This window comes from Pelophylax lessonae (assembly GCF_965119305.1).
Source record: "Pelophylax lessonae genome assembly, chromosome: 1".
NCBI lineage: Eukaryota > Metazoa > Chordata > Amphibia > Anura > Ranidae > Pelophylax > Pelophylax lessonae.
The window spans coordinates 119680218-119952717 of NC_138768.1; the positions used below are offsets into that span (position 1 = coordinate 119680218).

General features: G+C 43.7%; 1 protein-coding gene across 1 annotated transcript; it reads right to left on the bottom strand.

Annotated features, from left to right (window-relative positions):
- Positions 1–91561: 91561 nt before the first annotated feature.
- On the bottom strand, positions 91562–217394 carry RNF180 (ring finger protein 180). Its single transcript, XM_082271018.1, has 7 exons — positions 217326–217394; positions 212436–212553; positions 169321–169416; positions 152661–153530; positions 108127–108355; positions 97170–97295; positions 91562–91835 (listed from the first exon to the last, which is right to left on the bottom strand). Exons 2-7 carry the CDS (start codon positions 212538–212540, stop codon positions 91642–91644), a joined length of 1620 nt encoding a protein of 539 aa, XP_082127144.1. The 5' UTR covers positions 212541–212553; positions 217326–217394; the 3' UTR covers positions 91562–91641.
- Positions 217395–272500: the final 55106 nt, after the last annotated feature.

Genomic DNA, 272500 nt, shown 5'->3' on the forward strand with positions numbered 1-272500 from the left:
GCATCATGCATTCCCTCCAAACTTATACCCACTCCCAGAATCCTCTCTGGCAGAATCTGCCTTCTGGGGTAGATACAAGCCTGACTGAGCCACTGATTGGGTTTCCTCCACTGCACTATGAGAATCCTCTCACAGAGCCAGTGGGGAGCCTCCCCTCTCAGTAACCTCACCTGGGGAGACATGACAGTCCAGCTGAAATCATGGCCCTGCTGTTAAGCAGCCAAGTCCCACTATACTTTACCTAGCACCTACCTGTAGGGTGCTTCATCAGTAATAGAGGGGAAAACTTCCAATGGGAACCTGGGGGTCCCCAAGGAATTTCCTTGATTTGTAAGGATTTCCTCTCACTTCCTTTTTGGTTATGGGACAGGAAAATAAGGGAAATCTCTGCAATGGGACACGGATGGCAAATAAAATTGTGACAGGGGTTATAACCCTCCCTTACGCTATCAAAAAAAAAAAAAAAGTTTTGCCTATAAAGCTAATCTTACATTATTACAAATATTTTGTCATGTTCCACCCCAACTACAGTTTTAATTGAAAAAAAAAAAGCCCAGCACTGGTTGAATTAAAAAGGGCTTTCGCTATTATACTTTCCTTTTCTATGCTACTGACAGACAGATACTGTTCTTCATCGTCCAGCGTGCTATGACACCCAATGTCTTTCAACCCACTTCTGGTGAGCCCAGAGAATCATGGGCACTCACCCCTGAGTGATTACATACCTCCTGTGTAGTTCTGGGCTGATCCCTCACTTTCCTCATGATCATCCTTACCCCATGAGTCGAGATCTTGCATGGAACTCCAGACCAAGGGCGGTTGATGTTTATTTTGTATTTCTTACATTCTTACGAATAATTTCTCCAGCAGTTGTCTCCTTCTTACCAAGCTTCTTGCTGATGGTCTTATAGCCCATTCCAGCCTTGCTTAGGTCTACAGTCTTGTCTCTAAAGTTCTTCGACATGCTATTTAGTCTCGTCCATGATGGTGAGGTTTGAGCCTAGGTTCACACTGAGGGTGGGTTTGAAATCAACTCAGCTGAACGATTTCAAACTGGCATTTCAGCCAGACTTTGGGGCCGATTTGACACATCTGTGCGGGTTCCTGCACAGATGTCTATTGAAATCGCCCCCGAAGTGCAGAAACTACTTTTAGGAATCGGTGCGGCGCTGCAAAGTCGGTGTCGCACCGATTCAGACGGTTCCATTTCCGACAATAGGCTCCTATTTGGCATGCGATTTGAAATGTCAAATTGCATGTCAACTCGGCCCAATGTGAGCGTGGGCTGAATGGAAGAAAGAGATTCTGTGGACAGATGTCTTTTATAAGTTGTCGTTAGCAGCACCTTCCTAAATTGACAGGACTAATCTGTGTACGAGCCAGAATTATTGTTGGTTGGTAGGGGATCAAATAGTTATTTTACTCACTAAACTGCAACTCAATTTATAGCATTTGTATCATGTGTTTTTTCTGGATTTTTGGTTGATATTCTTTCTCTATCATTTAACCGGTTCTGGATCGCCCACCGCATATATACTGCGGCAGGCTGTCCCTCCTGTGCGAACTGACGTAGGGTTATGTTGGTCGCGCGCCTGCAGCTAGGGGGCAAGCGCGCACCACCGCCGGCGCACTCCCGCCCCCCACTCGGCAGAGGGGACCCAGATGCACGGGGCAGGCAGCTCCGATTGCCGCCGGGCACCCGCGATCGCTCCCCGCTGAGAGAGAAGAACGATCAGCTGTTGTAAGCACAGCTGACCGTTCTTCTCTCTGGAATCATCACAAAGCACCTGTGATCCTTCTATGTCTCTGGGATCATTTCAAAAGCCCAACCCCCCCACAGTTAGAATCACTCCCCTAGGGACACATTTAACCCCTGATCACCCACTGTGTTAACCCTTCCCTGCCAGTGTTATTATTACAGTAATTAAAAAAGCATATTTTTAGCACTGATTACTGTAGTAATGTCACTGGTCCCTCCAAAAGTGTCAAAAAATGTCAGCTGGGGTCCGATCTGTCCGCCGCAATGACGCAGTCCCACTAAAAATCGCAGATTGCCACCATTACTAGTAAAAAATAAATTAATAAAAATGATATAAATCTTTCCCATAGTTAGTAGACGCGATAACATTTGCGCAAACCAATCAAAATACGCTTATTGCGATTTTTTTATTTTACCAAAAATATGTAGCAGAATAAAAATCGCAGAGGTGATCAAATACCACCAAAAGAAAGCTCTATTTGTGGGAAAAAAAGGACATCAATTTTATTTGGGTACAGGGTCACATGACCGCGCAATTGTCCATTAAAATAACGCAGTGCCGAATCGCAAAATATGGCCTGGTCATTAAGGGGGAAAATCTTCCGGTCCAGAAGTGGTTAGATTACACCTATGATAACAATTACAGACCCTTAATTTATTTCTAAGTGGGCAAACTTACAAAATTTGCAGGGGATCAAATAATTATTTCCCCCACTGTATGTTATGGAGGGACGCCTTTTTCAGGTGACACCTTAATATTCTGCCTTAGTTTTGCAGTTTACAAACAAGTGGTCACTGCCCCCACCTATAACCGGTCTTTGCAGCAAGGAGCACTGGAAGGGTGATGTAATGTATGTAAAAAACCCCAAAGATGATGCACAAGAAAGCCACAAACAGTTTGCTGAAGACAAGCAGACTAAGGACATGGATTATTGGAACCATGTGCTGTGGTCTGATGAGACCAACATAAGACAAGCATCTCTCCAGACCTAAACCCTATTGAGCATCTGTGGGGCATGCTCAAACCGAAGGTGGAGAAGCACAAGGTCTCTAACATCCACCAGCTGTGTGATGTCGTTATGGAGGAGTGGAAGAGGACTCCAGTGGCAACCTGTGAAGCTCTGGTGAACTTCATGGGCCCAATTTGGACATTTTAACTTAGGGGTGTACTCACTTATGTTTCCAGCTGTTAAGACATTAATGGCGGTGTGCTGAGTTATTTTGAGGGGACAGCAAATTTACACTGTTATACAAGCTGTGCACTCACTACTTTACATTGTAGCAAAGTGTCATTTCTTTAGTGTTGTCACATGAAAAGATATAATAAAATATTTACAAAAATGTGAGATACTGTATGTATTTGAGTTTGTATGTGCATGTGTATATATGTTTTTGTGTGTGAGAATGTGTATGTATTTGAGCGTGGATACTGTGCACTAGGAAGTACAGTGGGTACGGAAAGTATTCAGACCCCCTTAAATTTTTCACTCTTTGTTATATTGCAGCCATTTGCTAAAATCATTTAAGTTCATTCTTCTTCCTCATGAATGTACACATAGCACCCCATACTGACAGAAGAACACAGAATTGTTGACATTGTTGCAGATTTATTAAAAAAGAAAAACTGAAATATCACATGGTCCTAAGTATTCAGACCCTTTGCTCAGTATTTAGTAGAAGCCCCCTTTTGATCTAATACAGCCAGGAGTCTTTTTGGGAAAGATGCAACAAGTCTTTCACACCTGGATTTGGGGATCCTCTGCCATTCCTCCTTGCAGATCCTCTCCAGTTCTGTCAGGTTGGATGGTAAACATTGGTGGACAGCCATTTTTAGGTCTCTCCAGAGATGCTCAATTGGGTTTAAGTCAGGGCTCTGGCTGGGCCATTCAAGAACAGTCACAGAGTTGTTGTGAAGCCACTCCTTCGTTATTTTAGCTGTGTGCTTAGGGTCATTGTCTTGTTGGAAGGTAAACCTTCGGCCCAGTCTGAGATCCAGAGCACTCTGGAGAAGGTTTTTGTCCAGGATATCCCTGTACTTGGCCGCATTCAACTTTCCCTCGATTGCAACCAGTCGTCCTGTCCTTGCAGCTGAAAAACACCCCCACAGCATGATGCTGCCACCACCATGCTTCACTGTTGGGACTGTATTGGACAGGTGATGAGCAATGCCTGGTTTTCTCCACACATACCGCTTAGAATTAAGGCCAAAATGTTCTATTTTGGTCTCATCAGACCAGAGAATCTTATTTCTCACCATCTTGGAGTCCTTCAGGTGTTTTTTAGCAAACTCCATGCGGGCTTTCATGTGTCTTACACTGAGGAGAGGCTTCCGTCGGGCCACTCTGCCATAAATCCCCGACTGGTGGAGGGCTGCAGTGATGGTTGACTTTCTACAACTTTCTACCATCTCCTGACTGCATCTCTGGAGCTCAGCCACACTGATCTTTGGGTTCTTCTTTACCTCTCTCACCAAGGCTCTTCTCCCCCGATAGCTCAGTTTGGCCGGACGGCCAGCTCTAGGAAGGGTTCTGGTCGTCCCAAACGTCTTCCATTTGAGGATTATGGAGGCCACTGTGCTCTTAGGAACCTTAAGTGCAGCAGAAATCTTTTTGTAACCTTGGCCAGATCTGTGCCTTGCCACAATTCTGTCTCTGAGCTCTTCAGGCAGTTCCTTTGACTTCATGATTCTCATTTGCTCTGACATGCATTGTGATCTGGAAGGTCTTATATAAACAGGTGTGTGGCTTTCCTAATCAAGTCCAATCAGTATAATCAAACACAGCTGGACTCAAATGAAGGTGTAGAACCATCTCAAGGATGATCAGAAGAAATGGAAAGCACCTGAGTTAAATATATGAGTGTCACAGCAAAGGGTCTGAACACTTAGGACCATGTGATATTTCAGTTTTTCTTTTTTAATAAATCTGCAACAATGTCAACAATTCTGTGTTTTTCTGTCAGTATGGGGTGCTATGTGTACATTCATGAGGAAGAAGAATGAACTTAAATGATTTTAGCAAATGGCTGCAATATAACAAAGAGTGAAAAATTTAAGGGGGTCTGAATACTTTCCGTACCCACTGTATATACTCCTGATCCATGGACATTTTTAATTGGGCTGTATGCTACCTTTACTTCTGACCTCTGCACTATGTATTTCCTCTCTTCATTTCCATTTCTCTCCTTTCTCTTCAATTTCCCTCCCTTACCCCTTTCCCATGCACCCCTCTGTTCCCTTCAATTTCCCTCTTCCCCTTGGTACCATTCTGATTTCAGGGAATAGAGGAGGATACAGGCTGGCCTGTGAGTGGTGAAAGGCATTGGGTTTGCCCTGTACTATCTATGCTACATGTTACACAATCCCAACCCCTACACTCTGTACATTACACACCTCTGACCCCTTCAATCAGTACTTTACATACTTCTGGCCCCTGCACTCTGTACATTATATACTCTTGCACTCCAGCGCTATTTACAATCGGTAAAGGAAGCAGCAGGAAGATCCCACAAGGTCACTGCACATTCCTGGGTCCGTGAAACCCAATTGGCACCTTGGAACCGCACAGTGATGTTGAAAAAGTATAGTGACAGTGTGACGGTGACAGATACTTGGGGGACACTGAGAGAATGGTTGGGATGGCTTCAGATGGGAAAGTGATATTTGTCAACGGTGTCTCTCAAGAAATGTGCAGATTTGATCCCACTTTGCACTGTGAGACCTGTGGCCTGTTGCCATGGAGTCTGTGACACCTAGATGTGTATTCCATGTGTTTCAATGTAGTGGACGCACAGACTGTCATTGGCAGTCTTGTCCTATTGTCTATCTATTGAGCTGGGGTGTGGATTGTGTTAAGTCTGCCTGTCCCATTGTTAAATGGTAATGACCTCACATTAGTCTGTCCAGATGGCCAGATAATTCGTTCAGGTTAATTCTGTTTCTGTATACGATTTCATCTGCATAGGATAATGTAATCAGGCAACCCCTGACCTGTGTGTGGTATTTTGATCAGGAGGGGGATGTGCTCATGTGTGTATAAATTGAGTGTGAAACTGTTCAATAAAGGAGAAGGTTCCAAAACTTGTACAAGCTAAGTTGTCAGGCTAGTTTTGTATGTAGGGCAGCTGGAATATCTATATATGTTCATGACTGCAAGGAAGCCGTATACTGACGGAAGACCACAAGTACCGTGTGGGTCAGCGGTTCCGTTACAGACATCTGGGAGTAAGATCCAAGCTCCAAAAGATGATCAAGTATGCACATCACACAGGAGGGGAGTGCAGTTTGGCATCTTTGCCCTGGGTACTGGTTGTCAGCTGTATATTTCTTTAACAGTAACAGAAAATAGTGCCATCTGCCTGGGCTCTGTTGTTTGAGTAAACCTCAAGATCAGGGCTGGGTTAAGGGGTTGGCAGAGGAGGTGGCTACCTTGGTCGCTTTAGCAGGAAGGGGTTGCAAAAAGGGGTAGGACCTACAACCTATGCTGCTGAGTGAGCTATAGCCCAAACATGGAGCAGGGTACACTGTGGCATTTTTGCCCTGATTGACAAAGGATCTTGTTCTAGCACTGATCTGGGCTGGATGGACAGAAATACAAAATATTTTAAATAGCCTCCATATACTGTACATATTTTATTTGTTTAAAAAGATATTTGCCAATTGCATTCTGGTCCGGAGTCTTTGGACTCCTCTATCTAACTATTCGAGAGTGGTACAGACCAATACCGGCCAGTATGGTGATCCGCTTCAATGAAGATTTCAATACTTTCATTTATCAGGCCCTCACGGCAGGCATCATTACCCAAGACTTATATGACTATATCAAAACTAAATATCCCCGCACACCAACATTTTATAGCCTTCCAAAAATTCACAAAGACCCAGTTAACGCTACCGGACGTCCCATCATATCCGGCAATGGAAGTATCACAGAAAATCTCAGCAGAGTCATTGACTCGCATCTCCTCCAACCGCATGTACAGGCTTTGCCTTCATACGTCAAAGATACGATACACTTTTTACAAACTATAGAGGAACTCACCATCTCGGATCAAGCCTTATTGGTTACTCTGGATGTTGAGGCACTCTATAGTAGTATACCACATCCCAAAGGTTTAGCAGCCATAAGGCGTATCCTGTGCCAACATTCCATTCACAACAAACCATTTAATGATTTCATCGTTAATGGTTTGGATTACATCCTGCATCACAATTATTTTCTGTTTGATGGTTCCCACTACCTCCAGGTACAGGGCGTGGCGATGGGGACATGTTGTGCCCCATCGTACGCCAACCTGTACCTGGGGGAGTGGGAACGTACTCTGCTGTCAGACGAAGATCTCGTTGAGTACACTGGCCAGGTCTCTACCTGGCTAAGGTACATTGATGATATTTTTGTCGTTTGGGAGGGTTCAATAACGGCTCTGCTGTCTTTTGTAGATAAAATGAATAATAACGAGTTAAATCTTAAGTTCACCTTAAACTATGACAAAAACACCATCAACTTCCTCGATGTTCAGATTGGACGCACCTCTAAGGGCCATCTCTCCAGTACATTGTACAGAAAGAGCACAGCTGGCAACACCCTGTTGCATGCTGACAGCTTCCATCCTGTTCCCCTCAAGAACTCGATTCCATTCGGACAGTACCTGCGGTTGCGCAGGAACTGTTCCAGTGATGAGTCGTTCAGAAAGGAGGCTGCACTTCTTCAACACAGATTACTTACAAGGGGCTACAGCCGGTCTTGTCTTAAGAGAGCATACAAAAAAGCCCTAGCAAAAACTAGACAAGAACTCCTCTTTTGTCCTAAAAAATCATCCAACTCTACCACCTCTGATTGCAATACCTCTCGTATTATCCTACGCTACTCATGCCAGCATTCCTCCATTCGTAACATTATCAATCAACACTGGTCTATCCTAACCGATGACCCGAAAATCCAGAAATTCGTTCCCCCTGCACCTGCCATTACATTTAAGTGAGCAAATTCACTTAAAGACAAGCTCACATGTAGTGAATTTCGCGATAACAGCAAAAAACATTGCCCTACCATGGGCACTTTTCCATGTGGACATTGTTCTCACTGTCCATATATAGAAAAGCAAAAATCTTTTAAACTCCCTAATGGTGAAATGTTTTTTCCCAAACATTTCGTAAACTGCCAGACTAAGGGGGTTGTTTATATTTTCCAATGTGAATGCGGTGCGTTCTACATTGGGAAGACTAAACAAGAGTTCTGGAAAAGATTTTCTAAACATGTTTATAGCATGGAAATCGGTAACCTATATTTACCGTTGGGTAGACATGCGGTTGTAGCACATCATAGAATAATGCCGAAAGTCACCTTCGCTGCCTTGGAACTAGTCCATGTTCCGGACCGTGGGGGTGACTGGAATAGACTTTTATTACAGTTGGAACAGAAATGGATTTACAAATTAAAGGCGACTGCAGCCCCGGGCCTAAATGAATCTATTTCTTTTGTTCCCTTTCTTAAGGGCTTCACTTCTGGTAAAACCCAATAGGACTATGGTTGCTATCTTAGGCCTTGCCGGTGTTCCCCCTTTCCATTCTTTCTCTTCCCCTTTTTCCATGCCGTTTTCTGGTTCACTATGTTTATTAGTCATTGTTCACTTGCTCTATAATTATTTTGTTCCCTCTGGCCAATGGGGATCTCCAGGCCTTCCAGGCACCCCATTGTACCTCAGGGTTTTATTTTATGTACATTCACCAATTTCCAGCATCATGCTGTACTTTTAAAAAATGTATATGTTTTTGTTTGATAATTAACAATCCATTCATAGGTCTATTGCTATAATAGTTATCCATGACATTCCTGTGGAGGCTGGGGTTCTTTCTCCTCCTCCGGGGCTTCCCCCACTTGCCGTGTATTGTGGACTGTGGCATTACATGTCTCCCAGCATGGTGAGAGATTCGGCCAGTTATGACCGTCTCTCTGTCTCCACTCTCGCGACCTTAGCCGCTAGAGGGAGCATCCCCATGCTGGCGCCGTTCCGGATCCCTGCCGCCCGGCCCCCTCCGGTGCGCATGCGCGGGCGCATCTCCCGCTCATGCGCAATGGACGGGGCGGGTTGTCATGGCGAAGGCGGACGCCGGCGGGAGGTATTCACTTCCCCTCCCGGAACGCCAGGGGAGTCACCTGGCCCACAAGGCGGACCACGCTGACCCCACAGATTCAGGGCACCTGTAGCCTATCGCTTCATGGGTACTTAAGCCTTTGGGCTTACACAGGCACTAGGATCCTCTTCTTTGGCTATGCATCACATCTGTAGATGCCATTCGAAACAGACATGGGGTAAGTTCGGTGCATTGAGCTTTCTACAGGCTTTACCTTCTTTTCATTCTACTCTGATGTAATGTTCTGGTACCTTTGGGTACCCTAATTACTCTTTCATAAGTGTATGCGCCCCACCATTCTCTTTTGGTAAGGTGCGCATACACCTTTAAGACTGATGCTGTCATCACTGAGCGCCGGACTGATGGCTATTTAGATCGCCGGCTCTCACTCACATGTGTTCGTTCAAACTGCTTTGTGCCTTGATGCTAACCTGGCTTGAAGCTCTCATGCTTGCAAGCTTACCTCGCTGTCGGAACCACGCTGCGCTGATCCCTGTATCCCGCTACCGGATCATCCGCTCTTGCCGAACCTCTCCTCTGCTACATTGCTATTAGTGATAAGTACCCCGTAGGGGAAACCTCTATAACTTTCATACTAAAGCTTACACTATCTAGCTCTGCATACTAAGGACTATTACTACATCTGCATTATCTAAGATTGCTAGCTCTTGAGCCTACTACCACCTGTTCTTGCACTGGGTTGATCTCTCTTGTATGTCCACCTGCTACTCTGTCATCTGCTACCATACATGATTGCTAAACCTATCTGCATCTCATCTGCTACTATCTTACTTTTAAGAACATTTCCTTTCAAGTGTCTGTCATCTACCATCTCTACCCAACCTGTCTCTTCAGCCTATCATCACTGTGTTACTATATACATAAGCCACTCTAGGAAACATCTTATTGAGTGTGTGTATTTACTTGCTGAATTGAGATCCTCCACACATGATGAGTCATTGAGAGTTGGGAATGGTGTCTCAGCGTTTCTCTACATGACTACTGAAGTGGAATATTTCTGCAGCTGAAAATCCACATCATACATAAAACGCAGGAGCGTTACAGATTGAACGAACCTCAAATGGATTCAGCAGAAATAACCACTCAGATGACACAATTAAAACAGCAAGTAACTGCGTTAATACACGCACTTGCTGAATTAAAAGAAGACAATCAGGCTCTGTCGCAGCAGGTAATTAGACTGACACAACTTACCACTGCTCAGTCCCCTGAACCCAAAATAAATCCTCCTTTGGTATTTACAGGCGATCGCAAACAAATTCGCGAATTTAAAAACGCATGTGAGTTACTTTTCTTGCTAAAACCCCGTACCTACCTTACTGATCACATTAAGGTTTGTACTATTATTTCTTACCTAACAGGCGATCCTCGGGCCTGGGCAGACGCTCTTTTTGAGAAAAGCGACCAGCTTCTCAACTCCTATGCCTTGTTCCTAGCAGAACTCACTAGCCTATATGATGATCCCAATAGGCAGAGTACTGCCGATCTTCAATTAAGATCCTTGAAACAAGGTAGGAGACCTGTAGAAGACTTTGTCGCAGAATTCAAGAGATGGACCCTTGATTCAGAATGGAATGATGCATCTCTGAAAACCCAATTTAGGCTTGGCCTATCAGAGGCCGTTAAAGACGAGCTCGCCCGAGCGCATCTGCCAAAAACCCTGGATGCATTGATACAACTCAGTATCACCATAGATAGAAGACTACGAGAAAGAAAGGCTGAGAAAATGGGAATGCCATTATCCAGTTCTTCTCGGATTTCGGCCGTTGACCCCGTTCCTATGGAGATAGGAACCATACTCCCACCTCTATCAACTATGGAAAGAGCCAGAAGACGATCTGGTAATCTCTGCTTGTACTGTGCATCCCCGGATCACAAGATAAACGTCTGTCCCCTAGTCTACAAAAAGAAGGGTGAGTGTTCACATGTCCTCCTAGGGGGATTGACAACTTCAATCACTAACCCTTACCTTTCTGTTTGCTTGACATTACAGTGGGACCAGAACAGGATTACTACTAAGGCCATGATTGACACAGGATCTTGTGGAAATTATATTGACATACGTTTTGCTGCTTTAAATAAAGTTCCTATTATTTCTAAACTTAAACCTGTCTCAGTGAGTCTTATTAACGGTGTTCCTTTATCCTCTGGTCCGATCACTGATCAGACACAGGCACTCCTAGTCACTACTAACGGGTCTCATATGGAGACCACTACCTTCGATCTAATATCTTCACCCCACTTTCCCATTGTTTTGGGACTTCCCTGGTTGCACACACATCAACCAACCATAGATTGGAAGGAACGGACCCTGACCTTCCTCTCTTGCTATTGCGAGGGTAAGTGTAACCTCCCGTCTTTCGGGAAGATCCTGTCTGTGGTGACAGATGAGATTGCACCACTATGTTATCAGGATCTCTCTGAGGTTTTTCTTGAGAAAAATACTCAAGCACTACCTACCCATCGAGACTATGATTGTAGCATTGATCTACTCCAAAATAGCAAATTGCCGTTCGGTCATGTTTATCCTCTTTCACAGGATGAACTTTCCCATCTCAAAGACTATTTGGATGAGAATTTGGAAAAAGGTTTTATTAGACCTTCAACTTCTTCCACAGCAGCTAAGAACAAAAAGGCGGATGCACTATCACGACTAACTGAAGAAAACTACTTCGAAATCCCTTCCGTTCCTATAATACCTCACAAACGCATTATTGGAGTTGTCCGTTCCTTGAAGGAAGAGGTTTTGCATGGTATAAGTTTGGATTCACCCCCACCACAACTAAATACTGATGCAGAAGGCTTCCTCTACTACAACGACAAACTTTACATACCACCTACCATACGCACCAAGATCTTGGAATTATCGCATGATGTGCCAATGGCAGGACATATGGGTATGACAAAGACTATTAATCTGATTGCCAGGCAATTCTGGTGGCCTGACATGAAAACATCTATACAAAAATTCGTCTCTTCATGCAATGTCTGTGCCAGGTCCAAAATTGACACTACGAGACCATCCGGTCTACTATGCAGTCTACCAATACCCCAAACTCCATGGGAAGTTGTGTCCTTGGACTTTATAGTGGAATTGCCTCCTTCCAAAGGATTTAATACCATCTTAGTGTCAGTGGACCATCTGACAAAAATAGCACATTTCATTGCTATTCGCAGACTACCTTCGTCCAAACAAACGGCAGAACTCCTGATGAAACATGTCTTTAAGTTACATGGTATCCCAAAAACTCTTCTGTCTGACCGTGGATCACAATTTATTTCCAAGTTCTGGCAAGAACTATGTCACATACTACGGATCGAGCGGAAGCTCACTTCTCCTTACCATCCGCAGACCAACGGACAGACTGAAAGAGTCAACCAATGCATCGAGCAATATTTACGTTGTTACACTTCTTACCAACAGGATGATTGGGTGGATCTTCTCCCTCTGGCAGAATTTGCCTACAACAACGCAACCCACAGTACGACCAAGCAGAGTCCGTTCTACTTGAACTATGGGTTTCATCCCTCTATTCTTCCACTACGCATCCTTCCTTCAAATAACCCAGTAGCTTCAGACTATCTTACCCAAATAAAGGACTCTCTGGGTTTGCTTAATACTACCATTGCACACGCTCATAGTCAACAAAAGAAATACTATGATCTTCGCAGAAGACCTTCTCCTCAGTACGCTATCGGGGACCTCGTTTGGCTCTCAACAAAAAATTTAAGACTGAAAATCCCTAGCAAAAAGCTTGGACCTCTGTTCTTGGGACCTTTCCCAATCAAGAAACTTATTGGAAAAGCTGCAGTACAGCTTACATTGCCAATAGACCTCAAAATACATCCCATTTTCCATGTGTCGCTACTGAAGCCCCATGTTCCTGACCAAGGAATAAGGCCTACTATCCCACCTCCTCCTCCTGCACAAGTTGAAGGTGGAGAAGAATATGAGATAAAAGAGATTCTGGATTCTCGTATCCACAGAGGAAGACTTCAGTACTTGGTTCGATGGAAGAACTATGGGCCCCAAGACGACACCTGGCTAAACACCTCTGACATACATGCCTCTAGATTAATCCGCAATTTTCATACGAAGTACCCAGACAAACCAGCTCCAGAGGCCTTCAGGAGCTGGCCTTAAAGGGGGGGTACTGTAATGTTCTGGTACCTTTGGGTACCCTAATTACTCTTTCATAAGTGTATGCGCCCCACCATTCTCTTTTGGTAAGGTGCGCATACACCTTTAAGACTGATGCTGTCATCACTGAGCACCGGACTGATGGCTATTTAGATCGCCGGCTCTCACTCACATGTGTTCGTTCAAACTGCTTTGTGCCTTGATGCTAACCTGGCTTGAAGCTCTCATGCTTGCAAGCTTACCTCGCTGTCGGAACCACGCTGCGCTGATCCCTGTATCCCGCTACCGCATCATCCGCACTTGCCGAACCTCTCCTCTGCTACATTGCTATTAGTGATAAGTACCCCGTAGGGGAAACCTCTACAACTTTCATACTAAAGCTTACATTATCTAGCTCTGCATACTAAGGACTATTACTACATCTGCATTATCTAAGATTGCTAGCTCTTGAGCCTACTACCACCTGTTCTTGCACTGGGTTGATCTCTCTTGTATGTCCACCTGCTACTCTGTCATCTGCTACCATACATGATTGCTAAACCTATCTGCATCTCATCTGCTACTATCTTACTTTTAAGAACATTTCCTTTCAAGTGTCTGTCATCTACCATCTCTACCCAACCTGTCTCTTCAGCCTATCATCACTGTGTTACTATACACATAAGCCACTCTAGGAAACATCTTATTGAGTGTGTGTATTTACTTGCTGAATTGAGATCCTCCACACATGATGAGTCATTGAGAGTTGGGAATGGTGTCTCAGCGTTTCTCTACATGACTACTGAAGTGGAATATTTCTGCAGCTGAAAATCCACATCATACATAAAACGCAGGAGCGTTACATCTGACCATCGGGGTGTCTATCATTCCTACTTTCATTGCCCTCACTTGGGGTGTCCCTACGACCTGACTGTTTGGTTTCTGCATGATCGGCATTCCACTTTCACCCACCCCCGCTTGGGTTCTCTCTTTCGGGTCACCTTTCCCGGCTCCATCTGCTTCCACATGTCCCACCAGTCCAGCTCTTTCACACTTGGTTTCTGCTTTTGGGCACTTGTTTTCCCTCTATTTTCTTTCCTGCCATCTCCTTTCTCCGGTCATGCTCACTCACCCCAGGTTTTCTCCATTCTGCTCACCGCCCCCCACTCTCCCCTGCTGTCCCAGCCTGGTAAATCCCAGATACCAATAGGGATTTTACCATTGTAACTCTAAAATAAGATGAATGAATATACATATTCTTTATTAGGTGCCTGTTGCCCTCTACGGTGACCAGTTCCTGGTGACTCCTTGCAGGCTTGTATGCCCACTCCGCTCTGCATGGAGCAAGAGGTTATGCCCTTCAAAAGTCTGTGGATTCTCTATTTTTCCACCAGCTCCTTGGCTTCCAGCCGTCCATTGCTCTAATGGTAAAATTGATTACAAAGGTGTTTTAACAAGTACATTTGTTGTTTGATATGAACATGCTGTTAATGATGATATGCTCTTTTTAGATATCACAATCCCCTTGAAGAAGACCATCCTTAGGTCGAAACGCGTCGGGGTCTTTTCTGCCCCCCACCATATGGTGTTTGGGGCCCTGTTCATGTCATTTGTGAATATTACTTTGCAATGTTCATGCCATTTGTGAATATCACTCTGCAATGAGATTTATTGTGTATTTGTATCAATAACCAGGAGCTCATAACATACTCCCCCCTCAGGGGTTATTTTTAACTTTGTATATTTATTTATATATCACCTGTCACTTTTCTCTACATTTTGTTTATTAAAGATGATATTTTTTACTACTTTTTGACATCGTTTTTGTCTTTAACCTTTCATCCATGCTACCTAAAAACCCGTTGGGGGTCGATGCTTCGGCATCCCTTGTTTTTTACTATTCGCAAGGATGCAAGACTGGCCATCCCACACTGGCCGATTTTAGGCCTTTATCTATGTCAACAGAAATTGGCTGCGTACCGGTTTTTGATGGCCAGTTCCTGGAAGAAACCCTCTGTCCAGTTTCAGGAAGTTAAGGACCATCTGCACTGCATGATGGTTAGTGAGAAAATGTCCAGCATCCTTAAAAACACCCAGTCTAAATTTTTAAAAATTTGGGAACCATGGCTCAAATGTGCCCTACCATGCCTGGACCCAAATAGCCTGAGCATGCTATAATCCCTTTACATGAGCCTCTGACCTGAGCCTGTGGGAAATAGGCCCTTTATCCTCAGCTCCTTGGCTTTGTATCCCCCACCTCTGCATACTTCGTCTTTCCTTTCTGTTCTCTTTCGTACATTGTTCTTTACCTTACTAAGCCTCCTATGCAAAGTCCCTGATATATAGCTGTTCAGCATTTTGATAATGTTTGTTTTGACAGTCGTTAAAATAATCTATGCCTTGGGATATTTGATTTCTTTTTCTTGCTTTGTATAACATATATTCCTGTCAATTGATATACTACCCTGTGTGCGCTGCTTGTATGCTGTACGCTTATGCTGTATGCTTTTTTTTAAAACAATAAAAAGAATTGAACTGAAAAAGATATTTGCCTATACGTAATACAGCTTTAAAGTGTTACTAAACCCAAGACCCTGCATTCACTATATCTGGTCTTCCACAGTACACAGAACATTAAAATGTAATAGTCTTAGTAAATATAAACTGCTAAATACCTTTTCTCGACAGCAGTATATAGCAGTTTTGTGATTTCTATCCATGTCTGTTAAAGCTTGTAGGAGGAATTTTCATTTCCCCCCTGACTGTCCTATGAGGCTGCAGGACCCTTGACCCTCTGTCTGGACAGTGCTGATTGGCCCAGTGCTGATCACATGCACTCTCCTAAGAAAAAAAAATTTCTCTAACAATACACACCAAACTGAGCATGTGCAGAATGCCCCCAAGGCTCTGTTCTATCAGGAGATGGATTGGGGACAATAAGGGGAGGATCAGAGAAGACAGGATCACACAGCTTTTTTTACACAATGCAGAGTATTAACCCCTTAGGTTCCACAGTGAGTATAACAAGCATTCTTTTTTTGTATATATAGACTGATTTTACTGTTGTGGGTTTAGTAACACTTTAAATACCAACATTTTAAACGTGAATTTCTCGTGGAAGCAGATTTTAGCTGTTTGGTAATATGTGGGACAAAGTCAAGCGATGTAATATGAATTTGTGCTAACAATCTGTGACTGGATATGTGTACAATCTAACTGGAGCAATCTTCATGAGAATGAGGAGGGAAATGAAGCACTGGTACAATTTAAACCCTTCCTATTTCTTCCACCAGTGATACTCTAGCAGCATGCAGTGTAATTAAATCTATGCACACATCAGTGGCTCCAATTCTAGAAGAAGAATTTCAAATTACATACAGCTTGTTTTGGTTTCATTGTGTTGTTATAATCTTGAGGATTAGAAATCCTCCTGATGTGATGTACTTCGCTGACAGTTTTTAAAGCGTCAGCCCACCCAAACTGATATTTTAGATATGGGTGCATTATGGTAGCTGAATCCTATTAACTTCTAAAAGCTCCAGTGGCCAGAGCTTCCCAGCATGATTCCTGTCCATCTTCCTGTGTCTTGGATCACAGTGTTCCTGCTGTTGTTGGGGAGTGATACCCTGTCATATAGAAGTGGGTAGAAAGACTTAGAGACAACAGTAAAAGCACTAAATCCTCATTTATAGAATCTACAAGAGATTAAAAAAAGGCTTTGAATGATTTAGCTCACTAGCATCTACTCACAAAAGAGAATTTGGATTTGGAAGAACCAGTAGGGTACTTGTGTGTAGTTGACACCTGGGGCAGACACATTTTCACACCCCCCCCCCCCCCTGACATTTTTCTATACAGCAAAATTATTTTCTGTAGCAATCGATTAAGTGAAATTATTACAACTAAATGATCGCCAATGATCTGAATGTATTAAAAATAATAAAAAAATAAATAAATATGTGCCTTAATAATGCCAGGCCTACTGGGAATTAAATTAAAGTAATTTGATGATCTAAGCCACAGGTAATTAATTAAAATTAAAGAAGGTTCAGTCACTAAAAATTTCTTCCAGCCAATGTCCGAATCTCAAGCTTGTGCTATGACTCAGAAATATATTAGTCTTTGTATGTCTATAAACATTTATCAGATTCCCCCATCAGAGTGCCCCATTACATCAGGTGTCCCTATCAAAGTGCCCTCTTACATCAGGTGCCCCATCAGAGTGCCCCTTACATCAGGTTTCCCCATCGGAGTGCCCCTTACATCAGGTGTTCCCATCAGAGTGCCCCCTTACATCAGGTGCCCCCATCAGGTGCCCCCATCAGAGTGCCCCTTTATATAAGGTGTCCCTATCAGTGTGCCCCCTTACATAAGGTGTCCCTATCAGAGTGCCCCCTTACATAAGGTGCCCCATCAGAGTGCCCCCTACATCAGGTTTCCCCATCAGAGGGCCCCTACATCAGGTGCCCCATCAGAGTTCTGCCTTACATCAAGTGCCCCCCATCAGAGTTCTGCCTTACATCAGGTACCCAAGAGTGCCCCCTTAAATAAGGTGTTCCAATCAGTTTTCCCTTTTACATCAGGTGTCACCATCAGAGTGCCCTGCTACATCAATGTCCTCAATCAGAGAGCCTCCTCACATCAGGGGTCCCCAATTAGAGTGTCCCCTTACATAAGGTATCCCAATCATTGTGCTCTTTAACATCAGGGGTCCCCATCAGAGTGCCAATTTACAACAGATGTTCCCATCAGAGTGCCATGATATCTTAGGTTCCCCCATAAGAGTATCCTTATGGATCAGTTGTGATCCATCATAGTGCACATACAGATTGGTAGAGCCCATCAATGTGAACAGTGTTCCTGTACCTGATGGATAAGTCCCTGTAGTCAGGCAGGCAGAGTGCTGGAAAGGAAGAAGAAGCGAGCTGAAGGGGGGTGGGAGCTGGGCAGAGAAGTTTGCTGCAGGGGGCTTAGCATATGTGTGATGTCATTGGTTGCTAGGATGCCAGTGGTTTTAGCAACCAAAAACTACTGAGCAGCTGGGATCCGGCGCTGCAGATTAGCGAGGTAACAGTCCAGACAGGATCGTCACTCGGTCCGGGTCTGGACAGGGATCTGATTTTTCCTGATATGCAGGTAACAAATGCACAAACACCAAAATATTCAGGCAGCAAATGGGTAATTTTTACTATATTGGGGGAAACAAATACACAATTAGAACTATATCTGGGCAACAAGCTGGCAATAGCGACAATATGAGAGACAACAAACCAGCAACCGTGACAATAGTAAAGTAATTGGGACAATATGTGGAGGACAAACTGGCAATTTAAGACAATATACAAGCAACCATAACAAGGTGGCAATTGTTACAATATAAAAAAAAACAAAAAAAACTGGCAACTGTGACAATATGCGGAAAACAAAATAACAAGACGGCATTTGTGACAATATGCAGACAACAAATAGGCAAAAAAAAAAAAAAAACTCACATCAGCAAAAATCCCCCCTTCAACAGGAAAACCCCCTATTAGCAAAAATCACAACCCAACAAGAAGCCTTCAAAAATATCATCCAGTAAGAGAAGGTGAAGGAAAGAAATGGGGAAAGAAAATATATATATATATCAACCTGAAATTAGGTTATTAAGTCAGCTAAATACTAAAGGGTTTGGAAACAAGGGTGACTTAAACATTTTTCAGAGTCAATTATTATTTTTTGCTTAATAATCTTCAAATACATGATATTGAAAAAAGTATTGGGACGTCTGCCTTTACACGCACATAAATATTAATGGCATTCCAGTCTTAGTCCGTAGGGTTTAATGTTGAGTTGGCCCACCCTTTGCAGCTATAACAGCTTCAACTCTTCTGGAGAGTTTAGGTTGTGTCAATGGGAATGTTCGACAATTCTTCCAGAACCTTATTTGTGAGGTCAGGCACTGATGTGGATGAGAAGGCCTGGCTCGCAGTCTACACTCTAATTTATCCCAAAAGTGTTCTATTGGGTTGAGGTCAGAGCTTAATGCCGCTGCTATCCTGGCAGGGATGGTTTCCCCTGCCTTCCCCCTGTCCTCCTCCCGGGAGCAGACAGTTGCTTGGCAGGAGGGATTTCTGTGGCTCCAGGAAAGAAATTTGCACCTTGTATGGCCTGCCTTATGCTGAGATGATCCTCACCCTTTTTCCTAAGTTAGGCAGACCAAACGTGGTTTGAATCTCGGCCAGTTCAGCAGGAACTAGCCGAGATTTGAATTGTGTATGGGCAGGCTGTAAATACCAAGTTGATTGATCGATCAGCTTGGGTACAACCAGCATCCCGGGTTTTACTTGCAAATATCCCTAGTGGCTAATATAGTAGCTAGCAAAAATCACTGTTTTCTCCCAGCGGGACAGAAGAAGACAATTATCTGGCAGGAGGGATTCCCGCATCAACACTATCTGTGTTGATGGGGGAATAAAGGGAATTTTCTTCCTGCAAACATGTATGGCCAGCCTTACACCCTCTTTTCAGATAAGAGATCCTAGAATTCAAATAGTTTAAGACATCTTTTTTTTGTTTCAGATGGATCAGCAAAACAATGCATATCTTACCAACACCTTTCTATATTTCTAACCTATCTTTAATAAACCCCCTAAAAATTTCTTTAAACACCTAAAGAATTTGATGGTTTTGTTTAGCAACACAATTGATCCAGACTTGAAGAGAGGACACATGATTATTCATTTTACATATTTACCACAATACATGAGTTCTGTTTAGGCTGGTCTGTTGATTCAAGGTTAAAAATGATGGGTTACATTGAAAAATTACATATCTTTATACGTTTACCTTGGGTAACCCGCACTGAAACATCCTAAACAGACTTTCCCAGCTTTTCTCTGTTCTCTTTTGGTCTCTTTAAATATATTGGATGTGGTTGTGGCTAGTTGTCTCCAGAACTGATATACCATCAATTAGCTGTTTCCCAGCTTGTTGTTAGAGTTTCAGAGTCCGTCATAGTCTTGGAAAATCTTTTAAAGGAGGATAGCTTCTCAACTAGAGAAAATAATCCCATTTTTTAGCAATCCTGAATCACAACCTCGCCATAATACATTCCAGTTTCTCACTTAACATAGACATTTAAAAGCAAAGGTGCGTAACATATTTGAAGACCTAAAGACCTAATCCTATCTCTGATATTTCCCAGTGGTTCTACAGATAGAAAATGTAATGTCTGGCTAGCTGTAGTAAATCTTTTGGACCACTTTAGTCAGTTTCTGGACCTCTTACTACTCATGAAACTATACTGTACTCTTGCAAGGGATGAAGTCTCCTAAAGAAACCTCAAAAAACCTAACATCTCATTGGAGCCTTCTGACTAGGACAAATCATTAACTTGATCACACAAACTATACCTTTCCATCATACTGTAGATACAACTCTGAAATCTTTGTTCAGAGCAAAAAAAGCCTTAGTTGATGTGTACAAATACTACCAGGCTTCTTCTGATATATGTTGGAGATACAAGGTAAACGTGTTAGGTGGAGATGTCTAGTGACCCAACCTTCTGGATCAATATATTGTACTTTTTTACAATGTCACTGGATAGTTTGTCCCTGGCCTCATCAAAACATTAAAGGTTTTATTACATCTTCTCACAGCTTCTAGGCAAAGCTCCCAAGCGCTGGCGTATGTTTCAAAGCCTAAGAGGAGATTGAGCTGCTTTACCAAATTAGCATAACAAATGATCATCCTCTGCATCCAGCTTAGCCATGGTACCCAATAACCCTCGTTTTTTCATTCTCTCTTTTTTTATACTTCTTTGTCCCTTTGTTTACAGCTTTTATTCCTCTCCAGTTCTCCTATTTTCCCATTTTCTTTGTCAGTAGTTGCTTTATACCCAGTATACTGTATATCTACATTATTTATATCCTTACGAAGCACATTTTACCTTCTAACTGACTCATAAATAGTAGAAGATAAAACATTTGCATCCACATTGGTGTACATTAAAAGAAAAAACATTTTGTTTTTATATACTATAGAGTACTATGTTTCTGTTATGTCCATGACATTATATGAAGATGACAATGCATATTCATGTATGTGACATGCTATATTTTCTTATGTATCCACTAAGATCTGTTGTAACCTCTTTTTCCTCCCAAATTTTTGGAAAACACAATACAATTAGAATGTATAAATAAATATAGGGTCATTTAGGACCCCAGATTGTTGTAATTTAAAGAAACGTTTTCCATTTCTCCTTTGATTTTTCCATACTTATTTTCAGACACCTTAATTCAGTAGTCTAGTGATGGGAGTGCCTGTAACGGATATAGTAATTTAGGAAATTCAATAATTTTTCTAAAAGGAAATAAACCAGGAAAAGAGTAATTATTAGAGTTTTATAGGCCTTTTCAAGATATGTTGGATTCTAGAGCAATTTAAAACATAAATTTTTTTAATTAGTTAGTAGGGCCATTCCTATGGTAGCTGCTACAGACAACATAGTGATAACATCTAATATATTATGATATATTTTTATCTCTTATTAATTATAGAACCTGAACATATGTCTGATATTTTCCCAAAGGATCTAGTGCCATATAGAATAAAGGAGGATGGGGGGCTAAAACTGAGTTATGAATATTTCCACCAGCTAACCAGTAGGAGGTTTTTTGTACCACTGGTACATGCCAGGGAAATATATAAATATTTGAGGTCTGGAAGAGGTGACCAGTTGGCTGTGGCATTGGATGACCCAGTCGTGAGAAGCAGTGAGTGACATGGATGGTGAACTTAGGTGAGTATAAAAGAGCTTACAAAAGGTATTTCTTTAAAAAACATAATTGTTGAAGGGTGTCTGGAGCAGGAGCGATTAGGCTTTTTAATGAATGTGTATTTACTGCCCCCCAACCTCTCCTTCTTACCCTGCAAATGCAGCGGACATGGATGTATACATGCCACAACCTCAATGCTTTACATTGTGGCACAGAAAAAGTTATCACCCCTTCATGCTGTCATACTCACCAGGCAGTACTGCCCACTGAACATCACACATTCACCTAATGGGGCCGATCTGCAAACACACCTCCAAAGCTTGAAATGCATGCGGTTTTGGCTCGTTAGGGTTTTTAGGGGCTAAAATAGGCAGTGAAGAGGCAACATAACTTCTCACCGCCTGTCAAATGCAATCTAAAGAGCAATTCACTGCAAACCACTCCTCAGAGGACTAAAACATGTATAAAGAAAATCCCTCACAATGCCTAGATAGCAGCTGTGAGAACTCTGTGTAAAAATAACCTATAATGAAACTGGGCCAGCAGAGCCACCTGAAATACCCAATACATCCATAAATGGGGAAACACATGACGTCCCTCCACTTATCCACCACAATGAAGAGCTTGTGGCCTGCATGATCTTGTGACGGGGGGAGGGGAAAGAGCATGTGCATAGCCCTCTAGGTTTGGATGTTTTTCTGAAAGTTAAAACTTAAAAAAAAGAGCTCTAACAGCAGGTCCAAGTGAAGGGGGGTATTGAGCCCCTGATAATTTACATTTATAATTTTCTTTTCTACAATAGTACAAACAGCAAAGTCCATATACAGTATATACTGACAGTAAAAATGTATAATCAGGTATTTTTTTTCTCAACACTATTAACAGAGCAATGAGATTACTTATTTGCCTTTGTATGCCACGTAGAACATGTGACATTTAGCCTGGATTTCAAGGAAACTTTTAGTCATAGATTATAAAGTTGCTAATGCTGACCTATCCTTCAAAGAACACCAGTTTACCTAATCGTTATGCACAGCTGTCTGCTGTTTACAACGGCAGACCGCCATTCTGTCTCCACAGGGAGAGATCACGGGTGCCCAGCGGCAATCGCGGCCGAACCCGATGATCAGCTTTCCCTATTGCGAATACAGGTACGTCGTTTCATGGGACAGAGCCAACCTGCCACAGTAAACCTATGGCAGATGGCCAGCAAGTGGTTAAGTTAATAAAAAAATGTAAAAAGTCTCTCTTGTATTGAGCCTTGCAAATTCCCATAAGTTTTCAAGATTGTAAAAAGTTTACATCATTTCACTCTTCAAGTTCATTTTCTAAACTTCTAAAATACTGCCAATAATTCTGTACCTACCCATTCAGCCAGGAGAGATCCAGTACCCCATAAAGACTCGCCTCTCAATATGTACAGAACTTGGCATCCACAAACAGACTGGAACTGATGTTGCAAAGAAATCATCCTTCGGGTCTTCAGGCTGGAACCTCAGATTTCTTTCTTGTGGTGTTCACTGGAACTTCTCAGGCCTTGGGTTGGCATCATGGCTCTTCCTCTAGGCATTCCCAGGAACTTTTCCAAAAGAAGTCTCTTTTAACCTTCAGCCTATCAAAAGGTAGAGAAGTGTCTCCGAAATGGCAAAGGTTATGGAATCATTGTAGAATTTCCTGCTTGGCTTTAAAACAACAAGGATTTTCATGCAAAGATTTAATCATTTCTTCAAGTAGATCAACCAGATGGAGGCATGAATAGGGGGCAGATACTTCTCCAGTCAGCATGAATAACCACAGAATCATCTAAACTACTAGATAAAGTATTTCTTAACAATTGGAGAAGAATTTTAAAAATGTTAAATTTTGTTAAAAATAATGGAACAAAAAATAAACCACTGATACAAAATGAATTTGTTCAATGGAGAAATAATAGCGGACTTTAAAGGCACATATCAGGCAGGCAAAATTTGTTTGTTTAAAAAACATGTATATTTTATTAAACACATATTAAAATATTAACCCAAAAACGAAAAGACAAAGCACAACATATACAGATTAACTGTGTTAAAATCCACATTTTCTATGAATCTAATTTGGATATACAGACATTTTTGGTTGCATAGGATAGATACTATGGTAATAGTCTGAAGAGGTTGACACGTTTCGCCTTAGCTTCTTCTGGACCTCAGATGTATATGTATTTTCTTTTAGTAAAGACAAAACACGTAATTAGTTCAAAATATACATTGAAAGCTTTAACATAATATTTAAATAGGCATCAAGTGCTAAAAGATCCTCTCAAGATGCAGAAAATTGTGCAATCCGTGGCTGTCAGTAAACCATAATGACCATAGAGGGGAAGGGAAAGAGATAGGCGGGGGAGGAGATGGAGTGAGTCCACCTGTATGTATAGAACAATAGGGGGCATATAATCTCCAAAGCACATATAGATTTCTTTTCTACATTAAGCAATATTATCCCATAATTACCTATATTTTCAAAAGAGAAGATCAGGCAGGGATAGGGAGTAGCAGTATGGCGGCCGGCATCAACAAAAGGTAAGTATTATCTAGCAAAGAGAAATATATATGCATATATGTATACACATCTCTCTTCATATGTCTGTTTCATTTAAATATAAGACTCAAGATTTCTCTATTTCAATCTCAAAATTTGGATCTAGGTGCATCATTTTACCTTGTGTGGTTATATAATTCAAGTATCCATCATATAGCTTGGTCCCTTGTAGTAGAGAACATATGTGTCCCTTGCAGATTTCAATGGAGTATTTCCACTGGGTTATATCGGCACAGACTGAAAATTAGGCCAGATATATAGTAAATTATATGGGGATATATAGCACACATACAGACCCACAGATCATGGCGGGACAACTAGCAGGCTGGCGGAGGCATACGGCGCAGTAAGTTAATGAAGATTATGATCTTCTGATTTATATACAACTTTCTATGGGACTTATATATGCCTATTTTGCATTTTCCTTAGTGCTCCTCTTTTGGATGAGATTTTTTCTCCTCCCCCATTTCCACGGGTTGAAGTTAATTACCTGTGTTTACTGAAATAGACTACCATGGCCAGAGTGTAAAAAACTTCTCAAACAGACATATAAGAACATGTAAGTATATGCAGTTATAAAGAAAAATAGAGCCATGAAACCTCTTCCAAATAATAATTTACTATATATCTGGCCTTATTTTCAGTCTGTGCCGATATAACCCAGTGGAAATACTCCATTGAAATCTGCAAGGGACACATATGTTCTCTACTACAAGGGACCAAGCTATATGATGGATACTTGAATTATATAACCACACAAGGTAAAATGATGCACCTAGATCCAAATGTTAAGATTGAAATAGAGAAATCTTGAGTCTTATATTTAAATGAAACAGACATATGAAGAGAGATGTGTATACATATATGCATATATATTTCTCTTTGCTAGATAATACTTACCTTTTGCTGATGCCGGCCCCCATACTGCTACTCCCTATCCCTGCCTGATCTTCTCTTTTGAAAATATAGGTAATTATGGGATAATATTGCTTAATGTAGAAAAGAAATCTATATGTGCTTTGGAGATTATATGCCCCCTATTGTTCTATACATACAGGTGGACTCACTCCATCTCCTCCCCCGCCTATCTCTTTCCCTTCCCCTCTATGGTCATTATGGTTTACTGACAGCCACGGATTGCACAATTTTCTGCATCTTGAGAGGTCTGTTTTTTAGCACTTGATGCCAATTTAAATATTATGTTAAAGCTTTCAATGCATATTTTGGACTAATTACGTGTTTTGTCTTTACTAAAAGAAAATGCATATACATCTGAGGTCCAGAAGAAGCTAAGGCGAAACGTGTCAACCTCTTCAGACTATTACCATAGTATCTATCCTATGCAACTACCAAAAATGTCTGTATATCCAAATTAGATTCAACATCTACTCCCAGGGTAGGAGTAGAGACACAATAAACTTCATGAGGTAAACAATTATTTATATACATTTTCAGGTATACACAAAAAATGCAGTATTATTAGTTACCGAATACCAACACCAATATCCTTGCCTTAGATAATTAAACAATAAATCTTGTGCATCTATTAAACATGACCCAGACTTATCTTGAATGCAATACAACATTATCTGACAGGATTGTACTCCTGGCTAAAGTCTTGAATCAAGGATCCCTCCAGTCTGTAGTCACACACACACACACCTCTTATTCCTTCATTCATTGGCCATCCATTCATTCACAGATTCAATAAAGCATTGTTTATGAATATCAAAGATTCTTCATTAGGCATAACATGACACCAGCTGATTTATCCCCTCCCCCTCTTTTTTTTTTTTGTTAATCAGGGCCAGAGCAAGCAAATACACTATGAACTGTAGAGAGCCAGGAAACATCTTTCAAAACTACAAAACCGTAAAATCCGAGAGAGGGGGTGGAGAAAGAGAGGGAGAGATTGAAGGGGGGAGAGATAGAGGGTGGGGGGAGAGAGGGGGGAGAGAGAGAGGGGGAGAGAGAAAGAGAGAGAGGGGGGAGAGAGAGGGTGGAGAGAGAGGAAGGGGGGTAAGAGAGAGAGGGAGAGGGGGAGAGAGAGAGAGGGGGGAGAGGGGGTGGGAGAGAGGGGGAAAAATAGTGGGTGGGAGAGTGGGGGTGGGAGAGGTGAGAGAGGGAGTGAGAGAGAGGAGAGAGGGGGAGAGAGGGGAAGGAGAGAGGGGGGAGAGAAAGAGAGAGGAGGAGGGAGAGAGAGAGAGAGGGGGGGGATAGAGAGAGGGGGAGAGAGAGAGGGTGGGGGGAGAGATGGGGGAGAGAGAGAGGGGGGGTGAGAGAGAGAGGGGAGAGAGAGGAAGAGGGGGGTAAGAGAGAGAGAGAGGGTGGAGAGAGAGGGAGAGGGGGGAGAGGGAGTGGGGGGAGAGAGAGAGGGGGGAGAGGGGATGGGAGAGAGGGGGAGAGAGAGAGGAAGGGGGTGAGGGGGGTGAGAGAGAGGGGGTAAGATAGTGCGTGGGAGAGTGGGGGTGGGAGAGGTGAGAGAGAGGAGAGAGAGGGGGGGAAGAGAGGGGGGAGAGAGAGAGGGGGAGAGGGGTGAGAGAGGGGGAGAAGAGAGGGGGGGAGAAGGGGGTGTCTGCAGCAGTGTTAATTTCGTTGACTAAAACCAACTAAAACGTTTTTGTCGACTAAATTAACACAATTTTAGTCGACTAAAATACGACTAAAACTAAAACAATTCAGATGACTAAAATACGACTAAAACTAAAATGGAATTTTAGTCTTAAGACTAAAATACGACTAAAACTAAAATGGCATTTTAGTCATAAGACAATAACTAAAACTAAATAAAAAATTGACATCATCAAAATGAACACTCCTCTGCTGGCCATTTCTATATCGGCAACACAATTCCATCCAGAGCATGTAATAATAGCACATTAAAGTTTAAACTTGTATTGCACCACTGCATACGCATAAGTAAGGAGCATCTACTAAGCTGCTGAAAACTAAACAATTAAGAAAAAGGTTTTTCTTATATTTTTACCTAATATTTAATGTTGGTAATATATTCAGGTAATATGTGCAATGACATTACAGCCAATGGAGTTTACAGCAGTGTTAATTTCGTCAACGAAAACGTTTTAGTCACCGCTTTCGTCACTGGCATTTTTCAAATGACGAAAACGAGACGCAAAGTATAGCACATTTTCGTCAAATGACGACAACTATGACGAAAATCAAATCCGTTTTCGTTAACGAACAAAAACTAAATGAGAATGTGAGGCAGGGACGTTTACCCAACTTCTGGTTTTCACGGAGCTCCACCTGTGTGGCGTCTGGCGTGGCGTGCCCCGTGATGTCCGACGTGAGGAGTGGACTACTACAAGAGAGTCGACTAGAGACCAGTCACCTGACCCCACCAGAGCACTGCAGCTGCACCACTACAGCCAGACGTGCCAGGCCCGACTCATCACACGGCACTGGCACCTGGCCACCACCACATCCAGAGCAGAGCACCCACTGTGAGTTAACAGCCAGGCCAGCTATTACTGCCTCCCTGAGTCCCCTCCCCTCAGACCACTCACCAGTCACCACTGGCATCCGATTCCGCCATTCATCCAGGACTGTGTGCGTGCATATAGGCAGCTGAGGCCGCCCGGCCCATCCTGTTCAACAACTTCAGTTCAGAGTCAGACCAGAGACCACCCTTAAACCTGAGACCCCCATCCAGCACTCTGAGCAGCACTGTGTGCACTCACTGCACTGAAGGCAGCAGCATTACAGGCCTCCTCTCTGACCTGACCATGACCATTTAGATGACTAAAATGAGTTTTAGTCGACTAAAATGTAGGACGTTTTAGTCGACTAAAATGTAAGATGTTTTAGTCGACTAAAATGTACTGGAGTTTTAGTAGACTAAATACGACTAAAACTAAAACACTTGCAGAAGACTAAAATGGGACTAAAACTAAAATGCCATTTTAGTCCTAAGACTAAGACTAAAACTAAATTGAAATTTGCTGCCAAAATTAATACTGGTCTGCAGTCACTCTCTCCTGTGTCCCCCTGTCCCACTCTATGTCTGCGGGTAGGTGTGTGATGCCTAGTACCTTCCTGCCAGAAGGAGTACATTTAATGACCATCAGCAGGCAGGGCTCCTTTTCATTCTGGTGATGATGAGGGTGCTGTGCTCCTTCCAGTGGACGTCCTCATCCTCTGGGCCGCACTTGCTTCTCACCTTCCCAGCGGCCTCCGTTTGTGAGGTCGCTCATTCGCCGTGTGGAGATGGTGCTCAGAGCTGGGTACTGTCATCCTGGCCACGCACCGAGGCCTTCGCTGCCCACTCCCCTCCACCGGACATGGACTCCGCCCCTGCCTCCGCCTCTCATTAAACACTGTTCTGTCACCATGCCCAAGTGGAGATGGATGCTCGGCCGCCTGCTGCCACCACTGATCCTGGATTCCTGCCCCCCCATGGCAGTGCCCCACACTGAAGTGAGCTCTAGGCTGGCGCCTACCTTGCCTATAGGTAGTGCTGGCCCTGAGTGTACCTACATTTGAGCCAATCTAAAGCAACATCATGAAAATGATCTGAAAACAATGTGAGCAGTGGCCATCCCCCCCCCCCCAAAAAAAAAAAAATCCCCTGTTGTCAGGGGCATAAATGCAAATCAGAGAGTTTTACCAGGGAATACAGGTATGGTTGTAAATCCTAACAATAAAATAACAAATTCCTGTTACCCATCAGGACCAAAAACCATCATGAAGTGTAAGAGGCCATAACAGCCTGTAAAAGCATACACAAACCATAGTAAGGCAGGACAGTATAATTATAACCCTTGAACATGAGTAATTAGTACTTTATATTGTTAGCATGCAAAACGTTAGCAGAAGAAATATAACCCTCCAAATAACACCTCATATACTGTAGATGAAATGATTGAAAATAACCCAAACCTCTCATATTAAACTGGTGGTTTAAGAACAGTTAAGGCAGTATCTGCAAGTGCAAAAACAAGCATTTCAAAGAGAAAAAGAAACATGCCAACATATCAAATGAAGGCAAAATGCAACAGTGACATTCAAAATAGAAGACCTAAACCTATGAGTTTGACCTTTCTTCAAAGTTTATCAATTTGCAAGCGCATGTTTCCTAAAAGTGGGGGGTTCATCTGATCAGGTTCCTCAGGAGAGGAAGTAGCTAAAAAAAAATGTAGGTACCTTTTAATACAGTAAATTTAGAAATTACGTCACAGTTTCCAGGTGCCATGCAAATTAAATAGTGCCCTCAATAACTACTACATTAGAAAATAAAATTACACAAACCATAACAGTGACAAAAGCAAACTATAAATCAACCTAGACATGGACTATCTTTCATTACCCTATTATACAAACCTGCATGAGATCAGCATTAGAAGCATCAGAACTCCAGGAAACTGGCCTTTACACAAAGGATATTGTTAAGAAAAACAGCATAAACTAAACCAGGTGTCCCTTAGAAAGGCAATAGCGGGACTTATCTACTAAAGGGATCAACATATAGGCTATAAGATCTGTACACACCTTACTATCCCCCACTATCATCTGCCCTAGACAGTGTAGGCAATCTTACTAGCTCCACTCTTGGATCTAGAGCAGAAATCATAAAATAATCCTCAATCCCTAAGGGGGGTCCAGAAAAAGGGTGCAGTATCATCCCTGTGTTGCTTATCAAAGGCTCTAGGACTGGACGGATATCAACATCCTCCTGTATATTATAGTAATCATGATCCATTAGGGTTTGGGGTACTTGAAGTCTCCTTTCATAAAATGGGGTCACTCTGTCAAGAACCATAGAGTCTTGAGGTGGGGCACAAATTGGGCCATGACACATCTGGAGCACTGACATTTGGAGACAAAATCCTACTTGAAGTAGAATAAGATGAGCAATTATGCTGCACAGGTTCCAACATAGTTAGCTGTTGAGGGACATACACAGTATTTCCAAACTCAAAACCATCTAAAGTTAGTGAGGGGGCAACAAAACTCCCTATTCCTGGAGTAAAGGGTATATCAGCCTGGGGTAAATTTACAAAAGCAGTAGGTGTGAGGGCTTCTAATCTGTCAAAGTATTCTGCACACTGGGCAAGGGAGCCCCAGTTTGCATTCATTATGACAACTGTTAGTCTGGCCGTTAAATATATGTGTACCCCCAACACCTGCTGAACTATCCCTGAAACTCTCCGAACCTTTTCAAGAAACTGAACATGTTTAATATCTCCTTGTGATTATTCTAAATCAGCAAGGGGAGAGTTAATTAATATTAGGGCAGAAGAGAGTGCTGAGAGCTGAGGCTTGTGTGTCTTTGTGTGCAGTATAGGAATTCTCCTAGTTATCCTCTCTAGGCCCTTTGCTTTCTGCTGTTTTATTCTAGCATATGCTTTAAGGCTAGTTTTCATTGCGAAAAACCCATGTGAATGTTAAGTCTGAAACAATTCATGTTTTCTTAATATTGTATGCCGTGCCTTAGTAAATCTGAACAATTTAAGCAATAGTAAGTGCGGGATTTTCCCCTTACCCGTTCTGCAAACAAAAAGAGCAAATTATTTGAGCAAACCAATGTACCTTTGAATGTGCAACTTTTCTAGGAGCAGGAAAACCTGCTGGCACGGAAATAACACCCTCTAAACTGTTTAACTATTGTGCATGGGCATCAAAGCGGAAAAGTTGCACAAAAATACCCCTATTCTGACTCTCTCAGATTAGCACTCGTGTGTACGCAAAGGGCAGGGAGTGTTGTAATCTTTCGAGAGACCAAATAATACATCTACTTAGCAATGTTCTATATGCAAGCGCAAATAAGCAAATAAGGCTTTGTTGATTTTAGCTGGAGGTGAGCAGTTAATGCACACATAGGTGTGATCACTGAAGAGCACCCCTGATCACTAGAAGTCTGGTGGAGGATCTTAATAGATATAAAGGACTCGCTATAAAAGGAAACACAAATTGAAGAGTTCAGAATTTTTTCTGGATTTATTTGGACACTTAGCACAAACGTTGGCACTTTATGTATTTTTTTAAAATTTTTTATTGTGATTATTAATTACCACCTTATGATTGTATATTTGCACAGATTCTATACTTGCACTTTATTCAATTTTTTAACATCTTTGGTCTAACACATCATGCACTTTTGGAAACACTTAAGCACTGGAGTACCTTTTTATTGATTTATCATTCGTTTACCTATATTAATTTAGCGATTTATGCCTACGATATGTGGGGAGTATAATTATTGGAGCACACATGTTTACCCTGTAAGTCTCAGGAGCGCAATACTATATATTGTAATTTATTTATAGTCATTTATACTGGTTTGGTAATCAGTTCAGTATTTGCAGCACCTGAGAAGGAATTATATTTTTACTAGTTTTATTTATAATCCGATCACCTATTTATATCTGGAAGCTGACCAGAGATGTATAGTAACTAAGTAGAACTACTTCACTACTGTACTTAAGTACCGAAAGGCGGTATCTGTACTTTACATATATACTTTCCTAGAGTATAATTTTTTTCTCCTACTTCCACTTTTACTTCACTACATTTTTTCGATGATTTCAATACTTCTACTCCGATATTTTCTTTTTGTGCTTCATAGTTACTCGTTACAATTATAAAAATTACCACTGCCAGAACAGTAGATGGCAGGTTTCATGAAGCTCAAAAAAATATGTACAGTATAATGTCATGTGTACTTTTGACTTCTTTCTTTAATAACTTTAACTTTAATAACTTTAACTTATATAAAATTTTGACTTCTTTCTTTAATAACTACATAACTCAGTACTTGTACTTTTACTTTCAGTACTTGAGTAGCACATTTTTTAAAAAAATTACTGGTACTTTTACTTTCAGTACTTGAGTAGCAAAATATTTAAAAAAACTACTTGCAATACTTAAGTACAAAAAATGTTGAATACTTTAGTACTTCTACTCAAGTCACTTTTTGATCAAGCACTTCCACTTCTACTCAAGTCACTTTTTGATCGAGCACTTGTACTTTTCCTCAAGTATGGGTTTCGAGTACTTTATACAACTCTGAAGCTGACTGGTTTCTATGCAGAACTTCACCACATTTTGCACTTTCCAGTTTTAGTAAATCCCCCCCCCCCCCCCCAGTGTACCATTACATGCTATAGTTCAATATAATAATTACACCAAAAAGTTTTTTTTTAAAAATCATACATGCATATATATTAGTTAGACTTTGCAATGAGTATTAAAATATATACAAATTCATAACTCAGAATAGAGCCTTTCTATGGTTGACCTACTGGATTTGCTGGAAAAAAAAGACTGTTGGTAACAGAATCCTTCTGCAAAGGAGAAATATGTTATTGCTGTGACAGGGATACAAAGCTTTCATTATCACGTCTCCGGACAGAAAGTGGCGTAAAAGTGGTGATTAGGTTTTTTTGCACAGATCTCTCTGCCTGTTAGAATCCTGTAAAAGGACATTGAGGTCAAAATAAGTTACAGACATCCCTAATAATAAAGTGCTGAAGAAATGCCTTAAAACCCGAAAATTCTCATATACCCCAGACACTGAAATATCTTTTTTTAAAGGAAACCTGTGATATTAGGATTATGGGAACTACTGTTATTGCCTTGTTTCTGAAAAGTTAAGTTCTGGGACTATAATCTTGATCCTAGATGTACTATCTAGTAAGTTATTGACCTGGAACAAGCATTCTGGCTATATGATTCCATCATTGTTAACTCCAAATGTAGCCACTTTGCTCATCGCTTTGCTAGCAGTTCCGCCTTGATTATTTCTGGTTTCTGTACCTGTACCTGCCTTGATTGAGGCAAAACACCACAAATATGTAAGCATTATTATATAGTTGTTTTCTTATTGCCTTTATTCATTTATTTTCACTTGAGAAGAGGCAATTAAGGGGGATGTGACCAGCATACATAAGTGGTCCATATATTGAACTTGGTATACAGTGGTGATCGAAAGTTTGGGCACCCCAGGTAAAAATTAGTATTAATGTGCATAAAGAAGCCAAGGAAAGATGGAAAAATCTCCAAAAGGCATCAAATTACAGATTAGACATTCGTATAATATGTCAACAAAAGTTAGATTTTATTTCCATCATTGACACTTTCAAAATTACAGAAAACAAAAAAATGTCGTTTTCCATCTTTCCTTGGCTTCTTTATGCACATTAATACAAATTTTTACCTGGGGTGCCCAAACTTTCAATCACCACTGTAGAGTTATTGGCGCTTCACTACAAACGGCAAGGGGACACTCTTTAGGTCTGTAAGCAAAGTGAATTAACCTCCACATACCAAAAGGTTTCTTTAGAGTAAGAGTTGAGAAAATATGAAATAGTATCATGGTCAGGGGTCAGGTTTAGAGGCCAGTAGATATTTCAGGAGAGAGGATCCCACCGACTAGCTGGATAAGTGCAGCAGCAGGTCACCTTGGTGAATGGCATAGGCTCACCCAAGGTGTGTAGTCTAGCCGGTGTTCAGCAAAGTGTAACGCTCCTGCGTTTTTATATGGTGTGGATTTTCAGCTGCAGAAATAGTTCCACGTCAGTAGTCATGTAAGAGATATGCTGAGATACCATTCCCAACCTCAATGACTCATCATGTGTGGAAGGTCTTATTTCAGCCAGTAAATACACACAATTAGCAAGCTGGTTCTTAGAGTGACTTTATGCATGTGGTAACACAATGATGAAGGTTGAGGGATAGGTTGAGTGGAGGTGGTAGGTGATAGACACTTGAAGGTGAGACAGTAGCAGATGGATGCAGGAAGGTTTAGCAATGTTGTATGATAGCAGATGATAGAATAGCAGGTGGACATACAAAAGAGATCAACCCAGTGCAGAAAAGTAGCAGTAGTCTCAAGAGCTAGCAATCTAGTTTATGCAGATGTGATAAACAGTCTCTACTATGCAGAGCTAGATAGTGTAAGCTTAGTATAAGTTTATAGAGAATTCCCCTGCGGGGTACTTAGCACTATTAGCGATACAGCCGAAGGGTGGTTCAGGAGAGGCGGATGATCCAGTAGCGGGATACAGGGATCAGCGCAGCGAGGTTCCGTCAGCGAAGTAAGCTTGCAAGCATGGAAGCTTCAAGCAAGGTTAGCATCCAGATAAGGGTGTTTGAACGAACACATGTGAGTGAGAACCGACGCCTTAAATAGCCATCTAGTCCGGCGCTGAGTGATGACAGCTCCAGTCTTAAAGGTGTATGCGCACCTTTCCAAAAGTAAATGGTAGGGCGCATACACTTGTGGAAAGTGTAATTTAGGGTACCAAAGGTACCGGAACATTACAATACCCCCCCCTTAAGGCCTGCTCCTGAAGGCCTCTGGAGCTGGTTTGTCTGGGTATCTCGCATGAAAATTGCGGATTAATCTAGGGGCATGTATGTCAGAGGTGTTTAGCCAGGTGTCGTCTTGGGGCCCATAGTTCTTCCATCTAACCAAGTACTGAAGTCTTCTTCTGTAGATACGAGAATCCAGAATCTCTTTTATCTCGTATTCTTCTCCACCTTCAACTTGTACAGGAGGGGGAGGTGGAATATTAGGCCTTATTCCTTGGTCCGGAACATGGGGTTTTAGTAGCGACACATGGAAAATGGGATGGATTTTTAGGTCCATTGGCAATGTAAGCTGCACTGCAGCTTTTCCAATAAGTTTCTTGATTGGGAAAGGTCCCAAGAACAGAGGTCCAAGCTTTTTGCTAGGGATCTTCAGTCTCAAGTTTTTTGTTGAGAGCCAAACGAGGTCCCCGATAGTATACTGTGGAGAAGGTCTTCTACGAAGATCATAGTACTTCTTTTGTTGACTGTGAGCGTGTGCAATGGTAGTATTTAGTAAACCCAGAGAATCCTTTATTTGGGAAAGATAGTCTGAGGCTACTGGGTTATTTGAAGGAAGGATGCGTGGAGGGAGAATAGAGGGATGGAACCCATAGTTCAAGTAGAACGGACTCTGCTTGGTTGTACTGTGAGTTGCGTTGTTGTAGGCAAATTCTGCCAGGGGGAGAAGATCCAACCAATCATCCTGTTGGTAAGAAGTGTAACAACGTAAATACTGCTCGATGCATTGGTTGACTCTTTCAGTCTGTCCGTTGGTCTGCGGATGGTAAGGAGAAGTGAGCTTCCGCTCAATCCGTAGTATGTGACATAGTTCTTGCCAGAATTTAGAAATAAATTGGGATCCACGGTCAGACAAAAGAGTTTTTGGGATACCATGTAATCTGAAGACATGTTTCATCAGGAGTTCTGCCGTTTGTTTGGACGAAGGTAGTCTGCGAATAGCAATGAAATGTGCCATCTTTGTCAGATGGTCCACTGACACCAAGATGGTATTAAATCCTTTGGAAGGAGGCAATTCTACGATGAAGTCCAATGACAGAACCTCCCATGGAGTTTGGGGTATTGGTAGACTGCATAGTAGACCGGATGGTCTCGTAGTGTCAATTTTTTTACCTGGCACAGACATTGCATGAAGAGACGAATTTTTGTATAGATGTTTTCATGTCAGGCCACCAGAATTGCCGAGAAATCAAATTGAAAGTCTTTGTCATACCCATATGTCCTGCCATAGGCACATCATGCGATAATTCCAAGATCTTGGTGCGTAGGGTAGGTGGTATGTAAAGTTTGTCGTTGTAGTAGAGGAAGCCTTCTGCATCGGTAGTTAGTTGTGGTGGGGGTGAATCCAACCTTATACCATGCAGAACCTCTTCCTTCAAGGAACGGACAACTCCAATAATGCGTTTGTGAGGTATTATAGGAACGGAAGGAATTTCAAAGTAGTTTTCTTCAGTTAGTCGTGATAGTGCATCCGCCTTTTTGTTCTTATCTGCAGGTGTGTAGGTCACTAGGAAGTTAAACCTTAGAAAGAATAGTGACCATCGTACCTGTCGATGCGAGAGAGTTTTGCTAGTCTGAATATATTGGAGGTTTTTATGGTCCGTGTATATAATTATTGGTAATTGGGTGCCTTCGAGTAAATGTCGCCAATTCTCCAGAGCCAATTTTATAGCAAGCAGTTCCTTCTCACCCACGGGGTAATTTATCTCGGGACTGCTCAGGGATTTAGAAAAAAAGGCGACTGGATGAAGTGGTGAAGTGGGGGTAGGTCGTTGGGAGAGTATTGCTCCTACTGCCAGGTTTGACGCATCTACCTCCAGAATGTATTGGAGGGATGGGTCTGGATGGCGTAATATGGGAGCGGAAGTAAACCTTGTCTTTAACAAGTGGAAAGCCTTATTTGCTTCTTCTGACCATTTAAATGGTATTTTTATGCTAGTGAGCTGTGTGAGGGGTCTCACAATAGCAGAAATTTTTTTATGAACTTCCTGTAGAAATTTGAAAATCCCAGGAATCGCTGTAGCGCCTTGCGTGTAGTTGGTGTAGGCCAATCCTGAATGCAGGATATTTTACTCATGTCCATCTCGATTCCTGTTTTGGATATGATGTAGCCTAGAAAGAGTACCTCATCTTTATGGAACAAGCATTTCTTCAGCTTCACATAAAGATTATGTGCAAGCAATCTCGATAATACAAGTCTTACATGTCTTATGTGTTCAGACAGGGTCCGTGAATATATAAGTATATCGTCCAGATATACCACAACACAGACATCTAGTAAGTCTTTAAAAATATCGTTTATAAATCGTTGGAAAACTGCAGGGGCATTGCATAGGCCGAATGGCATCACAAGATATTCGAACAATCCGTATCTAGTTCTGAACGCAGTCTTCCACTCGTGTCCATCACGGATTCGAATGAGATTGTATGCTCCTTTCAGGTCTAATTTTGAAAAATAGGTAGCTCCACGCACCTGCTCAATGAGCTCAGGGATAAGCGGTAGAGGATAGCGATCTTTTATTGTGATAGCATTCAATTTCCTGTAGTCGATGATAGGTCTGAGACTTGAATCTTTATTGCGAACAAAAAAGAGTCCTGCTGCTGTGGAAGAAGTGGAAGGTCTAATAAAACCTTTTTCCAAGTTCTCATCCAAATAGGTTTTGAGATGGGCAAGTTCATCCTGTGAAAGAGGATAAACATGACCGAACGGCAATTTGCTATTTGGGAGTAGATCAATGCTACAATCATAGTCTCGATGAGGAGGTAATGCTTGAGCATTTTTCTCAAGAAAAACCTCAGAAAGATCCTGATAACATAGTGGTGCAATCTCATCTGTCACCACAGACAGAATCTTCCCGGAAAACGGGAGGTTACACGTTTCCTCGCAATAACAAGAAGGGAAGGTCAAGGACCGTTTCTTCCAATCTATGGTTGGTTGGTGTGTGTGCAACCAGGGAAGTCCCAACACAATGGGAAAGTGGGGTGATGGTATTAAATCGAAGGTAGAAGTCTCCCTATGAGACTCGTTAATAGTGACTAGCAGTGCTTGTGTCTGATCGGTGATCGGACCAGAGGATAACGGAACACCGGTAATAAGACTTACTGAGACAGGTTTGAGTTTAGAAATAATAGGAATTTTATTTAAAGCAGCAAAACATATATCCATATAATTTCCACAAGATCCTGTGTCAATCATGGCCTTAGTAGTAATCCTGTTCTGGTCCCACTGTAATGTCAAAAAAACAGAAATGTAGGGGTTAGTGAATGAAGTTGTCAATCCTCCTAGAGAGACATGTGAACACTCACCCTTCTTTTTTTTGACTAGGGGACAGACGTTTTTCTTGTGATCCGGGGATGCACAGTACAAGCAGAGATTTTCATTTCGTCTTTTGGCTTTTTCCATAGTTGATAGCGGTGGGCGTATGGTTCCTACCTCCATAGGAACGGCCAGACTCCGAGAAGAAACGGAAAATGGCATTCCCATCTTTTCAGCCTTTCTTTCTCGTAGTCTTCTATCTATGGTAATACTGAGTTGTATTAATGCATCCAGGGTTTTTGGCAGATCCGCTCAGGCGAGCTCGTCCTTAACGGCTTCTGATAGGCCAAGCCTAAATTGGGTTTTCAGAGATGCATCATTCCATTCTGAATCAAGGGTCCATCTCTTGAACTCTGCGACAAAGTCTTCCACAGGCCTCCTTCCTTGTTTCAAGGATCTTAACTGAAGATCAGCAGTACTCTGCCTATTGGGGTCATCATATAGGCTAGTGAGCTCTGCCAGGAACAAGGCATAGGAGTTGAGAAGCTGGTCGTTTTTCTCAAAAAGAGAATCTGCCCAGGCTCGAGGATCGCTTGATAGGTAAGAAATAATAGTACAAACCTTAATGTGATCAGTAAGGTAGGTACGAGGTTTTAGCAAAAAAAGTAACTCACATGCGTTTTTAAATTCGCGAAATTTTTTGCGATCGCCTGTAAATACCAAAGGGGGATTTATCTTGGGTTCAGGGGACTGAGCAGAGGTAAGTTGTGTCAGTCTAATTACCTGCTGCGACAGAGCCTGATTGTCTTCTTTTAATTCAGCAAGTGCGTGTATTAACGCAGATACTTGCTGTTTTAATTGTGTCACCTGAGTGGTAATTTCTGGAACTATTTCTGCTGAATCCATTTTTAGGTTTTCGTTCAATCTGTAATGCTCCTGCGTTTTTATATGGTGTGGATTTTCAGCTGCAGAAATAGTTCCACGTCAGTAGTCATGTAAGAGATATGCTGAGATACCATTCCCAACCTCAATGACTCATCATGTGTGGAAGGTCTTATTTCAGCCAGTAAATACACACAATTAGCAAGCTGGTTCTTAGAGTGACTTTATGCATGTGGTAACACAATGATGAAGGTTGAGGGATAGGTTGAGTGGAGGTGGTAGGTGATAGACACTTGAAGGTGAGACAGTAGCAGATGGATGCAGGAAGGTTTAGCAATGTTGTATGATAGCAGATGATAGAATAGCAGGTGGACATACAAAAGAGATCAACCCAGTGCAGAAAAGTAGCAGTAGTCTCAAGAGCTAGCAATCTAGTTTATGCAGATGTGATAAACAGTCTCTACTATGCAGAGCTAGATAGTGTAAGCTTAGTATAAGTTTATAGAGAATTCCCCTGCGGGGTACTTAGCACTATTAGCGATACAGCCGAAGGGTGGTTCAGGAGAGGCGGATGATCCAGTAGCGGGATACAGGGATCAGCGCAGCGAGGTTCCGTCAGCGAAGTAAGCTTGCAAGCATGGAAGCTTCAAGCAAGGTTAGCATCCAGATAAGGGTGTTTGAACGAACACATGTGAGTGAGAACCGACGCCTTAAATAGCCATCTAGTCCGGCGCTGAGTGATGACAGCTCCAGTCTTAAAGGTGTATGCGCACCTTTCCAAAAGTAAATGGTAGGGCGCATACACTTGTGGAAAGTGTAATTTAGGGTACCAAAGGTACCGGAACATTACACAAAGCTCCTGATGGTGGAGATGGGTTTTACTGCGTGTTAGTACCAGGTCTTGGTCCTTAGGATTGCCCCACTAACTGGTGAGCAAGCCAGGGTCCAGTAGTGAATATAGTAGGTAGGGATCAAGGGAAGTGTAGTCAGTAAACGCACCAAAGGTTGGTAACAAGTGGTTGCAGGTTGGGATTAAAGCAGAAGCATAGTTGAGGCACAAGCAAAAAGTCAGAAGTAGCAAAGATACATATGGCAACAGGAGTGACAAGAGCAAGATATTGGCTGGAGAGAGTACAATAATCTAACAAAGAGGAGATGCAAAGGCAGGCTTAAATAGGACATTCATGGGAAGAGCAAGGAGTTTAAGGTTCATCAGCACCAGGGCACAAGGTAAGATTGTCTAGTGGATCAACAGGGTGCTGTCCAGCATCTCAGGTGGCTCAACAAGAAAAGACATCACAAGACACCTGCAGAGATTGCAGGTTCAGATTCAGGTCCTAAAAAATAGACTTGCTCCAGAACTACTGTAGTTCTGGCCAGCTCAATAGGGTGTATTAAAAAAGAGCTGGTTGCATTCTTAAATGCACAACAAATAACTGAATACTAATATTTCTATGTAATCAAATCAGAGGTTGTTGATTCAGGAAATATTCTATTGCCTTCTGGGGGTTGAGGAAGGAATTGATTGCACTATGCTTTAAAGGTTTTTGTTTGCCTTCCTCTGGATCAACTGTGGGCATAGGATTTAGTATTTCTATGTATTTATGTCATGTATTTATTTCTATTAGTTAAACTACAAGGATTTGTGTCTTTTTTTCAATCTAACTATGAATTTTAATAAATGTAATGTTCTTCTATCTCCTTTTTACTTGTCAGCCCTGAAGATGGGGATCTGGTAACTTCCAAAAAGCATTGCTTTTGTTTTCAAAAACAGAGTTTATTGTGGAAGAAAGAAAAAAAAAACCAACATGGTACAAACAGTAGTACAGTCACAGGTGGAAACATGCTGTGCAATGCTAACATAGAGAAGTAGGTGAGCGAATAATAATCCTAGAGTGGAGGAATAGCTGAAGCGGTGCAGCGCAACCTGAGGAGGGACACACATATAATATCAGGAGTAATAGAGCCACTAGATACACGTGGCCGGGTTCTGAAGCCATCTGTCCCATATCTTATGATATTTCGCTGGGCAACCCCGGTTTTTGTACATGATGCTAAGATACAGCAAAATGGCATTGACTTCCTTCAACCATTGTGGGAAACCTGGGGGGCTTTCCCTCATCCATTGCCTTGCCACCAGCTTCCTGGCCACGAAAAGGGAGTGTTGCAGGAAGATTTTTGTAGATTTATCCATAACGTCTTCTGGGTATATACCCAGTAAGCATTGTTTGGGGTCCAGCTGAAGGGGGGACCCCATGGTATCATGCAGGAAGGCCACAACCTGCTGCCAGTACACCTGGATGCGGGGGCAGAGCCAGAGTAGGTGGTGAAACGTACCCGAGGAGGAGCGGCACATAGGGCAGGCCTGAGAGAGGTTAGGGAGATATCTCGCCAGCCTAACTGGGGTGAGGTAGGTGCGGTGGACTATAAATAGCTGGGTTAGCCTGTCAGAGAGTTTGGGGGACACCTGCTGGCACGTCTCCAGCGCATCGCTCCAATCCTCATCATCAATGTCGCTGACCTCCGACTCCCAACCAGCCTTTAGGGCATACGCTATAGAAGCGGAGGAGGGTGAGTGGAGCTCTGAGTACAGGATGGAAATCAAATGGCTAGGCTCAGTGCTTTTAACTATCTCCAAAACCGGAAGGGAGTCCAGGGGGGGGCATAGCAATTGGGATCTGAGCCTGGAAGGCATGCCTAAGTTGATAGTAACGAAATAGCATATGGTCTGGGAGCGAGCAGGAGGCTCGCAAGTCATCAAAGGTGCGAAGGGTAGATCCCGTCACGATGTGAAAAAGATAATATATTCCCCTGCCTCCCCACAACTCAGAATCTGGCACTGTACGGAATTCCGGAAGAGTCCCATTGTGCCACAGAGGAGTGAGGGCATGAAGCGGGGGGTAACTTAATTTGGTCATCACGAGCGCCCAAATACGGCTGTAGTGATGAAGCATAGGGGCCGAATCCCCCCCCACCGCCTCCCCTCCCCCGCCTCTCAGGATGACCGACAGAGGATCGCCCGACGCATGGGACCACCAGGGGCAGAGCAGCAGGAGGAAGCGGGTTCTATCTATTTTGTCGAGGTGGAATAATTGGGATAATTGGGCGGCTAGGTAGTAAGAGTTAAAGTCCGGCAACCCCACACCCCCGAGATTGGTAGGGTTCTGCAATTTGTGCCAGGAGAGTTTGTGCCGACTATTGCCCCACACAAACGCCTTCAGGAGCGAATCCATCTGCTTAAAATATTTCAAAGGGAGATAGACCGGGGAATGCCAGAGAACATACAGGATCTTTGGCAGGAGAACCATTTTAACCAGGTTAACTCTACCCATGACCCCCATCGGCAATCTGGACCAAATGTGAGTCTTGGCCTTAATCAGGGGGTAAAGGGGTTGAATATTGTCCCGGATATAGTCCCGGGGGCGTGTCGTAACCCGCACGCCAAGGTACTTGAAATTATCTACACGCTGCAGGGAACCCGCCAAGGGGGTCTACCCCGGCCCCGGGGGGTCGACGGGGAGGACCTGGGATTTATCCCAGTTGATTTGCAGACCAGAGTGGGCGCCGTACGTTTCAATAAGGGAGAGGGCCGTGGTCAGTGAGTCCCCAGAATCTGCCAGGTACAGGAGGGTGTCATCTGCGTACATGCTAATCTTCTCCGCCAGGGGGCCCACACAGAATCTGTGTATAGCCGGGTGGGCCCTAATGGCAATAGCCAGAGGCTCTGCCACCAGGGCATAAAGCAGGGGAGAGAGCGGGCACCCCTGTCTGGTCCCCCGAGCCAGCGGGAACCCTGCAGAGGGCCACCCATTGGCTAGCACCCTGGCAGTTGGGGCAGTATACAAGAGTCGGACCCACTTAATAAAGTTGGGTCCGAAGCCGAACCGCCGAAGACATTCCCACAAGAAACCCCACTCGATGGAATCGAAGGCCTTAGCCGTGTCCAATGTCACCACCACTCTCTCCCCGCAGTTCTCGTGCGTGGCCTGGAGATTCATAAAAAGCATGCGGAGATTGAAGGAGGTGTTCCTGCCTGGCATGAATCCGGCCTGATCCTCGTGAACAAGCGATAGGATCACCTTATTCAATCGGATGGATAGGATTTTGGCAAGGATCTTTATATCCACCTGCAGGGGAGAGATAGGGCGATAGGATTCCGGGCACTGAGGGTCTTTACCAGGTTTTGGGATCAACACGATCATGGCCTCCTGCATTGTGGGGGGTAAGGTGAATTCATCAAACATGTGAGAGAACAATTGAAGCAGTTTCGGGATGAGAATTTCCGAGTAATGAGCATAAAATTCTATTGGGAGACCATCAGTGCCCGGGGATTTCGACCTGGGGAACCTGGACATAGCCTCCGCCACCTCATCCTCCGTGAGCGGGGCCTCCAAAAGTGAGATCTGTTCCTCAGACAGCGTGGGGAAGTCAACCGTGTCCAGAAATGTATGCATCGCTGTATCGTCAACGGGGGCTCTGGACGAGTACAACTGACTGAAGAAGAGACGGAACCGCTCCGTCACCTCCTCCAAGTCCGTTATAGGGGCGCCCAAGGCAGAACGCAGGGTAATTACCACTGGCGGCCTGTCCTCGCAATGCACAAGATAGGCAAGCAGGCGTCCCGCTCGCTCACCTTGCTCAAAAATTCTCTGCTTTTGGAAAAGTAACTTAGACTTGGCTCGTTCGTATTCTATCTGGGAGACCGCCCGCGACAAAAGCCCAAGCCGGGAGGCATTCACCTGCGAGGGGTCAGCCAGATACCTGTCCTCAGCACCCTGCAGCTCAGTCACCGCACGGAGTATGCTGCCACTGAATTTGTTTTAAACCGTTTTATGTGGGTCTGCAGGGAGAGCCTGGCATGCAGTTTAAATGCCTCCCATACCGCCAACGGGGAGGCAGTCCCTTCATTGTCAGCAAAGAACTGGGTCCAGCAAGTGTCCAATGGGGTCTCCTCGGGCAGCAGACTCAGCCATATAGGGTTAAGACGCCAGGCTGGGCGCGGTTTGCTCCGGTCCAGCCTTAGCGTCAGCCAATAGGGGCTATGATCAGACAATGACCGGGGGGAGAATCCCACCGACACTAGTCGCGGGGTCAGGGTCCGGGAGACCAGGATTAGGTCTATACGGGACATGGTACGATGTGTCGAAGAGAAGCATGAGTACGCTCTCTGTTGAGGGAACAGGAACCGCCACGAGTCCACCAGGCCCGCGGCCTCCAGCAGCCGAGCAAATCTAGTGCTGGTCACCTGCCGCGGAGCCCGGGGGAGGGGCAGCAGCCTATCCAAAGAGGGGTCCATTACATTGTTAAAGTCCCCCAGCCAAATAGCCGGTATATTAGGGAACTGGGACATGTAGGTGAGACCTGCCGCTATTACCGTCATTGAAAAAGGGGGAGGTACATAGAAGGCCAAGAGCAAGAAAGGCTCCCCATAAATCAACACCTGCAAAAATATGAACCTGCCCTGTGGGTCCGTCTGGGAACCCCGAAGGTGGAAGTGCACCGTCTTAGCCACCAAGATCGCAACACCCCTGGAGTGGGAGGTGTACGCAGAGTGGTATGTCCAGCCAATCCAGGGTCTCCGCAAGGAAAGATGCATCTGACCGTCCAGGTGAGTCTCTAGAAGGACTAGAATGTCTACCCGTTGAGTTTTAAGAAAGGCAAACACATCTGAGCGCTTGAGCTTATCGCGGATGCCCCGGACGTTCCAGGTCATTAACTTTAAGGCGGCCATCTAATCTGATGCATAAAATCAAGGTGCAGCAGCCTCAGGGTCCCAAACGCCCCCACACAGTATACATGTTCTAAGAAATACATAGCAGTCAGCACATCCATGGGTGCAGCATTAATAGATGCACCACTCCTCCCCAGCACAGTGAGTAAATGAAAACATAATGTGAAGTTGGTCATAAAATACAGCACAACAAACATGGCAATAAAAACAATAACCCCCCACCCCGCTTTACACCATAAAGTCCCAAAAAGAACACAAACAAAGGTCCCCAATGGACGTGAATACTTAAAGGAGGGGAGCGCGCGGGCCCGCAATCCTCAACACCGTGCCCCAAAATTGGGGTTCCATGTAGGCAGGCGGCAGGCTCCGAGCAGAAGGGGTGAAGGAGTAGAAAAAATATTGGGAAAAATAAGTCCATGGGGATCAGGCACCCAAACCGAATGGGTGCAGGGGCGAAAAACCGCTGGGCGGCAGGACTGACTGTAGACGCAGCCCAGGTAGTGTAGAGGTAGCAGCAAGGCCGGGGTCCTCCGCCAGACCAAAGACAAAGAGGGTCCCCTTACAGAAGGTAATAGTGCACAAAAAAAAACAGGTTAGCAAGGCCGTCCTGGTCAGCAGAAGTAACAGCCCCCCTCCGCATCCCCCACAGGTGTTCTCACAGGAGCGTCCACAATCCGGATAGACGGGTACAGTGGGGGAGGGCAAAGGAGGAGAGATGATCCGGCTAAAGACGACCCACATCAGAGGGCCGCAGCCAAGGGGGAAACAATCCAGGACAAAGTGGAACGAAGCAAAAATCGGGGGGGAAGACAACCGCCATCCGCTAACCGCGGGCCTCCAGGCGTTCCAGCCAGGAGATGACCGCCTCAGGATCCTCAAAGAAGTGTACGCGGTCATCACCCTCTACCCAAAGACGTGCAGGGTACATCATGGCATACTTGATCTTCTTGATCCGTAGCCGCCGCTTGGCCTCCAAGAACTCCTTACGCCGTCGCTGCACCTCAGCCGAGAAGTCCGGGAACACCGCCACTCTCCCATTTCCCAGAGGGATGTTGCCCTTCAGTCTTGCCAGACATAAAATGGCGTCCCTGTCGCGGTAATTAAAGAGTTTTGCAATGAACGTGCGTGGGTGTAAGATTCTGGTACCTTTGGTACCCTTATTGCCCATTTTCCTTTTTATATTGCGTCCCACCTTTCTAGTTAGGTGGAACGCATATACCTTTAAGCCGGATGACATCATCGCTGAGCGCCGCTCTGAGCGGCTATTTCAATCGCCGGCTTTCTCTCTCACATTGTTCGTTCAATGTTACCGCATGCTCACAAGCCTTGTCTTATGCTGCCGGAGCCTCCAGCTATTCTCTTTACCTGGAACAGACCGGAACCTCGCTACTGATCCTGTATCTCGCTACCGGATCACTCCCTCACTACCGGACCCCTCTACTTACTAACCTTACTAGTGATAAGTACCCCACAGGGGATTCCACCATAACTAACTTACACTATCTACCTCTGCACATTAAGGACTGTTACTATCTATGCATACTAATTCTATCATCTGCACTGTTACATAGATTGCTAGCTCTTGAGTCTACTACCATCTATCCTTGCACTGGGTTAGTCTATCCTGTATATATTATCTGCTGTCCTCACCACCTTTTTACCATACATGATCACTAACCTATCTGCATTCTACCTATTACCATCTACTACTCTCCTGAACATTTCTATCAAGTGCTTATCATTGCTGTCACTGCTCACACCTGTCCCTTCAGCACATCACCTCCATACTGTCATATACATCCCATCACTCCAGGAACATCTTATTGAGTGTGTGTATATCTGTATGTTGAAGCAGACAGGCCCACAGTGATGAGTCTGGAGAGTTGGATCTGGTGTTTCAACACATCTCTACATGACTACTGAGTGGAGATTCTGCAGCTGCAAATCCAGCTTACTATAAAAACGCAGGAGCGTTACAGATTGAACGAACCTAAAAAATGGATTCAGCAGAATTACCCACTCAAGTGACACAATTAACACAACAAGTAAATGCATTAATACTTGCTCTTACTGAAGTAAAAGATGAAAACCAGACTCTGAGACAGCAGGTAACCCGTCTCTCACAGCTTACTGCTGCTCAGCCCCCTGAACCTAAAATAAACCCTCCTCTAGTGTTTACAGGTGATCGGAAAAAATTTTGTGAATTCAAAAACGCATGTCAATTGTTTTTTTTGCTAAAACCTCGTACTTACCCTACTGATCAAATTAATGTTTGTACCGTTATTTCATACTTAACGGGTGATCCACGAGCCTGGGCAGACTCTCTCTTTGAGAAAGATGATCATCTTCTCAACTCCTATCCTTTATTCCTAGCGGAACTCGCTAGCTTATATGAAGACCCCAATAGGCAGAGTACTGCTGATATCCAATTGAGGGCTTTAAAACAAGGAAGGAGACCTGTTGAAGACTTTGTAGCAGAGTTCAAAAGATGGACCCTTGATTCAGGGTGGAATGATACATCTCTGCGAACTCAGTTCAGACTCGGGTTGTCAGAAGCCGTTAAAGACGAGCTCGCCCGAGCGGATTTACCTGGCACTTTGGATGCCTTAATACAACTCAGTATCAACATTGACAGGCGACTGCGAGAAAGAAAGGCTGAGAAAATGGGAATGCCATTGTCTAGTCCTTCTCGGATTTCGGCCGTTGACCCTACTCCTATGGAGGTAGGAACCATACGCCCACCTTTATCAACTACTGAACGTGCCAGGAGAAGATCCAGAAACCTCTGCATGTACTGCGCATCCCCGGATCATTTGATAAGCGTCTGTCCCCTTGTCCGCAAAAAAGAGGGTGAGTGTTCACATGTCTTGCTAGGGGGATTAACGACTTCCTTTTCTAATCCCTATCTCTTTGTTCATTTAACATTACAGTGGGACCAGACTAGGATTACCACCAAGGCTATGATCGACACAGGATCTTGTGGGAACTATATCGATACACGTTTTGTTACTTTAAATAAAATACCTATTATTTCAAAACCTAAACCTGTCTCTGTTAGTTTCATTAACGGTATTCCGTTATCTTCTGGTCCAATCACCAATCAGACACAAGCACTCCTTGTCACTGCTAACGAGTCTCATACGGAGACTACCACTTTTGATGTACTATCTTCACCCCATTTTCCCATTATTTTGGGACTTCCCTGGTTACACACACATCAACCAACCATAGATTGGAAAACACGGACTCTAACTTTCCCTTCTCACTATTGCGAGATTATGTGTAACCTCCCATCTTATGGAAAGATCCTGTCTGTGGTGTCAGATGAGATTGCACCACTATGCTATCAAGATCTGTCCGAAGTTTTCCTTGAGAAAAATGCTCAAGTGTTGCCTCCCCATAGGGATTATGATTGCACTATCGATCTACTCCCTAACAGCAAATTGCCTTTCGGTCATGTTTATCCTCTTTCACAGGATGAACTCTCTCATCTCAAGGAATACTTGGATGAGAATTTGACAAAAGGGTTCATCAGACCCTCTACTTCTTCCACAGCTGCAGGACTTTTCTTTGTCCGCAATAAGGACTCAAGTCTTAGGCCTATTATCGATTATAGGCAATTAAATACCATTACGATAAAGGATCGCTATCCTTTACCGCTCATCCCTGAACTCATTGAACAAGTGCGTGGGGCTACCTACTTCTCTAAATTGGACCTAAAAGGGGCATACAACCTAATCCGAATCCGTGACGAAGATGAGTGGAAGACAGCATTCAGAACCAGATACGGATTATTCGAATATCTTGTGATGCCATTCGGGTTGTGTAATGCTCCCGCAGCTTTTCAACGGTTCATAAACGACATCTTTAGAGACTTACTTGATGTCTGTGTTGTGGTATATCTGGACGATATACTTATCTATTCTCGATCTTTGTCTGAACATATAAAACATGTAAGACTTGTGTTATCCAGATTACTCGCACACAATCTATACGTGAAATTAAAAAAATGCCTATTTCATAAAGAAGAAATATTATTCCTAGGATACATCATATCCAAAACCCGAATCAAGATGGATATGAGCAAGATATCCTGTATTCTGGATTGGCCTATACCAACAACTCGTAAGGCATTACAGCGATTCCTTGGATTTTCAAACTTCTATAGGAAGTTCATCAAGAACTTCTCTGCTATTGTGAGACCTCTCACACAACTTACAAGTATAAAGAAACCATTCAAATGGTCAGAAGAAGCAAATGGAGCTTTCCGCTTGTTAAAATCAAGCTTTACTTCTGCTCCCAAACTACGCCATCTAGACCCATCCCTCCAATATATTCTGGAGGTAGATACGTCAAACATGGCAGTAGGAGCAGTTCTCTCCCAATGACCAACAAATACTTCAGCACTCCACCCAGTTGCTTTCTTCTCTAAATCACTAAGCAGCCCAGAGGTGAATTACCCAGTGGGTGAAAAGGAGTTGCTTGCCATAAAACTGGCACTGGAGAATTGGCGACATCTACTTGAAGGTACCCGATTACCAATACTCATATATACAGATCATAAAAACCTTCAATACCTCCAGACTAACAAAACTCTTTCCCACCGGCAGGTACGATGGTCATTATTCTTCCTAAGATTCAACTTCCTAGTGACCTACACGCCTGCAGACAAAAATAAAAAAGCGGATGCGCTATCACAATTAACCGAAGATAACTGCGCCGAAATCCCTTCTATTCCTATAATACCCTATGAACGTATTATTGCTGTTGTTCGTTCCCTGAAGGAAGAGATTTTGCACAGTATAGGATTGGATTCACCTCCACCACAACTAAGTACTGATGCAGAAGGCTTCCTCTATTACAACGACAAACTCTACATACCCCCTACTATGCGCACCAAGATCTTGGAATTATCACATGATGTGCCTATGGCAGGACATATGGGTATGACGAAAACCCTTAATTTGCTTACCAGGCAGTTTTGGTGGCCTGATATGAAGACGTCTGTACAAAAATTTGTTTCTTCATGTGACATCTGTGCAAGGTCCAAAATTGACACTACAAAACCATCTGGTCTCCTCTGCAGTCTACCAATACCCCAGGTTCCATGGGAAGTTGTGTCCTTAGACTTTATAGTAGAACTACCACCTTCCAAAGGATTTAATACCATTCTAATACCATTCTAGTGTCAGTGGACCATCTGACAAAGATGGCACATTTCACTGCTATTCGCAGACTACCTTCATCTAAACAAACAGCGGAACTACTAATGAAACATGTGTTCAAGTTACATGGAATTCCAAAGACTCTTTTATCCGACCGTGGTTCACAGTTTATCTCCAAGTTTTGGCAAGCTCTATGTCAAATACTACGGATTGAGCGAAAGCTCACTTCTCCTTACCACCCTCAGACCAACGGACAGACTGAAAGAGTCAACCAGTGTATAGAACAATATCTGCGTTGCTACACATCATACCTACAGGATGATTGGGTGGACCTCCTCCCTCTGGCGGAATTTGCTTATAACAACGCAACCCACAGTACTACTAAGCAAAGTCCGTTCTACTTGAACTATGGGTTTCATCCCACACTTCTTCCACCACGCATCCTACCATCAAGTAACCCAGTAGCCTCGGATTATCTTACCCAAATAAAAGACTCTCTGGGTTTACTTAATACCACCATCTCACACGCTCATAGTCAACAAAAAAAGTACTACGACCTTCGTAGAAGACCTTCTCCGCAATATGCTATTGGGGACCTCGTTTGGCTATCGACAAAAAATTTAAGGTTAAAGATCCCTAGCAAAAAGCTTGGACCTTTATTTCTGGGACCCTTCCCAATTAAGAAACTCATTGGTAAAGCTGCAGTGCAACTCACCTTACCGACAGATCTCAGAATACATCCCATCTTTCATGTGTCGCTACTGAAACCACATGTTCCTAACCAAGGAATAAGGCCTACCATCTTGCCTCCACCTCCAATACAAGTTGAAGGCGGAGAAGAATATGAGATTAAGGAGATTTTGGATTCTTGTATCCACAGAGGAAGACTCCATCATAAGATGGAAGAACTATGGACCCCAAGACGACACCTGGTTGGATACTTCTGATGTTCACGCACCTAGGCTTATACAAAGGTTTCACTCTAAATACCCGGAGAAACCAGTACTATAGGCCTTCCGGAGCCGGCCTTAAGGGGGGGGGTACTGTAAGATTCTGGTACCTTTGGTACCCTTATTGCCCATTTTCCTTTTTATATTGCGTCCCACCTTTCTAGTTAGGTGGAACGCATATACCTTTAAGCCGGATGACATCATCGCTGAGCGCCGCTCTGAGCGGCTATTTCAATCGCCGGCTTTCTCTCTCACATTGTTCGTTCAATTTTACCGCATGCTCACAAGCCTTGTCTTATGCTGCCGGAGCCTCCAGCTATTCTCTTTACCTGGAACAGACCGGAACCTCGCTACTGATCCCGTATCTCGCTACCGGATCACTCCCTCACTACCGGACCCCTCTACTTACTAACCTTACTAGTGATAAGTACCCCACAGGGGATTCCACCATAACTAACTTACACTATCTACCTCTGCACATTAAGGACTGTTACTATCTATGCATACTAATTCTATCATCTGCACTGTTACATAGATTGCTAGCTCTTGAGTCTACTACCATCTATCCTTGCACTTGGTTAGTCTATCCTGTCTATATTATCTGCTGTCCTCACCACCTGTTACCATACATGATCACTAACCTATCTGCATTCTACCTATTACCATCTACTACTCTCCTGAACATTTCTTTCAAGTGCTTATCATTGCTGTCACTGCTCACACCTGTCCCTTCAGCACATCACCTCCATACTGTCATATACATCCCATCACTCCAGGAACATCTTATTGAGTGTGTGTATATCTGTATGTTGAAGCAGACAGGCCCACAGTGATGAGTCTGGAGAGTTGGATCTGGTGTTTCAACACATCTCTACATGACTACTGAGTGGAGATTCTGCAGCTGCAAATCCAGCTTACTATAAAAACGCAGGAGCGTTACAGTGGGGGGGGGGCCCCCGGGGGCGGCGGGCGACCCGACAAGTGGTGTGCCCGCTCCACCACAAACGTGGGCGACAGGGACTCCCTGCCATAGGTCTGGATGAGTAGTTGCTCCAGGTAGGTGGCGGGGTCAGGTCCCTCCAATCCCTCCGGCAGACCCACAAACCTCAGGTTACAGCGACGCAACCTGTTTTCAAGGTCGTCTTGCTTCTGCAGGATTTGAGCAACCTGTTGTTGAAGGTGGTCAGTGGAATGCTGAAGGGGGGGGAGGGCATCCTCCACAGTACTGACTCTAGTCTCAGCCTCGGTCACCCTGTCCCGCAGCTGCCGCATGTCCTGTCTGATGAGGGAGATGTCGACTTTTATCTCATCAATCTTGTTGGTGAGGGTCGCTTGGCAGGCTGAGATTGCCTCCAGGACCGCCGTGTTGTCGGCTCCCGCCGCCGCTCCGGCGCCCGGAGAGCGGCCGGCGCCATCTTGGGAGGATGCCTCCTTGTCCTGGCGGCAGAACTTGTCAAGTTTGGCGGCCGCCTCTGATGTCTTTTTCGGTGGGGAAATGACAGCAGGAGTACCGGAGTGTCCCAAGGAGCAGCGGCGCACTAGAAGAGGTCTCGGGGAAGCAGGATAGTCCGGTAAGGATATCAGTCCGGCGGAGCTCCGGCTACATGCGTCCTATCGCATGCCGATCCAGGCCACGCCCCCCCCCAAAAGCATTGCTATATCATTTCTAGTTGTATCAAAAAAAGATTGAATCATAGTTGTTAAGTTTTATAACTGTTTCAGGTATAGCCCAAGCACCATAAATGCCCCAAATCTAGCCTGAACCTGATCTCACTATTTCCTCTGTATTAATTCTAGCATGTTACTGGGACCGATGCTTATTGCCACTTGGTACCTTTTTCAGCTTTATGTTGTTGACATCAGCTTGATTGTGACCTCAATCACATTTTTACCTGGTTCTGTACCTGTGTCTATACACTGCTCGCCAAGGCAAACCTTTTAATTACAGTGGTAATCGAAAGTTTGGGGACCTCAGGTAAAAATTTGTATTAATGTGCATAAAGAAGCCAAGGAAAAGATGGAAAAATCTCCAAAAGCCATCAAATTACAGATTAGACATTCTTATAATATGTCAACAAAAGTTAGATTTTATTTCCATCATTGAGACTTTCAAAATTACAGAAAACAAAAAAATGGTGTCTGCAAAAGTTTGGGCACCCTGTAGAATTTATAGCATGCGCTGCCCTCTTTGCAAGGCTGAGACCTGCCAGTGTCATGGATTGTTCTCAATCATCATCTGGGAAGAGCAGGTGATGTCAATCTCAAAGATTCTAAATGCCCAGACTCATCTCACCTTGCCCCAACAATCAGCACCATGGGATCTTCTAAGCAGTTGTCTAGAAAACTGAAAATGAAACTAGTTGATGCTCACAAAGCTGGAGAAGGCTATAAGAAGATAGCAAAGCGTTTTCAGATGTCAATATCCTCTGTTCGGAATGTAATTAAAAAAAGGCAGTCATCAGGAACAGTGGAAGTTAAAGCAAGATCTGGAAGACCAAGAAAAATATCAGACAGAACAGCTTGCAGGATTGTGAGAAAAACAATTCAATACCCACGTTTGACTGCACGATCCCTCCAGAAAGATCTGGCAGACACTGGAGTTGTTGGTACACTATTCCACTATAAAGAGATACTTGTACAAATATGGTCTTTATGGAAGAGTCATCAGAAGAAAACCTCTTCTACGTCCTCACCAAAAAAAAATCAGCGTTTGAACTTTGCAAATGAACATATAGACAAGCCTGTTTTTGGAAACAAGTTCTGTGGACCGATGATGTTAAAATCAAACTTTTTGGCCGGAATGAGCAAAGGTACGTTTGGAGAAGAAGGGGCACAGAATTGAATGAAAAGAACCTCTGTCCAACTGTTAAGCATGGGGGTGGATCAATCATGCTTTGGGGTTGTATTGCAGCCAGTGGCACAGGGAACATCTCACGAGAAGAAGGAAAAATGGATTCAATACAATTTCCGCAAATTTTGGATGGTAACTTGATGCCATCTGTGAAAAAGCTGAAGTTAAAGAGAGGATGGCTTCTACAAATGGATAATGATCCTAAACACACCTTGAAATCCAGGGGGGATTACATCAAGAGGCATAAACTGAAGGTTTTTCCATGGCCTTCACAATCTCCTGACCTCAACATATTTGAAAATCTATGGATAGACCAAAAAAGAGCAGTGCGTGACAGACAACCCAGAAATCTCTAAGAACTGGAAGACTTTTGTAAGGAAGAATGGGCAAAGATACCTCAAACAAGAATTGAAAGACTCTTGGCTGGCTACAAAAAGCGTTTACAAGCTGTGATACTTGCCAAAGGGGGCAGTACAAGATATTAACTCTGCAGGGTGCTCAAACTTTTGCAGACGCCATTTTTTTGTTTTCTGAAATTTTGAAAGTGTAAATGATGGAAATTAAATCTAACTTTTGTTGACATATTATAAGAATGTCTAATCTGTAATTTGATGCCTTTTGGAGATTTTCCATCTTTCCTTGGCTTCTTTATGCACATTAATACAATTTTTTACCTGGGGTGCCCAAACTTTTCATCACCACTGTAGATATCTGATCCCTGATCCTTTCTCTGGACTACAGACTTTTCTGCTTGCCTCGTATGGCATTTTACTATACATCCTTGCCACCTCACTGCTTGCGTGCCCCTTGTCTCATCTTTAGGATCAACACAAACTTTGAGGGTCATGGGGTAGGTGACAAATAGTGCTGGACGAACATCTGCCGGGACGGTTCCCGAATGCGATCGGTGAACTCGCTCAAATGTTCGCGAACCGAAAGGTTCGCGGCAGACCCCATTCATTTTAATGGCAGGCGAACATGAAAAATCTCCCGGTCATATTTGCAGCTACAAAATACTTGGTAGCTGTGCACAGATAGTCCCACAACATGGACATTGACATACCAGAAGTATTGCTATTAAAAAGTTGCCATAAAAATGTTTTTTTTTTTTTTCAGCAAAAAAATGTATTTTGTTTTTATAAATCAGCCAGAACTGACAGCAGCCGGTAAATACATGTCAAATACATATAGGGTCCATTCACACGTCTGTAAAATGGGTCCGCATCTGTTCCACAATTTAGCGGAACGTTTTCAGACCCATTGATTTTCAATTCCAGTCTGAAAAATGAGGCATTCACAGGATAAAGAAGTAAGTGTCGGCCAGTACAGGCCCCAAAAATTAGCCCACAGGCGTTCACCTGACAGCAAAGAACTTTGTATTCTGTGGCTGGAGGTACATTAGGCCTTCACAGGATACAGAAGTAAGTGTCGGCCAGTACAGGCCCCAAAAATTAGCCAATAGGCGTTCACCTGACAGCAAAGAACTTTGTATTCTGTGGCTGGAGGTACATTAGGCATTCCCAGGATACAGAAGTAAGTGTCGGCCATTACAGGTCCCAAAAATTAGCCCACAGGCGTTCACCTTCAGCAAAGAACTTGGGTTCTGTGGCTGGACGTACATTAGACATTCACAGGATAAATAAGTGTCGGCCATTACAGGCCTCAAAAAATTAGGCATTCAACGGACATAAAAGGCCTTTTATGCCACTGTATTTACCTAAGACAGGGACCATGAATTGTTATGGGTGGTGGCGGATATTTGTGGGCTGTCATGAGGAATTTGAATCAAACATGGTCTACTGGTCACATGTGTTGAATTCCTCCGAAATCCATGCCTCATTCATTTTTATAAATGTGAGGTAGTTAACACTGTCGTGAGCTAGGCGAGTGCGCTTATCGGTCACGATCCCCCCTGCTGCGCTGAACGTCCTTTCGGACAGGACACTGGACTAGGGGCAAGCCAACAGTTCCATTGCAAATTGTGCAAGCTCTGGCCAGAGGTCAAGCCTGCCCACCCAGTAGTCCAGGGGTTCATCACCGTTAACCCGATGTAGTCGGACACCTGCCGGTCTAGGCATTCCCTGGTGCTGGATCCAGAGGACAGCTGTGGATGGGTCGGCTGAAGGAATGATCTCATATCAGAAGTGACCAACACATCTTCAAACCGCCCTCTTCTTGCAGGCGCTGTTGGATTGGTACCCACAACTGTTTCTCTGTGAGTGGAAATTCCTCTGCCAGCGCACACAAAAGCAGAATGCAGCATTTCCTGAAGCAAGGCCTGGAAGTGCTGCATTCTGACAGCCCTCTGTGATAGTGGTAACATTTCCACCATTTTTTGTTTGTACTGGGGGTCTAAATACGTTGCCACCCAGTACAGGTCCTTGCCCTTTATGCTTTTTATACGGGGGTCCCTCTTAAAACACTGGAGCATGAAGGCCCCTATTTGCACTAAACTGGAAGCGGTGTAGTGGCCTGGCTCCTGCTCATCATCCAGGATAATGTCGTCCTCATTCTCCTCCCCCCATCCACGGACAACACCAGGGATCCCAAAAAGGTTTAAAGCATGTTCTTCTTGCTCCTCCTCATCTGCCCCGGCACCATCCTCCTCTGTCTCCTCTTCAGACTCCTGTTGTTGACTTGTCTCAAATGGAGTAGCCCCCCCTGGGAATTCATCCAGCATTGCGACTTCCTCATCTTCCTGCTCCTGCTCCTCGACGGCTTGATCAATGACACGACGCAATGCACGCCCTGGCTGCGACTGACCAGTTTGGTGATCTCATCAAATGGCCGCAGTAGTCTGCATGCGTCGCGCATGAGCAGCCACTGGCGCGGTGAAAAAAACCCACGCTCCCCAGAACCTTTCCTGCCACAGAATTCGTACAGGTAGTCGTTAACTGCACGTTTTTGCTGGAGCAGCCTATCAAGTATATACAAGGTTGAGTTCCATCGCGTTGGGCAGTCACAATAAAGATGTCTGACAGGTTCTGTTGCCGCTGAATGTCAGCAAGGCGAGCCATGGCTGTGTAAGATCTTCTAAAATGGCCCGAGATTTTCCTGGCCTGCCGCAAGATGTCCTGGACCCCAGGGTATTTGACAATGAATCGCTGCACGACCAAGTTCAGGACGTTTGACATGCATGGCACGTATGTAATTTTGTCCTGTTTCAACGCGCTCAGCAGATTGGCATAGTTATTGCACACCACTTTACCAACTGTCAAATTGAGCTGTGTTAGCCACTGATCTGCCTGTGAATGCAAAGCTGAAAGGAGTGCAGGACCAGTGTGGCTCTTGGCTTCCAGGCACAACAGACGCAGCACAGCATGGCAATGTCTCACCTTCTCACCTGGCTTGTCTAATAGGTTCTATGGATCTTGGGAGGCGCAGCGGAAGAGACGGTAGCAGCAGAAAAGGAGAAGTCAGCCGAGGAGGAGAGAGAGGATGGAGTAGGAGGAGAAGAAGAAGAGGCAGGCCTGCATGCAATCCGTGGCGGTAAAACCAAATCTACACGGGTGCCACGGGTTACATGCTTGATGGCCATCAGAAGGTTCACCCAGTGGGCAGTAAAAGTTATATACCTTCCCTGCCAGTGTTTGCTAGACCACGTGTCTGTGGTCAGATGTATCTTGGCACTGACACTGTGTGCCAGAGATACATTCACTTGCCGCTGAACATGGCCATATAGCTCTGGGATGCCCTTCTGCAAAAATATTTCCTTCCTGGGACCTTCCGTTGTGGTGTTCCAATGGCCACAAATTTTCTAAAGGCCTCTGAGTCCACCAGTTTGTATGACAGTAGTTGGCGGGCTATCAGTTCTGACAAGCCAGCGGTCAACCGTTGGGCAAGAGGGTTATCCGGCGTCATCATTTTTTTACGCTCGAACATTTGGACCACTAAAGCCTGCCTTTTTCCAGAAAAACTTGAGGATGGCATGATGGAAGGTGGAGTGGAGGACAATTGTGAGGAGAGAGGAGAAGGAGAAGAGGCTGGACGGTGAGAGCCTGGAGTGTCGCTTTGTGGGTTCTGACGGCATTGTTCCCACTGGACTCGGTGATGGGAGTCCAGGTGCCTTCTTAAGGCGGTCGTCCCTAGGTGAGTGTTGGGCTTACCACGACTTATGCGTTGAATGCAAAGGCAGATGGCTATTGTCAGCAGCGGACCGGTTAAAAAAAGCCCACACTGCATAGCCATGTGTCAACGTCCTTGGAGCGCCAGATGTGACCGTAAATGGTTGATGGCTCGGAGTAGGCAGCAACAGCGGGGACCAACCTCCTTGGGCTGATCTGGGTACTGTCATCAGACTGCTGAGTGGCGGCTGTTGCTACCTCCTCTTCCTGATCCGATGCCAAGAATGACTGCGCATCGCAAATGTCTTGTGATGGATCGGAAAATAATTCCTGTGACTCAAGCAGAGGGTGCACACAGGAGAGAGTGAAGAGGGTGCAAATAGAGAAGATGAGGAGAGTGCAGAAGAGCAAGGCTGAGTGAGCCACTCAACCAAGTCTGGTGCGTCCTTTGACGCAATCGAACGCACCTTCTGCAACTTCCCACTTTGGCTCCGGCCTGGTGCTCCTGCCCTACCCCTACCACCCCTGCGGAAGGGCCTGCCTCTTCCTCTGTCTGTCATTTTTTAAATGACCCTGTGACAAAAGTCTCTAGAGAATCGCAGTAAATGTGGAAGAAGGTATATAACACCCTGCTTCAATCAGTCGTTTTGGGGGGCCACTGGTTTATCACGCCAGTTATAAAAAACATTTTCTAGTAACTTTTGTCACTGTGTGTAGCAGAGTTGACACAGCGAAAGAGGCAAAATGTATGCAGTACCAAAATACATTATAATTTGTTTTATATTTTAGAAAGTATATTATAAGTGTATTACACCCCTATATACTGCACACCAAACAATAGTACACCTATACCAGTCCTTAAAAGGACTTTTGTGGACCTATTACCTATGACTTTTGTGGACCTGTTACCTAGTAATTTGTGTCACTGACAGTCTGTCCCTGCTCCACACAACAACCTCTCCCTACACTGACAAAAGACAAAATAGAGGCCAAACAATAGTACACCTAAACCAGTCTAACCTCTCTAAGGTAAGCTGGGTTTCACGGGACCCCCAACCAAAGTGACTCCTGTCACATTGTCAGGTATAACATAATATTCATGTAACAATATTAAAGCATGTTTGTGAAGGTTCTCATTTATTCCGCTCATGGTATAGCTAGTAGTGGTTAAGGACATTCAACTGCACTTTTTTTTACTGCTTATCCATGCACTATTATTCTTTTCTAATGAGTGTTAGAGACATACCCCAACATTTATGGGTACAGTGGTAACTCAATTACATTAATCCAATAGGCATGAACTTGGTCAGGGCTGATGTTGGTTGTCCAAGAACAGGATGAGAGTTGAGAAAATGTGTAAAACCAGCCTGTTCTAATTATGACTAGTCCTATGGTGCAATAAAGCCTAGGACTAGGGATTTGGGTTAGGGTTCCCTGCTGGCAAATTTTTATGTGAAATCCTAGGGATTCACAAAATGTATAAATTACGAACTTGGACAGCAGATTTTCTGCTAGAAATAGGGAACAATCTATGATGCAGGGCACATCACAAGAGCTGATATTCTGAAGGAATGGATAATCCAAGCCCCTTTCCATTAAGGGTAGGCTTAAGGCAGCCATATTTTCAGCGTGTGTTGGAGTTGTTAGAGAGAGCTTTTATTTTATTGTATTATTATTTATTTTGGTAATGGTACATGTCCCTTCATGGCAGAGCTTGGCTTCTTGTGTATTTTGTTTGGCAATAGTGTGCTGCCCTACAAATGGGCAAAACTAAATAGCAAGATTGTCCTCAAGGCTAAACTCTGAGCAAGATTTGTGAAACTATTCACAAACTGAACCTAAGCAGGTTCGCTCAGCCACATCTCGGAAGGATGTTCATTTTTCAGGTTACACAGCTTGGTATTAAAACAGGTACAGTTAAATGTGACTAACTGCTACTTGCATACATGCTTGAATGGGCCCTAATATAATCTTTAAAAAAAAAGAAATTAAAAAACAAATTATGATTTTCTAATTTTATTTGAGTAATAATAAAAATTAAAAATCAAATGTATTATCACTAATAATTGATTGAAAAGTACATAAGGTATGTAAGCGTGGTGGTTTTTAGGGGTATGATGGGCTTTAAATTGCTTTGGAGAGTAACAGATGATTCTGGACCTGTTCTTATGCAAAAAAAACTGCCTATCAGTAGTCTCATTATTTCATTTTTTTTTTCATATTATATGTAATAAATTAAACCCAATTATGATATTTCAAGCAATTGCTGTCAGGGGGGCTGGGCCGGGGGGAAGGGTGGTAATTATCCCCCAGGCAACCCAAATTTATATGGAAAACGGCCAGCGGCCGCCCGCTGGCGTTTTTTTTTTTCTCGGAGGAAGTCGGGCCAGAGGCATGGCCGCGGCGGCCGACTGTTGCATTTTGGAAGTTGTAGTCCGTGCGTGCTCAAGCTCCCCGTGAATGGAGAACTGAGAGCAGCACAGCTAACAAACTACAACTCCCAGATCTCAGAGGCAGGCAGAGGATGGGCACGCCAAGGAGTGCCAACTCTACTTGACCCCAGGACAGGAGCATCAACCCCCCCCCCAGGACTGGAGGAGGCCATGCAAGTACCTGGAGCTGAGCTGGCAGCTGCTATCACTGATGTGAGAGACCCTGACACCGCTAGCTGACCCCCACATGATCATCCCATCTTTCTCCCCCCACATTTACCCTGCCCCAGTGCCCACCCAGTAACCTCAAAATAGCCCTCAACACTGTGGGTCCTGCTAGGAGCTGGCCATGGCCTATGGGTCCTACTGGCCACTGACCTGTGGGTCTTGCTGGTCATTGATCTGTTGGCCCAGCTGGCCGCTAGACACGGCCTGTGGGTCCTGCTTACTGCTGACCTGTGGGTCCTGCTGGCCACTGACCTGTGGGTCCTGCTGGCCACCGACCTGTGGGTCCTGCTGGTCACTGATCTGTGGGTCCTGCTGGCCTCTGGTCTGTAGGTCCTGCAGGGAGCTGGCCATGGCCTGTGGGCGACAGGCCATGCCCAGCGGCCAGCAGGACCCATAGGCCATGGCCAGGAAGACCCACAGTAGGCCATGGCCCACTGATCCTGCTGGCAATGGCCAGCTCTCAGCAGGACCTACAGGCCAGGGGCTAGCAGGACCATCAGATTATTGACCAGCAAGACCCACAGGTTTGTGGCCAGCAGGACCCACAGGCCATGGCCAGCTGCCAGCAGGACCCACAGGTCGGTGACCAGCAAAACCAATAGGTCAGTGGCCAGCAAGACCCAAAGGTCAGGGGCCAGCAGGACCCACAGGCCATGGCTAGCGGCCAGCAGGACCCAAGTATTAGTGACCAGCAGGACCCACAGGTCCGCGGCCACCTTTAGGTCCTGCTGGCCACTGGCCATGCCCTGTTTCTGCTGGAAGCTGACCATGGCCTGTAGGACCACCTGCTGGCCACTAACCTAGGGTGACCAGATGTCCCCAGTTTTATCCCGCTTTGCAAGGCTGACCCTGGGTAGGTGCACCACAAACTGGAGCAGAGGGGGCCCCCAAGGCCAACCCTACCATGGGTCCCACTGAGCCCATTAAGCTGTTTTGGAGTTGAAGGGGGGACGAGTGCCACCGGATTACACAGAGGGGGGATCTCCTGCTTACCCAGTGGCCACTGTCATGTGATTTTTCGCCTCCTGGACTGGCTCCTATGATAGCACACTGGTGACATCTATCATAGGAGCTGGTCCAAGAGGCAGGACTTTGTATGACCTCGGCCGGGCCGGGTAAGCGGGAGATCCCCGCTCTGTGTAATTGGGGGCTCTCCTCTCTCTAATCCCCATGCACCGAACAGGCTGCATTGATGAAAACTGAGGAGGAGGATGAGCTGATGGGCACTGAGCAGGCTGCAATGATGGGCACTGGTGAGACTGCACTGATGAGCACTGATGGGGCTGAGCTGATGGGCACTGATCAGACTGCATTGATGGCCACTGATGAGGCTGAGCTAATGGGCACTAATGAGACAGAGCTGATGGGCACTAATGAGGCTGACCTGATGAGCACTGATCGGGTTGCATTGATGGACACTGGTGAGGCTGCATTGATAGGCACTGATCAGGTTGCATTGATAGACACTAGTGAGGCTGCACTGATGGGCATTGATGGGCACTGATGAGGCAGAGCTGATAGGCACTGGTGAGGCTGCATTGATGGGCACTGGTGAGGCTGAATTGGATGGCCACTGATCAGGCTGCATTGACGGGCACTGATCAGCCTGCACTGATGGACACTTATGAGGCTGAGCTGATGGGCAATGGTGAGGCTACACTGATGAGCACTGATGAGGCTGCAATGATAGGCACTGATCAATCTGAGCTGATGGGCACTGATCAGGCTGCATTGATGGGCACTAGTGATGCTGCTTTGATGGGCACTGATCAGGCTGGATTGATGGGCACTGATGAGGCTGCATTAGAAGGACACTGATGAGGTTGCATTGATGGGCACTGATCAGGCTGCATTGATGGGCACTGATCAGGCTGCACTGATGGGCACTAATGAGGCTAAGCTGATGGGCACTGGTTAGGCTGCATTGATGGGCAGTGATCAGGCTGCACTGATGGGCACTAAGGAGGCTGCACTGATGGGCACTGGTGACACTGCGTTAATGGGCACTGATCAGGCTCCATTGATGGACACTAATGAGGCTGCGCTGATGGGCACTGGTGAGGCTGCATTGAGAGGCACTGATCAGGCTGCATTAATGGACAGTGGTGAGGCTGCATTGATGGGCACTGATGAGACTGGGCTGATGGGCACTGATGAGGCTGCATTAATGGGCACTGATGAGGCTGCATTGATAGGCACTGGTGAGGCTGCACTAATAGGCACTGATGAGGCTGCATTGGATGCATTATTTTTGTTAACCGCTTGCCGACTGCTCACAGTATATTTACTGCGGCAGTCAGCCCCTCACAGGCAGAGTGACGTAGGTCTACGTCGCTCGCCTGTGAGGCTCTGGGGAGCGAGCGCGCGCCCGCGGACCCCCCCCGCGCGTGTGACCAGCGGACCCGATGTCCGCCGGTCACTCGGCGATCAGCGGGGAAGAGGGAGAATGTCAGGCAGCTTGTGTAAACAAGCCACCTGTCATTCTCCTCGCTGTAAAAACACTGATCACATGGATCTACTATGTAGATCCGTTGATCAGTGTCCTTACAGCTCAAGCCACAGCCAATCACAGTAGAAAGCACGCCCCTAGGGACACACACAGCCCCTCCCTTCCAAATAAAGTTAACCCCTTCACTACCAGTGTATTTTTACAGTAACAGTGCATATATATAGCACTGATTACTGTAGAAATGTCACTGGTAACCCCAAAAGTGTCAAAAATGTCAGTCAAGGGTCCGATCTGTCCGCCCCAATGTCGCAGTACCGCAAAAAAAATCGCAGATCGCCGCCATTACACGTTAAAATAAAAAACACCAAAAATGACAGAAATCTTTCCCTTTGTTAGTAAACGCGATAACTTTTGCGCAAACCAATCAAAATACGCTTTTTGCGATTTTTTTTACCAAACATAGGTAGCATAAAACAAATTGGCTGAAAATTTTAAAAAAGTTTGATTTTTACATTTTTTTTGGGGAATTTCATATAAAAAAATGTGAAAAATATTGTTATTTTTGCAAAATGTACGCTCTTTTTTTGTTTATAGCGCAAAAAGTAAAAATCGCACGGGTGATCAAATACCACCAAAAGAAAGCTCTGTTTGTGGGAAAAAAAGGACGCCAAATTCGTTTAGATACAGCGTCGCACGACCGCGCAATTGTCTGTTAAAGTCACGCAGTGCCGAATCGCAAAATACCCCCTGGTCGTTTAGCAGGAAAATCCTCCGGGGCTTAAGTGGTTAAACCTCCTTTGTTGCTATTAACATTAAATAATGTTACCACATTGTATCATATTTGTCTTGCTTCATAACATCAATATTTGTTATAAAACCAGGTGGGCATTGATGGTGAGCTGATTTAGTGGTTCAATGGGCCACTTGACTGGTGAGGCTGCATTATATGGGCACTGATCAGGCTGCTTTGATGGGCACTGATCAGGCTGCCTTGATGGGTACTGATCAGGCTGCATTGATGGGCACTGATCAGTCTGCACTGATGGGCACTAATGAGGCTGCACTAATGGGCATTGGTAAGGCTGCAATGATAGGCACTGATCAGGCTGAGCTGATAGGCACTGATCAGGCTGCATTGATGGTCACTAGTGATGCTGCTTTGATGGGCACTGATCAGGCTGCATTGATGGGCACTGATGAGGCTGAGCTGATGGGCACTGGTGAGGCTGCATTGATGGGCACTGATGAGGCTGCACTGATGGGCACTTATGAGGCTGCACTGATGGGCACTGGTGACACTGGGTTAATGGGCATTGATCAGGCTGCATTGATGGGCACTAATGAGGCTGCACAGATGGACACTGGTGAGGCTGCATTGATGGGCACTTATGTAGCTGAGCTGATGGGCACTGATGAGGCTGAGCTGATGGGCACTGATGAGGCTGAGTTAATGAGCACTAAGAAAGGCTGCATTGATGGGCACTGAGGAGGCTGCATTGATGAGCATTGGTGAGGCTGTATTGATGGGCACTGGTGACTGCATTGATGGGCACTGGTGAGGCTGCACTTATGGGCACTGCCGAGGCTGAGCTGATAGGCATTGGTGAGACTGCATTATTGTGCATTGATTAGGCTGCACTGATGGGCACTACTGAGGCTGCACTGATGGGCACTGGTGACACTGGGTTAATGGGCACTGATCAGGCTGCATTAATGGGCACTGGTGAGGCTGCATTGATGGGCACTGATCAGGCTGCATTAATGGACACTGGTGAAGCTGCATTGATGGGCACTGATGAGGCTGAGTTGATGAGCACTGATGCGGCTGCATTGATGTTCATGGATGAGGCTGCATTGATGGGCACTGGTGAGGCTGCATTGATGGGCACTGGTGAGGCTGCACTGATGGGCATTGATAGGCACTGATGAGGCAGAGCTGATAGGCACTGGTGAGGCTGCATTGATGGGCACTGGTGAGGCTGCATTGGATGGCCACTGATCAGGCTGCATTGATGGGCACTGATCAGCCTGCACTGATGGACACTTATGAGGCTGAGCTGATGGGCAATGGTGAGGCTACACTGATGAGCACTGATGAGGCTGCAAAGATAGGCACTGATCAATCTGAGCTGATGGGCACTGATCAGGCTGCATTGATGGGCATTAGTGATGCTGCTTTGATGGGCACTGATCAGGCTGGATTGATGGGCACTGATGAGGCTGCATTAGAAGGACACTGATGAGGTTGCATTGATGGGCACTGATCAGGCTGCATTGATGGGCACTGATCAGGCTGCACTGATGGGCACTAATGAGGCTAAGCTGATGGGCACTGGTTAGGCTGCATTGATGGGCAGTGATCTGGCTGCACTGATGGGCACTAACGAGGCTGCACTGATGGGCACTGGTGACACTGAATTAATGGGCACTGATCAGGCTCCATTGATGGACACTAATGAGGCTGCGCTGATGGGCACTGGTGAGGCTGCATTGATAGGCACTGATCAGGCTGCATTAATGGACAGTGGTGAGGCTGCATTGATGGGCACTGATGAGACTAGGCTGATGGGCACTGATGAGGCTGCATTAATGGGCACTGATGAGGCTGCATTGATAGGCACTGGTGAGGCTGCACTAATAGGCACTGATGAGGCTGCATTGGATGCATTATTTTTGTTAAACCTCCTTTGTTGCTATTAACATTAAATAATGTTACCACATTGTATCATATTTGTCTTGCTTCATAACATCAATATTTGTTATAAAACCAGGTGGGCATTGATGGTGAGCTGATTTAGTGGTTCAATGGGCCACATGACTGGTGAGGCTGCATTGGATGGGCACTGATCAGGCTGCTTTGATGGGCACTGATCAGGCTACCTTGATGGGCACTGATCAGGCTGCATTGATGGGCACTGATCAGTCTGCACTGATGGGCACTAATGAGGCTGAGCTGATGGGCACTGGTGAGGCTGCAGTGATAGGCATTGATCAGGCTGAGCTGATGGGCACTAATGAGGCTGCACTAATGGGCATTGGTGAGGCTGCAATGATAGGCACTGATCAGGCTGAGCTGATAGGCACTGATCAGGCTGCATTGATGGTCACTAGTGATGCTGCTTTGATGGGCACTGATCAGGCTGCATTGATGGGCACTGATGAGGCTGCACTGATGGGCACTTATGAGGCTGCACTGATGGGCACTGGTGACACTGGGTTAATGGGCATTGATCAGGCTGCATTGATGGGCACTAATGAGGCTGCACAGATGGACACTGGTGAGGCTGCATTGATGGGCACTTATGTAGCTGAGCTGATGGGCACTGATGAGGCTGAGCTGATGGGCACTGATGAGGCTGAGTTAATGAGCACTAAGAAAGGCTGCATTGATGGGCACTGAGGAGGCTGCATTGATGAGCATTGGTGAGGCTGTATTGATGGGCACTGGTGACTGCATTGATGGGCACTGGTGAGGCTGCACTTATGGGCACTGACGAGGCTGAGCTGATAGGCATTGGTGAGACTGCATTATTGTGCATTGATTAGGCTGCACTGATGGGCACTACTGAGGCTGCACTGATGGGCACTGGTGACACTGGGTTAATGGGCACTGATCAGGCTGCATTAATGGGCACTGGTGAGGCTGCATTGATGGGCACTGATCAGGCTGCATTAATGGACACTGGTGAAGCTGCATTGATGGGCACTGATGAGGCTGAGTTGATGAGCACTGATGCGGCTGCATTGATGTTCATGGATGAGGCTGCATTGATGGGCACTGGTGAGGCTGCATTGATGGGCACTGGTGAGGCTGCACTGATGGGCATTGATGGGCACTGATGAGGCAGAGCTGATAGGCACTGGTGAGGCTGCATTGATGGGCACTGGTGAGGCTGCATTGGATGGCCACTGATCAGGCTGCATTGATGGGCACTGATAGACACTTATGAGGCTGAGCTGATGGGCAATGGTGAGGCTACACTGATGAGCACTGATGAGGCTGCAATGATAGGCATGCTCAATCTGAGCTGATGGGCACTGATCAGGCTGCATTGATGGGCACTAGTGATGCTGCTTTGATGGGCACTGATCAGGCTGGATTGATGGGCACTGATGAGGCTGCATTAGAAGGACACTGATGAGGTTGCATTGATGGGTACTGATCAGGCTGCATTGATGGGCACTGATCAGGCTGCACTGATGGGCACTAACGAGGCTGCACTGATGGGCACTGGTGACACTGCATTAATGGGCACTGATCAGGCTCCATTGATGGGCACTAATGAGGCTGCGCTGATGGGCACTGGTGAGGCTGCATTGATAGGCACTGATCAGGCTGCATTAATGGACAGTGGTGAGGCTGCATTGATGGGCACTGATGAGACTGGGCTGATGGGCACTGATGAGGCTGCATTAATGGGCACTGATGAGGCTGCATTGATGGGCACTGGTGAGGCTGCACTGATAGGCACTGATGAGGCTGCATTGGATGCATTATTTTTGTTAAACCTCCTTTGTTGCTATTAACATTAAATAATGTTACCACATTGTATCATATTTGTCTTGCTTCATAACATCAATATTTGTTATAAAACCAGGTGGGCATTGATGGTGAGCTGATTTAGTGGTTCAATGGGCCACTTGACTGGTGAGGCTGCATTGAATGGGCACTGACCAGGCTGCTTTGATGGGCACTGATCAGGCTGCCTTGATGGGCACTGATCAGGCTGCATTGATGGGCACTGATCAGTCTGCACTGATGGGCACTAATGAGGCTGAGCTGATGGGCACTGGTGAGGCTGCAGTGATAGGCATTGATCAGGCTGAGCTGATGGGCACTAATGAGGCTGCACTAATGGGCATTGGTGAGGCTGCAATGATAGGCACTGATCAGGCTGAGCTGATAGGCACTGATCAGGCTGCATTGATGGTCACTAGTGATGCTGCTTTGATGGGCACTGATCAGGCTGCATTGATGGGCACTGATGAGGCTGCACTGATGGGCACTTATGAGGCTGCACTGATGGGCACTGGTGACACTGGGTTAATGGGCATTGATCAGGCTGCATTGATGGGCACTAATGAGGCTGCACAGATGGACACTGGTGAGGCTGCATTGATGGGCACTTATGTAGCTGAGCTGATGGGCACTGATGAGGCTGAGCTGATGGGCACTGATGAGGCTGAGTTAATGAGCACTAAGAAAGGCTGCATTGATGGGCACTGAGGAGGCTGCATTGATGAGCATTGGTGAGGCTGTATTGATGGGCACTGGTGACTGCATTGATGGGCACTGGTGAGGCTGCACTTATGGGCACTGACGAGGCTGAGCTGATAGGCATTGGTGAGACTGCATTATTGTGCATTGATTAGGCTGCACTGATGGGCACTACTGAGGCTGCACCGATGGGCACTGGTGACACTGGGTTAATGGGCACTGATCAGGCTGCATTAATGGGCACTGGTGAGGCTGCATTGATGGGCACTGATCAGGCTGCATTAATGGACACTGGTGAAGCTGCATTGATGGGCACTGATGAGGCTGAGTTGATGAGCACTGATGCGGCTGCATTGATGTTCATGGATGAGGCTGCATTGATGGGCACTGGTGAGGCTGCACTGATGGGCATTGATGGGCACTGATGAGGCAGAGCTGATAGGCACTGGTGAGGCTGCATTGATGGGCACTGGTGAGGCTGCATTGGATGGCCACTGATCAGGCTGCATTGATGGGCACTGATAGACACTTATGAGGCTGAGCTGATGGGCAATGGTGAGGCTACACTGATGAGCACTGATGAGGCTGCAATGATAGGCATGCTCAATCTGAGCTGATGGGCACTGATCAGGCTGCATTGATGGGCACTAGTGATGCTGCTTTGATGGGCACTGATCAGGCTGGATTGATGGGCACTGATGAGGCTGCATTAGAAGGACACTGATGAGGTTGCATTGATGGGTACTGATCAGGCTGCATTGATGGGCACTGATCAGGCTGCACTGATGGGCACTAATGAGGCTGCACTGATGGGCACTGGTGACACTGCATTAATGGGCACTGATCAGGCTCCATTGATGGGCACTAATGAGGCTGCGCTGATGGGCACTGGTGAGGCTGCATTGATAGGCACTGATCAGGCTGCATTAATGGACAGTGGTGAGGCTGCATTGATGGGCACTGATGAGACTGGGCTGATGGGCACTGATGAGGCTGCATTAATGGGCACTGATGAGGCTGCATTGATGGGCACTGGTGAGGCTGCACTGATAGGCACTGATGAGGCTGCATTGGATGCATTATTTTTGTTAAACCTCCTTTGTTGCTATTAACATTAAATAATGTTACCACATTGTATCATATTTGTCTTGCTTCATAACATCAATATTTGTTATAAAACCAGGTGGGCATTGATGGTGAGCTGATTTAGTGGTTCAATGGGCCACTTGACTGGTGAGGCTGCATTGAATGGGCACTGACCAGGCTGCTTTGATGGGCACTGATCAGGCTGCCTTGATGGGCACTGATCAGGCTGCATTGATGGGCACTGATCAGTCTGCACTGATGGGCACTAATGAGGCTGAGCTGATGGGCACTGGTGAGGCTGCAGTGATAGGCATTGATCAGGCTGAGCTGATGGGCACTAATGATGCTGCACTAATGGGCATTGGTGAGGCTGCAATGATAGGCACTGATCAGGCTGAGCTGATAGGCACTGATCAGGCTGCATTGATGGTCACTAGTGATGCTGCTTTGATGGGCACTGATCAGGCTGCATTGATGGGCACTGATGAGGCTGAGCTGATGGGCACTGGTGAGGCTGCATTGATGGGCACTGATGAGGCTGCACTGATGGGCACTTATGAGGCTGCACTGATGGGCACTGGTGACACTGGGTTAATGGGCATTGATCAGGCTGCATTGATGGGCACTAATGAGGCTGCACAGATGGACACTGGTGAGGCTGCATTGATGGGCACTTATGTAGCTGAGCTGATGGGCACTGATGAGGCTGAGCTGATGGGCACTGATGAGGCTGAGTTAATGAGCACTAAGAAAGGCTGCATTGATGGGCACTGAGGAGGCTGCATTGATGAGCATTGGTGAGGCTGTATTGATGGGCACTGGTGACTGCATTATTTTTGTTAAACCTCCTGCTTTCGAACATTAAATTATTACCACATTGTATCATAATTGTCTTGCTCTCTCATATCCATTATAAAACCAGGTGGGCATCGATGGAGAGCTTATTTAGTGGTGCAATGGGCCACTTGACTGGACTTGCCCCCCCCCCCCCCCCCCCCCCCCAGGCCTCCCCTGATTGCTGTTACAGTGATCAACACTGTAACAGCAATCACACAGTAATAAAATAAATAAAAATCCCTGATCAACCCCCCCACTATGGTGACACTAACCTATTCTGATAAAAGTATGTAAAAAAAAAATAAAAAATGTTTAAAAAATGATTTACTTTTTATTTTTTTTACATACTGTCACCAGTGAATATCCTTGATCACCGCCACACCAGTCATATGATAATGCTGTACTGCGCTGGTGACTAGAGATGGCCTTGCAGTTCGCCCGGCGGTCGGTTTGTGGCAAAATTTGCTTGTTCACTACCCGCCAAATTTGCGAACACATGGCGTAGTTCGCGGCGGCCATATTAGTTTACATTGGGGGAGAACTTTGACCCATGACACAGCCGTCAGGTGGAATGGGACAGCCAATTGAACCATTCCAGCACATGGACAGTCCCCCTACCCTATAAATAGACCTGACCTGGGGGCCATTTCACATTCCACTTTCTGCCAGTGTAGGGAGAGGTCTGCTGTGCTCATGTGGGAGAGTTTGCTAGACACATATAGCGCTGTGAAGATCCACAAAAGTCCTTTTCAGGGCTGGTATTTCGGTATAGGCCTTCTACAGTCTCTTTTCAGGTTAGGGAGAGGGATCCACTCAGTGCTTTAGGTGCAGTTAGAGATCGGCTGCAGTGACACAAATCGCTATGTTAATGTCCACAAAAGTCCTTTTCAGGGCTGGCATATCGGTATAGTTCCAGTCTCTCTTCAGTATAGGGACAGGTTATTCAGTCTGTGCTGTAGGGGCAGTTAGAGATCGTCATCTGCAGTGACACAAATTGCTCTGTTAATGTCCACAAAAGTCATGTAAAGTGCTTCAATGTCGTTATAGGGTATATTACAGTCTCTTTAGTATAGGGAGAGGTATCCAGTGGTTGCTGTAGGGGCAGTTAGAGATCGTCAGCAGTGACACAAATCACTCTGTTAATGTCCACAAAAGTAATTTAAAGGGCTGCAAAATTTTTGGTATTGCTGTGCAGTGCACTAAAAAGGGGTGGGGGAGGGGGGTAATCCACGCTATAATATACTTTGTAGAAAGCGTATTATAGTGGATTAGTAGTATTATTGTGCACTGTGCAACATTGTGACAGGTGTGGTGGTGAGACTGAGCGTTTCTGCAGCAACACTACACACAGTGACAAAAGCACTTATAATGTATTATAACTGGTGTGATATACCAATTGCCCCCCCAATACCACCTATTGAATTAGGGTGTTATCTGAGTAAACTTTTACATGTTTATTTGTGTCATGCAACAATATTGCCTTGTCTGCTGAGTGAAGTCTGGTACACACAGCGCCAAACTCACTGGCCAATTTTTTGAACTGGTGTGATAGACCAGTGGCCCCCCAATACCACATATTGAAGTGGGGTGTTATCCGAGTAAACTTTTTCAAGTGTATTTGTGTCATGCAACAATATTGCCTCGTTTGCTGAGTGAAGTCTGGTACACACAGTGCCAAACTCACTGGCCAATTTTTTGAACTGGTGTGATACACCAATGCCCCCCCCAATACCACATATTAAAGTGGGGTGTTATTTAACAGTATAATTTTCTAAGATTGTATTTTAGTCCTGCAAAAATGTGGCCTCTTTTGCTGTGTTAACTGTGCTACACACAGTGACAACAGTTTATGGCCAATTATTTGTAGAACTGGCAGACTGACGGACCGGCAGATAGGGAGGAGAGGCAGGCAGAGCTTGCATTGCACAAGAGGTACAAAGCAAACTGCAAATGTATCAGGAGTGAGCCATCAACCATGTACAGTCACATCTGGCGCTCCCAGGAAGCCGGCACATGGCTCCGCAGTGTGGGCTTTTTTTAATGTGTCCGTTGCCACCAGTGTTGCGATCTGCAGCCTTTGCAGTCAACGCATAAGTCGCGGTAAGCCCAACACTCACCTAGGTACAACTGCCTTAAGAAGGCACCTGAAATCCGACATCACCAAGCCCAGTTGGAGCAACACCGTCAGAACCCACAAAGCCACACTCCATGCTCTCACTGTCCAGCCTCTTCTCCTTCTCCTGTCTCCTCACAGTTGTCCAACACTCCACCTTCCATGATGCCGTCGTCACGTTGTTCTGGAAAAAGGCAGGCTTCTGTGGCTCAAATGTTGGAGCGTAAAAAAAGGTGTCCGACAGGTGTCCGACTACATCGGGTTAACGGCCGATGTGGACGCTCTGAGGAGTGATGAACCCCTGGACTACTGGGTGGGCAGGCTTGACCTCTGGCCAGAGCTTGCACAATTTGCAATGGAACTGTTTGCTTGCCCCCCATCCAGTGTCCTGTCCGAAAGCACGTCCAGCGCAGCAGGGGGGATCGTGACTGATAAGCACACTCGCCTAGCTCATGACAGTGTAGACTACCTCACATTTATAAAAATGAATGAGGCATGGATCTCTGAGGAATTCAACACATGTGACCACCAGTAGACAATGTTTCATTCAATTCCTCATCACAGGCCACAAATATCTGCCAAACCGCCATCAACCCACAACAATTCCTGGTCCTTGTCTTCGCTAAATACATCGGCATAAAAGGCATTTTATGTCCATTGAATGGCACATTTTTGGGGCCTATACAGGCCAACACCTACTGTTCTGTGTACTGTGAATGCCTACTGTACCTCTAGCCATCATATACTACGTTCTTTGCTGTCAGTTCAAACCATGGGAGCTAATTTTTGCCGCCTATACAGGCCGCCACTTACTTCTGTATACTGTGAACGCCTACTGTACCTCTAGCCATCAAAAACAAAGTTCTTTGCTGTCAGTTAAACCCATGGAAACTAATTTTTGCAGCCTATACAGGCCGACACTTACTGTTCTGTGTACTGTGAATGCCTACTGTACCTCTAGCCATCATATACTACGTTCTTTGCTGTCAGTTCAACCCATGTGAGCTAATTTGTGCAGCCTATACAGGCCGACACTTACTTGTGTATACTGTGTGAATGCCTAATGAACCTTTAGCCATCATATACTAAGTTCTATGCTGTCAGTTAAACCCATGTGAGCTAATTTTTGCCGCCACTTACTTGTGTATACTGTGAACGCCTACTGTACCTCTAGCCATCATATACTACGTTCTTTGCTGTCAGTTCAACCCATGTGAGCTAATTTTTGCAGCCTATACAGGCCGACACTTACTGTTCTGTGTACTGTGAATGCCTACTGTACCTCTAGCCATCATATACTATGTTCTAATATTATACACTGATTTGGGTTATTTTTATCAAAGAAATGTAGCAGAATACATTTGGCCTAAATTTATGAAGAAAGATTATTTATTTGCAAAATGTTATAATAAAAACTAAGAAAATTCAGTGGAAATTAAATATGACCAAAAGAAAGCTCTATCTGTGTGAAAAAAAAATGATTACAATTTCATTTGGGTACAGTGTTGCATGACTGCGCAGTTGCCAGTTAATGTAGCACAGCAAATAGCAAAAAATTCCCCCGGTCATGAAGGAGGTAAAACTATACAGAGATCATGTTTGTTATGTCGAGCTTAATGTGCATTGCATTAAGGGAGTCTGATCAAATAAATACTTCAGCCAAATTACCAAAATGGACAAAAAAAATGCACATTTCTAATTTTGTCTGACACAGTGCACAGTAGTATGTCCCATATGTTGTAAATATTTCTTTTTCAAAGAAATTTAAAATTTAAAAGCACCTCAATGAAGAACATTAGGTTCTCACCAGCTTGATAAATTTTGTGATGAAATCAATTTCAAAGAAATCACCCCACTCACCCCTAATTGTAAAGCTAATACAAAAATCCAAAGCAACAATAGACGATGATGTATGTCAACTCAAGGCTCGTACACACTATAAGAAAATTGGGCAAGAATTTTCATCCAAAGAACTTCCATACAATTTTCGTATAGTGTGTACACAACTTTCTACGGCCGATTCTGACCTTCTGAATGAAAAGTTCCGAAAGAACAAGCTCTAAAATTTTTCAAATACAGAAAAAGAACAAACAATTTTCGCCTAATTTGTACAGTTTTCGTATGATTTTTCATACAGAAACGAAAGATTGCGCATGATCAGAAAACAATAAACAACAAAAAAAGAAAGGCTTTGTCGTACGAGAATTTTCGCATTAAATTTTCTTTCATCGGTTCTGATTTGCTATGAAACAACGAGGAAAATCGGATGATCGTTCTCCCGACTTTCTTATAGTATGTAAAGTATGGTTGGAGAGACCAAACCATCATTCCACAAAAAAAACGTGGACTTTCATTCGTTCTAAAGAACACAGTTTGGTTCAGGGATTGCTTGGGATATTGCTTTTAGCTGTTTGTTTTTTTTTCCTTTTGTTATATATGTTCGATGAGTGAGGGTTGTTTTTGCTTTTTTCTGTCACTCTTTTAATATATTTCCTATGTAATAAAATGTATAATTTTTAAGTAATTGTGAGTCGCTTTGGTTCATTCCACGACGTGCCTCTGAAAGACCACGTTTTTTTTTTTTGTGGAATGATGGTTTGGTCTCTCCAACCATACATTTCCCAAAATGTTTTTCTCAAGTTATTATTTGGTTGATGGCACCTGTTGGGTAGTTCATTTCTTTTCTAGTCTTAAAGTGTGTACTCCACAGCTAAAAAATAATGACAAAAATAGTGCTGGCCCTCCGTCTTTCAGTCCTATGACTGGCTTCACTTATGTATTTTTTGCTATAAGGATCATTATTTATAGCAACATGATTGTTATTCAGCTCTGATTACTGAAATTAATATTATGGGAAATGATGATCGTTATAGCAAATTGAGTCTCTAGTGTGTAGGAGAGGATGGCAGGCTAGTATAAGGAGATATTTTAGGTACTCTAGGAAAATGTGCAAATATATTTTTCAATTCATTTTAAAACTGGTATAAGGGTTGGTTTTCTTGTAATTAACTTGTAAGACGTTTCTGTTCATTTTCTAAACCAAAATCGGGTGTGTGTTCCTAATATCATTATTATACAGATTTTCTACAGCACCAACAGTTGGCGCAGTGCAAACACAGCTATGAAATAGATTTTGCTAGAATGGGAATTGGAATAGATTTATTTCAATGCTTGAGCTGTTTTCCAGCATCCAGTAGATGTAGCTGTAAGATTACTGTGCGTAGACATCTGTTTGTAGTATACTGCAGACGCTCGATGTATCGCTGTTTGGCAAAGAATGAACAGAAATAATATAATTTACACTGATACCTTGCCTGGACAACAGCTTTCATTTATGTCATAAAAAAGCATCTAAAGTGTTAATCCATTTGTTCAAATACTCATTAACGTATTCAATTACAGAACATTAGTGATTTAATTCTGCTTCAAAATGAGTTTCCAGAAATCATTATACACAGCCAGTTTACACCATTGTCTATTTTCTTTCCAGTATTGGATACACGCAAACTGTGGGGGCTATTTACAAAAAAAATAAAAAAAAAAAATAGAGAAAAGGAAGAGATAATAAAATGGAATTGTTGCCCATGGTGACCAATCTTTTTTCCCCTTTTTCTTCTGGGACAATGAAACAATGAATCTGACCGGTAACTTTGAGCACCGACGCTGCTGTTGCTTTCATTTTATTTTATTTATTCCAGTTTGTTTTTCTTTTGGAGTGCCAGGTCACACATATGCAATGATAGACATTGCATGTGATTCTGAACGCACTGCTCTGCAAATCACCTGCGATGTCTGTGCGATGCAAATTCAGCCATACAGATTGTATGGCTGAATTCGCATCGCATTCAGACACAACTCGCACAGGACCCTCTTTTGGGTTCACACCAGAATCAGATTGCATTGGGTGTTCACCTATTCGATCCGATTCATGTCCGAACTGACAGTTCGCACTGCGATATGCAAACTGATCTGGGGGTGTCTACTTAGTCTACTTACTTTTTTACTTAGTGTACTTCAGTGACTCTCTTTCTTCCTTTACCTACTTTGGACTATATGGGTGCTGGCGTGCGGGATGTGGGCTCCTCCACACCTGCCCGCAGGGACAAGCTTCTTTCCGGGCATTCATGTTCCCCCATTTTTTCATCTGGGTGGTGGTGGCACTGTGTGGTGGGCATTATGATTGCAGACTTTTCTTATTACATCTAAACTTGTTACCTTGTAGTGCACTTGTTGATGTACATTATGTTTTTCACCAAATGACTTACTTTCATTATAACAATTGTCTGTTTATTCCAGTCGTATTGCTGAAGCTCCTGAAGAAGGAGCAATTTGCCACAAAACATGTAGAGCGTGGATGGGCTTGTGCTCGGTAGATACAGATATATCTACTGTTATTGGAAAATATGGGTATATTGCCTAGGAAGCCTTAAATCCATATGCATGTTTAAACCATCATTGTGAACAGCAAATTGTATGCTCTGTAGTTACAGTCAGGTCCATAAATATTGGGACATCGACACAATTCTAATCTTTTTGGCTCTATACACCACCACAATGGATTTGAAATGAAACAAACAAGATGCGGTTTAACTGCAGACGTTCAGCTTCAATTTGAGGGTATTTACATCCAAATCAGGTGAACGGTGTAGGAAAAACAACAGTTTGTATATGTGCCTCCCACTTTTTAAGGGACCAAAAGTAATGTGAGAGATTAACAGTCATAAATAAAACTTTCACTTTTTAATACTTGGTTGCAAATCCTTTGCAGTCAATTACAGCCTGAAGTCTGGAACGCATAGACATCACCAGACGCTGGGTTTCATCCCTGGTGATGCTCTGCCAGGCCTTTACTGCAACTGTCTTCAGTTCCTGCTTGTTCTTGGGGCATTTTCCCTTCAGTTTTTTCTTCAGCAAGTGAAATGCATGCTCAATCGGATTCAGGTCAGGTGATTGACTTAGCCATTGCATAATATTCCACTTCTTTCCCTTAAAAAACTCTTTGGTTGCTTTTGCAGTATGCTTCTGGTCATTGTCCATCTGCACTGTGAAGCGCCGTCCAATGAGTTCTGAAGCATTTGTCTGAATATGAGCAGATAATATTGCCCGAAACACTTCAGAATTCATCCTGCTGCTTTTGTCAGCAGTCACATCATCAATAAATACAAGAGACATACATGCCCATGCCATGACACTACCACCACCATGCTTCACTGATGAGGTGGTATGCTTTGGATCATGAGCAGTTCATTTCCTTCTCCATACTGTTCTTTTCCCATCACTCTGGTACAAGTTGATCTTGGTCTCATCTGTCCATAGGATGTTGTTCCAGAACTGTGAAGGCTTTTTTAGATGTTGTTTGGCAAACTTTAATCTGGCCTCCCTGTTTTTGAGGCTCACAGTGCCGGAGCCGCCGAACAGAAGAGATGCCGAGGGAACATGTCAGCTCCCTCAGCGGTGTCCGGGCAACTGCGTGGGAACTTAGTTCTAAGGTAAGTATTTCATAATGTGCTAGTATGCGGTGTATACTAGAACATTATGCTATTGTCCTGCATGTTTTTTTTTTTTTTTTACACAGGGGATACAACCGCTTTAACAAATAAACTTTGATACTTTTTTTTATGGTCTTCCTAATATTATGTGATACGGTACCATTAAAAGTCCCAAATAGTCCCTCTGTGGTCTACTATTGCTACTTACCTCACTCTACAACCCCGTTTTTGGGGTTGGGAGGGGGCGAGGTAGCTTACGGACCACACACCAATACTTCCTTACATTTTGAATCGGGATGTAGGTACCTGAGACTTCTTGAGTATCATTAGACACAGCCACACATAGTCACATTGATCTGGGGGTGTCGTTAACCTTGTATTGACACCCCCAGCGATTCGCATATGGCAATGTGAGCTGCCTGCAAGTTGAATGCGATGAGCAAGTTGAATGAGCAGTGGATTTGCAGGGTTCCCGCATTGCATTTGTGTGAGCCGGGACTAAAGTGGAACTGCAGTTTGCTCACATAATTTGTAATAAAAAAATATTTGCCATTCTGAAGCTTCCCTCCAACCACGTTGCATATTTTTTTATATATACTGTATACTGTGATTCTGTACTTGCCAAATATGCTGCAGAAATTTCCCTTCACTAAGTCTGACTGCAGCCATTTTAACTGTGGGCAGCTGAAGCTGCTGACTGTTCACTTCCTGGATTTACACAGACAGACACACACAAATATATATAGATAGACAAGCACACTCTGTCAGGCATCACTTCTTGCCTGCACATTTCTCCTCTCTTGATGATTACTCAGGGATCTCTGCAGTCTACTGTTATCTCCACCTTCATTCAGCCCCCTCCAGTTCTGCAGCTCTCCTATGACTCACCCCTTCTCCCCTTCTCCCTTGCTGGTAAACTCTCAAAACAGTGAGAAAGAGCTCTGCATGATGTCATTAGCCAAGGCTAGTTACCAGACAAGAAAGAGGAAGTGGGCTGTATAAGGTATTTACTGGCAGAAAAAAATGTTTACTATCCAAATTGGAAACAAGAAGGGCAGAAGATTTATTAGATGGAAAAGATGAAAAAATGACTGAAGCTCCGCTTTAATGGTAAAAGGTTACTATACCCAGGTCCCTGCATTCACTATATCTGGTCTCCCAGGGTACACAGAACATGGAAATATAATTATTTTTGTAAATTTAAACTGCTAAATACCTTTTCTCATTAGCAGTATATGGCAGTCTTATGACCTCTATGAGTGTCTGGTTAAAGCTTGTAGGAGGAGTTCATTTTAGTCTGACTGTTCTATCAGAACCCCTGAACTTCTGTCTGGTCAGTGCTGATTGGCCCTGTGCCCTGAACCCTCCCAAAAAAAAAAAGAAAACTCTCTAGCAATACACACCAAACTGAGCATGTGCAGACTGCCTCCAAGGCTCTGTTCTATAGGGAGATGCTTTGGGCACAGTAAAAGAAGGGGAGGATCAGAGAAGACAGGATCAAACAGACTTTTTACACAATGAAGGTGATTAACCCCTTAAGTTCCACAGGGATTATAACAAGCATGCTTTACTGCATATACAGACTGATTTTATTGTTGTAGGTTTAGTAACACTTTGATAGCACCGAATGTGTCTGCACCCATAACACTATACTGCAGGGTCCACCAGGTAAAGCACCAGCTGAATAATGGGAACTGGTTCAAACAAGTTGATATTGAGCAACCACACGTAGGTATAAATCCAGGGCCGATCCTAGGGTAACAGACGCCTGGGTGCAGAAATATTTATGGCGCCCCCCTGTGTGGGCGTGGTCATCTTACTAACCCCTCCCCTTTCCTAATGGGACCTGGAGGGAGCCTCTCCAAGGAACACAGAGAGGGCCTCTGTTAGAGAGTCTGTTAGAAAGAGCCTCCACCAGGCCCCATTAGAGACTACAATGGGGTTGTATCATGGGACCTGGAGGGGGGTCTTTCGAACAGAGGTCATCTTTGTGTGCATTTTAAAGTCTATGTTAGAAAGACCCCCCACCAGGCCCCATTAGAGACTACAACGGAGTCTAATGGGACCTGGAGGGGGGTTTATCTTACAGAAGCCCTCTCTGTGACTATTGGAGAGTCTCTGATAGAAAGAGTCCCCTCCATCCCCGATGAGAGACTACATTAGAGTGTCACCGAACAATAGAAAAATAAACAATATTATATTAATAGCACTTTGATGCCCAGGCCCAAGACTAGAAGACTTCACTTATCTTAAATAATGGGTACTGGGGCTGGCTGCTGGTCCTGGGGCCTGGCTTCTGGGGCTTTGCTGCTGGTCCTAAGGTCTGGCTGCTGGGGCTGGCCTGCTGGTCCTGGGGTCTGGCTGCTGGTCCTCCTGATTCCTGGCTGCTGGTCCTGGTTTTTGGGGCTAGGCTGCTGGTCCTGTATTCCGGCTGCTGGTCCTGGGGTCTGGCTGCTGGGGCCTTGGGGCTGGCTTCTGGTCCTGATTCTTGGCTGCTGGTCCTGGGGTCTGGCTGCTGGTCCTGATTCTTGGCTGCCTGTCCTGATTCCTGGCTCCTCTGTGGTGTGCCGGGCTCTGTGGTGTAAAGCTCTTGTGTGACATCTCAGCGGGGCTGCGGATGTCACTGTGAGAACGGCGCCTCCATAGTCCTGGCTCACAGGCGGAGTGACATCAAATGCACTCCGCCTGTGAGAGGAGGAGCCGTACAGAGAAAGCAGGCGGCTGCAGTAGAGAGCAAAGCCATTGCTTCCTCTGTATGGCTCCTCCTCTCCAGGGCTGGTGCAAGGATTTTTGGCCCCTAGGCAAAATAAAAATTGCCGCCCCCCCATATGCTCGTGAATGTGCGGTACAATGCGCATTATTAGTACACATACACTTCCATAAGCCTAAAACGTTTTACTATGCATTAAACTTCAGTCTAAGTTACAGTCAGAGCATGTAATGTACACTACACATACACTTCCATAAAGGTAATGTGACATCACCGTCATGTTATGGAAGTGTATGTGTAGTGTACATTACATGGTCTGACTGTAACTTATCAAACCCAGTGATCACACTGTGATCAGCCCATACACAGGCAGGCACTTTAATTCATCTGTCAGTGTGGGACTGAGATATGTCCCCTGGTAAAGTCTGCCTCCCTCCCAGGCTCTGCTAATCAGTGTCACAAACTGCCAGCATACACTAAAACTTCAGCAGGCTCAGGCTGTGGGATGGCATGGCCGAGTCACACTCACACACATGCCATGAGACTTCTTCCTCCTCAGCTCCGCATGGGAAAAAGGGGCTGGACTGGAACTCTCTGAGCAGCCCCCAGCCTGCTTGCAGTAACAGAGAGGAAGATTGTAAGGAGAGGCAGCTGCTATACTACACTCAGCGATCCATCCGATCAATGTTTACACCTCACACCTCACCTGATCATCTGTCATTGTCATGTGCTTGCCTTTTTAAAGCTGGAACTCTCACCTGGCATCTCCCTCTGTCCTGTCTTCCTCCCCCACTGTCACCCCTTCCCTCAGCTCACAACTACAAACATAGGCGTGTGCAGCCTATGGCATTAGGGTGTGCACCTCAAACCAAAGCTCAAACACACACAGTGTATACACACACAGTACACAAACACACAGTATATACACGTATACACACACACAGTATACACACTGTATATACACAGTATACACACACACACACACACACACAGTATATACACGTATACACACACACACAGTATACACACACAGTATACACACAGTATACACACTGTATACGTATACACACAGTATACACACAGTATATACACACACATACACACAGTATATACACACACATACACACAGTATACATACACACAGTATACACACAGTATATACACACAGTATATACACACACATACACACAGTATACATACACACACATACACACAGTATACATACACACAGTATACACACAGTATATACACACACATACACACAGTATACATACACACAGTATATACACACAGTATACACACACACAGTATATACATACACACAGTATACACACAGTATATACATACACACAGTATACACACAGTATATACATACACACAGTATATACATACACACAGTATACATACACACAGTATACACACAGTATATACACACACATACACACAGTATATACACAGTATATACACACACATACACACAGTATATACACACACACAGTATACACACAGTATACATACACACACACAATATATACACACAGTATATACACACACATACACACAGTATACACACAGTATACATACACACAATATATACACACAGTATACATACACACAGTATATACACACACAGTATACATACACACAGTATATACACACACAGTACACATACACACACAGTATACATACACACAGTATACATATACACACACACAGTATATACACACACACTATACACAGTATACACACACACACTATACACACAGTATACACATACACAGTATACACACACACACATACACACAGTATACACACAGTATACACACAGTATACACACAGTATACACACAGTATACACACAGTGTACACACAGTGTACACACACACACCAGCACTTTCCATCTAAATATCAGCCTGCCTGATTGAACACACTGCTGCTGCCTCCATTTCCTGGCATGCTGGTACTTGTAGTGCTCCAGCAGTTCACAGACATTGCATGTGGTAATGCAGAAGAGAGGGAGGTGGTCAGGTATGGAGTAGGGAGGTGCAGTAGAGATTGGAGAAGGTTAGAGCATATCCTCCCTCCAGAAGCAGTGCACTGCTACTCACGCAGAAAAAACAACAGACTCAGAGACAGGAAGAGAAAACACAGCCCTCCCCCCTCCTCAGCAGGGGAAGCACTGACAAGAATACATTTAGTTTATTTTCCCCAGCTCACCTTCTTCTATAAAGGCTGCAGCCCGTCCCACACTGCAGGCAGTGTACTCTCCTCTCTTCTCCAGGTCGGCATCTCCTGCTGAGATATCAAACAAGGCGCGCTGGGGAAGGGGGCGTGTCCACTGTGTTCCCATTGGCTGAGGAGGCAGCAGAGAGGCGGAGCAGCTATAACCAATGTATTTTTTCAGTGAAAGGCGAGGCTGCAGTGAGAGACTTGCAGCCGGGAGAGGATAGTGCGCCCCCCACCTTGCGGCGCCTGGGCGCACTGCACCCTAAGCACCCGCCTCGGACCGGCCCTGTATAAATCTTGAACTCTTCAAATTAACAAACAGTCTAAAGCATAGAACATCATAACACATTTTTTGAAAGTTTTTGGGATTAATATAGATTACAAGTAGAGCTTCACGAAGTCCAACGAAAATGAACAAACTATCACTGGAGTCTAAAGGAAGAAGTAGAAATCCGCGCTTAGGATAAAAAGTAAAAACAGGCTGCTGCCCACCTCAGAAGTAAACCCCCTGAGGGGTATACAAAAAGCAATAAACAAAGGTGAGGTAGATGGCGCTGCCAGTAATAAATAGATGAATAAATATAAAAATATATGATATAAAATAGATATTTAAGACAAATGAATAGTGAGCCAGGTGTATAAATAATCAAATGCTAAAAATGCAAATAATACAACTCTTACAATGAATAGATAAAATACATTGGTATAAAAAATGTGGTAAAGTGCAAATAAGGTGGAAAAGGTGTCAAATATCAGTGCAAAGTGACAATAATATATGGTTGGCAAAAAATTGCCAAGACACAGACTAGAAAAAGGTGCAACCATAAACAAAGTGCACAAGTGAAACTGAATTAATAATAAGAAATAAGTGAATGATTTGGAAATCCAGAGAATAAATGAATAAAAATCATAAGCAAATTTGAGTGAATAGATGTTCCAATACTAGTGATAAAGTGCCACAATGGGGAAAGAAACGTGATTAGAGGTAATATTTAACTAGTAACGCATAACTAGTGATCAAGGAATAACAATAAAGTGACCAGTGCTGTAAGCTCAAAAGAGCAATATTTGTGGTTAAAAAAATATTTATTATTAAGAGTCCAAAATGTGTGCTCCAAGGATATTATCCCAGAGATACACTGTGAATCCTAGGGTGGTCCGCTTTGTGGGGTGCTGGTGAGGGGTAAAGGGTGACTTCCCTATGATTATGCCCGCACTCACCGGAACTCCGTCCCCCTACAGGGGTAAACAGCGTTGTATATCTCAAGGTATAATGGGAGCTCCTCTCAGCTCTGGACTCCAATAAGGGTTAATATGACCACAGGACCTTGCTCCAGGTAGAGAAATGTAAGGGCTCCAAGGGACACCAATAATAAGCCAGGATATGAAAGGAGGTATTCCGGACCATATAATAAAGGAGAAACCTCACATAGTGAAGTAGAGTAAACCAAAAGCTTTTATTAGATTAAAAAGGGGGTACTCACATTCCATAGTAATAAAACGAGCATTCAATGTACAAGTTAGAATCGGGAACAGCAGCTCCTTTGCGGTGTACAGCGAGGCTTCCGGCTTCCGGGACGCCGTGCGTTTCACCAAACCGGAAGTGCGTTCCAACCAAGATAGCGGATGTGACGTAGTTACGTCTTATGCGTTTCATCATATGACGTCATCAGAGGCGTCATCTGATGACGTTGTATGACGAAACGCGTAAGGCGTAACTACGTCACATCCGCTATCTTGGTTGAAACGCACTTCCGGTTTGGTGAAGCGCACGGCGTCCCGGAAGCCTCGCTGTACACCGCAAAGGAGCTGCTGTTCCCGATTCTAACTTGTACATTGAATGCTCGTTTTATTACTATGGAATGTGAGTACCCCCTTTTTAATCTAATAAAAGCTTTTGGTTTACTGTACTTCACTATGTGAGGTTTCTCCTTTATTATATGGTCCGGAATACCTCCTTTCATATCCTGGCTTATTATTGATGTCCCTTGGAGCCCTTACATTTCTCTACCTGGAGCAAGGTCATGTGGTCATATTAACCCTTATTGGAGTCCAGAGCTGAGAGGAGCCCCCATTATACCTTGAGATATACAACGCTGTTTACCCCTGTAGGGGGACGGAGTTCCGGTGAGTGCAGGCATAATCATAGGGAAGTCACCCTTTACCCCTCACCAGCACCCCACAAAGCGGACCACCCTAGGATTCACAGTGTATCTCTGGGATAATATCCTTGGAGCACAAATTTTGGACTCTTAATAATAAATATTTTTTTAACCACAAATATTGCTCTTTTGAGCTTACAGCACTGGTCACTTTATTGTTATTCCTTGATCACTAGTTATGCGTTACTAGTTAAATATTACCTCTAATCACGTTTCTTTCCCCATTGTGGCACTTTATCACTAGTATTGGAACATCTATTCACTCAAATTTGCTTATGATTTTTATTAATTTATTCTCTGGATTTCCAAATCATTCACTTATTTCTTATTATTAATTCAGTTTCACTTGTACACTTTGTTTATGGTTGCACCTTTTTCTAGTCTGTGTCTTGGCAATTTTTTGCCAACCATATATTATCGTCACTTTTGCACTGATATTTGACACCTTTTCCACCTTATTTGCACTTTACCACATTTTTTATACCAATGTATTTTATCTATTCATTGTAAGAGTTGTATTATTTGCATTTTTAGCATTTGATTATTTATACACCTGGCTCACTATTCATTTGTCTTAAATATCTATTTTATATCATATATTTTAAAATATTTATTCATCTATTTATTACTGGCAGCGCCATCTACCTCACCTTTGCTTATCACTGGAGTCTGCTGGAGTCACAAACTGGTTTCTTTATATCCATTGGGGTCTTCACTCGCAAGATCTCCAAAGCATAATTCACGGCTGCACACTGACCTTGGATTTTCACTACACTTGTGACTACAAAATGGTTGTTCCTACTCTGCATGCTGCATTCTCCATAATAAAACATGTAGGGGGTAGGACTTTCCTATTAACTCTTTAGCAGGTGTTCAGAACTAGGAGTAGGTAATGGTACTGTGACCAGCATAGTTTCCCGAGAGACAGGTGTGTAGATTCTTGTCTAATGCATCTACCAAAAGCCTAAATTATCACCTTTGAGCAGACCAACCCTTTACATTGGTGTAGCTTAGGGTCAGCTATATCTTTTTTCTCTCTAAATTATATCTCTCTCCCTGTGACTGGACAGTGAAGGAACAACCAATACAGTGATGAGCACAACTCTCTTCACTCTGCATGATCCTCACCAGCACACAAATTAATTGGTTCCTTGTGCTGCTTCTTCCTCTCAAACTCAGGCTCTGCTGTACAGATACGCAAAAGGTCAGTACCAGGTCAAATTCAGATACTCACAATTAGTGATCGACCGATATCGGTTTTTCGTTGCCGATAACGATATCTTGGCCAATTTTTTATTTTATTTGACAGGTACTCATGTGGAGGGATCTTGGGGTCTAAAAGACACCAAACCCCTCCTCCGCACTTAAAAGCATTCAAAACGCCAAGTTTAGCTGTTTTGAATGCTGTCATTTTTTTGAATTTGGCGCAGAGTACCCAGAAGTGATGTCATGACATCACTTCCAGGATTTTGCTTGGAGACCCAATCAGAGCCGAATGAGGCTTTGATTACGTCTTCCGTGGCCGTGCAGGCTGGTTGCCCGGGTCTCCCGGTGGGCGACCCCTCCCGCTCCTTGTAATGACAGCCGAGCGGCTACTCAGCCATATCAGTTGTCATTACAAGACAGCCGACCGTTGGCTATGGACGCCGGTACCTGGGTGATGCCTCTAGTTGCAGGCATCACTCCGGTATAAGCACTTTACGAAATATCGCTAATATTGGCCACCTTGGTGGCTGATCCTGATATATCAGAGAAAGTGCAGACCGGCCTTTGATATATTGGCTTTGCCGATAATCGGTCGATCTCTACTCACAATGCTTATATTCAAAATAGAAGAGTTTTGATGTGCCTGTACATTTTTTATCTTGGAGTACACTACAGCATACAGGAATCGATTCATAGACTGTGGGTTATATGCCGCTACTTTAGGTGATTGGACACCCTTGGTGATTGGTCTTCCCTCAGTCTGCCCACTAGTATACCTATATTACCCTGCCCACTCTTTGAGGCTCCAGTCTTGTGAGCAAGCAATAATAAGTCACAAAGAAGAGAGGGAAGGGACCTGTGTCCTATACTCCACAATACAAATTTTACAGGCATATCTAAATTCCTTTGATAGAATGTCTGCATTCCCCCTAATTTCTGCCACAGAAAATGGGTCAGGCACTTCTTGTTTTAGCCTGTGAATAAAGTCAGGGAAAGGAGAGTCAAAAGAGGATTTTTGGCTGATTCAAGTAGTGCTGATAGCCTCCAAAATAGATCTGCCTTAGGGTGCATTTTGTGTACCTGTAAGGGAGCTTGAGTCAGGGGGGTTGGAGTGATGTTGGTGGAAGAGCATGCTCTGGATTGGGGAAACTACTATCAACTTGAGAGGAACCTGGAGTTTCCTTACAGCCTGCAGTGAACTTACCGTTCTCTTTTATGTGTGTTCACACTCCCAAGTACTTGCGATCCTTCATTGCCAAACGAGAGTCTTTTCCTGCAGAGTATCCACAAAACAGACATGGTTTAAGAGGGTGTAGAGTGCAGTATCAGGGAATTGCTACCACCCAGAGGCTATATGAATTCCAATAGCTGGGTCTCTGATGAATCCTGGAGCAGGTGGAATAGTAAATGATTAGCTTGCATTTCTGTCAGAAAATGGAGGCTGGAAATGCACAGTTAGGAATCTTATATGCACTATGTCATTAATTAGAGAAGAACTTCCAGAACTGAAATGAGAAAAAAGCCACCAATTTTGAATAGATGAACATTAAGAACATTGTGTGTAAGGATGAACAGTAAGTCAATAAAAATTAGAAATGAAAATTCGCTATTGTCAAATGGATCCTCCTCCTGGCCAATCAGGAAGCGGGTCCGAGATCCGCTTCCTGATTGCCTGAAAGGCGATTCATGCCATTGGCCGAGGAGGAGGCAGGGGGACTCGAGGAGGCGCGGGGGACTGAGGAGAAGCCGCCGCCACTGCAGGTAAGTGCACTGACTGGTCTCTCTGCATTGAAGGGGGCACGCTGGTCTCTATGCATTGAAAGGGGGCACACTGGTCTCTCTGCATTGAAAGGGGGCACGGCACGCTGGTCTCTCTACATTGAAAGGGGGCACGCTGGTCTCTCTGCATTGAAAGGGGGCACGCTGGTCTCTCTGCATTGAAGGGGGCACGCTGGTCTCTCTGCATTGAAGGGAGCACGCTGGTCTCTCTGCATTGAATGGGGGCACGCTGGTCTCTCTGCATTGAATGGGGGCACGCTGGTCTCTCTGCATTGAAGGGGGCACGCTGGTCTCTCTGCATTGAAAGAGGGCACGCTGGTCTCCCTGCATTGAAGGGGGCATGGCATGCTGGGCTCTCTGCATTGAAAGGGGGCACGCTGGTCTCTCTGCATTGAAGGGGGCACAATGGTCTCTCTGCATTGAAAGGGGGCACGCTGGTCTCTCTGCATTGAATGGGGGCACGCTGGTCTCTCTGCATTGAATGGGGGCACGCTGGTCTCTCTGCATTGAAAGGGGGCACGCTGGTCTCTCTGCATTGAAGGGGGCACGCTGGTCTCTCTGCATTGAAAGAGGGCACGCTGGTCTCCCTGCATTGAAGGGGGCATGGCATGCTGGGCTCTCTGCATTGAAAGGGGGCACGCTGGTCTCTCTGCATTGAAGGGGGCACAATGGTCTCTCTGCATTGAAAGGGGGCACGCTGGTCTCTCTGCATTGAAAGGGGGCACGGCACGCTAGTCTATCTGCATTGAAAGGGGGCACGGCACGCTGGTTTCTCTGCATTGAATTTGTTCATAATTTTTTTTTCAAACTATAGTCCGGCCCCCAACAGTGTCTGAGGGATCATGAACTGGCCCCCTGTTTAAAAAGTTTGAGGACCCCTGCTATAGAGGTTGCACAGGAAGTCCAACTCCTCCAGAATGGCACATCAATACGTTTGATGACATTTCCAGAAGGTTTGCTCTGTCTCCCAGCACAGTCGCACGAGCATGGAGGGGACTCCAGGAGACAGTTACTCTAGGAGCGCTGAACAGGGCTGTAGAAGATCCTTAATCCATCAGCAGTACCGGTATCTTCTCCTTTGTGCAAGGAGTAATGGGATGAAGACTGCCAGAGCCCAACAAAATGACCTCCAGCAGATCACTGGTGTGAATGTCTCTGACCAAGCAATCAGAAACAGACTTCATGAGGGTGGCCTGAGGGTTTGATGTCCTCTAGTGGGCCCTGTGGTCACTGCTCGGCAACATGGAGCTTGATTGGCATTTGCCATTGAACACCAGAGCTGGCAGGTCTGCCACTGGCGCTCTGTGCTTTTTACAGATGAGAACAGGTTCACCCTGAGCACATGCGACCAACGTGAAAGGGTCTGGAGAAGTCGTGGAGATCATTATGCTACCTGTAACATCGCTCAGCATGACCGGTTTGGTGGTGAGTCAGCAAATAGTCTAGGGAGGCATATCCATGGAGGGACTCACAGACCTCTAAAGGCTAGACAATGGCACCCTGTCTGCCATTAGGTATCAAGATGAAATCCTTGGACCCATTGTCAGACCCTACGCTGTTGCAGTGGGTCCTGGGTTACTCCTGGTACATGACATTGCCTGGCCTCATGTGGCAAGAGAATGCAGCCAGTTCTTGGAGGATGAAGGAATGGCCCCCATGCTCGCCAGACCTAAATCCAATAGAACACATCTGGGACACTATGTTTCGGTCCATCTGACACCGCCAGGGTGAACCTTAGTCTGTTTAGGAGCTCAGTGATGCCCTGGTCAAGATCTGGGAGGATATACCCCAGGACACCATCCGTCGTCTCATTAGGAGCATGCTACAATATTGTCAGGCATGCATACAAGCACGTAGGGGGCCAAACAAACTTCTGAGTACAATTTTGAGTTGCTGCAATGAAATTTCGGCAAAAAGGACTAGCCTGCTGCATCATTTTTTCACTTTGATTTTCGAGGTGTCTTTGAATTCAGCCCTCTGTAGGTTGATAATGTAGGAGAGTGTGACTGTGTCCTTGTTCGCTCTGCATAGTGGAGTGGACACAGACATGTCATCTGCCTGCTCAGTGGGAGTCAGTGGAGAGATTGAGGTTGAAAATAAACTAACTATTTTAGCTGGCTTTAGATTCCAAGCAAATTTGTCAAGAACTGCTGTACAGAAAAGATAAAACCTTAATGATGAATTAATGATTACAGACATGCATACATTTTTGCATTTTATATCTAAAGTTCTGCTTTAAAAAGGGATCCAAAGGCAGAACTTTTATTATTTAGTTTAGGATAAAGTGATGAGGGACAGGCTCTTATTGCTCTCTGTATTCTTGATATTCAAAATTCTGACTTATCACCAAAACAGAAATAGAGAGCAGATCCTAGGGACACTTGTTTCAGTGACAACTATCTAAGAGGGGCTGTACTTTTCTCTATATTCCTGTTGTTTGTGGAGGACAGGAAGAGATCAGAAAAATCTCTTGAATGAGATACAGCAGAAAAAAAAAAACAAAAAAAAAATCTTGACAGCATTTTTTAACATCCTCTGTATTCACATTATTGCATTTTGCGAATGTGGGCCTTAGGAGCAAAAAACACGGCGAGGTAGCTCAGGCACCTTTTTGAACATCAAGCTTTGAGTGGTGTTATCTGTGCATTTTCCACGGTATGGTGTGCATTTCTTGACGCAAATAAACAAGTGCCTGTTTTGCTGAGTTTTGGGTGCCATTAACGATGAATGGCACCAACAAGTGTGATGTGTGTTTTTAGCATGTTTTGTAAATGTGCGTAAAAACACACAATTCTGCATGCATTCAGGAAGCCCTATGGGGTGAATGAAGCCTTAGGCTGCATTGACACTTCAGCTGAGCATTGTTGGTCTATCTGCAGCCTTTTTGTGTGTGTTTGTACAGCCATTTTTGAGAATGTGTGAAACGTAATCATTTTTTTATTCTTTTTTTTAATCAATGAAAAGCTAGCTATTAGGCATAAAAACGTGCAATATGTGTGTTTTCGCACATTTTTCTATGCATGTTCACACATTTTCAGGTGCTCCTATTGAATTCATTTTGGGCCAAAACCACTTGAAACCTTTAGCTCAAACTAAGCTTATTTACTTTTTTGAGCTACATGCTTCAAGCAATACTACGCTCAGGTGTGAACAGGCACAACAGTAAACCATGGGTTTTTGGATGTTAAGTGTTTTGTAGATTCAGGTATGAATGGGGCCCTATAGGGAAAAAAGTTTTGTCTTTATACATTTTAAATCTTGGAGAACTGGTCACATAATCCCTAGCAAAGGGGTTTTAGAGCATAAAATTCAGGCATTGCTGACCAATTAGTGCCGCCAAATTAACAATAATACTTTTTTGCTGAGATTTTTGACCAATTCTCTGGGCGCATGACTATAGCCAGAGGATGACCTGAGGAAAGGTATTTCACACCAAAGTAGTCTTATACCTGTAACAGCTCCTAAGGAACATGGCCTTGGATCATATTGCTTTTGAAAAGCTTACTTTGAACCACAATTTTGGTGGAAGTGCCAGAAGAACAATCTGTAAAAAGTTTACAGCTCTTCCGATCCCTACTACCATGACAACCTACTAACACCATGTGTTGCAATCTTTCGGTCACTTCTAGCCTTGGAATGTTGCTCTTTACCTGAAATATGTACCAGAGTAGCCACTCAATGGAGTGTTAACAGGGTCTGACATAGAAGTTTTCAATTGGGAGTTCTTTACCTGCACACACATAATAGGGCCAGTGTAGGCAATAGCTAATTAACTCATGCAAGCATATAGAGAACATGCAAACTTCAGGCAGATAGTTCCCTAACCAGAATTTGAACCAAGCACCCTAGTCCTGCAGGGCATAAGTTGTAGCCACTAAGCTTCACAGTTCCATTTTACTCCAGGGAAAAGATGATTATATGTGGCTTAATTATGTTAGGGAGTGACTACACAAAATGATTTCTTAACAGACTGACTGATAACTCTCTGGGTATATAGTGGCTTATATAAACATACTCTCCCATTGCACCACACTTCAAAATAAAAGTTTATTTACTGAACATGGTGTTTAACAACTGTTGTGTTATTTATGATCAATATGTATTTTTGTTACACTGAGAGAAAGAAGTAATAAATGAGAAGACAGAATACAATAAATCCAATGACCCAGTTCATGGAGTAAAAATATATCATAATCATGTCAAGGTTGAATCTCCATCCATGGCTTTCATCTTCAAATTCAAATCTGTAACCAGCATGTGGAAACTGCCTTCTTCCTATACGATCCATGTGTCTTCTGAAATCTAACACAACGACTGTAATTAGGTATGTGACACATTGAAGCACAGTTACGTAGCTTACACAAGTTAAACAATAATACGTCAGAGTTTGTACCTAGTTCTCCTAGTCTACAAACAGAGGCCACAACACCAAAGTCACAAATCATTACAAAAACACCATTTCATAAGAAACATACAGACACCTCTAGGATTTACCAGTTAATACATATTTTATTTATTGGTAATCAGTAACTTTTGCAGCCAAGAGCTTTAAAAATGCATCCCGACCATTTTCATGCCAAAGCAAACACTTCCTCAGTATTTCTTTTTGCACTTACAATTAGGCACTGCCCATATTTAGGCTCCATGCACACTGGAGTACAAATCAATGCTACTACAGGAGTTTTGTGTTTTGCCTGTAGAAGCAGCTCAAAGATATTCTATGTGTCCATGCACATTAGGATGTTTAGAGGAATGTTTTAAGCTCAACATTTAGAGACAGGAAAAAAAACCCTTGTGGTTTGGGTTTCTGATTGGAACTTTCTGGCAGAAAAAAAACCAGCAAAACTCTCCTAAACTCGCCTGTACAAAAACGCCTCATATGAGTTTTTTTTTTCTGCCAAGGAAACTGGCGATTTTTTAAAGCCCAGTGTACATGGAGCCTTAAAGTGCTACTTCTGAGTATGGGGATACCCATGCATGTACTTTATCTGCTGCCTGGCCTAGAATTCAAGGTAATACATTCTAGTTTAAAAGCTGAACTCTAGGAAAAATATTTTATACAAACTTAGATGGGGCCAACTTGGTTCAATATAAGTATGCATCTGTGATATCAGGGGCCACTAGTGATGCTGTAAATCACTGTAGTAGCCTTCGCTACATATAGTGAGCGCCATGATCATTTGGTTTACATGGGTGTGGCTTCCCCTCTGCACACTGACCACAGAAGGTCACATGATCAGCACCTCCTTCATACATAGAACGCCTTGTACTTTATTCAAGGAATATAATGTGTTTGTTGACTGGACAAGGTGGGGAGGAGGGGTGTGATGTCATGATATCTGGCCCAATGTAAGAATGCAAATAATTTAATTTCTGGAGTTCAGCAGTTTTAAGTCTTTTTTTTTTTTTTTTAATTTATTTATAAATCTCATTATATTTGCAATGAAAGTTGTCCCAAAAAGGCACCACGAAGAAAATCAGATATTGCACACCATTTAAAAAAATTAACAACATGCAGATATTAGGATATTAGGAACATGAATAGGACCTGATAAGAGTCTATTGTAATGCCCTGTACAATAGAGCTCAGACTGGGAGAGGCTGGTGCATTACAAGGAGCCAATCAGTTTCAGTGCACATGAGCTAACAAGTGACATGCAGACAGCAGAGGAACATTAGGTCACCAGGTTTGCTCTGCAGTCTAACAAAGCTGTGTAAACCTCAAAAAAGGCTAAAAGTCTCTGTCCGGCATACGATGACGATCTCGGAGGTCACGCGGTCAAGCCGGGCGTGACCATGCACGTGACCCCTGAGATCATATGACGGATGGAGCGGTATCACCCTGGTGTCACTTACGGCAAGTGAGTGAGAGACGGATTGGTATCGGGTGGGTGGGAGATGGAGCGGGTGAGAGACAGAGCAGTATTGAGTGGATGCCGAACAGAGCGGTATCACCCTGGTATCACTTACGGCAAGTGGGTGAGAGATACCGATCTGCCAGCAGATCTGCTAATGTGGAATTACTTATATCTTTAATTTGTACATATGTGAGTGGCATTCTCAATAACATTTGTAAACGGAATTATGCTATGTGACATAATTTTACCCTTACATGAGCATCACCACCTAATGGTTGGAGAAGGAGAAGACTATTCTCGGACCCTGACATAGGATGTACAAAATATCGGCCCATATCAGCCGATACCGATATGCGATGGCCAAAATATCGGTATCGGCAATGAAAAACCGATATCGGTCGATCCCTAGTTAGTATACATTCTTTGTTTACATATAAACTATTACATCGCAAAGGATTTCCAAAGCATCACTGGCTATCTAAAAGGGAAATCACAGCAATAGCAGCCTGGTTTTAGGCTCTGTTCTAGGATAAAGTAACCTTAGATAAAATAATGAATCACAATGGATAAATCATTGCTCTGACCCCGTATGTATCTTTCGTCTTTAGCTATTTAGTTGTGTTAAGGATAGAATTATTTTTTTAACAGGAGGAGATCAGGCAGAAGTTTAAAAAATGAAAATAAACGAAAACCTGCAGAACCCCAAATCCACAGCTGATCCAGAGGAAGTCAAAACCCCTCATGGTCTAATCATAACTAGCCTCCACCAAAGCCCCCTGGTCCGATGGGTTGCCCCTTGAAATTTATACCACTTACTTAAAAGTTGGACCTGTTCTATCACATTTTTGATTCCACTGTTCTACCAGCTTCTGCAAGAGATGCTTGTAAAACATGAATTCCCAAACCAGGCAAAAACCCACTATTCCCAGAATCATACAGGCCTATTTCCTTGTTGCGGGTGGGCATTAAACTTCTGGAAAAAAGTGCTTGCCTCCCATCTCAACCAGGTGATTCTATCCCTAATCCACCCGGATCAAAAACACGGCAATTATTTATAAATCTCCAGGTTTAGCATGACCATGTTGGTACTAGGGTGGTGGCGGTATTGGATGCAGCCAAGTTGAATGGGGTTACCTTTGGGAGTATCTAAAATATTTTGGATTTGATCCCAAAAAGTGGATGCAAATGTTGGTGCAACTGTTTTATCAAACCCCGGTAGCATGGGTATCTGTGAACGGCTGGGTCTATGACCCCTTTCGTCTATAGCGGGGCACCTGCCAGAGTTGCCTGCTCTCCCCTCTCTTCTACATTTTTATGACAGAGCCATTAGTAATTTCCATTAAATCTATTCTCCTTATCCGTGAACTTTGGGTGGGACAGTTGATAGAGACTATATGCCCTTTATGTTGATGATATGCTTTAGTATTTGGAGGACTCAGTTGCTTTATACGCCATTGAATGGTTTGGGGAACATTTCGGTCTGAGGATAGATTGGGACAAGTGTCAGATTCTTCGCTTAGATAACTTTCCTACCTCTCCTGCACAGGCTGCCCTTTCCCTCACTAGAGTAGCTTCGATACAGTATCTGGGGGTTACCCTATCTCCTATTCATTATGTCCCTTAATGTGGAACCCCTATTTATCTTGATTAAAAGTAAAATGTAGATATGGGCCAAGCTCCTTCTCGGAGTCATGGGTAGAATAAACTTAATTAAAATGGTACAGCTGCCAAAAATCCTATATATCTTATGGCATTCCCTGGTGGATCTACTACTGAATATCTTTAAAATCATTTACTCCATATTATACACTTTTGTGTGGGGCAGCAGCATAAACTACCCTGGCAGGACTTAAAAAAACCCGGTGAAGCAGCCTTGCCTTATTTTAGTTACTACCTAGCAGCCTAGCTTTCCCATTTTTTTCATTTTGACAAACTAGATATGGTATGATATCAAACCCTAATCTCCAGGTTGTCTACCCACCCTGTCTTCTTGCCCTTGCAGACCATCATATGCAGGGCATGAGGCTCGGCTGTCCCTCATGACCGGACGAGGTTGACTTACCACCAAGGTATCTGGGAACTTTCTATGAATGAGTACTCACACTTTCCTCTACCACATGCCTCTCTAGTTCAACAATAATCTACTCAAACTTCTCTCTGCTAAACCCAACCCTCTGGGCCTTCAGGTGGATTCATCTATCCACATCATGTAATATCCAATGATGGCCCTAAAACTTTTCAAACAGTGAAAGATAAGCTCTCCCTTCCACATTCTATGTTTCTTTTTAATACCATCAGATTCAGCATTCCTTGCATACTCAGTTCCCAGAGGCATACCCAGTGATGTCAACAACTCCCCTTTTTGAGGTGATCCATAGCTCTAACCCCAAAAAGCTGATTTCTACTTTTTCAATATTCTACTCACACTCCATCACTAATATAGATTATCAAATTAAGACTCGCTGGGAGGTGCACATAGGGGGCCTGGACGACACAGAATGTGAGGAAATACTAGATGGTTGTAAATTGGTCTCTCCTAGGGTTTCGGATCATCTAACACAGATGTATATTCTTCATGTGGCCTACCTGACCCCCATTCAAGTCTCCATCTACTGTCCCACCCACAGCCGGCTTTGCCCGCTCTGCTCTAATGCATCTGGCACCTTTAATCATTTATTATAGGCATGTTGAATTTCCTCATGACCAAATGGGTTTCCCGCTGACCCTAAATCCTAAACAATGTTAACTTGTTTCTGCATTAAACTCTCTCCAGTGCCACAAAAGTTAAAGATGTAACTGGATGCAGGCACTTCCTACAAAACTCCAATCCTGGTTGGGGTATATCAATTCTACTCTCCCCTACAAAAAAGTTAATATATACACGGCTGTTCCTCTAAGTATATTAAAATCTGGAATTTATGGTTGGAACATTCTGCCACCTGATGTTAATGTGTTCATGTTGTCTGTGTTGTTGTTAATGTGTCTTGTGGTTAATTGCTGATACGACCTTCCACCCACTGTCACCCTGGTATCTTTTAATGTGCCCCTTTCTGTCTTTGTGATCCTATACACCAAGTGCTATGCATGCAACACATGTGTTCTGCTTAATTGTATTGGTTTTATCATTTTTGGACAAGTACAGTATTATCTTTATGGTCATGTATTTTCCCACATTACTGTCTTCTATTGTACTAATGAATGTCACGTCCTACTCTACTGTATCATGCCATGTCTTGGTGGCTTTGTATGTGCAATCAGTTTCAGAATAATTTATTTTTGTATTATTTGTATAAATTAGTTGTCAATTACATTTTCTGCATATAGAAATACATCCAAACCATTTATGAATCAATTTCGAGTTGGCTAGAACTAGATACTGAAGAAAACAATTTTACCCTTTCACAGCTCTTCAATAGTCAGTAATGAACTCTTTCTTTGTGCATAGGGTAAACCTTTTTTCCTCCAGGCTTAGAGTACTCCCTTAAAATGAACACCTATTTCACCAAGTGAAGTATATGGACAAGGTAACCATGTACCATCTCTTCTCAAGGAAGAATACATTTAGTTAATCTTTTATCGTACTTAAGGTTTTCCATTCCATCAGATTATCAAAACCCTTTTACATAAATTGGTTTATGGAAGGCTGATGGTTTGCACATGGTGGTCCTTTAACAATGAATTAAAACATTGATTTGGCTTTTGCTTATCGCATCAAGTGGCAAATTATTTGTGCTGAGTGCACTGACCTATAAAAAAAGCCCATCTGGAACCCTCTTACCTCCGAACACTCTGAAGAGTCGATTGCAGCTAGGTAATGGCCATTTTGCACAACTTGCTCTCTGGAAACTCTGCTTCCTTTTCAGATATTCATTTGGAAAAAGAGCCGCAGAAGATTTGCTGAGGTCTGTAATTTGACAGAAAGAAAAGCAAGTCACTTTCACAACTAATACCACAAAAAAATCAACCCACATTGAACACATACATTATATATTTGCACAGTATGATGATTCAGCATTGCAGATTAAAACTGCAAGAGTGATATTTAACTTGTGTTACAAGCTACCTTACACTAAGACCCTCCGTCAAATTTACAAACCGTAGCTTTTACAGCTCTGCAAACAGTAACGTTTCCCTACAGTATTCCTAAAGCCTAATTGAACCTTTAGTTTAAATCAGCTAAATACATTTCATGTGCTTCAAAACAAAAGGTGTTTAATGTCTTGGTTGTTTTCTTTTTAAAGCAACCACAGCCCAAGTAGAAAAGCCTGTCTTCGGCCAGTAATTTCAAAGTGAGACCATTGCTCTCTCTGGGGAAGCAGTGGTCTCTCTGTAGAAGTGTAAACTGCCCCCTACTGAGTCAGACCTGTAACTGCAATCAGCAAAATTCAAGCTCCCCTAATTAGAGCTCAAACTCTGACACAGCAAGGGACATATCAGACAGATCACTGCTCCCTCACAGAGAGCTGTTCTCTGCAGCATGCTGGCAGGGGACACATTTTTCTACTGAAGGTTCAATTGGGAAATAAAGCTAATTTCTCTTGATCAAATATTTTATTGAAGAATACAATAAGGTAATAACACAAGGTACAAAGGAACAAAGGGAAGGACATTCCCAAAATGTGAAGACAAATGGAACATGTAGGAGAATCTGAAGAGACAATTGGGATGCAGCCCGTACAGAAATAAAATTCAGGTAATACCAATAGGGCAATAAGGTGGCAAAAAACAGCATCACCAGTAGTGGGCTATTGATATAGGTCAGGTAGGGGAGCGTTCCCCGTAGGTGTGGGTCTGATGCAGGGAATATCAAGAACAGCAGAGGTGTAGGATCTGCTAAGAAACAAATCATCAGGAGCGCCCAATTCTGTGCGTGAGGAATAAAGCGAATTTCTAAGACAATGGCTAAAGACATATTTGAAATGTATACGTCTCTTATCCGTCAAAATAGCTGTAATTATGTTTAGGCAATCTAGAGATCCCAGTACCAATGCTAGACAGCATAGCTAGGTTAGCGACCTTACTTTTTTCACTGCAGTAAAGCAATATACATTTATCAACCCATCAATAGCCTGGTCAGTAAACAATGAAGGAGCATTACCACAGTCAAAGGTTCTTCACTTTGCTCTCTCCTCCTGTCAGCAAGCCTCTGATGTTAGAGTGATAGTAATGTGGCATATGGTAGAGCATTACTGGCTAATACACTGCTGGCCCTCCCTCTCACAGTCTGAGCAAGCTAATGTAAATTATATAATGGTAATTTAATACATTCATTTTTAATTAAATTAAATGATGGTGTTTTGTATCTGCCTGAATTCAAATTGTTTTATTTAAATATATCAACAGTTATATCTAAACATAATTCAATGGTCTGCACCTAATTGGTTTAAACCTTCCAAGTCCTCCCCTTCATACAGAAACACCTCGTTTACCTTTAACCATAGAGTAGAAATAACAAAGAAAACATAATAATCCTACTTGAGTTCACACAGTTACCTGGTCATTGAAGAGATCAGTTTGAGGTAGCTGGGTACATCTAGCAATGATGTGTAATTTTCGTATGTGTATATATATATATATATATATATATATATTGTAACAGGAAGTCAGCTAAATCTGGGAATGTAGTCACAGGAAGGAGATACATTTCCAGCTGACTTAGAAAGTCCATTAATTAATTTAGGGTGTTGGCTACAGAGCTAGCCAGCAGGAAGTTGAAAGGCCTTCAGCTGTTCAGAATGAGGAGATCAAGGCCTCTATAATTTGTCCAGAGAAAATCTATTGAGTGCTGCCTCCTGTCGCCGTGTAGGCTGGGAGAGGAGGACAGACATACGTGTACCTCCCGAAGCTGGTGGGCATGGGAGAAGGACTGCTGCCTCCAGAAGCTGCATCCTGAAGCCATGTGGGCTGGGAGCAGGAGGACAGTCAGCGTGTGCCTCCCGACAGGATGTGTGGGCCTGGGAGAAGACCCCCCGGAGTGATGTGTGCCCGGGACGGTAACCAAGAGTGAAGACGTCTCAAAGGTGAGAAGACGAAGTGTTGTTGATGTGAAAGAAAACAAAGGGACATGTTCAATGGACAATGTTTGTGCTGTGTGAAAAGCAAACAAATGGACATTTGAGTGTCTGCTGTAGGATCAGCAGTGTCGGCCCAACAGTAGGTTGGGAAGACTTCTTAGGTAGGTTCCAGCGTGAGAAGGTAGCCGCCCACAGAGGCAAGGATTTATTTTGTTTTATTTTATTTTGATGTTTTTGCTGCATGCACTTGTTTGAAGAATAAACCTGTTGTTTGCAAGCACTTTTGGGCTATTTCTCTGTGAAAACGCACCCCCCAAGGAGTCATCCACGCCTACCACCGAGCTAATCCCTCACATATGGTGGAGGTATGCAGTGGGCAGAAGCAGCAAGATCCCTGCAATGGAGTGCATATGTTTGATGAACTTTGTCTGGTGCATGAGATTGCACAATCTATGTGTGCAGGAGAGAAGATCCTGACAGAAAAAAAAAAGTGTTTTAAAGAGACAGCGGTCTCAAAATTATTTGATGAACTTTGTTGTGTCTGGTGCAAGTGACTGCACAAACTGTGTGCGCAGGAAAAGAGATCCTGCAAGAGAGAGAAAAACTACATGTGTTGAAGAGACAGTGGTCTGAAAATTGTTTGCTGGACTGTGAAAAATTTGTTTGTGGAGTTATTGAAGATGGGGCGGTCCAAACGCCTGAAAAATGCAAAGATAGATGAAATGAGAGACCGGATTCTATGGATGGAGGGGATGTTGCCGTCTGAACCAGCCCCATCCATGCCTGAACGGAATCGGCTAAAGAGAAAAGTTGTTGTTCCTAGCAACACTGGGGCAAATGAAACTGCTTTGGAGACGCAGGGTTCTCAGATGAAAAGTAAACCCAAAATGGGGGAGATGCTGAAACAACGGAGCTTTGCAGCTCAACAAAAGGATCACCAAGAGAGCATGGCAGGCTGGAAACAGAGACGCCAGCAGCCAATGGAGGCCATCGGTTTGGAGGAAACCGAGTATGTGTGCAGGGCTGAGTTGGATGCCTTGCAACGGAAAATGGAAGAAAAGGAACAAGCCTTGGAATTGCTTAAAATGGAGCATAGAAACTTGCAGGAAATGAATGAACTACTCAAGTCTCATGTGTTACAGTGGGAAGAATCCACTGCTCTTCTTTTGGTCGAGTTGCAAAAACGCAGAGAGACTATAATGGAGAAAGATACCATCCTCATGGAAAAGGAAAGTGAAATTCAGACTTTGCAGAAGCAAAGTATGTGTGAAATGTTGGAGTTGCGTAATCAGCTGGAAAAAAGTCTTCAGTGTTTGGAAGTTACAAAAATAGACCTGCAGGAGTCGCAGGAACAGAATGTTGCTCTGAAAGCGACATTGTCTCTCAGCGACAAAGAGAAAAGTGAAAGAGAGGCTAAATTACTGAGTACTGTGTATGAGCTCACTACTTTGAGCAATGTGGTAGATGAATTACGTGCAGACTGTGAAAGTTGGAAAGGTGAAGCCCAACGTTTCCAGCAGCAGTTAAAGGAGAAAGAAGCCTGTGTGGCAGAATTACATTCTTATTCCCAGATGCTAGCCAATGAGGTGAAGGCTCTTATGCAGGGAAAAGGAGATTGTGAACATAAGAGGGAAAAAGTAGAGGCACAGCTTCTGGAATCGCAAGTCAAGGTGTCAGAAGGTGACCGATTGTGTGCTAAGCTGTCAGAGAAGGCAAACCGACTGCAGGTTGAGTTGGACAATGTTACAAATCAGCTTTCTCAAGCAGACAGCAAATCTAGAGAAATTGCGGAAGATTTTTCTATCTTGGAATCGCAGCTGCAAGACACGCAGAAACTCTTACAGGAAGAGAGGTGTCAAAGGCTGAGTTTTAGCACAAAGCTCAAACAAATGGAAGATGAGAAAAATGGCTTCCTGGAACAATTAAAAGAGGAGGCGGAAGCAAAGAAAAACCTATCAGAGCAAGTCGCAACATTGCAAGCTCAGATAGCGGATATGAAAAAACGCATGGAAGAAAGCGTTGGTTCATTACAGTGTGTTGAAGATGTGAAAAAGAAGTTTGATCAGATGCTTGGTGAAGAGAAGACTGTGTCTGCAAAATATGCAGAAGAACGCGACCGTGCAAAAACGGAGGCGCGTGATAACGAGAGCAAAGACCTGTTCTTGGCTCGCTCTTTGGAGGAAGTTCTAGAGTGTAAGGCTGAACTAGAAAGTGTTAACAAACAGCTGCGTACAGAAATGGAAGAATTGGTCAGCTCCAAGGATGATGTTGTGAAAAGCGTTCAGGAGCTAGAAAAGTCTAACCGAGCCTTAGAACAGCAAGTAGAAGAGATGAAGATTCCGTTGCAGGAACTGGAAGAGGAATTCCAGGCAACAGAGGATCTGTCCCAAAGAGGGGATAGTGTGCCTGATGCAGTTTTTAAAAGGATCAGTGTTTTGGGGTCTGTCCTGAGTGAGCCTCAGAAATGTGATGACACGTGGCTTGAATCACCCCTTTGGAATAAACCGTTCCTTCAAAAACTTCAAGCATTGGAAAATGTATCATTAGAACTTCAGCAAATAAAGGAGTTGTGTAAGAAATGTGATGATTTCTCAGTTCAGGCTGAAAACCTAGTGGAGAAAACTAAAGCGGAGAAAACTAAAGCAAGTGATATAAATCTGGGAGGAAAAAGCAAACGCCACCTAGTGGAGAAAACTAAGGCTGTTGGTGAAAACGTGAAGCAAATGAATTTCAAGTGCCTTTCAGAGAATATTTCTAAAATGAAACTGGTAAAAGACGGGTGGCAGAAGTTTGATCGTGATCTTGAGATGCATTCCATGTGGAATTCAGATAGAGAAAAAGAACTAGGTGACCTTGAGCGGTCAAATAGTTCAGCAGAAAGTGCATTGAAGAAACCTGTAAAAGAATGTGTTGCAGTTCCATGCTTCTTCACTGATGCAGAGAGGAGGTCTATAATGGATACCACCCAGATCGCTGGGTTCAACTGTGTTGTTGCCTTTGACCCCTATGTTGGTGGAAGGAAAGTTGATGATGTTCTGGTTGGCTTCTTCTGTGAAGAGTTTGGCAAGAAATATAAACTGAATATCAAATCAAATAGTAGGCCTTTACTGCGACTCGCTCAGGAGGGCGAAAAGTTTAAGAAGTTGATGAGTGCAAATGCTTCAGATCTGCCTATGAATATGAAATGTTTGGTGAATGATATTGATATCTCTGGGAAAAGGAACAGGGGTCACTTTGAAGAAATGTGTGACAGCCTGTTGTCTCAATTGGAAAATCCTCTGCACAGCATCTTAGAGCAAGCAAAGCTCAAGAAGGAAGATCATTCCCTTTTACAACAAAAAGTCAATGATTGTGTACAGATGTATGGAGAGGCAACTCAAGTCACAGAGGGATGTCAAGAGTCCCTACTTGGAACAAAGCTTAGTGAAGCAAAGGTTCTCAAAGTTTTGTGGAAAACATTTATGGATTGCAGAGAGAGGCGTCTTAAGAATGTTGAAGACATTAAGACTAGCCCAATTGAGTTGCCTATGGATCACGGTCCTCCATGGTGGATTGGACAGACGGTTATGAGGGACAAGCTGTCTGACATTTATGAGAAAGCTGTCAATGAAGATGACAGAAACGAGAAGGAGCAAAATGATGCCAAAAATGCAGTTGAAGAATGTGTATATGAGATGAGAGACAAACTGTGTGGCATTTATGAGAAATCCGTCAATGAAGATGACAAAACAGTTTCATCCGGAAGCTTGAGGATAATAGGAGGCTTATCAGTGAGTCAGCAGTGCTTGACACATGCGTGCCTGGAAATCTGTGTCCCAACCCTAGGGTTGAAACAAGAGGGGGGGGTATGTAACAGGAAGTCAGCTAAATCTGGGAATGTAGTCACAGGAAGGAGATACATTTCCAGCTGACTTAGAAAGTCCATTAATTAATTTAGGGTGTTGGCTACAGAGCTAGCCAGCAGGAAGTTGAAAGGCCTTCAGCTGTTCAGAATGAGGAGATCAAGGCCTCTATAATTTGTCCAGAGAAAATCTATTGAGTGCTGCCTCCTGTCGCCGTGTAGGCTGGGAGAGGAGGACAGACATACGTGTACCTCCCGAAGCTGGTGGGCATGGGAGAAGGACTGCTGCCTCCAGAAGCTGCATCCTGAAGCCATGTGGGCTGGGAGCAGGAGGACAGTCAGCGTGTGCCTCCCGACAGGATGTGTGGGCCTGGGAGAAGACCCCCCGGAGTGATGTGTGCCCGGGACGGTAACCAAGAGTGAAGACGTCTCAAAGGTGAGAAGACGAAGTGTTGTTGATGTGAAAGAAAACAAAGGGACATGTTCAATGGACAATGTTTGTGCTGTGTGAAAAGCAAACAAATGGACATTTGAGTGTCTGCTGTAGGATCAGCAGTGTCGGCCCAACAGTAGGTTGGGAAGACTTCTTAGGTAGGTTCCAGCGTGAGAAGGTAGCCGCCCACAGAGGCAAGGATTTATTTTGTTTTATTTTATTTTGATGTTTTTGCTGCATGCACTTGTTTGAAGAATAAACCTGTTGTTTGCAAGCACTTTTGGGCTATTTCTCTGTGAAAACGCACCCCCCAAGGAGTCATCCACGCCTACCACCGAGCTAATCCCTCACAATATATATATATATCAACTGTACAATGTATACTTTTGGTAGACATTAATTTTTCCATTCCTAACATATATTTGACCTCCTTGATCCTTTCCTCATCAACTGATGGAGCTCCGGAGAACGTCCAATTTTGTAACAACTTGCTACAACAAAAGTTCTATCAATTGCTAAGGATATGTACTGAGTCTGCCTGACATTTAGCTCTTACAACTTAATGGGGGTATTTACATTTAGAACTCACAAAATAACTTGTATATCTCTGTGTAGTTATGTGGAAGGGTTCTTGGCTCCCATGGCCCCTTATTAAACACTGCTGTTGCTTAGAAAATCTGCTTGAGCAGGGAAATAGATCTCATAGATACAATAAATGGCACAGTCAGCAGTGCCCAGCTTCAATGGCGCTTTAGTGATTGGCATGGGTTTCTTACAACTAAAAGGTCCAGGGTTTCTTTACCATCAGAGAACATATCTACACAAGGTTTTAATTCCCTGTAATTACATGGGCCTCCTCTGGGTTCTTCAAATTTTTATCACAATTCTGAAGCATCCTGTTAAGTTTACTGGAACCAGATTGTAACCATCTCTTGTGTGGGTAAAAATGCAATTAGTCCTGCATAGTATATTAATGGCACTTTTCCACTGCAAGTACCGGCTCGGCTCTACTCGGCCCTGCTTGGCCCCGTTTGCTTTTCCACTGCTGGTACCGCATGGTACGGTGTTGGAACGGTTCAGTACGGTACGGTATGGTTTGCTTTTCCACTAAAGTAGTACTAAAGTTAAGTGGGTGGGATAACAACGGGGTGGGTGGGATTCTCTGACCAATCAGTGGCTAGTAGTGACTGCATGCAAAAGATTGTGGGATATGGTACCGGGTATGGTACCTCTTGGAACCACAATCGAGGTGGTACTGTTTTTGAGAGCCGTGCCATTCGGTTCCCTGCAGTGGAAAAGCGCCGCCGTACCGTACCGTACCATACCGAACCGTTCCTACACCATACCATGCGGTACCAGCAGTGGAAAAGCACAAAAGCGAGCCGAACCGTTCGGTTCCATGCAGTGGAAAAGCGCCATAAATGCAGTGTGATATGTGAATATTACATGTAATTAAAATCCTGTTAACAATAAGGACACCCAGTGCCATGTAAGGGGGAGGACTGGATAATGGGGACATGCAAAGAGGGTGTCTTTTAAATACTAAATAACACAGTGCAATCAAAGCTGCACGTGTGCCTCCACCATCCCATGACTCTCTTTCTTGAGCTGCCTTTCTCAAGGTAGATTTACAATGCTGGGTATTGCCAATACTTTCTCGCTGCTTCTGGTCACCTACAGTGTTAGAGAAGGCCTATGAACAACAAGTTTCCCACTCTGCTAGTATCCAGTAATGACCAGTACTTCAGGTCAGGGGTCTATAAACTATGACACACAGGCCACATCTGGCTGCTACAAGATTTTATCCGGCTCGTGGCTAGGGTCAGTGCTGTGTCCTCAGACTCAATGCACAGACTGAGGATTCGGATCTGCTTCTGATTGGGACCCTGATATATAGGGGAACTCTGATATGGACCCTGATGTAAGAAGGACTCCAAAGTGATGGGAGACTTCTGAATGAAATGGGAACACTGATATGATAGGAAGGGTTCTGATGTGAAGGAGGGCTTCTGATAATATTTTATTTCTTGGAGCATGTTTATTCATTCATCTCTATTTTATTAATTAGTTTATTAAACCAATTTTCTTTTCTGCCAGCGAATATTTGTAAATTAGATGATGTGGCCATTATACTGAAATGTTTGGAGACCCCTCTTCTAGACCAAAAGCAGCATTTTGTACTTACTAACCAACAGTGAGGGAACCTTTGCCATGCCAATTTTATGAAGTGGCATAAGTGCCTCGAGGAGGCTAGGGCAGCTAGGACTGAGAATTTCAATACATATTATTTATTGACATGCAATAGTCATATTTAACCAGACTTGTTACATATTGTTGAAGACGACTAACCACTCACTCAAGCTGCTTTCTCAGTTCAAAGCAATTTTAAGAAGATACCTAGCATTTATATTTGCATAGGCAAATTAGCTTCAGAACATCATCTCCCCGGACTGAGGAAGAGGCTAAGCCTCGAAACACGTAAGCCTTTTAGCTTCAGAGGACGTTACACCCTTTTGGTTCTGATGCTGATGGCACTATATCCATTTGATGTGCTTATAGCAAGAATCTGCTTGTGAGTATCTTTATACCTTTTATTCAATAAAACCTTTATAGAGGATAATGCACTAAGCTGGTGCGCCCTTGTGTCTGTTCTTTGATTTTAGTGGTCTCAGACTACCCGGGGTTTAGAAAAGGGGCTGCCAGGCCGAAGCATCCAAGTAAAGCCAAGTAGAAGGTCTTCGGTAGCCGCATGAGTGTGGCTGGATGTGGTTAGAAGATTACCAGAGCACAGGACATAGGTGTTTTGCACCAATTTTTTGGTTTGTACACATTTTATGACAACATGGCGGTTGAATTGAGGTGACTGAGCTTCCCATGTGAGTATAAATGCTGGGGTATGTTAATGACACTCAAGAAGCCACTTGGATAAGCAGTGAAATTGATGACTAAGATTGTATCATGGATCTATTTTATGAAATATTGTATTAGTATGTTTTTATATTTAATTGAATAAAAAAAGTATATATTTTACAACAGTTGCGTCTCAAAAATCCCATTGTTTACAATATGCCACAGGATGCTCCCATGGAGTAGTATGTAGAATATAGACCAGTGTTTCTCAACTCCGGTCCTCAGGGCACACTAACAGGCCAGGTTTGCAAGAAAACTGAAATACATCCCAGGTGATATCATTTGCTGCTCAGTGATTGCAGTATTCTAGTCGGCATCTCCCCAAGGTAATACTTAAAATCTGGCCTGTTAGTGTGCCCTGAGGACCGGAGTTGAAAAACACTGATATAGACTATATGTAGTAATACAACACGTCATATCCATCTGTTTGCTGGATGGTACAACTATAAATTTTCATATCTCAACATGGCGAAAGCTGGAGTTGTCAGGATTGCTTTTCTGTTGGGGAAGCATTCCTCTTACTTCTTGTCCCTGTAGCACTAGGACATGAAAGGGTAAGGGGGGGGGGGGCATTTCTCACCAGAAAAAAAATAAATACATTTTAGCAGTTATACAGCTTTGTTATCCTACAAAAAAATGGCTTTTGGATTTTGTCCCCATTGGAGAGTTTTCCCATTACTTTGTGTCCTGACAGGAAGAGAGGGGAAGTCTCCCCTGTAGGATCAAAGGCAACAGTAAAACCCTTTAACCATACCTGCTCTATTAAAAGCAAGACTTGGCTTGGGATGGGCTTTCTAGAAGGGAAATCTGTTAAGAATTAGGCAAATAGCTTTTAAAGAAAACATTAGGAAGATGGAGAAAGATCTGGGAGTCTTGGTTGATGATAGATTAGGCAATAGCATGCAATGTCAAGCGGCAGCTGCCAAAGCCAGCAGAATATTAGCATGCATAAAGAAGGGGATGTATTCCAGAGATAAGACTATAATCCTTCCACTTTATAAAACTCTGGTCCGACCGCATCTGGAGTATTCTGTCCAGTTCTGGTCACCAGTCCTCAGGAGGGATGTGTTGGAGCTGGAGAGAGTCCAGAGAAGGGCAACTAAACTAATTAGGGGATTGGAGGACCTTAATTATGAGGAGCGTCTGCAAACGCTTGATTTATTCTCCCTGGAGACGAGACGCCTGAGGGGGGACATGATAGCAATTTTTAAATATCTCAATGGGGATCTCAGCATAGAAAAAAGCTGTTCAGTCGAAGGGATTGCATGAGGACTCGAGGGCATACAATGTGATTAGAGGAGAAGTGTTTTAACCTCAGGCAACGGGGGGGGGGGTTCTTTACTGTTAGGGCTACAAGATTGTGGAATTCTACACAGGTTGAACTGGATGGACTATTGTCTTTATTCAACCTCACCTACTATGTAACTATGTAATTATTTTTCTCAAAAAAGTCATGCCCAAAACCTTCCTAGCCCCATCAAGCGGATCCATTACTAAGACATTTCAAAAGTAGCAGGTCCTCTTTACTTTGCTTTACCTGTCTGAAAGCGCACTATTGCGATGATTGTCCTGCAGAGTGGACAGGGCGTTGCTGATGGACTGTCCCTTGCTAGCGTGCGTAAACACGGCTCGCAAAAGACATGGCGGCATGGATAGCACATGTAAGGGTTAAAATACACATCTAAGCACACGGCACAAGTGTAGCTTTCCCTCTCTGGGATGTCCTCCTCTTCCTCGTCCTCTCTTCTTAGATTTGAAATATTGATCTGGAAAATAAAACACATCGCAATGATATATTGCCTTTTGCACACACAGTGATTTCACACGAGCGTCTAATGACTCATAAACCCAAACCGGCGTCGTGAGCCAATTTAACACAGAATTAACAGGCATGTCAAAAAGACACGTGAAAAGCGCTTATTATCCATTGCCAGCAGTGAAGGGAGCGAGTGGGAAGCACAGGAAGAAAGCAACCATGTATCACTGTGGCCGAATCTCAAAGCTGCCATTAACAAGTGGAAAGAAGGCTTTTCCAAAGTGAGAGTAAGCAGATAATGAGTAATTGGTCACAGACATCTGCATAGTGGAAAGCTGAGGACATGGCTAACATGATCCCCTGCATGCAGTCCACGATGATTGATGCTTCACCAGTCCTGGCACATTTGTCACAGAGATAATGAGCCAAGTCTACTGTATTTCTAAAAAGGATCAATCAACAGTCTGCTTAGAAAAGGCTAGCTCGTCTATGCCCACTCCTTTCACTAAGAGGAGCGCCAGTGCCAGTGTGAAATCAGATGGCGCAGCACTGACACAGGCAGGGACTTATGGGTATAGTTCAATGGAAAGAAACGGTCTATGTGGATAACCGGGAAAACATCAAGCAAGGATAGTTGCTGACTAAGAAAATAATAATAATAATAATTTAAAGCAGTATTAAAGTGTTAGTAAACCCAGGAGCCTGCATTCACTATATCTGGTCTCCCACAGTACACAGAACATGGACATGTAATAGTTTTAGTAAATATAAACTGCTGAATATCTTTTCTCATCAGCAGTATAGAGCAGTCTTGTGACTTCTATCCGTGTCTGGTTAAAGCTTGTAGGAGGAGTTTTCATTCTGCTCTGACTGTTCTATAAGACTACAGGACCCCTGACCCTCTGTCTGAACAGTGCTGATTGGCCCTGTGCTGATCACATGCTCCCTCCCAAGAAAAAAAAAAACTTTCTTTCAATACACACCAAACTGAGCATGTGCAGCTTGTCTCCTACCCTCTGTTCAACAGATGGTTTGGGGACAGTGAAAGTGAGAGAGAAGACAGGATCAAACAGCCTTTTTACACAATGCAGACAATTAACCCCTTAGGTTCCACAGTTAGTATAACAAGCATGTTTTACTGCATATACACACTGATTTTACTGTTGTGGGTTAAAGCGGTTGTATACTGGGAAAAAAAAAAAACCCTGCAAGACAAAGGCATAGTGAGCTAGTATGCATTGCATACTAGCTCATTATGAAATACTTACCTTAAAACGAACCCCCGACATGGACCCCCGGACACCGCTGTGGGAGCTGACATGCTCCCTCGGCGTCTCTTCTGGGTTTAGCTGCTACGGCAGCTCCGGCGCTGTGAGTGGCCGGAGCCGCGATGACGTCACTCCAGCGCATGTGCGCAGGAGTCATTTTCCGGCAAGTGCCCGGCATGGAACTCTGAAGGTCCGCCGGACCTTCAGAGCGCATGCGCCACTAGCGTCAGTGGCTGCATGCAGGGCAAATATCTCCTAAACCGTGCAGGTTTAGGAGATATTAATTGTACCTACAGGTAAGCCTTATTATCGGCTTACCTATTAGGTAAAAGTCACAAAAATGAGTATACTACCTCTTTAAGTAACACTTTAAACCTAAAAAAATTGATTTTTTGTAAGAACTTACCGTAAAATCCTTTTCTCTTAAGCTCATTGACAGACGTAGTCTTCTTGATTCTCAAGAGCTGGGTTATGTTGTCTCCGCAGGAGTAGGACTAGGCAGAATGACAAAACGTTCTGGCTCCACCCTAGGGGGCAGTCCCTGAGGGTATATCCTCCCTCTCTCTGCTACAGGGAATCAGTTCTGTTTAAAGCAGTACAGAGAAATTAACCCAACCCAACTCAATGATAGAGGGGCGGGTACTACGTCTGTCAATGAGCTTAAGAGAAAAGGATTTTACAGAAAGTTCTTACAAAAAATCCATTTTTCTCTATCGCTCATTGACAGACGTAGTCTTCTTGATTCTCAAGAGCTGGGACATCCAGAAGCAGTGCCACAAATGAGGGGTGGGATTGACAAAATCAAATCCAATCTAGAAGGCCCAACCGGTGCCAAACTAGAAGTTTTAAAGGCTCATTATAAACAAAGAATGAGACTAAAGAAAAATTTTCCAACGGAAAAAAACCCTCGAGGTAGACCACTGGTCTCCTCAAATTGCGGCCTGCAAAACCTTGCGGCCAAACGAGGCATCAGACGATGCCATTACATCAACTTTATAATGTTTAGAGAAGGTATGCACCGACGACCAGGTAGCCGCCTTGCACACCTGGACCACTGACGCCTGATGGCGAAAGGCCCATGACGCACTAAGTGCCCGAGTGGAGTGCGCCTTAACAGGGAACGGGGGCTCCCGACCCTTAATAGAATAAGCCTGCACTACCGTCTGTCTGATCCATCTGGAAATGGTCGCGGCAGATGCAGGCAACCCCTTTTTGGGTCCATCTGGGATCACAAAAAGTGAATCCGTCTTGCGAAACGAGTCTGTCGTTTTCAAGTATACCCTGATCGCCCAGGCCACATCCAAGGAGTGCAAAGCAAATTCCCGAGGATGACTGGGCTTAGGACACAGGGAAGGTAATACAATTTCTTCATTCAGATGAAATTCTGAAACTACTTTTGGTAGGAAGGATGGATTCGGACGAAGAACCACCTTATCTCTATGAACCACCAGATATGGTGAACGACAAGATAATGCGGCCAGTTCTGACACCCTGCGTGCAGAAGTAATAGCCACCAAGAAGGCCACCTTCTGGGACAACGTGGGTAGAGGAATGTCCCTAATATCTTCAAAGGGAGGTTTCTGAAGAACCGACAACACTAAATTAAGATCCCAGGGGGGTAACGGCGCGTGCACTGGCGGAGCCAGATGTCGCACCCCCTGGATGAAATTCCGCACCAAGGAATGAGTAGCCAAAGGCTTCTGAAAGAAGATGGCTAATGCTGAGACCTGACCCTTGATAGTACTCAAGGCCAGTTTCTGCTCAACCCCTTGTTGCAGAAAAGCCAATATTCGACTAATCGAATAAGACCGAGGACGGAACCCCAAAGGTTCACACCATGCAATGTAGGACTTCCATGTGCGATGATAAATCTTTCTGGAAGTCGCTTTCCTTGCTTCAACTAGAGTAGGAATAACTGAAGCTGACAAACCTTTGTCCTTCAGCACCTGGGTCTCAATAGCCAGGCCGTTAAAGCCAGCGATCGTAAAGCAGGATGGAAGATCGGTCCCTGAGACAGTAGATCCTCTCTGAGAGGAAGTCTCCACGGGACGTCCGCCACCAGTCTGACCATGTCGGCGTACCAAGCTCGACGAGGCCAGTCCGGAGCTACCAGGATTACTGGGATTCCTTCCTCCTCTACCCTGCGAAGAAGTCTTGGCAGTAACGCGAGAGGAGGGAAGGCATATATTAGCTGGTATTGCCCCCACGGGGCGATCAGTGCGTCTGCGGTTTCTGCTAGAGGATCGCGGGAGCGAGCCACGAATCTCTGAACTTTCCTGTTGAATCGTGATGCCAACAGATCCACATCCGGGGTGCCCCACCGTAGGCACAACTGGTGGAAAACGTCTGGATGGAGGGACCATTCCCCCTGATCCAGGGTCTGACGGCTGAGATAATCTGCCTGCCAATTCTCCACCCCCGGAATGAACACCGCAGAGATTGCTGGAACAAATCGTTCCGCCCAGCGAAGAATGCAAGCCACTTCTTTGGCCGCTCGGACACTCTTGGTGCCCCCCTGGTGATTGACATAAGCCACGGCCGTGGCATTGTCCGACTGGATCCGAACCGGGCTGCCCTGGAGCTGCTCGGTCCAGTGAATCAGACAAAGTCTGATCGCTCTCAGTTCCAATACATTTATCGGTAATCTGGATTCTTCCGGGGACCAAAGTCCCTGGGCAGATAATTGACCGAGAATTCCTCCCCATCCGGATAGACTGGCATCCGTGGTCACTATCGTCCAATATATTGGCAGAAATGACTTTCCCTGGCTGAGCACTGGAGACCGAAGCCACCAAACCAGAGACTCTCTGGTCTGTTTGCTCAATCGTATCTGATTGTCCAGGGATTCCGGATTCCGATTCCATCTGAGGAGAATCTCTTGCTGAAGAATTCGGGTATGGGACTGGGCAAATGGGACTGCTTCGAATGAAGCCACCATCAACCCCAGAACCCTCATGCAAGTCCGAAGGGAAGACCAGCTGTTGGACAGTAACAACTGGACTGCTGATTGAATCTTTCGAAGTTTCCCTACCGGAAGAAACACTCTTGTCCTGACTGTGTCTAGAATTAGACCCAGATATTCGAGCCTCTGGGTGGGAACCAGAAAAGACTTTTGCTGGTTCACCAGCCACCCGAATTCCTGTAAAGAAATCATAGTAATTTCTATGTTTTGTAGCAAGGTCTGAGGAGACTCTGCATGAAGCAGAAGATCGTCTAGGTAACCTAGAATCGATATACCTCTTTGGCGCAGAAGTGCCAACATTGGGGCCAACACTTTTGTGAAGACCCGCGGAGCCGTGGCGAGACCGAAAGGTAACGCCACAAACTGATAGTGGTTCTCCTCTACGGAAAAGCGTAGAAAACGCTGATGTCCTGCGAAAATGGGAATGTGAAGATAGGCGTCCTTGATGTCTATGGACGCTAGGACATCCCCTGGATGCAGGAAGGCTGCTACCGTGCGAATGGACTCCATTCTGAATCTTCTTATGTTGACGAAGAATTGAGTGCTCTTAAGTCCAGAATTGGACGCACTTTGCCCTCTTTCCTGGGTATTGTAAACAGGTTTGAATAAAACCCTTGAAACCGTTCTGTCCAAGGAACGTGGACTACCACTCCTTGTTGTAGTAGATCTGTGACTGCTCTCCGCAGATCTTCTAGACGATCCGGAGATAGTCGGATATTGGAAGGGAAGAATCGCGCCGGTGGGAGAGATCGAAACTCGATCTTGTACCCTGACTTTATGACTTCGCAAACCCATTTGTCCGGGATTCTGGAAAGCCATGGATCCGGGAACCGGCGAAGACGTCCCCCCACCCCAGTTATGGGTGGGGGCGCACCTTCAGGCTTTGGATGGTTTATCTTCAGGTCTGGAGGGGGCGGGCTTTTGCTTGCCCGACCAACGACCCCTGACGCCTCCTGTAGGAACCTTGGAGGACTTAGTTTTTTCACCCGCTGGACGAAAAAACCTCTTGTGAGCAGAAAAAGAAGGCCCTCGTCTTTGACGAGTTCCTCTACCTTTAAAATTTTGCGGTAAAAAGGTGCTTTTTCCACCGGTGAGATCCTTAATGATCTCATCTTAGTTGGCTCCAAATAGACGTTCTCCTGAAAAGGGGATATTAGCCAATGCTTTTTTGGAACCTTGGTCGGCTATCCAACCTTTTAGCCACAGTGTACGCCTGAGAACCACTGCTGAGACTGATGCTCGCGCCATTAATGGAGTGGCGTCTAACGCCGCATCACATACAAACTGTAACCCCTGTATCATTTGTTCCAACAAATCTGATACCGCCTGAGGGACTTCTTCTAAGTCCCGGCGTAACCACTTGGTCCATTCAGTTACAGCCTGCGAAACCAGACCAATAGCAATTATTGGCCTGAAAGCTGATCCAATCAAGGAAAACATGGTGCGAGACATAGCTTCTATCTTGCGATCCACTGGATCTTTAAAAGACGGAGCGTCTTCTAAAGGAATAACCGTGGCTTTATTCAATCTAGCAATTGGTGAATCCACCACAGGTGGTTCTGTCCATTTCTTAATAAGGGTTTCCTCAAACGGATAACGCCTGTCAATGCGTTTGGAAATATTAAAAGTGCGTTTTGGCAGACGCCATTCTTCATCGATTGGATTGCCAAAACATTTGGGCAATGGAAAAACCTTTGCCACTTTGATGCGCTTTTTAGTCCCAAAAGGGATCTCAGTTTCAGCTATTTCTGATGGAATACCCTGTAACCTTAAAGTCTCTTGAACAGATACAATGAGTGCGTTTACCAACGCTTCCTCTCGGGCTATGGCAGATGCCGAAACATCCTCCTCACTGTCTGAAGAGACAGGACCCGAGACACCAATACCAGATGAAGTACCTGCAACTGCAGAAATAGGCTCAGAGTCTGAATCCGAGGTTTCAGATAATAAGGGGTTAGGCGGGGGTCGCTTTCTTGCGGCCTGTCCCTGACAAGCCACTTCCACCCGGGACACAAAAGTTTCCATAATGGCTGACAAAGATTCAATTGTCAATGGGGTGCTGGAGGATCCCGCAGACCCCTCGAGGGGATCCGGAGGAGATACATGAGTGGCAGGGTCCATGTTAATACAGGACACTTTTGCCAGCAATAAACAAAAAAACTTTTTTTTTTTTTTTTTTTGTGTGTCTCCCCCTAGCGCAATAGCGCCCCTCAGAGTACCTGCTTCTCGATCCCAGAGAGAGAGAGAGGGACCCCCAAGGCTCACCAACCGATGCAGTGCAGTTTCCAACAAACTGCAGCCAGCGTCTGTCTTACACAGACTGGAAGGAGCTGTTTGCTTTTTCCCGGGCAGAAGGCGTGGCTCCGCCCCCTGTGTACGCCTTCCGGCGTTCCCAGCCCTCCACGAGGAAGCTGGGCTCACAAAACATGGCCGCCCCCATAGAAGAGACATAAGACTCCAAAAACATGGCGGCCGGCGTGACCTGAGGACATACATGCATTCGGTCTACGGCAAAATGGCGGCGGACCGCCGATATCGTCTTCCCAGCACATCCACCTGCACTCTGCTGAGAGGTGACATATGGATCTACAGAGATACACTGCACATAAGGTAGGATTATACCTCCTATGTTTGCTGTAATGTTACAGTCTGCTGGGTAGAGTGTTAGCTCTTGAACCAAGTCCACTTCCCACAAACACATGCTGTATAACAAGGGGGACTTGTAAGTGTCAGATATATACTGACCATATATGGAGGGGCCCATAATATATACTGCCTCATAAATGAGGAAAAAAGGGAACGTTTTACTCACCATACCGAACCGACAGGCACCCTCTCTTCATAATACCCTCTCCACCGAGGTGGGGGTTTGTGGACGCCTCGACTCTCTGGTCCTGGCGTCCAAGCGAGCTTTTAACTCGCAAAGTCAGTCCCTTTACTGGGACTCCGTCGCGGCCGACTCAGCGCACTGGTCTGCACGCGCTTTTAGGCAGAAACCGGGGTGACCACTGGATCTCACATCCAGCCCGTCGCCCGGCCCCGCATACTTACTTGAATATGTCGCGGCCGACCAAGCGCAATGCCTGGTCTGCACGCGCTCGTAGGCCGGCTGGGGTGACCACAAGTGTCGCCCAGTCCGGCATTTTTGCTTGAAGATCTCACAGGAAAAAAACACTGGAGAAAACTACCTAAAAAATGTCTTTTTCTTAAAGAAAAAAAGTCTTGCCAGGACCAAAAGATCCCAGCAAGGAACTTAGGTCCTTACTCCTGACTAGACAGAAAAAAACTGATTCCCTGTAGCAGAGAGAGGGAGGATATACCCTCAGGGACTGCCCCCTAGGGTGGAGCCAGAACGTTTTGTCATTCTGCCTAGTCCTACTCCTGCGGAGACAACATAACCCAGCTCTTGAGAATCAAGAAGACTACGTCTGTCAATGAGCGATAGAGAAACAATAATGTATTTATATTGCAGCTTACCAATTCTTAGATGTGGTGGCTGCATTTGTTTTCTTTTTTTTTTCCTTTGTTTTCACCTGGTGATCTGGCCTGTAAGTCTGTTATTTTCCAACCTTGTTGGATATTAAAGGCAAAAAAATAAAAACATGTCATACTTACCTGCTCTGTGCAGTGGTTTTCCACAGAGCAGCCATATCCTCTTCTTGTCAGGTCCCCCGCTGGAGCTCCTTGCCCCTCCCACCTTCTGAGTGCCCCGATAGCAAGCAGCTTGCTGTGGGGGCACCTGATCTGGCTCGCTCCCAAGCTGCTGCTCTGTGTGTCCATTCACACATGAAGCGCAGCTCAGCCCTGCCTCCACTTTCTCCTTTATGGCTCACTCACTGTGATTGACAGTAACTGGAGCCATTGGCTCCCGCTGCTGTCCCAGCCAATGAGGAGGAAGAGACCTGGGACAGCTGCTGCTCTTGTGTACATCGCTGGATCAAGATGGGGCTCAGGTAAGTAAATAAGTAAGTGAAAAAAGGTAAAAAACTTTAAGCCTCTACAACCATTTTAACTGACCAAGCTGTCCAGTAAGAGTGGCAGTTGATACAAACCATTTAACACAGACAGGTGTGCTTGCTTTGGCCAACTTTTATTCATTTACATACACCTTTATCTCAAAAGGAAAATAAACTGTAGCTGTAACTGCTTTAAAAGTGTTATCTGGAGTCCAGTTTTAATTCGTTTGCAAGACCTAAATCTGCTGGTGCATCTAACACTACCCTATCCCCCGATTGGATTGCTGCTGTCCAAGGGTGGCTCCATTGATCCTGTAAAAAGTGGGGCCATACTAAAACAGGACGTGTGTTACTGGCTGGACCACCACATGAAAAGAAAAAGGTAAAAATTAAAACTATTGCAGCCACTACATTAAAGGATTGGTAAGGTGCAATATACTGAAATTTTGGGTCTAATACCTCTTTAAAGAGTGTATTACCCCAACATTTCATATTCCTGATATGTGTCTGTTGTACCATGTACTTGTGTGAAAATTGATCCTGTTTTCTTTGTATTGCTGTGAAATACTTGGTTATCCTGTCAGTCCCATTGCTTTCCTGTTAGACATGAGAGCACAACCATCCCAGTGTGGTCAGTTTCCTGGCAGTGCTGGGAGCTCAGTTCGCCTGTCCTCCAATGATCAGACTTGTGCTGACCCCCCCCCCAGTATATGCAGCCCTTTAAAGCAGAATGAAACTGATGGTGGGGCTGGAGCACTTTTCATAATGTATGACTTACCTCTTAGGCCCCATTCACATGATGCGGATCTGTTTCACGCCTGCGCTTGCCCAGTTGGAATCGCTCTGCTGATCCACACTGAGCAAGCAGATGACAGGTCCCTCTCCGTTACTGTGCAGAGACAGACCTGTCGAGCCCCGCTCTACTCTATGAGGAGATCCGATAAAAATGGACCGGCTGTCCGTTTTCATCCGTTCCCATCTGATCCACCAGACGGATGGAGAATAGGTCCACCGTCCATCTGGATTTGGTGGACAGGTCCGGATAGCAGCAGGTGTCAGCGGACATAGGGGTGAATGGATGGTCCGATCAGGTCCGCTTGAAAAATGGACAGCTGGACATGACCGGACAGCCTGTGTGAAAGAGGCCTTAGTCTGCCCAGTGATTTCAGGAGATCCTCTAAGTTTCTATTTTCTCCTGTTCTTCTTCCGGACTGGCATCCTCTTTTTTCAGTCCCTGGGTGCCCAATAATGATATAACTCCTGCGCACGAGAGCCAGAGTTACATTATCTCAGCACTTTTCTCTGTTCTCAGAATCTTACTGATGCCTAAAATGTAAACTCCACTAGGCAGGCTCACTAACAATATATATATCAGGGACGTGCAGTGAGGTCGGGGCTGGTATAGGAAATGGCTAGTATAAGAGCCAGATACACACAGGTTGCATATTCCCAAGTTACGTATTAGATTATCATTATGTAGGTAAAAAAAATAAAAATGAATAATAAAAAAAATTGCCAAAAAACCCCGTAGCCCCGCACACCTGCACAAATGCAAACATGAGCCCAGGGTGTGCATGCACATGTAAACCACAGTCATACCATATTTGTGACATATTATCAGAATAAGAACAATAAATCTAGCACAAGAGCTACTAGTTAACTCTAAACTAATAGGATGTAAAGGGTTTTTAAAGCGTCACCTATGGGAATTTTTGAGCACCATAGTTTTTGGCGTTATTACGGGCCCACGCAATTTTATGACATGGAATGTTTGGTATCTCTTTACTCGATCCAAGCTTACATTTATATTTTAACTAAAAATGGGTCTTATATGGTGAGGTATTGCACTAAAATGAATTTTATTATATTTTTTCCTAAAAATTTGCTTTAATAAACACTTGCGCAAAAATGTGAAACAAAAATTTGAAAATATCAGCTTTTTATTCTACAGGGCCTCTGCTTTCAGAAAATATAACCTGTCCTGGGGGTTTAATTAATTTTATTGCCAGAAATTTAAATTTTGTACATGTATGTGGAAAATAAAAAAGATTGCTACGGAGCCGAACTGGGTAATATCTCCTTACAGCTTCATTTTGTTAACAATATGAATATTACACAGTGCTGGTTTGGCACATTTATTTGTTTGAAAACAACATGGTATAAACTGGAATTCCCCTTTAATGTGTCAGAATTAATAAACCTTAATCACTGTCATTTACTCATGGAGGAGCCATCTGTTTACTGAGCAGGAAAGATCTACACATGAAAACTGTAATTATTCTGGTATATGCTTTTAGCCCCGGCATATTTTTAGGTCTGTAAAAGACAAAGATAGATTATTAGATAACGTTGTGAAGGTTCTACTTGTAAGAGATAAAATAACAGTAATTATAATATAGGCACAGACTGAGTTACCACCAGCCTGGGCAGGGCACTTGTACTGTGACCCAGGAACTAAGGCTGGGTTTACACATGTCCAGCTGCGGTTTTCAGTCTGGAGTCCGGTGCGTTTCTGTTCACCAGTTCAGAAGCTATTGAGGGCCAAATTTTTCCTGAATTCGCACCTGAACCGGACACAAAAATGCACAGGACCCTTTCAAAATCTCACCGCGGTTGCCCTGGACATGTGTAAACCCGCTCCATTGAAAGCCGGTTACACTCACATTATGCAAATTGGATGCATGTAAAAACGCATTCAATTCACATATATATGAACCCAGCCTTACATATACAGTGGGTCCACCAACGTTTACCATCCAACCTGACAGAACTGGAGAGGATCTGCAATGAGGAATGGCAAAGGATCCCCAAATCCAGGTGTGAAAGACTTGTTGCATCTTTCCCAAAAAGACTCCTGGCTGTATTAGATCAAAAGGGGGCTTCTACTAAATACTGAGCAAAGGGTCTGAATACTTAGGACCATGTGATATTTCAGGTTTTTCTTTTTTAATAAATCTGCAACAATGTCAACAATTCTGTGTTTTTCTGTCAGTATGGGGTGCTATGTGTACATTCATGAGGAAGAAGAATGAACTTAAATGATTTTAGCAAATGGCTGCAATATAACAAAGAGTGAAAAATTTAAGGGGGTCTGAATACTTTCCATACCCACTGTATATGTACATGGGAAGAGTTTCTTGTCATCAGAAGACAGTGTCATTACAGTAATTCATCACTATTCATAATAGGGTTGTTACAGAAGGTTTCAACTTGTTTCTAAAGATCAAAGCTTCATGGCTGTAAGCTAAATTCCTACTTCACCGTCTAATGAGTGACTAAAAGGGAGCAAGCATAGAGGCAATAAAGTTCCCCCAGTGGTTGTTCCAGGTCAGTGACTCATTAAGTAACTAATCCAGGGTCAAGATGACTGCCTGAAATCTGCATAATTTAAAAGCAGATCAGCAATGGCAGCTCAAATACACTGCTCAAAAAAAATTAATGGAGCACAGCAGATCTCAAAGGGGAAACATCTCATGCTAGATATCTATACTGATATTTACTGGGTAATGTGTTAGGAACGAAAGGATGCCACATCGTTTGATTGAAATGAAAATTATCAACCTACAGAGGGCTGAATTCAAAGACAGCCCCAAAATAAAAGTGAAAAAAATGATGCAGCAGGCAAATTCATTTTGCTGAAATTTCATTGCATCAACTCAAAAAGGTATTCAGTAGTTTGTATGCCCCCCCCCCCCCACCTGCTTGTATGCATGCCTGAAAACATCAGGGCATGCTCCTAATGTGAAGACGGATGGTGTCCTGTTGTATTTTCTCCTAGATCTGGACAGGGCATTACTGAGCTCCTGAACAGACTGAGGTGCAACCTGGTGGTGTTGGATGGACCGAAACATAATGTCCCAGAGGTGTTCTATTGGATTTAGGTCAGGTGAGTGTGGGGGCCATTCAATGATATCAATTCCTTTATCCTCCAAGAACTGGCTACATACTCTCGCCACACGAGGCCGGGCATTGTTATGCACCAGGAGGAACCCAAGACCCACTGCACCAGCGTAGGGTCTTACAATGGGTCCAAGGATTTAATTCCAATACCTAATGGCAGTCAGGGTGCCATTGTCTAGCCTGTAGAATTCTGTGCATCCCTCCATGGATATGCCTCCCCAGACATTTACTGACCCACCACCAAACCGGTCATGCTGAACGATGTTACAGGCTCCATAACATTCTCTGCGGCTTCTCCAGACCTTTTCCCGCCTGTCACATGTGCTAAGGGTGAACCTGCTCTCATCTGGGGAAAACACAGGGCGCTAATGGCAGACCTGCCAATTCTGGTGTTCAATAGCAAATTCCAATCGAGCTCCAAGGTGCCAGGCAGTGAGCACAGGGCCCACTAGAGGACGTCAGGCCCTCAGGCCACCCTCATGAAGTCTGTTTCTGATTGTTTCACACCAGTGGCCTGCTGGAGGTTATTTTGTAGGGCTCTGGCAGTGCTCTTCCTGTTCCTCCTTGCACAAAGGAGCAGATACCGGTCCTACTGATGGGTTAAGGACCTTCTACTGCCCTGTCTAGTTCTCCTAGGTTAGTTGCCTGTCTCCTGGAATCTCCTCCATGCTCTTGAGACTGTGCTGGGAGACACAGCAAACCTTCTGGCAATGACACGCCTTGATGTGCCATCCTGGAAGAGTTGGACTGCCTGTGCAACCTCTGTAGGGTCCAGGTATCGCCTCTTGCTACCAGTAATGACACTGACTCTAGCCAAATGCAAAACTAGTGAAAAACTATCAGAAAAGAGGAGTAGGGAAAAAAATGTTAGTGGCCTTCCCCTGTAAAACTATTCCTGTTTTGGAGGTCGTCTCATTGTTGCCCATCTAGTTCACTTTTTGGTAATTTCATTAACACCAAAGCAGCTGAAACTGATTAACAACCCGATAGGCTACTTAACTGACCAGATCAATATCCCAGGAGTTTAATTGACTTGATGCTATGCTCTGATTAAAAAGAGTTCATTTTTTAGCAGTGTATTTCTATCCTCATTGGGTCACTTTAAAGTGATTCAATGCAAAACAGGCTCTCTTTAATGGCATCTCCACCAGCTGAGCATACAAGCTTTTCTTTGGCTTTTCCCCCCACTCAGTTCAGCCATCAGGAGTGAATCACCCATACTTTCTGGTATGAAAAACATGTGACTCACTTGCCTTTCTCCCATGTGGTAGTACTGATGCTTGAAATTTGATTATTCAAAGACCAATCAAAGTTAAAAGTAGGTGGGGAGAGAGCCCTTGTGTTGAGCTCCAAATAATGACGTGGAACCTTCACAGGGATTCCTCTCTTTGCTACCAGTGGTTGAACAGAGCAGACTGGTCCTCAGGAGAATGTTGCAGAGTTCACTTAAAATTGACCAAGTAGAGTAAAACTACAAGTTCTCTTTAAAGCCTGCACACCATAGCAGCACCAGTCATTTTTTCTTCACTCTCCTTTTGGCCTGTTCAGCTGCCAGGAACAAGAAAAGAAAGCCATGTCCGAGGTCTGAGTTCTAGTCAATGCTTACATGAGATGGAGGACAGCTCCATGTAACAGCACTAGGCCAATCGCCAAGCACCCATGTTATCACTGGAGTGAAAAGAGAGTAAGTCACATGTTTCTCCATATACTGAAGTCCTTGGAATTTTCTAAAAATCAATTTCTCTGATGTTCATTGACGGACACAGCTCCTGATATTCTTAACCATTGGGTTATACTGCCCCCTACAGGAGTAGGACACTAGGCAAAAAAAGTCTGGCTACGCCCATGGCCACTCCCAGGATGTATACTCCCTCTCTCTGCTTTAGGCACTTAGTTTAGTTACAAGCAGTGTCAGGAGAATTACAACTCCACAGAGGGGTGGGTGCTGTGTCCGTCAATGAACATCAGAGAAATGGATTTTACGGTAGGTCAAAAATCCAATTTTCTGTTTCGTTCATTGACGGACACAGCTCCTAATATTCTTAACCATTGGGATGTCCAAAAGCAGTGTAAAACATGAGGGGTGGGAACAGCGAAAAAGAAATTCCCAAGGCTAAACTATAGCCAACCAGGTAAACAGGAGCTCAATCAAACCAACTGCAGCCCACCTGAAAAAAACAATACACCCTCAAAGAGGATCAGGCCCTCTTAAACAGCAGCCTGCAAAACCTTGCAGCCATAAGAAGCATCCACAGATGCCAACACAGCCACTTTAAAGAATTTTGTGAAAGTGTGCACCGACGACCAGGTGGCCGCCTTGCAAACCTTCATCACTGACACCTGAAGAAGGAAAGCCCAGGAGGCACTAAGCGCCCTAGTAGAGTGTGCCTTGACAGGGAAAGGAGGAACCTGAACCCTGATGGAAAAGGCCTAAATCACCATCTGTCTGATCCATCTAGAAATGGTCGCAGAGGAAGTGGACAACCCTTTATGAGGTCCATCCGTGAGTACAAATAGAGAGTTTGACTTCCTGAAAGACTAAGTAGCTGCCAGGTACATCCCAATTAACCAGACCACATCCAAGGCATGCAAGGCAACTTCCTTCGGATATTTAGGCCTGGGACACAGGGAAGGCAACACAACGTCTTCATTCAAATCAAAAACAGAGACAACCTTTGGAAGGAAAGACGGACAGGGGCGAAAGAACCACCTCATCCATGTGAATCCCCAGGTAAGGTGAACCACAGAATAACGCCACCAGTTCCCACACCCGGTGCGCAGAGGTGATAGCCACCAAAAAGGCCAGCTTCTGGGACAGCATAAGCAGGGGAATCTCCCGAAGATTCTCAAAGAGAAGCTTCTGGAGAACTGAAAGCACCAAATTGAGATCCCAAGGCGACAACAGAGCCCGCACTGGAGGAACCAATGTTGGACACCCTGAAGAGAGGTATGCACCAGGGAGTGTGTGGCCAAAGGTCATTGAAAAATGACCGCCAAAGCCGACACCTGGCTCTTGATGGTACTCAATGGAAAAATCTGTTTAACCCCTCGTTAAAGGAAAGTCAAGATCCAAGCCACCGAGGAGGAGCGAGGATAAATCCCAAGAGACTCACACCACGCAATGTACGTCTTCTACGTACGATTGTAGATCTTCCTAGAAGTAGATTTCCTAGCTTTCACCAGGGTAGGAATCACCTACTCAGATAAACCCCTATCCTTCATCACCTGGCGTTCAACGGCCAAGTTGTCAAAGCCAGCGACTGTAAAGCAAGATAGAAGATTGGTCCTTGGGATAGCAGATCCTCCCTGAGAGAAAGCTTCCAGGAAATGGCAGCGACCAGCCGCAACAGATCGGCGTACCAAGCCCGGCGAGGCCAGTCCAGAGCCACTAAGATAAGCAGAATCCCTTCTGCCTCGATCCTGGCAGAAGCTTGAGAGGAGGGAAGATGCAAATCAGGCGATACTGACTCCACGGGGCCCGCAGTGCATCTGTGGTGTCCACCAGAGGATCCCTTGACTGAGCCACAAACCTCTGCACCTGATGAAACACCTCCGGATGAAGGGACCACTCCCCTTGGTCCAACGCCTGCCGACTGAGGTAATCCACCTGCCAATTTTCCACCCCAGGAAAGTGTACAGTGAAGAGGGCTGGAATGAACCGTTCTGCCCACTTTAGAATGCCGGCTACCTCCAGAGGTGCCAGAACACTTCTTGTGCACCCTTGGTGATTGACATAAGCCACGGCCGTGGCATTGTCCGAAAGATTGCGCACTGCACAAGGCTGAAGAAGATGAGTCCAATGGCCCAGACACAGTCTGATCACTCTGAATTCCAAGACATTTATCGGTATTCTGAACTCTTCCAGCATCCAGATCCCCTGAGCAGAATGCTTGCCAAGGAGGCCTCCCCAGCTGGACCGGCTGGCATCCATGCTGACACACTGTCCAATACAAGGGGAGGAAGGATTTTCCCAGCCAAAGCGACGGAGAACGAAGCAACCATATTAGGGACTTCTTCATTCCCGACTCAGCCTGATTTGATTGTCCAGAGACTGCAAAGTATTGTCCTATTTGATCAGAATCTACCTTCGCAGGGACCTTGTATAGAACTGTGCAAACGGAACCATCTCTGGCTAAGTGCCAGATAACATCGTAGTGACGAAACGCGTCAATAAGTCAATTCCAGTATTTTGGCTCTCGGCCGTGGAACACGGAAGTGCTACGGTAGCGGCGATTGCTGAACGTTGATATTCTTAACTGTAAGTTACTGCGTTTTACTTAATAAACTATATGGAAATACTACACTATGGGGCATTCTATCCTTTCTCCTTGAGCATGACCGGACCCTACTAGGAATCGGACACCAGAGAGGGGGGGGATATCCTGATATGGACAGGACGGTACCCTAAAACGCTTTATCCCCGTTGCAAGGGGTGGGCAGTCTGGTGAGTGCAATACCTATTGGGGACCACGGGTGATAACACAGAGGATACAGATACGGTGTAACACCTGCACTGGGCATGCCCAGAAGCTGTTTAGCAGGGAATGACGGGCCTGCACCGGAACTGACAAGCGGGGCCGGTACAGGCGCATTGATTCCTGGGAGCGATGACGTTCAGCTCCCAGGAGTCAATGCAAAGAGGAAGTGACGGCGCGGGCTGTGGCCGCAGAGGGAGGAAGTGGAAGAAAGGTAAGTATATTTTCTTCAATAACAAGGTAAGTAAACAAAAAAAAAAATCGACACTAACCATTTCTTTTTCAGGTGATTGTCAACAAGCGGATGGCCCAAAGTGGTTTTTGAGGCCAGAACTCCGCTTTAACTATCACAGCAAGTGGCTGCCAGAATGGACTGAATGAAGCACTAATAGGACTATAATTGATTGCATTTGTCACTTTATTGATCGCACCATTTGCACATTTTTGGCTTATGCAAATTTATACCAGAGTTTTGGTCAAACCACCATATCACAGTTCCCCTGGTGGACAGTGACCTAATTAGCACGTTGGGGGACTATTTGTGATTATTTGCAATTTTCAGCACTATTTCCAGCACAAACAGCACTAGCATTTTCAATAAGAACATTGCACAAAGTAATATATATGTGGTATTTTTTGTATTTGCAAATTTAGTTGGTATACATCAATTTATGCACAACAGCACCTTACGGAAAACACTATCACATAAGCAAAATTTATATATTTTCCACATATCTTTATTTATACTATTTCCACATTTTATTATATATTTTCACTTATTAGGTAGCGCCACGAACCAACATCCCACACTAACATTTTAATACCGTATTCCAGATCCCAAGGGGTAAGTTGGAGGCAGCTTACACCTCCATAATTTTTTTAAGTTTTCTAGCAGAATATTTTTTCCGTAACGCTGGTCTTATTCGTTTTCCTTTTCACAGTGGATATAAAAAGTTTACATGCCCCTGTTAAAATGTCAGATTTCTATGATGTAAAAAATGAAACTAAGATAAATAATTTCAGAACTTTTTCCACCTTTAACCACTTCTGGACAGGAAGGTTTTACCCCTTAATGACCAGGCCATTTTTTGCAATACGGCAATGCGTTATTTTAACTGACAACTGCATGGTTGTGCGACGCTGTACCAAAATAAAATTGATGTCCTTTTGTTCTCCCAGAAATAGAGCTTTCTTTTGTTCTTTTGTTGGTATTTGGTCACCTCTGCGTTTTTATTTTTTGCGCTAGAAACAAAAAAAAAAAAAAAAAAAAACAACGATTTTGAAAAAACACCAATATTTTTTACTTTCGGCTATAAAACATATCCAATAAAAAAATCAAATGTCTTCATCAAGTTAGGCCAATATGTATGTATTCTGCTACATATTTTTGGTAAAAAAAATCCCAATAAGCATATATTGATTGGTTTGCACAAAAGTTATTGTGTCTACAAACTAGGGTATAGATTTATGGCATTTTTTTTTTATTTTTTTTACTAGTAATGGCGGCTATCAGCGATTTTTAGCGGGGCTGCGACATTGTGGGTTAAAGTTGACACTTTTGAGGAACCAGTGAAATTACTACAGTAATCAGAGCTAAAAATATGCACTTTTACTGTACTAATGACAGCGCACGCCCCCGCTGGCTATTGCATGAAACTACAAACAGGTACGTAATTTCACGCAATAGAGCCAACTTGCCTCAGTGTATGTACTGCTGGCGGTTGGCATGTGGTTAGTGTGACCTATTAACTGTACAACTCAATTGAGAAACAAACTGAAATCTTTTAAGGGGGGGGGGGTAAAAATAAAAACCTAAAATAATGTGGTTGCATAGGTGTGCACACAGCAATCACATTCAAACTCATGTTAAATAGAAGTTAGTACACACCTGCCATTATTTAAAGTGCCTCTGATTAATCCCATATAAAGTTTAGCTGTTCTAGTAGGTCTTTCCTGACATTTTCTTAGTCACATCCTACAGCAAAAGCCATGGTCCTCAGAAAGCTTCCAAAGCATCAGAAGGATCTCATTGTTAAAAAGATATCAGTCGGGAGAAGGGTACAAAAGAATTTCCAAGGCATTAGATATACCATGGAACACAGTGAAGACACTGTTATCATCAAGTGGAGAAAATATGGCACAACAGACTAATATTACTGAGAACTGGACGTCCCTCCAAAATTGATGAAAAAAAAAAGAAAAGAAAACTGGTCAGGAAGGCTGCCAAGAGGCCTACAGTAACATTAAAGGAGCTGCAGGAATATCTGGAAAGTACTGGCAGTGTATTACATGTGATAACGATCTCCTGTATTCTTCATATGTCTGGGCTATGGGGTAAAGTGGCAAGACAGAAGCCTTTTCTTACAAAGAATAACATCCAAGCCCAAAAAAAAAAAAAACATCTGAAGTCACCCAAAAGCATGTGGGAAAATGTGTTATTGTCTGATGAAACCATGGTTGAACTTTTTGGCCATAATTCCAAAAGATATGTTTGCTGCAAAAACAAGACTGCACGTTACCAAAAGAACACCATACCCACAGTGAAGCATGGTGGTGGCAGCATCATGCTTTGGGGCTGTTTTTCTTCAGCTGGAACAGGGGCCTTGGTCAAGGTAGAGGGAACTATGAACAGTTCCAAATACCGGTCAATGTTGGCACAAAATCTTCAGGCTTCTGCTAGAAAGCTGAACATGAAGAGGAACTTCATCTTTCAGCATGACAACGACTCAGAGCATACATCCAAATCAACAAAAGAATGGCTTCACCAGAAGAAGATCAAAGTTTTGGAATGGCCCAGCCAGAGCCCAGACCTGAATCTGATTAAAAATCTGTGGGGTGATCTGAAGAGTGCTGTGCACGGGAGATGCCTTTGCAATCTGACAGATTTTGAGTGTTTTTGGAGAGAAGAGTGGGCAAATATTGCCAAGTCAAGATTTGCCATGCTGATAGACTCCAAAAAGTCTGAATGCTGTAATAAAATGAAAATGTGCTTCAACAAAGTATTAGTTTAAGGATGTGCACACGTATGCAATCATATTATTTTAGTTTTTTATTTTTACTTCCCTCCACCTAAAAGATTTCAGTTTGTTGTTCAACTGAGTTGTAAAGTTTATAGGTCACATTAAAGGTGGAAAAAGTTCTGAAATTATTTATTTTAAGGGGTGTGTAGACTTTTTTATCCACTGTAATTTAACCCCTTTGAGCTGGGGCCTCCCTACCCTTAAAGGGGTGGCGGGGTTTATGGTTATGTGACTGCTGTCATTGGTTGTTACAGCGGTCACATGATCGGAAAGCTCCCGATGACAAGCAGCAATGGCGAGCTTTCTGTTAGCCGCTGGTAACTGTACAGGGACAAAAATATGCAGGCGCTCCGAGCCAAGGCCCACCCGCCGAGAGGCTGCATATTTGCGTGCACCCAGCACCAATGGGTTATATATTACATCTGTGTGCAAAAGGCTTAGAATAGAATTTAAAATTTCCTCAACACATTCACTAAAGTAGGCTAGCCAAAGACATTATTTAACAGTCTTTATACATTTTTACAATCAGACTGTTAAGCTGTCCATACAGTGCTCCAATTCCATTCCTGCTGAATCAAACAAAATTGAGCTGTGGATGGCTCTGCTGTCACCCTTCCTTCCCTTTGACTTTTATCAAAAAGTAGTTGGATTGAAAATTCTCAGCTGAACAGAACTTGCATCGAATCAGATGTGAAGCAATGGCTGCTGACTACAACAGGGAGCAACTGCCATTCCTCTATTCACAGTGCTTAGCATGATTGGGGGAATTGATGGATTTGAAGCAACTAAAGCCAACATAAGTTGTGTGACCAGCTTTAGGGAGGTCATAGGTGGCTTACATTTTTGCAGGCAATGCAGCATGGATCTCAGCACCAATTAAGATAATTGGATAATAATCCAAAACATTGATTGTTAGGATCCAGCACCTGTGACTCAGAGTCATTGGTTGTGAAGGAGGCGGCACCCACTGGCTTTTTTTAAAATGGGAAGTCATCCATGCTGACAGCAGAATGTACACCAAAGAGCTGAAAAAAATAAATAAATGACGTGAAGTACCTGCCCCCAATCCATCCCAGGCCTTGACAGAAGGCATGACTCGTTGTTAGAAAGCTGGCAGGTGCCGGCTCCAAAAAAAACCCAAAAAAAACAAACTAAACTCCATTACTTGAAATAAACAAGCACATAGTTTACCTTTTCCTACCTTTTTTTTTGCAGCAGGCAAAGGCAAGGTGGTGATCTTTACAATACGATTTTAATAGTATGGTATTTCTGACAACAACCCTATCTTTTTACTTAGAACTAGTGATTTCATGTAAGTTACAGATTCTTTGAAAAGCCTGAGGATTATGATTGCAAAGGGAAAACTAAGGTTAAAGACTATACTTGAAGCCAAACTTGTTTTCGCTTTTACAGTAGATAAAGTTTTAATCCCGTCACTCCTGTGTCCCGTTGGGGAGATTTTCCGTCACCTTCTGTCTGATAAAAGCATCAGGAAGCAAGAGGAAATATTTTTAAAGTGTGGGGGGGGGGAGGTATCCTCTCTTAATTAGTGATCACCAAAAGTGTCTCCATTGGATTTCCCCTCACTTTAGTTGACAATGGTCATCAGAACAAATTGAGAGGGGGTCAACCACCCCGACCAGGACTGGACAGCAATAAAAACCTGGCATGGCTGCTAACAATTCTCTACTATATCTAAAACTAAAAAAAAAAAAAAAAAAAAAAAAAAAAAAAAAAAACTTTAGTTTATAAACAATTCAGGGATAATTGGCCAGAAAATGTTATTTATTTATTTTTTTCAAATATAAACTTTATTGAAGTACGAAGTGGTAAAAACAAAGAAACATAAAACAGTAACTTAGGCAAGGGTAAAAGGTGTCCTCAAAATGTTCGGTGTTACAGAAAAATGATTTTCTCTAGATGCCCAGAGCTGCTCCAGAAATCTGACTTTTATTTCCTGGAAGCTTTAAATTATAAATGACTATCAGTTATTTTAAAATATAACCCAGCATAATATCCAATTTAAAAAACCAAGGAAGGAATTATTTAATACACAAGTAGATATTGTGTGAGAGATAATAAATCATATATACAGTATTCTCATAATCTACAATGGGATTAATGTTCTGCTAACTTTCCCATATCAGAATGACTACACTTAGGGATATATTTATAAAATATGTGCAGAGCTATTCATCCTGTGAATCTGCACATACATTCATTTTGTGTAAATGCTGGCAAAATTTATGTTACTATTTTCTATTTGGGTTGAATGTCCTTTTTTTCAGAAGAATGGTGTGAATCAGAAAAATATGGCATCTGGGCCACTGGATGGAGCTGACCAACAATGTGAACAAATAAACATTTCCAATGATCATCAGCTTCATATAGTGGCAAATTATATTTGTAAATTACCCACTTATTTTCAAATGTTAAAAAGAGAAATTATTATTAGAACTGGAAGAAAAATAATCTGCATTTGAGCAATAATCTATCGGCTTTGAGTCCTGACCTCAATCTAAATCAAACATCTTTAGGATGAATCTGAACACCGATTGGGAGCTAGGTCTTCTCTTCTAACTTCACAAATTCCTACAGACACAATCCAAAATTTTGTACAAATTTTTAGAGAAGAGTGGATGCAGTTATAGCCATAGAGGGGGGCAGCTTCATGTTGATGCCCATGGCTTTGGGATAGGCTATCAAACTAGTAATGTCCAGGTCCAGTGACTTCAAATACATGCCAATATGTGGTATACAGTATAAACTGAATTTTAGGTACTTATGCTAGCTAAACAAATACCAAAAATATTAAAAATATATCTAATAATTTTTTTTTAACCAAATACATAACTAATTTACATGAATGTTATTTTGCCCGGAGTTCATTTTAAGTAGCTTTAAGAACATTACCATGCATTCTAATGCTTTAAAAACTTGGATGGATACATAGCAACGTGCTTATTTTAATTTTAGTGGCAGTAGGTTAGTTCAATAGCTTAATCTCTCCTACTTCTACATAAAATACATTTTTACTTTCATGCATTTTTAATCAAATTAAAGTACTTTTTTTAAAAACACATTTAAATATCTTTTAATGAACACATAATTGAATTAAATGAGTTTAGAATTGACATGAATTTTACATTACATACAATTATGCCAATGCAAAAAACATCCCCAGTGGATTGAAAAGAAAACAGATGTCATTTATACCAATCATTAAAATTCTTTGTTAAGTGAGTTTTCGTGAAATACATGTAGTTGTTAAGATGGGGTCACTGACCTACAAACACACATTGAATAAAGGCAATGTGAGCTAAAGCTGAAGTCCAGGTTTCCGGTCACTTTAAAAATAGTTTGTTTGTGCCAAGATGGCTCAAATGAACAACTTACTAATTTATTTGGCACTTGTGAATACAAAGCTCTCTCTGACTTGCTGAAGTGGAGAGGTGGGTGGATGATGTCACGATTTCCACAACAGCCAATCAGAGGAAGCCTAATATTCATGAATAAACTACAAGGCTTCTTCTATATGGCTGAGAAATACTAAGCCTGACTCTATTTTCTTCTGGCCACAGAGAAGAAGTTGCCTGTACTGCTGCAGAACACAGAGCTGCATACTGTATGTAGCTGATGCTACTACAGTATGATACAACATTGACAGCAGTTGAATAATATAGTAATAGAAAGAGTTCATTTGGACCAACTTGGCCTAAAAACAAACTATTTAAAGTGTCAGGAAACCTGGATTTTGATTTTAAAGCTCTGTTTGGTGGCTAGTAGTGCTAAATCTTCACTACCCCTGCCTAAATTGGTATTGCATGTGGTTTCCCTAAACCCAACCAGTACCGATACTTTGCCCACTCAGAGCAAAACAACATTTACAGCTGTCTCAACTTGCGGTCCAAGGGCTGCATGCAGCCCTTTGTTACTTCATAGACCCCAGTAGACAGTAGTGAGAGCATTGCTTGTGCTGTAATAGCAGTGATCCTTTGCAGTCTAATGCAGTGATTTCCAAACTGCGGCCCTGGGGCTGGATGTGGCTCTTTGCTTGCCTTCTACTGACACCAATGATGGGGTGCTATTCCTCCCATTGAATTCAACAACAGGGCACTATTCCTTCCACTAAAACCAATGATGGGGCATTGTTTACTTCCACTGACGCCTGGGCATTTTCCACTCCCACTGGCCCCCCTAAAGTCTGAAGGACAGTATACTGGACCTTTTTTTAGAGAGTTTAGAACCCCCTGGCCTAATGTAACATGCTACCGGTCTCTAGCTGTCTCCTGTAAACCATATCTGTAGCATTTGCCCAGTTTGTGACCATCTCCAGAGGTATGCTCGTAGGCTCTGACTATCTTCTGTGGCACTACATATACTAAATATTATGTGCAACCATTGGGGATATCAGGACTGCAGGTTAAGAGCCCATTCACACAGGGGTGACACGACTTGCCGGGGCAACCTGTGAAGTCGCGGTGCACAGCGTGCACCGCGACCTCGGCGCGACATGCACGGACCTCATATCATTGAAGTCAATGCAAGTCGCCTCCAGGTCGCTCCAAAGTAGTACAGGACCCTTTTCCTAAATCGGAGCGACTTGTGTCGCTCCTATTAGAACGGGTCCTGTGCTAATCAATGGCAGGCGACCCACCGCGACTTGTCAGGCGACCAAGTCTCCTGACAAGTCGTGCTAGTGTGAATGGGGACTAAGCCTTCTGTATCTAGTTGATTATCACTCCCTGCCTAGCAGCAAATGTTCAGTTTTCATCCAAGAGCAAATAACTGGTGGTTCGGTTATGGGGGAGCATATGACTTATTTCTCTTCCCTTCACGAGACAACACCAATGCTTTGTGATTGGCTCAGCATGATCACATGTTAGCGAGGGGACAATCCTAAGCCCTGTGTAAGCTTCTTTCCTCACTCCCTACGGCAGTAAAAAGCGGTAGGGAAAACTAAAGGGAAAGCAAGTATGTGAAGTAAAGGGATGGGAAGGGCAGCAATAAGGAGATCCTGTTGTTTTGCCCTGAATAGGTAAAGCACAAGTTTAGTTTAACATCACTTTTTTGGCTTACTCTTCAAGACAATAATAAAACATTGCCTGCTAAATGACTGTCACACAGGACTAAAGCTGATCCAGTCCAAAAATACTGCCAGTTTCACACACATACTGTACATAGGGCACCTGGTGGATTATAGCGCTTTGGCTGGGACAGGGTATACACAACTGTTGTACATGTCAAGAATACTGTTCTTCATCAGGTGACAGTCATAATGCAGATAAACTCAGTAATCTAATGAACTGCCTCAGATTCCATTAAGCCTTTCAGTTAGAACATTTTCTCTGGCAAGGAAAACACAATTAATAATTAAAAACAACTTTAAGTGCCACAATCAATACTGGCATTTTTAATGCAGCTAAAACAGTGTATGAAGGAGTGGCTTTTCCCATCAATGCTTCCAAGGTGGAAAAGTGTCAATTGCATTACACAGCTTGTACTTTCCAACTCTTAATCAAAGCAGTACTGTAGCTTTCATTTCAGGAAGGGGATAGCAAGCAATTTCCACTGGATACCCTTCAGCAATTTGAAATAAGATATAAGAATCCCTTTACATGCATTGGTTTAATGGTAAACACAACATGTTTTCCTGTGCAAAAGTGCCCTTTGTTAAGGCAGCCCATGCATTTTGGATGCTATGGCAATATGCAGGCAGTCTCCGAGTTTCAAACATCCGACTCGTACTTAAGAACAGAGGCTGTGCAACGTCATGCTGGTCCCTATGTTCTGCCGAAAACGACAGCTCGCCAAAATCTCCAACTATGTCACTTCCGGTGAATCTCTAGCAGCACTGATTGGAGCTTTTGATGAGTTGACTGTTTTCACAGAACACCACTATGGTATATGATATAATGAGTGGACATTGTTAGTCCCCCCACTAGTACCCAACAATATGGCCGTCTCCAAGGCGGCGACAAATTTTTCCCGCCTTACCCGGTGTTTTGTCAAAACAGCCACGTCAATGTTGGCAAAATTGTACTATTACCTCCAGTTGTTAAACATCCATTCCAGGGAAGCTCCACTGACCAATACCTGTCCCACACAATGACATGATGCCCAAATGAGAAAACTGCCAGAGCGATTCTCCTAAACATTCGCAAATGCATAGCACCTCTGGAAAAAATATCAAATGCCGACATGCAGAGGGACAGCACTTGGGTCCATAGCCATGCACTTGGGCCAGACCAACAAAGCCTGGTAAACTTCCATGGTAGCAATTAAACACTTAGTAGTAAACATGGTAGCATTTAAACATGGCCACACCTGCCATGGAAAAAGATGCCTTAAAGAGGGATTCAAACTTTTTATCTGCAGGGTCCTTAAACACTGGAACATAATCCACTGTGACTCGTAGGGTCTTGTTTAGGTATGGTACCGCAGGGACATCCCACTTTTTGCAGAAATCCTTCTCCATAGGGTATTGCTGCACAACCCTCTTAGGAGGTGCAAGGCCCTTGTCAAGGTGTGCTCAATCCTCATACAGCACTTCTTGAGGGTATAGATAGAAGGACTTGGCTGGTTTTGGAGCCTTCCAGGACCCTAAACTGGTGATTTTTTTGCACCACCTCAGAAAGGACCCTGACAGTAAGTCTGTGAACCTGAGATATGGCAGAGGTCTGGACATCCTCTTGAGAGGATTCATCATATGTGGGAAAACCGCCTCTCCTGACTCTTTTTCTTCTTCCTCTAAACCTAGCAGGGTCGGTAGAAAAAAATGTCACAGGAAAACCTCTGTGGCAAAGGTGACCATGAGCTTTGCACTTCATATGTGTTTGGATGTCAGCCAGCTGCTCCAGAATACTGAATATTGTGGCTGATAATTCCTCCTTAGAGTCAAATGTAGCAGAGAATTGTGCCCCAGAAGGAGTCAGGGAGAACCTTGATACTAAAGATGACTCTAAGAGCCAGGTTGGGGCAATTTACTGGCAACGCCTGTAGAGGGAAGAGCCACCCATTACTCTTGTGCCAAAAGTCTGCCTTGTGCTTAGCAATAGTAATCCTCATGGGTACTCACAATCTTTTTCTGGAGTGTGTCAGAAGGGGAGACCTCCAAGTGTACCACCACCTGGAGGCCCGGTTTTTCAGAAGCACATCAACTGCCTGTGCTGTTTTGTATGGAGGGAGCTCACCAGTCAGTTTCCTATATAGCTGGTGACCTAAAGGAAAAGACCTTAGCCCAGGCAAGTTTTACTCCGCATTGCAGCCCAAGGAAGGTAAATCCCTCAGAGCAGAGAGAGATACCCATAACCTACAGACACTAGCAACAAACCGAGGCATGCTGGGAGTAGGAGAAATTATGCAGGGCTGGGTTTCAGCTTTGCTATTTGCCAACGCCTAATTACCTGGAGATGGAATATTATCCACTGGCATAAAAATACATTCCAGTAATGTATGATGAAGAACATTCTTTTTGCACTTTGCTATGTATCAAGAAATGATCTCCAATTACTGGTATGTGTTTTCCATGTGTGTATTAGAGCTATTAAGTTTCATCCATCCTCAACAGCACAGTAAGCACCAAACTTCCAGTGGAAGTTCATGTGACGGCTTACTGTACATACAGTGAAAGATAGTCACTCTTACTTCGCCTAATCCACTCAAAAAATGTCTTGCAGTGGCGGAACTACCAGGCTTGCAGAAGTCGCACTCATGACTGGGCCTTGAAGATCCACCACTGTGGGGGGGGGGGGGTGTCAATGATCGGGGCAATATGTCTCGGACATAGTTGTACACTGTGGGCGCCACCCGACACCATTGCTAATTGCAGGCATCATGTCAGTCAGGATATTATTCACTCAGACACAAGCACTCACTGCTACTGGCACAGCGCTCCACCCATTCCTCCAAGCAGATCCATGTTGAGTGGAGGAGAAAGTCAGCTGATCAGCTGATGGGCCAGTACAGTGAAGAGGGAGGAGCTCTCCCCTGCGTGAGCCAATGTGAAGACAGAGTCCCCGTGATGGGAGAGCTGCTACTGGAGGACCTGTGAAGCCAGGCTAAGATTGCTGAGCAAGGAGGGGGATTGACTGACACTGAGAACAGGTGAGTGCCAGAGTCACCATCCTATCCCCCTCACCATCCCTCTGCCACTGATCCCATCCCATCAACCCACCATCCCATTTCTCCCACCATCCCTCTGCCACTGATCCCATCCCCCACCACTATCCCTCTGCCACTGATCCCATCCCCCACCATCATTCCCTCTGCCACTAATCCCATCCCTCCACAACCATCCCTCTTCCACTGATCCCATCCCTCCACCACCATCCCTCTGCCACTGATACTTCTGCCATTCATCATATCCCTCCCACCATACCTCTGCCACCAATCTCATCCCTCCACCACCATCCCTCTGCCATTGAACCCATCTCCCCACCACCATCCCTCTGCCAACAATCACAACCCTCCACTACCATCCCTCTGCCACTGATCCCATCCCCCCACCACCATCCCTCTGCCACTGATCCCATCATTCTGCCACTGATCCTATCCCTCCACCACCATCCTTCTGCCACTGTTCCCATCCCTCCACTATTATCCCTCTGTCACTGATCCCATCCAATTGCCACCGATCCCATCCCTCCACCACCATCCCTCTGCCACTGATCCCATCCCTCCACCACCATCCCTCTGCCACTGATCGCATCCCCCCCACCGCTATCCCTCTGCCACTGATCCCTCCCCCCTCCCCGGATCCCCATTAAACCCACCACCACCACTGCCTCTGATCCTTTTTCCCTCACAACCACTACTGCAGGTGTTAAGTACCTCCAGAGTGTCCCTTATATCTTCCAGAGTGCTCCATTACATCCTCCAAAATGCCCGCAAGTAATAGTAAGGTCAGTGGCAGAACTACCAGGGTCTTAAAGGTCGCACTTGCGACTAGGCCCTGTTGTTTCACCACCATGTGGGGGGCCTCAAGATGACAGGAGGGGCCCGCTGCAAAATATGAAGAAGGGCCCCGGGATGGGGTCGGGGGGGAGGGTGGCCTTTATGGTTTCTTGCACCAGGGCCCTTAAGTTTGCAGTTACGCCTCTGATGTCTTGTATTCTTTTCACAGGATGCAAACGTATCTGAGACTGGAAAGGGACAGCATGAGGGTTTGCAATCTACAGGATCTGTGCATGCACCATGGAATGTCATCAGGGGGCCGGCTGCAAGACCATGGAAGAGACATCTTTTTCCTGATGATGTAAACAAGAAATATAGTTGTGCGGGACTCAGCATGCGGAGGCAGATTACAGCAGGAAAAAACTGGATTCGCCGGATGTCCAGGTATGTTTGTAGATGATAACCCAAGGAACAAGCAGCAATCCATAATGAATGCTACTGCAAGACTCATCCACCTTACCAACCGTTCAGTGTCCTCCACCCCTCTTTGCCAATCCCTTCACTGGCTTTCACTCACCCAACGAATAAAATTCAAGTGCTAACAATAGTTTACAATGCCATCCACAACTCTGCCCCCAGCTACATCACTAACCTGATCTCAAAATATCAACCAAGCCGCTCTCTTTGGTCCTCCCAAGACCTCCTGCTCTCTAGCTCCCTTGCCACCTCTTCCCATGCTCGCCTCCAGGATTTCTCCAGAGCTTCTCCCATTCTTTGGAACTCTCTACCCCAATCTGCCCGAATGTCCCCTAATCTATCCATCTTTAGACAATCCCTGAAAACCCTTCTCTTTAAAGAAGTCTATCTGGCTAATAACTAATACACTGTTTCACTTTCTCCATCAGCTCATCCCCCACAGCAATTACCTTTTGTATCAATTAACCCTCCTTTTAGATTTTAAGCTCTAATGAGCAGGCCCCATTGTAACTGTAATGTCTGCCTTCATTGGATTATAAAAAAATAAAAAATAACGGGAGGGGTTCTCTTTAAAGAAGAACTCCAGGTTTTCCTCCCCAAAACAACAGATGCATTGTGCATGTAAATGAACCACAACCCCACTGTCACTCTATCTGTATCTTACCTTATTTAGCTGTAAAAAGCAAGTCTGCATGTCCGTGATGTCACTCCTTCTCCTGACTGAATTTCAAAGTTCTCTGACTTCCTGTTACCTTCTTTTACCAGTCCTGATACTACATGTCCCATCATGCTTTGAGCCTCTGTAGTTTCAGGGCAGGCTATGGGAGTCACTTGTAGCAGTTCTGGGAGTTGGTGTGGGTGGGTCCGAATGTAGATCACTCTTCAGTCTGCAAAGCAGGTGTAAATGTGTCATTCCTATCTTGCAGCATGCCAAAGAATAATGGCTTACTGCAAGACTACAGAGGAAGGGCTATGGGAGGTTATTAAGGGGTTTCCTTCATATGTAAATTAATCACTTCACAGAGAACAGGACTCTGGGAGGGCAGCTTCTGAGGGTTGGGACTCTCCCTATTTACACTGGTCGGCATATATAACTGGGCAGGGTGGAATTCTAATTGTGATTCATTCAATTCTGTCCAGCAGCAGCACCACAGCTAGCTATCAGAACAGGCTGTGTATGAAGGACAGGGCCGCTGATAGGGGGGGACCACCAGCCCTCTTGTAGGGGGCCCGAGCACACAGGGGGGCCCACAAAGAGAGGGAGATTAGTGATGGACAACAATTACAGAAATCTTCCTCCAGCACCTGATTCTGATCTGTCGCTCTCCCTGCTATCAGCTTTTATCTGTTGAGAAAGAGACAGTCGTCCCTCACTAATCCCCCTCCATTGTGTGCCCCCCCCTCCCAGCACTTATCTCTGCTCAGGAGTTTATTTGTAAATTGTAACTTTGTTTCTCTCTCTCTGTCTCTTTGATCACTGAGCTCCAACTGCCCAGCCTGTATATTTTTCTCATCTCATCTTCTTTTTTATTTAACATAGTTTTTTTTTTTAGATTTAGCAGGAATTATGCGAGTTATGTTATATTTGTGTCTGATAATAGTGATTTTGTTGTAATTTTAGCTAAATACATCTTTAATATTTTCTTGAGGGGGCCCTGCCAAATAGCCTGTACAGGGCCCCATGATTTCTAACAGCAGCTCTGATGAAGGAGTTTCCTTTTGAATATTGCTGTGATCTGTGAGGAGGCACTTGAGAGGTTTGGACTCTTCCTATAGGTGTAAGTGGGCGGGACTGAATGCTAATTAGGATGTATTCCATCCCATCCTCCATCAGAGCTATGAATGAAGTTACATAATTTACAGACTCTGAAAGACTACAGAGGAGTGAATTCTAGGTTAGAGATGCAGAAGGAAGTGGCTGGAAGGCCCTGATTCTACATCCAAACTATACAGAATTTCACATGTACAAAGCCTCAACTAAATCCAGAATATCAGGAGATCTCCAGATATCAGAGCAACATGGTACAGAGGTATGATCTATGCTGGGACTGATCATTCCATTTACTTCCAGTGAAAAGAACGTTGGGAGTTCATCTTTAAAGTCACTTAAAGAAGAAATAAAATAAAAAAGGACATTCTGTAAAAGTATAAAACATTTCCACTGCTGATGACTCCAATCTTTGTTATCTTGCTGAGCTATAAGTTCTAGTAGAATTTAAACATCTGACTGATTGTTTACTGTGTTTCCAGACTTCCTGAAGACGCGAATATCACGAAATGCTTTGTGGTCTGATTTACCTCTGATACTTCCTGTTAACCAGTGATGTCACTTCCGGTTTCCGGTTTAATGCACGCCATTCCTGCCGGCTCTTACAAATGTAGTGCTCGGCTCCAGGTGACCAAAACTAGCGGGGATATTGGTGAAGGATTGGTATTCCGTATTCTAGAGGTAGCTTTTACAAGTGCCAGGCAGGCACTTTTAAATGTAAGCATATTCACATTGTTTTACTCCGTTTTTGGGCTCAATAAAAACGGTATTACACTATATATGCCTTTTTTGTGTCCATATATTGTTCATAATTTTGGAGCGTGGAAAGATACCAGGGAGATTCGATATTGAACATCGGTTTGCATCATATATTGTATTATTTTGGGTCCATATCTTGCTGATATCCTTGGAGTGTAGGAGACATCCATGGGTGAAGTACTACCAGCCATTGGTTTCTATTACGCGTTATAGGTACTTGAGGCCTGAAGGGATCTGGTGAGAATGAGCATATATCATTTATTGTTACCCACTGGGTGAAAACAGTTCCACTATTCTCTTCTATGGTGTGGGGAGTTCAATAGCCATCACTCTCACTTCAATATTTGATATTACCTTGGATACTGAAAGATTGGACTATCTCATATATGCAATCAGCACTTGAATTTTGGTATGCACTGTATCTACTTATTTGTTCCATTTATCTACTTTATGAGATTTATTTATGTATACTAATTTATCTATCAACTATATGATATGGATTGAGCTATTCACGTATTAGAGGCACTTATTTGATGATATTCAATGAGTTATTTATGTATTTATATATTTTTTATTTATTTATTGAAGAGAGGCACCTTACTGACTCACGTCTATTTATCTTTGTGGTCTATGCCACAGGATAAATTATAAATCAGCACATTCATATACTTAAGTCATTATTTAAACAGTGCCTTCTTAATGTTTATTAAGAAAATCTCATGTGTAAATGGGGAGCAGAAGTGTTAAATTTGGTGTTCTCACTCTCACTCTCTCATACTGGTCACTGGAAGTTCAACATGGCACCTCATGGCAAAGAACTCTCTGAGGATCTGAAAAAAAAAATTTGTTGCTCTACATGAAGATGGCCTAGGCTTTAAGAAGATTGCCAAGACCCTGAAACTGAGCTGCCGCATGGTGGCCAAGACCATACAGCAGTTTAACAGGACAGGTTCCACTCAGAACAGGCCTTGCCATGGTTGACCAAAGAAAATGAGTGAGGGTGCTCAGCATCATATCCAGAGATTGTTTTTGGGAAATAGACGAATGAGTGCTGCCAACATTTCTGCAGAGGTTGAAGGGGTGGGAGGCCAGCCTGTCAGTGCTCAGACCATACGCCGCACACTGCAGGAAATTGGTCTGCATGGCTGTTGTCCCAGAAGGAAGCCTCTTCTAAAGATGATGCACAAGAATGCTCGCAAACAGTTTACTGAAGGCAAGCAGACTAAAAACATGGATTACTGGAACCATATCCTGTGGTCTGATGAGACCAAGATAAACTTGTGTGGCTCAGATGGTGTCAAGCGTGTGTGGCGGCAACCAGGTGAGGAGTACAAAGACAAGTGTGTCTATACAGTCAAGCATGGTGGAGAGAGTGTCATGATCTGGGGCTGCATGAGTGCTGCCGGCTCTGGAGAGCTACAGTTTATTGAGGGAACCATGAATGCCAGCATGTACTCACATAATGAAGCGGAGCATGATTCCCTCCCTTTGGAGACTGGGCTGCAGGGCAGTATTCCAACATGATAATGACCCCAAACACACCTCCATGACGACCACTGCCTTGTTAAAGAAGCTGAGGGGAAAGGAGATGGACCGACCAAGCATTTCTCCAGACCTAAGCCCTATTGAGCATCTGTGGGACATCATCAAATGGAAGGTGGAGGAGCACAAGGTCTCTAACATCCACCAGCTCGGTCATGTCATGAAGAAGTGGAAGAGGACTCCAGTGGCAACCTGTAAAGCTCTGGTGAACTCCATACCCAAGAGGGTTAAGGCAGTGCTGGAAAATAATGGTGGCCAGACAAAATATTGAAACTTTGGGCCCAATTTGGACATTTTCACTTAGGGGTGTAGCCACTTTTGTTGCCAGCGGTTTAGACATTAATGGCTGTGTGTTGAGTTATTTTGAGGGGACGGCAAATTTACACTGTTATACAAGCTGTACACTCACTACTTTACATTTTAGCGGGGTGTCATTTCTTCAGTGTTGTCACATGAAAAGATATAATAAAATATTTACAAAAATGTGAGGGGTGTACTCACTTTTGTGAGATACTGTATATATTTTATTTTTTTATTATTTATTTTTTTACCCTAGACCCTAGAGAATAAAATGGTGATTGTTGCAATATATTATGTCACACTGTATTTGCGCAGAGTTCTTTCAAACAAAATTTTTCGGGTAAAAATACACTTCAATTAACCACTTACCGGTACGTCACTAGCCTGGGAGCGAATAGCGGGCGAGTGCGTGCCGCCGGAGGCGCACTCCCGCCCCCGCTCGTACCCGACGAAGCCGGCGCGTGTGACCGGCAGACTCGATGTCCGCCGGTCACTCACGATTGTCGGTGCAGAGAGGGAGAAAGGCAGGCGGCTAGTGTAAACAAAGCCTCCTGTCATTCTCCCCTGTGTAAAAGCACTGATCACTCAGTTCTGCTATGTAGGACCGTTGATCTGTGCTATTACACCACTAGCCACATCCAATGACAGTAAGAAACACGCCCCTAGGGACACACTTAACCCCTCCCTCTCCAATAAAGTTAACCCCTTCCCTCCCAGTGTCATTTTTACAGTAACAGTGCATATGTATAGCACTGATTACTGTAGTAATGTCACTGGTAACCCCAAAAGTGTCAAAAATGTCAGTCAAGGGTCCGATCTGTCCGCCGCAATGTCGCAGTACCACAAAAAAAATCGCAGATCGCCGCCATTACGCGTTAAAAAAAAAAAACAACAAAAATGACAAAAATCTTTCCCTTAGTAAATGCAATAACTTTTGCGCAAACCAATCAAAATACGCTTATTGTGATTTTTTTTTTACCAAACAAATTGGCCAAAAATTAAAAAAAAATTAGATTTTTACATTTTTTTGGGGGGAATTTCATATAAAAAAATGTGAAAAATATTGTTATTTTTGCAAAATTGTCGCTCTTTTTGTGTTTATAGCGCATGCTCAAAAAATCGCACAGGAGATCAAATACCACCAAAAGAAAGCTCTGTTTGTGGGGAAAAAAAGGATGTCAAATTCGTTTGGGTACAGCGTCGTGCGACCGCGCAATTGTCCGTTAAAATCACGCAGTGCCGAATCGAAAAATACCCCCCGGTCAGGAAGGGGGTAAAATCTTCTGGGGCTTAAGAAGTTAATAATAATAAAAAAAAAAAACTAAACTGTAAAGTCAGCCCAATTTTTTGTATAATTTGAAAGTTGATGTTACACCATGAATCGTGAGGGAATTGTGATCTTTATTTTAAGCAAAAAAATTGTGATTCTCATTTTATCCAGAATCGTGCAGCTCTATAACATGGTGATCATATGGGTTTGTTAAAAAACAAACCTTCCACCTGCATTTAGAATGCTTTACACAGAAAAAAAAGTGACAGCTTAAGCTGGCAGCTGTTAAAGGGCAATACAGTGTCAAAAAATAATTTTACTTTTTTTAAAAAATATATATTTTTTCTTCTTTTAACCTTTATATGTCCTAAAAAATATGTAGGGAGGAAAATTAGTTACAGGGTTACTGTCAAGTAAATTAATGCACAATGATGGTACTACATTTTATCTGGGTCTCAGCACATCAAGAGAATCAGACACAACTGAATGGATAAAATCATCATTACATTAATGTCTTCTAACCACAAAGAGGTTAATATATAAGATATTCTATGTATAGTTAAGCTAAAAAATAGAAAAGACTGACATGTATGTAACTAGGTACTATGTACTGCGTGCATCTAAAAGGGGATTTCAGCTGTGCTAGTGGGGTAAGGATGGTTACAGAGTATGTAGCATGAAGTCTGCTGCCCTCTGCTGTTAATAAATAAATATGCCATGATGAAATCTGGATAAACTTATTTAAATGAAACTGTCAGCATTAATCCACAAATCAGCAGGACTGGTTTCCTAAACCTCCAGAGTACACTATTTATTAGCACACTCAAATGTTATTTTTCATTTTCAAATTAGAACAATATTATAGGGGAGTTTTAATATAATAACTGCTTTGTAATGCAATTATTCTGAAAATGTACTCAGTTAACCATGTGGGCTTATTTAATATGATTACATACAGACTGTTACCTACAAAAAGCAATAAGATTTCTTCAGTCTAAAGTGATCAGGCTAATTAAATGTGATTTTGCATGTATGCGGTGGGCTAGTACAGTGTGGAGATCACACTGATAAATGATAATAGTGTTGCAGAAACGTCAAGGAATCCATTATTTTAGTTATATGAAACTTTCTTGCAACACACGTGCATAAAGCTGAAGTGAGAAAAAATATTAAAAGTTTATTTAAAACCCCAAAAAATTTACACGCAAAACTTTTTTTCTGGACGCAACAGTTTCACTTTAAAGCCTAGATTGCTTTTTTTTTTTTTTAATCAGCATAAGGGACAGTACTTACATTCACCCTAGGTTCACACTTCCACGTTTTGTGCAGGCTGCGTTTGCGTGGGCATGGCAGCTCATTCAAACGAATAGGCTGTTGTGCCAGCGTTTTTGCAAAAAAAAGGTGCATGCACCTTTTCAAAAACGCGGCTGCAGGGAGATCACATGGTCTTTTTGAACATGTGATTTCCCTGCGGTTCCAGCACCTGCAAATGTGCTGAGGCATGGGGGTGCCATTCAGAAAAAATGGCAGCCCTGTGCGTCTCCTAAGAGCAGCGCGATTTGGCTGTGGGTGGTTGCGGGTGCGGAAACAGATGCAATTACTGCACCCGCAGCCACACGCAGAGGTGTAAGCCAAGCTCTAAGGAGAAGTGTTCCATGTGCTGGTGGCTGCTCTCTTAGGCTTGCTTCACACCTCTGTATGTGGTTGCAGGTGCAGGAATCGCATCTGTTCCCACACCTGCAACCAAATGGCACTGCTCTTAGGAGACACGCGGGGCTTCTACTCATTCTGAATGGAACCATCACGCATCTCAGCACGCTGCGCATTTGCGGGAACCGCAGAACTGTCAGAACTACCATGCAGTTTTCCTGTGGCTGTGTTTTTGAAAAGGTGCATGCACCTTTTTTTTTTGTGGAAACGCGGGCACAGCAGCCCATTCATTTGAATGACCTGCCATGGCCGCACAAAATGCAGATGTGTGAACTTAGGCTTAGTCAGAACTGTCAGTCTTCTGCCCCCATGGTTACGACTAAGCGGACGTTTATCCGTGAAACGCGTCAACTACTATGCGTTCATCTCTTGTCTCTGACTGTATTATGGATACAGTTTGAATTGATTTTATCTTTTGGATACGAATAAAACAGATTTTATATTTTTCACCTTCAAGTTGGAGTGCGGCTATTTCTCTCTATACATTACTTCTGCCCCCATAGCCTTGCAGTGGTAATCTGCTTTTGCTGCAGCGGTTAATACAGCTGCAGGACCCATTACATGCCCATCCTTTCTGGCCCATCCTCCATTCATAGAAGCTCGACTATAGCTTCCAGCAAAAAAAAAAATGGATGACAGGCAAATGAATGAAAGGTCCATCTTCTCCATTCACAGATGGCTTCTATGAATGGAGCAGGGTGGCTTAAATGACTTGCATGGTCGGCACTCTTGATGAGTGTCTATGACCGATCCAGTGGCTGTATTAACTCCCACAGATTAAAATGGACTCAAACAACCCTATAATTTAGATTTAAGAGCATATAATGTAGTTAGGTACAATGTATGTGCAATCTCAGATGAAGGCTGCTTATCTGGACACTGATATTGTATTAAAAAGAGTATATACCATAAACACTATCCAGATTCCCATTGCTTAGGAGGTGCTGTGTTTTATCCACGAATGGCTGCAAACACATAATACTGTGGTATGAGAATAATGTACAGCACGTATACATGGCCAAGGAAGGTGTCCTTGCTCAGGGGAAGGTTAGACTGCTTTGACACTGTTTACAGACTTCTCTACTGACCAGCCGACCCAGAATATAAATTATAACTCTGTACAGTAAATCACTGTCCACAAAACAGTCAGACAGCAGCCAGAGTCAGCTCATGTCATCAATCAGCCGTCTTCTGCCCGGGAGAAGTGCTCAGTGTATGGTTTATCTATATCTAAAAAGAGCCAAACCAGTCAAAGTGTTTGTTACATCATCAAAAACTGCAAGAAAAACGCAATATTATCTGATTTATTCTTGTTTCACGACTTGAAAAGGTTCGATAAACAAATGGCGTATTTCTATGGTGCTGAAATGGCCCATTGTCACTTCATGTTGCCTTGGACGTCTTTCCGACTTTCATAAAAATTTTAAAATATTTATTATCTCCTGTAAACCATGGTTTTCTACAAGAGCAGAATCTGTAATAGTGTTGTATAGTATTGGCCAATGGGCAAATATATAGTCTGGGCATAGATGAACATAGTGGTCTCTTAAAGAAGTTTAGGTTCACTACAACCAACTGGCCTATGGCTTGAGAATTACTCATTTAAGCCTCGTACACACGCACCGAATGTTGGCCGTGAATTTTCGGCCGCCGCCTGATCGGCCGATTATCGGCTTGTTAGTATGATGATTCCGACAACCAACTGCAACTTTTCGGCCGAACAAAATCTGGTGTGCATGCTATAAAATTTTTGTTGGCCGACAACAGAACGGCCGATTGTTCCTCAGTCAGTACAGTTTTCGGCCGACAAAAATCAAATGAGCAAGACTGGGCATGATCAGAGAAGAAAAAACACACAGAAAGTAAACCAGCACATGACATCACTTCTGAAGTTGGTTGTGGTTGGCCGACAAAATTCATGTGCAGTCTAGAGAACATTTCAACCAACACAACAACACTGGACAAAAGACGGCCGATCGGTCGACCAACAATCGAGGCTTTAGACTACAGAAGCCAACAGACAATAGTAGGGAACCAGGTAAACAGATTTTATGCTGGCAATCCACAAGTTTACAGGGTGCAACAGGCTGGATCTCTAGGAAAGAAACCAATTCACCGAAAAACTCCAGGATATTAGAATTATAAAATAAAATATATATAAAAAATAATGTCAGAACGTCACTTCATTCACAAGAAATCTTTATGTGCAGTCCGCAGGGAGAATGTCACTTCCAGAAATATTGATCTTCTGCGTCCCCTGCAGATCATACTGGTTCCTCCTGCTGACTACTCATTATAGCATACAGTAGTGATATGAAGATCAGCAGGAGGAACGGCTGAGTGCTGCAGGGGACATAGGAGATTGACACTCCTAGAAGGGAAGGTTTTCTTGCGAACTATACATGAATATTTTTCGCAAATAGACTGGCATTCTGGCAGCAGGAAAGGTACTGTAAGTATTTTCTTTTACAACTACACTATATTACCAAAAGTATTGGGACGTCTGCCTTTACACGCACATGAACTTTAATGGCATCCCAGTCTTTAGTCCGTGGGGTTCAAAATTGAGTTGGCCCCCTCTTTGCAGCTATAACAGCTTCAACTCTTCTGGGAAGGCTCTCCAGATGTTTTAGGAGTGTGTCTATGGGAATGTTTGACCATTCTTCCAGAAGCACATTTGTGAGTTCAGGCACTGATGTTGGAGGAGATTGTCTGGCTCGCAGTCTACGCTCTAATTCATCCCAAAGGTGTTCTAGCGTGTTCTAGCGGGTTGAGGTAAGGACTCTGCAGGTCAGTCAAGTTCTTCCACCACAAACTCGCTCATCCATGTCTTTGTGGACCTTGCTTTGTGCACTGGTCCAAATCATTTTGCAGAGGGGGGGTTATGTTGTGGGGTTGGTTTTTAGGGGTTGGGCTTGGCCCCTTGGTTCCAGTGAAGGGAACTTTTAAAGAGGAAGTAAACCCTCCTCTGCAACTTTTACCTATAGGAAAGCCTATGATAAGGCTTACCTATAGGTACTGTAATTATCTCCTAAACATGTACCGTTTAGGAGATATTTACCTTAAATGCAGCCAGTGACCTCACTGGCGCATGCGCTCTGAAGGAACGGCCGCTGGCGCCGTTCCTTCAGAGCCCCGTGCCGTGACCGTCGGCTCCCGCGCGCATGCGCGGGAGTGACATAATCGTGGGTCCGGCTAATCAGATGGCCGGATGCCACAATCCCGGAAGACGGGCGACTGAAAATGTCGCCCGTCATACAGGTAAGCGGGCGGCACGGCGGGGGCTCGTTCGAAGGTAAGGATTTCATGCATACTAGCTCATTATGTGTTCCTCTTTCAGGTTGGAAAAAAATAAATAAAAATTTTAATGAGTTTACAACCTCTTTAAGGCATCAGCATACCAACACATGTTGGACAATTTCATGCTCCCAACTTTCTGTTCCAACATGACTGCGCAACTGATGAAGAAACAAATAACACAGCGCAAAACCGTGATAAACAGTGTTTATCAAACAAAATATTCCCCAAAAAACTGATAGAATTCAAACCAAAATATTAACAAGCATGTGTCCAGTGAAATTTTTTTTGTGCAAAAATATAACAAAATTAAATGTCCAAAATAAGCATGTGTCCAGTGAAGGACTGTATTCCGTGCCCAGTGCTCTGTTCTAAATAAATGGTGTCAATCCATGCTTCCTCATGCAATCTATTGTTATCCACACCCAACCTGTGAATGCCCTTACCAGATGCCATGGACCCCTTAGCAGTTATGCATGTGGGTCAGTAAAACTTAAAACTGGTAAGTGTTTGGAACTTCTTAAGATTCCTCTTTGATGGTCACACAGGACAAGAGAGATACTGGAATTTTATACTGGTCCCCCAATGGTCATCACTCAGGGCAAAAGAAAACAGAGAAACTCCATATACGTTCAGCAGTTTAATAAGTAAAAGCAGGATAACACTTACAGTGCATCAGGCATACATATTTGCATATCCTATAAATGATAGACTTCAGGCGAATACTGAATAATCCAAATATCCGAATCGTGAGAGAACACTGCAGTGTGCACCTTTCTGCTTGCGTTCCACTCGGACCGGAAGTGATGTTACTGGCTACTGTCAGCTGGAAATTGCGTTGATGCGTTTCGTCCCTCCCAGTGGGCATTATCACAGACGTCAGCATACCAAGACATTTTGGACAATTTCATGCTCCCAGCTTTGCGGGAACAGTTTGGGGATGGCCCCTTCCTGTTCCAACATGACTGCACACCAGTGCACAAAGCAAGGTCCATAAAGACATGGGTGAGCGAGTCCAGGCCTTCACAGAGTCCTGACCTCAACCCGATAGAACATCTTTGGGATAAAATAGAGTGCAGACTGGGAGCCAGGCCTTCTCATCCCCATCAATCCCTGGCCTCTCAAATGCGCTTCTGAAAGAATGGTCAAACATTCCCATAGACACACTCCTAAACCTTGTGGACAGTCTTCCCAAAAGAGTTAAATATGTTATAGCTGCAAAGGGTGGGCCAACTCAATATTGAACCTTACGGACTAAGACTGGGATGCCATTAAAGTTCATGTGCGTGTAAAGGCAGGTGTCCCAATACTTTTGACAATATAGTGTATGTCTGTTCGAATTTTTTTTTATTTAATGACAGTGTCACTTTAAAACTGGTAAAGGACTCTAAAAAAGAAGTGGCAACACACCTGCTCTTCATGAGGCAGTAAGTTAAATATAACCTTCACTACCCACACATCATATAAAGTCAAAATGCCAATGACTGTTTGACATTTTTAAATAGTTTAGAAGGCAGGAGAGTGGGACAAATCCCTTACTGCTGCAGGACGGCCAATATGACACAATAGATGGGTGATATCTTGCACAACCAGGGTGTAGTAGAGTTTAGTGAGAAGAAATATTCCTCCTCTCTAGCAAGACTGTAGCAAAACAATTTTTGACATTTGGTAAATTTAGATCTTCATTTATCTGGTATAATATATTATTCTTAATCAAATTTTTATTTTAGTCTATGCCAATAGGTTTTTTTTAACCACTTCCCTACCGTCGTATAGTAAAATGATGGCGGCAGGGTGGCTTTAAGGATCCGGGCGGATGTCATATGACGGCGCCCGGATCTCCCCGCTACTGCGCGCCCCCGGGGGCGCGCAGCGCGGCGATCGGGGATGAGGCTCGTCCCCCGGACATAGCCCATCCCCGATCAAGGTAAACAGCCAATAAAATTTGGCTGTTTACCACGTGATCGGCTGTGTCAATCACCTGTCACTAGCCCATCAATGTACCTGTCACTAGCCCGTCAAACTACCCGAGTACCTGTCACCAGCCCATCAGAGTACCCGAGTACCTGTCACCAGCCCATCAGGTACTCTGATGGCAGGTACTCGGGTACTCTGATGGGCTGGTGACAGGTATTCGGGTACTCTGATGACGGGTACTCGGGTACTCTGATGACAGGTACTCGGGTACTCTGATGACGGGTACTCGGGTACTCTGATGACGGGTACTCTGATGACAGGTACGCGGGTACTCTGATGACGGGTACTCGGGTACACTGATGACAGGCATCATCGGAGTACCCGAATACCCGTCATCAAAGTACCCGTCACCTACCCATCAGAGTACCCGAGTACCTGTCACCTACCAATCAGAGTACCCGAGTACCTGTCACCTACCCATCAGAGTAAACAAGTACCTTCCACCTGCTCATCAGAGTACCTGACGCCTGAAGTACCCGAGTACTTGCCGCCTGCTCATCAGTACCCATCACTACTCATCAGTACCTATCACCTATCAGTATCAGTATTGATCATCAGTACCCATCAGTACCTATCACCATTTATGTGTGTGATTTATGTCCCTAGCCACTTGCCAACCAGCCAATGTATACATACGTCCTCCATTTAGACCTAAATACCGGTGTTATGGCAGCAGATAGCTGCCATAACCCTGGTATTTTTTTAAACGGTGGACGGTTGGCTTTCCGATAAGGGTGGTCCCAGCAGCGGATTCCCACGGGATCACCCTTCCGGGATGGCGGAAGTGGGCCCCCCCCCTCCCGCCGCATTCTGGTCCTTTTCTCCGCTTACCGGACCCGCCGGCAGCGGGGAAAACTATCCGGTCCCAAATCCTCACAGACAGGATGTCGAGTGAGGGCAGGCTTGCCCTCACTCGACTCTATGGTCTTGTAGTACGGGAGCTATGGCAAACGTCGTTGCCTAGCAACCGGTTTAAAGGTCCCTTTTTTTTTTTTTTCATTTTATTTTATTTTGTTTTTTTTTTTGTTTTTGTTTTTTTTTTTCTATCTTTTAGTGTACTTGTGAGATCTAAGGACTTTTTGACCCCAGATCTCACAAAAAAGAGGTTCTGTCGTGCCTATTTCTATTACAAGGAATGTTTACATATAATTTGGGTTAATTTTACCAGAGATATGTAGCAGTATAAATTTTGGCCCAAATGTATGAAGACAAATTAATTTTTTTGCAAAATTTTATAACAGAAACTAAAAAAAAGTGTTTTTTTTTTTCAAAATTTTTGCTCTTTTTTTTGCTTATATCACGAAAAAAAAAAAAAACAAAAAAACCCAGTTGTGATCAAATACCACCAAAAGAAAGCTCTATTTGTGTGAAAAAAATGATAAAAATTTTGTTTGGTTACAGTGTAGCATGACTGAGCAATTGTCATTCAAAATGTGAGAGTGCTGAAAGCTGAAAATTGGTGTGGGCAGGAAGGGGGTCTAACTGCTCTGTATGGAAGTGGTTAATCTACTTTTAGCCCCTCGCAAACCTCTGAAAATGGTAATGCAGACCATAGTGTAAAATGGATACATAACCCATGTATATGGGTACACACAAAAAAAAACCATGAAGATCAACTCCAGGAATCAGAAAAAAAATCTACCCTTTTAGTAGGGTTTTGCCACACTGCTAGGGACAAATGCTTGTAATGTCTAGGGGGTACAAGAACAGGCATTCCAACCTACTGTATACCCTACTCTGGAGGTGCCCTCTTCTTCCATTACCTCTGTATTGTACTTCATGGTGGCAAGCGTGCAAGCATGACCAGGAGCTCCTTAGAGAGCAGGCTGTGGGAGAAAGGTTGCACGAACGGGGGGCACCTGCTAGAGTTTGAAATAAGATAATAAGGTAAGTATTTACTCCTTATTCTGGCACTCTAGACATAATGAGCATTTAACCCTTGTAGTGCAGCAGGAAGCCTACTGCAAGGGTGGATTTTTTTCTAGGGATCCAGCATGCTTCACGGCCTACAGTGCTCTGTGTTAGTTAGTGGCTGTCTTAAGGCGAGAGAATACCTTGTGTCTCTACTTTACCCACTGTGGTTTTCATTGGCCAGTTGGCTTTACTGTGCTCTATTGGGGTAGCCACTATATTTGCGCTTTATACTGTTCAGGGCTGAGGTGGGGTTCTGTTCTTTGAGGAAGGCCTGGATGGTAGATTTAGGGGGCGGCAGCTATTGGCGGGGCAGGAGGGTTGGGGGTGTGGGTGTGAGTGGGTTCCCAGGAGGGTCATGTTGGGTCAAGAGAGGCACCAGTTCTTCTTTATGATTTATATTTTTTTGCTATGACTTTTAACTGTTTTCAATATATGATATTTTGGACAGAAACAAGTGTGGTGTTCATGCCCTTTTCTTTGTCTAATTGGTTTTGGGGACACCTATCTACCTAAGCACAGACACTTCTGTTTACTAGTGGAATTCCTAAGATCCACCATCACTTTTTGCATGTAAATTTGTTTCTATTTCCTAGAGTTGAGCCTTAAGCCCAGCTCCAGCCAAATGTTCTTTTTTTCCCATGGAAAGTGGGAGGATTACAGCCTCGGTCAGGTTTTGGAGTGCGATCTGCGACCCCATTTCTTGTGAGGTCACAGGGACAGAAAGTGAATGGAATTTTTCCTACAGGGACAGAAAAAGCAATAAAATACTCAGATACAGTAAGTTTTAACAACAAACACAATTTGGTGTGCATTGAATGGGCTTACCTGCCTATGTTCATGCATCCATTTCTCTCTCTTCCTTTGTTTTCGCCTTAAATTTTTAAGCTTGTTAATTTCTCTTTTGGTTAACCTTTGGTTTGTCCCCGCTAAGCTGGTGGGTGCAGAGTGCAAGACCTGAGCTGAGGTAGAGTCTGCTGTTGACGGGAAAACATCTCTAGCAGTTAATCTTGGTGGTACAGCATTGGATATGGGCGTTGATAATGTAGTACTGTTGCTTTCTTCATGCGTTATTCTATTAGGAGTCAGGTCATTTGTTACTGTTGATGTGCTTGCTATTGATCTATTACTAAAAGAAGGTTGGGCTGCACTGCTAGAGCTGAAAATAGATACTTTAGATTGTTTCTGGCTCATCTGTAGCACCATGAAGTTTCCATCCAATTCCTGTAACTCATAGACGTCCAAACTTTTTGATTTACGGTGAAATAAATTTCCACCACAGTCTCTCCTGTTTTCTCCGATAGCAGAATTGGGTTTCTTTAGGGATGCAGTCTTTAGAAATGCTTGTCTTATTTGATTTCTAGATGCTGGCACTTCAAGACATAATGCCTCCATTAATAATCCATAGGGGGGGTTGTATTTGTCTGCAGTCAAAAAACCTTGATCCACCTTCCTTCTGAATGGCTCCATCTTCCCACATTTGGTTTTGCTGCTGGAATCCTTCTCACGTGTAAAGGCGGACAAAGGAGCAGATGCCAGGTTTGGTTCTTTTACTGGAAAACCTACATCAATTTTGCTTTTACAAAGACGTACGATGGCAAGATGGCCACAGGTACATTTTGTGCTGTCGATAAAGTTGAAGGCCCCGAGCCTGGATCTGCAATAAGGACAGTTCAGCTTGCCAGCTGTCCAGTAAACCTAAAAATAAGGAGATGGGATTTTTTTTTCTGTAGCTTGGCACAATGCTACTAAACTGACAATTTGTTTGCTTACAAAAGAATTCCCTTTTCTGACTTGCTTTATGCGAAATACAAGCTTGTCAGCACATAGAGCACTTTGCTGTAAGCTCTGAAAGAGAAATTCTCAACAACACAGATGTCCCTAGAAAAGACTGACAATGTTGCCACCGGCTTTCCAGTGTGGTAGAATGAGAGTTTAACCCCTTTGTGAACACTCATTGTAGATTTACATCCAGACTGTATGGACCTTATTTCTGTAGTGCTCCAACTAATGTTTTGCATTGCACAGCTCCAGAATTTACAGCTGGTACCTAATTACATAATATCTGTTCACCATATAAGACTAAGAGCCGGTTCACACTGCCGCGACTTGTCAAGCGACTTGTCAGCCTGACAAGTCGTGGTCGGTCGCGGTCCATTGAGTAGTACAGGACCCGTTCTAATAGGAGCGACACAAGTCGCTCCGACTAAAGCCCCGTACACACGTACCGATTGTCGGCCGTAAATATTCGGCCGACGACCGATCGGCCGATTGTAGGCTTGTTAGTATGATGCTTCCGACAGCCGACAGCGCACTTTCGGCCGAAAAGAATCTGTCGTGTAGGCATTAAAATTTTTGTTGGCCAACACCAGAACGGCCGATTGTTCGCCAATCAGTACAGAATTCGGCCGACAATCAGCAGATTTGCAAGACTGGGCATGCTCAGAAAAGAAAAAACACACGGAAAGTTAACCATCACATGACATCACTTCTGCAGTCGGCTGCTGTTGGCCGACAAAATTTGTGTGCAGTCTTTTGCAGTTTTCAACAGACACGACAGCCCTGGACAAAAGACGGCCGATCGTTCGCCCAACGATTGGTACGTGTGTACGGGGCTTTAGAAAAAGGGTCCTGTACTACTTTGGGGCGACCTCGGAGCGACTTGCATAGACTTCCATTATGTGAAGTCCCTGCAAGTCGCGCCGAAGTCGCGGTACACGCGACTTCACAGGTCGCCCCCCGAAGTCGTGTCACCTCAGTGTGAACCGGCTCTAAAAGCAGTATTTACTTTCTTTTCCAATAGTTTTTATTGGAATTTTTACAGAAGGTATACAGTACACGTACAAGCTCTTACAGGGGCAATTCAATACTGCATTTGAACAAATATAGACTATTTGGCTTGTGTCCAACAAGGTTGTTGACCATATAGAATCCTACAGTTGTATACAGTATCTCACAAAAGTGAGTACACCCCTCACATTTGTGTAAATATTTTATCTTTTCATGTGACAACACTGAAGAAATGACACTTTTCTACAATGTAAAGTAGTGAGTGTTCAGCTTGAATAACAGTGTAAATTTGCTGTCCCCTCAAAATAAATCAACACACAGCCAATAATGTCTAAACCGCTGGCAACAAAAGTGAGTACACCCCTAAGCGAACATGTCCAAATTGGGCCCAAAGTTTCAATATTTTGTGAGGCCACCATTATATTCCAGCACTGCCTTAACCCTCTTGGGCATGGAGTTTACCAGAGCTTCACAGGTTGCCACTGGAGTCCTCTTCCACTCCACCATGATGACATCATGCAGCTGGTGAATGTTAGAGACCTTGCGCTCCTCCACCTTACGTATGAGGATGCCCCACAGATGCTCAATAGGGTTTAGGTCTGGAGACATGCTTGGTCAGTCCATTTCCTTTCCCCTCAGCTTTTTTAGCAAGGCATTGATGGTCTTGGAGGTGTGTTTGGGGTTGTTATCATGTTGGAATACTGCCCTGCAGTCCAGTCTCCGAAGGGAGGGGAATCATGCTCTGCTTAAGTATTTCAGGGTTTTAGCTAATTTTCTTATAGCCTAGGCCATCTTTATGTAGTGCAACAATTCTTTTCTTCAGATCTTCAGAGGGTTATTGGCCATGTTGAACTTCCAGTGACCTGTATGAGAGAGTGAGAGCGATAACACCAAATTTAACACACCTGGTGGCCACACAATATATTGACACTTTTGGACATTTTTACTTAGGGGTGTACTCACTTTTGTTGACAGCGGTTTAGACATTAAAGGCTGTGTGTTGAGTTATTTTGAGGGACAGCAAATTTACACTGTACAAGCTGTACACTCACTACTTTACATTGTAGCAAAGTGTAATTTCTTCAGTGTTGTCACATAAAAAGATATAAAAAAAATATTTACAAAAATGTGAGGGGTGTACTCACTTTTGTGAGATACTGTACCTGAGTTAAATTGAGGCGGTCACCCTCCAACACCTCCTGCTCCCTTAGTTCCAGGTAAAGGAGAATTTGGACCAGGGGCATCACAACACACTGGTAACAAAAACTGGTCTAATATGCACCTTCACTCCCAGTCTTTTGGCGTGGTGTCCTAGTGGACTAGTCTGGAGATATATGTACAACTCACCAAGGAAAAGAGAAAAGAAAGGAAAGAAGTAAAGAGGGTAGACTGTGCAATCATAGTACTCCGCAGAATGTCACAAGGGCCATATGTGGGCTCTGGGTGTTTCCAGAGCCCACATATGGAGAGAGAGATATCTGATCCAGGGGTCCCATGCTTTTTCAAACCAGGGTAACTTATTATTTAGGATGGCAAAGAGTTTCTCATTAACCATTATCCAAGATAGTTTAGTCTTAAAGGGGTTCTAAAGTCAGAAGGTTTTTTTTTATCTTAATGCATTCTTTGCATTAAGATACAAAGCCTTCTATGTGCAGCAGCCCCCTAAAACTTACCTGAGTCCCATCTCTGTCCAGAGATGTCCACAAATTCCTCAGCCGTCCAGGATTTTCTCTCCTAAATGGCTGAGACACAGTAGTGACGCTATTGGCTCCTGCTGCTATCAATCAAACTCAGTCAATCTGGAAAGAGAGAGGGGGCGTGGTCGAACGGAAGCTCCGTGTCTGAATGAATACACGGAACTGGAGCTCGGCTCAGGTCATAGCAAGCTGCTTGCTGTGGGGGCACTCAACAGGAGGGAGGGGCCAGGAGCTCCAGCCAGAGACCTGAGAAGAGGATGATCTGGGCTGCCCTGTGCAAAACCAATTCACATGGCAGGTAAGTTTAACAGTATTGTTATTTTAATAGGAAAAAAATGGATTTTTGTCTTACCGTAAAATCCTTTTGTCTGAAGTTAATTGAGGGACGCAGTCTCTGTTCTTCATAACAGTAGGGTTATACTGCCCCCTACAGGAGTAGGACACTAGGCAGAATAAAAGTTCTGGCTAAGCCTATGGGCAGTCCCAGGGGGTATACCTTCTCTCCCTGCTATAGGATGTCAGCTTTGTATCAAAGCAGTGTCAGAGAAAACAATACCAATCTAAATTGAAATAGAGGGGCGGGTACTGCATCCTTCAACCAACTTCAGAGAAAAGGATTTTACGGCAAGACAAAAATCCAATTTTCTCTATCGTTCATTGACAGACGCAGTCTCTGTTTTTCATAACAGTAGGGACGTCCCAAAGCAGTGCCTTAAAGATGAAGGGTGGGAACAGCAGAAAATAATTCCCCAAGGCTGAAACATAGCCAACCAGGCAACATAAGACTCATCAGAATAACAAGATGAGACCCATCTGAAAAAAACATTAAACACCCTCAAGGGAGACTAACAACACCCTTAAACAGCAGTCTGCAAAACTTTGCGGCCAAAAGAGGCATCTGCAGATGCCAGCACATCCATCTTATAAATCTTTGTAAAGGTATGAACAGACGACCAGGTAACTGCCTTGCAAACCTGAACCACAGATGCCTGATGGTGAAAGGCCCAGGAAGCACTAAGTGCCTGAGTAGAATGCGCCTTAACAGGGAAAGGTGGAACCTGACCCTTAACTGAATAAGCCTGCACAACCGGCTGTCTGATACATCTGGAAATAGTCGCAGCAGATGCAGGTAGCCCTTTCCTTGGTCCATCCGTGAGTACAAAGAGCGAATCCGACTTCCGAAAAGATTCAGTAGTCGCCAAGTACACCCTGATTGCCCGAACCACATCCAAAGTATGTAGAGCAAATTCCTTGGGATGTTGAGGCTTAGGACACAAGGAGGGCAACACAATGTTCTCATTTAAGTGGAAACTGGAAACCACCTTCAGATGGAAGGACAAATCCAGACGAAGCACTGCTTTATCCCTGTGAACCACCAGATAGGGAGAACGACAGGACAACGTTTCCAGTTCTGACACCCTGCACGTAGAAGTAATAGCCACCAAGAAGACCACCTTCTGGGATAAGGTAAGCAGGGAAATCTCCCAAATATTTTTAAAGGGAGGCTTCTTGAGAACCGATAGCATCAAATCAAGGTCCCAAGGTGGCAACGGAGGTCGCACCGGTGGTGCCAAGTGTCGCATCCCCTGGATAAAGTTACGCACCAGGGAATGGGTGGCTAGTGGCCTCTGGAAGAAAATTGCCAAGGCCGAGATCTGACTCTTGATAGTACTCAAGGCCAATTTTTGATCAACTCCCCGTTGAAGGAAGGCCATGATCCGAGCTACTGAGTAAGAGCAAGGGGGAACCCCAACACACGACTTCCACATACAATGATAGAACCTTCTAGGAGTCGCTTTTCTCCATTTAAGCGGAGTGGGAATCACTGAAGCAGACAATCCCGTCCTTCAGCACCTGGCTTTCAACAGCCAAGCCGTCAGTGCCAGCATCTGTAAAGTAGGATGGAAGATCGGCCCTTGAGACAGTAGTTCCTTCCCGAGAGGAGGTCTCCAAGAATGTCTGTGACTAGCCTGACCAGGTCGGCGTACCAAGCACGGTGAGGCCAGTCTGGAGCCACAAGGATGATTGGAATCCCTTCCGCCTCGATCCTGCGAAGAAGTCTTGGCAGCAACTTGAGAGGAGGAAAAGCATAAATCAGCTGATACTGACCCCACAAAGCCTCCAGCGCATCTGTGGCGTCTGCCAGAGGGTTCCAAGTTTGGGCAACAAACCTCTGCACTTTCCTGTTGATCCAAGATGCCAATAGGTCTTCTTCTGGAGTGCCCCAACGAAGGCACAACTGCTGGAACACTGCCGGGTAGAGAGGCCATTCCCTTGGATCCAAGGTCTGCCGACTGAGGTAATCTCCCTGCCAATTTTGGACTCCTGGAATGTGAACAGGGGAAAGAGCTGGAACAGAGCATTCCGCCCATCGAAGGATTCTCACCAACTCTAGGGCAGCAAGGACACCCTTGTTACCCTTGGTGATTGACATAAGCCACAGCCGTGGCATTGTCCGATTGAATGCGCACTGGACAGCCTTGAAGGTACTCTGTCCAGTGGACTAGGCAAAGTCTGATCGCTCTCAGCTCTAGAGCATTGATCGGTAACCTGTATTCCTCCAGAGACCAGACCCCTTGAGCAGAAAGCTTGCCTAGAGCACCACCCTACCCGGACAGACTGGCATCCTTAGTGACCACTGTCCAATATAGGGGGGAGGAAGGATTTTCCTAGATTGAGCGTCTGAAACCGAAGCCACCATATCAGGGACCCCTAGTCGACTGGCTCAGCTGGATCTGGTTGTCCAGGGAATTTGGATCTTTATTCCATTTGAGAAGGATTTCCTTCTGGAGGATTCTCGTGTGGAATTGAGCAAAAGGGACTACCTCAAAGGACGACACCATCAGTCACAGAACTCTCATACAAGTCCTAAGGGACGACCATTTGCTGGACAGCAATAGCTGAATCGCAGTCTGGAGCTTTTGAAGTTTTTCCGGAGGAAGAAACACCCTAGCTGAGGACGAATACAAAGTCAGGCCCAGATAGTCCAGTCTCATGGAAGGAACCAGGGACGACTTCTGAAGTTTCAGAATTAGAATCCACCCGAACTCCTCCAGAGTTCTCATGGTGTTCTTTAGGTTTGTCACCAGCCCAGTGGGCGACTCTGCACCGAGAAGTAGATCGCCCAGGTAACCCAAGACTGATATCCCCTGCTGACGTAACAACGCCAGGACCGGAGCCAACACCTTTGTGAAGACCCGAGGAGCAGAGGCCAGATAAAAAGGGTAACGCCACAAACTGAAAATGATCCTCTCCCACGGCAAAACTGAGAAACCGTTGGTGTCTTGCACATATCGGAATGTGAATGTAGGCATCTTTGATGTCTATGGAGGCCAGGAAATCCCCCTGAAGTAGGGAAGCCACCACCATGCGAATGGATTCCATCTTGAATTTCTGAACTCGCACAAAGCAATATAGTGCCTTTAGGTCCAGGATTGGGCGCACCTTGCCTTCCTTCCTGGGGACCATAAACAGGTTTGAGTAAAAGCCCTGAAAATGTTCTGAAGACGGAACCGTAACTATTACTCCTTGTTGTAACAGGTCCTGTACCACCCCAAAGAGAGTCTGTAAGCGATCCGGGGACAGTCATACATTGGAAGGGAAAAACCTTACCGGCGGGAAAAGGAAGGGGGCCCTGGAAGTGACAGGTGGATTCCCCCTGAACAATTGATCATCTGTCACCGGGGGCGCAACGCCCCCCCCCCCCCCCCCACCATCGGGCCTTACGCCTGGTTCCAGCCGCCAGGGAGTAGCTTCAAGCATCCCATAGCCCCAGTGGTGTATTTTGGTTTTGTGCTGCCCTAGGCCTGACTAAACTTGTGCATTTAAATTTAAATATGGCCCACCCCTTCCTGTAAAGGTCAAATCTCTTCCTGTTTCTGACCCGTTCTGTCATCTGTAAACCACAGACCACAACCGCAGTGTATAAGTGCCCACCAGTGTAGCCTCATCAGTTCCCATTAGTTCAGCCTCATCAGTGCCCATCAGTGCAGCCTTATCAGTGCTGCCTAATTACTGCCCATCAGTGCAGCATATGAGTGTAGCCTCATCAGTGGACATCAGTACTGCTCCATCAGTGGCCACCAGTGCAGCCTATCAGTGCCCATTAGTGCAACCTAAGATATTTGGATTTGTGTTTGCTGCCACTGATTGTAATTATAGGAATATTTCACTTATTTGTATAATGACTAGGACATCCATAGTCATTATACAAATAAGTAAAATAATCAGTGGCAGCAAACACAAGTCCAATTATCTTACAATATAGGAGTAATCTTACTAATTCAGTGACATATTGCGATAGCACATATGAGGTGAGCAGGTCCAAAATATTATTGCCATCATATACAATTAAAAGTCCTAATTGTATATGATGCGATTAAATTTGCTCGCTCAAGGACAAGGATGTTTAAAGAAATAAAATTATATTATTGACATGATGCCTGCCATACCTGGGGGCGGAGGAGGGTAGGCGGAGCATTAGGCTGCAGTGGCACACTTATTAGCATTTGGGGCCGTCGGGCTAGTTGTATTATGTGTGGTTGGCGGTCTGTCCAAATGTCCTCACCCGCCGGTATTATCATACTGGCAGGTAGCCGTGTGAGTGCTTTATGGGGGTGCCAGACATATTTGCCTCCTGGACCCTGCCCTCCAGCCCAATTTGCTCCATAAGACTGGCACTATACTAAAAGTGTAGCCCAAGCCAACGGGGACCCTTTTCGTACGGGAGCCAAGAGGAGGCTGTTTTTTTTTTTTGTGTGGGGTGCAGCTTTTTTGCTGCCCCCCTGCAAAGTGCCGCCCTAGGCCTTTTTGGCCTAGGCCAAGATACAGCACTGCATAGCCCCAGTAGTGAGGGGGGGGAGAGAGGGGACAGGTAAGGGGGGGGGGTGCATGACAGGACAGAGGGGAACCCAGAGGTATGAGGGTCCAACTGTCCTAAGGAGGAGCCCGTGTCCACCCCAAAACCCGCCAGGGGGAGAGGAGGAAACATTTTACCTACCATACCTGGAACAGGCGGCGCCATCTCCTGACAGAACCCCTCTCCGCCGAAGTGGGGGGGGCTGTCGGCCAATAGGAACGCTGCGACTCGGGCCTAGACCCGGTCATATGCGACCTGGCGAGACGTTTAACTCGCAGAGCCAGTCCCCGTCTGGTGGGACTATGTTGCGGCCGACCTAGTGTGGAGCTAAGATCTGCGCACACTCGCTGGCCGGCTGGGGTGACCACAGGATCTATATATCCAGCCTGTCACCCAAATCCGGCTTAGTTGCTTGTAGATCTCACAGGAAAAAAATCTGGTGAAAAAAACTATCTAGAAAAAAACAGCAAAGGAACTAGGTCCTCACTCCTGACTAGGCAGATTAAAACTGATATCCTATAGCAGGGAGAGAGGGTATACCCCCTGGGACTACCCATAGGCATAGCCAGAACTTTATTTCTGCCCCAAGTATCATACTCCTGTAGGGGGCAGTATAACCCTACTGTTATGAAGAACAGAGACTGCATCCGTCAATGAACGATAGAGAAAGAAGACTTTACAATCACTTTACCCATATCAAATGGGATAGTAAGAGACTTTCTAGATCTGGCTATTGTAATACGTACAGCTATGACCTCAAAGGAGATTAGCCTTCTTACATGCCTCAGAGCCTCTAGTACTGATTGGTCAAACATAGCTTGTTGTTGAGTCTTTTTAAGATTTGTTCCTGTGAATGAGTATATATAATGTTATACACACAAATCCAAAATCCGCAGACTTTTGGGCAGCCAAAACAATAATAAAAAAAAAAAAACTACAGCTCACTAATTTGTAGATGTGGTGGCTGCATTACTTTTCTTTTTTTATGCTTTTTCCCTTTTTTTTTTACCTGGTGATCTGGCCAATAAACCTGTTATTTGTAAGATTCTGGTACCTTCGGTACCCTTCCAGCCCATTTCTTCTGCATTGCGTCCCACCTTTTCAGCTAGGTGGAACGCATATACCTGCCTATCTCTTTAAGCCGGAATGACGTCATCACTAGGCGCCGCTCTGAGCGGCTATTTCAATCGCCGGCTTTCACTCACAAGGTGTTCGTGCAAACCGCTTGTTATACAGCCTTGTCTGACGCTGCCAAAGCCTCCAGCTATTTCCCCAGTATCTGGATAGACCAGAGTCTCTCTACTTGATCCTGTATCTCGCTACTGATCCTGTATCTCGCTACCTGATCCTTATCTCATTACCGGACCCCTCATCTCTCTAAACCAACTAGTGATAAGTACCCCACAGGGGATTCCTTCCTATCAACTTACACTATCTACTCTTGCATACTAAAGACTGTTGCTATCTCTGCATTACTATTTCTATCATCTGCACTGTTACTAAGATTGCTAGCTCTTGAGTCTACTACCATCTATATCCTTGCACTGAGTTAGCAATTCCTGTACACTTCATCTGCTGTCCCCTACCACCTGTTATTTGTACATGATTGCTTACCTATCTGCATACTATCTATCACCATCTGCTAACACTCCTGAACATTACTATTGAGTGCCTATCATTGCTATCACTACTCACGCCTGTCCTTTCAGCACATCACCTCTATACTATCGTATACAACCTATCACTCCAGGAACATCTTATCTGAGTGTCTGTATATTTGCATGCTAAGGGAAGGTTGGGCCACAATGATGAGTCTGGAGAGTTGGATATGGTGATTCAACACATCTCTACAGGACTACTGAGTGGAAATTCTGCAGCTGCAAATCCAGTTCACTAAACAAACGCCGGAGCGTTACAGATTGCACGAACCAGAAAAAAAAAAAATGGATTCAGCAGAATTAGCCACTCATGTGATACAACTAACACAAAAGGTAGATGCATTAATCCTTTCCCTTGCCGAAGTGAAAAATTTAAATCAGACTTTGAGACAGCAGATAGCCCGTGTTTCACAGCTCACTGCTGCTCAACCTCGTGAGCCCAAAATAAACCCTCCTCTAGTGTTTACAGGTGATCGGAAAAAATTTAGTGAATTTAAAAACGCATGTCAATTGCTTTTTAATTTAAAACCTCGTACTTACACTACAGACCAAATTAAAGTCTGCACCACTATCTCATATTTGTCGGGTGATCCACGGGCTTGGGCAGACTCTCTCTTTGAGAAAGATGACCCTCTTCTTAACTCCTATCCTTTATTCTTAGCAGAACTCGCTAGCTTATATGAAGACCCAAATAGGCAGAGTACTGCTGACAGCCAATTGAGGGCTTTAAAACAAGGAAGGAGACCTGTTGAAGACTTCGTAGCAGAGTTCAAAAGATGGACCCTTGATTCAGGGTGGAATGATGCATCTTTGCGAACCCATTTCAGACTCGGGTTATCAGAAGCCGTTAAAGACGAGCTCGCCCGAGCGGATTTACCTGGCACTTTGGATGCCTTAATACAACTCAGCATTAATATTGACAGGCGACTGCGAGAAAGAAAGGCTGAGAAAATGGGAGTACCATTATCCAATCCTTCTCGGGTTTCGCCCGTTGACCCTACTCCTATGGAGGTAGGAACCATACGCCCACCATTATCGTCTACTGAACGAGCCAGGAGAAGATCTGAAAATCTCTGCATGTACTGCGCCTCTCCGGATCATTTGATAAGCGTCTGTCCCCTTGTCCGCAAAAAAGAGGGTGAGTGCTCACATGTCTTGCTGGGGGGATTAACGACTTCTTTTTCTAATCCCTATCTTTTTATTCATTTGACCTTACAGTGGGACCACAATAGGATCACCACCAAGGCTATGATCGACACAGGATCTTGTGGGAACTACATTGACACTAGTTTTGTTGCTTTAAATAAAATACCTATTATTTCAAAATCTAAACCTGTCTCTGTTAGTTTTATTAACGGTATTCCGTTATCTTCTGGTCCAATTACCAATCAGACACAAGCACTCCTTGCTACTGCTAACGAGTCTCATGCTGAGACCACCACTTTTGATGTATTACCATCACCACATTTCCCCATTATTTTGGGACTTCCCTGGTTACACATACATCAACCAACCATTGATTGGAAAACAAGGACTCTAACCTTCCCCTCTCACTACTGCGAGACCACGTGTAACCTCCAATCATATAAAAAAATCCTGTCCATGGTGTCAGATGAAATTTCACCACCACCATGTTATCAGGATCTATCAGAAGTCTTCCTTGAGAAAAATGCTCAAGTATTGCCTCCCCATAGGGACTACGATTGTTCTATTGATCTACTCCCTAATAGTAAACTACCTTTCGGTCATGTTTATCCTCTTTCTCAGGATGAACTTTCTCATCTCAAGGAATACTTGGATGAGAATTTAGCGAAAGGGTTTATTAGACCCTCTACTTCTTCCACAGCTGCAGGACTTTTCTTTGTCCACAATAAGGATTTAAGTCTCAGGCCTATTATTGACTATAGGCAATTAAATACCATTACGATAAAGGATCGCTATCCTTTACCTCTCATTCCCGAACTCATTGAACAAGTGCGCGGAGCTACCTACTTTTTAAAATTGGACCTAAAAGGGGCATACAACCTCATCCGAATCCGTAATGGGGATGAGTGGAAGATGGCATTCAGAACCAGATACGGATTATTCGAATATCTAGTGATGCCTTTTGGGTTGTGTAATGCTCCTGCTGCATTTCAGCGATTCATAAATGACATCTTCAGAGACTTACTTGATGTTTGTGTTGTGGTATATCTGGATGATATACTCATTTATTCTCAGTCCTTGTCCGAACATGTTAGACATGTAAGACTTGTGCTATCCAGATTACTCGCACACAATTTATACGTAAAATTGAAAAAATGCCTATTTCATAAGGAATAAGTACTATTCCTAGGATACATCATATCTAAGAACGGTATCAAGATGGATATGAGCAAGATATCGTGTATACTGGATTGGCCTGTACCAATAACTCGTAAGGCATTACAACGATTCCTTGGATTTTCAAACTTCTATAGGAAGTTCATCAAGAACTTCTCTTCTATTGTGAGACCGCTCACACAACTTACAAGTGTAAAGAAACCATTCAAATGGTCTGAAGAAGCAATGTTAAAATCAAGCTTCACTTCTGCTCCCATACTACGCCATCCAGACCCATCCCTCCAATACATCCTGGAGGTAGATGCGTCAAATATGGCTGTAGGAGCAGTTCTTTCCCAACGACCAACGAATACTTCACCACTCCACCCAGTTGCTTTTTTCTCTAAATCACTAAGTAGCCAAGAGGTGAATTACCCAGTGGGTGAAAAAGAGTTGCTTGCCATAAAACTGGCACTAGAAAATTGGCGACATTTACTTGAAGGTACTCGATTGCCAATACTCATATATACAGATCATAAGAATCTCCAATACCTTCAGACCAACAAGACTCTTTCCCACCGGCAGGTACGTTGGTCATTATTCTTCCTAAGATTCAACTTCCTAGTGACCTACACGCCTGCAGACAAAAACAAAAAAGCGGATGCGCTATCACGGCTAACCGAAGATAACTGCGCCGAAATCCCTTCACTTCCTATAATACCCCATGACCGTATTATTGGTGTTGTTCGTTCCTTGAAGGAAGAGATTCTGCACAGTATAGGACTGGATTCACCACCACCACAACTAAGTGCTGATGCAGAAGGCTTCCTCTACTTTAACGACAAACTCTACATACCTCCTGGTATGCGTACCAAGATCTTGGAATTATCACATGACGTACCCATGGCAGGACATATGGGTATGACTAAGACATTCAATTTGCTCACCAGGCAATTTTGGTGGCCTTATATGAAGACGTCTGTACAAAAATTTGTTTCCTCATGTGACATCTGTGCAAGGTCCAAAATTGACACTACAAAACCATCTGGTCTACTTTGCAGTCTACCAATACCCAAAGTTCCATGGGAAGTTGTGTCCTTAGACTTTATAGTAGAATTACCACCTTCCAAAGGATTTACTACCATTCTAGTGTCAGTGGACCATCTGACAAAGATGGCACATTTCATTTCTATTCGCAGACTACCTTCATCTAAGGAAACAGCGGAATTACTAGTGAAACGTGTTCAAGCTACATGGAATTCCAAAGACTCTTTTATCTGACCGAGGTTCACAGTTCATCTCCAAGTTTTGGCAAGCTCTATGTCATATACTACGAATTGAGCGAAAACTTACTTCTCCCTACCACCCTCAGACCAATGGACAAACTGAAAGAGTCAACCAGTGCATTGAACAATATTTGCGTTGCTACACCTCATACCTACAGGATGATTGGGTGGACCTCCTCCCTCTGGCAGAATTTGCTTACAATAACGCAACCCACAGTACTACTAAGCAAAGTCCATTCTACATAAACTATGGGTTTCATCCCACACTTCTTCCACCACGCATCCTGCCATCAATTAACCCAGTAGCCTCTGACTATCTTACCCAAATAAAAGACTCTCTGGGTTTACTTAACACCACCATCTCACATGCTCATAGCCAACAAAAAAGGTACTACGACCTCCGTAGAAGACCTTCTCCTCAATATGCTATTGGGGATCTCGTTTGGCTATCTACGAAAAACTTAAGGTTAAAGATCCCCAGTAAGAAGCTTGGGCCTTTGTTTCTAGGACCTTTCCCAATTGAGAAGCTCATTGGAAGAGCTGCAGCTCAACTCACCTTACCGGCAGATCTTAAAATACACCCCATCTTTCACGTGTCGCTACTAAAACCACATGTTTCCAACCAAGACCTACCATCTCGCCTCCACCTCCAGTATAAGTTGAGGGCGGAGAAGAATTTGAGATTAAGGAGATTTTGGATTCTCGTATCCACAGAGGGAAACTCCAATATCTCATAAGATGGAAAAACTATGGACCCCAAGACGACACCTGGTTGGATACTTCTGACGTTCACGCTCCAAGGCTTATACGAAGGTTCCACTCCAAATACCCGGAGAGACCAGTGCTATAGGCCTTCCGGAGCCGGCCTTAAGGGGGGGGGGGGGTACTGTAAGATTCTGTTACCTTCGGTACCCTTCCAGCCCATTTCTTCTGCATTGCGTCCCACCTTTTCAGCTAGGTGGAACGCATATACCTGCCTATCTCTTTAAGCCGGAATGACGTCATCACTAGGCGCCGCTCTGAGCGGCTATTTCAATCGCCGGCTTTCACTCACAAGGTGTTCGTGCAAACCGCTTGTTATACAGCCTTGTCTGATGCTGCCAAAGCCTCCAGCTATTTCCCCAGTATCTGGATAGACCGGAGTCTCTCTACTTGATCCTGTATCTCGCTACTGATCCTGTATCTCGCTACCTGATCCTTATCTCATTACCGGACCCCTCATCTCTCTAAACCAACTAGTGATAAGTACCCCACAGGGGATTCCTTCCTATCAACTTACACTATCTACTCTTGCATACTAAAGACTGTTGCTATCTATGCATTACTATTTCTATCACTGCACTTCATCTGCTGTCCCCTACCACCTGTTATTTGTACATGATTGCTAACCTATCTGCATACTATCTATCACCATCTGCTAACACTCCTGAACATTACTATTGAGTGCCTATCATTGCTATCACTACTCACGCCTGTCCTTTCAGCACATCACCTCTATACTATCGTATACAACCTATCACTCCAGGAACATCTTATCTGAGTGTCTGTATATTTGCATGCTGAGGCATGCTGGGCCACAATGATGAGTCTGGAGAGTTGGATATGGTGATTCAACACATCTCTACACGACTACTGAGTGGAAATCCTGCAGCTGCAAATCCAGTTCACTAAACAAACGCCGGAGCGTTACATTATTTTTCAACTTTCTCTATCAGAACAAGCTGTCCAGATAACATATCAGATACAGGGTTGAGACAAACCATTCAACGCTGACGTTCAAGTCCAATTAAATGGCTGACTGTGCCCTTCTTCCACCTTGTCTGTAATGCCTTCATTACAAATCTAGTTCTGTTCTCCTCACCCCTAATGTCTCCTGTAGACTTGAATGGGATGTACCTTTCTTGTAAGGGCAACATCCCATTTAAAGCCTGTTAGTCAAACATCAAGCAAAAGAAATAAAAAATAAATCAGCGCTGGGATGACCCCGCCCTTATATGGCACCATTGACCAAATATGGACATATATATATATATATATATGGTCAATTATGCCACTGGGTGACTCTGCCCCTTAGTTTATTACAGCGATGAGGGGGAACTGTCAGTTGGCGGGAGACAAGCGATGGAGGGGTTGTGTCAACAGGTTTATTTTTTTCCTTGTGGGTCAGTGTTGTCCTTCATCGTGATTGATGATGTTTAGGGGACATTTATCTATTTGATAAAGGACTTGTCAAAAACTGTCTGTGTTTTATGTGCACTTGTATTTTTTTTCTTTTGTAAATAAATAGGGGTACTATGTACCTCAATACTCATTCCCATAGGAGGAGGAGCTGGATCTGGGGGCTTAATAAGTCACCCCTTGCACCCCTCACAACCACCGGGGAAGGGTTGTAGGGAAGAGGCCCTTGTACTCACCAACATGGCCCCTCCCCCAAGCAATGTACCCCCCCATGTTGAGGTCATGTGGCCTGGTATGGTTGGGGGGGCACATGTTCGCCCCCCCCCCCCCCATTGCTAGCCTACCAGGCTGCATGCTCGGAGAAGGGTCTGGTATGGATTTTGGAGGGAAAGACCTAAGGGACATGTAAAGATTTTGGGGGGACCCCATGCAGTATGGATTGGGGGACCTGGACGTCTTTTAAAAAAATAACGCCAACTCTTTTGTTTACTGATGTACACTGAATCTGTTATTTCTATGTATAAACATGACTGAACAAATGACGCCCGTGTGAAAGGAGCCTTATAGTTTGTTCTCCATCTTCAAAGAAAACATCCTGTATTGGTGGAAGCACCAGCTAACGCTACACCTATGAGTTCCCCATTACAGGATCAAGATGGCAGCTTTACTCCTGTCTTTCATCAGCCTTACTGGGAGCATAAAACGTGAATTAAACATTACCTTTTCAAACTCTTTCTTTATCCAGTCTGGACTTTCTTCAATCTCCATGTGCCATATATTACAAGCCCCTTGATAAGTGGATGAATAAACACCTTTCTGAAACAGAAAAAGAGAGAAAAACCAAACTCCTATGTGACTAAATAAAACCAACAAAGTAAACCATGTTATCAAAAAACAGATCTTATAATTAAGTACTTTACAGATAAAGATTCCTGGCTGTCTAATCCTAAAAGTCTTTATTTTTCTCATTTTCTCTTTGTGTTCTTACTGAAGTTTGGACTTTAAACCTAATTAGAGATGGATTTGTGCTTCTTGAGATATGAAACAAAAAGGGATAAGAATCCGAATGAGATGTGCATAGGTCTGCAAAGCTAGAGTGTGATGAAAGGGTTCACTTTTCTGATTTAGAGAGATTTGTAAAAAAAAAAAAAAAAACTATAATTAATCTAATTTAATTTTATAACTTATTGGCACTTACTATAAAATCTTGATCACTCTATTACATCCAATTAAGTTTGCCATTCAAGTATAATTATGAGAAACAGCTTAGTTAAACGTGCTGAGATTCATTGTCAATCTAAATGAGTGAATATGAACAACATGTTCTGCTTATGTTGTAAGAGAGAAAAAAAGCTCTAGCGGAGGTCTTTAAATATCATTCTGTATCCAGGCTCTCCCTCTGCTCTGATCATATTACTAGCAGGCGGCTGCGTAGGCAGGAAATCACCCATTTTCTTGTGCACAATGCATACAATGAGCAGGGTTTTGCCAGGTCAAGCATATGTAAGGGAAGCCTGACCTCCCTATAACTCATACAACACATTCTGTTTACAGCTTAGGAAATTATGTTGTTATTTAATATTAGAAAAGAAGAGGTGACAGCTCCACCAGTGAGTCCTTCTCAAGCGAGTTTATTTCACCAGGTGGTAGAGGAGATGTTTCTGCTTTTACAGGCTTAAAATGGATTCACTGATTTTGCGGTCACCTCTGTACTTATATCAAAAATGCAGTCGCTGCATGAAAACCAACTCCATTATCAACATCCATTTCCTGAGGCTTTTCCACCAGCCATATACACCTTTGTAGAGTAAACAAGTGTGGAATGATGTACGGAGAGTTCTTTATTATCGGTATTGTACATTGTATATATTCTATATCCATTATGCTGGCGAAGACATTCCAGAAACAGTTTTCACAAATGCTAGAAACCGATTACGCAATTATTAAAGAATCAAAAATTGCAGGGCTGGGAACTTTGCTTCTGCTGTAGACAAGTGTTTTATCTATAAGTGTTTAAACATGCTTGAGATGGTCATGTTAGGTTTCTACTGCTGTATCAGCCAGGTGTGTATGTAGATTTGCCTGGATGTGTTGGTGCAGTATTGCCCTCGCTCTGCCGAGACCCACAATTACCAGCAGCCTGGCAGATGGCAGATTATTCCCTAGTGGGTCTGTTTAGAACAGGAGTGGGGAACCTTTTTTCTGCCAAGGGCCATTTGGGTATTCATAAAATCCTTCGGGGGCCGTACAAAATTATCAACTTAAAATTGTGACTGTTATATTTGGCCAAACATTTAATTAACTCAGCCCTAATGTGATGGCTGCAACTGCTTCTGTTTGGTGAGGTGTGTGATGTTAGCTGGTATTGATGATGTTGCTACTCGCAACTGTTTTTCCAGGTTTGCGTCGGTTAGTCTGGAGCGCAGTCGACTCTTTATGGTGGTGAGTTTTGAAAATAACTGCTGATGGGTACTGCTGGTGGGTACAGCTGGCTGGCATTGCTGGCTGGTAATGTGCTGTGGGTACTGCTAGCTTAGGCTGGTACTACTGGCTAGTACTGCTTGCTCAGGCAGGTACTGATGTGGGTACTGCTGGCTGGTATTGCTGTAGGTACTGCTGGCTCAGGCTGGTACTGGCATTGCTGGCTGGTACTGTGCTGTAGGTACTGCTGGCTGGTACTGCTGTGGGTACTGCTGGCTGGTACTGTTGTGGGTACTGCTGACTCTGGCTGGTACTGCTGTTGGTACTGCTCGCTATGGCTGGTACTGCTGTGGGTATTGCTGGGTTTGGATGGTACTGCTGGCTCTGGCTGGTGGCGCTTTGGGTACTGCTGGCTCTGGCTGGTACTGCTGTGAGTACTGCTGGCTTTGGCTGGTACTGTTGTGAGTACTGCTGGCTCTGGCTGGTACCGCTGTGAGTACTGCTGGTTCTGTCTGGTACTGCTAGCTCTGGCTGGTACTGCTGCCTCTGGCTGGTACTGCTGCCTCTGGCTGGTACTGCTGTGTGTGCTGCTGGCGGGAAATGCTGGCTAGGAGAAGTGTAGCGTGCAGCAGTGCCGCCCTGGAGGAAGAGGCGATGTTTCCTGCATTGGTCACAGGCGGAGTGCATTTGATTTCACTCCGCCTGTGACTCACTCGGACTGTCAGAAAGGAGCCGGAACTATACCGGAAGCATCAGCTCCGTTCTGACAGATCAGCTGAGAGACACAGACTCAGCTGTATGGGGGCTGGACCAGATGACTTTGTGGGCCACATACGGCCCTCGGATGGTAGGTTCCCCACCCCTGGTTTAGAAGGAAGAATGGGTGACTTCACAGCAATAAGGATTCTTCCTTCAGGCTATGAATCAGGAAAGGACCATCATAAAAAGGAAAAATAGTGGTACGGTATGAGAAAACTGATAACACCCAGTCATACCAACAAGGAAATTAGAGGGGTTTTTTTTCTTGCTAAGGGGTATTTAATATCGAGTATATAGTATTTTAAATATTAGAGACACTGGTCTGGGCAGTGGCATAGCCAACTGTTAAAGCTACATTTTAACTATATTTGTTAGTTGCAATTTCCAATGGCTGTAGAAGTTTCAGGTTTATGTTCTTCAGCTGATATTTCCTCCTCTGGGGAACCCCTGGGGCCCGTGATTGGTGGGGTGCAGCAAGGAGACTGCAAACATATACTAGTCCGTCAACTATATGCAATCATTGGGCTGTGCACCCTGTTCTTCTGGTATCCATTAAAGAAACTCCTCAAAACTAAACAGACCCTACCTGCCACAAGGTCCCCAGTGTCACCTCCACAGTCCTAACATGCACTATAATGTAAAAAGTATTAGGACACCTGCCTTTATACGCACATGAACTTTAATGTGGCATCCCAGTGTTAAGTAGGGTACGCACTATAAGAAAATCAGGCGGGTGAGCGATTGCCTAATTTTTCTCGTTGTTTCACAGCAAATCAGAACCGATGAATAATAATTTGCAAAAAAAAAAAAAAAAATTTGTACGACAAAAGTTTTTTTTTTGTGGTTTATTGTTTCTGATCAGGCGCAGTCTTTCTTGTATGAAAAGAGTAAATATTAAATGAAAATCGTTTGTTCTGTTTCTGTACAAGAATAATTTTGGAGTTTATCCCTTCGAGAATTTTTAAACAAAAAGTCACAATCGGCTGTCGAAAGTTGTGTTCCTCGGACGAAAATGTTCGTCCAGCTTTCTTAAAGTGCGTACAAGCCTTTAGTCCATAGGGTTCAATATTGAGTTGGCCCTCCCTTTGCAGCTATAACAGCTTCAACTCTTCTGGGAAGTCTGTCCACAAGGTTTAGTGTGCCTATTGGAATGTTTGATCATTCTTCCAGAAGTGCATTTGTGAGGTCAGGCACTGATGTTGAATGAGAAGACCTGGCTCGCAGTCTCCGCTCAAATTCATCCCAAAGGTGTTCTATCGGGTTGAGGTGCAGGCCAGTCAAGTTCCTCCATCTCAAACTCGCTCATCCATGTCTTTATGGACCTTGCTTTGTGCACTGGTCCAAATCATTTGGTGGAGGGGGGATTATGGTATGGAGTTGTTTTTCAGGGGTTGGGCTTGGTCCCTTAGTTCCAGTGAACAGAACTCTTGAGGCTCAGGAGAGGGAGAAAAGCAGACGGCTGATGTAAACACAGCCGTCTGTCATTCTCCCTTAGATCATGACAGAGGCTATGCGATCCTGCTATGTAGGATCGTATGTCTCTGTTATGATCTAACAAGCCATGCCCCTTGACAGTTAGAATCACGACCCCTAGGGACACACTTAACCCATTGATCACTAATAAAGTTAACCCCTTCCCTGCCAGTGTCATTTTTACATTAACAGTGCATATTTATAGCACTGATTACTGTAGTAATGTCACTGGTACCCCCAAAAGTGTCAAAAATGTCAGTCAGGGGTCCGATCTGTCTGCCACAATGTCGCAGTCCCACAAAAAAAATAAAAAAAATTGCAGATCGCCGCCATTACTAGTTAAAAAAACAAAACAATAAAAATGACATAAATCTTTCCCGTAGTTAGTACGCGATAACTTTTGCGCAAACCAATCAAAATACGCTTATTGCGATTTTTTTTTACCAAAAATATGTAGCAGAAAACAAATTGGCCTAAAATGTTAAAAAAAATTGATTTTACTTATTTTTTTATTCAAAATTGTCGCTCTTTTTTTGTTTATAGTGCAAAAAGTAAAAATTGCACAGGTGATCGAATACCCCCAAAAGAAAGCTATGTTTGTGGGAAAAAAAGGATGTCAATTTCATTTGGGTACAGTGCCGCACGACCGTGCAATTGTCCGTTACAGTCACGCAGTGCCGAATCGCAAAATAGGGCCTGGTCTTTGAGCAGTCAAATCCTCCGGGGCTTAAGTGGTTAAATTGATTATTTACTTGCAGTGCCATGAAATCCTTTTGTTTAATGCCTAGCTCAAGTGTTTTGTACCAATATCCCATTGATAAATAATGGGTGCAGGTAAACATATTTTTAAATATTGATAATATTTTCACAAGCAACAACAGCATAAACTATCAGACCCCATTCACACTGGGGCGACTTGTCAGGCGACCTGGTCGCCTGACAAGTCGCCGTGGGTCGCCTGCCATAGAGTAGCACAGAACCCGTTCTAATAGGAGCGACACAAGTCGCTCCGACTTAGGAAAAGGGTCCTGAGCTTCTTTGGGGCGACATGGAGCGACCTGCATTGACTTCAATGATATGAAGTCTGTGCAGGTCTCTCCGAGGTCGCGGTGCGAGCTGTGCACCGCGACTTCACGGGTCGCCCCGGCAAGTCGGGTCGCACCTATGTGAACCGGCTATTACATCATAAAAAAAACCCTGGTAGAAAGCAGCAGAGATAGCCATTGCTATCTGTATTTTCTTGGAAGTGATGTGACCCCCCCCCCCCAGGTTCAGGTAGAGCTAGGATGCTGAGTTCTGTAGGGACATGGTGGGCAGTGGGAGAAACTATTGCACATAGCTGGGGACCTGCTATCCATCATATCGAGAAGAGCTGAATATCACTGGAGCACTGTTAGAGCAAACCATGTACTCACTACCCATTGGAGAGGCAAATATTCATCTTCTTATATTATAGGGTGCAGCTCTAGCCCTATACATGTCCCAATTGTTCCTGGTGAGCTAATCCAGCAAGTTAGATGCATACTTACCTCAGAACTATTTCCCTGGTTTTAATATTGGACCATATTTCAGACTAGGGGACGCTTGGTAAAAGACACCACAGAACCCTATGGGAAGCTACTGCACAAATATAGCCAGCACACTGAAGATTAGCTAGCTAGGATGAAACAGCAGAGGCAAAGAGTACAGTTGCAAGTAAAATAGGTTTCTGGTGTGGGGGCAGAAAGCATAAGTGAGCTTTGACTGAAATGTTTAAAACAAAAGTTCAATAATGGAAAGGATAATTTCCATGCTAGGATTTACATTATCTCACAAAAGTAGGTACATCCCTCACATTTTTGTAAATATTTTATTTTATCTTTTCATGTGACAACATTGAAGAAATTACACTTTGCTACAATGTAAAGTAGTGAGTGTACAGCTTGTATAACAGTGTACATTTGCTGTCCCCTCAAAATAACTCAACACACAGCCATTAATGTCTAAACCACTGGCAACAAAAGTGAGTACACCCCTAAGTGAAAATGTCCAAATTGGGTCCAAAGTGTCAATATTTTGTGTGGCCACCATTATTTTCCAGCACTGCCTTAACCCTCTTGGGCATGGAGGTAACCAGAGCGTCACAGGTTGTCACTGGAGTCCTCTTCCACTCCTCCATGACATCACGGAGCTGGTGGATGTTAGAGACCTTGCGCTCTTTCACCTTCTGTTTGAGGATGGCAGCACCCATACGTCTAAACCTCTGGATGTGACGCTGACCACGTGCACTCAGCTGCCTTGACCGACCATGACGAGGCCTGCTCTGAGTTGAACCTGTCCTGTTAAACCGCTGTATGTATGCTGCAGCTCAGTTTCAGGGTCTTGGCAATCTTCTTATAGCCTAGGCCATCTTTACGAAGAGCATTAATTTTTTTTTCAGATCCTCAGAGTTCTTTGTTATGACGTGCCATGTTGAACTTCCAGTGACCAGTATGAGAATGAGAGCGATAACACCAAATTTAACACACCTGCTCCCCATTCACACCTCAGACCTTGTAACACTAACAAGTCACATGACACCGGGGAGGGAAAATGGCTAACTGGGCCCAATTTGGACATTATCCCTTAGGGGTGTACTCACTTTTGTTGCCAGCGATTTAGACATTATCGGCTGTGTATTGAGATACTTTGAGGGGACAGTAAATTTAAACTGTTATACAAGCTGTAGCAAAGTGTAAGTTCCTCAGTGTTGTCACAGGAAAAGATATAAGAAATTTTTTTACAACAATGTGAGGGGTGTACTCACTTTTGTGAGATACTGTATATAACAGGCTGCAGCCTACCTCACATATCACAAATGAAAGGATATGAGAAAATAAAAATTAAAGGGAGGGATAGGTGGCGCTGCCTGAGAAAGAACTACAAGTGTATCCAAGCAAAATGCTATTGCGTAAGGGTCTCAAATATGTGTAAAACCAGATAGGAAGTGTTAATAGCCTATAAGAAATCCTATACATGTCTGTAATATATAAATCAATAGGTTAAAGTGCTCAATGTGACAAGTAATATACAAAGAATCAATAAACAATATTCTATACTAAACCATTGTGTGATATATAAATTGCTCTAAGTGCAAAGCGCATACAGTGAACTCAAAAAGTATATCAATATAACGTGACTTGTGCCAAATGGGCGAAAATAATACAGTCTATGTTGTAAAAACATTAAAAACCACAATAAATAGTTTTTCAGACCGATAAATTAATATATGGGTCCATAAAAAGGTGTTAAAGTGCAGAAATCAGTGCAAGTAAATTGCAATCTCCGGTGATCAGCCATGAAGGTGAGTACAATCGTACTCCCCCTCTTTTTAAGGTCCGCACTCACCAGAATATGGAACTCCTGCAGGGGTCATAGGCACCAATCAGAAAGCTGTATGTTTCCTCTTCTCATCTACATGCCAGGTCATAGGGTGGCAGAAACCTCTAACAGGGGCCACAGACACCAGCTAGACCGCAATCTCCTAATACGCTCAATTCCAGGGACTATCTGGCCTGGATGCCAAGACAAATCTACTTATCTTCATCCTTTACTGGTAATGGAGGTTTCTCTGCAGCAGCAGTGGCCTGTGTTATGTGAGTGACAGCAATGTCATCATAATCCTCCCCCCTGTGTGGCAGATAAAGGTCGCTTTGAATCCCCTGCAGCAGCTTGCAAAGTCTAGACCAACTTTCTGAGAGCCACGTATGCGCAGTAACTACTCGGGCAATACAAATACTGTGTATGCGACAGATGAAACCTAAAAGTTCAATAAAATCAACCCAAAGCCTTCATGGTTTCATTGCAATCTTGTTCACCTAATTTAGGCACCATGTCATGATATTGGTCAGCATACTATGGGATTGATTTACTAAAACTGGATTGTGCAAAATCTGGTGCAGCTGTTCATGGAAGCCAATCCGCTTCTAACTTCAGCTTGTTCACTTACACTCTAACAAAAAAAATGGAAGCTGATTGGTTTCTATGTGGAGATGCTCTTCAGTTTTAGTAAAACAACCCCTATGTATCCCTGCCTGCCACCTTTTTAGGCTACATGCTGTGTTCTAACCCCCCCCCCCCCCCCAAAAAAAAAAAAATATTACTAGGTCATTTCCTATGTAGTTATTTGCCTTCTGTATATTATCTACTGCTTCATCCAAAACTTTACATTATAATTTCCTTTTGTGACTATAAGCCGCAGTATTTTCCACTAAGCTGGCCATAGGGGAGTTGAATTTCAAATGGAAATTCTTAGTTAAAGAAAAGTTTTCCTAATCATTAATGGGTTAAAATAAATTTGTTTTTGTCCATAGTGACGAGAAAATTCGAAGTTGCAGGATGGAAAATTTTTCTCAAAGGAACGAATTATTAACAGTGTACGTGGTTTTGATTTGGTAAGGTCCATTTATTCTAAAACCAAAATGTTAAAAGCAAATAAATCTCTCAAACTACATCTGAATATTAAGAGAATTTGCATACAAATCAGTGTTAATTTCGTCGACTAAAACCGACTAAAACGTTTTCGTCGACTAAATTAACACAATTTTAGTAGACTAAAATACGACTAAAACTAAAACAATTCAGATAACTAAAATACAACTAAAACTAAAATGGCATTTTAGTCTTAAAGCGGTTGTAAACCCTATAAAAAAAAAAATAAAAAAAAAAAACCTGCAAGACAAAGGCATAATGAGCTAGTATGCATCGCATACTAGCCCATTATGTGTAACTTACCTTAAAACGAAGCCCGACACGGACCCCTGGACATCGCTGCGGGCGCTGCCATGATCCCTCGTCGTCTCTTCCGGGTTCGGCGGCTCCGGTGCGCTGACTGGCCAGAAGAGACGGCTCCGGCGCGATGATTGGCCGGAGCCGCGATCACGTCACTCCCGCGCATGCGCACGGGAGTGATTTTTCCGGCAAGATCCCGGCAACTTAATTGAAGGTCCCCCTGGACCTTCAGAGCGCATACGACGCTCGCGCGAGCGGCTGCATGCACTGTAAATATCTCCTAAACCGTGCCGGTTTAGGAGATATTATTTGTACCTACAGGTAAGCCTTATTATAGGCTTACCTGTAGGTAAAAGTGTCAAAAAGCGGGATACTACCGCTTTAAGACTAAAATATGACTAAAACTAAAATGGCATTTTAGTCAAAAGACTATAACTATAACTAAATCGAAATTTGCTGCCAAAATTAACACTGGTGCATGCTCAAAGCTTAATACCATAAATAATAACATATTAGATTTTTCACTCCAGGACCAGCAGTAGTATATAATGAGTTTGGAAATTGTAGAGAAATGCTTAAATAATGCATTACAATTTACAATTGAACTACACCCATTTGATTATAGATGAGTAAAATGAGTTTTAGTCGACTAAAATGTAGGACGTTTTAGTCGACTAAAATGTAGGACGTTTTAGTCGACTAAAATGTAGGACGTTTTAATCGACTAAAATGTACTGGAGTTTTAGTCGACTAAATAGGACTAAAACTAAAACACTTGCAGAAGACTAAAATAGGACTAAAACTAAAATGCCATTTTAGTCCTAAGACTAAGACTAAAACTAAATTGAAATTTGCTGCCAAAATTAACACTGATACAAATTTTCTATAAGACTTTTCCTAAGAATTTTTGGTCAACATTTTATCTATCTGTGACCAGAGCTCTAGTTTGCTGGGCCATTTCTTCACCATTGTCCAGTTTGCTTGTAAACACACTTTCATAAATCCAGTGACTATGTTGTCTCGCTTTCGAGAACATGATCTCTTTACAGGAATCCTTACAACATGGTTACAAAAAGTCTGACCCCACTAAACAAAATATTAGATCAATACACAAAAAGGTAACAAAAGCAATGCAAGTCAGAGTGGCTGCTGATCATGTCAGCGTATTTCCAGTGGGCTTTCTGCATGCACAATTAGGAGTTCACACGTTTTAGGCTTGTATTCAATTGACTTCTCAGAACTAATACAAATGTAATTTAGTCAGTGCTTAATAGCATTTGACAAGGACAACATTAATGTACGAGATTTCTGCAGGGTTTGTAGCTCCCAGTTGTATTTGTTGGCGTGACTTCTGGTCACACATTTCAAGTTCACAATACATGACAGAAAGATATTAGCGTAACTACAAAAAGGCAGGATGTCCTCAGTAGAAACATGGCATGGCTTTCAATACATGCACAACTCCATCATGGCAACAATTGTGGGGATTTTTACATATATACAGGTGCATCTCAAAAAATGTGAATATCATCAAAAAGTTAATTTATTTCAGTAACTTATTAAAAAAGTAAAACTCAGATAAAATATAGATGCATTACACAGAGTGATATATTTTAAGTGTTTCTTTCTTTTAATTTTGATAATTATGGTTTACAGATAATGAAAACCCAAAATTCAGTATCTCAGAAAATGTATAACATTATGAAAAAGTTCAATATTGTAGACTCATGGTGTCACACTGTAATCAGCTAATTAACTCAAAACACCTGTAAAGGTTTACGGAGCCTTTAGGCCCCTTTCACACAGGCGGACCTTTCAGATCCGCCTGTCCGTTTTTTTGGCGGATCTGAACGGTCCTCCCATGCATTCCTATGGGGCATCGGATGGCAGCGGAGACATGTCCGCTGACATCCGACCCGATCCGTCAAATCTGGACGGATGGAAACCCTATTTTCCATCCGTCCAGCGGATCGGATCGGATCGGATGAGAACGGACCGACAGTCCGTTCCCATCCGATTTCCCCCATAGAGATGCATGGGGAACTGACAGCTGGGTCTCCGCGCACAGCGTGGAGACACAGATGTCCTCCTGCTGCTCAGCGGGGGATCGGTGGCTCGATCCCCCACTGAGAAAAACGGAATCCGTCCGACGGACAGATAGTGTGAAAGGAGCCTTAAGCCTAGGTTTACATTAAATGCGGATTTGAAATCGTGCGAGTTCAGCTGATTTCAAACCAGCATTTCAGCTGGACTTCGGGGGGCAATTTGAGAGACATCTGTGTGGGTTCATGCACAGATGTCTATTTAACCACTTTAGCCCCGGAAGATTTGGCTGCTCAAAGACCAGGCCCTATTTTGCGATTCTGCACTGCGTGAATTTAACGAACAATTGCTCGGTCATGCCACGCTGTACCCAAATTAAATGGACGTCCTTTTTTCCCCCACAAACAGAGCTTTCTTTTGGTGGTATTTGATCACCTGTGCGATTTTTATTTTTTGCGCTATAAACAAAAAAATAGCAACCATTTTGAAAAAAATAACAATATTTTTCACGTTTTTTTATATGAAATTCTCAAAAAAAAAAAAAGTAAAAAATTTTGATTTTTAACATTTTAGGCCAATTTGTTTTCTGCTACATATTTTTGATAAAAAAAAATCGCAATAAGCGTATTTTGATTGATTTGCGCAAAAGCTATTGCGTTTACTAACTACGGGAAAGATTTATGTCTTTTTTATTGTTTTTTTTTTTAACTAGTAATGGCGGCGATCTGCAAATTTTTTTTGCGGGACTGCGACATTGCCTGACATTTTTGACACTTTTGGGGGTACCAGTGACAAAATGACACTGGCAGGGAAGGGGATTAACTTTATTGGTGATCAAGGGGTTAAGTGTGACCCTAGGGGCGTAATTCTAACTTTCAGGGGGCGTGGCCTGTTAGATAATCACAGAGACATACGATCCTACATAGCAGGATCGCATAGCCTTTGTGATGATCTAAGGGAGAATGACAGACGGCTGTGTTTACATCAGCCGTCTGTCTTTCTCCCTCTGCTGCAGGAGATCATGAGTGACCAGCTAGTGACCAGACTAGCTCCCCAGGGAATGAGCGGGGGCGGCTGAGCGAACGACGTATGGATACGTTGCTTTGCCCAGCAGCGTCAGAGTGCCGCAGTATATGCACGGTGGGCGCGGGTAAATAGGTTAAATCACCCCCGAAGTTGCCAAAAGTAGTGCAGGAACTACTTTTGGGAAACGGTGCAGTGCCGCAAAATCAGCGTCACACCGATTCGGATGGTGCCGTTGCCGGCAACAGGCTCCTATTTGGCATGCGATTTGACATGTCAAATCGGCCCGATGTGAACAGGGGCTTAATCAGTGGTTCTCAACCCCTGTCCTCAGGACCCAGGCCAGGTTTGCAAGATAACTGAAATACATCACAGGTGATATAATTTGCTGCTCAGTGATTGCAGTATTCTAGTCTGCATCTCCCCAAGGTATTACTTAAAATCTGGCCTGTTAGTGGGTCCTGAGGACAGGTGTTGAGAACCACTGCTTTAAATGGTCTCTCAGTCTGGTTCAGTAGGTTACACAATCATGGGGACGACTGCTGACTTGACAATTGTCTAGAAGACAGTAATTGACACACTCCACAAGGAGGGAAAGTCACAAAAGGTCATTGCTAAAGAAGCTGGCTTGTTAACAGAGTGCTGTATCCAAGCATATTAACGGAAAATTTAGTCAAAGAAAAAAGTGGGGTAGAAAAAGATCCACAAGCAACAAGGATAAATGCAGCCTTGAAAATATTGTGAAGCAAAAGTCATTCAATAATTTGGGGGCGATTCACAAGGAGTGGACTACAGCTGCTGTCAGTGCTTCAAGAGCCACCACATACAGACATATCCAGGACATGGGCTACAACTGTCGCATTCCTTGTGTCAAGCCACACCTGAACCAGAGACAACGTCAGTAGTGTCTTACCTGGGCTGAGGAGAAAAAGGATTGGACTGTTGCTCAGTGGTCCGAAGTCCTCTTTTCAGATGAAAGTAAATTTTGCATTTCATTTGGAAATCAAGGTCCCTGAGTCTGGAGGACCACACTTGCCCACACTGCCAAAAGTACTAATACCTGGTTTAATGATTATGGCATCACTGTGCTTGATTGACCAGCAAACTCGTCTGACCTAAACCCTACAGAGAATCCGTGAGGTATTGTCAAGAGGAAGATGAGAGACACCAGACCCAACAATGCAGACAAGCTGAAAGCCGCTATCAAAGCAACCTGGGCTTCCATAACACCTCAGCAGTGCCACAGGCTGATCGTCTCCATTCCATGCGGCAGTGCTGCAGTAATTCCTGCAAACAAAGTCCCGACCAAGTATTCAGTGTATACTATAATGTACCTGGACATACTTTTCAGTAAGCCAACATTTCTGCGTTAAATATCGGTCTTATGTAATATTCAAATTTTCTGAGATATTGAATTTTAGGTTTTCACTAGCTGTAAGCCATAATCATCAACATTAAAAGAATGAAATGCTTAAAATATATCACTCTGTTTGTAATGAATCTATATAATAGATGAGTTTCACGTTTTATTTAAATTACTGAAGTAAATTACCTTTTTTATGATATTCAAATTTTTTGAGATGCACCTGTATGTGTGTTAAAAATTGATAGTTCTGTTCAAACTAAAGCAAGCCATAGATTAATAAATTTTCGTTCATTCCACCAAGAGTGGAGGGAAAGAAAATGATTTGATTCCCCCATCAATACAGTCTATGTTGATGGGGGAATGTTTCCCACAGAGCTTTTGTATTCTGCTGGCGGCGAGCAAGGGGAGTCTTCCAAATTGGCAGAATACAATGATTACTGCTAGTGGCTATAGTAATGTCAGCTGTCAGTAATCGCATGTAGAAAAATCCAGAAGGCTGGTTGCACCCAAGTCGATCGATGGATTAACTTGGGTACAATCAGCCTGCTCACGGATTGAATCTCTGTTGGACCAACTAAATTTCTGTCCATTTATGGCTGACCTCTCCTATATGCTGTTGTAACCCATATTCTAGGGTTTCTGGTATTCTATCTTAACAGCAGAAATGTTTTAAACCAGGTAACAGCGTCTTTACAAAAGTTTCGCCCTGGATCCCATATACTCTCCTTGCCTGCACTCCCCAACTGTTTATATCTCTATTTCAGCAGTGGACACTATCCAGTGCCCCTGGGCATGGGGAAGCATATGACCTTCTCCCCGTCGATATGCTTGAGCAATGTCAGAAGACAGAGGGAGTGATATCAGTGCTCCTCTTGGCTGCCAACACCGCCAAGGGGGTTGGAAACTTTGTAGACTGCTTTGCCCTGTGAGAGGCTACTGCTGCACATGTAGCTGTGCTAATCAAAATACTTTCTGAAAATGCTCATTGTCTGGCTGTCATGATGCTGCTTTGGCTTCAGCTCAAATCCAATCAAAAGGTTTTTTTCATTTCGGATAGGTCAGGGAAGGGTTAGAGAAGAGGTTCTTAAATTTGTTTTAACAATTAAAGAATTTCAATGGGTTGCCCATTATGTTGCTATACTGCCTTCAACTAACTGTCAAAGTTATCATTATCGCCAGTCCTATTAGATACCAGTATGATTTCAAAAGATGTCAATAGCTTGGCTTAAAGTGATTATAAAAGGAAAAAAAAAAACATATAACAAACATGTAATATGTACCTGCTCTGTGAATGGTTTTGCACAGAGCAGCCCTGATCCTCCTCGTGCTCACTCCTGAGCTGGCCCTCTGCGTCCATAAGACACAGGGAGCATGGCTTAGTCCAGGGCTTGACAAATTTTCCTGAAATCTAGGAGCCAGCTAAAAAAGTTAGGAGCCAGTTTTTTTTTTTTTTTAAACTAACAACCAAGCATTATTTAATAAAACGGATATTACATTTACACATAAATACGACTAGAACCCCACTCTCCTCTATAGCGCAATTGGATGAAAACAGACTGTCTGTCTCTTTCCATCCGATGCCATCTGATCCGATCCACGGGGTGGATAGAAAATAGAACCACCATCCGTCTGCTTTTGGCGGACAGGATCAGATGGCGGCAGATTACTGCTCCATAGAGGAGAATGAAGGGTCCGATCAGGTCTGCCTGAAAAACTGACAGGCGGACCTGATCAGACAGCCCGTGTGAAAGGGGCCTTCGGCTGTGGCATGGCGATGAGGAAAAAAAAAGATATATATATAATTTTTTTTTAATAATAATAATTGGAAAAAAAAAAAGATATATTTTTTTTTATAATTAAAAAAAAAGAAAAAAATATTATTTATTTTTTTTTACATTTAAAAAATAAATTAAATTAATAATAATAACCACACTCCCTGTCAAAGGTAACTAACTGGACAGGGAGATGGGAATGCATTGAGAACAAACAGGCAGTGGAAACAGTCATTACAACAGTCATTACTCCCGGCCACCACAAGAGGGCGCCAGTTCCCCATTGGAAGCCTCTCTCATCTCAAGTAGGCCGAAAAGCCGGGGCCTCAATTTTCGGACGGCGCGGAAGTCCGTGCACTCCGTGCGCGAAAGTCCGCGCAAAAATGACAGGACACCTTCTGCAGGGCACCCCAGGCGCCAGGTCGCTAATTCTAGTCGCAAATGCGACCTGGCGCCCGGGGATTGTCGAGCCCTGGCTTAGTCCCTCCCCCCTTTTCCGCCTCACTGGCTGTGACAGTAGCGGGAGCCAATAGCTCCTGCGGCTGCATCTCAGCCAATCAGGAGAGAGAGACCCTGGAGAGCCTCGGGTCTCGTGCACATAGCTGGTTCGAGATCCGGCTTAAGTAAATATTAGGGAGGCTGAGGGGGGAGCTGCACACTGAAGGTTGACGCATAGAATGTATGAAGGTAAAAAACCTTCAGGCTTTACAATCACTTTAAGAGTGGGGAATGGCTAGAATGTCTTAGAATGTTTCACTGCTGTCTGTGCCTTCCTGTCCCAGTAACAACCATTGCCACCATTTCCCATTGCGGCTGCTAGTAAAAATCTTCCCAGCTAGGTCAATGAAAGAAATCAAAATATGACAGAAATGTAATGCCTCCCCACTCGAAAAGACAGAATGCGCACCAGAAAAAAAAAAACAGAGTTACTCTTACCGGTAACGTCTTTTCCAGGAGTTTTTCAGGACAGCCACCTCTGGGTTCCTCCCATCTCAGGAAAACACCGCCTCAACCATGTAAATTTAAACCCCCTGTCAGCCAGTGTCCTTCAGTTCTCCAAGAGTACCTCCGGAAAGATGGGGAGACACAAAGACATATCATTCCAACCTCAATTCTTCTGATCGTCTTATGTCCAAAACTTCTTCAGGTGGGTAACGGTGCTGTAAAATACGTTACTGGTAAGAGTATCTCTGTTTTTCCCCCCTCGTCTTTCAGGACAGCCCACTCTGAGAGTATAAGAGAGTACTTACTCCTAGGGTGGGACCACTGCTTGAAGGACTTTGCGCCCAAAAGCCTGATCTTTAGTGGACAACAGATCCAGCCTGTAGTGCTTGGTGAAGGTTGAAAAACTGGACCAGGTTGCTGCCCAACAGATCTGCTCTGGGGTAGCATCAGCTCGCTCTGCCTGGGAAGTCGCAACAGCCCTCATGGAATGTGCCCTGTTACCCACCCGGACCTCCTTCTCGCTTGAAACATAGGCCTTGCTAATGGCTAACCTAAGCCATCTGGCTAAAGAATTCTTAGAGGCTTTAGAATCCTTACTAGAGCTGGAAAATAGAACAAAGAAAGAATTAGACTTCCTAAATTCCTTTGTACAATCCAGGTACTGAAGGAGACACCTTCTAACATCTAACTTATGATAGTTACTCTCCTGTTCACGCACAGGATTCGAACAGAAAGTTGGTAAAACGATTTCTTGGTCTCTGTGAAACTTCGAGGCCACATTTGGTAAAAAAAACGGATCTGTCCTAAACACAATGTGATCCAGAAAAACTTGTAGAAAAGGAGCTCTGACAGAAAGAGCTTCCAGTTCACTAAGCCTTCTGGAGATAGTGATCCCCACTAAAAAAAAACTGTCTTTAGGGTTAAAAACTTCACCACACAAGACTTAAAAGGTTCAAACGTCTCTCCTAAGAGAGCCAGTACAACCAAGGATAGATCCCACATAGAAAAAGGGGGATTGCTCACTGGTCTCTGTCTATTTAAGGCCCTAAAGAATCAAATCACCCAAGGGTTTTCAGGTAAGGGTACTTCTAAAAAGACACTTATTGCCGAGACTTGACTCTTTAGGGTGCTGACAGCTAAACCTTTATCTGCCCCATTTTGCAGAAATTCAAACACTGCCACTGGGCTGCCTACTTTCAAGGAGCTCTCTGCACACCAGCTGATAAAATGCTTCCAGGTCTTAAGGTGAATGGCCCACGTTTCCTTTCTCCTGCTACTAAGAAGAGTCGCCACCAAGTGATCCGAAAACCCCTTGCTTTTCAGCAACTCTTCCTCAGAAGCCAGGCTGCGAAATTCCAGCACTCCACCTGGGGACAGGAAACTGGACCCTGAAAAAGAAGGTCCTCCCAAACTGGTAGGATCCAGGGGGTTCCACGGCCAGACCCTTCAGGACCGAAAAACCACGGTCTCCTGGGCCATTGTGGCGCATTGAGGATCAGGGTAGTGTCTTCCTTCTGAAATTTCCTCAGGTCTGCTGGTATTAGTACAGGCAGGTTTAAGATTCCCCAACGAGGAATCGCAGGTCTTTCTTAGGAGAGAATCCATTCTTTTATCCATGGGATCAGAAAGAGAGCTCATATTCTCGAAGACTAGGTCTGTCCGCCTCGAGACCTGAGAGTCGGCCGCGTCCAATTTCGGTGATTTGTTCCACACTTACGCGTCTTCCTCAGAAAAGGGGAAATCTCAGTTTCATGGCCTTAGAAAAGAAAGGCTTCCTCTCAGGATCCTGCCATTCCTTTTTTGACTGCTTCCACCAGGACTTCATGTACCGGAAAGACCCTCCTTTTTTGTTCGCCCAGGCCCTGGTACATCTGGTCATGAAGAAATAAAGTTTTCTTTTCCTCCTGGATTCCCAAAGTGCTGTGGATAGCTCCCAAAAGATCTTCCACCTCTTCCAGGGTTAATTTGTACTTAGAAGCTCTAATGGATTCACATTCACCCCTTCTCCATCTGAATCCATCTGGGAGCCTGGAGGTGTACTATCATGCTCTTCAACCTTTTTTTCAGTGCTCCCTGCTGTTCCTCCACTGGTAGAGGGTACCACCGGTGGGGGTGGAGCAATCTCCTGTTGTGCTGTGCAGAGGGGGGGGTCTGGGGCTGAGGAAACAGTAAATTCGAAAATAAATCTTGAAATAACTGAAAGGTGCTGGAAAGCTCCTTGACAGATGCAGTCAGATCAATACACTGCTCTGCCGAATGTTCCCTAACTAGGCCCTCAACACACTCTTTACAAAGCACCTTGGTCCCGGATTCCCCTCTAGTTGCCTTGCATGATGGGCATCTTTTCTTGGAGCTATGTGGCGATTTGGACTTTTCTGAGGCCTTACCCTAAAACACAAAAGACTTGGACAAAGACTAAGCACCCACACTGGGCCCCCCCAGCACACGCAAGCACAGCATGCCCCCCCCCAGGAGTGTACCTAAGACCGGCCACCACCAGGGTCCCAGAACCACCACCAAAGATCAACCCCCCCTCCAGACCACCAAGGGGGGGGGGGGGACTACATCATGGAGCTAGTGGGGGAAGTAAGGGAACACCACCGCAGGGTTCTCCTTACCTTAGAATGGCTGTTGCTGACTTCACTTGGAGCAATCCCTGTGGCCTGTGCCTATGACATCTCCCGGAGTGGTTACAAGCCTGCCGCGCCTCCATCCGTCCCCAAGCGTTCGGCTCGCACCAGCCTATCATCCGGCCTGCTCTTCAAATGCCCAACAGCCGGAAGCTGTAGGACCGGCAGAAGTGCCCGCCTCCACCGGAAGTGACGTCACCCGCCACCCCAAAGCTCCACTGCTGGCCGTACCTCTGCAGCGCTCCCCAGAGCAACAAAGAGCGGACCCCCGCAGCCTCAGACATCCCCTGAGGAGAAGTTGGGGGTGACACCAGGCAGCCCAATAGGTAATCCAAGCTCCCTACCCAGACCCTTAGCTGTGCATTGGAGAGCCCTTGTCAGCAACAGGTGTGACCAGAAATGTGTGGACTGACACAGAGAACATTAAACATAATTAAGGTGTAAAGAATATAATTTAAAAAAAAAAAAAAAAAATTATTTAAAAATAAGTGAATAACACAAATGTAAACGCACCTCCAGAAAACTATAACTGTGTAAATCCAACCAGATAACCAAACAATAGTGACACACAGCAAACAACTGCTCAAATCAAATATATACAAAAAACAGGATAAATGAATAGTAATAGTAACAGAGCCGGGGTCATACACGGGAGATCAAGCAGAGGGAGCTGGGAGCAAGACAGAACAGAGAGAGGGTTGCAGGAGACGGAGTAAGCAAACAGGAAGGAAGGAAGGAATCAGGCTGCAGGGTCAGGATCAGGGTCCAGGATCAGGATACAGGGAAACAGGAATGCAGGTCAGGCGCACATGGAGACAATACCAAGGCAGTGAGAAGAAGCATACACAGGATTTAAATATACTTCCTGCAACCAGCATCAGGTGATGACTGATTGCATGAGATGTTCGCTTCTGACTACTGAGAGACACCTGCTGGTGGACACTGGAACTGCAGCCTATGGATCTGGGAGCTACAGTGCCACCAGCAGGTGAGCTCTTTCCTGACAGCCCTTAGCCTCCCCCTGACAGGAGACACAGCCTCAGCCTCCCCGGCTGTTTCAGCCCTGGTTCCTGGCGATGTCTCCCCACCGGAGGAAACACCAGAACTGAAGGGCACCGGCTGACATGGAGTTTAAATCTATATGGTTGAGGTGGTGTTTCCTGAGAAGTGAGGAGCCAAGGTCTCTCATAGGTCGCTGTCCTGAAAGACGAGGGGGGAAAAGAAAGGAGAACGAAAAACCATCCACTTTATTACCCAGGGGGGTCTCTGGGGCTTGACAAAGGAATTCTATAGGACATTTCCAACCTTGTGCACAAATAATAGATCTAAGAATGCCCTGATCCGCTCCAGTCCAGTGAAGCATCCACAGTCTTGGAGTAAGGAACAGCAAATTTAGCCATATGACAATGAAAAGTAATCTAAATAAAGCGGACCTTCACTCTCTCAATCAACATTGACTATTTTTAATCCTTATGCTGCTAGCATTAGTAAATATATAGGAAACTTTTTTACATTTCTTCAGCTACTTCCTGGTTTCTTGCCTAGGCAAATTATGTCATAAATCCCAGGAGACTTCAGGAGGGGAGGAAGGGTTTTCTCAGCTAAGCACAGTGGCCTGCCTGCATGCCTAGTGCAGGAAGTAAATGCTACATCAATCATCTGCCCTTACTCAAAATGGCCACAGCCAGAAATGCTAGGGGGTGTTTTGCAAAGTGATTTTTCAGCAAAAAATGAATTAAATAAATAGTGTTTTTGGTTTGTGGTGCTCAGATGCAGTGTAGTTCTGCTTTAAGGTCAGGAGAGAGGAAGACATCTAGCGAAATTCCCTAAAGAGGCTGCAGATCAGCTATAGAATGTGGTCCTATCTCCAGGCGATCAGGTCCAACAAAGTAATATGAACACTATATCCCTAACAGCGGCTACCTTCAGCGGGAACTCAGTGTGCTCCACCTGCTGACAATCCAGGGGGCACAGAGCCCTCCAGCAAATGTTTCTGCCTGCCATGCAGGATTTGTAGAGTGATCAGATGCACAAATCTCTCCCTTTGATGCAGAGACCACTGGATGAGAGAGCAAGATGCCAATTCATTGTCTTTAGAAAAGACCCAAGGATGTAGGATTCTTCTGAAGAAGATAGTGCATGTCCGGATAACTTACAACTTCAAAACCTGAGTTCCCACTTTGACAGAAACAAGGGGTCCAGAGAACTAGGGAACCCAGTAAGACCAGGGTAGTTACAATTCTTTGTCCAGTAGCACAAAAAAGTAGAGAGGGGCAACTGAAGGATCTTTCATAGACAGGAATTAGGCCTGTGAGCTAAAAGGGGAGTTTTTAGCAACCAAATGCCTGACAGGCCCATACTTGTAGAAGTGGGGGCACACCTTCACGAGGAAGACTTTTTAGAGGGGGTTAGCTGACCTTTGGTTTTGAGCCCTACGGACTAAGTGGGAGTTGGACACTGAAGGCCTGTAAGTACTTATTGAAGTAGATAAAGCAGAAGTGTGGGTACTTACTGCTGAATTAGAAGAAGGAGAAGGGTGGGATTCCTCCATCCCCTTTACATCGTGGTGGGAATACACTCTGGCAAAAGAAAGAGTTGTTTAAGCAGTATGTGTCCCAGTACACTACAGCTATACTAGAATGGAAAACAGAAACCGTGACAAACTAGCTTGCTCCCTGTAAGCAACATTGTAATGCATAGGGACTTCTCAACTTATACCGTAATTTCATTCTGGGAACCTTTACAAATGTAACATTCCTCATTTTTTTTAAAGTAGAAAGAAAAGCCACACAATAACTTGTTACTTCTACTTTGCTTTGATCCTTCTTGCATACATTTTATAATAAATCATTTGCGTAATACTTTTTTAGGGTTTTCTCTGTGACCACAAAACCCTTTCTCTAGGGTTTTCACATGACTACAAAGCTCCAGCGCTCAATTCTGTGTCTCTGCAGCTAGTGGGTGTGAACCTACTCACAGTTGGGAGCTATGGAAACTGGCGAGAGGGCATTGTGGCTTTACGGGATCAGTGTTGTTGGCCCTCTTCAGTGCACAGACTAGCAGGAGCTTCGCTGTCATATGGCCACCTATAAAACCTTAAAAAAAAGGATTTAAAAAGTGATTTAGTAAAAGAATGTAAGCAGGGAGAACTGGTTCAAAAAGGGGAAGCAACACCTAATAGGCAAGTTATTGTGTAGCCACTCCTTCTACTTTAAAGCCCAACTCCAAGAAAGCTCGAGATGCCACAAGATTTGGCCATTAGATGGAGTTAAGTAGAATAAGATTTTCTGATAATACTTAGCTCCATCTAGTGACCAAATGCTGTATTTTCAGTTTTACATTTGAACAGCACAGGATAAAACCCTGTTAATTTATTTTTTTTCTGCCCCATTCACACAGAACAAATGTACATTAACTTTTACTGTGCGAATAGCTATGCAAACTCATTATAAATCCACCCCCATGTATCAGATTGGCTATTTTGCAGTACGGGGTGGGATAACATCAGTCATACAGGCACCTTGAGGATGCTGGAGAGCAGATATGTGGTGACCTATTAGGCATTTTCTTTCACACAAAACAAATTTACATGCACTTTCACTGGGCATATGGTTCTGAAAATTCTTTATAGTTCAACCTCATGGCGTTATTTCAGATTAATGCAAATTAAAGTGATTGTAAAGTCTTAGTTTTTTCTCAATAAAATACCAAACATGTCATACTTACCTCCCCTGTGCGGTTGGTTTTGCACAGGGCAGTCTGGATCCTTCTCTTCTCAGGTCCCTTTTTGGCTCTTCTGGCCTCTCCCCCCCTTTGAGTACCCCCACAGCAAGCAGCTTGCTATGGGGGGCACCCGAACTGAGTCACAGCTCCGTGTATCCATTCAGATACGGAGTTGTGGTTCAGCCCAGCCCTGTCTCTCTCCTCATTGGCTAACATACTTTGATTGACAGCAGCTGGAGCCAATGGCACTGCTGCTGTGTCTTAGCCAATGAGGAAGGTAGTCCCGGATAGCTGAGACAGTCATGGACATCGCTAGATTGAGATGGGGTTTATGTAAGCATGGGGGGGGGGGCTGAGAGACGCTGCTGCAGACAGAAGACTTTTTATTCTAATACATAGAATGCATTAAGATAAAAAACCTTCTGACTTTACAACCCCTTTACACATGGTAAAATGTGAAAACCCTGAATCCTAAAATGTGCTAATTACACTACTATCCAATGAATAGTGCTCTTTATTTTGTCTCTCCAGCTCAACCCACCTGCTAAGGGTGAGCTGTTTTTCCTACAGGCACTTCACTTCATGCATCAGCGCTACCATTGTCTTTTATTACTCATCATTTTCCATTTTCCAGATTTCCCTGGACATGTATTTACACAGAAAGACTCGAGCTTGTTTTTTTCTGTCCATATCTTAAGTAATAAGTAAGGCTACAAAACACTTGAAGCTGTCGTTTTTATTGTTTCCTCTTAAAAGGATTCTCAGAAAGAAAGCACTCACCACACATATTACAACTAATTAGGAAATGGAGACTTTGGTCTGTACATTGGACAGTGATGAGGACCTGTGTCAATAGTGGATATATACACTTTCTGTACATTGGACAGTGATGAGGACCTGTGTCAATAGTGGATATATACACTTTCTAGCACTAAGTTGGCAACTCAGGCAAAAAAAATATAATACAGAAAGCAGGGAAGCATAGAGATCCAGATTATTAATATTATTCAGGGTTTAAATAGTGCCAATAGATTGCACAGCGCTTTACAATCTAAAGTAAAACAGTACAGTTACAATACGATAAAATGCAAGAGGGTCCAGCTCAAAATAGCTTACAATCTAATAGGGTGGGGCAAGTAGTACAAAACGTTATAATTGTGGGGGATGAGCTGATGGAAGAGTTAAAAGTTCAGTTGTTAGTTGGAGGCATGATAGGCTTCCCTAAAGAATCAACAGAGAAAGGAGGGAACACTATTTACTGACCCAGTGCATGAATATGTAAATATGTGTGGCCTAAGCCAGTGCCACTCCAGCCATGCCCCCCTGACATGTTTCTCCCCGCACAACGGCAAAACATGTCAGGGGGCGTGGCTGGAGCAACACTGGCCGGGGCCACACATATTCAGGCACTGGGACAGTGAGAGGTGTTCCTTCCTTTATCTGTTGATGCTTCTACACCCCTAAATGGTGCAAAGGCGCCTGCTCTGTTCACTGCAACTGGCGGGAGATCTTTGTCTCAGCTTAGAGTGCACTGCAAGTTACACCAGGCTTTCCTATAGTGATGTGTTTTCAGGGATCACCTAAAGGTGGCCAGAGTAGGAGAAAGCCGGACAGATTTAGATAGAGAGTTCCCGAGGATGGGAGAGGCTCTGGAGTAGTCCTGGAGATGAGCATGGGAGGAGGAGACAAGAAAGAAGGAGGTCTGGAGAGGAACAGAGAGGACGGTTTGGGTGATATTCAGGGACAAGATTGGTAATGTAGCCTGGGGCAGAATTGTATGTTGTTGTTAGTATTTTGAATTTATTTCACTGGGCAATTGGAAGCCAGAGGAGGGATTGGCAGAGAGGCATGGAGGACACTGAGCAGTTGGCAAGGAAGATGACTCTGAAGAGAGATAACACCGCTCAGGCTAGTCAAAGTCCACGATTCAAGGTGGGTGCTGAACCTTGGCTCGCAAACAGGAGCAGCATACAAGTAATAAATGGTCGCAAACCACCACGGAATCCAATGAAGAAAAGTTCCTTTATTCACACTGCTACGTGCTTGTTCACTATCACTACTACTAGTGAACAAGCACATAGCAGTCGTGTGAAACGCGTCTACTGTCCTACTCTACTGTACCTTGTACCATTTATGTGAATAAAGGAACTTTTCTTCATTGGATTCAGTGGTGGTGTGCGACCATTTTCTTCTTTTAGGAAGATGACTCTGGCAGCAGCATTAATGATAGACTGAAGAGGGGATAGTCTATGGAGAGGTAGGACTATGAGGAAGAAGTTCCAATAGTCAAGGCGTAAAATAACAAGGGAGTGAAGGGTAGCATGGTGATTTCTTTTATTAAAAAGGGGCGAATTTTAGAGATGTTTTTATGGAGGTGAAGTCTAGGAGCTTTTGACAGCGATTAGATTTGGGGCCGAAAGGACAGATCAGAGATGGTAATTGGTGGTGCTGAGGTTTTGATGGGGACTGGTAGTTTAATGCTGCTGAATATTTTTTTATTCCAAGATCAAAGAAGTCAGTCCATCACTTGCAACACTGAGCTCAAACACCCCCCTCCTCACTATTGGTCCGTCTATGGAAAAATAGCAAGGAATAGTAAGGTAAGGTAAGGGAGGGATGGGCTGCCGCTTAGCTTTCTCTTCTGAAGCTGGTATTTGCAATAAAGTTTGCACACCAACTACTACTGAGATGCCATAATTGTGTTTTGTATTTCAAAGGTACTAGTATACAGAAATACAATAAATAGTAAACAGCATGTAAAATGATTGGTATACAAGATATACCTGTAGTACATAAAGTGAAATGACATTCACAATGCAAATATTCAAATGTAGCAAAATAGCATACCAAAGTGCTGACGCAGTGGTCATAAACTAAAGTCAGGGAGAGGGTAACAAAAGTTGAGGTCCTACAAACCCAACATTTTGGGGTCCCATGACCCCTTTCACAAGGAGGCCCTCTGCCTGATTATATTTTGGTTGTGGCTAATGCTTTCAGCCCTCGGGTATACCCTTTTTCTATATTGTACTGTCCGCTTTTTTAACTTTTTTTCGTCTTTTGTCTTGGATATGGCTGGAAAGAATCAGGGTGTGTTGTACATGTAGCCAGAAACAAATGCTAACAAATGTTGCCACCTAAACTTGGTTCACACTATTGGTTTTTGGGTGTGCTGCGTTTGCGCGAGCACATGGGCATAGCAGCCTATTCATCTGAATTTACTGCTGTACCTGTCGGAAATGCAGGGAAAAGATCCCTGCGCCTTTTCTAAAATGTAGTCACACGGAAAATGCATGGTGCTGTGTTTTCTGATGCATGGAAGTCTTATTAAAATTAATGACACCACTGCACGTCTGCAAAAGAGCAGCGTGTTTTGGCTGCGGGTGTGGGTATGCATATGTAAGATTCTGGTACCTCTGGTACCCTTAATAATTTATTTCCTTCCAAATATGCGTCCCACCTTTTTTTACTAGGTGGTACGCATACACCTTTAAGACAGATGATGTCATCGCTGAGCGCCGCAGAGCGGCTATTTCAACCGCCGGCGTTCTCACTCACATCGTTTGTTCAACCTGCCATCAGTGAAGCAGCATACCAGATGTTACTCGCTCCTGTATCTCGCTACCTGAACTTGTTTCATATCTGATCCTGTATCTCGCTACCCGATCACTCTCGGCATGCTGTTTCCACCCTTCACTCAACCTGCCTTGTGTATCCACATGCTTTCAAGCCTGTCTTGCTGTCGGAACCTCCAGCTGTTTGCTTCTACCAGGAGCAGACCGGAACCTCGCTACTGATACCTGTATCTCGCTACCGGATCTTCCCCTCTCTACTGGACCCCTCTACTACTAACATTTACTAGTGATAAGTACCCCACAGGGGAATCCTCCATAACCTACTTACACTATCTATCATCTGCACTGTTGCATAGATTGCTAGCTCTTGAGCCTACTACCATCTACTATCTGCACTGTTACATAGATTGCTAGCTCTTGAGTCTACTACCATCTATCATCTGCACTGTTACATAGATTGCTTGCTCTTAAGTCTACTACCATCTATCATCTGCACTGCTACATAGATTGCTAGCTCTTGAGTCTACTACCATCTATCCTTGCACTGGGTTAGTCTATCCTGTAATTGTCATCTGCTGTCCTTACCACCCGTCACCATACTCGATTACTAACCTATCTGCACTCTACCTGATACCATCTAGTACTCTCCTGAACAAACCTATCAAGTACTTACCATCTCTATCACTGTTCACACCTGTCCCTTCAGCACAACACCTTCATACTGTCATATACATTCTACCACTCCAGGAACATCTTATTGAGTGTGTATATATCTGTATGTTGAAGCTGACAGGCCCACAGTGATGAGTCTGGAGAGTTGGATCTGGTTATTCAACACATCTCTACATGACTACTGAGTGGAGATTTTGCAGCTGCATATCCAGCCTACTACAAAAACGCAGGAGCGTTACAGATTGAACGAACGATAAAAAAAAAAATGGATTCAGCAGAATTACCCACTCAAGTGACACAATTAACACAACAAGTAAATGCGTTAATACTTGCTCTTACTTAAGTAAAAGAAGAGAATCAGACTCTGACGCAGCAGGTAACCCGTCTCTCACAGCTTACTACTGTTCAGCCCCCTGAACCTAAAATAAACCCTCCCCTAGTGTTTACAGGTGATCGGAAAAAATTCTGTGAATTCAAAAACGCATGTCAATTGCTTTTTTTGTTAAAACCTCGTACATACTCTACTGATCAGATTAAAGTCTGTACCGTTATTTCATACTTAACGGGTGATCCCCGGGCCTGGGCAGACTCTCTCTTTGAGAAAAATGATCAGATTCTCAACTCCTAATCTTTATTCCTAGCGGAACTCGCTAGTTTATATGAAGACCCCAATAGGCAGAGTACTGCTGATATTCAATTAAGGGCTTTAAAACAAGGAAGGAGACCTGTAGAAGACTTTGTAGCAGAGTTCAAAAGATGGACCCTTGATTCAGGGTGGAATGATACATCTCTGCAAACTCAATTCAGACTCGGGTTATCAGAAGCTGTTAAAGACGAGCTCGCCCGAGCGGATTTACCTGGCACCTTGGATGCCTTGATACAACTTAGTATCAACATCGACAGATGACTACGAGAAAGAAGGGCTGAAAAAATGGGAATGCCATTAACTAGTCCTCCTCGGATTGCGGCCGTTGACCCTACTCCTATGGAGGTAGGAACTATACGCCCACCTTTATCAACTACTGAACGAGCCAGAAGGAGATCCAGAAATCTCTGCATGTACTGCGCATCCCCGGATCATTTGATATGCGGCTGTCCCCTTGTCCGCAAAAAAGAGGGTGAGTGTTCACATGTCTTGCTAGGAGGATTAACGACTTCCTTTTCTAACCCCTATCTTTTTGTTCATTTAACATCACAGTGGGACCAGACTAGGATCACCACCAAGGCTATGATCGACACTGGATCTTGTGGAAACTATATTGATACACGTTTTGTTACCTTAAATAAAATACCTATTATTTCAAAACTTAAACCTGTTTCTGTTAGTTTCATTAACGGTATTCCATTGTCTTCTGGTCCAATCACCAACCAGACACAGGCACTCCTTGCCACTGCCAAGGAGTCTCATGTGGAGACCATCACCTTTGATATACTATCCTCACCCCATTTTTCCATTATTTTGGGACTTCCCTGGTTACACACACACCAACCAATCATAGATTGGAAAAGACGGACTTTGGCCTTCCCTTCTCACTATTGTGAGATTACGTGTAACCTCCCATCTTATGGAAAGATCCTGTCTGTGGTGTCAGATGAGATTGCACCACTATGCTATCAGGATCTGTCCGAAGTATTCCTTGAGAAAAATGCTCAAGTGTTGCCTCCCCATAGGGATTATGATTGCACTATCGATCTACTCCCTAACAGCAAATTGCCATTCGGTCATGTTTATCCCCTTTCACAGGATGAACTTTCTCATCTCAAGGAATACTTGGATGAGAATTTGAAAAAAGGGTTCATTAGACCCTCTACTTCTTCCACAGCTGCAGGACTTTTCTTTGTCCGCAATAAGGATTCCAGTCTTAGGCCTATTATCGATTATAGGCAATTAAACACGATTACGATAAAGGATCGTTATCCTTTGCCGCTCATGCCTGAACTCATTGAACAAGTGCGTGGGGCTACTTACTTCTCTAAATTAGACCTGAAAGGGGCATACAACCTAATCCGAATCCGTGACGGAGATGAGTGGAAAACAGCATTCAGAACCAGATACGGATTATTCGAATATCTTGTGATGCCATTCGGGTTGTGTAATGCTCCCGCAGCCTTCCAAAGGTTCATAAACGACATCTTTAGAGACTTACTTGATGTCTGTGTCGTAGTATACCTGGACGATATACTTATCTATTCGCGATCTATGCCTGAACATATAAAACATGTAAGACTTGTGTTATCCAGATTACTCTCACACAATCTATACGTGAAATTAAAAAAATGCTTATTTCATAAGGAAGAAATATTATTTCTAGGATACATCATATCCAAAACTGGAATTAAGATGGATATGAGCAAGATATCCTGTATTCTGGACTGGCCTATACCAACAACTCGTAAGGCATTACAGCGATTCCTTGGATTCTCCAACTTCTATAGGAAGTTCATCAAGAACTTTTCCGCTATTGTGAGACCTCTCACACAACTGACAAGTATAAAAAAAACATTCAAATGGTCAGAAGAAGCGAATCAAGCTTTCTGCTTGTTAAAATCAAGCTTTACCTCTGCTCCCATACTAAGCCCATCCAGACCCATCCCTCCAATATATTCTGGAGGTAGATGCGTCAAATATGGCAGTAGGAGCAGTTCTCTCCCAACAACCAACAAATACTTCACCACTCCACCCAGTTGCTTTCTTTTCAAAATCACTAAGCAGCCCAGAGGTGAACTACCCAGTGGGTGAAAAGGAGTTGCTTGCCATAAAACTGGCACTGGAGAATTGGCGACATCTACTCGAAGGTACCCAGTTACCAATACTCATATATACAGATCATAAAAACCTTCAAAACCTCCAGACTAACAAAACTCTCTCCCACCGACAGGTACGATGGTCATTATTCTTCCTAAGATTCAACTTCCTAGTGACCTACACGCCTGCAGACAAAAATAAAAAAGCGGATGCGCTATCACGATTAATCGAAGATAACTGCGCCAAAATCCCTTCCATTCCCATAATACCCTATGAACGTATTATTGGTGTTGTCCGTTCCTTGAAGGAAGAGATTTTGCACAGTATAGGATTGGATTCACCTCCACCACAACTGAGTACTGATGCAGAAGGCTTCCTCTATTACAACGACAAACTTTACATACCCCCTACTATGCGCACCAAGATCTTGGAGTTGTCACATGATGTGCCCATGGCAGGACATATGGGTATGACGAAAACCCTTAATTTGCTTACCAGGCAGTTTTGGTGGCCTGATATGAAAATGTCTGTACAAAAATTTGTTTCTTCATGTGACATCTGTGCAAGGTCCAAGATTGACACTACAAAACCATCTGGTCTACTCTGCAGTCTACCAATACCCCAGGTTCCATGGGAAGTTGTGTCCTTAGACTTTATAGTAGAACTACCACCTTCTAAGGGAATTAATACCATTCTAGTGTCAGTGGACCACTTGACAAAGATGGCACATTTCATTGCTATCCGTAGACTACCTTCGTCTAAACAAACAGTGGAACTACTGATGAAACATGTGTTCAAGTTGCATGGAATTCCAAAGACTCTTTTGTCCGACCGTGGTTCACAGTTCATCTCTAAATTTTGGCAAGCACTTTGTCAAATATTACGGATTGAGCGAAAGCTCACTTCTCCCTACCATCCTCAGACCAACGGACAGACTGAAAGAGTCAACCAGTGCATTGAGCAATATCTACTTTGCTATACATCATACCTACAGGATGATTGGGTGGATCTCCTCCCTCTGGGGGAATTTGCTTACAACAATGCAACCCACAGTACTACTAAGCAAAGTCCATTCTACTTGAATTATGGGTTTTATCCCACTCTTCTTCCACCACGCATCCTGCCATCAAGTAACCCAGTAGCCTCGGATTATCTTACCCAAATAAAAGACTCTCTGGGTTTACTCAATACCACTATATCACACGCTCATAGTCAACAAAAAAGGTACTATGACCTTCGTAGAAGACCTTCTCCTCAGTATGCTATTGGGGACCTTGTTTGGCTATCAACAAGAAACTTAAGATTAAAGATCCCCAGCAAAAAACTTGGACCTCTATTTTTGGGACCCTTCCCAATTAAGAAACTTATTGGAAAAGCTGCAGTACAGCTCACCTTACCAGCAGATCTTAAGATCCATCCCATCTTCCATGTGTCGCTATTGAAGCCCCATGTTCCTAACCAAGGAATAAGACCTACCATCTTGCCTCCACCTCCAATACAAGTTGAAGGTGGAGAAGAATATGAGATCAAAGAGATTTTGGATTCTCGCATCCATAGAGGAAGACTCCAGTATCTCATAAGATGGAAGAACTATGGACCCCAAGACGACACCTGGTTGGATACCTCTGATGTTCATGCACCTAGGCTTATACAAAGGTTTCACTCGAAATACCCAGAGAAACCAGTGCTATAGGCCTTCCGGAGCCGGCCTTAAGGGGGGGGTGCTGTAAGATTCTGGTACCTCTGGTACCCTTAATAATTTATTTCCTTCCAAATTTGCGTCCCACCTTTTTTTACTAGGTGGTACGCATACACCTTTAAGACAGATGATGTCATCGCTGAGCGCCGCAGAGCGGCTATTTCAACCGCCGGCATTCTCACTCACATCGTTCGTTCAACCTGCCATCAGTGAAGCAGCATACCAGATGTTACTCGCTCCTGTATCTCGCTACCTGAACTTGTTTCATATCTGATCCTGTATCTCGCTACCCGATCACTCTCGGCATGCTGTTTCCACCCTTCACTCAACCTGCCTTGTGTATCCACATGCTTTCAAGCCTGTCTTGCTGTCGGAACCTCCAGCTGTTTGCTTCTACCAGGAGCAGACCGGAACCTCGCTACTGATCCCTGTATCTCGCTACCGGATCTTCCCCTCTCTACTGGACCCCTCTACTACTAACATTTACTAGTGATAAGTACCCCACAGGGGAATCCTCCATAACCTACTTACACTATCTATCATCTGCACTGTTGCATAGATTGCTAGCTCTTGAGCCTACTACCATCTATCATCTGCACTGCTACATAGATTGCTAGCTCTTGAGTCTACTACCATCTATCCTTGCACTGGGTTAGTCTATCCTGTAATTGTCATCTGCTGTCCTTACCACCTGTCACCATACTCGATTACTAACCTATCTGCACTCTACCTGATACCATCTAGTACTCTCCTGAACAAACCTATCAAGTACTTACCATCTCTATCACTGTTCACACCTGTCCCTTCAGCACAACACCTTCATACTGTCATATACATTCTACCACTCCAGGAACATCTTATTGAGTGTGTATATATCTGTATGTTGAAGCTGACAGGCCCACAGTGATGAGTCTGGAGAGTTGGATCTGGTTATTCAACACATCTCTACATGACTACTGAGTGGAGATTTTGCAGCTGCATATCCAGCCTACTACAAAAACGCAGGAGCGTTACAGCATAGGATTTACACCTTGTTTTGCACATGCAACTGTGCGAAACGAGCCTAGGAGATTTACTTTAAAAAAAGCACATGTTTAACCTGCTTTGCAAATATTGCAACTTTGTAATGATTGCAAAATACAATAGTTATGGAACTTGAACTGTTTATTTTATTAATTAGCAAATGTCTCACTGTTCTGGTAGATGCAAACATTCCAGATCAGTGCTCAGTAAACTGGGTGATAAAAGATTTTCTCTAAGGTGCAGTAAGTCACAAGTTCCCATAAAGAATAAGAACTTCAATTAGTACATTATGTGTTTGTGAGCCTTCATCGGCCCTAAAATCTGGGAAAATGCAATTATCTAATAAACACAAATATAAAATTAAAGTAAATGTGACCCAAATGCAAAAAGCTCATATTGTGTTTAAAATGTAACTCTTATTTTGTTGAGAAAAAAAACATTCCCCTCTGGGCGATCTGTGAACATTACAAGGATTTTAACAAACTTTGTTGCAGATTCCTACATTTTTGTATTCTGAAGGAATCCCTCTATGTTTGTCTGTGTCCATGTGGGAAAGTGAGTTATATAATTATCAATGTGCACCTGCAGGGCTCTAATGAGGAAAGCTGCTGCGCCTGCATCCCTTTAGACGTGATTTCCTATTGGAAGTATTTCACCAAAAATTACATTTTTGTTGCAGGGGATGCCTGAAATCTGACTTGTATCTTAGGCAGACTTCTGGGGAAATTGGTGAGCCAATCACACAAGCAGGAAATTATGTTTTTGGGGTGAGGTCAGAACACATTCTGTGTACAGAACACCTCTAGGTAGCCATGTTGCATTGCATTTTCAGAAAATTACAGCGGCTGCAGATAGAAAAGGAAACATAATTTTTAAAAACATTGAATTACAATATAGTTTGTGTCGTAATTGTATACTGTATCATTTTTTTTCTTTGTATTTGTTATTTGTTTTCCCACAAAAGTGGAGTTACCCTTTAATGTATTAAAGTAATTTCAAATGTCATTTTCAAGTACAGCTTTTGTTTAACTAATGTCTGCTAAATTTAGCATAAAATTATGCATGAAGATCCATGTTCAGGCACTTTGTGCTCTTTCACACAGGCGTTGAAAATAGGCAGTTCGGTTGCATTTTTAGCGCTTCCCAAATACCTATCAATGCCACATAGAATTGTTACAAATAGGGAGCAGATGTAGGTATTCACACTGCACAGTTAAGGCCCGTACACACGTACCGATCGTCGGCCGAAAAGCGTCGGCCGACGACCGATCTGCCGATTGTAGGCTTGTTAGTATGATGCCTCCGACAGCCGTCAGCGCACATTCGGCCGAAAAGAATCTGTCTTGCAAGCATTAAAATTTTTGTATGCCGACACCAGAGCGGCCGATTGTTCGCCAGTCAGTACAGAATTCGGCCGACAGACAGCAGATTTGCAAGACTGGGCATGCTCAGAAAAGAAAAAACACACGGAAAGTTAACCATTACATGACATCACTTCTGCAGTCGGCTGTAGTCGGCGGACAAAATTCTTGTGCAGTCTTTGCACTTTTCAACAGACACCGACAGCCCGGGGACAAAAGACGGCCGATCGTTCGCCGACGATCGGTACGTGTGTACGGGGCTTTAGAGTTGCTTTGTTTTTTTGCGATGCAAAAATCATGCTGCCTGCAGAGTTTGGCAGGCATTGATGCTTTGCAACTGACTCTATTAACTTCTATTGAAACGCACCACAACTGCACCTTAACCGGTTGCCGACCGCCGCAAGTATATATACTGCGGCGGTCAGCCCCGGCCAGGCAAAGTGACGTACCAGTACATCACTAGCCTGTCACTGGCTTGTGAGCCAATAGCGGGCGAGCGCGCGCCCGCTGAGGCGCGCGCCCGCCCCGGCTCGTTCCCAGACAAGTCAGTGCGTGTGACCGGCGGACCCGATGTCCGCCGGTCACTCGCGATCGTTCGGCGGGAAGGGAGAAAGGCAGGCGGCTAATGTAAACAAGCCGTCTGTCATTCTCCCCTGTGTAAAAATGTAGGACCGTTGATCTCTGTTTTTACACTAGTAGCCATGTCCCATCACAGTTAGAAGCACGCCCTTAGGACACACTTAACCCCTCCCTCTCCAATACAGTTAACCCCTTCCCTGCCAGTGTCATTTTTGCAGTAACAGTGCATATGTATAGCACTGATTACTGCAGTAATGTCACTGGTAACCCCAAAAGTGTCAAAAATGCCAGTCAAGGGTCCGATCTGTCCGCCGCAATGTCGCAATCCCGCAAAAAAAAACGCAGATCGCCGCCATTACTCGTTAAAAAAAAAAACACCAAAAATGACAAAAATCTTTCCCTTTGTTAGTAAACGCGATAACTTTTGCGCAAACCAATCAAAATACGCTTTTTGCGATTTTTTTTTACCAAACATATGTAGCATAAAACAAATTGGCCGAAAATGTTAAAACATTTTGATTTTTACATTTTTTGGGGGAATTTCATATAAAAAAATGTGAAAAATATTGTTATTTTTGCAAAATTTACGCTTTTTTTTGTTTATAGCGCATGATCAAAAAATTGCACAGGTGATCAAATACCACCAAAAGAAAGCTCTGTTTGTGGGAAAAAAAGGATGTCAAATTAGTTTAGGTACAGCGTCGCACGACCGCGCAATTGTCCGTTAAAGTCACGCAGTAAAAAAAAAAAATCGCAAAAAAATCCCTGGTCAGGAAGGGGGTAAAATCTTTTGGGGCTTAAGTGGTTAAAAGCCCTGTAAATGTGCTTATGGCGTTTACGGTGCGGTCAAAAGTGATTATTTCCCATGTTGTAAAAAAAAAAACAATACACAGGGAGTTTGAGAAGTGTTGCCTGACGCAACATGAATGCCTGTATAACACATCCTAAATGCTTATTAATGCTTTAGGTGCGTCAATGCTTTTTTGGGCAGCTTTAAAATATAACACAAGTGTGAAAGAGCCCTTTCTGTTATAGGATGAAACGTTCTGTCACTGTCTACCAAATGCTTCCCTGTGTTGTCACCCTGTCCCTTATGCTTAAAAGGGAAACTATAACCAGCTGTGCCAACGCTCAATATGCCGGCATTGTTCACTGCTGTCACCTTTAGCAAGCCTGCCCCGAGCAATGACAGGCAGCTGCTGATGGAGGCATGTGTGTAGATAGGATAGAGATCAGCAGCACTGAGATGAAATAAGAATGAAAAAAGTATGAAAATAAAACATTCTCAAGTAAAACAAAAAAATATGGCAATTGTTTTTGATACACAATATTTTGGTAAAGTAATTTTCATCCCATTAGGCTTTGGTCACACAGTTGAGTTGAAAATAGGTGGTTGGGTTCTGTTTTACCACCTCCTGACGGTCTATAAATTACATTCGCAATCATTAAATCATGGAGGAGTACACAGAGGAGTGTTAGGGCTCTTTCATAAATGCGGTCCGGGGGGGTTGGTTTATGGAGCAGGCAAGTGGTTAATCAATGGTTTTACTGCTGCCTAGCCATAAGTTTAAAAAAAAAAAAAACAGACTTACTGGTCTGATCAACAGTTGACAATAAAGAAAAAAAAAGAAAAACTGAAAAAAAAAAACGAATACAGCCACCACATATATGAATTGGTAAGCTGCAATATACTTAGTTTCTGCTTTTGGGTTTAATACCGCTTTACTGTCCTGGAGCATATGATACAAACACAACTCGCACCCAGGGCTTTTTAATCTCCGGCTCTCGTCCTCTGCTCCCCGCTTACCACTGTCAATTGCAAAAACAGAAGCCTTCATTGTCTACAAGGAAAGCATTCCTTTCTGCGGCTCCCACAGATCCATGCCTGCCCTGCACCCACAGCGGAGACAAGGGAGATGCAGATGCAGGTGTAGTGTGGGATGAGGCATCACATGGTGAGCTGCAATGTGAAGTGAATCCCATGTGTGCCTGAGTGCACAAATGCTGATCAATAATCTCCCTGCAAGCGAGAGAGAGAGAGAGAGAGATGGAGCCGCCTACACTTCCGGAAGGTACTAGAGGCGGGTTGGGTAGGTGAGATGCGAGGAAGCTTTGGGAGGTGGGGAGAGATGAGGGCTTTGGAGGGAGATTTGTGCAGAGGTGGGGGATGGGGGAGAGAGATGTAGAGGTCAAACCAGAGGAAGGGTGGAAGTGAGATATGGATCAGTGTTAATTTCGTCAACTAAAACTTTTTCATCAAAAATTTCGTTAGAGCAATTTTTACAGTGATGAAAACTAAAATTACAGCACATTTTCGTCCACTGATGAACACTATGACGAAAATCAATTCCGTTTTCGTTAATGAATGAAAACTAAACGGAAATGTGAGGCAGGGACCTTTAACGTCATGAACTAACTTACGGTTTCCACGGAGCTCCACCTGCTTCCGCTTCCAGCAAGCTAGCGACTGTGTGCAGCCAGCATTACATGCCCTTGAGTCCCACACCGTGACAAGTACGACTGCCAGAGACCAGCACTGTGCATTACAGTCAGGCCTCCTGAGTCCCAACGAGAGTCTCAACTCACGGCGACCACCTACGTCCAGAGCAGAAAGCAAACAAAGCACCCACTGTGAGTGTGTAGTGTACATTACAATTACAGCAGGCCTGAGGTGAAGCCTCCCCTCAGACCACTGTCTGTTCAGAGAACTGTGTGTGCATTACAGGCCTCCTCTGACCACTGGCAATGGCATTCAGGGCACTGAGCATTACAGGCCATCCCTCAGACCTGAGACCACCATCCAGCACTGTGCAGCATTACAGGCCTCCTCAGACCACTGTCCAGAGCACTGTGCAGCATTACAGGTCTGCTCGGACTGCCATCCAGAGCACTGTGCAGCATTATAGGCCTCCTCAGACCACTGTCCAGAGCACTGCACAGCATTACAGGTCTGCTCGGACTGCCATCCAGAGCACTGTGCAGCATTATAGGCCTCCTCAGACCACCGTCCAGAGCACTGTGCAGCATTACAGGCCTCCTCAGATCACCGTCCAGAGCACTGTGCAGCATTACAGGCCTCCTCAGACCACCGTCCAGAGCACTGTGCAGCATTACAGGCCTCCTCAGACCACCGTCCAGAGCACTGTGCAGCATTACAGGCCTCCTCAGACCACCGTCCAGAGCACTGTGCAGCATTACAGGCCTCCTCAGACCACTGTCCAGAGCACTGTGCAGCATTACAGGTCTGCTCGGACTGCCATCCAGAGCACTGTGCAGCATTACAGGCCTCCTCAGATCACCGTCCAGAGCACTGTGCAGCATTACAGGCCTCCTCAGACCACCGTCCAGAGCACTGTGCAGCATTACAGGCCTCCTCAGACCACCGTCCAGAGCACTGTGCAGCATTACAGGCCTCCTCAGACCACCGTCCAGAGCACTGTGCAGCATTACAGGCCTCCTCAGACCACTGTCCAGAGCACTGTGCAGCATTACAGGTCTGCTCGGACTGCCATCCAGAGCACTGTGCAGCATTACAGGCCTCCTCAGACCACTGTCCAGAGCACTGCGCTGCATTACAGGCCTCCTCCGACCCCCATCCAGAGCACTGTGCAGCATTACAGGCCTCCTCAGACCATCCAGAATAGCTAAATCTGTATCTGTGAGTTTGTTCAAACCTTAATACCATAAATAACAACATGATATTAGAATTTTTTAATCCAGGAGTATATAATGAGTTTGGAAATTCAATAGAAATGCCTAAATAATGCATTACAATTTAACTAAACACATTCGATTATATTTGTATAAAATTATTTCATTCAACTAAAATATACTGGACATGTTAGTCAACTAAATTAAGATGACTAAAATGGGACTAAAATTAAAATGGCATTTTAGTCAAAGACTATGACTAAAACTAAAACAATTGCAGATGACGAAAATGGGACTAAAACTAAAATGGCATTTTAGTCAAAGGACTATAACTAAAACTAAATCAAAATTTGATGCCAAAATTAACACTGATGTGGACAGCCTGTGAAATAGAGCAGAACCCTGCATACTGTACACAGCACGCCCCTAAACCCTTCGGCTTCCTCGGGGGATGTTTACTGTATACCCCTAAACCACCACTGTGCAATATAGATAAGTCATAATCATATAGAAGCTTATATTGGAAGTAACCACATTTAGGCCAGAGAAGGAGACACACCAGATGGTTATGGGATGAGGTATTCATATGTCGGCTGCAGGAGGGAAAATTCAGATCCTAGTTCACAGCAAATTGGCTCCTCCAGAGAAAAATTAAATCCCCAAGTGAAGCCTCTCCACAAGAGATATTCAGTCCCCAGATCCACCCAAAGGGGCGATCAGAGGGGGAAAAGGAGGGAAGGAAATCCCCAAAAAAAATCTTGTCTGCTGACGATCGGCAGGGCAGCTGAGATATACACACTCCAGTTTGTGTCAGCAGAAAATATTTTTTGGGGGGATCTCCTTCCCTCCTTCTTCCTTCAGACATGTCCGATAAGACAGAGCCTTTAGAGTAAGGCTGCATATGCTCAGTTTGGTGTGTATTGCTAGAGAGGTTTTTTTTTTTTTCTTGGAAGAAGGCATGTGATCAGCACAGGGCCAATCAGCAATGTCCAGACATGTCCAGACAGAGGATCAGAAGCCCTGCAGCCTCATGGGACAGCTAAGTGCAGTATGAAAACTCCTCCTACAAGCTTCACCAGGAACTGATAGAAATCACAATACTGCTATATAATGCTGATAAAAAAAGGTATTTAGCACTTTATATTTACTAAATTAATTGCATTTCCATGTTCTGTGTACTGTGGGAGACTATATATATATACATACATAACGCACTTCTGGTACCTATTGCCAGTTTAGGATCCTCCCACTGTTCAATGCAGCTCAGTTTGAGCTTAGTTGAGTTCCTGCAACTATCTTCCTAGAAAGAAAGCCCTGGATAAATGTATATGGTCTCACAGATACAACCGGCCCTTTAAGGAAACCATAATGCTGATGCAGCCTGCAATGAAATGTCACAACTCAATTTCATTGCAGGCTACATCTGCATCATGGTTGTCCTCAACGGGCCGGTTGTATCTGTAAGACTATATAAATTTATGCAGGGCTTTTGTTCAGATAATAGATGCAGGAACTCAACCAGCCCCCGTCAAATTGCATTGACAATGGCAAGATTTGAATGCGGAAATAAAGACTAGGAGTGCGTTATGTACTGAGTAAGGGGTTCAGGGGTGCCCTGTCTACAGAGTGCAAGGTTGAGGAGTCAGTGTGTTACATACAGAGTGCAGGGTTGAGGAGTCAGTGTGTTACATACAGAGTGCAGGGTTGAGGAGTCAGTGTGTTACATACAGAGTGCAGGGTTGAGGAGTGTGTTACATACAGAGTGCAGGGTTTAGGGATGTGCTATGCACAGTGTGCAGTAGGGCTGCACGATATTGTAAAAAAAGTACATTGCGATATTTTTTTTCCCAACAATATATATTGCGATATTGAGAGAGCCATCAATCCAGGCTAAAGTCAACAATTACCTTAACAATGATAATAATTTCACAAATAAGCAAGCTTCATTACAAGTGACAAAAAGGTCACTTAATATTTTATTCCAAAATTAGAACATTTCTTGTAAAACACAAAAGCAGAACACATTTTTAAATAAAACAGCAGCTTTACACCAACCCCACTGATTGGTTTACATTACAACAATATAACTTAATATATTTTTTATAAAACAACTTATAGGCATTTTTGGTTCACAATCTTTTTTGTTTTTAAGTCAACTTTTCTTAGCAAAAGTGCCAAAGTTAAACAGTGTTGGTCATCATAATCATGGCTAAACAAAATGAAATAAAACTTCTAAACTGAGTATTCTTTAGCATGATCATGCATGCTAGCTGCTTATCTATGCTGTATGCTTTGCTTACTCAAGGTTTTTAGCTAAGAACACAAGTCTATTAACCTTTGCAGGCTTGAGACAGGTACGTTGGCAAGTGACAATGTTGCCACTAGTACTGAAAAGTCTCTCTGACGGCGAGCTTGTCGCAGGAATACACAGGTATCTGCGGGCAAGTCTGGCGAGACGAGGAAAGCTTATTTTGTGTACTTTCCACCATGCAAGTGGATCCTCTTCTTTGTCTATTGGAGGTGTTAGCAGGTAGGTGTTTAACTCTGCTTCCAAAGCATCCTTTAGGGCCAGAGAGGAATCACCCTTTGCTGCAGTTTCACTCTGTTTAAAGAAGCTTGCCAATGACTTCTTTGCTTTCTTTGCCTGGGGTTCAACTTCACTGGTAACGTTGGGCATCACGTCAGTGCTGCAGCTTGCTTTCTCCTGGCATTCCATCATCTGTGATGCCACTCTGGCCTTAACTTGGGTCTTCTTGTCTGCACTGATGAAGTCCATCTTGAACCGGGGGTCCAAAAAAGATGCCATATCTAGCAGCTTCTGAGTATCATCATCTTCATATTTCTCGTTGAGGTAGTCCAGCATCTTCTTCTTTATGTTCTTGGTCAAGTCTATGTCTTCATCTCGCATTTCCAGTAGTGAATTGTTGAAGAGCTGAAGAACTGGCTTTACAAAGGAGACACTTACATATTCATCCCCTGAAAGTGCATCAGTGAAATCCAGGATTGGGCCCAGTGACTTGCTTAGTGATTCCAGGACATCTATATCTTGCCAGGTTGGAATTAGATGTCGCAGCTTCTTGTCTGCAGACAGGACCTGAGTTAAAGCCTGCTGCTGCTCTAATATCCTGCTGATCATCATCTGTCTGGAACCCCATCTTGTTTGGCATTCTGAGATGAGGCAATGTGATGGAAGATTGAGTTCCTTCTGGACTTTTGTGAGGGCATCGCTGGCCTTCCAGCTGTGAGAGAAGTGGCTCACCAGCTTCTTGCAGACTCCTATAGCACGATCAATGCGGCCATCCTTTTTCACTGCATTTTCTAAGCGGAGAAAACAAACAAAACATTGTGAATGTGAACTTTAATTATTGAAGCACACTGTTTTATTTGAAACCATAAATGAAGAGCTCTTTTCCAAAACTCGATAAACGCCAATAATAATTTCCTTGTTTACAATGTTTTAACAGGATAAATTGAATATTCTCAATGTGTGGGTCTAGGTAAAAATTTTAATTTTCCCTGAAAACTATTGAAATGGAGTTATCGCGTTTTGGAAAAGAGCTCCTCAAATATGCTTCTAAAACTATTTTTTTGCCACTGATTCAATAATAAGTTGTTTAAATGTTTAGTGTATTTTTTTCTTACGTCATCGCTCCCAGGAATCAATGCGCCTGCAGCGGCCCCGCACGTCAGTTCTGGTGCAGGCGCGTCATTCCCTGCTAAACAGCTTCTGGGCATGCCCAGAAGCTGTGCAGGGATGACGCGCCCGCACCGGAAGTGACATCGGGGCCGGTGCAGGGCATTCTAGGACAGAAGAGGACACAAGGGGACGCTTCAGCGGCCCAGACCTGATGGCAGTGCTGGAGAAGAAATTTTCAAGGTAAGTATTTCATCTAAAAGGTAAGTGCGACCCGGGACAGATCAGAGGCTATCCATTGTGGAATGTACTAGCCCTGACTGTCCCGGGGGTATTTTTATCAACATTTTTTTTTTTCAGCAGGAACACTTTAAGTAAAACGGCAAAAAAAATGTATATTTATTTAGATCATGGTCATTACTCACCAACTGCAAGATGTAGTCTGTGGCCGAAGCACTGTAGTCTGGTCCACTTGTTCAGATCGGCAGCTTTCAGCATGTTCGCTGCATTATCTGTTGTTATACAGATTTGACGTGTCTCATCTAAGCCCCAAGCGGACACCGCTTCTTTCAGGGCCTCTGCGATATTCTCAGCTGTATGACTTTCCGGGAAAAATGCCGTTTGCAAACAGCGACTTTTTAGCTCGAAGTCCTCTGTGATGAAATGGACCGTCAGACTCATGTAGGGCTCCGTTGTTCTGCTGGACCACAAGTCTGTTGTAGTTGCATAGTATTCCACGTACGACAGTTCTGCTTTAACCTTAGATTTGCATTTTTCATACAGTTCTTGTATTGCAACTTGGGAAAAATATGTGCGGGATGGTATAACATACCGCTTGTCAAGCGTTTGGATCATTTTCTTAAATCCCTCTTTGGTGACGGTATTTAATGGCAACATATCTTTAGCGATATTAAACGTTATTTACGCCTGATTGGTTCCCTGTGCCGCTGCTCACGGCGCGCTGTTCACCGCTCAGTCAGGGAGAGCTGCAGGACGGACATAACGTGCGGGACGCTCGGGCTATATTCTTAAACTGTAAGTCCTCCCCAATATCGGCTGATCCGGCGATGTGTACATCGCCCACGCCCGCAGAACGATATTCGATGTTAGATCGAATATCGTTCAGCCCTAGTGTGCAGGGTTCAGTTCTCATTCACTGGCGGCCACTTGCTCCTCTCCCCCTGGGTGCGAGGGCCACATGAAATGGCCTGGCAGGCTGTATTCGGCCCTCGGGCCTTGTGTTTGGCACACGTCTCCTATAGTGACAATGTTGTTCCTCCACATATACAAAGATGTCAGCCAAGGACAGGAAGTGTGTTACTTGCATGATTAATAGGTAAAGAGAAAGCAAAATAAATGCATAAAAAAAAAAAAAAACAAATGCAGCCACCACATCTAAAGACTGGTAAGCCGCAACATATTACATTTTCATTCTTGGGTTTAAATACCCTTTAATTCAAATAGTCTTGTCAATGTGTGGTAACACTACTCAAAATATGTTTGGATTTAGACTCCGTTCAGACAGGGGCGACGCGACTTGCTGGGGCGACCTGTGAAGTCGCGGTGCACAGCGTGCACCGTGACCTCGGCGCGACTTGCACGGACTTCATATCATTGAAGTCAATGCAAGTCGCCTCCAGGTCGCCCCAAAGTAGTACAGGACCCTTTTTCTAAGTCGGATCGACTTGTGTCGCTCCTATTAGAACGGGTCCTGTGCTAATCAATGGCAGGCGATCCACCGCGACTTGTCAGGTGACCAAGTCGCCTGACAAGTTGCGCTAGTGTGAATGGGGTCTTAGAACTAAAGAGCAGCAGATAATCCTGACACCTCATCAGGGTATTATTTATTGTCATTTCTGTATGTTGGGTTTAATTAATCATTTTTTAATAGTGGCAGCTACTTGTTTATATAATAGGATATCTGAATTGCTGGGTCTGATTTTATATTTATTATACTTTCACTAAATTTTACCTATTGTCATTTCTTAACTCACCTGACAATGTACACATTCTCCGTCAATGATCAGACTCTCTGAACTGGCCACACACTTCCGGCATTTCCAGCAGCGCAGAAGGAAGACGTTGTCCTTATGGCTCATTTTAGGTTACTTACTGAAAAACAAAAATCGAATTACAAATGTAGTCATTGCTTACTGGAACACCCGTACAGATACTTCCCAACTTATTATGGGGTGACATTCCATAAACCATAATACAAGCTACTATTTAACCCTTCCTCTGCTGGGGAAAATACAATAGTGGTAGCTGAATTTGTGCTGCCACACGATACTTGTGCTGCTGTTTTTAAAATCTATATGGCTAGTGGGGGTGCACTTCCCCCACTGGCCACTAATAAAGGGGGTCTTTCTCCCATTGGCCACTAATATAATAGGGCCCCCCCCACTGGCCACTAATATAATGGGGTCCTCCCCCACTGGCCACTAATAAAGGTGGTCTTTCTCCCATTGGCCACTAATATAATAGGGCCCCCCCCACTGGCCACTAATATAATGGGGTCCTCCCCCCACTGGCCACTAATATAATGGGGGTCCCCCCCACAAGCAACTAATATAATGGGGGTCCCCCCCACTGGCCACTAATTTAAGACAGTTCTTCTTCATTGGCCACACATATACTGTAAGGGGCCCTTCAGTCACACCCATAACCCTAACCCCACTGGTCACTTTTATTAGGGGGTCCTTCCTCCGCTTGCTAGTAATAAAGGGGATCTTTCCCCCACTGGCCATTAATTAAAGGAGGTCCCTCCCTTACTGCCCACTTTTATAAGAGGTCCCTCCCCTAATGCCTTCCCCGGTGGCCAATTTTCTTTTTTTTTTTTTTCAAATTCTTTATTAAACGGTGAAAAGATACAAAGGTGCATCAAAATACAGTCAAAAAAGTCAGCAAAAATAAACTCCATAAAGTGCAAGAAATAAGATCTCAACAATCAAGTAGGCAAGAAATTCCCATACATGGATACAAAAAATTCACAGTACAATTCGCCAATATCGGGGCCAACAGAAAAAATGTCATAGCAGATGACAGCTATGGTCAGTGTGAATCGTGGATTAGGCACTGCATGAAAGAGTATGCATGTAGGATCAAAATCAGACTATACACTGACAGTAGAGTGATAGGGGAGTAAGAGGACACAGCATGACAGCATGGCACAAGGGGAGGGCAAAAAGATGGTGGGGAGGAGGGAGTGGGACAATGATAACAAAGGGGTGAGTGTATGTTCATCCCGTGCGGGTGACCCCACCAGTGGTCAGGTCTCAGGCTGCGGAGGGAGCCCACTTAATGCCTGTCCCTAGTCAGAAAGTATGAACGAGTTCCAGCAGGTCCAAGTTTTAGAGTATTGTTCCTTTCTACCCTGTGCAGTGAGTACCAGATCCTCCAAGTCATTTATCCATTTAACTCTCTGTAGCCAGAGAGCAATCGTCAGGGGGGAAATGCTTTTCCAACAAAGGCTAATGCAGGATTTCGCCGCATCCGTGAGGTGCCTCAACACCGATCTTTTGTAGCGTGTAGGAGCCATGCCCGAGCAGTGGAACAGGAAAAACGCCGGATCATCGGGGATGGCCCGTTCAGTCATCAGTTGGGAAATGCGGCGTACCTCCGACCAGAAATCTTTAGGCTTGGGACAGCTCCCGAAGATGTGTGACAAGGTACTCACCTCCTGTTGGCACCGCCAGCACCGATCAGATGCCTCCGGGAAAATACGTCTAAGTCGGGCCGGTGTGAAGTACCAGTGAGAGAAGATTTTATAATTGGATTCCTGGACCCGTGTGCATATGGAGGATTTAGGGGAGAATCGAATGATATTTCTTTTTTGGGATTCAGAAAACGTCCGGTTTAATTCCCCCTCCCACTTGAGGATACCAGGTAGGGCAAAGTCCTCAGGCGGTTGTGAGATAAGGGCATATAACTGGGAGAGGGCGTGGGGCATATGACCCTGGGTGACCAGAAGATGTTCAAAGGACGATAAGTCCCACTCAAAGAGCGAGGGGTTCCCCAGGTCTTGGAGAAAGTGAAAGAGTTGCAAGGCCTGTCACCTGGATAGGCAAAACTTTCCACTCGGCGAAGTCAGCTGGGAGAGAGATGGTCATCCAGCACCCGAGGCAAAGTAGGACACCTGGAGGGTGCCCTCTCGGAGCAGTTCACCGAAGCGGTCATTCGCACAGCTCGGCGCAAACTTCGGATTCCCCAGAATCGGGAAGAGCGGGCCACGACCCTCCGAGAGACCCCTCCCTGAAGCAACCAAAGAGCACGATTTAATAGTTGGTCCTATGGTAGGATGACATCTAACCTCAGCAGGAACATCGCGGGTATCAGAGGGGCTCTTGGTAGATGTATAGAGAATAGGGAGGTCTCCAAAGTGACCCAAAGTTTCAGTTCCGCGTGTCGCGTCCAGTCTATCCAGCGTGTGAGCATGGCCGCTTGGTAGTATCGCCGAGGGTACGGAAGTGCAACCCCACCGTGCCGTTTGGGCAGCACGAGAATACGGCGAGCCAGCCGTGGTCGCTTCCCAGCCCACACGAAGTTGGTAAAGACCGCCTCGACCCTCCCGAGGAATGCTCCCGGAACAGAGACCGGGAGTGTCTGAACGGTGGCCAATTTTCACTATCTGTGTATTTTTTGTGGCTATGATAAATGTTTTTTATGATTTTTACTGAGAATAATGTTGTTACAAAGAGCAGGAGGGTATAAAAAATGATTTTCTCTGGGTGGTAAATACATGCGGTACGCCACATTCTTTATTCTTTTATATATTATTATATCTACAGCTTACTGATCATGCTAATATACTGCGAGCTGTAGCTGTGATCATTTACATATACCACTGCAGAGTATTCTACCCTCTGCAATCACACACACCAGTGCAGAGTACTCTACCGGCTGCAATCACACAAACCACTGCAGAGTATTCTACCACCTGCAATCACACACACCACTGCAGAGCATTCTACCACCTGAATCACACACACCACAGCAGAGTATTCTACCACCTGCAATCACACACACCACTGCAGAGCATTCTACCACCTGCAATCACACACACCAGTGCAGAGCATTCTACCACCTGCAATCACACACACCACAGCAGAGTATTCTACCCTCTGCAATCACACACACCACTGCAGAGTATTCTACCCTCTGCAATCACACACACCACAGCAGAGTATTCTACCCTCTGCAATCACACACACCACTGCAGAGTATTCTACCCTCTGCAATCACACACACCACTGCAGAGCATTCTACCACCTGCAATCACACACACCACAGCAGAGTATTCTACCCTCTGCAATCACACACACCACTGCAGAGTATTCTATCACCTGCAATCACACACACCACTGCAGAGTATTCTATCACCTGCAATCACACACACCACAGCAGAGTACTCTACCCTCTGCAATCACAAACACCACTGCAGAGTATTCTACCACCTGCAATTACACACACCACAGCAGAGTATTCTACCCTCTGCAATCACACACACCACTGCAGAGTATTCTACCACCTGCAATCACACACACCACAGCAGAGTATTCTACCACCTGCAATCACACACACCACAGCAGAGTACTCTACCCTCTGCAATCACAAACACCACTGCAGAGTATTCTACCACCTGCAATTACACACACCACAGCAGAGTATTCTACCCTCTGCAATCACACACACCACTGCAGAGTATTCTACCACCTGCAATCACACACACCACAGCAGAGTACTCTACCGGCTGCAATCACACACACCACTGCAGAGCATTCTACCACCTGCAACCACACACCACAGCAGAGTACTCTACCGGCTGCAATCACACACACCACTGCAGAGTATTCTACCACCAGCAATCTCATACACCACTGCAGAGTATTCTAACCCCAGCAATCTCATACACCACCGCAGAGTATTCTACCACCAGCAATCTCATACACCACTGCAGAGTAGTCTACCCCCAGCAATCTCATACACCACCGCAGAGTATTCTACCACCAGCAATCTCATACACCACTGCAGAGTAGTCTACCACCAGCAATCTCATATATACACTTCATATACTCTGCAGAGTATTTTATCCCCAGCAATCTCATACAACGCTGTAGAATAAACCATATTCTACCCCCTGCAATCACACATATACCCTGCAGAGTATTCTACCCCAGCAATCACACATATAAAGTACACTGCAGAGTATTCTACCCCAGCAATCATACATATACAGTACACTGCAGAGTATTCTACCCCAGCAATCACACATATAAAGTACACTGCAGAGTATTCTACCCCAGCAATCACACATATACAGTACACTGCAGAGTATTCTACCCCAGCAATCACACATATACAGTACACTGCAGAGTATTCTACCCCAGCAATCACACATATACAGTACACTGCAGAGTATTCTACCCCAGCAATCACACATATACAGTACACTGCAGAGTATTCTACCCCAGCAATCACACATATACAGTACACTGCAGAGTATTCTACCCCAGCAATCATACATATACAGTACACTGCAGAGTATTCTACCCCAGCAATCACACATATACAGTACACTGCAGAGTATTCTACCCCAGCAATCACACATATACAGTACACTGCAGAGTATTCTACCCCAGCAATCACACATATACAGTACATTGCAGAGTATTCTACCCCAGCAATCATACATATACAGTACATTGCAGAGTATTCTACCCCAGCAATCATACATATACAGTACACTGCAGAGTATTCTACCTCCTGCAATCACATGTATATGCATAGTATAAAGATGATTCTAGAGCCTTTCCCAGCTTTCTCTGAACACACAGTAGTAATGCAGAGGTGAGCTCTGTGTACACATCTGCCTGCACACCACTCACCACTTCCTGGTTGGAGAAAGAAGTCAGTGTAGGTGGGAGGTCACATGGTGCAGCCCCCTCCAATCACACAGCGGGCGGGGATGGCGGAAGTAAACATTGTGAGGATTAGATTTGTGTTGTACGTCATGTGCAGGGCCTGTCCCTCTATGGAGGAATGATTCCTCTGATCCAGTCTTCTCATATCATTCCATATTATACACAGACACTGCCTGGGATAGCTGACAGCTGGAAAAGCCTCTTAACTCTGAACTGCAGTCAGACTAAAGTGGCTGCATGGGGGATCAGACTTCGGAAAGTCCACACACAACAAGCTGACCCCCTCACCGTACTTGGCCTTTAAAGGGTAACTCCACTTTCCTGCAAAAAAAAAGGAATGAATATAACATATGCAGTTGTGACACAAGTCATATTATAAATAAATGGTATTAAAAATGACTTTTCCACTCTTGACCCTATATTCATTATTGCTGAAACCCACAATACAAACTGTGCCTGTTCTTCTTTTCTGTATACATATGTTCTCATGTATTCACGTGATCGTTCCCGCTTCAATATCATTTGTTAAAAGTAACATTTTCAATAAAGAATATTGACAAAGTAAAATAATAAAAATAATACAAAAAAAAAAGATCTTGCCTTTTCAATCTGCAGCTCTGTCATTTAGTGTTAAATACAATGCAATATGACTACCTTACACAGATGGTGTAGAGCAGGGATATGCAAACTGTGGCCTTCCAGCTGTTGCAAAACTACAAGTCCCATCATGCCTCTGCCTCTGGGTGTCATGCTTGTGGCTGTCAGAGTCTTGCTATGCCTCATGGGACTTGTAGTTCTGCAACAGCTGGAGGGCCACAGTTTGCATTTTCCTGGTGTAGAGAACGCCAAACCCCCCCCCAAAGATATGTCATTTCCTGCTTGTGTGATTGGCTCACTGATTTTCCCAGAAGTTTGAACTAAGATACAATTCAGATTTTCAGCATCCCCTGCAACAAAAGTTTCATTTTTGGTGAGATATTACCAAAGGGAAAATAAGCCTTAGGGCCAGTTCACACTATAGAAATGCAGTCCGGATGTGTTCCAGATGCTTTTACGCATGCACGTTTTTAAAGCCTTTTTGATGTGTTTTTGATACAGTCCAGTGCATTTTTCCCCCTTTTTTTCTCTTAACCTAAATAAAGACATGTGCTTTCCGTTGCATTTTTGGTGCGTTTAAGTGCATTCCAGTTCATTTTTGGTGCATTTAGGTTTATTCCAGTGCGTTCCAGTGCATTTAAGTGTGTTCCAGTGCATTTTTTGGTGCATTTAGGTGCGTTTGTGTGCGTTCCAGTGCGTTCTTGGTGCATTTTACAGCGTTTCAGTACAGTCCAGTGCAGGAAAAATGCAACATGTTTTGCTTTTTTCTGAAGCTGGAACACACTGGAACTGCAAGCACTGGTGTGAACTATGCCATTGGAAACCATATAACCTATTTCCAAGTGTTTTTGATGCAGAAAAAAAAAGCACTGGACTGCATGTGGTGTGAACTGGCTCTAAAAGGATGTAGACCCTGCCTTCTCAGAGCCCTGCAGGTGCAGCAGCTGACGGATAATTATAAAACCACTCCCATACATAATCACTAAGCACATGGAAACGGACAAACCAAAAGCAACTTCTTTAGAATAACAAAAGATAGGAATCGGCAACAATGTTTGTTAAAATCCATTGCAATGTACAGAGACCACCCAGAGGAGAATGTTTTTTTCTCAAAAAAAGTGGAGTTACTCTTTAAATACATGGGGGTGCTCTAAGTCAGCCTTTTTCAACCAGAGTGCTAAGGTACCCCGGATTGCCTTGAGGTTTCTTCAGGGGTGCCTTGGCAAAATGCCTAAAGATTGCCCCAAAATTTGTCTGTAGATGAATGAAGCCTGCCTTTTAGTTACATAAGCCCACAGGGTTTCATTTGCCCCCCCCCCCCAAAAATAATTTGTGTACACTTTAGCTTTAATTACAATAATTTACATTAATACATATCTACAGTACATTGGATATACATTTATTTTATATATTTATCTATGTGTAGCACTACCCCCGTAGGAGTTGCTGGTTCCCCACTGCTGCACTGCCATTCACACTTCATTTCCTTCTTGCATCCAGACACAGAAATCAGTCCTTTGGCTTGTTTTGTGTTTTTTAATTAGAGGATTATAACTTGGATGGGGTAAGAGATTATGGGATGCCCAACTTCAGGGGAACCAGGGACAACTTCATCCCTGTTTAAAGATTCCTCTTCTTCCTTCCACCAGCACAAACTTGGTTCCCTTGTAGAGCTTCTGTGGGATCACTCCTTAAGGAACTAACAGTGTCTTGTTAGTTCAGAAACAGCCCATTACAGGCTAGGAAGTCACAGTCCCTTGGTAAAGTAGCACATGTGGAGTGAGCAGCATGTCACACAACCTTCTGCTTCCCATGTAGACACTGATCCTAGTTCTACTGCTTGCAGAAATGCTAGACCATCTGGCTGCCACCAGCCCACCTGTCTGCTTTCTCTTTCTAGTCCTCCCAACTGACATGCACATGGAGACCCCCCAGGGCAAGGTTGAGTAGCACCCTTTAGTGTGTGCTAGAAGTGAGAGTAGGGAAATTATAGTTTAGCTCAGGGCTATGCCTAAGCTACAGAATCTGGGTCAGGGTTAAGGACTGGGTGACTTATGGGGATCCTGGCAGCTCTCCAGTCCCTCTTGCTGGTCTAGAAGGTTGGAGAATCTGCTAGAATTAGTGGGTGGAGGTTGGGAGAAGCTGCTTTAAAAATGTGTGGAGCCTCAGCCAATCCTCAGAGGTAGGCTGGCAGGGGGCTGAGACCACTCCATAAATAGACATGGGCCAAGCCAACAGGGGCAGTGGAAGATGAAGATACAGTGTTCAGGAGGCTGTCGTGGCCCTTAGTCTGGGGGAGGGGTGTCCTGCCTTGGGCCGGGGCTCAGTTACTGGAAGGATCCTGCTAAAAGACACAAGAGGAGTCTTTCCTGGAGACACAGGAGCAAGAGAGAGGACAGAGTGAGTAGTCATCAACACTGTGGGCACTAACAAAGAGGGAAGACTGCCATATGTAGCCAGTCTCCCTTTAAGAAAGCGGTGTGCTTAAGTCTTCAGCCTTTCCATAGAGATTTCCTTAGAGTCAGCCGGGCGGGCTGGAGAAGAGTCAGTCTGGAGGACTGGTGAGGAGAGTTAGCCTGGAGGCCTAGTGAAAGGGGCAGCTGCAGCCAGGTGGGTTGGCAGTGCCTGAAGAGGTGGTGCTGGGATCAGTGGCCACAGAGGAGATGCTACAAGCTGTTTCACTGCAACTGTGCTACACAAAGAGGGCCTATGATTTCCTGCCTGTAAAGGGCTACTGCTAATCTGACCGAAAGCCTGTGAGATCATTCAAGTGATTCAGCTTGAGCAAACAAGTGTGTGCAGGAGGAAAGTAAAGGAGACTGTATATATATATGTGTATATATGTGTATATAGGAAGATGTCCCTAAAATTATGCTGAAAGTTTTGCTGAAGTCAAGTGGGCATCCCATAAAGTCCAATCCCTATCCAAGTTATTAACCCTCTAATAAAAAACAAAAAGCAAAGTCACAGACTGTTTTTTGACTCTGAGTGCTTGTGAAAATTCAGTGCCCCTAGCTGTGCAATCCAAGTTCATCAGCAGTCCCTACAGGGGTGTGCTATAGTTTAATGAAGACTTGGCAGTGGCACACCACTGTCTTCAAGAGAGCACTGCTGCAGCTATCAGTCTCTCCCCTTGTCTATCCCTGCACCGTGGTGATCTACTCACTGTCTCTCCTTGCTCCTGCTACCCCTCTGTTTAGGGTCCCTCCAATTGCCTCCTGTGGTGGGATCCTTCCAGGCCAGCCTCCTGAGCTCCAGGCTGAGGTAAAACCGCTCCTCGGCAGGGGTCCCTAAAGTGTCACCGACAGACTCTCCTCAGCACTGCTTCTCCATCTTTCACCCAACTCCCTGACTGGCATGCCTTATTCCTATTTAAGGGGTCCTTAGTCCCTGGCCAGGCCTACTCCTGGGGATTGGCCAAGTGCATCTAAATATTCAAGGCAGTCCCCTCTAGCTTCTGTCCACTATCTTCTAGAATGTTCTCCAACATTCTAAAAATGGCGAGGCGTCAGAGAGCTGCCAGGATGAGTCATCCAGTCCTAACCTCTAATAACCATGACCCAGATTCCATGCCTCAGGTTTATCCCTGGGCCAGTAAATTTTCCTGTACTACGACTATCGGGAGCAACATATGTGTATACAGTAACCAGAAGCAGACTATTAGCATACCACTTTACAAAACTCTAGTCTGGACATCTCTTGAGTATGCTGTCCAGTTATGATCACCAGTTCTCAGGACGGATGTGCTGGAACTGGAGAAAGTCTAGAGAAGGACAACAAAGCAAATAAAGCCCCGTACACACGTACTGATCGTCGGCCGAACGATCGGCCGTCTTTTGTCCAGGGCTGTCGTGTCTGTTGAAAACTGCAAAAGACTGCACACGAATTTTGTCGGCCAACAACAGCCGACTGCAGAAGGGATGTCATGTGATGGTTAACTTTCCTTGTCTTTTTTCTTTTCTGAGCATGCCCAGTCTTGCTAATCTGCTGTCTGTCGGCCGAATTCTGTACTGACTGGTGAACAATCGGCCATTCTGGTGTTGGCCAACAAAAATTTTAATGCCTGCACACCCAATTCTGTTCGGCCGAAAATGCGCTGTCGGAAGCATCATACTAACAAGCCTACAATCGGCCGATCGGTCGTCGGCCGAATATTTACGGCCGACAATCGGTACGTGTGTACGGGGCTTAAGGGGGCTGGAGGACATCAGTTTCTAGGAACGACGACAAGCATTAAACCTACTTACCCTGAAGAAGAGATGCTTAAGAGGAGATATGATATTGATATATTGTACAAATATCTTGATGGTGATTCTAGCATAGGGAGAAAATTATTCAGTCTCAGATTGCTTAAGAGGACATGCAGCCACAGTGAAGTTGGACGAGAAGTGGTTTATCGATTTACCGATTTCACTTATTCTGGTACTGACCTCGCAAACAAAGAAAACAGTATAGTGGCATTTCTCCTGGCTCCTGCTGCTTCCCTAAACGTCTGGTCTTCACAAAATCAGTTAGCAGTGGATAGTGCAGTCACCAGTCATTCTGTTAGCCTGGAGAAGGAGGAAGGGGTGACTTTAAATGATGCTGCAATAGATAGGTGCCACCCTGGCAACAGCTTAATATGGCACATAGGCAAGGATTAAAAGATAAAGAAGCTGTATATCCATGTAGCACCCTCCTAGATAGGCTGCTAGTTAGGTTGGGTAAATTTAGTTCCTGTAGTTCTCCTGTAATCATTTGAGCAGCGTGTGATTATGTGGAGCTGTTCTGTGTCTCACTGGTTGCAGATTTGACTGCTTTCCCCTGACTTCTGGAGGGTTCTGGAAGGTAGTGGGCTGGGAGAGTCAATTGGGCAGCCTGAATATTTATGTCGTCCCAGACAATCCCTGGGGGAGTGCATAAATAGTCTGAGGCTGGGAAGAGCAGGGTTCTTGTCCATGAGGAAAGGTTCCCAGCCTGAGAGTCTGCTGCCCTTCTAGGCAGTCCAGCTGTACTTCTACATTTGTTCAACAAGGTCCAAGCTGTGTTATTGCTGGGGGGGGAGCTATCATACTAAACTTTGCTGGAACAGATTGAGGGATTTTACTGAGGATCTGGTCTGGAGATTTCACAGGAGTTATGTCTGTCTGATATTGGAAGTAGGTAGTGACTGTATGCTGCTTCTATCCCTCTTGAGTCAGTTGCAGCTCTTGCTCAATGGAGTCCTAGTGTTGCTCAGTTGCCTAGTTGCTGATGCAAGGACCATGCTAAGAAGTTTGAGAAGTGTCCTCGTGTTACTGTTTTTTTTGTGCCACTGGAGTATTTTGCATCTTCCCTTTACCCTGTCCAAGTTTAACTTTAATAAAGGATCAAAAAAAGATACGCCTAGATTGCTCATTGAGCCAGAAGAGAGACTAATGCTGGCCATGCATGTATGGATTTTCCTTCAAAGTTTTTGTTTTAAGAACATTTATTCAATTTTCTTTTCACCTCTTAGTGGTGTCAAATGAACGTTCATTTTCAACCACAGTGACAGGAAAATTCGATGGAGCAGAACAGAAAACTTTACTCGATCAAAACAATCTTTGGACAGCGTATGTGGTTTTCATTCCGAAATTACATTAATTTTAAAATCAAATGTAAAAAGCAAGTGAAATTTTTAAATGACATTCAACCACGCATCGAAAGTATACAGAATGTTCGTAACATTCTCGTCCAAAAATCTATACGTGTATGGCCAGCATGAGAGTTTGGCTGCTGATACGACTGAACAGATGATTACATCAGCTGTTGAAATTGCTTAAAATATTTAAGGTATACAAAACCTTTAGACTTTATAACTATTTTAAGGAAGTGTACAGATAAGTATCCTACTCTTGGAGTAGGGGAAGCATAACAATTCAAAGTGGAGAGGGTTAGGTGTGGAGGAAGGATCATGAGGGCTAGGGGTTTTAGGTACAGCAGTAATAAGATCTACACTTTACTCCTAAAGGATAATTCCACCCCATAACTAAAATCCCTACATCTATAGATCTCCATGATCTAACACTATGGAGGCAGGTGCAGAAGACACAGCTGACAACGGAAGCTCCATAGTAAGTCTACAGGTGACGTCGCATCCCATAAATTTCACAGCCGTTGTTGGCCATGTCCTCTGCAGAGCTTCTGCCACTGGAGATCGGGTCGGATTGGTTTCAAAAAAAGGTAAGCATACTGATTTGTTTTTTACAGGGCTAGAGAGGTTAGTGTTAGATCATGGAGATCTGTAGATGCAGATATTTTAGTTTTAGGGTGGACTTATACTTTAAAGTGTGACAAAACCACATCATAAAAAACTATGAATAAATGTGGTATTACATGCTGTTTATACTCACTCAATCACTATGAGATTTATTTTCTGTATTCTGCAAAAAATCTGGTTGATCCTGAGATTTTGCCATTATGGTGGCAACTCTGCACATGCTCAGTTTTCAGTGAGTTTCTATGCTAAGCATTTCCTCCCTATCACATCTGAGCAGGCCATGTGTCTATAGAGTCACAAATGTGGACATAGACATAATCGTAAATAACAGCCCACTCCCTCCTCCTCCATGCCCACTAACTAGCTATATAAAATAGGGGGCGGGATATTATATGTAGATTAATGGAGGCTTCGCTTCCCTGTTATTCTAAGGCACAGACTGGAGGGGTGGGACTGACAGAAATCTGCCCACACCATGGTATTGCCAAAAAATAATAAAGATTTGATTTCAAATATATATTTGTATCACGATTTAAAACTGTTTATTGATATTAATTATTTATTTTACTCTGTATTCCAAAAGTTTTTTTTTTATTTTGAAAACATGTGACCAGCAGCAGAGAACCAGGAGCTCCTCCTGCTTATGTTTCACTGCAGATGGGCTGGGAAAGATCTGGGTCATGCGACAGCTGTATATCAGTTAGGAAAAATATACATACATTGGTTTTTTTTTTTTTTAATTAAAAAAGTACAGTGCCATCATCTACATACAGAAAGTGAATGGGGGAGATTTAGTAAGGCTGGTGCACTCAGAGTCCAGTGCAGCTGTATGTGTAGCCAATCAGCTTCTAACTTCAGCTTGTTCAATTAAGCTTTAACACAAAAACCTGGAAGCTGATTGGTTTTTATGCAGAGCTTCACCAGATTTTGCTCTCTCCAGCTTCAGTAAATAACCCCCCCCCCCCCCCCCAATGTAAATTAAACACTGTGTGTTTGGTATCACTTTAACTCTCAAAGCAAGCAAAGTGCTAAGCAAATTTTTGTTTTTCCTTTAAAACATTAGTATGGCCAAACAACTGCTTTATAAATAGTTGTCTAAATGGATATAATGGAGCTTTTGAAGACCTGTTGCTATGTTAATATTACTTCAGGAAAGGGCAAGCCGATGGATAGCAAAGATTATTTACATCTATAAATTCTGTACATAGACTGTGCAGAAAGCAAAGCTGTGGGAGGAACCCAGCAGGCCCCACCCACTACAGACTTCCTGCAGAAAACTACAGTAGGGGGTGGAGACTAGACCAGTCTCCATGCACAAGGAGAGAGAGCAGCAGTGACCGGTCTTTATTACAGGAAGGTCCTTCACAGAGGTAAAGTTGTACACTGGATTACTGCCCAGATTTGGATGAAATACACAAAGTACACCAAGATTCAAGGAAGAGTACACATTCTTCTTCTATTTACACACTATTTGCTTATTTTGGAGTTCAGCTTTAAAGGGAATTGGTATTTCATATACAAGTAGCTATTTATACTCCTATTTGATAGCTACGATCTGCTAGACTTGGCAGAGCGAAAAATAAAATCATGCTCTGAACGTCTCTATAAGCTGGATAAAAAAAAAGTCAGACATCCTAACCATGCTTTTGCTTTCTGTTTTGATATTCAACAACATCTGGCATGGTTACCTCACGATAATATACGTTCCTGGCATGATTTGCCATGTCAGTGTATCTTTAACCATTTCTGGTAGCTATCAGAGACGGTTTTGCTGGACCATCTGGCGGAGAGAGAAGATTAAAGTAAGTTTTTACTATGTGATGTTTTTTTCCCACATGGAACATTTGTGCAGAATATGGAGAGAAACAAATTTGGAGTTTTGTGAAATACACTAAGAAGCCATCTCCTTGGTTCTTCAATTGTAGCATTCTAGTAAAAATAGGTCACCACCAGGTGCAGAAGCTTGTTTGTGGGCGTCTGTACACAGAAGCTATAAAACATTTGAGCAGAATAGTGCCCTTAATCTCTCTTACTAAATATCCTGTTATCTTCCCAAACATCTGTTCATACGATTTTAGACCAAATTTAAGCTCAAGTTAAGGCAAAGCTCCTGCCAATGCCATCCCCCTATAAACACTGAGCTTCTAATGTTTAACTTCCTTGAAAATGCACTGCTCTATACACACCAGACAAACACTTTTTTTCTTACAATTTCTTCAGAAATGAGATCATGAACACATTTTGGTTTCCTGTGCGTCAGTTTTGTAATTGAGACATTCAGGTTTTTTTTATACAGTATTTATGTACAGAAAAAGGCTACTATCTGGTAAAGAAGAAGTACCGTATTTATCGGCGTATAACACGCACCTAAATTTTAGGAGAGAAATTTCAGGAAATTTAAAATAAACATCTTTGAACTCAGAACATATTTTTTAATCAAATGCAGTCTCACCAGTGCCCACGAATGCAGCCTCCTCATCAGCGCAGTGCCCACGAATGCAGCCTCCTCATCAGCGCAGTGCCCACGAATGCAGCCTCCTCATCAGCGCAGTGCCCACAAATGCAGCCAGCACAGTATCCATTATTGCAGCCTCGCCAGCGCAGTGTCCATCATTGCAGCCTCACCAGCGCAGTGTCCATCATTGCAGCCTCGCCAGCGCAGTGTCCCTCATTGCAGCCTCGCCAGCGCAGTGTCCATCATTGCAGCCTCGCCAGCACAGTGTCCATCATTGCAGCCTCGCCAGCGAAGTGTCCATCATTGCAGCCTCGCCAGCGCAGTGCCCATACTTGCAGCCTCGCCAGTGCAGTGCCCGTACTTGCAGCCTCGCCAGCGCTGTGCCCATAATTGCAGCCTCGCCAGCGCCACTGACACTATGTGAATCACTTTTTTAAAAGTCCAGAAAGCAGCGTGAGGTAGAAGGGGGTGGGCGGGGCAGAGGAGACGTAAGGACGCACGTGCTGTCATCGGAAGTTCCCAGGGCCTATGATAGACGTCAGCATAGGAGTCGGGACTTCCGGTGACTAGGGATGATCGAACGGTTCGGGTCGACCATCGGTTCGGCCCGAACATTGGGTGTTTGAGGTTCGGCCGAATTTAGAACTTTTTGCCCAAAAAGTTTTGAATTCGGCAACCAGAACCAACCAAAATGCAATGCTTCAGGAAATGGGCTTTAAAAGCCCATGATTGGACCAGAACCATTAGCAAAAGCCAATTGAGGGGGCAGGAGAATGCTAGGAATGTGAATGGAGTGACTAGGGGGTCCCTAGACCAATCATTAGTGAATACGCCCCCCCAGTATATAAGATAGCCCCCGCCATATTCCTAGCATTGTTATACTGGACATGGAAGAGAGTGGAAGCAGTTCTGTTAATTTTACTTTAAAAGTGTCATTTAGCATTTATTAGTGTGAGGAAAGGGATATCTAGTGTAGTTAGAGTGCTCCTTTACACTTAAGTTAGCTTCAAAAATTTAGTTTCTGTAGGGAAAGTGTTAAGTGTAAGGGGACCGTAGTGTAGTGTAGGGTTAACTGACAGTGACTGCTATGGAAGGGTGACAAAACCCTTCCATAGCAGGGTGACCGCTATAGAGAAATGATCATTTCTCTGAGTTGCTTCGGCACAGGCATATGGCTTCTCACCAACCAAGCATTTTTTATGCTGCAGGGGTTGCCACTGCCAGTGCTTTTTTGAGGACATGTTTGATGTCAGACATGACATCTGAACATGTGTATAGGGGGTATATATACACATATATGTCTGTATATATACCCCTAGACATATATATAGATATATAGACATGACACTAGCGTCAAAAAAAAAAATGCCCAGGTGTGTTTTTGCTGGCATTTTTTGGGGGTTTTTGGAGGCAGGCAAAACATCTGAACTTGTGTATAGTGGTGTATATATACACACATACATATATGTATATACACACCTAGACATATATAGGTGTGATAGTAGCAGAAATATATGCTTGCGCTAATGAAACCATTTACAGTAATATATTTCTGCTACTATCACACCTATATATGGCTAGGTGTCTATATACATATAAGTATGTGTGTATATATACCACTATACACAAGTTCAGATGTTTTGCCTGCCTCAAAAGAACCCAAAAAATGGCAAAAAAAAACGCTAGCGTCAAAAAAAAAAATGCCCAGGTGTGTTTTTGCTGGCATTTTTTGGGGGTTTTTGGAGGCAGGAAAAACATCTGAACTTGTGCACAGTACCACTATACACAAGTTCAGATGTTTTTCCTGACTGCAAAGAACCAAAAAAAATGCCTGCTATTAAACCGGCAAGGTGTGGAAACCGAGAAGCCATACTCCTGTGCTGAAAGTGTTCTAATACAAACAATCCTTTTTTTATGGTTCTGGACATGCTACAGAGCTGAAACTTCACAGGTACACCTTTTAGACCCCCCAGACACAAAATCACACAAAAAAAAGTTCTTAAAAATTGTCATTTTTGATAAAAAAAAGCCAATTATTGAAAAAAATTTTTTAAAAAAAGAGATTTTTTGATTTTTACTTTGGATTTCGTATCTGGGGGGTCTAAAAGGTGTACATGTGAAGTTTCAGCTCTGTAGCATGTTCAGAACCATAAAAAAAAAAAGATTGTTTGTATTAGAACACTTTCAGCACAGGAGTATGGCTTCTCGGTTTTCACACCTTGCCGGTTTAATAGCAGGCATTTTTTTGGGTTCTTTGCAGTCAGGAAAAACATCTGAACTTGTGTATAGTGGTACTGTGCACAAGTTCTGATGTTTTGCCTGCCTCCAAAAACTCCCAAAAAATGCCAGCAAAAACACACCTGGGCATTTTTTTTTTTGACGCTAGCGTTTTTTTTGGCATTTTTTTGGGTTCTTTTGAGGCAGGCAAAACATCTGAACTTGTGTATAGTGGTATATATACACACATACTTATATGTGTATAGACACCTAGCCATATATAGGTGTGATAGTAGCAGAAATATATTACTGTAAATGATTTCATTAGCGCAAGCATATATTTCTGCTACTATCACACCTATATATGTCTAGGTGTGTATATACATATATGTATGTGTGTATATACACCACTATACACAAGTTCAGATGTTTTGCCTGCCTCAAAAGAACCCAAAAAAAATGCCAAAAAAAACGCTAGCGTCAAAAAAAAAATGCCCAGGTGTGTTTTTGCTGGCATTTTTGGGGGGTTTTTGGAGGCAGGCAAAACATCAGAACTTGTGCACAGTACCACTATACACAAGTTCAGATGTTTTTCCTGACTGCAAAGAGCCCAAAAAAATGCCTGCTATTAAACCGGCAAGGTGTGAAAACCGAGAAGCCATACTCCTGTGCTGAAAGTGTTCTAATACAAACAATCTTTTTTTCTGGTTCTGGACATGCTACAGAGCTGAAACTTCACATGTACACTTTTTAGACCCCCCCCAGATACGAAATCCAAAGTAAAAATCCAAAAATCTCTCTTTTTTTAAAAAATTTTTTCAATAATTGGCTTTTTTATCAAAAATGACAATTTTTAAGAACTTTTTTTGTGTGATTTTGTGTCTGGGGGGTCTAAAAGGTGTACCTGTGAAGTTTCAGCTCTATAGCATGTCCAGAACCAGAAAAAAAAAGATCATATAGGTGTAAAAGGAGGGTCCCACATCCCTGTTCTACTGAAAAATTATCTTTTTCTTTTTCATGGTTCTGGACATGCTACAGAGCTGAAACTTCACATGTACACTTTTAGACCCCACAGATACTAAATCCAAAGTCAAAATCAAAAAATCTCTCTCTTTTTTTTTTTTTTTCAATAGTTGGCTTTTTTATCAAAAATTACAATTTTTAAGAACTTTTTTTGTGTGATTAATAGTTAATGTGGCATGACCCAGAACCCTAGGCACTTTTTAGGGGCATTTATTGGATTTTAGGGCTTAAAAATTGTGTTTTTTGATTACCGAAGTTCGGGTCCCATTGATTTCAATGGGGTTCTGAAATCCGGGCCGAACTTTCAGGAAGTTCGGATGTTCTGGCCGAACCGAACTTTTCAAAAGTTCGATCATCCTTACCGGTGACAGCTCGTCCTTCCTTCTCTTCGGCCCCGCCCACCCCCTTCTACCTCTCGGCGCTGCTTCCTGGAATTTTTTTTTTTTTCATATCGGTGTATAACACGCACTGCTACTTTTTCCTCCTTTTTTAGGAGGAAAAAGTGCATGTTATACGCCGATAAATACGGTACTTTCATTTTTATTATTGTGTTTCATTCCCTGTGGAACAAGGTACATGTAGTACTTTGTCCCATCTTCCCATGTGCCATTTAACCACTTGCCAACAGCCGCACGACTATTTGCTGCGGCAGTCAGCTGCTCCTGGGCAAAGCGACGTAGACCTACGTCAATCTCCCAGGAGCCTGTAGGGGGCGAGTGCATGCCGCCGGAGGCGCGCTCCCGCCCTCGCTCGTTCCCTGCCTTCCCCGCGCGTGTGACCGGCGGCTCCGATGTCCGCCGGCCACTCGCGATCTTCCACAGGAGAGGGAGAAGGACGGATGGCTGATGTAAACACAGCCGTCTGTCATTCTACCTGATGTAAGCACAGAGGCTATGCGATCCTGCTATGTAGGATCGTATGTCTCTGTGGTTACATCACAAGCCACGCCCCCCACAGTTAGAATCACGCCCCTAGGGATACATTTAATCCACTGATCACCAATTAAGTTAACCCCTTCCCTGCCAGTGTCATTTTTACAGTAACAGTGCATATTTATAGCACTGATTACTGTAGTAATGTCACTGGTACTCCCAAAAGTGTCAAAACTGTCAGTCAGGGGTCCGATCTGTCCTCCGCAATGTCGCAGCCCTGCAAAAAAATCGCAGATCGCCGCCATTACTAGTTTAAAAAAAAAACAATAAAAATGACACTTGGGGTGGAAAATTTAGGAGTAGAGGATTTGTGCTAGGAGGCTATGTCATAGCGTTGGTGGTCATTCTCGCAGCCATTCTCGTAGGGGCTTGCTGGAATCTTTCTTTCCAGAAAGTCGTCAGTAGCAGAGTAGATGATCCAAGATGGCGCCAGAGCGTGCGGCCCGACAGCAGCACAAGGCTTAGCCTGCAATGTCTCCTATCCCCTCTCCTAGGGTCATAAGTGACTCCATCCCTCCTGCATCTCCCAGCTCCATTACATCACAAGATCAGGGCTCTGAGATTGCTAAACTATTTGGTGAAAGGGAAATCAGACAGCACTTATGGTCTCTCCCTACTAAAAAGGACCTGGAGCATTTTACTAGCAGGATTGAGTGCCTATCAAAGTACTTGTGTACCTGCCACCTGCTCATCAGAGTACCTGAGTATCTGCTGCCTGCCTATCAAAGTACCCGAGTACCTGCGACCTGCCTATCAAAGTACTCAAGTACCTGCCACCTGCCTATCAAAGTACCTGGATACCTGCCACATGCCTATCAAATTACCCAAGTACCTGCCACCTGCTCATCAGTACCTGAGTACATGTCACCTGCCCATCAGAGTGCCTGAGTACTTGTCCCCTTCTCATCAGAGTACCCATCACCTGCTCTTTAGAGTACCTGTCTCCAGCTCATCAAAGTACCCGAGTACCTGTCGTGCAGCCCAGCAATACCTGACGTGCACCCTATCACTACCTATCGTGCAGCCCATTAGTGTCACCCTTCATACAGCCACCATGTCCAAAAAAGTTTTCACTACCGAAGAGGCATATCAATTTGTAAGCCTGACGGATGAGAGCAGCGGGGAGCTCTTACTGTCTGACAGTTCCGAATCCGGTTCAGAATTCAAGCTCTTTGAAGGCAGTAGATCGGTGACCGAATCGGAGGAGGAAGCAGTCTGTCCTAAAAGAAGATGCTCTGAAAACCAGGCAGACACAAGCAGCGCCATACATCCCAATAGCCAATCAGCAAACGCCAACAGTTCTAGACCCCAGGAGGAAAGGCCCAGTACAAGCACTGGCATTTCTCAGCAGATTTAAAGAATTAGAGACCAAACTCATCTTCCTGATGCCTTAGCAAACCCATTGTGGCTGCCTTCTAGCTTAGGGTCGGCTACAATCCCCCCTTTCACAGCACAGCCAGGTTTGCAGGTAAACACCAAAAATGTTTCTGTAATTTATTTTTTAAATGTATTTTTCCCTAACGAGTTCCTTCAAAGCATCGTGGACCAAACAAATCTTTTTTCCAGACAGTACATAGAGAACAACCCCAATTCATACTATGCCCATCCTTTCGAATGAGACACCTAACATTAGAAGAGCTTAGATTGTTTTTAGGCCTTACAATCAATATGGGGCTTACAAAAAAAAAAAAAAATTAGTTGCATTCTTATTGGTCCACCACATGCCAATTCTTTCAGCTGTCATGTCCAGGTCCCGCTATGACATGATAATGCGCTTCCTGCATTTCACTCGCAGTGCCCTTGACGATATCATCACAATTTTGACAAACTATATAAAATTCGCCCCCTAATTGATCTTTTTTCTAAGAGGTTTCCCAAACTTTATGTCCCTGACCAGAACATCTCTGTGGACGAATCCCTGGTCCATTTCACAGGCCGGCTGGGATTTAAGCAGTATATTCCAAGTAAGAGGGCTAGGTACAGATTAAAGCTCAACAAGCTCTGTGAAAGCACCACTTGGTATGTGTACGCCTTTCACCTGTATGAAGGCAGAGACTCCCAGCTCAAGCCCCCGGAGTGCCCAACGTACATGGGAATAAGTGGTAAAATTGTCTGGGACCTAGCATTCCCACTGTTGCAAAAGGGGTCTCGCATTTACATGGATAATTATGTTACAAGTTTACCCGTTTTCCGCCACCTGTACCTGAAGAAAACTTTGGTCTGCGGTACAGCAAGAAAAAACAGGAAGGGCTTCCCACGGCATCTAGTCACCACAAAAATACAAAGGGGGGAGTCCGCAAGCCTTAGGAATGAGGAAGTGTTGGCTGTAAAGTGGAGGGATAGGAAAGATGTTTACGTCAAGTCCACCATCCACGATGACACCTTAGTGGAGAGAAGATGTGGTTGTATCCACGAGTACAAAAAGTTAATGGGGGTTGGGGTGGATTTAAAAGATCAAATGTTGCAGCCCTATCTCTCAACACAAAAGTCCCTCTTCTGGTATACAAAAAGTTGCAATTTACTTTTTCAATTTGGCCATTTACAATGCATACGTCACCTATCAAAAATCTATGGAAACACCAAACACCTTCCTCAAGTTTATCGAAGGTACTGTCACTGCCCTGATCTACCAGCAAGGATCCCCCCCAGAAAGCACAGAAAGCATTCCTTCCGATTGTGTCAGTCGACTTCATGAGCGCCATTTCCTTGACAATATCCCACCATCAGAACTGACCCTCAACTGTTGTTTATCGACTATGCATTAGCCTACTGTCTATTTCTGCCTTTTACCTGCACTGACCTCAGCCTGTAACGACCATGTTTTTTGCCTGCCACTTAGACTGATCTTTCGCCTTGCTGCTGTATTAGGGGAATTTCTAAATAATACATGGGTCTCACTTTTGTGAGGGGCTTCAGAATAGTGTTCTGAGTTGAGAAAAACAGCTTTTGGTTTTCTCTGGGTTTTGTAATCCCAGAACAGGGTCTGGAATCCGGAGGCTTTAAAGTGATTCGGGTTAGAGAAGCCTCTACCGCTGTGCTCATTCTTTCCTGACCAAGGCTCTAAGCTTGATGGCCCTGCCTGCTACCTGGACCAATATTTTGGCTGTGCTGATAATATCTTTTCCTGCACTGACCCAGGACATTTTATGGAACATGTGCCTGTTGCCTGAACCAATTCGTGGGCTGTACTGACCATATCTCTGCCTGCTGCCTGTACTAACTATGGACAGTATTCCTGCCTGCTGCATGGACAATCCTTTCGCTGCTGCTGACCATTTCCCTGCCTACTACCTGGACCAGTGCTTTGGCTGTGTTGACAATATCTCTGCCTGTACTGACTATGAACAGTATTTCTGCCTGCTGCCTTGATGATCCTTTCACTGTTGCTGTCTACATTCCTGCCTGGTGCCAAATCTTTTGTTTACCCTTTGCTCAGCATAATGTATTTTGGTGTGTATTATGCTATGTGTTAGAAATATGAAGGGGGGGGGGGAGCGGAGCTGGTTTCCGGCGACTGAGCAGCAACGGAACAGAGCTCCAGCCGGAACAAATACTCCTGCAGGCATCCTGTGCAGTGGGGGACTGCAAATTCTGACAGGGGAGCTGGTTAACGTGTGGCTGTGTTGGGGGATCTGGTCAGAATAGTAAAAATCGGTCCACCTGAGGGCAAATCCACGAAGGAGCGGCTGGCCAAATTTGCCTGGAATGCTCAAGATGGCGACGGTGACTGGGAGACACAGGGGGAGGAGGGGGAGATGGAGATGCTGTCTCAGTCATCAGCAGCGGCAGACTTAGAAGGAGATCCACAAGGGGTAAGCCCTTTACGTAGGAGGGATTGCTCTGGGAAGAGAGGGGAATCTCTGGATCGCCAATGTGCAGCAGGGGCCAAGGGGAAGTATAGGGGGAAAAGGAGCCTTCCCTAAAACAATATCATGGCTGCCATACACATGTGCCAGACTACTCTCACTGAACATTTTGATGGGATAAGAGGGGATCTGTCTTTCTTAAAACAAGATATGCAGACAGGTAAAGAAAGAGCTGCAGAAGCTGAGCATAGAATAAGTGATCTGAAAAATGTTGTTTGCCTTCTGGAAGGCTCTGTACATACTGCCCAAAAGGAGTTAGCTGCCCACACTGATAAGCTGGGAGATATGGAAGATAGACTGCATCGCAACAATATTAGATTGGTGGGATTTCCGGAGGGAGCAGAGGGCAGGCAGCCGGAAGATTTCCTGGAAAGTTGGCTCAAAGACACTATGGAAACAGCCACCTTCTCATGTTTATTTTCCATAAAAAGAGTGCATAGGATCCAGACACGAGTGCCACATCCTGGAGCACCACTGAGACCTATGATTGCACGTATTGTACACTTTCAAGACCGGGAGAGTATCTTGAGCTAGAGCTCGGGGAGAAATGCCGTATAATGGTAATCACATATCGATATACCCAGACTTTTCTGCGGCTACTCAGAAACAGTGTGCAAGTTTTGTTCATGTGAAGAAAAGGCTCAGAAAATTCCACTTGATCTACAGTATGCTTTATCCTGCTAAGCTGTGAGTGGTGGATCGTGGCAAGGAGTACTTTTTCATTAACCCTGTTGAAGTCTCCCATTGGCTGGATGCTAGGGGAGGGCGTAATGCGGCTGCAGAGCAGGAGGAGAACTGAACCCCAGATAAAGTCGTTGATGGCCTTTTGAAAGGAGACTGAGTTTTCGGCTGTTTTTGAAATCTCTCAGGAAGCACTTTCAGGTGCATTTTTTTTAATGACAAAGATGTTGAGTCACCCTTCCGGGGGTATGCCCTATCCAGCGGTGTTGCCTGGGATCAGAGCAACGTGGAAGTTTATGACTGTCTGGTCAGAGGGACAGTATAAGTCAGCTATAGAAATGCTGTAGGAATATGTACTGTTGGATTGTATTCCTGATGGACTCTCGGTGGTTCAAGAACTTAATCTTCTAATGTGCCCCCTTTTTTGTGTTTTTTTTTTTTAATCCTGTGCCTATGGATTGAACTGTTTCTTAAATTCTTGGAAAATAAGAGTACATTGAACGTGTTGGTGTTGACCTCTGACCCCCGAGGTGACTTAACCTAACCCCCCTTTTTTTTTTCTCTTTGTTGAAGTTATGGGAATGAAGCACTCAATATGTTGGGCTTGGGTGCGGGAGTTGGAGAAAATGTTATGTTTTGCCGGGGTGTGCTGCTTACTTACTCTCTGCTCTGCCGATATTCTATGGGTATTATGGGCTGCTATTGGTGTACGGTGATGGAGTTGGCGGGGCTTTATGCCTCAAGAGACTGATGCGTCACAAGCTATATGTTTTATATGCTATAATGGCGCAGTTGGTGAAATTACTGTCTTGGAATGTTTGAGGCTTAAACTCAAAGGTTAAACGTTCCTTGGTATTTGATCACCTCATATCGTTTTACCCCAGGAGACGCATCTGCAGGGCTCCAGGGTCATGGCCCTGCATCGTTCTAATATCGCACAGGTTTATCATGCAGAGTACTCCACTTATTCTAGGGAGGTGGCCATCTTAGTTGCTAAATCCTTACATGTAAATGTCTTACGGATTAAGACTGATCGAGGAGGGAGATACGTTATATATACCTCTCTGACCATTGTCAGTCTGTATATACCCCCCCCCTTTTTCATATACAGTTTTAGATTATCTTTTTTCAGAGGTAGTCTCATTGGCGAAGCGGGTTATACTGCTCCTAGGTGATTTCAATGCAGTCTATTGTACTGCACTGGATCGCCACGGGTGTTCCTCGGGACATTCTCCTGTTTTGGAAGCATGGCTGAAGAATTATGCTTTGGTTGATGCTTGGAGACAGGCACACCCGGGAGTCAAGGAATTCTCTTGCCATTCAGGGACACATCGAATGTTGTCATGCATTGACATGGCACTTACTATAATGGATGGCCTCTCACTAATACAATCTGTTAAATACTTACCAAGGGCAATTTCAGATCATTCTCCTATGGAAGTCTGCTTACGGAAGAATATGTGAAACTTGGCTGCTTGAAGGGGATAACTCAATACTGGTCAGAAAATGAGGATACTATTGATGTGGGGAATCAGTGGAATGCCTTTAAAGCAACCCTTCAGGGGGTTTTTATGAGAGAGGTCAGGGCTTTCTCTAGAGCCTTAGGGACTGATGCAGAGAGATTGGAGGCACAGGTCACTGAGGCAGAGGGCTCCTTTATGTGGAATCCCTCTGCTGATAATTATAGAATGTGGCAAATATACCTAGGTTCTTATCGTATACTTATGGCAGAAAATTCGAGTAAAGCACAATTTCATCAGAGGAGATGGATATTCGAGCTTGGGGATAAGAGTGGTCAGCTCCTTGCTTTTCTGTCTCGGCTCGATTATACCCTGATTTCGATATCACGTGTTTGAGACTCTCAGGGAGTTATGGTGGAAGATCCACAGGGGATCTTGAATACCTTTGAAGAATTTTTTAAATCTCTATATCAATCTCAGGGAGGGGTTTCAGATTTAGATAAGGAAAACTACTTAGCTTCTATTCCGTTCCCAACCCTATCTAGTGAGGTTGGTGAGGGATTAGAGAGAGCAATTACTAAGGAAGAGGTGGAGTTGGCTATTAGATCTTTTGCGCACAATAAATCCCTGGGTTGGGATGGCTACCCGATAGAGTGGTATAGGACTTATGGGGAGGTTCTGGTGCCTCATCTTTTGCGGGTATTTAACTCATCTAGGAAGTCGGGGGAATTGCCACTGTCTATGCAGGAGGCCCTTATAGTACTGCTTCCTAAGGCGGGGAAGGATCCCTTGGAGTGCGAATCGTACCGTCCCATTTCATTGATCAACACTTATGTTAAAATATTGATTAAGGTTCTGGCACAGCGGCTTCAGGCGGTGGTTACTAAGTTAGTGGGAGCTGACCGGACGGGTTTCATGCCTGGCAGATGCATCCAGATTGATCTTAGATGCCGGTTTGTTAATCTACAGGTGAAGCACGAGAATGTGGATGATAGATTGATTGTGTCAATGGACACAAAACAAGCTTTTGATTCTGTAGAATGGGTGTATCAGTTTTCGGTATTGGCAAGGTGTGGCTTTGGCTCTAGTTTTATATCATGGGTAAAACTTTTATACTGCAAACCTAGGGCTTGCATTCCAATTAATGGGCTCATATCAGATTCTTTTGATATCTTTAGGGAACCAGGCAGGGGTGCCCTCTGTCTCCTCTCTTGTTCATGCTGACCATTGAGCTATTGGTGGCGAGACTGAGGAGGGATGTAGGGGTACATGGTCTGCACATAGGGGAGTTAGAGGAGTGTGTATCTCTATACGCAGATGATATGCTGGTATATTTGCTGCAGGATTCCCAGTCGCTGTCTAGGGCAATTTCTCTTATACAGGAATTTGGGGATTTCCCAGGTTTTAGAATTAATTGGACTAAGTCCACGTTGTTCCCCTTGGGTGGCCAAATGAATTTGTTGTCTAGTGGAGGCTGTCCTTTCATGAGGTCGGATAAATTTAATATTTGGGTGTAATTGTTCAAACTCTGGTGGAGTCGTATATAGAAAATAATTTAAGGCCCCATTATAAATACAATTAGAGACAGGGTACAACAATGGAAAAACCTCCCTTTGACATTGCTGGGCAGAATAAACCTGTTCAAAATTATATATCTGCCAAAGTTTTTATACATTCTAACTAATGCCCCCATATACATACCTAAAACGATTTTTAAATGCATAAATTCAATCCTTATATCCTTTCTATGGGGATCTAAGGCTCCTAGGGTGTCCTTGGAAATATTGCAATTACCAGTGCTAAATGCTTACTGGCTCTGCCTGACCTGCGTATGTATTACTTTGTCTCACAACTGGTGTACGTACACTGGAGAATGTTTCCCCAGCTGAATAACGCAGCCACGGTGGTTGAAGCTGCTGTGACCATGTCATATGAGACATTATTGAATTTATTTTATAGGGGGGAGGTTCCATCGGAAGGGGGTAAGTTTGTTTTGGCAGTCTCTAAAAAGATAATGGCATTATGTTCCAAGCAGGTATCTGATTCAGTTTTATCTATGTCCCCGAATGCCCCACTTTGGTGTAATTCTAATTTGGGAGAATTTTATAAAATGCAGGAGAGATCCAGTTGGGCACGGTATGATATAAAGTATGTTCATCAGTTATATGAAGCTGGAAAACTTACATCCTTCTCCCAACTGAAGGCGGAAGTTCCTGGTATTACCAATATGCACAGCTTAAACATGCTGCACTGGCTCAGTATGGTTCGAGCAATGCGTCCTTTGTTAACACCAAGCTGGAAGCTCTTATGCTGCAATCGGAACATACCAAGTTGGTGTCCACATATTACTCAACACTGGTTTGTGTAGAGAGTAGACAATGCTATAGGGCAAGGGACTGATGGATGAGTATGATACTTGATCTGACAGAGGAATTATGGGTTGAGGTGCTTTATACTTATGTTGGCACTGTTATCTCTTCGAGAGACAAAATGATACAAATAAGATATTTACATTAAACGTATTATACACTGCAACTTCTCTTCCAAATGGGTAAACGGGACACGGCTATGTGTCATAAATGTCAAACCAGTGGGGGATCAATTTTTTCATATGGTTTGGGAGTGTCCTAGAAGTAGGCCTTTGTGGTCAAGGGTGACGGAATTTATGGCCGACACATTTTATTCAACAAACATATGTAGACCGTTGGTCTGCCTTTTAGGGGTACTTGAAGACAAAACACTGGATACTAGTACTAGGCTTTTTTGAGGCTCCTGTTCTTCTATGTAAGAAAATTGATAGCATTGAACTGGATATGCACTGATACTCTGTAATTAGCAGCCTGGGTAAAATTGGTTAATGCAAATATCGCAATTTACAAGATGACTTATGAGGCTAAAGGGTGGCTATTAATTCATAGGGAATGAAAGAATGGACAATAAGGGGGCAGTGGTATGGAAATAGGTAACTAGTGGGGTGCTCCTCATGTTTCATAAGGTTATATATTGGGCTAGGCTTGAATCTATAAGGGATAGCATGACCCTGGATTAGATGGTAGGGTGGGTGGGGGGCTGGGGTGACTCCAGTAAAGTTGTTGGTGGTTTAGTTTGTTACTTTTCTTTTTTCCTTATGTGGTGCATCCTGCCTGAGGTGTGTATTTTAGGCTGGGTGGATAGTTCTATTTCTGTTTTATGTTTTCCTTTCTTGTTTACAAGTAATCACAATAAAATGCCATGTGTGGAGGAGATGGTTTAGTTAATCACTAAAGGGAGGCAATGTGGATAATGTAAGGGTTATATGTGCAGGTATCTATTGTAAGTCTGCTTACTTTTTTTTTTTTTAATTATACAATGTATTCTGGTCATATGTTTTGAACTATGTCATTCCTTTTTTCCAAATATTCTATTGTATGTCTACTTACATATGGCAATAAAAACTTAAAAAAATGTAGGCCTTCAACAATGTGATAGGTTGTCAGGAATTTATGTGTGTGATTTATGTCCCTAGAACGCATGACGGTGCTCCTTGAATATTAAGCCCCTGTATGTGGCTAGGCTGTGAAAAAGTCTTACACATGTGGTATTGCCATACTCAGGAGGATTTTGGGGTGTCATTTTTGCTATGCACAGGCTATGTGTTAGGAATATCCTATAAATTGACAACTTTGTGTAAAAAAAATAAGTTTTAATTTTTTTCCTACATTTTCCAAAAACTCAAAAGACTCATAATGCCTCATAGAATATATGTTTTGGGTGTTTGCTTTCCAAAATGGGGTAATTTTCTGGGCGTTTCCATTGTCTTGGTGCTCTAGGGCCTTCAAAAGTGTGATAGGTAGTCAGAAAATTATGTGTGTAATTTATGCTCCTAGAACGCCTGAAGGTACTACTTGGATGTTGAGTCTCTTTATGTGGCCAGGCTGTGTAAAAGTCTCACACATGTGGTATTGCCATACTCAGGAGGAGTAGCAGAATGTAATTTGGGGTGTCCTTTTTGCTATGTGCATGCTTTGTGTTAGAAATAGCTTATAAATTGACAACTATATATATATATATTTTTTTTTTTCCCCAAAAAACTATTCAAATTCGCGGCCTACCTGAACTTTTTGAGAGCTCTATACTTAGACAATTTCCTTACAACCTCCTTCCAACCTCCTGGGACTAGAGCGGTACCAACCACCCAGGGCCTATTGATATATGCTTATTATTGGGACTTGGATTATCAGGTAGGACTGGGCCAGTACCCCATCACTTTTTAGGATCCCCCAATATTTCCTTAAAAGTTTGCTAACAATATTATACTGACTAGAACAATTGGTAGAAAAATACCATTCATAACCTGTATCCTTTTCAACCCCCATTTTAGTCCCCTCTATCCACATACCTGTTGAATAACCCTATCTAGAGACCAGACAGGATAACCCTCATCAACAAAACATTGCTCGATAACCACTGACTGAATCCTAAAATCATCTAAATTAGAACAGTATCCTCAGGGTTTGACCCTTGGGTAAAGCCATGATTCTTTTCCATGACCAAAGCACATAGGGCAGCCCGTTCAGGTGAATGGGCTGCCCTATGTGCGACACGTGGAATTGTGTGTGAATCATTAAAAATCGTGAGCAGATCTCACGTTTCTGCTAAATGAACTGTGAACAGGACCTTAAAAAACAGTGACTGGATACAATGTAGGATATTTGATATTTTACAATTGCCGCCGTTTCAGCTTTTGGTTATGTTTATCTTATATTAAAGTGGTTACATTTGAAAGTGAATTGCCTATAGCAAGCAATCAGCTTTCTTACCTAAGCAAAAGCTAGAAAGTGATTTGGTTAACTGCTATGAACAGCAAATGTCCTTTTGCATTTATCTTTTGTACAATTTAACCATTTCATGGCATAGGCACGTTGTCAAGCATTCCTGATGCCGTTTTTTGAGTTTGGAATGTGAATTGTCTGACATTTACTGTTTTCATTTGAATGAACCTAATTAAACCTTTTACACGGCAGATGAGAGTTGGCCAAAAATATGAAAAATACATTTTCCTCTTCCCCACTATAAATGTATTATATAACAACTGCCAAGCCTATTTTTGTTTCATGATAATACAAATGAAAATGTCATTTCTTTTTTTTTTCCACAGATAAAGCGTTGTGACTGGAGGGAGCCTAGCTCTAATTACAGATGCAAATATTACTTACAAAGAGCTTTATCACCATGGCTGTCATAATAATTATAGAGCCAAGAACTACACTGATTAGCTCTTGGCCTTTACTATAGGCAACTTATGTATAGTAGTGACATTGTGATCACATGACTCAGACATACGCATGGCAGGACAAGAAAAAAAAGCAGTGATAATGCCTATTTAAATTGCAGTCTAAGGTTGGAGGGTGGTAAAAATGGGAGGCTGAGCCACAGTTTTACTGCACCCAGCCACCCACCAAAGCTATACAATAACAGCCAGATGGAGGTATCCACGTATTGTGGCTGCAATGCTCTGTGGCCACGGCATTTGTAACACAGGCAGTACCACTTGTCAAACTTGCCCGTTCAAATCAGCGGGGCTGCATTGCAACCACGTGTAATGCACGTGTAGATGTGGATCGCCGTGGTAGTTCATTCATGCTTCCTGTTAGATTGCATCTTCTTACCTGTATGAGATGTGCGGGCAAGCAGATACACTGGCAAATCTGCTGGAGACCTGCACATGGCACCAGCAATCTGCTGATCGCTGGTGCAATGTTTTAGTCATATATATATTTATAGAGAGAGATGCAATTAGTAGCTGTGTTTGGTTTGCACTTCCTTCATTTTCTACATACTAAATCAGAGTTGAGGTGAAAGGCAGAGGTAAAATGACCTATTGAAAGAACAGCTCGCAGCGTCTATGGAATGTCTCGCAGTGTCTATGGAGTGTTTGCAAGACACTGCAAGCCAGGCAAGAGATTTAGATAGCAGGGCAGAAGTTTGATAAATCTGATGGCTGAATTGAATCCGGCAAAAGAAAGGCAAAGGCTATGATATCAAGGGGACAAATGTGAACTGACTTGGTGGGGGTCCCTAGACACTAAATAGATGGGATTCTTATGTCAGCTTTGCTTAAGAGGTGGAAGCAAGTGTCTGGGAATGGTGGATTCAGTCACAATATGTGTTTTTGTTATCATAGGCTTATTGTTGGAGAGTGCCATGCTATGAAGACTGGAAAACAGCAGGCCCTGAGCAGCATGGAGAGAGATGCAGGTTTATTCTTTCAGCTGGAAAACTATGCTTTTCTGTAAGAGGGCAACAGTGGACACCCTACAATGGTATTGCAGTCAGAAATTGGCAGATTGAGAAATAAAAGCGATGTGTTTTGGCACAGTTAGAATGAACATATAATCTGCTTTATCTTTTACTCTTTTAAGGTATTCAACATTAAGAGGTGGACCCGGCAGAGCAGATGACCAAATCAGATAAGATGAGACAGGCCAGAAGAAGAGATGAGAACAGGAGGAAGATGCAAATGATATCCTGATGATAGCTATGATGATTGGAGTGGAGTTTCATCTGAGTGTTTCCTTATAGTCCGGAGGGCAATGGACGTTTATCAGGAATTTCCTTTCCATCCATGTTACCCAGACTGCCAAGGGCATTGCTAAACCTGCCTAAAAAAACATTGCAGCTTGTCCAGGAACAAAGTCGTATAGGGGTCAAAAGAGAACTTTTTCTTCCCATGTACAATACGGGGGGGTTTATTTTGCCCTTTCCTCAACAAAGGATTTAAGAGCTGCTAAGAAATTCTAAGCTTCTAAATTTTCCTATATTACACTATAAATTTCAAAAGGTGAAATATGTTGATATGGCTATTTTAGTGATTTGTACAGCATTACTAAAAGAATTATGCATTTTAGTTACATGTATTGTTTTTAGAAGTTAGGCTTCACCTATTCATATACTAATGAACTAGTTGGACTGGTTAATAGGCTCAGCACAGGAATTGATGCCACAGGAAGTAAAGGGAAGGAACAAAGGCCACGTGCTCAAGGCCAAGGAGCAGTACTTGTTGTTTTGTAGGACTCCAGGAAGCAAGGAGCAGTCTGGAGAGATGCTGGAAGAAGACTTCATTACTTGGAAGAACCAAGTTAAGTAACTGCTTAGTGTATACCTATTGCAAGTATTGTCCATGATAATTTGCTGGGAATAATAGATAGTTAGGGCTTGTGTATATTGTATGCATAGTTTGTGATACTTTGTAGGCCTACAATTGTATGTGCAGCATATTTTTGTTGAGTAAAACATATTAATATACTACAGGGGGTTTTATGTTTCCTTGTTTTTACTGCAAAGTACCCTTAAAGTGATACTAAACACACACTGTTTAATTTACATTGTCCCTTCTATTTCTGTATATGGATGATGGCACTGTAATTATTTTAATAAAAAAAACTAATTGATATACAGCTGCCAGCCTGCCACATGACCCAGCTCTTTCCCAGCCTGTCTGCAGGGAAATATAAGAAGGAGGAGCTGCTAGTCCTCTGTTGCTGGTCACATGTTCAAAAAATAAATAAATAAATAAATAATGTAAATTAACCTGTTTTAAATTGGCACACAAATATATATTTGAAATTAAATTATTATTATTTTGTGGAAATAACATGGTGTGGGCAAATTTCTGCCAGTCACAGGCTGTGTCATGCCCCTCAAGCCTGTATCTTAGAATAGGTGGGAGGTGAAGCAACCATTATTCTAAATGTATATCCCGCTCCCATTGTGTTTAGCTGGTTAGTGGGTATGGAGGTGGAGGGAGAGAGTGGGCTGTCATTTATCACTGTGTATACACCCACATGTGTGACTCCACAGTCACATGGGCTGCTCAGATATGATAGGGAGAAAATGCTCAGCATAGAAATGCATGTGCTGAGTTGCCACTGCACAATCCCTAGCTTCATTGGGGACATGGACAGAAGGTGAGAACAACAGGATCAACCAGTTTTTTTGCAGAATACAGAAAATGAATCTAATAGTGACTGAGTTTGTATGAACAGCATTTAATACACCATTTAACACCATTTATGGATAGTTTTTTATGATGTGGATTTAGTGACACTTTAACCACTTCAATACAGGGCACTTTCTCCCCCTTCCTGCTCAGGCCAATTTTCCTCATTTAGCGCTGTTGCTGTTTGAATGACAATTACGTGCTCATGCAACACTGTACCTAAACCAAATTTATGTCATTTTTTTCCTCACAAATAGAGCTTTCTTTTGGTGGTATTTGATCACCACAAGGTTTTTTCTTTTTTGCTAAACAAATAAAAAAAGACTGAAAAGTTTGAAAAAAAATGTTGTTTATGTTATAACATTTTGTAAATAAATACAATTTTTCCTGCACTGACGAGCACTGATAAGGCCGCACTGACAGGAACTCACGAGGAGGCACTGATGATGAGGCACAATCAAATGAAATAGCAGTGCTCAAAATGTGAATTCCAAATAGTCCTCCAGTGAAATATATATGAACACTGTGAAGGAAAAAAACTATATGTTCACCACCAGGAGAGCTAAAACATGCAGCCTCTTACCAAGGGACACAGGATAAACAGCAGTCATATATCGTGTCAATCATTTGGACATGTGGATCCGATCAGAAAAGAGCATAAATCAATCGTTTGAGCGTTTTAGATACGATCACACAATCCGTATGGGCATAGACTCCAAGGTGCATACATGAGGAAACAATAGAGCAATCATTGCGCAGATATCTTTTAAAAGTAAATGACGGGCAGCACTGATGAATGACAGGCTCCCTAAGCACTGATTGGCATCCCTGGTGGCATGGGTGGGCATCCCTGGTGGCCATGGGTGGGGAAATCCCTGGTGGCTCTAGTGGCATCCCCCAAGGGTCTGCACTGGTAATCAATGCTCCAATTACCAGCACAGACCCCCCCCCCCTTCAGGAGAGCCGCTGATCGCCTCTACTCGTGCCTGTCAGGCGCGAACTGAGGAAAGCCAATCAATGGCACTTCCTATTTACTATGTGACCAGCTGTGATTGGTCACAGCTGGTCACATGGTAAAGAGCCTACGTCATAGGCTCTTTACCGGGATCGGAGATGCGGTGTGTCAGAGTGACACACTGCACCACTGATCGCCGCTCTGTGCACCCCCTGCTGAACCTCATATGATGTCCAGTCAGGATAGAGCAACCACTTTGTGGCTGTCATTTTGCTATATGACGGGCGGGAAGTGGTTAAAAGACAAAGCAAAAGAATTAAATGTTTAACGTGGTCTTGCTGTTAATTGAACATTTTCTGGGTATTCCTATGTTAAATGTAATGTTAGGCCCATATCCCACTGGTGATTTCTAGCAGTGATTTGTAGCATATTGTCATTTTGCTTGCACAAAAATTAACTGCAGACAGTGAAAGGTCTGTGCCCCACAAATTCCAAGTGATTTGTAGATATGTGGGTGAGCAATTGACTTTTTGCAGCATGTTGAACGAGCTAGGGAATCAACAGTTTTAGTAGCCTTTCCTGTTATTTAATGCAGCTCCTTGCAGTTGTGGCACACCAGAGATTTGTAGCTGCCTAGAGAAGCATTGTAGTCAACTACAGCAGCAACCATGTATCCAGCTACAAAGCACCAGAGAAAATAAATCTGCTACAAACCTCTGCTACAACAATACAGCAAATATACTGAATGAGTAGGTAATCCAGCAAATCCAACACAACTGAGTTTGAGCTTGCCAGGACCTTTATAAGTATTTGTGTTTGATTATTAGTGTTTACACACAATTTAACAGTGGCCGGTAAAAAATGTAGAGTATTTATTTTGTCTTAAAGTTGATCTGTGGCCACAGCATATACATTTTATAACTTTAAATATATATAACTTTTATACATGTTATAGTTATATTTGACAATTCATCATAATCAGCTTCCTTTCTGCTGTTTACATTCTATTTTTAAGTACTACATATTCCATGGTACCTTTCTGCCTGCAAACACTGATTCCTGTACTGACTCCGCCTCCTGAAACTTCTCCTCCTAGCACTTCTGTAGTTCAGAAGGCAGGCTCTGTGAAATAGGGATCGACTGATATAGTTTTTTCATTGCCGATACCGATATTTTGGTCATCGCATATCGGTATCAGCCGATATGAGCCGATATTTTCCTACATCTAAAACATTTATTTTTTTTTATTTAACAGGTACTCTTGTGGAGGGATCTGGGGGTCTAAAAGACCCAAACCCCTCCTCTGCACTTAAAAGCATTCAAAACGCCAAGTTTGGCTTTTTTGAATGCTGTCATTTTTTTTATTCTGGCGCCAGTACACGCTGACATCACTTCCGGGTTTTTGCATGGAGACCCCATCAGAGCCGAATGCAGCTTTGATTGGGTCTTCAGCGGCCATGCAGGCTGGTTGCCCCAGTCTCCTGGTGGGACGAGAGACCTGGGTGAGCCGTGGTAGGTGGCGGGAGGGGGGGATGCCCCCTCCTGCTCTTTGTAATGACAGCCGAGCGCCTTCTCAGCTGCATCGGTTGTCATTACAAGAAAGCCGACCATTGGTTGTTGATGTCGGTACCGGGGGGGGGATGCCTTAGCTGTAGGCATCACTCCGGTACAAGCACTCTCCAATATATTGGTAATATCAGCCACTTTGGTGGCCGATTCCGATATATCGGGGAAAGTGCAGATCGGCCCTCGATATATCGGCTTTGCCGATAATCGGTTGATCTCTACTGTGAAATGTGTGTGACACTGCAGTGTCTACTCAATGTGAATACGTGTCACAGAGTTCAAGGAAGTAAATGTGTGGGGATCTTCACAAAGTAAATTGGCAAACTTCAACAGAAGTAACAGGAGCAGCAGGAGTAAGCTAGAACATTGAAATACAACGTGAAAATGAATATATGATTTTACATCTTGATAATAGATACAATCTGATCTAGAATGTTTTTTACTTTCCTTTAAAACCAGTGTTGGCAAGTTTAGAATAAATTAATTAATTAAATAAATTTGAAATTACAATGAGGAATAAACCTTTTTTCATGGAAGTTCTACATACACAAGAAGAAGCTACCAGTCCATTGGGCTACTTATTAGGTCTACAGAAGGCATGCAGCCAATTAAAGGAGCACCCATGGCAGGCCGACAATGTTGCTGCTATTTAAGAGGAGGTGAATTAAGCCAGCGAAAGACAGACTGAACAGGCAGTAACTGGCTGAATTTGGATCCATATATGGGCAGGCTGGTTGTACTTAAGTCAGTCTCTCGATGGACTTCAGTACAACCAGCCTGTCAAGTTTTTTCATTCAACCACTGCCAGTGGCTATAGCTGCCATCAGTAATTATTGTATTCTTACGGCTCCGTGGGAGAAATTCCCCCATCAGCACTGACTGTCTTGATAGGGGAATGGAGCAAATTTCTTTCCTTCAAACCATTGTTGAAAGAAAAATAAATTGGTTAATGTATGGCCTACCTTAGTGTTGTCAGCTTACAACAGGAAGTACTTTTGCTGAAAGGATATCCAGGGAAGAAACTTTGCAACTAATTAACAAGCAAACAATTTGCTGTATACAATAAGGCATGATGTCAATCATACTAAATAATAGATTTAGGGCTTACATGAATTGGAAGTATCAGTGAACCAAATTTTGATTGATCTCTAAGCCTTTTGAACAGACACGGAGCATCTGTACTGTCTTAAAGCTTGGCTAAAAGCTTTCATTTAATAAATTATCAGATCTTAATTACATCACTGCAAAATTTTCAATGGTGTCTTTCAAATTATTATTTTTTTAATTGCGTTATAGAATATGAGTGATCAATTAATCTGTCCATTGGATTTAACTTATCCTTCAAAGATACTCAGGATATATATTATTTCTTTTGTTCATAGTCATGGAATATTTTGTCCTAGAAAACCTGAAATGGATGCTGTATATGAAGAAGATATATTTCAGATGACAAGACAATGAAACATCTCACTTAAATTTATTGGATTATGTCTATTTATATTTGAGTACACCATTCGTTAGCAATAGATTGTGTCTTCTGGAATATATCTTCGATAATTAAATGTTTAGGCATTACCGGAAACTATAAACCATTTATAATAAATAAAGTTATTTTTAGGACTTTCAGAAACATGGAATTTTTTCTATATAGCCATTTTGCTGCCAGAGCATTTTTACATTTTTTGCGCCTTTGTTTAGAAAATAATTTTGGGCCTGAAGATTAGATAAAACTCCCAAAATATTCTATATTTTCTGAAAGCAGAGACTCTGAAGAATAAAATAATCGTAGTTCTAATTTTTTATGTTATGAAGCACATCAGTAAAAAATAAACTTTAGTTAATTTTAGGGCACAAAAATGCATTATATTACCCAAGTTGAGGTTGTGCTAACATGCCAAGCTTTAAATTTGCATGCACTAACAAAATGACCACAAACTTCGTTACCTTATATTTACAATAGGCAAAAGCCCCTGCAGGTCATTAATTTAACAGTAAATTATGGCCCAAGAGTTATTTTTCTCACTCTGGCATACACATTGACATGTAACATATGTATCACAAGGGATGTTTTCATATGTAGGCGCCCCTGACAGATCAGTTTACTTTATGTGCAAGCAATGGGGGCAGGGTCGGCTCAAAGTTTTTTTGGGGGGGGTTTAACCACTTTGCCGCTGCTCACTAGAGCTGTACTGCGGCAAAGTGGCTCTTGTAGGTTTGACAACGTAGACCTACGTCGGCAGACCCTCCCCCCCGGAGGCGCGCTCCCGCTGTATTCAGTCACAGCGGGAGTCGGGCCAGGGGAGGAGCAGTGGCGGTTTCCGCTGCTCTTCCCCGATCGTCTGGGAATAGAGTGTGGAGATCCGCCCGCCTGTGTAAACACAAGCGGGCGGATCTCCGAAGTGACAGGCAGGGTCAGATTGCAGGGTTCAGCATAGCTGAACCCTGGATCTGTCCTTGTGTCACACTCCCCCCACACAGGTCAGTAAGCACCAGGCATACATTAACCCCTCCCTCTCCAATAAAACTAACCCCTTCACTGCCAGTGTCATTTTTACAGTAACTGTGCATATTTATAGCACTGATTACTGCAGCAATGTCACTGGTACCCCCAAAAGTGTCAAAAATGTCAGTCAGGGGTCCGACCTGTCCGACGCAATGTCGCAGTCCCGCAAAAAAATCGCAGATCGCTGCCATTACTCGTTAAAAAAAAAACACCAAAAATTATTGCAATTTTTTTTACCAAACATAGGTAGCAGAAAACAAATTGGCCAAAAATTTAAAAAAATTTTGATTTTTACATTTTTATGGGGGGGAATTTCATATAAAAAAATGTGAAAAATATTGTTATTTTTTCAAAATTTACGCTCTTTTTTTGTTTATAGCGCAAAAAGTAAATCACCAAGGTGATCACCAAAAGAAAGCTCTGTTTGTGGGAAAAAAAGGACGTCAATTTCATTTGGGTACGGCATCGCACGACCGCGCAATTGTCAGTTAAAGTCGCACAGTGCCGAATCGCAAAAAGTGACCCAGACGTAAGACAGCAAAATCCTCCGGTGGTAAAGTGGTTAAGTGTAACTTTATTTTTTTACTTTATTTTTTTACTTTCACTAAAACTTTATTTATATCACATAAGGGGGCAAGAAAACACCCCTGATGCCTCACCTGTCTTACATTTAAGCAAGTGGAGCACATATTGTGCTCCATTAGCTTCCTCCCTGACCTGAAGTGACAACAGAAACTGGAAGTGATGTTTTACTAGGGAAGATCAGTGAATGAATGTTTGCTGATCTCTTTCCCCTCCAGCTGGTGACAGCTGTCATGCAGGTCCCTAGCTTGCAGGTGGGACAGAAAGTGATTTGGTGGCTCTACAGCCACCAGATCACTTTAATTGGAAAACCAACAGTTGGCTTTTGGAGTGTACACACTCTCCCAGTGGCTGCAGCTGCCAAGAGTATGTGTAAATTCCCCACTGGTGATAAAAGTGTGAAAGAACCCGTTAGTCCCTTTCTTTGCAGGAGCCATTTTTTTGTATTAGAATGCACACTTTAGGCCTGAAGATTGTGTGAAACCTCTCAAAATTTGATAGTTTTGGAAAACAGATACAATAGTTAAGGGGTCTTGAATTAAAATTTAGAGAGGTCCGGTCAGCAAAATTTCCTTCCAGCGGAGGTCTGAATCTCGTTAGCATTATAACACATCATAGTCCGCTCGTACATCATTGTTTTCAGCATACCTTTCACATCATAGTCCTCTTTGCATCACAGTCCCATCTTTAGAGCAGTCTGACTGAGTCCTCAGTTCCCCTTCACAACAGTGCCTCCCTTTACATTGCAGTACCCCTTTAAACCACACAGTGCCCCATTACACCACACAGTGACCCTTTACATTACGCAGTGCCTGTTTACACCACATAGTGCCCCTTTACATTACGCAGTGCCCCTTTACACTACCCAGTGACCCTTTACACCACACAATGCTGGTTTACACCACACAGTAACCCTTTACACCACACAATGCCCGTTTCACCACACAGTGCCCCTTTACATCACACAGTGTCCCTTATTAGAACACAGTGCCTCTAACACAACACAGACCCCCTTTAAATGGAGGCCTCCTCTTCACAATTGTATGGTACATTTGGCAGGGCAGAGGCACTAATCATCCTGGGGTGTCCTCTCCTGGGCCTCAAGCCCAGCCACCGACGTCATCCTCACAGCAGGTGGGGATGAGAGGAGATGCAGAATGGGACAGAGAGCGGGAGTCTTTTCATATTAACAATCCAGGTAATAATCCACTTGTCAACATATTAACTTGGGCAGCTCCTGCCCCTCAGTCCCTATCTGCAGCTCCTCCTGTCCCCGCCCTCTGTGAGAAGGACATCGGTGGCCAGGCAGGAAGCCCAGGAGGGGACACCCAGCCTTGGCAGTGGCATAGCCTTGATCCGGCCAGGACTATCACTCGGTCCAGTTCTGGACCGCGATCTGCCATTTAGTGACCGCTGCCATAGATAAGAAGGGGTGTCAATCAGAATTCTGTATGTCACATACTAAGTGTGCTACTGTTTATACAATTTTTTATATAATTTCAATTAAAATACACTCAAATACACTCCTAGTGAAATCTAAAAAAATGCAATTGCATCTAGTAAATTGGGTTCTTTGTGTCCCAGTTGGAGCTTAATGAAGCCTTGCTTTTTTTCTCAGGTAAAGTAATAGTCATACAAAAGAAACAGTACAAATACAGCGGGGTTGATTAAGAGAACATCTCTTATGCAATCAACTTCTGCCTTACAAACATTGGTTAAATGACTTCATCCTATTTCCCATAATTGAACTACATATCATGTTCGTCTGTCATATCTGTCTGCCTCTTCTAAGCAAGTCTGATAATGTATCTTCTATTCATTTACATTTGTTGTTTTATAGGCTGCTGATAATGTATTCAGTTTGTTACAAATTTCTTATATAATTGGGTACTTTGATTCATATATGCGTCACAAGCCACACAAAGTTCCATAGGATACTGAGTATTTTATTATTAGGAATAGTAAAAATAAGACTGTTACACATTATTTAAGTGGTAAAGGACACACTTTGAAATTTCAGTGGTTGAGAGTTTAAAAACAATTAGCCTAGACTAACTGGACAGAAGTTGTGAAATTGTTTTCGGAAAAATTCAAAGACATTTGAATGCAGCAATTTATAATGTGTTCTCATTTTCTCAGTTGGATGTGGAATGTAGAAGTGATCCATTTAGGTTTAAAAGTAATAAAGAAATAAATATACTGTTTTTGACAACTGAAAATTGGTCCTACGTACTAAATAAAGTTCCTCTTTCAACTCTACTAACAGAAACGTCTGGTCAAAACAAATATGTGCCTAACGCAGCTAAAGCCTAAATGGAGGGATCCATCTACTCCCCCCACACTGCTGTGGCTAAAAAAAAGGAAGAAATCAGGAAGATGGAGGAACAAATCAGGAAAATGGACAAGCACAACATTATATATATACACAGTATATATATATATATATATATATATATATAAACACACATAGATAGATAGATAGATAGATAGATAGATAGATAGATAGATAGATAGATAGATAGATAGATAGATAGATAGATAGATAGATAGATAGATAGATAGATAGATAGATAGATAGATAGATAGATAGATAGATAGAGTGCCTTGCGAAAGTATTCGGCCCCCTTGAACTTTGTGACCTTTTGCCACATTTCAGGCTTCAAACATAAAGATATAAAACTGTAATTTTTTGTGAAGAATCAACAACAAGTGGGACACAATCATGAAGTGGAACAAAATTTATTGGATATTTCAAACTTTGTTAACAAATAAAAAACTGAAAAATTGGGCGTGCAAAATTATTCAGCCCCTTTACTTTCAGTGCAGCAAACTCTCTCCAGAAGTTCAGTGAGGATCTCTGAATGATCCAATGTTGACCTAAATGACTAATGATGATAAATAAAATCCACCTGTGTGTATTAAAGTCTCTGTATAAATGCACTTGCACTGTCATAGCCTCAAAGGTCCGTTTAAAGCGCAGAGAGCATCACAAAGAACAAGGAACACACCAGGCAGGTCCGAGATACTGTTGTGGAGAAGTTTAAAGCCGGATTTGGATACAAAAAGATTTCCCAAGCTTTAAACATCCCAAGGAGCACTGTGCAAGCGATAATATTGAAATGAAAGGAGTATCAGACCACTGCAAATCTTCGAAGACCTGGCCGTCCCTCTAAACTTTCAGCTCATACAAGGAGAAGACTGATCAGAGATGCAGCCAAGAGGCCCATGATCACTCTGGATGAACTGCAGAGATCTACAGCTGAGGTGGGAGACTCTGTCTATAGGACCACAATCAGTCGTATAATGCACAAATTTGGCCTTTATGGAAGAGTGGCAAGAAGAAAGCCATTTCTTAAAGATATCCATAAAAAGTGTAATTTAAAGTTTGCCACATGCCACCTGGGAGACACACCAAACATGTGGAAGAAGGTGCTCTGGTCAGATGAAACCAAAATGGAACTTTTTGGCAACAATGCAAAACGTTATGTTTGGCGTAAAAGCAACACAGCTCATCACCCTGAACACACCATCCCCACTGTCAAACATGGTGGTGGCAGCATCATGGTTTGGGCCTGCTTTTCTTCAGCAGGGACAGGAAAGATGGTTATAATTGATGGGAAGATGGATGGAGCCAAATACAGGACCATTCTGGAAGCAAACCTGATGGAGTTTGCAAAAGACCTGAGACTGGGACGGAGATTTGTCTTCCAACAAGACAATGATCCAAAACATAAAGCAAAATCTACAATGGAATGGTTCACAAATAGTGTTGAGCGAACACGGACTGTATTATTCGTGTTCGTACCGAATAATTGGATTTTTTGTACCCGAACACGGACACGGACACTTTACTGTATGTTCGGGTAAAAATCCGTGTTCGGTCGTTTTATTTCCGGGTTTTGCATGCTTTGGCGCTCTTTTCATGGCGGGCTTTCAACAGCCAATCAACAATCGTTTAACTGGTGTGCCTTAAGCCATCCCAGCCATGCCTGCAAATGTCTCAGTAGCTGTGATTGGCCGTCTGAAGCATGTGACCAAGTCTTTATAAGTTCGAGGCAGCCGCAGCGGCGTCATTATGCTGCTTAGATTCAGGGACAGAGCACACATCAACGTGCTGGCTGCTGATTAGGGAAAGATAGGCAGGAAAAAACCATTTGTGTCCGGATAGAATTGAGGGACAGGTCGGAGTGTTTAGGCAGGGCGAGTTGTAGGCATTTTAGGGATAGAGTCTGCTGAATTATAGGGTCAGTGTCTTCTACAAACTACAATCGATATTGCTGTGTGGGGGGTGGGGTGAATCTGCACTCAATCCTGATCTACGATCTCTTCTCAATCCTGTTAGGGACAGAGTCTGCTGAATTTTAGGGAAACTGTGTTCTACAAACTACAATCGATATTGCTGTGTGGTGTGGGATTGGAGATAGGCAGGTGTCAGTGATCCACATCCATTTTTCTGTGTGTGAGCTGCAGTGAACACAATCTTTTTGGGCTGCAGTGAACACAATCTTTTTGGGCTGCAGTGAACACAATCTTTTTGGGCTGCAGTGAACACAATCTTTTTGGGCTGCAGTGAACACAATCTTTTTGGGCTGCAGTGAACACAATCTTTTTGGGGTGCAGTGAACAAAATCTTTTTGGGGTGCAGTGAACACAATCCTTTTTGGTGTGCAGTGAACACAATCTTTGTGGGGTGCAGTGAACAAAATCCTTTGTGGGGTGCAGTGAACACAATCTTTTTGGGGTGCAGTGAACAAAATCCTTTTTGGGGTGCAGTGAACAACATCCTTTTTGGGGTGCAGTGAACACAATCTTTTTGGGGTGCAGTGAACAAAATCCTTTGTGGGGTGCAGTGAACACAATCTTTTTGGGGTGGAGTGAACAACATCCTTTTTGGGGTGCAGTGAACAAAATCCTTTTTGGGGTGCAGTGAACAAAATCATTTTTGGGGTGCAGTGAACACAATCTTTTTGGGGTGCAGTGAACACAATCTTTGTGGGGTGCAGTGAACACAATCTTTTTGGGGTGGAGTGAACAACATCCTTTTTGGGGTGCAGTGAACAACATCCTTTTTGGGGTGCAGTGAACACAATCTTTTTGGGGTGCAGTGAACACAATCTTTGTGGGGTACAGTGAACAGAATCTTTGTGGGGTGCAGTGAACACAATCTTTGGGGGGTACAGTGAACACAATCTTTGTGAGGTGCAGTGAACACAATCTTTGTGGGGTGCAGTGAACACAATCATTGTGGGGTGCAGTGAACTCAATCTTTGTGGGGTACAGTGAACACAATCTCATACTTCTGAAGGTTTGAGGGTGCTGCCTGTTCCATACTCCCCCTACTCCTCATCTAGCCTTTTAGGGGTACAAACAATAGTAATTGGGGCCTAGTGTGGTTGTGTACGTGTGATATACATACACTTTTTTGGGATCATATTTTCTATTCCGCTATTTAATCAAAAACCTTTGGGGATCAGTTAAATTGGGGGATAGTCTGTGTTGGTACGTGTGAGAGAGATCCACCTTTCCAAGTTGTTGGGGTTCATCTCATACTTCTGAAGGTTTGAGGGTGCTGCCTGTTCCATACTCCCCCTACTCCTAGCCTTTTAGGGGTACAAACAATAGTAATTGGGGCCTAGTGTGGTTGTGTACGTGTGATATACATACACTTTTTTGGGATCATATTTTCTATTCCGCTATTTAATCAAAAACCTTTGGGGATCAGTTAAATTGGGGGATAGTCTGTGTTGGTACGTGTGAGAGAGATCCACCTTTCCAAGTTGTTGGGGTTCATCTCATACTTCTGAAGGTTTGAGGGTGCTGCCTGTTCCATACTCCCCCCTACTCCTAGCCTTTTAGGGGTACAAACAATAGTAATTGGGGCCTAGTGTGGTTGTGTACGTGTGATATACATACACTTTTTTGGGATCATATTTTCTATTCCGCTATTTAATCAAAAACCTTTGGGGATCAGTTAAATTGGGGGATAGTCTGTGTTGGTACGTGTGAGAGAGATCCACCTTTCCAAGTTGTTGGGGTTCATCTCATACTTCTGAAGGTTTGAGGGTGCTGCCTGTTCCATACTCCCCCTACTCCTAGCCTTTTAGGGGTACAAACAATAGTAATTGGGGCCTAGTGTGGTTGTGTACGTGTGATATACATACACTTTTTTGGGATCATATTTTCTATTCCGCTATTTAATCAAAAACCTTTGGGGATCAGTTAAATTGGGGGATAGTCTGTGTTGGTACGTGTGAGAGAGATCCACCTTTCCAAGTTGTTGGGGTTCATCTCATACTTCTGAAGGTTTGAGGGTGCTGCCTGTTCCATACTCCCCCTACTCCTAGCCTTTTAGGGGTACAAACAATAGTAATTGGGGCCTAGTGTGGTTGTGTACGTGTGATATACATACACTTTTTTGGGATCATATTTTCTATTCCGCTATTTAATCAAAAACCTTTGGGGATCAGTTAAATTGGGGGATAGTCTGTGTTGGTACGTGTGAGAGAGATCCACCTTTCCAAGTTGTTGGGGTTCATCTCATACTTCTGAAGGTTTGAGGGTGCTGCCTGTTCCATACTCCCCCTACTCCTAGCCTTTTAGGGGTACAAACAATAGTAATTGGGGCCTAGTGTGGTTGTGTACGTGTGATATACATACACTTTTTTGGGATCATATTTTCTATTCCGCTATTTAATCAAAAACCTTTGGGGATCAGTTAAATTGGGGGATAGTCTGTGTTGGTACGTGTGAGAGAGATCCACCTTTCCAAGTTGTTGGGGTTCATCTCATACTTCTGAAGGTTTGAGGGTGCTGCCTGTTCCATACTCCCCCTACTCCTAGCCTTTTAGGGGTACAAACAATAGTAATTGGGGCCTAGTGTGGTTGTGTACGTGTGATATACATACACTTTTTTGGGATCATATTTTCTATTCCGCTATTTAATCAAAAACCTTTGGGGATCAGTTAAATTGGGGGATAGTCTGTGTTGGTACGTGTGAGAGAGATCCACCTTTCCAAGTTGTTGGGGTTCATCTCATACTTCTGAAGGTTTGAGGGTGCTGCCTGTTCCATACTCCCCCTACTCCTAGCCTTTTAGGGGTACAAACAATAGTAATTGGGGCCTAGTGTGGTTGTGTACGTGTGATATACATACACTTTTTTGGGATCATATTTTCTATTCCGCTATTTAATCAAAAACCTTTGGGGATCAGTTAAATTGGGGGATAGTCTGTGTTGGTACGTGTGAGAGAGATCCACCTTTCCAAGTTGTTGGGGTTCATCTCATACTTCTGAAGGTTTGAGGGTGCTGCCTGTTCCATACTCCCCCTACTCCTAGCCTTTTAGGGGTACAAACAATAGTAATTGGGGCCTAGTGTGGTTGTGTACGTGTGATATACATACACTTTTTTGGGATCATATTTTCTATTCCGCTATTTAATCAAAAACCTTTGGGGATCAGTTAAATTGGGGGATAGTCTGTGTTGGTACGTGTGAGAGAGATCCACCTTTCCAAGTTGTTGGGGTTCATCTCATACTTCTGAAGGTTTGAGGGTGCTGCCTGTTCCATACTCCCCCTACTCCTAGCCTTTTAGGGGTACAAACAATAGTAATTGGGGCCTAGTGTGGTTGTGTACGTGTGATATACATACACTTTTTTGGGATCATATTTTCTATTCCGCTATTTAATCAAAAACCTTTGGGGATCAGTTAAATTGGGGGATAGTCTGTGTTGGTACGTGTGAGAGAGATCCACCTTTCCAAGTTGTTGGGGTTCATCTCATACTTCTGAAGGTTTGAGGGTGCTGCCTGTTCCATACTCCCCCTACTCCTCATCTAGCCTTTTAGGGGTACAAACAATAGTAATTGGGGCCCAGTGTGGTTGTGTACGTGTGATATACATACACTTTTTTGGGATCATATTTTCTATTCCGCTATTTAATCAAAAACCTTTGGGGATCAGTTAAATTGGGGGATAGTCTGTGTCGGTACGTGTGAGAGAGATCCACCTTTCCAAGTTGTTGGGGTTCATCTCATACTTCTGAAGGTTTGAGGGTGCTGCCTGTTCCATACCCCCCCTACTCCTCATCTAGCCTTTTAGGGGTACAAACAATAGTAATTGGGGCCTAGTGTGGTTGTGTACGTGCGAGATACATACACTTTTTTTGATCATATTTCCTATTCCGCTATTCAATAAAAACCTTTGAGGATCAATTGAATTGCGGGATAGTCTGTGTCGGTACGTGTGAGAGAGATCCACCTTTCCAAGTTGTTGGGGTTCATCTCATACTTCTGAAGGTTTGAGGGTGCTGCCTGTTCCATACTCCCCCTACTCCTCATCTAGCCTTTTAGGGGTACAAACAATAGTAATTGGGGCCTAGTGTGGTTGTGTACGTGTGATATACATACACTTTTTTTGGATCATATTTTCTATTCCGCTATTTAATCAAAAACCTTTGGGGATCAGTTAAATTGGGGGATAGTCTGTGTTGGTACGTGTGAGAGAGATCCACCTTTCCAAGTTGTTGGGGTTCATCTCATACTTCTGAAGGTTTGAGGGTGCTGCCTGTTCCATACTCCCCCTACTCCTCATCTAGCCTTTTAGGGGTACAAACAATAGTAATTGGGGCCCAGTGTGGTTGTGTACGTGTGATATACATACACTTTTTTGGGATCATATTTTCTATTCCGCTATTTAATCAAAAACCTTTGGGGATCAGTTAAATTGGGGGATAGTCTGTGTCGGTACGTGTGAGAGAGATCCACCTTTCCAAGTTGTTGGGGTTCATCTCATACTTCTGAAGGTTTGAGGGTGCTGCCTGTTCCATACCCCCCCTACTCCTCATCTAGCCTTTTAGGGGTACAAACAATAGTAATTGGGGCCTAGTGTGGTTGTGTACGTGCGAGATACATACACTTTTTTTGATCATATTTCCTATTCCGCTATTCAATAAAAACCTTTGAGGATCAATTGAATTGCGGGATAGTCTGTGTCGGTACGTGTGAGAGAGATCCACCTTTCCAAGTTGTTGGGGTTCATCTCATACTTCTGAAGGTTTGAGGGTGCTGCCTGTTCCATACTCCCCCTACTCCTCATCTAGCCTTTTAGGGGTACAAACAATAGTAATTGGGGCCCAGTGTGGTTGTGTACGTGTGATATACATACACTTTTTTTGGATCATATTTTCTATTCCGCTATTTAATTTAACTGGGCCTCCATGCGAGACCTGTGTGCCTTGTTGCGCTGTTTTGAGTACTCCACCAACATGGCCAGTGGCAATGACGCCGTTCTCAGCTTAACTATCCCACTTCTATGCCTCCTTGAAAAAACAATTCGGGCGATGATGGAAGAGGATGTGGCACAGGATGAGGAGGAGGAGGAGGATGAAGAGGTAACATTTCCAAGGCTTTCAGGGCAGTCATTCGCAAGGGGCTCCGAGGTATGGGTTCCTGCACACGCAAACGCCAGGGACGCAATTGTCCAGCAGGGGCACAGTTCTGGAGGATGAGGAGGATGAGGAGGAGGAGGAGCTGGAGGAGGAGATGGAACCATGTTCACAGCAGGGTGGCACCCAGGCCAGCTCATGGCCATCACTGGTGCGTGGCTGGGGGGATACAGAGGACACGGACGATACACCTCCCACAGAGGACAGCCTTTCGTTGCCTCTGGGCAGCCTGGCACACATGAGCGATTACATGCTGCAGTGTCTCCACAACGACCGCCGAGTTGCCCACATTCTAACTTGTGCTGATTACTGGGTGGCCACGCTGCTGGATCCCCGTTACAAGGACAACGTACCGTCCTTAATTCACTCACTGGAGCGCGATCGCAAGATGCGCGAGTACAAGCGCACGCTGGTAGACGCCATGCTGCTGGCATTCCCATCTGACAGCGGGGCCACAGTGGAAGCACAAGGCAGAGGAGGAGGAGGAGGAGGTCGCCAACGCAACCAGGGCACCGCCAGCACCTCAGAAGGCAGGGTTAGCATGGCCGAAATGTGGAAAAGCTTTGTCAGCACGCCACAACAAACAGCAGCACCAGCAGCTCAGATGGAACGTCTTAGCAGGAGGCAGCATTTTACCAACATGGTGGAGCAGTATGTGTGCACACGCCTACATGTAGTGAATGACGGGTCTGCCCCCTTCAACTTCTGGGTCTCCAAATTGGGCACATGGCTTGAGCTTGCCCTTTACGCCTTGGAGGTGCTGGCGTGCCCTGCAGCCAGTGTATTATCTGAACGGGTATTTAGCACGGCTGGGGGCGTTATAACAGACAAGCGCAGCCGCCTGTCCAGAGACAATGTGGACAAGCTCACGTTCATTAAAATGAACCAGGCATGGATCCCACGGGACTTTTCCGTACCTTATGCAGAATAGCAATGGATACCGACCTTACCCACCCATTGTTCCATTTTTGCTCTTTCTCACTCTTTTGGGGTGTACCCTCATTTCAAATTTTTGAAAAGAAGCAGTGTTGGCTACCTCGTCCTCCTCCTCAGGGCCAGATTAATGTAGGGGCTATTGGAGCTGCAGCTCCAGGCCCCTACCTTTTATATAGGCCCCGGGTTGGCCATATTCACTGTTACCGCTCTTCTGTCACTTGTAAACACAGAAGTCTGGCTTCTATGCTCGCTTCCCCAGGCAGCACCCTCAGAACCTCCCCACACAGCGTGAAGGCCGGACAAGGAGGGACAGTTGGCGATGCATGGATGTGTTTATGGGCTTCAGAGACAGCATCCCATGTTGAATTAGGCATGCATGGCTGCACCCTTCCTCCTCTGGGTGCATGGCAAGGCACGGCCCTTAAGGCCCTTCAAAATCCTCAGCACCAAGCCCATGATGCTGTTAATCCGGCCCTGGTCCTCCTCCACCGCCGCTTCCACCTACACCGCCCATAGGTGTGCGCAGCCTATTGCATTAAGGTGTGCACCCCAAAGTTGAAATACACATGCATGTGTTTGCCAGCAGGGAGAGTAATGTATCGGGGCCATGTACCTGTAGGCAAGGAGAAATAGAGCAGAGCAGGTCCCAGGGAGATCTTTCCCATCTCCTCACTGGCAATGCTATGTGCCCTAGGTGATTAGGGTGTGCCCAGGCACACCCAGCACACCCTGTGCGCACGCCTATGTCACCGCCACATCCACCACCACCTCAACCTCCCTCCTACTCCATATGGGCCTCGTCCTTCAGAGATGAAGAAGAACATTGTTTTATTTTTCTGTTTTTTTTTTGTTGTTTTAAGTTATTTCCCTATCCACATTTGTTTGCAGAGCACTTGCCATGCTCTTAATTACGTTTTGCTGCCATTTGCAGCACTCTAGCCCTTTCCTTTGGTGTTTTAGAGCCATTTTAGTGCCTTAAAGTTCGGGTCCCCATTGACTTCAATGGGGTTCGGTGTCCGGGAAAAGTTCGGTAAAAGTCCGGGACACGGACCCGGACTTTTTTTTAAAGTTCGGCCGAACCCGTCGAACACGGACATCTAGGTGTTCGCTCAACCCTATTCACAAATTAACATATCCAGGTGTGAGAATGGCCAAGTCAAAGTCCAGACCTGATTCCAATCGAGAATCTGTGGAAAGAACTGAAAACTGCTGTTCACAAACGCTCTCCATCCAACCTCACTGAGCTCAAGCTGTTTTGCAAAGAGGAATGGGCAAAAATTTCAGTCTGTCGATGTGCAAAAATTGGTTGAGACATACCCCAAGCGACTTACAGCTGTAATCGCAGCAAAAGGTGGCGCTACCAAGTATTAACTTAAGGGGGCTGAATAATTTTGCACGCCCAATTTTTCAGTTTTTTATTTGTTAAAAAAGTTTGAAATATCCAATAAATTACGTTCCACTTCATGATTGTGTCCCACTTGTTGTTGATTCTTCACAAAAAAATTACAGTTTTATATCTTTATGTTTAAAGCCTGAAATGTGGCAAAAGGTCGCAAAGTTCAAGGGGGGTGAATACTTTTGCAAGGCACAATAGATAGATAGATAGATAGATAGATAGATAGATAGATAGATAGATAGATAGATAGATAGATAGATAGATAGATAGATAGATAGATAGATAGATAGATAGATAGATAGATAGATAGATAGATAGATAGATAGATAGATAAAAAAGATACAAAGTATGTTGCAAAATTTATCAAAATATGGTTTTATTTCTTCTCAAATTAGTGGAATGACCTTTTAGGTAAATCCACTTGAAGCCAGGTCTATCATCTGACCATTGTAGGCCTGGGGGAGACTCATCTACTCTTTCTCCCTACCCATTTCCCTTATCCTTTCTTTGAAAAGCCTGCTCCCCTTCTTCTTCGGCTCTTTCCACTTCTTGGCTCGTTCCTTCCACTTTTCCTGCATCTGCTTTTCTCCCTGTTCCTCTCTATTCTTGTCTTCCACCTACCAGACTGATGGAGTCTCAAGCCTAAATTTCCTTCATTCCCTATCAGTTATCAGGGAATGCCCTAAGATATACTAAATTCTTCCTAAAGACATACCTTGAGTTTGACTTCCCTGAGTCTTGCTACTACCCCCTGATGCTTTTAATATTACCTCTCATTCATCCATGGATGACCATCCCAATCCCTACTTTACTAGCAGTGCTGTATGGGACTAGATTTCAAATCTTGATGAGGAAATTTCTATCCCCTGGGCTACTGTTTTAAATGTATCTTTTGAACTTGCACAAGTTTACTTGATTTGATTTATCATATCCTATCTTTTATTTGTATGGCGTTTTGATGATCTCTTTTGATAAATGAATTTACAAAAAGAAAAAAGAAAAAAGTGCTTCCTAATTTTTAATACATTCCTGGAAACAAAAATAACCTATACCATTAAATGTATCTTACTCTAGAGGTAAGATACTGCGACTGTGTTAATGGGAGAAGAGAGCGATTTTCTTTCCTGCAACCCGTACTTTCCTGCAGCCCCAGACCATGACACTCCCACCACCATGCTTGACTGTAGGCAAGACACACTTTTCTTTGTACTTCTCACCTGGTTGCCGCTACACATGCTTGACATCATCTGAACCAAATAAGTTTATCTTGGTCTCATCAGACCACAGGACATGGTTCCAGTAATTCATGTCCTTGGTCTGCTTGTCTTCAGCAAACTGTTTGCGGGCTTTCTTTTACATCATCTATAGAAGAGTCTTCGTTTGGGGACGACAGCCATGCAGACCAATTTGATGCAGTGTGTGGCGTATGGTCTGAGCACTGACAAGCTGACCCCCCCCCCCTTTTGACTTCTGCAGCACTGCTGGTAGCACTCATACATCTATTTCCCAAAGACAACCTCTAGATATGACACTGAGCACATGCACCTAACTTCTTTGGTCGACTATGGTGAGGCCTGTTCTGAGTGGAACCTGTCCTGGTAAACCGCTGTATGGTCTTGGCCACCATGCTGCAGCTCAGTTTCAGGATCTTGGCAATCTTCTTTCAGCCCAGGCCATCTTTATGTAGAGCAACAATTCTTTTTTTTCTTTTTTTAGATCACCAGAGAGTTCTTGCCATGAGGTGCCATGTTGGACTTCCACTGACCAGTATGAGAGAGTGAGAGCTATAACACCAACATTTAACATAACTGCTCCCATTCACACCTGAGACCTTGTAACACGAACGAGTCACATGACACCGGGGAGGGAAAACCGCTAATTGGTCCCAATTTGGACATTTTCACTTAGTTGCCAGTAGTTTAGACATTAATGGCTGTGTGTTGAGTTATTTTGAGGGTATGGCAAAATGACACTGTTATACAAGCTGCACACTCACTACTTTACATTGTATCAAAGCATAATTTCTTCAGTGTTGTTACATGAAAAGATATAATAAAATATTTACACAAATGTGAGTGGGTGTACTCACTTTTGTGAGATATTGTATATGTGTCTCATGTTGTGCCCTTAAAGTCCACTTTTACTCACATGGATACTCCATGTGAGACAATTTTGCTCTATTCATATGTAATAAAAAAAAGTTTTGAAACTGCATTAACATGATTAAAGCTTTTAGATTTAAATCTCCTTTAGTATATTTCAACGGTCAGTTGAAAGCAGATAAGTAATATTTACAGAAATAGTTCTGCAATGACAACCGAAATTGCTCTCCAATGCAAAGATGCCTATAACCACATTGACAAAGGTGTCATGTAATCAGAGAGTCTTATTCCTAAAAAGAATCTTCCTGTTTTGTCCCCTATTGTAATATTGATACTGATAGCTAAAAATGTCATTTCTTATTTTAAATGCTATAACCAGGGGCGACAGTCTTGTAGTTATCCCTAGATATTATTTGTTCGTACAGCAAGCCCCAAGGCTTAGCAGGAGATGGTCATCAATATATGACCCACATCTCCAGAGATTCTTGACCCATTAAAACCCTCTTGCAGGCTTTTGCCTGCAGTTCTGGTGGCCACGTCGTTTTGAATAACTTCATCTAGAATGGAAGTGCTGAGAGGTATTTTGCAAATCCCTCTCCCCACGGCAATCTAAATGCAGACAGAAAACCATAATGTGTACAAAATCGAATTTTAATTCTTTACTTTTTCCCCTGATAAAATACAGCTTGTCTACCTTTTCAGTGTAATATGCACAAAGAGAACCACGGGTGATAATCTGTTTTGGTTGTTCTACTTTGCAGACATTCCTACAGAAATCAACTTTTTATTTTATAAAAATCTATTAAATGAGAGAATAATAAGTCTTGAGCTTGAATGGAACAAAATACAATGGTAACAAAAGTTGAACTGTTTCCCATAGCAGACTTGTATAAAGTACTCGAAATTTCTACTTGAGTAAAAGTACAAGTGCTCGATCAAAAAATTACTTGAGTAGAAGTGGAAGTGCTCGCAGAAAAAGTTACTTAAGTAGAAGTACTAAAGTATTCAACATTTTTTTTACTTAAGTATTGCAAGTAGTTTTTTCAAAAAATTTGCTACTTAAGTACTAAAAGTAAAAAGTACCAGTAGTTTTGAAAAAAAAATTCTACTCAAGTACTGAAAGTAGAAGTACAAGTACTGTGTTATGTAGTTATTAAAGAAAGAAGTTAAAAGTATGAACATCATATTGTTTTTATTATTTCAAATGATTTATTCAAATGATTAACCTGTGTTTGTTAGTAGTTTCTTGATGCACTTTAAGCGCTGTAGCACCATTTATTTGTTTGTTTCATATTTTCTTTTTATTGGAAAGATTTGGTATTGCAGCTTTTATTATACACAGCCTTTATTTTCGTATGCGCTGATTTACAAATGACATTATACACATTTTTTTGAGCTTTATGCAACCTGCCATCTACTGTTCTGGCAGTGGTAATTTTTTTAAAAGTAACGAGTAACTATGCAGCACAAAAAAAAAATACTTGAGTAGAAGTATCAAAATCATCGAAAAAATGTAGTGAAGTAAAAGTAGAAGTAGGAGAAAAAAATTCTACTCTAGGAAAGTACAGATACCGCATTTCGGTACTTAAGTACAGTACTTAAGTAGTTCTACTTCGTTACTATACATCTCTGTCCCATAGTGACAAATCTGATGAAAGGGTATGTAAACCTAGCAATATATATATTTTTAATTTAGTCCATTTTTGATCTGTTAAATATACCATATAATAAACATATCAGAAATCTTGCCAGCTGACAACCTCCTATGCTCTCTGCCTTTGCTACTTTCTAATCAGTTACATTGTTCTCAGATCTCTGTGTGGACTACAGAACCACTATTTTCTATGTTGTAGTAGTAGAGCAGGGGTCTCCAAATCTTGCAATAAGAAGACCACGTCGTATATGTACAAATATTTGCTGGCAGAATTTTTTTTTCTTAAAGTAAACAAATCAAAAATTAATTTACATTTTACTTTTATTTGTAACCAGCATATGATTTAGAATAACAAAAAAAGCAGTAAAATGAAGCAAAGAAATTCAAAATTAACTTGATGCCATCAGAGTCCCCCTTACATCAGAGTGCAAATCTGAGCCCCCTTACATTAGAGTCCTCATCATAGTTCCTCTTACATTGGAGTTCTTCCTACATTAGCCACTTAAGCCCCGGAAGATTTTACCCCCTTCCTGACCAGGGCCAATTTGCGATTCGGCACTGCGTGATTTTAACGGACAATTGCGCGGTCGTGGGACGTTGTACCTAAACAAATTTGACGTCCTTTTTTTTCCCACAAACAGAGCTTTCTTTTGGTGGTATTTGATCACCTGTGCGATTTTTTGATCATGCGCTATAAACAAAAAAAGAGCGTAAATTTTGCAAAAATAGCAATATTTTTCACATTTTTTTATATGAAATTCCCCCCAAAAAAATGTAAAAATCAAAATGTTTTAACATTTTCAGCCAATTTGTTTTATGCTATATATGTTTGGTAAAAAAAATCGCAAAAAGTGTATTTTGATGGGTTTGCGCAAAAGTTATCGCGTTTACTAACAAAGGGAAAGATTTTTGTCATTTTTTTTTAACGCGTAATGGCGGCGATCTGCGATTTTTTTGCGGTACTGCGACATTGCAGGGGACAGATCGGACCCTTGACTGACATTTTTGACACTTTTGGGGTTACCAGTGACATTATTATCAGTAATACATATATACATATGCACTGTTACTGTAAAATGACACTGGCAGTGAAGGGGTTAACTTTTTTTGAGAGGGAGGGGTTATGTGTGTCCCTAGGGGCGTGATTCTAACTGTGATTGGCTGTGGCTTGAGGTGTAGGAACAGTGATCAAAGGTCCTACATAGTAGAACCGTATGATCACTATTCATACACAGGGGAGAATGACAGGCGGCTTGTTTACATTAGCCGCCTGCCTTTCTCCTGCTCTAAAGGACGATCGCGAGTGACCGGCGGACATCGGGTCCACCGGTCACATGCGCGGGGGGGGCCGTGACCGCGCGGGAGCGTGCCTCCGGTGGTGCACGCTCGCTCCCTAGACCCTCAAAGGCTAGCGACGTAGCCCTACGTCGGCAAGCGGTTAGAGTCCTCCCTCATTTGGCAGTCCCCATCAGAGAACTCCAGATCCTCTCTTACATCAGAGGGACACATAAAATATTGCAGCAGGCTGAATTTGGCCCATGGGCTGCAGTTTGCAGACCCCTATTGCAGAGAATAGGAGAAGTCTGTAGTCTGTACAATGCAAACTCAGCCATACATATTATAAAGCTGAATTTGCATTGCATTCAGACAAAAATCACGCAGAACCCTTTTTTTGGTCCGCACCAGAATCGGATCGCATGGGTGTTCACAACCTATGCGATCGAATTCCTGTCCAAATTGACAGTTCGCACTGCTATATGCGAACTAATCTGGGGGTGTCATTAACTTTGTATACAGTTCAGCACAGTGCGAGTTGGGTGTGATGCGGGAACCTGCAGTGCATTTGCAGGGTTCCCGCATTGCACCAATGTGAACCGGCACTTACCTTTGTTTTCGGGTATAGCTATACTTTGATTGTTTTACTTTTCCAGACAACAACGGATGAAACCTGATTGGTTACTATGAGCAACTGTTCTACTTTTATACCCATTTATTTTATTTTTTTTGTAGACTCCATACCTTAGTATAAATATTATAGAAGGACAACTAGGATGAAAAATATTGTATTGATATCTGCAAGTTTTTAATATATGCAATTATAGTATTTTAATGTATGCTCCTTTTTTTATATTTGTTTTTATGTGCCTTTATTAATTTTTTCACATTTACATACTGACCAAGCTGTCCCCAAAAAGTGTCAGTGACTGGGGTTTGCAACAAACTATAACACTGCCAGGGGTGCTTAACTGGTTTCATTTTATTTCATTTTTTTTTTAGTTAAATGTCGGAATTAAACGTGACAGTTGCAGGCACCCTGGCAGTGTTATGGTTGTTCCAACCCTTGTCATTGTCACTTTTGCTCGCCAGCTTGGTAGGTCTGTGAAAAAACAAACATAAAACTATAGCAATCAAAATAGATTTCATGAAATGAGGCCATCATTACATGTATTACCACATACTGGTATCAGATACAATATTTTTCACCATAGCAGTACTTTAATAAAAACATATTCACAAAATAGTACTTGAAACACTTCTTCCTCACAGGAACTCTGTCACTTTTTCTGCTTTTTAACACTTTGCACATGTGTTAAATTTGCATTTTTTGTTGGAAAGTTACTTAAAACCCCAAAACATTTACATAATTTCTAAAAGCAGATGCCCTGCAGAAAAAAAATTATGGTAGTTGAAATTTTTTTATGTTGCACAATGTTTTGTTTATAAAACCTATATTTTCAGTAAATAATACACGAAAATGAATTTTAGTGCACACAATGACATTATAATTTAATAGAAAATAAAATATGGGGTTGCATCAAGTAAATAGATATCAAACATGTTAAGCATTTTTGGAGAACAAGGATAATGCTTAGTGACACTTTATCTCGCTGGATAAGCCACCAGACTTCATGCAGTGTTCATGCAGAACCTTGCTCCTTAGAACACTCTCAGGTGGACAAAGTTCCTCCCTGGTGCTTAAAGCTGAGTTCCGGCCACGAAAAACATTTTTCAATAAAAATACCCCCCAAACAGTCAGGGCTAGTACATTCCACAATGGCTAGCCTCTGAACTGTCCCGGGTCGCACTTACCTGCAAGAAGAAATACTTACCTTTAAAATTTCTTCTCCAGCGCTGCCATCTCAGGTGTGGGCAGCTGAAGCCAGCGCGTCCTCTTCTGCATCCTCTTCCATGTCCTCTTCTCCCAGAATGCGCCTGCAGCGGCCCCGCTCGTAACTTCCGGTGCGGCGCCGCATTCCTCCACAGCTTCTGGGCGGCGACGCACCGGAAGTGACGAGCGGGGCCGGTGCAGGCGCATTGATTCCTGGGAGCGATGACGTTCAGGTCCCAGGAATCATTGCAAACCGGAAGGGACAGCGCGGGCCGCGGCCACCGAGGGAGGAAGTGGAAGGAAGGTGAGTATATTTTTCTTCAATAACAAGGTAAGTAAACAAAAAAAATAAAAATCGTAACTATCCATTTATTTTACAGGTGACCAAAAGCAAGCAGATGGCCCAAAATCGACTATGTCGATTTTGTGGCTGGAACTCCGCTTTAAGTCCATAATTTGGGTCCACTCCTTCTGAGCAAAGCCTCCAGCCAGGAAGCTCAAGGTTCAGGCCCCAGGTTTGGGCCTACCTTTTACAGGTGCCTCCCAAGGAAGATGGCCTGAAAGGCCAGGAGCAATAGCTACACAACCTCCCCTGGCAGAACCTAGGAGGTAGGAGAGAGCTTCCAGAAGGTTCTCTCAGTTATTTATACCCTTCCCCAGCATACGCCACTGGTAATAAACCTCCTAGGGATTGGCCAGTGAGATATGATAGTCATAACTCAGGCAATTGAATCTTCCCACACTATTGCCAGCAGCACTCTCTCCAACAGCAGGCAGAAGTAAACAATAACCCTAACCGAGGGGAAAACCTAAACTGAACTATCGATTCAGTCCAGCAGTACTAAATTTGAAATTGGGACACTACTACTTGCATACATTTTTATTGTAAGTTTACTGTTGCTTTAAATTATTAATTTTCTATTTTTTGGCACAAGAACAGGTCCTCAGTATTTGAGTTTAGCTTCTTTAATACTCACAAGCCTGATAAAACCCAGTGCGCTCTTAAAAACCGCCCAAAAAAACACCTTATGTTCACCTTCTCAATTGACTTCAATGCATTTCACCAAAATGGTGACATTCTGCAAACATTTTTGTAAAACAAAACTCTGTATTTCTCTGACCCTGAGTTCCAACATTTGTAGCCTCACTGAACAGATGTAGCAGGTCTGAAATAGCACATAAAAAACAACGGTGGACACGTGGAGGCCATGAATAATCACATCATTCAAACTACAGTAATTAATCAGAATGAAATAGGTTTAGCCTTTATATGACCTCAAGGCCAAGAAATGCCTAGCCTCATTATATATCTCCACACTGTCATATTAATCAGCATCTATAATTTTTCTGCTGTTAATAACTGTCAGTGCTCACTATGTGAGGCACCTGTGAGCAGCAGCGTTACATCACACTTGTCTAATTACAATTACATTGTTGGTTACTTAGGAAAAATGCATCTAAATCCCCAGCTGATCTAGAGGGAGCAAAAAATATTTGAACACATTTGATCCCACAATTTACTCCAGCAGGAAAAAAAATCCTTTCTGTCTGCAAAATAGAAAATGTATCATATGCATGGGTCAACTTATAATCATTTACTTTTCTATAATGTATGATTATACAGTGCCTTGAAAAAGTATTCATACCCCTTGACATTTTCCACATTTTGTCATGTTACAACCAAAAACGTAAATGTATTTTATTGGGATGTTGTGCGATAGACCAACATAAAGTGGCACATAATTGTGAAGTGGAAGGAAAATGGTAAATGGTTTTCAAAATGATTTACCTCTTATTATTTAATTATTTATACATACCCCGAAAGCTTGTCCTGAAAAATTGTATGTTAGTGCAAATCATAGGTATCACGGACAGTACTCAATTGTCTCTGTTGCAAGTGCACTAATACGGCTACAATGACCTCAAGCAAAATTATTTACAAATAAATATCTGAAAAGTGTGGCGTGCATTTGTATTCAACCCCCTTTACTGTGATACCCTTAACTAAAATCTAGTGGAACCCATTGCCTTCAGAAGTCACCTAATTAGTAAATAGATTCCACCTGTGTGTAATTTAATCTCAGTACAAATACAGCTGTTCTGGGAAGGCCTCAAAGGTTTGTTAGAGAACCTTAGTGAGCAAACAGCATCATCATCATGAAGGCCAAGGAACACACCAGACAGGTCAGGGATAAAGTTGCGGAGAAGTTTAAAGCAGGGTTAGGTTATAAAAAAATATCCGGAGCTTTGAACATCTCACGGAGCACTGTTCAATCCATCATCCGAAAATGGAAAGAGTATGGCACAACTGCAAACCTACCAAGACATGGCCGTCCACCTAAACTGACAGGCTGGGCAAGAAGAGCATTAATCAGAGAAGCAGCCAAGAGGCCCATGGTAACTCTGGAGGAGCTGCAGAGATCCACAGCCAATGTGGGAGAATCTGTTCACGGGACAACTGTTAGTCCTGCACTTCACAAATCTGGCCTTTAAGGAAGAGTGGCAAGAAAATCATTGTTGAAAGAAAGCCATAAGAAGTCCTGTTTGCAGTTTGTGAGAAGCCATGTGGGGGACACAGCTAACATGTGGAAGAAGGTGCTCTGGTCAGATGAGACCAAAATTGAACTTTTTGGCTTAAAAGCAAAACACTATGTGTGGCGTAAAATTAACACTGCACATCACCCTACCCTTAAGACACCCCCCCCCCCGTAAAACAGGGTGGTGGCAGCATCATGTTGTGGGGATACTTTTCTTTACCAGGTGCAGGGAAGCTGGTCAGAGTTAAAAGGGAGAAGGATGGAGCCAAATACAGGACAAATCTAAACCTGTTAGAGCAGTGGTTCTTAACCTGGGTTCTATCGAACCCCAGGGGTTCGGTGAGTCAGTCTCTGGGGTTCGGCGGGGGGGGGGGACAAAGGGGCAATTGCTCCCCCCGAGAAAATATTACTGATTGTGAGGCCGAGCGCACCCGGGAAATCAGAGCTGCGGTCGGGACAATTCACAGCCATTACACATAGACCAGTGGTTCTTAACCTGGGTTCGATCGAACCCCAGGGGTTCGGTGAGTTAGTCTCCGGGGTTCGGCGGGGGGGGGGGGGAGGACAAAGGGGCAATTGCTCCCCCCGAGAAAATATTTCCGATTGTGAGGCCGAGCGCACCCCGGGAAATCAGAGCTGCGGTCGGGACAACTCACAGCCATTACACATAGACACTTGACACTCCGCCCCCTGTACCTCCCCCAGCAGGTTTCCAGCCTATCTCCTGCAGGCTGCTTGCTGCGTGAGTGGGCGGGATGGGGATGTACCTGACCACGGAGATTGCGCCCGCCTGGAAGAGGGAAGTGTGAGCAGCTGAGCAGAGGGAGCCGAGTGAATGTTCCTGGAGGTAGGCTCAGCTAGCTGTACATGGTGGATTAGTTTACAAGCACCTCTATGCTAGCTGACAGATGGAAATGCATGTCCTTT

Excerpts from the sequence above, each read along its gene's own strand:
- RNF180 (XM_082271018.1), bottom strand. The coding sequence starts at position 212,540 with ATGAGCCATAAGGACAACGTCTTCCTTCTGCGCTGCTGGAAATGCCGG. Across the intron at positions 169,417-212,435 it reads GAGAATGTGTACATTGTCAG|AAAGGTGTTTATTCATCCAC; the intron begins GTGAGTTAAGAA and ends TTTCTGTTTCAG. Across the intron at positions 91,836-97,169 it reads ACTCTTCAGAGTGTTCGGAG|ATTTCAGAAGACACATGGAT; the intron begins GTAAGAGGGTTC and ends TCGTTGTGTTAG.